Here is a 288,358-nt window from a genome sequence, read left to right as displayed (position 1 = left end):
CAGGGTACTGTGAAATCAGGAGCCTAGAATTCTCTGTTTAAGATTGTTCCTCACGACTTTCATAAGCTCTTAGCTACTTATTGCGATTAAATCTACAGGGTGATTCTGAAGGTATAGTACAAACGAAAACCACAGATACCTCCCATGAAATAGAGACGAATGTTCCCCTTCCACTTTGCCGAGAGATGCCTCCGTGAGGAGTTAGACAACGCCGAAAACGTGTGAAAATGAACTTCACACCTCAGTACAGCCAGTACCAGTGAAGATAAAAAGGCGGAACAAACGAAGTCAAAAGGAACACCAAAGTCGCCCATCCGAAAAACACTAGGCGGCAGCTGCGTGTCACGCAAGACAAGTGAAGGGAAAGGGTAGCGATCGACAACGGTAGGGAGAAAAGAAGCTATGAAGCATGAAGTAACAATTGCACAGTGGGAAACAAACACCATGACTGAAGCAGTGCAGTCGAGAAAAGTAGTGCGGGGTTGCAGAACCACGGGAGGACGACGTAGGATGTAAAAACACACCGAGAATGCAAGCAAAGTGGTCCGTGACACTCGACAGGCAACAGACGCGTACATGGTTCGGGGCAGAAATGGCGGCGCTGGCGGTGCAGCGCAAGGGGAGTCCCCAAAACACAGTGGGGAGACACCGCAGCAAGAACAAAGCACGGTGCAACAAAAGAGAAAGAGGACCGGACGGGGAATGGTACCTGCAAAGGAGACAACAAATGCGGGACGAGGGATTCCCCGTAGCAGCACCGAGGGGATGTCACACAGAGGTCGTGCGCCAGCAGGACAAACACAGCAACTACGGGCACAGGAGGTTATTGCAAATGAAAGGTGCACGTACAGATAGGACCACGTACCCCGTACTGACGTTGTAACAAACGTTGTGATGGGGCCCAATCAGCCTCTTAGAAATGAAACCGGAGGCACATCGCTGGGTGGGAGCGGGCGAAAGGCTGCTGGAGTGTCGTACGGACCCCACCACTCCGTACGGTGGACGACACTAATGGACGAGGTCGGAATGTTTCCATCTCGATCACCAGGTCCACCGTTCCCAGACCTGACGCGGCTGCTTGCTTCCGAGCGCAACCCCAGCCGAACAACTCGAGTCTCTCCTCGGCCGCAGCCTTCCGCTCCGAAACCAAGCGTGGCCTCACACCACCGCAGCCGCACACTGCCGCGTGGGTGTGAGACCGGGCCGAGCAAGGCTGGACAGATAAACTGCGTGGGACAATCGTGTAATGACGCTACGTGGGGGTATGCACGTCTGTTCAACTGCTGGGTTACCCCATATTGGTGTACACAAACACCACAAGATCGTACGTAGTGCTCCCCGTCGGCTCGAGCAAGACGGACGAAGTACGTGTTGTGGGTGAATGGGGCAAGAATGAAGGACGCTACATGTGTTCCACGATGACAAGGCCCCAGAGTACATGGCCCCACCTGACGACAGTGGTCAGGTAGTAAAGAGCACAGGCACGGGTGGCTCAGGAACGTCAGCTGATTGTACCACAGCGCCGTGCGGACGTGTGGGCTGATTGGAAGTGCAGCGTCAGGGAGCGTGTCAGTGAAAGAGCCGGTGCGGTGGTGGTGTGCTTGACGTACGACAATTGAGTACGTTGTTTCGAAGCCGTTGTGACCAGTGTGTGTGTGTGTGTGCCACCTGTGCACTGCAGTACAGTATTCCATAATTGGCACTATCCTCACCGTACCATGGAACGCTACACATTTGTAGAACTGAGGGACATGCATTTTGTCTACGGCCTTGCAGATGGCAATGGCCGAGCAGCTGCACGCCTTTATCGCGGACGGTATCCGGAGAGGCGACAACCCGACAGCAGGTTGTTTTCGAACGTGCACCGTACCCTTGGTGAATCGGGTGTGTTACGTGCAGGCCATCATGTCGGTCACCCAAGATATGTGCGCACCGCGGCAGTCGAGGAGGACGTACTTGCTCTCGTGGACGACACACCGTCTACTAGCACCCGTAGCATTGCACGTGCAGTGGGAGTATCACAGTCGACAGTGTGGCGTGTCCTTCATGATGATCTGTTGTATCCCTATCATCAACAGTGAGTCCACGCGTTGCAGGCTGGGGATTACCCACGACGTGTGGAATTCTGTCAACGACTGTTGCAGTTTTGTACCGACGATCCCCGTTTTTTGCGCCATGTGCTTTTCACGGACGAGGCAACATTCACCCGTGAGGGCATCTTCAATTGCCGAAACAGCCATGTGTGGGATTATGAAAATCCACATGCAGCAGTCGAGGTGCACCATCAGACCCAGTTTGCAGTGAATATCTGGGCAGGTATCATCGATGAACAGATTATCGGTCCATACCTGCTGCCACCACGTTTAAATGGCCGCCTCTATCGCACCTTTCTTGCATCAGTTTTTCCAGAGCTGCTAGAAGATGTACCCCTCAACGTGCGACATCGTATGTGGTTTCAATTGGATGGAGCGCCTGCACATTTTGATGGCACAGTGCGAACCCTTTTGCACCGTACCTACCCACAGCGCTGGATCGGCAGAGAGGGCCCCGTCCCCTGGCCCGCCCGTTCGCCTGACCTCACACCAATGGATTTCTTCTTGTGGGGCCATGTGAAAACACTCGTCTACGAGACCCCGGTGCCTGACAAGGAAACATTGGTAGCGCGGATACTTGCAGCATCGGCCGAGGTGTGTACCATGCCAGGGATTTTTGATAGGGTTCGCCAGAATTTCCTGCGACGCTGCAATGCCTGAATTGAATGTGGTGGTCGTCAATTTGAGCAACTTTTGTAACAACGTCAGTCCGGGGTACGACTACGTACTACGTACTATTCCTATCTGTAAGTGCACCTTTGCGTGGCAATAAACCTCCTGTGCCCGTAGTTGCTGTGTTTGTCCTGCTGGCGCACGACCTCTGTGTGACATCCCCTCGGTGCTGCTACGGGGAATCCCTCGTCCCGCATTTGTTGTCTCCTTGACAGGTACCATTCCCCGTCCGGTCCTCTTTCTCTTTTGTTGAACCGTGCTTTGTTCTTGCTGCGGTGTCTCCCCACTGTGTTTGGGGACTCCCCACGCACTGCATGTGTTTGTTTCCCGCTGTGCAATTGTTACTTCATGCTTCATAGCTTCTTTTCTCCCTACCGTTGTCGATCGCTACCCTTTCCCTTCACTTGTCTTGCGGGACACTCCTATTTCCTTTGTGGAACCCCATGCGCATGCGTTGCGCAGCTGCCGCCTAGTGTTTTTCGGATGGGCGACTTTGGTGTTCCTTTTGACTTCGTTTGTTCCGCCTTTCTATCTTCACTGGTACTGGCTGTACAGAGGTGTGAAGTTCATTTTCACACGTTTTCGGCGTTGTCTAGCTCCTCACGGAGGCATCTCTCGGCAAAGTGGAAGGGGAACTTTCGTCTCTATTTCATGGGAGGTATCTGTGGTTTTCGTTTGTACTATACCTTTAGAATCACCCTGTATACAGCTAGAAAAACCGATGGGGGATAAACAGGTAACAAAACACACCTTCAAACACACCCTTTTCTTCTTTCTTCAATGATATTCATTTGGCTTTTTGAGTTCTGGGATACATTTTTCATTTCTATTTTTTTTCTTTATTCACTGCAGGCAGAGTACAACACATAGGAACAAGAAGGCACGCTCGTCACGTATTCCGGCCTGAATTTTTTCTTTCTGAGGTCCCTTCATCAGTTTCATCATATCATGACTCATCCTCATTTTCGCGATAACCAAATGTGGCAGAGAAGCGAAGTAAAATAAACCAAACAAACAAGAATTAGAACGCGCGTTCTCTTGTCAAATAAGTACATCGGTATTTATGATTGTTTAGCTTATCGATTTTTTAATTGGAGGCCAAGAGATTAGTATATTTAAATAAAACACTACTAAAACGAGAGCAAGAGAGAGCGTGAGCAAATATTTGTTATTTAATCATTATATACTCCATATATGAAAATAAAAAGCATAAAATTTTTGTCTGCATATACGACGTTCCAATTGTATAAATAATAAAAGTACATCCTATATTATACATACATATTGTACAACGTGTAAAAAGTAGTAAATACAGAGAACATAAGTACTGCAAAAAAAAATTCCCTTAGTTCTTTAGAGGATTTACAAAGGAAGTGAAGGGAATTCAATCTCCAATCTGTCCTATAGGAGATAGACTGGAGGACCTGAAAGCACGGGATTTCAACCTTTGGAGCGGGGGCAAGCGAGGTATAGTGGAACCACGAGCAAAACAACTTGCGCAGACCCGCGGCTTATGTGCACCGTACACCCGCGAGTAGGGGAGGGGGAGAGTGGACAATGCTTCATTATGGCTCGAAATGGAGGGAAGAAACCCCGTTTCTACCTGGAACTCTGAAGCGGAGGAATGGCGAGCTAGGTCAGCTATGCCCGCTGAACGCACCAAGGGACGAGAAGAGCGTAAAAAAAAAAATTGTTGCATATGAACTGTGGCTTCAACAAACAAATAAATATTGTGATTTGAAAAAAAATTGGAGATTTGAGATTGATTGATCTATCTCTGCTAGACTAGCTACTCCTCAGTGCACGTCACTGCTTGAATGTACAAATCAAACTGTAAATACGTGGGTTTCATCCGTGAGCGACCAAGAGCTTGCAACCTCGAGAAAAGCTGCTCAATGTCGGTTTCGGAAACCCAGCATTATATTTTGGCGGAATCAAAACGCCTTTAGAATAGATATCATTAGTTCCGCTGTCCAGAAGAGTTTCCTCTGGAAGCACTAGTCTCCTTGAATCAAGTGAGAAAGCGGAAATGGTTCAATACTACACTATAATGAATTTCGCTATTTACTAATTACATTACTATACACAAATCTTATGTCTTTTTGAAAATTCTTTTTCCTTCTTGAAATCTTGTGACAAACGTGTCTTAAAATTAAGCTACAAGGTGGTTTTTCAATTTCCTAGGCGCCATTGAAAACCATTTCTGAAATACCTTACAATCTTTGGCAATCTATAGCAGTTTTAGCGTATAGTTCATAACTTGGAAGCCCAAGTTGTCCTTCTACATAATCACTGCCTTCTGCCACTTAGTTTTCGTGGCATTTCATAAGTGTGCAAAGCTACGCACTTGACCCATGCAAAATGTATTATAATCGATCTTCTATCACCCTTGATCCATTAGTAGGTTGCACCAGCGTGGTTGAGAATCTAATGAACTCGCTAACGCATTGCAGCATTTTTATATTTGCGTATTTTCTTGCATTGTACATTTCCTAGAAACGTGTTGTTGTTCTTTTCTATGAACAATGATTTTGTTCTTCATTGCTTATTTTTAACTCAGCTTTAAAGAAGTGAAATTCTATTGTTATAGCATTTGTTACAATTGGTCGTATTTGGAGGTTTTGTTGTACTAATTTGTTTGTGTTGTTATTTTTTAAATTTCAAGCAACATATTGTTTTTTGATATTCGGTTTACTTTGAAGAGAACATTATTGTGCTATTTGGTCCTATTAATCTGTTTATGTTCCTTGCTGAGGATTTAGTAGTGGGATTCCAATCTCTGTTTCGAACGCAAATTTACCTCGTATTTTCAGCAAATGTTGTGGTGTGTAACAAAACTGTACTTCTCTGAAAGATTTAGGTTTTTGCTGAGTGCCAACATGCAGGCAACTAATTGCAATGTTTATTTTAAAAAACTAAAGCCATTAGTGCTCGAATGTGTAATAAATATTTCAAAGATTACGTTGGTAGGCATTCTACTGTTTGAGAAACTGTTGCAGTGGAGATTGGAACCGGTGACGCTTCGTTTGTGGTCAGGTATTGTGCTTCAGTAAACTGAATCTGTGCAGGTATGGAATCAACGTTACTGTAAGCGTCGTCACTCCTCCTCCTTCTCAGGCTTCATGTGTCCTCGCATTCACGATCTTTCTGTGGATGCGGCGATGAGCAGTTCATGTCTTTCTCTCTCCTCCTCTCTCTCAAAACTTTCAATCTTTCCTGGCGTTCTCTATCTCTTTCTGAGAACGCGGCGATCGGCCCTTCATGTCGCTTATGCTCTTTTGCCAGCTTGTTTCTTGACAAATTGCTCTTGTCTTTTCCTCTCCTCCTCTCTCTCAACTTTCAGCCTTTACTTGCGTTCTCTCTATTTCTGTGAACGCAAGGGAGGCCACCAGAGCATTTACCCAATCAGGCGTCACTAGAGCTGGGGACGGAACACTAGAAGTCGGTGCTATCTGAATTCTCACCTAGAAGCATTTCTGGCATCGCATCTCACGGTCAAATTCATCCACAACAGTCTGCCATTACACAATACTTCTGGTGGTAAAGCAGTCAAGCCCTTAAGCCGAAAGGCTATGGTGCGGAACTTTAATAACCATTAGTTTTTAGCAATGCGCAATATAGCCATGCTACTACCGAAACACCCGTAATATTACTTGGTGTTACGACGAAAGTATGAAATGTGGATTATTAATAAGCCAGTCTAAAAGTCTTGAGGATCTCTGGATTAGGCGATTCCACGAAAATTCATGGAACGATGTTCTGTCAGCCGGGCATATCGACTTTCAAACTCCAGCCATAAACCGAGACCAAATAGCTGAGCGCCCACTAACATGGCAAGCATTATTCTAATACACTACGAATAGTACAGTCACGGACACATCTGGGTTGTAACGAAACCATTAGCTTTCAATGAGATTATTACAACACAGCTGTGTTCGTGACTGTACAAGATCAAAGTAAGTTAACCCCTCCTTAACATCCACGAGCAAAGTGAAACGTGCATGACTAGATAGGCACGCACTCCAACCTCAATCCCACAAGTTCAACCTTTGCATGGCTACATATCCCCGAATCACCATCCACCCATAAGGTCATTTTACAAGACACATGCAGTTTTTAAATTTTCGTCCCACACAGAACATATTTTTTACAATTTCACATAATCATTTACCACGTTCGACGCGGTTGATATAACAGGTACCAGGGTATGTTAAATAACTAATTGTAACTAGCTACAGTACCTATACAAGACTACCTTTCATGGCCAACCAGAGCCGACCGCTACACCCCCACTCACAAAGAATCATCTAAGTCTTTAGCTACATTGCCCAGATCTATCATGCAAGTTTATTCCAGCCCCGGCCCAACACAAACTCAACTATAGTGGCTATTTACCATTACAAGATCTACCTTATGCAATTAGCCCCGGCCCAATACCTCCAAACTTCGTTCGGCTACTTTGTCCCTGCAAGATCTACGGCTTGAATAGAACCACGGGTGCTCACAGGCGGTTTACGGACACAGGTTGCGTCTACTTATTTTTTTTTGGGTGGGGGCGGGGTGATTTTTTATTTGCTTTTGTGATGGGAATTTGACTGAAAAAACATTTCTTTACTGGACAGAAGTTGAACTTCGTTAACATGCACTAATCACTTCGTATACTGCTAATATACATACTTCTAACAAACGGGTAATATAATATCACAGTATTTTTGAGGGGAGAGGAGAGCACCCAATTGTTACGGTAATATCACCGTTTAATATTTGATTATCACGGGAGTTCTTCTAGGCGGTTTGAGAATTATATTGGGGGTTTCTTGAGGAGGGAATATCCAGATGTGAATATCAAAGTTAGGTCTCAGATTCAGAATGGCACAGAATCTCCACAGTAAGGGGGTTTGGACATTACTAATTACATTCCTATACACGAATCTTATGTTTTTCTTGAAATCTTGTGACAAACGTGTCTTAAAATTAAGCTACAAGGTGGTTTTTCAATTTCCTAGGCGCCATTGAAAACCATTTCTGAAATACCTTACAATCTTTGGCAATCTATAGCAGTTTTAGCGTAGCTATAGTTCATAACTTGGAAGCCCAAGTGGTCCTTCTACATAATCACTGCCTTCTGCCACTTAGTTTTCGTGGCATTTCATAAGTGTGCAAAGCTACGCACTTGACCCATGCAAAATGTATTATAATCGATCTTCTATCACCCTTCATCGTATAGAAGGTTGCACCAGCGTGGTTGAGAATCTAATGAACACGCTAACGCAATGGAGCATTTTTATATTTGGGTATTTTGTTGCATTGTACATTTCCTAGAAACGTGTTGTTGTTCGTTTGTATGAACAATGATTTTGTTCTTTATTGCTTATTTTTAACTCAGCTTTAAGTGAAATTCTATTGTTATAGCATTTGTTATAATTGGTGGTATTTGGAAGTTTTGTTGTACTAATTTGTTTGTGTTGTTATTTTTTAAATTTCTAAGCAACATATTGTTTTTTGATATTCGGTTTACTTTGAAGAGAACATTATTGTGCTATTTGGTCCTATTAATCTGTTTATGTTCCTTGCTGTGGATTTAGTAGTGGGATTCCAGTCTCTGTTTCGAACGCAAATTTACCTCGTATTTTCAGCAAATGTTGTGGTGTGTAACAAAGCTGTACTTCTCTGAGAGATTTAGGTCTTTGCTGAGTGCCAACATGCAGGCAACTAATTGCAATGTTTATTTAAAAAAAACTAAAGCCATTAGTGCTCGAATGTGTAATAAATATTTCAAAGATTACGTTGGTACGCATTCTACTGTTGAGAAAGTGTTGCGGGGGTGATTCGAACCGGGGACGCTTCGTTTGTGGTCAGTTATTGTGCTTCAGTTAACTGAATCCGTGCAGGTAAATTTGGCGCTCTATTTGACTATATTATCCTCGCTATTGAACTGGTTTTCTCTCATTACGATTCATTATTTCCGATTACACGACATAACACTTAGTATTTAAAAAAAACAACTTCAAACTACATTCTTTTCCGTGTATAACATGGAAGTTATAATTTACTTCAATTTGGTTTAAAAACTGGATAATATCACGTTCATTGTTCAACATAGTTTAGGTAGCCCTAACTTAAACTTTCACCTAACACCATTCACTGTCTAACATCAAATCTCAAATCTATGTGATTTTAAGGCCCACCTGTCCCTCCACGAAAAAAGGCCAAAGTTTGCCTTACCCAAACATGTTGGGCTACTTATGGAATTCCTCATTTTAAATGGCTGTTGAAGCACAAATCCTACACCTCCCACCCACAGAGATCATCATTGTACTGGCTACTGCCCGAAACTAAAATCTTACCTTACGCTTAAGCAGCTAAATAGCTCCCTTCATCCCGTTCACACTCACGATCAACGATGTTTGGCTACTATCCATCACAAGATGTAAATAGTTTGGCTACCAGCCCCGACCCACTGCACCCAAGCACAAGTTCAGTTTGTTTGGCTACGTGTCCCTACAAGGCCTTGACTTTGCAGGACGTCGTAGTCCACCACAAAGTGAAACTTGTGCCGCTGGATAGCCTTGACCACTTCACCTCCCTCCCACTAGATATATCTAGGACGGGTTTTGGCAGCCCCGCCTCCACCCACAACAAAGCTAACCCTGAGCGACTAGATAGCTGCAAGCTAAGACCTAGTTTAGCGTGGTAGCCCCGCCCTCCACCCACGCACAAAGATGGTCTTGCATGACAATATAGACCCGAACCGTTCAACACGGTGAAGTGGTTAGTATAGCATCCCACGCTTGTAATGCTAGATTCAGGAGTCTAGTATGACATGATTTCTTAAGACTTGAATCTTGCACTAATCACCTTAATCATGGTAGCCATTAACCCAGTTAATTAGGAATACGAGAAAGTATAACTACAAGAGTAACCTATACCGCGCTACTTAAGATACATTTTTGGCTGCTTGTAATCCCACCCACTCCTCCAGAGTCTAACTTGAACAAATCAAACACTAAATACGTGGCGTTTCATCCGTGAGCGGCCAAGAGCTTGCAACCTCGAGAAAAGCTGCTAAATGTCGGACTCGGAAGCCCAGCATTATATTGTGGCGGAATTAAAACGCCTTTAGAATAGGTATCATTGGTTCCGCTGTCCAGAAAAGTTTCTTCTGGACGCACTAGTGTCCCGGAATCGAGTGAGAAAGCGGAAATGGTTCATGACTACGCTATCATGAATTTCGCTATTTACTAATTACATTCCTATACACGAATCTTATGTTTTTCTTGAAATTTTGTGACAAACGTGTCTTAAAATTAAGCTACAAGGTGGTTTTTCAATTTCCTAGACGCCATTGAAAACCATTTCTGAAATACCTTACAATCTTTGGCACTCTATAGCAGTTTTAGCGTAGCTATAGTTCATAACTTGGAACCCCTAGTGGTCCTTCTACATAATCACTGCCTTCTGCCACTTAGTTTTCGTGGCATTTCATAAGTGTGCAAAGCTACGCACTTGACCCATGCAAAATGTATTATAATCGATCTTATATCACCCTTCATCGTTTAGAAGGTTGCACCAGCGTGGTAGAAAATCTAATGAACACGCTAACGCAATGGAGCATTTTTATATTTGGGTATTTTGTTGCATTGTACATTTCCTAGAAACGTGTTGTTGTTCGTTTGTATGAACAATGATTTTGTTCTTTATTGCTTATTTTTAACTCAGCTTTAAGTGAAATTCTATTGTTATAGCATTTGTTACAATTGGTGGTATTTGGAAGTTTTGTTGTACTAATTTGTTTGTGTTGTTATTTTTAAATTTCTAAGCAACATATTGTTTTTTGATATTCGGTTTACTTTGAAGAGAACATTATTGTGCTATTTGGTCCTATTAATCTGTTTATGTTCCTTGCTGTGGATTTAGTAGTGGGATTCCAGTCTCTGTTTCGAACGCAAATTTACCTCGTATTTTCAGCAAATGTTGTGGTGTGTAACAAAGCTGTACTTCTCTGAGAGATTTAGGTTTTTGCTGAGTGCCAACATGCAGGCAACTAATTGCAATGTTTATTAAAAAAAACTAAAGCCATTAGTGCTCGAATGTGTAATAAATATTTCAAAGATTACGTTGGTAGGCATTCTACTGTTGAGAAAGTGTTGCGGGGGCGATTCGAACCGGGGACGCTTCGTTTGTGGTCAGTTATTGTGCTTCAGTTAACTGAATCCGTGCAGGTAAATTTGGCGCTCAATTTGACTATATTATCCTCGCTATTGAACTGGTTTTCTCTCATTACGATTCATTATTTCCGATTACACGACATAACACTTAGTATTTAAAAAAACAACTTCAAACTACATTATTTTCCGTGTATAACATGGAAGTTATAATCTACTTCAATTTGGTTTAAAAACTGGATAATATCACGTTCATTGTTCAACATAGTTTAGGTAGCCCTAACTTAAACTTTCACCTAACACCATTCACTGTCTAACATCAAATCTATGTGATTTTAAGGCCCACCTGTCCCTACACGAAAAAAGGCCAAAGTTTGCCTTACCCAAACATGTTGGGCTACTTATGGAATTCCTCACTTTATATGGCTGTTGAGGCACAAATCCTACACCTCCCACCCACAGAGATCATCATTGTACTGGCTACTGCCCGAAACTAAAATCTTACCTTACGCTTAAGCAGCTAAATAGCTCCCTTCATCCCGTTCACACTCACGATCAACGATGTTTGGCTACTATCCATCACAAGATGTAAATAGTTTGGCTACCAGCCCCGACCCACTGCACCCAAGCACAAGTTCAGTTTGTTGGCTACGTGTCCCTACAAGGCCTTAACTTTGCAGGACGTCGTAGTCCACCACAAAGTGAAACTTGTGCCGCTGGATAGCCTTGACCACTTCACCTCCCTCCCACTAGATACATCTAGGACGGGTTTTGGCAGCCCCGCCTCCACCCACAACAAAGCTAACCCTGAGCGACTAGATAGCTGCAAGGTAAGACCTAGTTTAGCGTGGTAGCCCCGCCCTCCACCCACGCACAAAGATGGTCTTGCATGACAATATAGACCCGAACCGTTCAACACGGTGAAGTGGTTAGTATAGCATCCCACGCTTGTAATGCTAGATTCAGGAGTCTAGTATGACATGATTTCTTAAGACTTGAATCTTGCACTAATCACCTTAATCATGGTAGCCATTAACCCAGTTAATTAGGAATACGAGAAAGTATAACTACAAGAGTAACCTATACCGCGCTACTTAAGATACATTTTTGGCTGCTTGTAATCCCACCCACTCCTCCAGAGTCTAACTTGAACAAATCAAACACTAAATACGTGGCGTTTCATCCGTGAGCGGCCAAGAGCTTGCAACCTCGAGAAAAGCTGCTCAATGTCGGACTCGGAAGCCCAGCATTATATTGTGGCGGAATCAAGACGCCTTTAGAATAGGTATCATTGGTTCCGCTGTCCAGAAAAGTTTCTTCTGGACGCACTAGTGTCCCGGAATCGAGTGAGAAAGCGGAAATGGTTCAAGACTACGCTATCATGAATTTCGCTATTTACTAATTACATTCCTATACACGAATCTTATGTTTTTCTTGAAATTTTGTGACAAACGTGTCTTAAAATTAAGCTACAAGGTGGTTTTTCAATTTCCTAGGCGCCATTGAAAACCATTTCTGAAATACCTTACAATCTTTGGCACTCTAGCAGTTTTAGCGTAGCTATAGTTCATAACTTGGAAGCCCAAGTGGTCCTTCTACATAATCACTGCCTTCTGCCACTTAGTTTTCGTGGCATTTCATAAGTGTGCTAAGCTACGCACTTGACCCATGCAAAATGTATTATAATCGATCTTATATCACCCTTGATTATTTAGAAGGTTGCACCAGCGTGGTTGAGAATCTAATGAACACGCTAACGCAATGGAGCATTTTTATATTTGGGTATTTTGTTGCATTGTACATTTCCTAGAAACGTGTTGTTGTTCGTTTGTATGAACAATGATTTTTTTTCTTTATTGCTTATTTTAACTCAGCTTTAAGTGAAATTCTATTGTTATACCATTTGTTACAATTGGTGGTATTTGGAAGTTTTGTTGTACTAATTTGTTTGTGTTGTTATTTTTTAAATTTCTAAGCAACATATTGTTTTTTGATATTCGGTTTACTTTGAAGATACAATTATTGTGCTATTTTGTCCTATTAATCTGTTTATGTTCCTTGCTGTTGATTTAGTAGTGTGATTCCAGTCTCTGTTTCGAACGCAAAGTTACCTCGTATTCTCAGCAAATGTTGTGGTGTCTAACAAACTTGTACTTACCTGAGCGATTTAGGTTTTTGCTGAGTGCCAACATGCAGGCAACTAATTGCAATGTTTATTTTAAAAAACTAAAGCCATTAGTGCTCGAATGTGTAATAAATATTTCAAAGATTACGTTGGTAGGCATTCTACTGTTTGAGAAAGTGTTGCAGGGGAGATTCGAACCGGGGACGCTTCGTTTGTGGTCAGTTATTGTGCTTCAGTTAACTGAATCCGTGCAGGTGTGGAATCTACGTTACTGGTAGCGTCGTTACTCCTCCTCCTTCTCAGGCTTCAATGTGTCCTCGCATTCACGATCTTTCTGTGGATGCGGCGATGAGCAGTTCATGTCTTTCTCTCTCCTCCTCTCTCTCAAAACTTTCAATCTTTCCTGGCGTTCTCTATCTCTTTCTGAGAACGCGGCGATCGGCCCTTCATGTCGCTTATGCTCTTTTGCCAGCTTGTTTCTTGACAAATTGCTCTTGTCTTTTCCTCTCCTCCTCTCTCTCAACTTTCAGCCTTTACTTGCGTTCTCTCTATTTCTGTGAACGCAAGGGAGGCCACCAGAGCATTTACCCCATCAGGCGTCACTAGAGCTGGGAACGGAACACTAGCAGTCGGTGCTATCTGAATTCTCACCTACAAGCATTTTTGGCATCGCATCTCACGGTCAAATTCATCCACAACAGTCTGCCATTACACAATACTTCTGGTGGTAAAGCAGTCAAGCCCTTAGGCCGAAAGGCTATGGTGCGGAACTTTAATAACCATTAGTTTTTAGCAATGGGCAATATAGTCATGCTACTACCGAAAAACCCGTAATATTACTTGGTGTTACGACGAAAGTATGAAATGTGGATTAATAATACGCCAGTCTAAAAGTCTTGAGGATCTCTGGATTAGGCGATTCCACGAAAATTCATGGAACGATGTTCTGTCAGCCGGGCATATCGACTTTCAAACTCCAGCCATAAACCGAGACCAAATAGCTGAGCGCCCACTAACATGGCAAGCATTATTCTAATACACTACGAATAGTACAGTCACGGACACATCTGGGTTGTAACGAAACCATTAGCTTTCAATGAGATTATTACAACACAGCTGTGTTCGTGAATGTACAAGATCAAAGTAAGTTAACCCCTCCTTAACATCCACGAGCAAAGTGAAACGTGCATGACTAGATAGGCACGCACTCCAACCTCAATCCCACAAGTTCAACCTTTGCATGGCTACATAGCCCCGAATCACCATCCACCCATAAGGTCATTTTACAAGACACATGCAGTTTTTAAATTTTCGTCCCACACAGAACATATTTTTTACAATTTCACATAATCATTTACCACGTTCGACGCGGTTGATATAACAGGTACCGGGGTATGTTAAATAACTAATTGTGACCACCTACAGTACCTCTACAAGACTACCTTTCATGGCCAACCAGAGCCGAACGCTACACCCCCACTCACAAAGAATCATCTAAGTCTTTAGCTACATTGCCCAGATCTATCCTGCAAGTTTATTCCAGCCCCGGCCCAACACAAACTCAACTATAGTGGCTACTTACCATTACAAGATCTACCTTATGCAATTAGCCCCGGCCCAATACCTCCAAACTTCGTTCGGCTACTTTGTCCCTGCAAGATCTACGGCTTGAATAGAACCACGGGTGCTCACAGGCGGTTTACGGACACAGGTTGCGTCTACTTATTTTTTGTGGGGAGGGGTGTTTTTTTATTTGCTTTTGTGATGGGAATTTGACTGAAAAAACATTTAATTACTGGACAGAAGTTGAACTTCGTTAACTTGCACTAATCACTTCGTATACTGCTAATATACGTACTTCTAACAAACGGGTAATATAATATTACAGTATTTCTGAGGGGAGAGGAGAGTACCCAATTATTACGGTAAAATCAACGTTTAATCTTAGATTATCACGGGAGTTCTTCTAGGGGGGTTGAGAATTATATTGGGGATTTCTTGAGGAGGGAATATCCACACGTGAATATCAAAGCTAGGTCTCAGATTCAGATTGGTACAGAATTTCCATAGTAAGGGGGGGATGAACTTTTAAATTAGGCAATATTTAGCGCTTTGGTATAAAATTCGTATGATTATCATTATTTCGACTATCATATTTCTATACCACTTGGAAGTCGTATGGTATGAAGTAGATCTTACTCTGAATTATTCGCTAAGCGAGGAGGGGGATCCGCCATAGTACACCGTGAGCTGAATTGCGAGCGAAGCGAGAAAGAAAATTTTTCGTGTCTAACCATCACTCATCCTCATTATCCTAAAGTGACGTAATAAAAATAGTTGCCCGTGGACTTCTTGTTTAGTAGTCGATGCTAATATTTCACATCATTACCTTTTCATGTTACAGTACGCCCGATATGTGCAGATTTTTTGCTCAATTGTGCATTTTTGTGATAGTAGCATGAAGCTTCAAATGTAGTTTAATATCCGTCTTAACATCATTTCAAAGTTTGGATGCATTTAAAATATCCTGTTAGCAATGGGGGAAGTTTTCAAAATGGCTACCGATTTATTAGTATTCTATATCTTTTGACATAAGCGGTGTAAATGAACTTTTATTGGTCCTGTTATTGGTCAAGGGAAAGCAAAACTTTCCAGTAAGACCTACGAAATCATTCTAAATGCGCATTAATAACGAAAAATACCTTGATTGCATAATTTTAAGGGACGCGTGTTTTCGAGATTGTTTATAATAGAATGTTGCTGTTCAAACCGATATAGTTTTGAAGTCTGGAATGTAATCGTTAACTGTACCGTTCCATAATGCCGTGTTTTGGAGGTGGAGCCCAGTCCCATACATTTTCCCTGTGGAACTCGGAAAATGTGATCAATATCTGTCCTGACCTCTTTACACTGGAATGCTTGCTCAAGGTAACTCCGGATATGAACACAGGTCTCCTACCTTCAAATTTGGCGCTCAATTTCACTATATTATCCTCGCTACAGAACTGGTTTTCTCTCATTACGATTCATTATTTCCGATTACACGACATAACATTTAGTATTTTAAAAAAAAACAACTTCAAACTACATTCTTTTCCGTGTAGGAAAGTATTGACGTTATAATTTACTTCAATTTGGTTTAAAAACTGGATAATATCACGTTCATTGTTCAACATAGTTTAGGTAGCTCTAACTTAAACTTTCACCTAACACCATTCACTGTCTAACATCAAATTTATGTGATTTTAAGGCCCACCTGTCCCTCCACGAAAAAAGGCCAAAGTTTGCCTTACCCAAACATGTTGGGCTACTTATGGAATTCCTCATTTTAAATGGCTGTTGAAGCACAAATCCTACACCTCCCACCCACAGAGATCATCATTGTACTGGCTACTGCCCGAAACTAAAATCTTACCTTACGCTTAAGCAGCTAAATAGCTCCCTTCATCCCGTTCACACTCACGATCAACGATGTTTGGCTACTATCCATCACAAGATGTAAATAGTTTGGCTACCAGCCCCGACCCACTGCACCCAAGCACAAGTTCAGTTTGTTTGGCTACGTGTCCCTACAAGGCCTTGACTTTGCAGGACGTCGTAGTCCACCACAAAGTGAAACTTGTGCCGCTGGATAGCCTTGACCACTTCACCTCCCTCCCACTAGATACATCTAGGACGGGTTTTGGCAGCCCCGCCTCCACCCACAACAAAGCTAACCCTGCGCGACTAGATAGCTGCAAGCTAAGACCTAGTTTAGCGTGGTAGCCCCGCCCTCCACCCACGCACAAAGATGGTCTTGCATGACAATATAGACCCGAACCGTTCAACACGGTGAAGTGGTTAGTATAGCATCCCACGCTTGTAATGCTAGATTCAGGAGTCTAGTATGACATGATTTCTTAAGACTTGAATCTAGCACTAATCACCTTAATCATGGTAGCCATTAACCCAGTTAATTAGGAATACGAGAAAGTATAACTACAAGAGTAACCTATACCGCGCTACTTAAGAAACATTTTTGGCTGCTTGTAATCCCACCCACTCCTCCAGAGTCTAACTTGAACAAATCAAACTCTAAATACGTGGCGTTTCATCCGTGAGCGGCCAAGAGCTTGCAACCTCGAGAAAAGCTGCTCAATGTCGGACTCAGAAGCCCAGCATTATATTGTGGCGGAATCAAAACGCCTTTAGAATAGGTATCATTGGTTCCGCTGTCCAGAAAAGTTTCTTCTGGACGCACTAGTGTCCCGGAATCGAGTGAGAAAGCGGAAATGGTTCAAGACTACGCTATCATGAATTTCGCTATTTACTAATTACATTCCTATACACGAATCTTATGTTTTTCTTGAAATTTTGTGACAAACGTGTCTTAAAATTAAGCTACAAGGTGGTTTTTCAATTTCCTAGGCGCCATTGAAAACCATTTCTGAAATACCTTACAATCTTTGGCACTCTATAGCAGTTTTAGCGTAGCTATAGTTCATAACTTGGAAGCCCAAGTGGTCCTTCTACATAATCACTGCCTTCTGCCACTTAGTTTTCGTGGCATTTCATAAGTGTGCAAAGCTACGCACTTGACCCATGCAAAATGTATTATAATCGATCTTCTATCACCCTTCATCGTATAGAAGGTTGCACCAGCGTGGTAGAGAATCTAATGAACACGCTGACGCAATGCAGCATTTTTATATTTGGGTATTTTGTTGCATTGTACATTTCCTAGAAACGTGTTGTTGTTCTTTTGATTGAACAATGATTTTGTTCTTTATTGCTTATTTTTAACTCAGCTTTAAAGAAGTGAATTTCTATTGTTATAGCTTTTGTTACAATTGGTGGTATTTGGAGGTTTTGTTGTACTAATTTGTTTGTGTTGTTATTTTTTAAATTTCTAAGCAACATATTGTTTTTTGATATTCGGTTTACTTTGAAGAGAACATTATTGTGCTATTTTGTCCTATTAATCTGTTTATGTTCCTTGCTGTGGATTTAGTAGTGGGATTCCAGTCTCTGTTTCGAACGCAAAGTTACCTCGTATTCTCAGCAAATGTTGTGGTGTCTAACAAACCTGTACTTATCTGAGCGATTTAGGTTTTTGCTGAGTGCCAACATGCAGGCAACTAATTGCAATGTTTATTTTAAAAAACTAAAGCCATTAGTGCTCGAATGTGTAATAAATATTTCAAAGATTACGTTGGTAGGCATTCTACTGTTTGAGAAAGTGTTGCAGGGGAGATTCGAACCGGGGACGCTTCGTTTGTGGTCAGTTATTGTGCTTCAGTTAACTGAATCCGTGCAGGTATGGAATCTACGTTACTGTAAGCGTCGTCACTTCTCCTCCTTCTCAGGCTTCAATGTGTCCTCGCATTCACGATCTTTCTGTGGATGCGGCGATGAGCAGTTCATGTCTTTCTCTCTCCTCCTCTCTCTCAAAACTTTCAATCTTTCCTGGCGTTCTCTATCTCTTTCTGAGAACGCGGCGATCGGCCCTTCATGTCGCTTATGCTCTTTTGCCAGCTTGTTTCTTGACACATTGCTCTTGTCTTTTCCTCTCCTCCTCTCTCTCAACTTTCAGCATTTACTTGCGTTCTCTCTATTTCTGTGAACGCAAGGGAGGTCACCAGAGCATTTACCCAATCAGGCGTCACTAGAGCTGGGGACGGAACACTAGAAGTCGGTGCTATCTGAATTCTCACCTAGAAGCATTTCTGGCATCGCATCTCACGGTCAAATTCATCCACAACAGTCTGCCATTACACAATACTTCTGGTGGTAAAGCAGTCAAGCCCTTAAGCCGAAAGGCTATGGTGCGGAACTTTAATAACCATTAGTTTTTAGCAATGGGCAATATAGTCATGCTACTACCGAAAAACCCGTAATATTACTTGGTGTTACGACGAAAGTATGAAATGTGGATTAATAATACGCCAGTCTAAATGTCTTGAGGATCTCCGGATTAGGCGATTCCACGAAAATTCATGGAACGATGTTCTGTCAGCCCGGCATATCGACTTTCAAACTCCAGCCATAAACCGAGACCAAATAGCTGAGCGCCCACTAACATGGCAAGCATTATTCTAATACACTACGAATAGTACAGTCATGGACACATCTGGGTTGTAACGATACCATTAGCTTTCAATGAGATTATTACAACACAGCTGTGTTCGTGACTGTACAAGATCAAAGTAAGTTAACCCCTCCTTAACATCCACGAGCAAAGTGAAACGTGCGTGACTAGATAGGCACGCACTCCAACCTCAATCCCACAAGTTCAACCTTTGCATGGCTACATAGCCCCGAATCACCTTCCACCCATAAGGTCATTTTACAAGACACATGTAGTTTTTAAATTTTCGTCCCACACAGAACATATTTTTTACAATTTCACATAATCATTTACCACGTTCGACGCGGTTGATATAACAGGTACCGGGGTATGTTAAATAACTAATTGTGACCACCTACAGTACCTCTACAAGACTACCTTTCATGGCCAACCAGAGCCGAACGCTACACCCCCACTCACAAAGAATCATCTAAGTCTTTAGCTACATTGCCCAGATCTATCATGCAAGTTTATTCCAGCCCCGGCCCAACACAAACTCAACTATAGTGGCTACTTACCATTACAAGATCTACCTTATGCAATTAGCCCCGGCCCAATACCTCCAAACTTCGTTCGGCTACTTGGTCCCTGCAAGATCTACGGCTTGAATAGAACCACGGGTGCTCACAGGCGGTTTACGGACACAGGTTGCGTCTACTTATTTTTTTTTGGGAAGGGGTGATTTTTTATTTGCTTTTGTGATGGGAATTTGACTGAATAAACATTTAATTACTGGACAGAAGTTGAACTTCGTTAAATTGCACTAATCACTTCGTATACTGCTAATATACGTACTTCTAACAAACGGGTAATATAATATTACAGTATTTCTGAGGGGAGAGGACAGTACCCAATTATTACGGTAATATCAACGTTCAAACTTAAATTATCACGGGAGTTCTCCTAGGGGGGTTGAGCATTATATTGAGGATTTCTTGAGGAGGGAATATCCACACGTGAATATGAAAGTTAGGTCTCAGATTCAGATTGGCACAGAATTTCCATAGTAAGGGGGGATGAACTTTTAAATTAGGCAATATTTAGCGCTTTGGTATAAAATTCGTATGATTATCATTATTTCGACTATCATATTTCTATACCATTTGGAAGTCGTATGGTATGAAGTAGATCTTACTCTGAATTATTCGCTAAGCGAGGAGGGGGATCCGCCATAGTACACCGTGAGCTGAATTGCGAGCGAAGCGAGAAAGAAAATTTTTCGTGTCTAACCATCACTCATCCTCATTATCCTAAAGTGACGTAATAAAAATAGTTGCCCGTGGACTTCTTGTTTAGTCGTCGATGCTAATATTTCACATCATTACCTTTTCATGTTACAGTACGCCCGATATGTGCAGATTTTTTGCTCAATTGTGCATTTTTGTGATAGTAGCATGAAGCTTCAAATGTAGTTTAATATCCGTCTTAACATCATTTCAAAGTTTGGATGCATTTAAAATATCCTGTTAGCAATGGGGGAAGTTTTCAAAATGGCTACCGATTTATTAGTATTCTATATCTTTTGACATAAGCGGTGTAAATGAACTTTTATTGGTCCTGTTATTGGTCAAGGGAAAGCAAAACTTTCCAGTAAGACCTACGAAATCATTCTAAATGCGCATTAATAACGAAAAATACCTTGATTGCATAATTTTAAGGGACGCGTGTTTTCGAAATTGTTTATAATAGAATGTTGCTGTTCAAACCGATATAGTTTTGAAGTCTGGAATGTAATCGTTAACTGTACCGTTCCATAATGCCGTGTTTTGGAGGTGGAGCCCAGTCCCATACATTTTCCCTGTGGAACTCGGAAAATGTGATCAATATCTCTCCTGACCTCTTTACACTTGAATGCTTGCTCAAGGTAACTCCGGATATGAACACAGGTCTCCTACCTTCAAATTTGGCGCTCAATTTCACTATATTATCCTCGCTACTGAACTGGTTTTCTCTCATTACGATTCATTATTTCCGATTACACGACATAACATTTAGTATTTTAAAAAAAACAAACTTCAAACTACATTCTTTTCCGTGTAGGAAAGTATGGAAGTTATAATTTACTTCAATTTGGTTTAAAAACTGGATAATATCACGTTCATTGTTCAACATAGTTTAGGTAGCTCTAACTTAAACTTTCACCTAACACCATTCACTGTCTAACATCAAATCTATGTGATTTTAAGGCCCACCTGTCCCTCCACGAAAAAAGGCCAAAGTTTGCCTTACCCAAACATGTTGGGCTACTTATGGAATTCCTCACTTTAACTGGCTGTTGAGGCACAAATCCTACACCTCCCACCCACAGAGATCATCATTGTACTGGCTACTGCCCGAAACTAAAATCTTACCTTACGCTTAAGCAGCTAAATAGCTCCCTTCATCCCGTTCACACTCACGATCAACGATGTTTGGCTACTATCCATCACAAGATGTAAATAGTTTGGCTACCAGCCCCGACCCACTGCACCCAAGCACAAGTTCAGTTTGTTTGGCTACGTGTCCCTACAAGGCCTTGACTTTGCAGGACGTCGTAGTCCACCACAAAGTGAAACTTGTGCCGCTGGATAGCCTTGACCACTTCACCTCCCTCCCACTAGATACATCTAGGACGGGTTTTGGCAGCCCCGCCTCCACCCACAACAAAGCTAACCCTGCGCGACTAGATAGCTGCAAGGTAAGACCTAGTTTAGCGTGGTAGCCCCGCCCTCCACCCACGCACAAAGATGGTCTTGCATGACAATATAGACCCGAACCGTTCAACACGGTGAAGTGGTTAGTATAGCATCCCACGCTTGTAATGCTAGATTCAGGAGTCTAGTATGACATGATTTCTTAAGACTTGAATCTAGCACTAATCACCTTACTCATGGTAGCCATTAACCCAGTTAATTAGGAATACGAGAAAGTATAACTACAAGAGTAACCTATACCGCGCTACTTAAGAAACATTTTTGGCTGCTTGTAATCCCACCCACTCCTCCAGAGTCTAACTTGAACAAATCAAACACTAAATACGTGGCGTTTCATCCGTGAGCGGCCAAGAGCTTGCAACCTCGAGAAAAGCTGCTCAATGTTGGACTCAGAAGCCCAGCATTATATTGTGGCGGAATCAAAACGCCTTTAGAATAGGTATCATTGGTTCCGCTGTCCAGAAAAGTTTCTTCTGGACGCACTAGTGTCCCGGAATCGAGTGAGAAAGCGGAAATGGTTCAAGACTACGCTATCATGAATTTCGCTATTTACTAATTACATTCCTATACACGAATCTTATGTTTTTCTTGAAATTTTGTGACAAACGTGTCTTAAAATTAAGCTACAAGGTGGTTTTTCAATTTCCTAGGCGCCATTGAAAACCATTTCTGAAATACCTTACAATCTTTGGCACTCTATAGCAGTTTTAGCGTAGCTATAGTTCATAACTTGGAAGCCCAAGTGGTCCTTCTACATAATCACTGCCTTCTGCCACTTAGTTTTCGTGGCATTTCATAAGTGTGCAAAGCTACGCACTTGACCCATGCAAAATGTATTATAATCGATCTTCTATCACCCTTCATCGTATAGAAGGTTGCACCAGCGTGGTAGAGAATCTAATGAACACGCTGACGCAATGCAGCATTTTTATATTTGGGTATTTTGTTGCATTGTACATTTCCTAGAAACGTGTTGTTGTTCTTTTGATTGAACAATGATTTTGTTCTTTATTGCTTATTTTTAACTCAGCTTTAAAGAAGTGAATTTCTATTGTTATAGCTTTTGTTACAATTGGTGGTATTTGGAGGTTTTGTTGTACTAATTTGTTTGTGTTGTTATTTTTTAAATTTCTAAGCAACATATTGTTTTTTGATATTCGGTTTACTTTGAAGAGAACATTATTGTGCTATTTTGTCCTATTAATCTGTTTATGTTCCTTGCTGTGGATTTAGTAGTGGGATTCCAGTCTCTGTTTCGAACGCAAAGTTACCTCGTATTCTCAGCAAATGTTGTGGTGTCTAACAAACCTGTACTTATCTGAGCGATTTAGGTTTTTGCTGAGTGCCAACATGCAGGCAACTAATTGCAATGTTTATTTTAAAAAACTAAAGCCATTAGTGCTCGAATGTGTAATAAATATTTCAAAGATTACGTTGGTAGGCATTCTACTGTTTGAGAAAGTGTTGCAGGGGAGATTCGAACCGGGGACGCTTCGTTTGTGGTCAGTTATTGTGCTTCAGTTAACTGAATCCGTGCAGGTATGGAATCTACGTTACTGTAAGCGTCGTCACTTCTCCTCCTTCTCAGGCTTCAATGTGTCCTCGCATTCACGATCTTTCTGTGGATGCGGCGATGAGCAGTTCATGTCTTTCTCTCTCCTCCTCTCTCTCAAAACTTTCAATCTTTCCTGGCGTTCTCTATCTCTTTCTGAGAACGCGGCGATCGGCCCTTCATGTCGCTTATGCTCTTTTGCCAGCTTGTTTCTTGACACATTGCTCTTGTCTTTTCCTCTCCTCCTCTCTCTCAACTTTCAGCCTTTACTTGCGTTCTCTCTATTTCTGTGAACGCAAGGGAGGTCACCAGAGCATTTACCCAATCAGGCGTCACTAGAGCTGGGGACGGAACACTAGAAGTCGGTGCTATCTGAATTCTCACCTAGAAGCATTTCTGGCATCGCATCTCACGGTCAAATTCATCCACAACAGTCTGCCATTACACAATACTTCTGGTGGTAAAGCAGTCAAGCCCTTAAGCCGAAAGGCTATGGTGCGGAACTTTAATAACCATTAGTTTTTAGCAATGGGCAATATAGTCATGCTACTACCGAAAAACCCGTAATATTACTTGGTGTTACGACGAAAGTATGAAATGTGGATTAATAATACGCCAGTCTAAATGTCTTGAGGATCTCCGGATTAGGCGATTCCACGAAAATTCATGGAACGATGTTCTGTCAGCCCGGCATATCGACTTTCAAACTCCAGCCATAAACCGAGACCAAATAGCTGAGCGCCCACTAACATGGCAAGCATTATTCTAATACACTACGAATAGTACAGTCATGGACACATCTGGGTTGTAACGATACCATTAGCTTTCAATGAGATTATTACAACACAGCTGTGTTCGTGACTGTACAAGATCAAAGTAAGTTAACCCCTCCTTAACATCCACGAGCAAAGTGAAACGTGCGTGACTAGATAGGCACGCACTCCAACCTCAATCCCACAAGTTCAACCTTTGCATGGCTACATAGCCCCGAATCACCTTCCACCCATAAGGTCATTTTACAAGACACATGTAGTTTTTAAATTTTCGTCCCACACAGAACATATTTTTTACAATTTCACATAATCATTTACCACGTTCGACGCGGTTGATATAACAGGTACCGGGGTATGTTAAATAACTAATTGTGACCACCTACAGTACCTCTACAAGACTACCTTTCATGGCCAACCAGAGCCGAACGCTACACCCCCACTCACAAAGAATCATCTAAGTCTTTAGCTACATTGCCCAGATCTATCATGCAAGTTTATTCCAGCCCCGGCCCAACACAAACTCAACTATAGTGGCTACTTACCATTACAAGATCTACCTTATGCAATTAGCCCCGGCCCAATACCTCCAAACTTCGTTCGGCTACTTGGTCCCTGCAAGATCTACGGCTTGAATAGAACCACGGGTGCTCACAGGCGGTTTACGGACACAGGTTGCGTCTACTTATTTTTTTTTGGGAAGGGGTGATTTTTTATTTGCTTTTGTGATGGGAATTTGACTGAATAAACATTTAATTACTGGACAGAAGTTGAACTTCGTTAAATTGCACTAATCACTTCGTATACTGCTAATATACGTACTTCTAACAAACGGGTAATATAATATTACAGTATTTCTGAGGGGAGAGGACAGTAACCAATTATTACGGTAATATCAACGTTCAAACTTAAATTATCACGGGAGTTCTCCTAGGGGGGTTGAGCATTATATTGAGGATTTCTTGAGGAGGGAATATCCACACGTGAATATGAAAGTTAGGTCTCAGATTCAGATTGGCACAGAATTTCCATAGTAAGGGGGGATGAACTTTTAAATTAGGCAATATTTAGCGCTTTGGTATAAAATTCGTATGATTATCATTATTTCGACTATCATATTTCTATACCATTTGGAAGTCGTATGGTATGAAGTAGATCTTACTCTGAATTATTCGCTAAGCGAGGAGGGGGATCCGCCATAGTACACCTTGAGCTGAATTGCGAGCGAAGCGAGAAAGAAAATTTTTCGTGTCTAACCATCACTCATCCTCATTATCCTAAAGTGACGTAATAAAAATAGTTGCCCGTGGACTTCTTGTTTAGTCGTCGATGCTAATATTTCACATCATTACCTTTTCATGTTACAGTACGCCCGATATGTGCAGATTTTTTGCTCAATTGTGCATTTTTGTGATAGTAGCATGAAGCTTCAAATGTAGTTTAATATCCGTCTTAACATCATTTCAAAGTTTGGATGCATTTAAAATATCCTGTTAGCAATGGGGGAAGTTTTCAAAATGGCTACCGATTTATTAGTATTCTATATCTTTTGACATAAGCGGTGTAAATGAACTTTTATTGGTCCTGTTATTGGTCAAGGGAAAGCAAAACTTTCCAGTAAGACCTACGAAATCATTCTAAATGCGCATTAATAACGAAAAATACCTTGATTGCATAATTTTAAGGGACGCGTGTTTTCGAGATTGTTTATAATAGAATGTTGCTGTTCAAACCGATATAGTTTTGAAGTCTGGAATGTAATCGTTAACTGTACCGTTCCATAATGCCGTGTTTTGGAGGTGGAGCCCAGTCCCATACATTTTCCCTGTGGAACTCGGAAAATGTGATCAATATCTCTCCTGACCTCTTTACACTTGAATGCTTGCTCAAGGTAACTCCGGATATGAACACAGGTCTCCTACCTTCAAATTTGGCGCTCAATTTCACTATATTATCCTCGCTACTGAACTGGTTTTCTCTCATTACGATTCATTATTTCCGATTACACGACATAACATTTAGTATTTTAAAAAAAAAAAACTTCAAACTACATTCTTTTCCGTGTAGGAAAGTATGGAAGTTATAATTTACTTCAATTTGGTTTAAAAACTGGATAATATCACGTTCATTGTTCAACATAGTTTAGGTAGCTCTAACTTAAACTTTCACCTAACACCATTCACTGTCTAACATCAAATCTATGTGATTTTAAGGCCCACCTGTCCCTCCACGAAAAAAGGCCAAAGTTTGCCTTACCCAAACATGTTGGGCTACTTATGGAATTCCTCACTTTAACTGGCTGTTGAGGCACAAATCCTACACCTCCCACCCACAGAGATCATCATTGTACTGGCTACTGCCCGAAACTAAAATCTTACCTTACGCTTAAGCAGCTAAATAGCTCCCTTCATCCCGTTCACACTCACGATCAACGATGTTTGGCTACTATCCATCACAAGATGTAAATAGTTTGGCTACCAGCCCCGACCCACTGCACCCAAGCACAAGTTCAGTTTGTTTGGCTACGTGTCCCTACAAGGCCTTGACTTTGCAGGACGTCGTAGTCCACCACAAAGTGAAACTTGTGCCGCTGGATAGCCTTGACCACTTCACCTCCCTCCCACTAGATACATCTAGGACGGGTTTTGGCAGCCCCGCCTCCACCCACAACAAAGCTAACCCTGCGCGACTAGATAGCTGCAAGGTAAGACCTAGTTTAGCGTGGTAGCCCCGCCCTCCACCCACGCACAAAGATGGTCTTGCATGACAATATAGACCCGAACCGTTCAACACGGTGAAGTGGTTAGTATAGCATCCCACGCTTGTAATGCTAGATTCAGGAGTCTAGTATGACATGATTTCTTAAGACTTGAATCTAGCACTAATCACCTTACTCATGGTAGCCATTAACCCAGTTAATTAGGAATACGAGAAAGTATAACTACAAGAGTAACCTATACCGCGCTACTTAAGAAACATTTTTGGCTGCTTGTAATCCCACCCACTCCTCCAGAGTCTAACTTGAACAAATCAAACACTAAATACGTGGCGTTTCATCCGTGAGCGGCCAAGAGCTTGCAACCTCGAGAAAAGCTGCTCAATGTTGGACTCAGAAGCCCAGCATTATATTGTGGCGGAATCAAAACGCCTTTAGAATAGGTATCATTGGTTCCGCTGTCCAGAAAAGTTTCTTCTGGACGCACTAGTGTCCCGGAATCGAGTGAGAAAGCGGAAATGGTTCAAGACTACGCTATCATGAATTTCGCTATTTACTAATTACATTCCTATACACGAATCTTATGTTTTTCTTGAAATTTTGTGACAAACGTGTCTTAAAATTAAGCTACAAGGTGGTTTTTCAATTTCCTAGGCGCCATTGAAAACCATTTCTGAAATACCTTACAATCTTTGGCACTCTATAGCAGTTTTAGCGTAGCTATAGTTCATAACTTGGAAGCCCAAGTGGTCCTTCTACATAATCACTGCCTTCTGCCACTTAGTTTTCGTGGCATTTCATAAGTGTGCAAAGCTACGCACTTGACCCATGCAAAATGTACTATAATCGATCTTCTATCACCCTTCATCGTATAGAAGGTTGCACCAGCGTGGTAGAAAATCTAATGAACACGCTGACGCAATGCAGCATTTTTATATTTGGGTATTTTGTTGCATTGTACATTTCCTAGAAACGTGTTGTTGTTCTTTTGATTGAACAATGATTTTGTTCTTTATTGCTTATTTTTAACTCAGCTTTAAAGAAGTGAATTTCTATTGTTATAGCTTTTGTTACAATTGGTGGTATTTGGAGGTTTTGTTGTACTAATTTGTTTGTGTTGTTATTTTTTAAATTTCTAAGCAACATATTGTTTTTTGATATTCGGTTTACTTTGAAGAGAACATTATTGTGCTATTTTGTCCTATTAATCTGTTTATGTTCCTTGCTGTGGATTTAGTAGTGGGATTCCAGTCTCTGTTTCGAACGCAAAGTTACCTCGTATTCTCAGCAAATGTTGTGGTGTCTAACAAACCTGTACTTATCTGAGCGATTTAGGTTTTTGCTGAGTGCCAACATGCAGGCAACTAATTGCAATGTTTATTTTAAAAAACTAAAGCCATTAGTGCTCGAATGTGTAATAAATATTTCAAAGATTACGTTGGTAGGCATTCTACTGTTTGAGAAAGTGTTGCAGGGGAGATTCGAACCGGGGACGCTTCGTTTGTGGTCAGTTATTGTGCTTCAGTTAACTGAATCCGTGCAGGTATGGAATCTACGTTACTGGTAGCGTCGTCACTCCTCCTCCTTCTCAGGCTTCAATGTGTCCTCGCATTCACGATCTTTCTGTGGATGCGGCGATGAGCAGTTCATGTCTTTCTCTCTCCTCCTCTCTCTCAAAACTTTCAATCTTTCCTGGCGTTCTCTATCTCTTTCTGAGAACGCGGCGATCGGCCCTTCATGTCGCTTATGCTCTTTTGCCAGCTTGTTTCTTGACAAATTGCTCTTGTCTATTCCTCTCCTCCTCTCTCTCAACTTTCAGCCTTTACTTGCGTTCTCTCTATTTCTGTGAACGCAAGGGAGGTCACCAGAGCATTTACCCAATCAGGCGTCACTAGAGCTGGGGACGGAACACTAGAAGTCGGTGCTATCTGAATTCTCACCTAGAAGCATTTCTGGCATCGCATCTCACGGTCAAATTCATCCACAACAGTCTGCCATTACACAATACTTCTGGTGGTAAAGCAGTCAAGCCCTTAAGCCGAAAGGCTATGGTGCGGAACTTTAATAACCATTAGTTTTTAGCAATGGGCAATATAGTCATGCTACTACCGAAAAACCCGTAATATTACTTGGTGTTACGACGAAAGTATGAAATGTGGATTAATAATACGCCAGTCTAAATGTCTTGAGGATCTCCGGATTAGGCGATTCCACGAAAATTCATGGAACGATGTTCTGTCAGCCCGGCATATCGACTTTCAAACTCCAGCCATAAACCGAGACCAAATAGCTGAGCGCCCACTAACATGGCAAGCATTATTCTAATACACTACGAATAGTACAGTCACGGACACATCTGGGTTGTAACGATACCATTAGCTTTCAATGAGATTATTACAACCCAGCTGTGTTCGTGACTGTACAAGATCAAAGTTGCAACACAAGTTAACCCCTCCTTAACATCCACGAGCAAAGTGAAACGTGCGTGACTAGATAGGCACGCAGTCCAACCTCAATCCGACAAGTTCAACCTCTGCATGGCTACATAGCCCCGAATCACCATCCACCCATAAGGTCATTTTACAAAACACATGTAGTTTTTAAATTTTCGTCCCACACAGAACATATTTTTTACAATTTCACATAATCATTTACCACGTTCGACGCGGTTGATATAACAGGTACCGGGGTATGTTAAATAACTAATTGTGACCACCTACAGTACCTCTACAAGACTACCTTTCATGGCCAACCAGAGCCGAACGCTACACCCCCACTCACAAAGAATCATCCAAGTATTTAGCTACATTGCCCAGATATATCCTGCAAGTTTATTCCAGCCCCGGCCCAACACAAACTCAACTATAGTGGCTACTTACCATTACAAGATCTACCTTATGCAATTAGCCCTGGCCCAATACCTCCAAACTTCGTTCGGCTACTTTGTCCCTGCAAGATCTACGGCTTGAATAGAACCACGGGTGCTCACAGGCGGTTTACGGACACAGGTTGCGTCTACTTATTTTTTGGGGGGAGGGGTGTTTTTTTATTTGCTTTTGTGATGGGAATTTGACTGAATAAACATTTAATTACTGGACAGAAGTTGAACTTCGTTAAATTGCACTAATCACTTCGTATACTGCTAATATACGTACTTCTAACAAACGGGTAATATAATATTACAGTATTTCTGAGGGGAGAGGAGAGTACCCAATTGTTACGGTAATATCAACTTTAGATTATCACGGGAGTTCTCCTAGGGGGGTTGAGCATTATATTGAGGATTTCTTGAGGAGGGATTATCCACACGTGAATATCAAAGTTAGGTCTCAGATTCAGATTGACACAGAATTTCCATAGTAAGGGGGGATGAACTTTTAAATTTTGGGGTGAGGCAATATTTAGCGCTTTGGTATAAAATTCGTATGATTATCATTATTTCGACTATCATATTTCTATACCATTTGGAAGTCGTATGGTATGAAGTAGATCTTACTCTGAATTATTCGCTAAGCGAGGAGGGGGATCCGCCATAGTACACCGTGAGCTGAATTGCGAGCGAAGGGAGAAAGAAAATTTTTCGTGTCTAACCATCACTCATCCTCATTATCCTAAAGTGACGTAATAAAAATAGTTGCCCGTGGACTTCTTGTTTAGTCGTCGATGCTAATATTTCACATCATTACCTTTTCATGTTACAGTACGCCCGATATGTGCAGATTTTTTGCTCAATTGTGCATTTTTGTGATAGTAGCATGAAGCTTCAAATGTAGTTTAATATCCGTCTTAACATCATTTCAAAGTTTGGATGCATTTAAAATATCCTGTTAGCAATGGGGGAAGTTTTCAAAATGGCTTCCGATTTATTAGTATTCTATATCTTTTGACATAAGCGGTGTAAATGAACTTTTATTGGTCCTGTTATTGGTCAAGGGAAAGCAAAACTTTCCAGTAAGACCTACGAAATCATTCTAAATGCGCATTAATAACGAAAAATACCTTGATTGCCTAATTTTAAGGGACGCTTGCTTTCAATATTGTTTATAATAGAATGTTGCTGTTCAAACCGATTTAGTTTTGAAGTCTGGAATGTAATCGTTAACTGTACCGTTCCATAATGCCGTGTTTTGGAGGTGAGTAGTTGTATTGGCTATAGGCTTTTCTCCACTTACAAGTGTAGAAAAGAAGAGGTTATTTGATTGAACAATCCGATTTGCCTACACTTAAAACAATGCCAAGAGGGGCCTATACCCCAATTCTTCTAGTGTGATATGCTTTTAATTTTAAGAAATTCTGAATTCTAGTGTAGAAAAGATGAAGCCCCTCAGACAGATTTGCCTACACTTAAAACTATGCCAAGTTCCCATATCATCTTATTGTTTATAGTGTGTTTTTCTGTCAAAATCCTAGGAATCTTGAATTCTAGTGTAGAAATGGTGAGCCCCCCTCAGATTGATTCTAGAGGGGGCTGACTCGAACCTAGAAGCCTCTCGATTACTAAACCAAAAATGCTTATATTCTCATGTTGATGAGCCCCCTCTCATTTGCCCATGTGTGTAAAAACTACATCTGCCAGATTGTTGTCCATAAACTTATCAAAAATATGCTCTTTTTGATATTGTTTTGGATACACTTGAAATTAAGCCAAGATGCTCATAAAACCCACACCCACACCCACCCACATACACCCACACCCACCCACACCCACACATATTTATTTCCGGTCCACTTCCGGTCCACTTCTGGTTTACTTCCGGTTTACTTCCGGTCCACTTCCGGTCCACTTCCGGTTTACTTCCGGTCCACTTCCGGTTTGCCTATTTCCGGGCCACTTCCGGCCCACTTGTGGCCTATTTCTGGTTTATTTCTATTGCATCATGTTTTGCAACAAATTATTACCCAATATTATGCAATAAATTATTAGGCATGTGTTGTTTTCTGATTGGTTAATTATGACATAATATGATGATGTGTTATATTCTGATTGCTTTATTGTTTCAGATGTTTTAATCCATGCTTAGGGTATATAAAGAGATTTTGCATCACATATCAGCCAGTATTGTGAGAGTGGCTGAGGAGTACAGATGTGTTGTTACAGTGCTTCTCATACTACAGGCCTGTTTGTTTTAATATAAAACATTTCTTATTATTCAATTTCTGATATATTAAACAAAAAGGCTTATATTTTGTATAAAAAAATCTGATATTTGTTACATCCAGCTTGTTTGTTGTAATCCACTTATATTTAGAGTCAGGCTTATATCTGTCCCAGCCTGTTATACAAAAATCAATACATAACACAGTGCTAGGTCATTGCCATTCTAGACATGCATGTCTGTGCAGGTATTTGTGCTAGGTCAGTGTAGATCAATATTTATTCTCTTTTTCCACTTGTAGGCTATTAGCTTTACAACCTGTTAACAGATAAGCATAGAGTTTTGATTTAAAACCCAAGAAATTTTATATAATAAACCGAGGATAAAAATTAATAATATTAACATATTAAATATACACAAGAAATATACAAAGCACACAGCTGAAGAAAATATATATATATTAAGTACAAAATTTTGAATTGAACCCCAGGAAATCTTATATAATAAACCAACAACAAAAATGCCAAATCAAAAATATTGCAATCAATGAAATAAAAATATATCCAGCCCCAATTGGGCCAGGCACCAAAGAAATTGTCTTCTAGACAAATGCAGAACTCCCACTAAAATATGCCCCAAATGCCATAGAAAATATAGCATGGAATATTTCACATATAAACATAAAGGTACTTGCTCTGCACAGTCATCAACATTGCCCCCACAACCATCTACATCTTGTCACGGGCTTCTGCTAATTTAATAATAACTAATTAACTCAATTAACTCAACTGAACTGAGCTTAGCAACGCAACATCGAAGAATCTCTCGCCTCATCTGCTGGGCGAATTAAACATTACATGAAATATAATACGGTCAGGATAAGTGCCTAACAGTCGGAGTTACCGAGAATAAACCTAGGAGGATTTGATTTTAAATACCTGAAATGACGTTACATAATACTACGGTGTTTCTGAATATACACATATATTAAAGCACATATAAATAGACAGTACATCTTGCCCTCTTTCACTCGATCTCACATTCATTCTCTCATTCCATGGCATATGGCGACAATATGACAATTACAAAGGTTAGATTAATTACTACTTTGACCATACTCTTGCTATGTCTTGGCTACATTGCCTTTTACAATTTATCGTTTAGGATTTTAAGCATAAAGTGAATAATTGTTCTTCGTGCGAACCCTTTTTATCTTTTCTGAAGGTATAATTATATTCAATGAACTATTCTTTGCTGTTAACATAAACTCTCATCTTTAACATTTGATTACTCCGCCGGAAAACAGATGTCTAGGGTTGCCATAGCACTGATTTAAGTTAAGCAATGATTTGATTCACGCAGATTCGCGGTAGATAGTCGTCATCTTTCTCACACACGCACATGTTTGGATCTTACCTTCGCTGCATTCCCTCTGACCTGGGTTGGGCGGAAGTGGTCCTACAGTTCTGGAAGACATCTGCACTCCAGTGTTGCACTTCGCGGTTATCCTGGTTGGCGAAAGTGGATCAGTCGGCAGCTCCATCTGGCATCCTCGGATCCTGGCTTCTCTCGTGCACTGTCGACTCCATACGACAACTTGCGCAATAATAGGTCAGTTCTTCGCGGTCACTCGTAAGTACAGATACGTGACTTGGGCGATGAGACGAACGTACGCGATGAGCCATTCGCGGTTTCACATGGATATCAAATGTTATTAACTTTCACTACTTTGGACGTTGTTTCGGACGATTGACACAGGTGGACGTGTCTGGCGTTATTCTCACATAACCACACGTATGTGCACGGATGCGTTGACGGCGAGGGGAGGACGACCCCCTGGTTCTATATTCTGCTCTACTCCATGGCTCTGAAACACTCACTCGAGGAAAACAAATCCAGACCTCGAGTCTGCTTGCAACTCGCAGCTCGGTCGCACGTAGCTCACACTCCGGTGGCGATTCTAGGCAAAACTGTGCAAAACTGTTCCAAATCATCCCTTTTATTCCAGATTTGAACGTAGTGACGCTGTACCCTCTATGATCAGGTGCTTGTTTATTGTTTCTGGTGCTTTGACCGTTGTCCTCCTATCCTGGTCAATGCTCACTCAGGTCCTTAACCCCTGGCAGCAGCCCCTCGCGCAGAGATTAGGCTAACTCTTCCTCTTTTGTATTCAGTCACGAAACGCAGGAACAACTCAGTAGGGTAGCTTCTCCCTTTCAATCCGGCGATGAATCTTTAATAATTCATAACTCCCGTAGTTCTGTTCTGATTAGGCTCAAATCTTGGAATCAGTACTTTCATGAGGTGTTCTTCCGCTGGTGAAAATCTCATCCAATTCGGTCCATTGGTTTAGAAGTTGCATTTTTCTTGTTATTCCCATAAGAATGCATGTAAATCCGAATTCGGGCGGAAAACTGTGGTTGAGCAAGCTAGTGCTGGCTAAGGCAGTTCGCTAGACACCTGTATTCGCGACGGATATTAATATTACCAATTGCAATTAATTCCTACTAACGGGCAATTAGATTAATTACTTGTCACTCAATATTTGACCGTTATAACATTCCCCTCCTTTTAATTATGAATTTTTTTCAGAACGAACTTGCGAGTGACAGGAAAAAATTCATACCACATATTAATGATATTTGTTAATGATCGCACACATAGGCGTCTGAATAGGGACTCGAACCCTGGACTGTATAACTTTTAACTCAACATTAGAATGAAGTTATACTTTCTGCAATTGTACTATAATTATGAAAATATAAACAAATATGATAACGTATACAAGAATACAATATAAAGTACATTTTAACATCAAAATCTCAACGTATATTACCACATACATACTAACTTTGGATACACCCTGTAGTTTTATACATAATAATGTGAATACTGAATAATAAGCTAAATAAGATATAAGTAAATATCTGATTTGCAATTTGCTCCCTCTCATACATATGTTCGCATACTTCTTGCATTAATTATAAGAAAGGTCTACATTTTTGCCTTTTAATATAAAAAAATAATCTCTAATTTTCCTATTGTTTACTTTACAATCGCGGTGGCTCTAGTGCGATATTTTCGTCAGTGTCTCCTTTGACATGAGCCGGACTGACAAAGGAGTCTTCTAGTCTCCCGTCGGGCCTTGAATATCGGTTATCTGCTCCAGAGATCGCTGTTCTTGCCTCAGTCCACTTCGTCTAGGTTGGTAATCCGGGGAGAGTGGGTCCAAGTCACGGCTAGTAGACGGTCTATTCCAGTCGGGTAAATTAGCAGTAGTCTGTGGGGACACGACTGTTCTAACCGCATTCACAGCACGATTCCTCTCAACTTGACTCGGGTTGTTTTGACCCCGGCAGTGTTGCCATCTCGCGTTTTCTCCATCCCTATCGTCTCTGAAGTGTTGTTGTTGTGGGCGGTGATTGCTGTACTGGCCTCGCTGGGGATAAGCTTCTCTATAGTTCCTCCCAGAGTTCTGTCTCCGACTATCGTTTGTTGCCAATTTTACTTTCGGGCATCCCTCTTGCCTTTCTTCATCAAAATTTCCATACTTTCTCCTGTGATTCTTGTTTTCCCAGGATGCTCGTTTCTCTTGCTCCAGCGCGTCCAAATCGCAAAGAATCATCGACATCGTGTCCAGGTTGGAAAGTGCGTCTCCGGTTAGCTGACGTTGCACATAATGCGGAAACATTGCACGTATTGCGGCTAACATTTCAACTGGCTCAATTCCGGGCTTCAGGGCGTGGAAGTCACTCACTCGCTGCCAAAAGAATTGTTTATAGGTGATTTTCTGGCGGCTCTCATCAAACCTGCGATTTCTAAGCAAAGTGATTTGGCGTTCTACTAGCTGGCGACCTTGAAATTGTTGCAGAAATGCTTGTTCAAACTCTTCAAAGCTATTAAATTGTGGATTCCGCTGCTCGAGCCAGATCCTTGCGCTCCCTTTGAGTAATTTTCGCATTAGCCTCAAGCAGTCTGGGCTATCGACACCGTACAACAAACAATCTCTCTTGAAGTCCCCTATGAAGATTGACGGTAAAATCTCGTCGTGATCTGGGCTGTACGTATGGAAATGATCTAGGCTGACCTTTGAGAAGATTCCGCGAGTACTCGACTCCGGGTTGGAAACACTGCGTGTCTCCTGCTGGGCGAAAGCGTTCAAGCTCGGCGAGCTCCCGCTCCGGCCGATGACGTCACGCGCTGCTTGGCGATCCAAGGAAGTTGGTGCTGATTGACAGGTCAGCTGGTTGGTCACGTCTGCTGCGACGAGCAAAGGGGTTGGGTTCACATCCCTGGACGTCGTCTCCATTGTGACTACACTGTTGTTCATCTCTTGTTGCCCCTTTTCGCAATCCTTCTCCGACTGAAGTACTTTCTCCTTCATTCGGTCATTTTCGGATAGCAGTACTTGGAAACGGCGGTCCCATTTATCTTCCCACTCTTCTCTTCTTCTTTCTTCCATTTCTTCCTTCTGTTTTCGGCGTTCTTCCTTCTCTCTCCTTTCGGCAGCCTCTATCTTCCGCCTTTCTTCTTCTTCTCCCTTCCTCTTCTGATCTCTTTCTTCATCTCTGGCTTGGATGTAGCTGATTAGCTGAGAGAACATGGCCTGCACGTCCATCTTCTCTGGAACTGGCAACCCTGTTACCGACTGATCTTTCCCTAGATCCTTATCGACGTTATCGGTTGAGGAAGCGCCTGCGTCTGTGGAATGCTCAACACCTGGGCGGTCCATCGTATTGTCGGCTAATCTCTTGCGGTGACGAGTGGTTCTTTGCATGCCAATCTTCTTCTTCTTCTTCTTCTTCTTCTCGTGGCTTGCTATCGCCGAAGGAAAAAGATATCAAAATTCTTTTCCTGGTTTCTGGTTTCAGATCCCGGGGATCGCACCCCTCACCTGCTTCCGTGTCATAACGCGTGTCCTTTTGTCCTGTATCGTCCGAAGTTAATAACGCCCATTGTTAATAAAATAATAAGATCCTCTAATAATTCTGCTATGGAAAAATGCTATAGTCGCAACAAATTATTTTCACTATTACACCATAAAAAACACACAAAATGGTTCTAGCTACACATCGATTGCATATTCAGTTAATTAAAATCACCGTGCAAATTACACATTAATACTTTAAATGAAAACGTCTTTATAGATTCTTATCAGGATTTTCAGTTACAGGTTGCAATTATTTAACTTTCAACAAAAAAATCTTAGTTCCCCCTTAGCGTTAAATTCTGGTACCCTGTCGTAGACATTCGTAGGCTGAAAACTCTCTTTAACAACAAGTATTAAATCCCCTTGGGTAATAGACATAACTGATTGTTAAACATTACAATCAAACTTCATAAAAATTCACATTGAGTAGATAAGCAACTAATTAGAATACTCGTGACCTCCAGGTTCCTTACTAGCCTGCCTGTAACATCGTTCTACGAGCCTAATTCCTATTTGCTTCCTATTTGCCTACTCTTCTATTTGCCTATTCGTCGATTATTCGGGCCTACTTTTTACACCCCTACTTGTCTATTCACATACTCGTCGATTATTCGGCGTACTTTTTTACTTGCCTACTTATTTTATTTGCCTACTCGTCGCTTGTTTGGGCAACTTTTTTACTCTTACTTGTCTACTTTTCTATTTGCCTACCCGTCAAGTGTTCGGGCGCCATATTTTGTCACGGGCTTCTGCTAATTTAATAATAACTAATTAACTCAATTAACTCAACTGAACTGAGCTTAGCAACGCAACATCGAAGAATCTCTCGCCTCATCTGCTGGGCGAATTAAACATTACATGAAATATAATACGGTCAGGATAAGTGCCTAACAGTCGGAGTTACCGAGAATAAACCTAGGAGGATTTGATTTTAAATACCTGAAATGACGTTACATAATACTACGGTGTTTCTGAATATACACATATATTAAAGCACATATAAATAGACAGTACATCTTGCCCTCTTTCACTCGATCTCACATTCATTCTCTCATTCCATGGCATATGGCGACAATATGACAATTACAAAGGTTAGATTAATTACTACTTTGACCATACTCTTGCTATGTCTTGGCTACATTGCCTTTTACAATTTATCGTTTAGGATTTTAAGCATAAAGTGAATAATTGTTCTTCGTGCGAACCCTTTTTATCTTTTCTGAAGGTATAATTATATTCAATGAACTATTCTTTGCTGTTAACATAAACTCTCATCTTTAACATTTGATTACTCCGCCGGAAAACAGATGTCTAGGGTTGCCATAGCACTGATTTAAGTTAAGCAATGATTTGATTCACGCAGATTCGCGGTAGATAGTCGTCATCTTTCTCACACACGCACATGTTTGGATCTTACCTTCGCTGCATTCCCTCTGACCTGGGTTGGGCGGAAGTGGTCCTACAGTTCTGGAAGACATCTGCACTCCAGTGTTGCACTTCGCGGTTATCCTGGTTGGCGAAAGTGGATCAGTCGGCAGCTCCATCTGGCATCCTCGGATCCTGGCTTCTCTCGTGCACTGTCGACTCCATACGACAACTTGCGCAATAATAGGTCAGTTCTTCGCGGTCACTCGTAAGTACAGATACGTGACTTGGGCGATGAGACGAACGTACGCGATGAGCCATTCGCGGTTTCACATGGATATCAAATGTTATTAACTTTCACTACTTTGGACGTTGTTTCGGACGATTGACACAGGTGGACGTGTCTGGCGTTATTCTCACATAACCACACGTATGTGCACGGATGCGTTGACGGCGAGGGGAGGACGACCCCCTGGTTCTATATTCTGCTCTACTCCATGGCTCTGAAACACTCACTCGAGGAAAACAAATCCAGACCTCGAGTCTGCTTGCAACTCGCAGCTCGGTCGCACGTAGCTCACACTCCGGTGGCGATTCTAGGCAAAACTGTGCAAAACTGTTCCAAATCATCCCTTTTATTCCAGATTTGAACGTAGTGACGCTGTACCCTCTATGATCAGGTGCTTGTTTATTGTTTCTGGTGCTTTGACCGTTGTCCTCCTATCCTGGTCAATGCTCACTCAGGTCCTTAACCCCTGGCAGCAGCCCCTCGCGCAGAGATTAGGCTAACTCTTCCTCTTTTGTATTCAGTCACGAAACGCAGGAACAACTCAGTAGGGTAGCTTCTCCCTTTCAATCCGGCGATGAATCTTTAATAATTCATAACTCCCGTAGTTCTGTTCTGATTAGGCTCAAATCTTGGAATCAGTACTTTCATGAGGTGTTCTTCCGCTGGTGAAAATCTCATCCAATTCGGTCCATTGGTTTAGAAGTTGCATTTTTCTTGTTATTCCCATAAGAATGCATGTAAATCCGAATTCGGGCGGAAAACTGTGGTTGAGCAAGCTAGTGCTGGCTAAGGCAGTTCGCTAGACACCTGTATTCGCGACGGATATTAATATTACCAATTGCAATTAATTCCTACTAACGGGCAATTAGATTAATTACTTGTCACTCAATATTTGACCGTTATAATCTGGTCTGAAAAGAAAGCATGAAGCACCTGTTAATGCTGGACCGGCAAAACAGCCACGCTATGAACCACCCATCCATAGCAGTTTTAATGGCCAATTAAGAGATCTCCGCTTTGTATCAGAGCCAAGATGTGGTATTAAGAATTTTTTGAACACTATAAATCCTGATGTGCAGGCAATTCTAAATGCACTAAATGGCTCTTATAAGCTGTCTCTCAAATTGTTTACACAATATAAGAAACCAAATGGCACAAAATTTACACAGCCCCACATAACAGAAACTGTACCTGTATATTCAAATGCAAATTTAGGCAAAATAATAAGCAGTTTGATAGATCAATTGAATATTAAACACTCTGAATTTGCAGCAAAAGAGTCTGGATGGAGCCTATGTGGATCTCCACACAAGTTATATGTTAATATTTCTGAATTCAGCCCATTACAAGGATCTACATATTTGCCATTACCTGCCAATATTAAAAACAAAAGAGCCGTGGTTAATATTGAAAATAATGATGAGAAATGCTTTTTGTGGTGTATTTTAGCTGCTTTGTATCCAGTTTCAAGGCATCCTGAGAGAATAACTTATTATAAACAATATGAACACAATTTCGATGAAGCAATGAAGGGTTTAGAATATCCAATGTCTGTTCAGAATATTGATAAATTTGAAAAAAAGGCCAGGGATATTAATGGTAAGCAATTATCTATTAATGTATTTATTTGTTCCACTGGCCGTGGCAATTGCTTGATAGCACCTCTCAGAATCAGTACATTTGATGATGATTCTGCTGTTCCGATTGATCTGCTCTTAATTGAAGGGGATGGCACATATCATTACACTCTGATACATAATCTTGAAGCTTTAGTGAGAACACAACTAGACAAATCCAATACAATATTCAAGTTGTGCAGAAGATGTTTAACTGTATTTGATGGTAGAAAAATGGTGAATGGGGTTCGGGAAGTGAATGCAGAAATTGCTAAAAACAAGTTAATTGAGCATCTGAAATACTGTGGCAGCTATAAACCTGTTCATATGGTGATGCCTAATCCAAGTGAAAATGCCAAATTCAAAAAATTTGAAGCCTTGTTGGAACACCCAGCATATATAGTCTGTGATTTTGAATCAAACCTCAAACCTCTTGCATTCTGTAGCCCAGATCCTGAGGAATCTTCAATTACACCATACCAGTTACATGAACCTTCCAGCTTTTATTATGTGATTGTACAGGATGGTGTTGTTAGTAAAAAAGATTCATACATGGGAGCAGATGCCATCAAAAAATTTGCACATAGAATAGAAAATGAGTGCTATGACATAGCATCTAATATCTTATTAAAATCAAAACCTATGTTGCCTTTAACAGAGAAACAGATTGAAGATTTCAACAATGCAGAAAAATGCCCGGTATGTGATTCTGAATTTTCAGATACAAATATCAAGGTGAAACACCATTCCCATAAAGATGGTAAATTCTTAATGGCCCTGTGTAATAGCTGTAATATTAAGATCCAGAGACCAAAATTTGTCCCTATATTTTGCCATGGAGCATCCAATTATGATTTCCATCTGATCAGATATGAGGGGTTTGACAAACAGAATTTAAATATTTTAGCTGAAAATGATGAGAAATATATTGCTATTAGCAAAATAATTAAAGTTAATGGTGTTCCTATTCACTTAAGATTTCTTGATTCATACAGAATTTTATCGGCTAGCCTGGCTACACTGGCCACTCAATTATCTGATGATCAATTCAAAATCACATGTGCTTTGTTTCCAAATCAGGACCTGAAATTAATTAGGCGGAAGGGTGTATATCCATATGACTATGTTACAGATTTTTCTAAATTTCATGAGTGTGCTCTGCCACCGCAACAAGAGTTTTACAGCAAAATCAGAAGATCTGGAATCACTGATGAAGATTATCACCATGCCCAGTTGATGTGGGACAATTTAAAATGCAAGTCATTTGGTGATTATCACATGGCATATTTGAAACTTGATGTGACCCTCTTAGCTGATATATTGCAGGCATTCAGAAAATCTTCCATGCAAAATTATAAACTGGATCCAATGTATTTCTACAGTGCCCCGAGACTAGCATGGTCTGCAATGTTTTTAAACACTAACATGCAATTGGATCTTATCCAAGATCAAGATATGTATCTGTTTATGGAGCAATGTATAAGAGGGGGCATGGTGCAATGCTCTCAGAGATATGCCAGAGCTAATAACAAATATATTCCTGATTATGATCCAGCACTGCCATCAAATTATATACTGTATGTAGATGCAAACAGCCTGTATGGTTATGCCATGATGGATAAACTGCCATATGCAGGGCTTGAGTGGGTTGAAGATTTCAATATTGAAGATCTTAAGGATTTTGATGACAGTAAGTATGGCCTGTTCTTAGAAGTTGATCTGACAATTCCTGATGATTTACACAACAAATTTTCTGATCTGCCCCCAATTCCTGAGGTTAAGTACTCACCTGGCTCTAAACAGAAGAAATTAATGATGACTCTGGAGCCAAAACAGGGTTATGTCTTATATTACAAAAACCTCCAGTTCCTGATGCATCATGGTGTCCAAGTGAGCAAAGTTGGCAAACTTTTGAGGTTCAGGCACTTAAAATGGTTGAAGCCTTATATTAATACAAACACAGAGCTTCGAACATCTGCAAAAAGCTAATTTGATAAGGCCTTGTTTAAATTGATGGTCAATTCTGTGTATGGCAAAACTATTGAAAATGTCAGAAAACATACCGATGTTAAAATAATTACTGACCCCAGCCTGAGCAAAAAATTGATTGCAAAGCCTAATTTCAATTATAGAAGAATTTATGATGAAAATATGGCACTCTTCAACATGAAAAAAACAAAGATTAAGTTTGATAAACCTATTTATGTAGGGGCTGTGATATTGGAATTGGCCAAATTACACATGTTAAAATTGTATTATAATGTGCTGAAACCTTTTTATGGTGATTGTGTAAAATTGATGTACATGGATACAGATAGTTTTGTTCTTGATATTCAAACAGCAGATGTTTATCAAGATATAGCACAGCCTGCATTGCTTGAATATTTTGATACCAGTGAACATACAAAGATTCAACCCCACAACAAAAAGGTGCCTGGCAAGTTAAAAGATGAGACACTTGGTGATGTTATTGTGGCATTTGCTGGGTTAAGGGCCAAGATGTACAGTTTTGAAACATGTAGTGGTGTTGTTGCCAAAAAAGCCAAGGGCATTGGCAAAGTGATTGTAGACAAAGAGCTTGAATTTGAAGATTATAAAAATTGCCTCAAATCATGTAGCACAATCAGAACATCAGAATCCAGAATTCAGAGTGTGGGTCACTTGCTGACTAGCAATATTCTAAGAAAAGTGGCTCTGGACCCACATGATGATAAGAGATGCATTTTATCATGTGGCATACATACTCTACCATGGGGTCATTGTGATTTGAAAAATGGCAATCAATGCCCAATCACAGAGCATGATTTGAAATAAATAAACATGCCTATGAACTTATTTGGGTTCAAAAAACGGGCTATTATGGAGCTGCCAACACCACAACCCTCTTCTGATATAATATCTAAACTAAGTGCTTTGTTAATTATTCATCTGAACAGCATACTTACAGATGTTGATGATGAAACAGGCAAAACATTGTACATATTTAACAATAATTTAAATTATTACCAATTACCTGTAGGTGGGCAATTGCAATTTATTACAACCCCTGAGGGCAATGTCAAGATTTCAATAGGGAAAAATATTTATAGAATTAAGCACTCAAACATGATTTCTGGCACTGTTTATACTGTTTCTGCTGGTGACTGCTTATATATTGAGGTCCCTGGATCCTATGACAAGCTTATACCCTTTTTTATAGAATTAAGAATTAGATATTTAATAATAAATAACCACTAAAACAAAAATGCCTAATGATATATTTGGCCATACAAGACATGAAGATCACAGTGATGAGATTCTGATGCTTGATGTCAGAGTCAAAAAATTAAGAAGTGATTTACAAGCTTTACAAACTACACTCAATGCCAGTCTTCAATTAGAAATTACAAATTTACAATCACAATGCATGGACCCTCTTCTTAAAATTGATTCTGAACTCAAATTATTGCTTCAGAAATATACTGATTTGGCCACATTGGATAATTTTCAAAGTTTAGAAGAAGCTGTAGCAGCTCTTCAAGCCAAATTTAAGACCCAGGCTAACAACTCTGAGCAATTGAAACAACAATTAGAAGAGCAGATAAATAATGTCCAGACACAGCTCCAAACAATTGTCAAAAGCATAAAATCACAAGAAGATTTTAATCTAGTGATTTCCACTCTAAAGGAACAGATTCAGTCACTCCAGATACCAAATCTGGACCCCTTGAACAATGCCATACCCGAGGTTAAAGAAAAAATTGAGACACTTGAAATTTTTATGAACAACTTGCCATCTTCTGATGCTTTGAGTGCAATAACTCGGAGTGTAGCCAATATTAAGCTGCAACTTGAAACATATGAAGATTTTGGAAAAATTCAAAGTACCATAACCCATCTTGAAGGTACAATAGCAGCAGTGCAAAGTGATTTGGCAAATGTACAAGAATCTCTAGAATCCCGATTGCCTGGGATTGTAGATACCCTTGTCAGTGTCCAGCAACAAATTACAAAGCTTGAAAACCTCAACACTGAATCTGAGCTATCTCATTTTCATCACTTGATCGATGATATTCAAACAAAGCTTGAAATTTTACAACAATCCACACCCACTCAGGCAGATATAGCCCTGCTCCAAAATGCTATGCAAAGTGTGGCTGATGCTTCTGAATTAAACAATGTAAAATTGGCACTTGAATCTTTGCAAAATACAGTATCAAATCTGCCTACATCACAGGAACTTAAAAATATTAAGAGAGCTGTGAATCGCATATTGAAATCAGAAGATATCAAGAATATCCAGGCAGAGATCAAACATCTTACTCAGACAGTGGCCACTCTACCAACAAATCAACATATTAATGAATTGCATGCCCTGTTTGAGGATATTAGAAGACAAGTCCATGATCTTACTGCTCAAAATTCAAAATTGGCAGTTGTTGAAAATTTACAGCAAATTGTAGCTAATATCAAGCAACAGCTAGGGACCATGGAATCCAATCAAGCAAATGCTCTGTCTGTTTTTGCCACCCAGCTACAAGAAATTGTGCAACAATACAAGAAACTTGCTGTGGACATAAGAATCAAGCCAGGCCATGATGAGATTGTTAGGACCATCAATGAGCATCTTGAATCTGTAACAAGTAGATTGCTCACAGCAGAAAAAGAAATAACAGGCATAATTGAAAATACTAAACATACAGTAATTCTTGAATTGTACAGCATCCCCAACAAAGAATATGATTCACCATTTACACCAGGTGGCAAAATATATATGCTGTCCCCTGCACAATTTTATTACCAGTTTTTTGTTGGGGGCACATTGAGACCAATCAAAATCAGATATTGGCTACAACCACAGGCACACCACTACCCTACCTTATCAATAACAAATGCTGATAACAAAGTAAAAATCACCCGTGTAGAATTGGAGGATTTTACAGACCCCAATACATTAGAAACAGCATATGTTGAAGATGATGGCTCTCTGGAATTTAAAATACAAATAGGGGACAAACTGTATTTAGAAAATCCTGTAGTATCAGCTGCTGAACACCCTATAGTTGCAATATTCTTGTTTTCATATTATGTCTAGACAAATTATTGTTGATGAATTACACAGACAAGCCAGACATAATTTTAAGAGACTGCCAGTAGTCACAAAGGGCATAGATGATTTATGGCAGAGCGACTTGATTGAAATGGCAAGTGGACAGCTGAAAAACTTAGACAAAATCAACAAGGGCTACAAGTATCTACTCACTATCATAGATACATTTTCAAAATTTGCCTGGGCTGTGCCACTCAAATCCAAGACTGGAAAATGTGTTACAGAAGCCATCAGTACAATCATCAATCAGAGTGGAAGATCACCGCGCTATTTGCAAACAGATAATGGCAAAGAATTTTATAATTCAGTGTTTCAACAATTTATTAAAAGCCAGGCAATACAACATTACTCGAGTTACAGTGATCTCAAGGCCTCAATTGTAGAGAGATTCAACAGAACCTTAAAAAATCATATGTATAAACAATTCACACTTCAAGGTAATTATAAATGGATTAATATTCTTCCAGAACTTCTACATAAATATAACAACTCGGTCCATTCCACAATCAACATGAAACCCTCTGAAGTAACTTCATCTGATGAGCAAAAATTGATCAGCACTGTTTATTATCCTAGATACCAGCCAACAACAAGAAAGGCCAAATACAGGGTGGGTGATCAAGTAAGAATCAGCAAATATAAGCACTTATTCAAAAGAGGCTTTACAAGAAACTGGAGCACTGAATTATTTACAGTGGTTCAAGTTAAACCTGGGACCCTTAACACATATATAATAAAAGACCACCGAGGAGAAATTCTCAAAGGCAGGTTTTATAAAGAAGAGCTCAGCAAAACTAAACAGCCTGACACATATCTCATAGAAAAAATCATCCGCAGAAAAGGCAACAAGTTATTTGTCAAATGGCTAGGACTTCCAGAACACAGCTGGATCGATGCAAACAAAATAATAATATGAACACCTGGGATGTTATAAAAAGGCTGCCAGAACCTGAACAGCAGAATAAGAGAAATGGCAACTTGCTACCTGATAATATTAGGTGTCTTATTGTTGGGCCATCTGCTTGTGGTAAAACTACACTAATGGTTGATAATTTTTTATTGGCACCCAACTGGTTAGACTGGAAAAACAGACACTTGTATGTTTTCTCTAAGAGCTTGGAACAATTAAAATATCAGCAGCTGATGAAGCTATATGATGGATTGGATATTGCCACTTTTGAATCAGATGTTAAGCCACTCCATGAATGTCTCGATAATTCTGTTGTTGTGTTTGATGACATTATACTGGATAATCAAAACAAGGTTAGAAATTTCTTTACACAGGGCCGGCACAAAAATATTGATTGCGTCTACCTGGCACAGACTTTTTCAAAAATACCGAAGCAACTGATCCGAGACAACAGCAATTTTATATGTGTGTTTCATCAAGACCATACCAACCTCAAACACATACATGATGAATATGTAGGTGGGGACTTGAGCTACAATGATTTTTCTAAGTTTTGCAGCAGGTGCTGGAACCAGGACAGTTATGGGTTTGTCACAATTGATATGACAAGAACACCCAATAGTGGCAAATATAGAAATAAAATCAACAATTTTCTAGACATTGAAACATAAATAAATAACCATGAAAAGGCCAATAATTGATGATCTTAAATTAAGAGATTATCTTGTAAAACGATTTAAGGGATGGAAATCAGAGAACCGGGGAATCTATGAAAAACACAAACAAACAGAACAGCCTATTATTGATGCTATTGGTGAATTAGGTAAAAATATCAAAACTGTTACAGAGCAAAATCAAAATTTGATCACAGAGCTTGTACCTGTAGCTGCAAGGAACATATTAGATTATCCATTCACCCCACTTTCCAGTATTCATACACCTAGTCCTATTGCTCCTCGAAGAATTGAAGCTACTCAGGATCCTATTGAATTGGGTCTTCTTGCTCAAAAATATTTAACCACACCTAAAGACAATAAAGATGAGGTCTTTGGCTTATATGCTGACACAGAGCGTGATGGTAGCATCATACATAGAATTGGCAATTTCAGAGTAACATTTATGGGAGATGATCTGATTGTATATTCAGAATCTCATCTTGGAGAAAGAGGTGCTTTTGTTAAGTATCTGGGCACACCTGGATTGTGGGAACTGATGACTAGGAAAAGGCCTGGCAGCTATACAGATCAAGATTATGAACATTACAAAGAAATATTAATAAAATCAGATGCTCTATACCAGAACAATGATCCCACACAAAAAAGAGTCAAGTCTAGCAGTGGAGCAAAATACAACAATTTAATCAAGCCCATATGGTCACAAATCAAGACTGGTAGTGGAATCAAACAATACAACACCCTGCCCAAAGAATTTGTGTGGGTTGATGATGTCAGGAAACTTGTAGATAGGTTATTGGTGATAGCTGGGGAGGAAAATGCTGGCAACCACAATTTTTACAATGAAAAGTTTGTAATTATGGACATGATAAGCACAAAATTGTCTAATTTTATAGTGAATGACACTAAGGGGATTGGATATCTTATAAAAATTATTAATACTCTACCACCTAAATTTTGGAATATTTCTGAGGGTCGGGGCCTGGTTAATGACATTATAAACAAGCTGCCATTTGAACTACACATTATAGGCTATCAGTATTGTGGTCCAGGCACAAAATTGGACCATAGATTAAACAGAGGGGACCCTGGTGTTAATCCCCTAGATGCTGCTTGTAGAGATCATGACATAGCATACAACACACATTCTGATCTTGACAAGAGACATGTTGCAGACAAGAAATTAGAAGAGGCTGCATTTGGTAGATTTGTAAGCAAAGATGCTTCTTTAAGTGAAAAAATAGCAGCATTGGGGACCACCATAGCTATGAACACCAAACAAAAACTGGGGTGGGGGTTGTGAATATGTATATAATAAACCTACAATGAAGTCCAAGGGTGTTATGTATCAAATACCTTATGCAGGTCTTAAATCTCTTAAAACTATTGACAGCCTTTTAACCAAAAAGCAGCGCAAGAAAAAAAGCTCTTGTCTTGCAAAGGGGCATGGTATGAAATTGTTGCTTAGTACCCCCCAATTAAAAAAATTACAGCAATCCAGGAAAAAATCACATGTGGGGGGATTTATATTTACTATCCCTGCCATCTTAGCTGCTCTCGGGGCTGTTGGGAGCTTGGCTGGGGGATCAGCTGCCATAGCAAAAACAGTAATAGATGCCAAGAAGAATAGGGCAGAATTAGATGAGCAGAGGCGCCATAACCTGGCCATGGAGAAACAGGGCAAAGGTGTTAAGAGAGCCATGAATAAGTTTAAAAAAAACAAGAGCCGCTTACAAACCAAGATATTGAAGCTTTAATCAAGCCACTGGGCATCAAACATTTTAGAGGTGTGTACATGTCTGATTCTTTACCAGAACAACCACTCAACAAAGAGTGTGGCATTGTTAATTTGGATAAGTACAAAAATCAGGGCACTCACTGGATCTGTTATCTTAAATATTTAAAAAATGAGGCATTTGTGTTTGATTCATTTCGAGGTGTTCCACCTGAAAATTTAATAAAATATCTAAAATCAGCTAATCTTTATTACAATAATGCCCGTGTTCAAAACTTCAAAGATGTTAATTGTGGACATTTGTGTTTATCTGTTCTTAGATATATGTCTCAAATAAATAAACCATCAATTGAAGATTTTCAAAAAGCCTTGTGGTATTTAAAACATCATGGGGGTATTCCATCTCACCAGCCAAAATTCAATATTGAAACTCAAATTACATGATGGCATAGTGTATCCCAAAACAATAGCTCTCAGAGCATTTTATGGCATGTACTTGATCCCTAATATTACACACCACAACAACACAATTGCAGTAGGGGATCAAAAAATTGTCATCACTCCAGGGCAATATAATCTATCCACTCTAAATGCTCAATTACCCAGAGGTGTAGTGTTAAGTCAAAATTCTGTCACTCACAGAGTAGAGATTGTATCTGCTACAGAAACAGTGGATCTGGGTACTATAGGAGAGCTGTTAGGCTTTGAGAACAACACAAAACTTGAACCAGGCATCAAACACACTGCTATTAATATACCTAAATTCTTAGCCATAGAGACTCTGAATATTCACTGTAATGTGGCAGAGGGTATGATCACCAAATCAAATGGCATAGGCACTCACAAACAAACTGGCATCATTGCAACATTCAAACCTAATTCTGAATTCATGGAGCCCATCATCTACAATCCATCCCCAACATTATATTTTCCTGTGTGCCATAATAGAACAGATTATATTGAATTGATGGTCACTAATGAAAAAGAAGAATTAGTTGATTTTGCTGGAGCCACAACAACTGCAATCATAGAGATTAATATTTAAATAAAAATACATACAAAAAAATGGAAAATATTGAGTTATGAGCTACAATCATTCCCCCCAAACAGGAGGACATTTGCAAATTTAAATGAACCCAACACAGAGATTGAGGTTGATCTTGATGTAGGGGATGGCTTTATACACCCCCACAGAGCAGATCTATACATCAAATTTGATGTTGTAAAGCTCGATGGTACAGATTATCCGGCAAATTCAAATATAAGATTGGTAGACAATTTTGTGCCGCATCTGTTCTCTGAAATTGAGATCAGAAAGCATGGTGTTGTTATAAACAGAGTGGATTATCCCGGCATTACCTCCACAGCTTTGGCCACACTAAAATTATCCAAGACCGAGGCTTCTTACTACAAAATAGGTGGATTTGAGGCTGGTGATAAGATATTATCTAAGAACCACACAGTGCTGTTCCCCATGCGCCTGTTGCCAGGATTCTTCTCAGATTACAAAGATATTATGTGGAAGGGTGGTTTAAGAATTACATTTAGAAGAGCTGCCAATGATAATAATGCTTTGATGAGGTACAGTGCAATAAACTCTACAGGGGAAGCTCTGCCTAATACCCTACCAGATGCAGGCAAATGCATTATTCAGACTATGGAGCTAAGAATCCCTGTTGTTGAGTATGAAGCCAGTTATGCTCTTAAATACAAAGCAGATATAATAAAAAATCCACAGGTTCCTTTACAATTGTATACATATCAATGTGTACAGAAGCCCGCATCTGGTACCTATTATGAGTTTGATGCTACAAATTCATTCTCCAGTATACAATATGACATGCCGGATTTTGTGGTGGTACTGTTTCAGACTGGAAGACACAATAATCAGGAAAAAAATTCAAGTAAATTTGATAACTGCAACATCAAGAACATATATCTTAAAAATGGCAGAAATGAGGTATTTCCTAGAGAAAATTATAATTTAGACATGTCCAAGGATGATTTCCTCAAATTATATGAGGCATTTTCATCATACAAAAGAGTCACTACTGGCAATACCGACATGTATTACACACCAGATGAATTCAAAGCACAGAGGCCCATGTTTGTAATCAACACTTCAAAAAGGAAACAAGTTGTGGTAAATGACAGGACAAACATTAAAATTATCTGCGAATTCCATGAGGCATTACCTGATGACACCATATGTAGTGTTATTCTCATAGGTGAAAAATCATATGTTTATGATGTAAGAAATGAGAGAGTCACGGAGCAATTCTAGAGGGGCCGACTCAAACACAGAGGCCCCTTGATTACAAAGCAATAATACCAACACTTTGCTGTCAGGAAAACTTTTATATATATTACTTACCCAAATTTTATAGCACCTCTGCTCGTGGCAGGAAAGCTCAAATATAGCACTTCTGCTCATGGCAGGAAAACTCAAATAAAGCACTTCTGCTCGTGGCAGGAAAGCTTTTATATATATTACTTACTCAAATTTAACAGCACTTCTGCTCGTGGCAGGAAAGCTCATATAAACAGCACTTCTGCATATTGCAGGAAAGCTCATATCAAACAGCACTTCTGCATTACAACAGAGCTCATAAACAGCTCCTGTGTAATGCAGGAAAGCTCATATAAACAGCACTTCTGCATATTGCAGGAAAGCTCATATCAAACAGCACTTCTGCATTACAACAGAGCTCATAAACAGCTCCTGTGTATTGCAGGAAAGCTCATATCAAACAGCACTTCTGCATTACAACAGAGCTCATAAACAGCTCCTGTGTATTGCAGGAAAGCTCATATCAAACAGCAATTCTGCTCGTGGCAGGAAAGCTTTTATATATATTACCTACCCAAATTTAACAGCACTTTGCTCGTGGCAGGAAAGCTTTTATATATATTACCTGCCCAAATAACACAGCACTTCTGCTCGTGGCAGGAAAGCTTTTATATATATTACCTGCCCAAATAACACAGCACTTCTGCTCGTGGCAGGAAAGCCCAAATACAGAAATATGCAATGATTATTCTGTAAGTTACAGACTCGGGCTTATATTATTGCGACAAGACCAAACCTGAATTGCATTTAGGTTTGCATGACAATATCCAAGAAGCCAATATTATTATTACTAGGAATTTCCTCTTTGAGTTAATAATATGATGGATGGCAAGTAATTTTCCCTGAAAGGGGCACAGTGTAGATAAGAATTTCTCTTTGAGTCCCATGACAGATGACATGTAATTTCCCTCTGAAAAAGCACAGTGCAGGTTATATTTCTTGTATGCCAGCAGATATAATCTCCCAGGCGTACAGAAAGAGGCCAATATTCTCTTTACTAAGAATTTTCTCTTTGAGTAAATAATATGATGGATAATATGTTATTTCTCTCTGAAAAGGCACAGTGTAGATTTTATCTGCTGCCATACAAGAAATATAATCTCCCAGTCGTGCAATAATTTATTGCTGGCCGAGACATAGGACTGATCAAAGATTAGAAAAAACATGCAAGCAATTAATTATGTTTGCCCACTCGTCTCTTATTGTATTGATCGGGCAGTTCAACAGCAGTAACTAGGCTCGGGTGATCCCCAATATAAAATAATTTTGCTCTTTTATGCTGTTGTACAACACACTTTACCAGGTTTCAGATCTGGGAGCTATCAGTTGTATATCAACTAGCAATAATTATTCTCAAAATCTCACGTGTGGACATATTATTTTGCCACATGTATTTCAATCTCACACATTTTATCAGGACTGAAACCCGAGCCTCTTGTTTACAAGGCAACAATATTAACATTTTGCCATCAGGAGAGGCTTCACATTTTATCAGGACTCAAACCCGAGCCTCTTGTTTACAAGGCAATAAAAACCATGGGGCTATGCACCACACTCTACTGGGTCTCCTGGGATTTTGACAGAAAAACACACTATAAACAATAAGATGATATGGGAACTTGGCATAGTTTTAAGTGTAGGCAAATCTGTCTGAGGGGCTTCATCTTTTCTACACTAGAATTCAGAATTTCTTAACATTAAAAGCATATCACACTAGAAGAATTGGGGTATAGGCCCCTCTTGGCATTGTTTTAAGTGTAGGCAAATCGGATTGTTCAATCAAATAGCCTCTTCTCTTCTACACTTATAAGTGGTCCTGGTTATATAGCCAATTATACTACTGAGGTGGAGCCCAGTCCCATACATTTTCCCTGTGGAACTCGGAAAATGTGATCAATATCTCTCCTGACCTCTTTACACTTGAATGCTTGCTCAAGGTAACTCCGGATATGAACACAGGTCTCCTACCTTCAAATTTGGCGCTCAATTTGACTATATTATCCTCGCTACTGAACTGGTTTTCTCTCATTACGATTCATTATTTCCGATTACACGACATAACATTTAGTATTTAAAAAAAAACAACTTCAAACTACATTCTTTTCCGTGTAGGAAAGTATGGAAGTTATAATTTACTTCAATTTGATTTAAAAACTGGATAATATCACGTTCATTGTTCAACATATTTTAGGTAGCTCTAACTTAAACTTTCACCTAACACCATTCACTGTCTAACATCAAATTTATGTGATTTTAAGGCCCACCTGTCCCTCCACGAAAAAAGGCCAAAGTTTGCCTTACCCAAACATGTTGGGCTACTTATGGAATTCCTCACTTTAAATGGCTGTTGAAGCACAAATCCTACACCTCCCACCCGCAGAGATCATCATTGTACTGGCTACTGCCCGAAACTAAAATCTTACCTTACGCTTAAGCAGCTAAATAGCTCCCTTCATCCCGTTCACACTCACGATCAACGATGTTTGGCTACTATCCATCACAAGATGTAAATAGTTTGGCTACCAGCCCCGACCCACTGCACCCAAGCACAAGTTCAGTTTGTTTGGCTACGTGTCCCTACAAGGCCTTGACTTCGCAGGACGTCGTAGTCCACCACAAAGTGAAACTTGTGCCGCTGGATAGCCTTGACCACTTCACCTCCCTCCCACTAGATATATCTAGGACGGGTTTGGGCAGCCCCGCCTCCACCCACAACAAAGCTAACCCTGAGCGACTAGATAGCTGCAAGGTAAGACCTAGTTTAGCGTGGTAGCCCCGCCCTCCACCCACGCACAAAGATGGTCTTGCATGACAATATAGACCCGAACCGTTCAACACGGTGAAGTGGTTAGTATAGCATCCCACGCTTGTAATGCTAGATTCAGGAGTCTAGTATGACATGATTTCTTAAGACTTGAATCTAGCACTAATCACCTTAATCATGGTAGCCATTAACCCAGTTAATTAGGAATACGAGAAAGTATAACTACAAGAGTAACCTATACCGCGCTACTTAAGATACATTTTTGGCTGCTTGTAATCCCACCCACTCCTCCAGAGTCTAACTTGAACAAATCAAACACTAAATACGTGGCGTTTCATCCGTGAGCGGCCAAGAGCTTGCAACCTCGAGAAAAGCTGCTCAATGTCGGACTCGGAAGCCCAGCATTATATTGTGGCGGAATCAAAACGCCTTTAGAATAGGTATCATTGGTTCCGCTGTCCAGAAAAGTTTCTTCTGGACGCACTAGTGTCCCGGAATCGAGTGAGAAAGCGGAAATGGTTCAAGACTACGCTATCATGAATTTCGCTATTTACTAATTACATTCCTATACACGAATCTTATGTTTTTCTTGAAATTTTGTGACAAACGTGTCTTAAAATTAAGCTACAAGGTGGTTTTTCAATTTCCTAGGCGCCATTGAAAACCATTTCTGAAATACCTTACAATCTTTGGCACTCTATAGCAGTTTTAGCGTAGCTATAGTTCATAACTTGGAAGCCCAAGTGGTCCTTCTACATAATCACTGCCTTCTGCCACTTAGTTTTCGTGGCATTTCATAAGTGTGCTAAGCTACGCACTTGACCCATGCAAAATGTATTATAATCGATCTTATATCACCCTTGATCGTTTAGAAGGTTGCACCAGCGTGGTTGAGAATCTAATGAACACGCTAACGCAATGGAGCATTTTTATATTTGGGTATTTTGTTGCATTGTACATTTCCTAGAAACGTGTTGTTGTTCGTTTGTATGAACAATGATTTTTTTTCTTTATTGCTTATTTTAACTCAGCTTTAAGTGAAATTCTATTGTTATACCATTTGTTACAATTGGTGGTATTTGGAAGTTTTGTTGTACTAATTTGTTTGTGTTGTTATTTTTTAAATTTCTAAGCAACATATTGTTTTTTGATATTCGGTTTACTTTGAAGATACAATTATTGTGCTATTTTGTCCTATTAATCTGTTTATGTTCCTTGCTGTTGATTTAGTAGTGTGATTCCAGTCTCTGTTTCGAACGCAAAGTTACCTCGTATTCTCAGCAAATGTTGTGGTGTGTAACAAAACTGTACTTCTCTGAGAGATTTAGGTTTTTCCTGAGTGCCAACATGCAGGCAACTAATTGCAATGTTTATTTTAAAAAACTAAAGCCATTAGTGCTCGAATGTGTAATAAATATTTCAAAGATTACGTTGGTAGGCATTCTAGTGTTTGAGAAAGTGTTGCAGGGGAGATTCGAACCGGGGACGCTTCGTTTGTGGTCAGTTATTGTGCTTCAGTTAACTGAATCCGTGCAGGTATGGAATCTACGTTACTGGTAGCGTCGTCACTCCTCCTCCTTCTCAGGCTTCAATGTGTCCTCGCATTCACGATCTTTCTGTGGATGCGGCGATGAGCAGTTCATGTCTTTCTCTCTCCTCCTCTCTCTCAAAACTTTCAATCTTTCCTGGCGTTCTCTATCTCTTTCTGAGAACGCGGCGATCGGCCCTTCATGTCGCTTATGCTCTTTTGCCAGCTTGTTTCTTGACACATTGCTCTTGTCTTTTCCTCTCCTCCTCTCTCTCAACTTTCAGCCTTTACTTGCGTTCTCTCTATTTCTGTGAACGCAAGGGAGGCCACCAGAGCATTTACCCAATCAGGCGTCACTAGAGCTGGGAACGCAACACTAGCAGTCGGTGCTATCTGAATTCTCACCTACAAGCATTTCTGGCATCGCATCTCACGGTCAAATTCATCCACAACAGTCTGCCATTACACAATACTTCTGGTGGTAAAGCAGTCAAGCCCTTAGGCCGAAAGGCTATGGTGCGGAACTTTAATAACCATTAGTTTTTAGCAATGGGCAATATAGTCATGCTACTACTCCTTCCAATTTATCTAATCTCTTTTTGTTCTTTCATCTCACACTTTGCCTCGGCGTACCCTTGCCTTGTCCAGCAGCTAATGTTGTGTCTAACCATCACTCATCCTCATTATCCTAAAGTGACGTAATAAAAATAGTTGCCCGTGGACTTCTTGTTTAGTAGTCGATGTTAATATTTCACTTCACTATTTTTTCATGTTATAGTCCGGCTGATATGTGCAGATATTTTGCTCAATTGTGCATTTTTGTGATAGAAGCATGAAGCTTCAAATGTAGTTTAATATCCGTCTTAATATCATTTTAAAGTTTGGAGGCATTTAATATATTCTGTTAGCAATGGAGGACGTTTTCAAAATGGCGGTCGATGAATTAGTAGGCTATATCTTTTGACACAAGCTGTGTAAATGAACTTTTATTGTTCTTGTTTTAAGATTTATCTCTGTTATTGGACAAAGGAAAGGAAAACTATCCAACAAGGCCTACGAGAGCGTTCTAAATGGGTATTAATGACGAAAAATACATTGTTTGCTTATGTTTAAGGGGCGCGTTTTTTTCAAGATTGTTTATAATAGCATGTTGCTGTTCAAATCGCGTTAGTTTTGAAGTCTGAAGTGTAATCTTTGTCATATTTCACGGATGTGGATATGATATATGGGTTGTATAAATTCCAGGGGCCAAACACAAAGACTGAACAATTTAATGCTACTTGAAAGAGTCTCTTGCACCTCAACAATGGTATTAAATATTATCCATTAATCAAATTGTTTAAATTTTCAAATTATTATTTATAGTCACGATTTTGTTATATGGATGGATGAACATGGAGTAGAAGTATACTTGAATACGTTTTTATTGTGTAGACTTGTTCGTTTGTCTTTATTGTTGTCAGCATTGAAGTACAACATCATATCTTCATGTAATGTTCCAGTAGCGGACATGTTAAGTAGACTACCATTACCGGGAGACTCTTCAATTGTTATTGATGCTGTTCAATGTTGCCAAGTTGACTAGAGAAGAGAACCAATCTCAGTAGAAGAAATTCATATTTATCCGCACTTCAAAATTTTCATACATGCTTCACTCTCTGGTGGCAGTGCTAGCCATTTCGGTTTCCATTCGCCGTCTTTAACATGTCTTGGTAGTTCTGGAGACTTTTCCATGGCTCGACCCCATACTTGGTCAGCCTGGTAGGCCACTCGAAGATGACGTTAGTGCAGAGCATCTCTTGTAGTGGAAATATGTTCGATTTTTCTTCCTTTATAACTTTTAGCGCATCGTTGTCGTACTGAGCTACGATGTAGCGCCCTTTTAAACAACGAAAGCATCCTCAGCAGGTGGTGCCATTAGCATGTACTGGAACCTAGGTGTCAGTTCTTCAAAGTTGTTCCAGGCCATCCATGCCGAACGCTCTTCATCTCCGCGAAACTTAGTGTTGGTCACTAGACGAGATAATCTACTATTTTCGGGATTAGACAGCATTTTCACGAGACGAAACGAGATGAGAAAGACGGAAGTCCCGTCTCGTGGGCAACGCTAGCTACAAGTGGTGTTGGCATCGAAAGCTGAGGTATTACTGCACCTTGCCTCACTCCTGGGCTCGTCAATTCTCGTGGCATCCAGATATCCGAAATTTTTGCAAGTTCCGCTTGCCACCATCAAACGTTCGCATCCGAGCTTCTAAGCGAAACTGATAGCAAGGACGATCACGATTGTGACCATCGTTTGGAGTGCACCTTTCTAGAATTTGCAGGCAACGCCATCTAGAGTGTCTGCTGTTTCTGAGAGCACGGTGAAAGTCAATCTGTGTTTCTGTGCACATAGTGGCCTTCCTTCACTGAATCTGCGCGGGTAGATACAACGATTCGAGGGACTGATGCTTAGGAGGAAGTTTAGACAAAATATATTTATTTTCCTCATCCGCACGAAGGAACTGAAGCAAAGTTTGGAAACATTACTTTGCTCGCGTACACCCCTTCAAACTGTCTTTCCTCTTTTGCCGTTGCGAGGTTCGTGGTGCGATACATTACAAAAACCACGTCCACCAGTCGAACCGACTTGAACTGTGATGTATGTCAGATGCAAACGAACTTAATTACTGCCGCGTCATCTATGACAAGTATATCTACTCGTATTTTAGGGTGGTAAGTAAATTTCACCTAGCAATTCCTCTAGACATGGCAACAAATCGGACTTATCTCCCGACCTGCATCCATTTACCGACAAAGGAGGCCATTAGCAAGCAATATACATAACCGAGATCAAGTTTCTATCATGTTTTACGGGGCGAGCTGTTCCTTTTCGCGCAATTTTTTTCTCGCAGGAGGACGACTGAAAAGGAGAATATTGTTTTCTTAAGTAAACTATCGAACAGTACTGTTTGATGTATTAGATACTCTTGGAATAAAATACTGCATTTATTCCGCCCGAGTTCGTGGATGACTCTTGGAGACTGAGCAAGTGCTGCATCCGGCACTATTCGTGTGTCGGCTTTCCAAGTTCTCTCGTAGGCGACATGTAGGATTTACAAAAGATGCTTCTTTGCTGCATTAATCTTCGTGGTGCAGATTCTTCTCTGTTTCTTCAGTTCAGGTACCTTGATTGTAGCGAACAATTCTTCGACGACCGACGCAATTTCTGGTCCAGTAACCATCCAGCTATACTACGTCTAAGGAGTCTGGAGAGCAACGCCGCACATAACGGTAGAGAAGGGAAGAAAGCGAGTGTGGAGATAAGCAGTGCTTGTTGCTGCTGCAAACTGCTGATGCTAGCTGCAGCCGTATTGTCCCTTCCCTGTTATCTCTTCCCCTCACGAGTTCGTTGGTCGAACCCTCTCAAGTCACTACTTGCGCAGAGGACTGGTTTTCTTTCGCTTGCTCCACAGACTCTTGAGACAGAGTAGAAGTAGTTGCGATGTGTTCTCCGACAATCCTATCTCTCCTCCAGTCCCCTTAACTAAAGCACTTTTTTGCTTGTGAGCCTTGTCAAGAAAAGCTTGTAGGTACTGTAAATGTTCCTTCATAAAGCGACCACAAACAAAAGACCCTTCTGCCAGAATCCATCGCGTATCTTCCCCTCCATCCCTTCAGCTCGGTCTACGAGGAAGCCTGCTCTGCCCTCCCTTACACGCGCGAGCACGATGCACTCCACACACGGTTCTGCACAGGTTATTTTGCTTGTGATCCCACTATAAGAAATGCATCAAATACTATTGGATTCTGTTCTTTTAAGCTCATCTACTTCGCACGCGTACTGCGACAGCATGGACTAATTATGGTGATCGAGGACAAAAAGTATCAACAAATTAGCCAAAACTCCACGTAGAGAGGAAAGTTTGCCTTCCTGGACAGATCGAGCCCAGGTGAGAACCAGTGATGTGCCGTAGACTATAAGTTTACGTCTACATGCGTTGTCTACACGTAATCTACGCGTAGATTACATTGGGTTGTAGTTTACATAGACTACGTAGACAATCTAAAGTGCATTAAAATTAATTTTTAAGGGTTTCATGAAACTAAAGTGACATTTTCAACTATTGGTTCCTAACGAACTGAAAAGAATCATATTTACAACAAAATTTCCCTTCTCTTCTATTATCAACTAAGGAAGAAGATAAATAGCATGCAAGAAAAACAACAGATGGCAGTCGTGAGGCAAGAGTGGTATTTTTCCCCATAAAACACTAGAATATTTCCTATGCTAGGTTTTTCCTAGGTGAGAAATTGTTCGAATTTGGAAGGAAGAGTATGAAAAGTTCTCCTCACACATCTGCAACTGATACACAGTATAATTTTCTTACTTCTACAGCGCCCTTTGCTAAGTTATCACCTTTCGCCATGTTGTTTACATAGATTACGTCATCTACGTGTAGAATGTACAGCCGGCAGCCGACGAGAAGATCGCTGAATGAAGGGAGACGGGGCACAGAGGGAAAGGGAGGGCCAGGTTCATTTGCAGAATTTAGGGGTGGTTGGGGGTGGTCGGGGAGAAGGAAGTCTTGTTTTCTTCTTGGCGGGTCATTGTCAAGCTGACGAGAAGAGTTCTGGCGGAAGAGCGCCTCCCCCACGCGAAAGAGTGGAGTCGCCTGGCAGTACGTCACATCTCTTCTGCCAGCGCTCTTCTCGTCGCCTGCCAGCTTGTAGACTATCGTTGTTTACGCGTAGACGCACATCACTGGTGAGAACGTTAAACTTTAATTACAGGAGGATCTCCCTAAATGCAAAGTAGGAACTCTCCTCTCTTGTTTTTCACTCCAGGCCTGTATGGTCTTGAGATCTTGATTGTTGTTGATCTTGCCTATGAAGGTCATAGGATTTCTGCTGAAGTTGCCTGGGGAACTTGATGTGCACAAGTTTAAATGTTTAATGAATGAGTACGATGTTCCGCTGCTAGCCACTTGAGCTGGAGTTCAACAATTCAATTTGCAAGTATTTGCACTCTGCGTCACTTTTAATGTTCTGCTCCCAAGAATGTCACGCCGTTTTTCTGTAAGGTGCTGTACCTTACGCCGCACTTGTCCGTTTGTCGAGCCACCAAGTCTATGGGTGTATTAAGCTCCTCCTTCGACAGAAAACCAGGAAAATGGAAAATGTACATATTAGAAGTCTGTAAAGTGTATGTTGTACACAAAGTGTGGGTTCCGTGAAAGTTTGTAGTAATTTTCTCCCTGAAAGTTACAAAAATAAAACGTTAAACAAATATAATGACTTCGATTTCAACATGATTCGAAGCAGATGTAAATAATGTTAATACCCTTTGTGTCAAAAAATACCCCCACGACTAACCCCCAATCCAATATTTCTAAGTTTTATAAAAAGGGGGGGGGCAACCGGTACTTCGAACACACCCGTCAAGTAGGGCTTAGTAGCACGGCATTGTGATTGCCATTGAAGACGACGTACAAAAACCACCAGTGACGTCGGAACCGGGGGGGGCAGGGGGCAACATGCCCCCCCCCCCCCGCTTATCAACGAGGGGGTTAATATGGTCCTTTTGCCCCCCAGTCGCGCCCCGAAAAATGAGACTATGTTTTTCTAACTTACTTTTGATTCTGAGAAAATTTTGGGAAAATATTTTTACACTCGTTAAATGAACCTAGATTCAAGTTTCTGCTAACAGCAAGAACAGAAAGTACGTGACTGGCAGATCCCTAAGCAGATTACGAATGGCAGTTTGGTCTCTTCAAATAAAGTGGAACGTGAATTGTCTCCCCCTCTCCTCCCCCCCTCCCCAGGAATTTGCTACTTCTGTTTCGAGTTCCACACGTGCGCTCGCTTGTAACAATACTCCGGGGAGGGGGGGCAGAGATCGGTGTAACTGCCTACAGTTCCTAAATAGATACTACCTGACACATTTCTGCGAAACAGGTGCCGTGGAGGAACCAAATATCCTTTGACGAATTCCTGGTCTCTCTCTCTCAGCATGCCTCGTGCCCGCAACCTCTTTGGCGGGAGAATATGAAGGTTAAGTAAAAGCAGATGCGCGTTTCGCACGGTTTGTCTGGAACTTTTCAGTTGAAGTTTGGTGATGGGTTGGCCAGTTACGGTCAGTTATCTATGGTGAATCGCCTCGGTCCGGTGCATCGAACCACGTCAACCACCACGTCCTATCATAATTATTAATACGTCAAATTTTGATTACGAAAAGGTGGTTGCAGGGGGAAGAGTGGAAGAACCAGAGGTCTTTTTTGAGGTAAGCACCAAGCAGTAGAATACAATTTTCCTTGATAATTTACATGAGAGGAAGCGATTTCCGGGGAAGTACACACATGATTCCTTCATTCATGATTATCATCATCGTATCCTTCAGTAACATGTTCTACAGTAATCACCTCTGTATGAACGTAAGACGTTTAAAACTGAATGTAAAAATGTCATCGCACGATGCTCTGCAACACATCGCACCGGCTGAAGGAAGGAGGGGGTGGGGGTGCATTTCGGGCACTCGCCAGAAGTCCAGCGCTTCAGAGTGTCCCGCGCCAGATAAAAATAATTGTTTGTGCCCAGTTTATTTCGGGTTTATATGATCTTGGCTTGGTGGTTCCAATAAAACAACTAATTTCATTTTTTCATAAATTCATGGGTTGTTTTGACATACTTAAAAGTACCCAAAATTATTTAATTCATATTGTAAACAAGTACTAAATTAAAATCGTGTATTTCAATCAACTATAGTTCATATGCAATATTCGTTTAATTAGAAAGTGAAGCCAGGAAGTGGAACTTTTATTTTATTATGAAACAATATAAATTCACCACAGCATCAAAATTCAATGAAAAGTAAACCAAAAGGAATTATGATAGAGAATGTTATTGTATATGTATTTGAAACATTCATAGGTATAACAATAGTTTGATATTGAACACACAGAGTTTTGTAATTAAATATAATGACCGTTGAACCATGAAAAGAAACACCAATTTACAAGCTCACATAATTCTTGGTTTTAACCTTCAACATGTTCTGCTTATTGCTCTTAGGTAGTAGCACGAGATTGTGATTTTATAGAGCACCTGTACTTTAGACTAAGAAACAAAAATCTTTGATTTCTTCAGACTTCTGAAGTATTTTGGGTGTAGGTTTTGGTTGTATAATGTATGCCCCCACCTAGGGCTGGCCCTGGAAGGAGTTAAGATTTGCTTTACCAGCCTTTCCAAGAACCATATGGCTATGAGAAATTTTGGAAAAAGGAACATCGTTTTTAAAGAGAATTAAGACTAGTATTTTCAATGGATTGTATCATCCTTTAACTGCTTATTTGGAATAATTTATTGACGGTTCCGAGAACAATTTAATATTACAGAAACTGGCTGTTTACTGTCGATAGCGTAGTGGTTAATGCAGCCGTCTTATCATTAAAGGGACAGGGTTTCATTCCTATGGAGAGGGGACAATTTCACCGCTCGGAACTATATATACACACCCAACTCCAAATAATATGTAATGTTGATTACAATTGACAATATCTGTGACATTCTTGAAAATCCATGTCAGTTTCGAAAAGTTTTTTCTAACGTCACTTATTTATAAAATCAGATTAACCGCAACGGCGACTGAAAAGCAGTAACTCTCCACAAAATGAGCGAGGAGGTAGACGACGAGCGAGACTATTTTGTGGGTGGAGATTCCAATTTTATATAGTCTATATTCCTAAATATCATATGCAAATTTCTCTTTTGCGAACGAAAGTTCATTAAACTACTAGGTTATTTACTACTGGAGTCTTCACTGTTGAAAAACCGGCAATGAAACAGGAGAGAAATGTCCCTGTCTATTAATTATTAAAGGTGCAACATCAACGTAAAATATAACTGAACAGTCTGGCATCTTTAATCAGTCGAAAATCATCGGCAGCAATTTAGAACGATTCTACCCATATGGAATCTTATAACCTGCCACTCATGGAAGCAAATACATTACCTGCAAGGTAAAATGCTATTCACATGCCTGCCAGTTACATTAGCCCCTCTTCTACATGGAATATCAATACAAAATTGAAACAAGACAATTTTTTTAAATTTTAGTTCTTGAGTTTATGATTTGCAAATAATACATAATAGTAATTCCACTTCACATTTATTGATTTTAAGTAGTGTCGATAAGAAAGTTCCTTTATTTCAACAGTACAGCCCTCATGAATTTCGAGCTTTGAAAATGCATTCTTTTTTATAAATGATTTGAACATTTAAATGGCCTGTGTACATAGCAAAGTGCTTCTAAGGAACATGCTTTTAATGCCTGCAAGCAAGAATTTGACTTCCCTTGCGCTTGCATCTGATGTTTTGAAATCGGGAGGGGAGGTTTCAGGTTCGGATCCTGGGCCATGCATGAGTGTGTTATTGTTGTTCTAGCGTTATCTACTTAATCTAATCATTATTCATTGTCAATATCGCGATTAACTCAAGAACCGAGCATGTTTCAGGACCGCATGTTTTATCCTACAAACCATTACACCTTGTTTACTGGTCAAACAGACACGGCATAATCTGCAACGAAGTCTGACGAAGAGGACAGTATATTTCTCGAGAATTGCGCCAAATCTTACTTTTTGCGATTACAGCGCCAGCTATCACAAATCCAAAAAAACAGTTTCAGACAAAACCTATGTATTTTTGCTTGGAGAATCCGAATCTGCAATAAAAAATGGGGGTTCCAATTTGAGATTTTACTGTTGCCCCTCGCCCCACCCCCAGGAGGTGGGGTTTGGCATCATTGAATGAGCCCCTTCGTGACGAATAAATTTCATTCAGAACTTTTTTTTATCAGATGCGGACTTTTCGTTTCGAGATATTACGTTGTGTCAAGCTAAAACACTCACCCGGTATATATATATATAAACATGTGTAGGAAAATAGATTGTAAAAATTGGTTGGTGGATTCAAGAACTTGCCCCCCCCCCCACTCCGAAATAAGTTCCGACGTCTCTGAAAACCAAGATTAAAAACTTCCTAGTGATCCAAACACGTTGAGATGGAGCAGCCTAAGGAATAGTTTTAGGATAACCCTCGCACATATGCATTAACAACAATATACAGGCAGCACGACGAGAATCCTATCTTAATTCGCCATCTTATGTTTATACTGAGAAACCACACGAATACTTGAATTCTGGTTAAATTTACAAATAGTCAAATTATTTATACTAGCAGAGAATCACTCCCAGTGCATGCACGGAACCCCCCCCCCCTTCCTGAAAGAGAAGATATGGTTGGTAAACACACACACTTGGATAATATAGTGGGATGAGTGACGTAACCAAGTCGATTTGACAACATTGTGTTAATTAGACAATGTATCTCAAAACAAACAATACCCTAACCACAAATATTCGTGTCCACTGACTTGAATTTTATAGTGTTGCCCACGAGACGAGACTTTGGCCTGTCTCGTCTCGTGGAAATGCTGTGAAATGCTGTCTCGTCTCGAAAATATTAGTTTGTCTCGGGACACATGATCAATCTCGTCTCGTCTCGAATTTTTAAAAGCCTGTCCCGTCTCGTCCCGTGGGCAACACTAGAATTTTACCTAAACCCCGACATAAATTCTTGTGTACAAAGATTTCAAATAAGCTAATTTTAAGTTGACTTGCTCAATTATTGTGAACTCAATACCCTGCATGAGCCGTATGCATCATGGCCCTCACAACACAAACATACCTGTCTTTCACGTATATCTCATCTGAGAATGACGTTTCGTTTTAAATATATATATATATATATATATATATATATATATATATATATATATATATATATATATATATATATATATATATAAGCAATGAGCTGGTCGAATAATATAAAGTTAAAATAAACTTCATCCTATTCAGAGGATAGTTTTTCCACATATTATTCTTGAAAAATTTCTAAATTGTCCAGCGTGTAATTCTCCTTTATGAAGAGTTGTTTCTGTTCCGAAGTAACACAAGAAAGTAGAACCTGGCGTCGACGAAGATGATCAGTAATGATAACAATGATCACAGGTTTCAGTCCTCAATATGAAGTAGCATTTTCTTATATATCGGATAAATCATATCTTTACCTAAGCATCAATGTAGTCCACGAACCTTTGATGACTATTCAAGCGGCGAGGTCACACGTTAAGTAAGGAAATTATACCACCTTACCTTAGATATGGCGATTGGTAATAAAGATGATGCAACCTTTTGCATGCCATTCCGTTGGGTTTCACTCTCAGGGATTTACCACAAGGGAATACTTGGGTTAAACATCTCCACCACACATTCAATGTCAGGTCGAATTAGCAACAGGACCTGACGGATCTGCTCTTCGCCGACACAAAACGCTACAATACCCGATCAGCCATTTACTCCAGCACCAGCTCATCTTTTGTTCACACTCCCCCCGCCGGTTATCCTCCTTTTAGCTTGCACACACTCAAGAAATAACTTCTTTTTATACAAATTACATTGTGATGCGTGTTATAGGACCTGACACGGTAGGGAAACTGTTTGATGTTCTAATCAAACATTTACAACGTGAATTATTAAACAAAAAGAAGTGGATCTTATTTTCCCTCTCTCCCCCGCGAAAACGTGGAGTAAATTGCGCCAATTCTTAGATGCGACGAATCGTACACTAGTGGAGGCTTATTCGTTTTCCTGTACAGTGGGATCCATGAGTATTACCTTGCAAATTGTCCATCACCATGTCCATGCACTTTATTTGACCCAATAAGAGCTTCAAGAATTAAAATAAAACTCAAAGCATGCTGTTGACAACTTCTACACCAGCATACATAAAAATCCTTCGCTTAAAAACACATTGCATGCAAGAGAAAAATTAATGAAAATAGTCATGGACAATTTGCACGCTAATACTCATGGATCCCACTGTACAATGGAATTCAGAACCCTTTAAATGCTAATCATATTAATTTGAAATACTCAACAAACAACTAATATCCGAATGCATTTTATAAGAATGGTATCATTACTTTTCCTCTTAATTGAATTATAAGTAGAAATCTAAACAATTTTAAATTTAACGAATGAGGATCCCATCGGCTACAAAGCCATCTGCCGAGAATTTTGTTGAACTTTACAAGTACGCACTGCACATCAACGATGCACAATGTGAGCAAGTCGTGTACAATCTTGGCGCACTAGGAAACAAGAGAAGTTCCCATTGACATCTATAACCATGCGTTATACTACGATCGAAGCTAAGCTTGAACGGCTAGAAGCCGGCCTCTTAATCCTCCCTCCCAAGATAATAACCTTGAATGGCATGAAAGAAGAACTCCCACTCACCAGAAAGCCGAACTTGAGTGCCAAGACACAGGATAAAACCAGGTCTATTAGTCCGTCCCCACCAAAACCAAAGATGACCTTGTGTGGATTAAGCTGCCCCAACAAGATTCAACCTGTAGCCAACTATCGCCAAGCCGTTTTCTGCGGCGGAGTAGTTAGCGTAGCGCAGTAAACCAAGGGTTCTTGCACTTCTCCAGTTACATTGTATGTTACAGTTAACCGAAAGTGTTAGTAATTTTTGAAAATGAGATATCGGAAGTACAAACTATCTGGTTCATACTTCTAACACTCACGATAATCTCTATCGACTACTTGTACCCTTCCACTCCTCCAGAAGCTAGAACATAAACTAAAACTCGGACTTTTAACACAGATTTCGTAGAATGTAAGACTTTATATACCAAATTGTTAATAATTGAAGACTAAAATTGATAAATGCTGTAAGTGCCAAAATAATTCAAACACCGTTTTCCATGTCAAACTGTGCAATGTACCATGCTTTATAATGTGGTAAACTTGAAAAGTGGCTTGTAGCCCTCTAAGTAGTTCAAAGGGCGTGTAAAAAGGTCACTAGTGTCAACGTTCATTTCGGGCTGATGTGAGGAACGATGCGATTTCCCAACACCTTCGCTTTTGGCACTTACAACGTTTGCCACTTTTAGTCCTCAATTCAAAATATATTCTATACAGGTAAGTCAATTTGGAAAGTGAAACGACGTCATGACGTCTTTATACGGCAGCCTGAATGGAAGAACAAAGACATAAAAACTTCCAGGTTAAGAGTTATGCTTTTTTTTTTTTTTTTTAGCAATTGTTAGTCGCAGATACAGACAATACTTATTGGCTACTGTTTCTGTACAAGATGGCTACCACACCTTGCACTCAAAACTCCGCCTTTTACTTGACTCCAGTATCCGAAACTAAGACCTCATCTTGCTTACTTGCTTACCTGAAGGCACAGGCCCTGTACATGTTCAACCCTCTTTGGCTAGACCCTACTTACCGTCACAAAGTCCACCTATCACCGGCCCACAACCACCAGTGTAAGATCCGTGTCCCTGCAAGACCTAGACCTAGACGATGCATGGCATTGTAGCCCCACAACCCACAAAGAGAGACTTGCATGATCAGAGACCGCCCGGCTTCTTCTCCCTCCCACCAGCAAAGGCAACTTTACATAGCATCTAGCCCCGACTGTGTTCTACGACTGACTGCTTAGTGTAGTGTGCAGTGGCGCCAGTTATCCTAAGTTAATCCCGTTTGAGATATGTTTATTCATATCAACTACTTTATCAATTCATTTCCATCGTCACGTTTAATCATAGAAAATAAAAAATAAAAATATTTTAACCGACACTTCCCACCCCAAGGATCATCTTTGATTAATTTCTCTACAATATCAAACTTGCAAACCATGGTAATCCTACCCTATGTTCCAGAAACAAAATTAATGAAATATTGACTCAGGATCTCAGCTCCGAAGGTCTTGAGTTGGAATCTCATAATCTAATCGTATATCACCATAGCCGTGATTAAACTAAAGAAGTACACAGAACATTGGCTACTGTACCTGTAAAGGATTGCATTTTAAGGCCAACCAGCGCCGAATGCTACGCTCCCCACTCACAAAAATCATCCTTGTCTAACTACATTGCTATGACTTTGTCTTGCAAGGCTAATTAGTTCCGGCCCAACACAAGCTCAACTTTGGTTACTACCATTACAGGGTCTACCTTGAATATAGCTCCTAGTCCCGGCTCAATACCTCCCAAATGCAAGATCAACTTTGTTCGGCTACTGCGGCCTGCAATATGCAAAACGCGGCAACGACGATCATAGCTGAGCGTGCATGGCCAGGAGACGCCAACTACCCGCGTGGGAGCAGAACTCCGACTCACCAGTAAGCTAAACTTGAGTAACTAGATAGCCCGAGGCAAGATAAAATCGTATTTATTAGCTTGGTAGCCCGTCCACCTTCAGAACAAACGACAACCTTTGCATGGCTTAGCCGCCCGAACAAGATTAAAGCCCCTATCACACGGAACTGGATTTCTAGTTGGAATGCCCTAGTTGGCGATGAACTGACTTTTTAGGTAGAAATCATGACCGTCTGGCTGACTGCTTGACTGGTTTTGAGGAATAGGACATGTTCTAATTGCTACTAACTTCTTCGACTAGATTCTGTGGAACAGCCAATCAGAGCAAAGTTTGGCCATGTGAAGATAATCTGTGAGTTTACAAAGTAGCGTTTTTTGTCTGTGGTTTCCGAGTGCATACAGCTCGAAAGGCATGTTTACAATTGAAAAAGCTAAAATATTCTTCCATACGTGTATAGTAAACGTTGTAAGGTATGTATTTTATCAGCGCCGTTCTTCTCTACCTAAAACCATTTAATACGAAGCGATATTCCTCTCGGTTGAATAGTTATCGTATTTTAAAAATGTGAAGTGATACATTGTTTACATCTCGCGCGGCCGCCATTATGGGAACGAAAGACTATCGACAAGTACGGTGCAACAAGTACCGTGTGAGGCGAAAACTAGCAAATGGGTAGCCAGTCCAGCGTCAACTAGAGCATTTCTACTGGATATCCAGTTCCGTGTGATTCAGGCATAAGCTTGTAGACGTCTATCCCTGAGCCGTTTTTAACGGCGGAGTGATTAACTTAGCGTCCTTCGACACCGGCAAAACCACGTTCTGTCATGTCCAGGGCATCTCTATTTAAACTCGTCGCGATTAATTCAAAAATGTAGAAACGAAAGTATTTAAAATACTAATTACCCTGGTCAAAACTCGCTTTAAGGTAATTTGTATTACAACTTATACCCTCCCACTCCTCCAATATCAGAAAATACACGACATTATGAATTCAATGGTTCCATTTTCGAACCCTGATTAGGCAGTTTATCACCAATTTCTGAATTCATTTTTCATCCTCGGCATCCAAGAGATAGATGGGGATCGTAAAATGACAAAAATGAAGCATGGGAATTTTGAGTTGTTCAATAATTCAAGCATCTAAGTTATAATAAACAGGACTGATACCTGTTATTAACCCTCATGACAGTCATTTGTTGTCTAGAAATAGAAAGTGATGGTTATTTCCATCACAAATATGACCTAGTATGTTCCAAATTTACGATTGTTAATCAATAAAATCGTAAACCTAGTCTCCAGGAAGCTGCTGTTTAAAGTAGCGGTTACAGCTACAGCTAAATTTGAAAAGTTTTCATTTGCAGTTCCATTTGTCAATATGTGTTGACTGAGTTCAATCCAATGTGTACATGTAACCATTATAATAGATTGTATTTAGCGTTCTCACACCCCGTAATCGGAAATCAATACATGGAGTCACAGGTTATTTACACAAACGGTAGTTGCTTAACTAATGTGAATGCTATTTATTGATTTAAGGCCAGTATGAATGTGCTGCCAGATGATGGGTGAAATGTAATACAAGTTTGGAAAGGGAAGTGCCACTTTTGTAGCCGATGATCGCATACACATTAATCAACCAATATCACCACAAGCGCTGTACACTCGTCTCAATTAGTACTCCGGCAGTTTGTTTCTTTATACAGCATATTTGCAGAACATACAAGCAAAGAGAATAGCATTACAAGTGTATCAATATACGCTGTATAAAACACAACTTATTTCTAACTTCGTTGACCCTGTACTACCACAGTTGCAGACTAGCGGTCTCATTTAACGGAAAGGTCAAATTTCTTAAAATGAAGTCTAGGCCTTCATAAAGAAGAGATATTTGGAAAATTGGAGAGAAGCAGCAGTGCTACAGTACTGGTATTCGACCGCACACAGTCCGCTTCGGAACACATTCCGTCAGACATGTTTGAAGAGTTGCCACTCTTATGTGAACGTCCCGACAGTGTTGCCACTATGTCGCTATTTTTCCCTTCAGCAAATATCTTTCCGAGACTTCTTCAAGCGTAAGAAAAAAAGCTCGTCTCGTCTCGTTTACAAACCTAGAATGACATGCTCATGGGCAAAGGCGGCCAGAATTTTTTTCTCAGAAGGTATAGAGTTAGATTTCACATCTTGTCCTTCAGTCACATGAACTTGTAGTTTACCTTTTATTATTATCGTTATTATTTAACAAATCATAAAATTGAAGTTAGGCCTAGCTATATTGAAAATATTTCAGCGTTGTTGACAAGATGTGCCTTGCTTCCTTTCCATATCACCTTGTTGATGAACAGTTTTTTGACTTCTTGTACTTTTTCGCCATACACAGAGACCACTTGAATCACGGGGCGTTGGTTGTCAAAATCAAATACGAAAATGATTTCCTGACTTTTCGGGATCTCGAACAGTCGAGAATCTGACGACCAGTTGTCCCTGATTTAAAGGGGGTTAATTATTGGCACTTACTGCCCTACAAGCGTCTGAAATTTCTTGGAATGAACAGTTTTAATTCTAGGATGGAAAATGAAGGGGAAATAGTGTGAATAATTTGAAATTTTCACTGTGCCGGGAAATTTCGAAAATTTCCTGGCCTGGTCGAGAAATAGATGATTTTTCAGTCTCGAAATTTCCCTTCCCATTGCCATCCCGCAATTGAAATGAAATATTAACGTTACATATGAAAACATACTCAAAATGCCACAATAATCCTTAAATCATTGAGTTTTCATACAAAAGATTAATTATAAACTTCTCTACATCTGGCTACACTGCGCTCCAACATCCAGCTGATGATTACCGGTACGTTAGGTATTCGCTACGGCTAGGGCTCGGGCAATTTACCAAAGCATCCTACAATCTACAGCTATTTCCTCACCAAGTTACGGTCTAACGTATTAATATGCAATGTTAATGTTGCAAAGAGAAGGAAATTACAGTTTATGAACAGGCATTGAGGCTTGATTCCTATTTGGCAACATACCTGTAGTAGCTGTGTTTATACACGGTATGGTGGTGTTCTTTATATTTTCATTTGGTTTTAGCCATTGTTCTATGCACCAATTTCTATGCAATGTTTTCTCTTCTAATAAGTTAATATTTCATTTCATAATGTGAACAGCCTGGGAAATTTAGCGTTGGTCGAGTGTCCACGTTGTCTGTGCAGGTAGACCTGCTTGGATCAGCTCTCGGTTAAGCCAAAACTGGTTGAGGCTTGGCCACTGCAAAATAATCCTCCGTCATTCTGTTTCCTTCACTAATTCATTAATCAACCGCGACTGATCAGTTTCAAAGAAGAACTGTAAGCAGAAACGTAACGGGAAACTGTATTGCATCCTGCTATATATTACTTTGTATTTATAAAGGGTAACCACGTCATATTTTTAAAAGAGTGTTGTTCAATAAATGTTTCCATGTCAACTTGTGTGTTCGATTCTTCCTTTGAATTTCCATTGATATCAAGTGTTAACTTGAAGTTCCAAATGTTCCAAATGAAGTTGTAAGTCACAGTTTCGTTTAAGTGCAATTAACTTTCGTTATCTCTATCTCGATTCTTACCATCTTTTAGGAGCTCTTTAAGTCAAATCTTATCAAAATCTGAGAACTGCTACTTACACACCCAAGCAGCTATCATGAAACGTTAGCAACACTACACCGCACCGCACCTAGATTTTACAACCGTTCTTACGTCGATAAACAAGGATAGATCGAGCGATTAAATGCAGCCGCAACGTGGCGCTGAGGTGCCACGTTTCATTGACAAGACGTATTATCCTTTAGGCGATCTGTGTTACGTTCTTGTTTTATAGCAGTTTAGCATCTGCGTGGTGAATTTAAAAGTAGTTTTTTATTTTTTTATTTTAATAAATCGTTTAGTTTTTCTATTCTAAAATTACGCAACAGCAACGCATAATAAGCGAAACTAAAACTGGAATCACATATTTGACCCTCAGGAAATAGTGTTTTGGCATTCTCCCGTCCTTGGCGCTGTTGTTCCGCAGTTGGTTCTCGCAAATTTTATGCTTCTCTGAAGTTGGTCTTGGCACGAAATTTTTTGGCTTCGAAGCCAAAATCCTCGTTGTTGTCACGAGCTGCCTGTCCACTTTAATGTGGTCATTTACAGACACGAGAAAAATATGTACTTCAAGTGTTTTTCTTTTTCTAGTTGGGGCTTACGTGATCCGAGAACGGCAAAGTGGATATTTAAGTACACGCAATCTCTTATACAGTCTTGATCAAAAGTATTGCCACAGAAGGTAAGTGCTGAAATAAAAGTCCAAATACTGAAAATGTGTTAAGCCTGTTTGAAGTAGTCGAAAAATGTTTATTAAATAGTCCGCAGTAGACACGGGCAGTGGCCCACGAATTTTGCTTAGTGCTATTTTCACAAATATAAGATCCACTCAGTGGCGTAGCAGCCGCCCCCGCAATTCGGGACAGCCCCGAGGCGTAGGGACCCCGCAATATTCTCTCGGTGCTCCTGATATTCCCAGAAAATCACAAGATTCTTTGAGGCGAGCAGTGAATAAAAAGTACTGCTTCTGTCTGTGAACTTAGAATACGTATCAATATATTTAACTGCACTGAACAAGTCAAGAGGCACAACAAATAATTTCACGACTCGGCGATCATCATTATTATTTTTCTAGTATGTGGGGGGTGGTCAAGTGGGTTTCCAGTGACACAAGAAAATGTCCGAGATGACAATCCGGAGCGTACTGGCTCAGTCAGAAGGACTCAATCAACTTGACATGTAGGTCGGGGGGGAGCTTTCATCTCGTACTTTTAAAAGTACACCGTTTATCGTATACTTATAGTGTAAATTGTCTACAGTTATAATCCAGATTCAGTTGCTCAGCTAACCTCTTCTTTATTATTGCCATCCACTAAACAACTCTACAATTGTAAGTTTAGCAAAGCGAGCTACGACGCCAGGGGTCCCGCGTTAGAATCCCGGTCTGAACATGGGTGTTCTATGTGAGTATTCCTTCATCATACCATCACTCATTCTCATTGTCGCGATTAGCCAAAGGTGGAATAAAAGTGACGCAAAATAACCTAACTCAATCAATCCAAAAGCACCCACACACCCTTCCTCAATAAAATTCTAGGTACGAGCATGACCCCCTTCTACTACTCTGAATCGAGTTTAGGAAAAGTAGAGAAAAGAGAAACGGAAAGGCTACAAATAATAATCGTTTGTTGATGCCTTATTTGAAACTTTGCCTTATTCTTTCTGGTAGTACCTACGTCATCCAGTGTGATACATCAAACTTGCAGGTACCTAAGCAGATCACATGATTTTCCTCGGCGCCAACAGACTGTTCCTTTACGGCCAATAGTAGGTCACAATGTCGCAATTTGCTTCAGGTGGGATACCGCAGTCACTCTATAACTTCTACCTCGTTGATCGTACAGTCGGATGCATAAGGATAAGAAGCTAATTGTTTATCACGATGTTTGGCAAACAAGCTTCTGGCAATCTATGCATAAAGTATTACGTGAAAATACATTCCTTAAACACACGTAGAATGCAAGAGAAAATAGTCATGGACAATTTGTGCACTCCACTGTACGTCTTTACGTGTACCGAAAATGCAATTCCAAAGTGCATGTATATCTTAATATGGCAAGGGATCAAAGGTAGGGGAGTTACCTTGTTTTTCGTTGTGTGGTTGTTTAAGTGCACTTAACCTCTGACTTCCGCAGGCATTTCTCCACCTTCAAGACGATTTGCGTCGGCGACGATGGGAGGAAGGAACGCACGAAATGCGGAGAAACCTGGGTGGTATCTCTGTAGAGACATTTTTAGATTTGGTTGAGTGTTCGTGTCCCAGGAGAGTGTTTCCTACGCGGTATTCGCTTTGAGTATCTGCCGAGACGGAAGTCTCGATCACGTCTGGAATACAGAGCCTAGTACAAGTTTCGGGTTGGAGCCTAGGTTCCAAGCGTGGCCATCTCGATTCATTGAGTTGGTGTTTTAAGTCCACTTTATGCACAGTGAGGCTAATTGGGACTGGACCTACAGTTTAAAGTGGGATCCGAACCACTATGTGCCTCCACCAGGTATCGAACCTAGGACCCCTTGATTACAAGGCGACGACGCTACCACTGCGTCATCGGGGAGGCCCTTATGACCATCTCGAGGGTGGGAAAGGGGGAAGGGAGGGGTGGTCGAAGTCTCATTGTTTGTCGCTAAGGGAACCAATGGTCACATCTATATTGACTGAAAATCGGAGAACGTCACATCCTCATCGTCGCGATAAGCCAAGAAGTGGCAATAAAGCGACACTAAACAAAGAGAAGCACAAATATCATCCATTCGTCGAGTAAAGGTTATATTTCCTGCTGGATTCGTTACTTCCACTTGGACTAGTGGTGTGGTACTTGTTTTCGCCTCACACGATTCTCGTCACCTATTTTGTGCCACAAGGCATTACGTAGAGCACAGGATTTTTCAATATGGCGGACCTAAGTCCTAAGACCTAAGTACGGGTGTTCATATATGATACAATGAAAGTTCACCTTCTTATGAGAAGTGCCTTTAATTCGCACACATGTAAAACAGAACGACAGAATAATCACATACACGCGTGCTGCACACGCTGTTCTGATAGAAAGACAAGATACACAGACTATTGATAGCTACAAAAATATCTGGTCAGACACAGACTAATAAAACATTTGTACATGTCAGTGCCGGAACTACAAATCTCCCCCCCCCTTGCAAAACATTACGAAAGGCCCCCTCTACCCCTAATATATATATATATATATATATATATATATATATATATATATATATATATATATATATATATATATATATGCGGAGAAAGTTCATATATATATACACACACACAATATATATATATATATATATACACACACACACACACACACACACACACAAAAAGCCACATATAAGGGCCTACAGGGTGATTCAAAAGTACCTCAACATCCCTTACAAAAAGTAAAGCAGTAAGGAAGGCTGGGTAAAATTGGTGAGGATAGAAACAGATTAGTCCTAGGGGGAACCATATTGGTGTGTTCCAAGTGGACGTCCGTCATATTGAATTCAAGTATTTTTTTTTTTTTTTTTAATGAGAAGGGGTTGATGCGACATGTAGGCTACGTGACACTGTTTTCTCACACCTGGAAATTAGAGATTTGTTACAATCATGCAATCCCAACTCTTTTCTCATTAAAAAATAAGTCGAAAAACCTTCAACACTGCATTTCTCCTGAAATTCTAGTCTGATTTGATTCTACGTTGACTGCCACGCGGAAGACCCGGGGTGGGTGACCTAAGGACGGAATTTTTCCTGCCTTGTCCCCGCATAAAACATCTCCAGGGCCCACCCGGCCTCAAATCGACGGAAACCTGGAGGGGTTAAAGGTGGCCGGAGAATGATGCTGATCACATCACCTCCAAGATGTCAAACATCTAGAATATGTGGAGCCCTACCCCGAACATACCATAAATGTGCCTTCATGGCGCGGTGCTATATGCACGGGGATCTTTACCTCTACCTGTATATATTGTATTAGTTTCCGTATCCCTCAGTAAATACGTTTATTTACGCATATACGAACCCTCTACTATGCCAATGGCCGAGGATCCCCTAAAGGCTTGCTTTTCTCCGCTCCACCCCCTCCCCACCCTGCACAGTGGGGTTTTGCGGCTTGTATCCGGTACTGGTACATGCAGTGTTTCATCTCTTGACTTTATGTGTTGTTGCTATATACAACAAAAATATGGACGACAGACTTGAGGAAGAACGTTGTAGGAGAATAGCTACTGCTGCTATATTCCTTACAGTTGCCAAAATGGAAGGTTTAAGGAGAAAAAATTCAAGCATGGGCTAGAAATTGGTTCGAAAGAAGAAATGCTAATCGTGATGTACTCAACATGCTCTTTAATGAACTCGAGTATTTGAGATTCGCGTGATTTATTCATTTCAAGAAAATAAAGTTCCTTGTTCAGCTAAATATGTCAAACATTAAATAATAAAAGTTTTAATTATCGGATAATCACACTTTGTCCTGTACAAATTTCTAGTCTGTCTCTCACTGCTATGAGTAAATTCCTACACATTAATAAACACGAATGCACCTTATTTCTGCTACTTTTTTTTTTACTGAGCAACGAACAAAAATAATCGCACAATCAACACTCAAAAATCAGTGGCAAAAACAGCTTTTCCTTGCTAAATTCGCAGATTATCTTCACATGACCAAACGTTCGCTCTGATTGGTTGTTGCCGAAGCACGAGCAGGAAAGCGAGTTGCATAGAACATGGTCTAGTTGCCAAACCTAGCCTGGTAGCAAATCCATCGTCAACAGGTGCATTCCACTAGGAAATCCAGTACCGTGTGATTCTGCCTTAATACTGGCACGACATCAAACCTCGCTCCTGAAGCAACGAAATCAACTCGGGAAAAGCGGTTGGTGCCCAATCGGCCCTTCTGAGAAATTCCCAAGCGTCACACTTCGGACCCGGAACGATTAGGATGGATAAATGTGCAGCGAGTAGCGGAAGTAGTAACACCTGCATTCGTCATTAGCCTCGCGGGATTCGAGTTTCAAAAGGAGTGTCTGGATTTTAGAATTCCTGGCCCACGATTTCAAATTCATGTAATCTCTATGTAACCACTCTTCGTCGTCAAGTTTCATCTACAAGATACCTGCAAATATCACATATTCCTACACGAAGTAACCAATGGTAACATCAAAAGAGGGCACATGCTCCAGGAAATCCACTTCCAAATGCCTTCTTACACTGGTAGAAGTGCTCAACTTTTCACTTGTCAGATGCCAAGATTTTACCTCATCCAACGTTTCCTGTATCAGGGATTTATCCTGAATTTTCCATATAGAGGGTGCAAGTTCGTATTTACCTATTTCTATTGTTTCTTATTTCACATCGCTTCCTATCTCTCTACGTAAAGGCCTCCCCGATGGTGTAGTGACACAGCTGTCACATTGTGACCAAGAGGTCCCAGGTTCGATCTCCGGTGGAGACACATTGCTTCGGATCCCACTTCAAGCTGTAGGTAGGTCCAGTCCCAATTAGCCTATATGATCCTAAAATTGATTGAGTTGAAACATGACTTTTTTGTCTGCACGTTAATTTCGCCGACGAGAATGTATTATGAATAAATGGGTTGGCAATGGGTCTAAAGGAGGAACAGAATTCGCTGCCTTGGTGGCCAAGAGAGTAGAGCCGTCTATTAACGAGGGTTTCAAGTTTCTGAGTACCTCATCGTTAATCTCACCATCGTCACGATTAACCAAAAATCCAGGAAAACTAAGTAAAATAAGAAACATACAAAAAATTGCAAGACAGACAGGAATCGGACCTTCATAAAACTATTCTGCCACCTAGAATCGCTGCAAGTCTACAGATAGTAGATAAAGTGGAATACATACAAAAAAAATATAATTTAATGCTTGTGTTAAAAATCTCCATCATGAAAAATTCCGTTCCACAACTAACGATCTAATGCTAAGTGAAATGTAAAAACGATCATATTTGCTGTAAAAAGATGGCAACACTGGTAAGAGTATGGGTAATGGGTTTAAAATTACACTTTGGTGTGAGCGGCTCGTGGTTTGTGTGACTTGGCAGAGTATCAACACTTTCGTGTACGTAACATGTGATGAAACGTGCTATTTAGCAGGTGGCTGGCTACAGTGTCCCCCTCTGTTAGCTGGAGTGAAGACAGGTTAGCAGTGTTAAAAAAAAATACCTAATCCCGTCCGAGTACGATCCACTGACGTTAAAAGCTCAAAACGGGTGTGAAACGCTGGAGTAACAAGAATTTTTTTTCTTATTTGATCAGAATTATATTCGTAAAATTTAAGACTGGAATGAGTTGCCCTTGTTTACTTAAGAACGAGTCAAATTTGAAGGATGTGGAAAGGTTTATTAACAACGTCATCAGCAGTAGGTCACGGATCACTGATCTTTTTATCCTCTTGCTTCTGAGAATGTATTTGTCACGGCACACACATACGAGGGCTGCTGGAAAGTTTCTGCAATCAATATGAAAAAAGACATGTGAAATTCTGGCTTTATTGTTTTTCAAAGCATTCACACACCCTTAAGATCGATACAGTTTTGCATACGCTCAAACCAATTTTGAAAGCATTTTTTCCACTCTGAAGCTGATACCTCAGAAACCGCTGTTCGAAATGCGCCAACAGCTGCTTCAGGCGGCACAAATCGCTCACCACCCATCTTATTTTTCATGTGTGGGAACAAAAAGAAGTCATTAGGTGATAAATCAGGTGAGTACGGACAAAAAGGTAAAGTGTTCCCCTGTGCATAGCACCACGCCATGAAGGCGTATAGGGGGTGTGGGGGTAACGCCAATGAGTCTTTAATTCGACATTTTTACTGGACAATAAATCAACAGTTTGGTGTGCTGAGTGGGAACTGGCGTTGTCGTGGTGAAGAATAATGCGACGATTTGGGTTTGTTTTATGCAATTCATTGATGACCTCTGGCAAACAAATTGTTGTATACCACTCAGCATTTACAGTCAGTCCTTCGATCTTATAAGCTTTGTTGTTGCCACATGTCCGGTATAACCGAAGAAAAAAGCAATCATTTGCTTGGCAGCACTACTCGAACGAACAACTTTTGTTGGTTTTGGCTCACTTTGAAACACCCAAACAGTGGATTGCTGTTAAGTTTCGGGTTCATATGGATAGACACAAGTTTCGTCCTCTGTAATGATGTAGTACACCAAATTTGACTTGCTTCGGTTGAATTTCTTTACACCAATTTACACAAGCCTGTTTTTGAGCTTCAGTCAAGTTGTGTGGGATCAAACGGCTTGAAAGTTTCCATACGTTCAGATGACCATGCAAAATCGTATGTATTGCTTTCATGTCAATGTTCAAGGATGCCTGAATCTCACGGTATGTCGCATGCCGATCTCTCTCAATCATTTCACGCACAGCATCAACATTACTGGCAACAACAGACGTGAATGGAGGACCTACACGAAATTCATCACTGAGAAATGTGCGACCACACTGATATTCGAAAAACCAATTGTACACAGTCCTATTGGATGGTGCTTCATCCCCAAAAACCAAAAGAAGTCGCTCGATGAATTGTTTCGGTGTTAAACTAAATTTGAAATCGTGAAAAAATCATTAGCCGAAAGTGTTCACAAGAAATTTTAAAGTTAAAGTTCCATGTGCATATAGCACCGTGCCATGAAAACACATTTAGGGTATGTGGGGGTACGGTCCCACATATTTTCGATTTCGGCCATCTTGGAGGTGATGTGATCAGCACCATGCTGTGGCCACATTTATCCTCCTGGGTACTATTTGATTTAAGGCTGGGTGGGCCCTACAGCCACTTTATGCAGGGACAAAGCCGGAAAAATTCCAATCTTAGATCACCCACCCCGGATTTCCTGTGTAGCAGTCAGACTAGATTCAAATGAGGCTAGAATTTCACAAGAAATGCAGTGGTGAAAGTTCCTTCAACCTATCTTTTAATCAGGAAAAAGTTATGACTGCATGATTGTAACAAATGTATCATTTTCCAGGTGTGAGAGAACAGTGTACTTACTATATACCCACCTTGAGGGATATTACACTTCATTGGGCCCATAAGCATGGCCGCCAGCAGAATTACTTGTAGGGGTGTGCACCCTGTTTATAATCATATTTTTGTTAGTATTGAGTACTTTAAGAAGACCTCGTTTACGCTTGCTTATACAAATTACACATACTTCATTCTAGAGAAGTAAATATGCAATTTAAAAGACTGTTAAAAAAATTCCAGTGAACTCTTAAAATCGCCGAAATCCATTTGTTTATAGGCAGTTAGCTTTGTAATCTAAGCAATCTCGATAGCAATGTGAAATGATGACTGTTGACACCTCTTGGCAACAAGATATATATAGAGCGTGCACGTGTGTGTGTAAAGGTAGGTAGGTATAGGGGGCCTCTGGCAATATTTTGCGGGGGGCCCCAAGATTTGTAGATCCGGCACTGCCACCCACAATCGTGAGGAAATTGAGGGGCTACGAATGAGTAGCGTAACCCAGTCATGAAAACCTACAATAACGACTGGAGGTGTGTCTTGCTGACCACACATCACCCCATAACTGATGGGATGACTACCACCTTGGATGAATGCATAGGATCAGGTAGAAGTGAGGCCGACAGGTAGGTCTATGCCCCCGATGGGCTGTTGCACCATGGGTTATTTATTTCTAATAATATATTCATCTCTTCACTCTTACATGTCACATCAAGATAATCATCATACAATGCCAATTTCATTCTGAAAATTATATTGCAATATGATATCTGGAAACACAAACACTGGAAGGAAAACAATAAACCTACGATGCATATTTACATAAAGTAATTTATTTCACATTCATTTTTTTATATATAAATTAGTACTTCTGCTGCCAAATCCATGAAAACAAGTTACAAAATCTGAAATGTTACAAACTTCTTGTAGACCCTTCAATGCATAACAGAACAGCAACAGTAACAATAGTAATACAATAATGGAACATAAAAAAGTTGACATACAATTTATTTAAAAACATTATGAGGGAAAGAAATATTCACAATGAGTGACTCCTTGTTTGAATCTGAAGAAATAAAGGTGTTTAGTAAAATATGATTGTAAAGGAACAGGATATAAAATCATGGAAATATTACTGGGGTAAGAATGAACTACCATTTTAAAAATAAACCTACAGTTTAATTTTATAGATATAACAAATACTACAAAGTACTCTACTTAGAAGTATTTTTATGTAGTACCTTACTCTCAGCAAAATAAGTATGCACAACTAATAAAAACATAAAAATAATTCCTAAAAAATAAGTCATTCAGAAATTTTACTGGATTTTTCTCTCTATAATATACAATGCAATTTTACAGCAATACAATTTCATGATTTGTGTAAATAATGACATGTCCACTAGAACTAGAAAGGAGTAATTAATTTTAACATTTGTCTACTGACACTTACTTGAAATTACAACACAAATTGACTAAAAAACATTAAAAAATGTTACAATTAACATTTTGTTACTCACACTTCAGCTGTCATTTGTTAATATTTTAATCACCTTTCAGTACATTAAAACATTAACCTCATCAATACATAAGTATGCACTCGATTTTATTATTCTTATGAATATTTTTATAAGATAGTTTATTTGTTGCTAACAAAAGGTACTAATTAAGCATATTTTCATATATACAAAATGGGAACAAAAAGAATTGTGTGAAGATTTGCTTGCAATTTAGAAATATATGTATTTTTTTATACAGTAAGTGTACTAATTGAATATTGCAATACTCTCTACACTGGAAATAGTATATTCCAAATTGTAGTTCAAGAAACAAAATTTTGTGGCTACTGAATAATTTTCACAATAAAGCAGAGTTGTTAACTTATTTTGAACATGTGTTTGTATACCCTGCTTTTCTTTTTTTTTAATTTACTTCAGACTTACAATAATGTTGGTGTTATAACTTTTCTTTACTTTACTAATTTTTTCAGTCAATCATTTAGTTTACTAAATCAATTACATGAGCATTTCATAATAAGTCACTTCATTGTACTGGTTTGTAAGAACTTGTATTAATTTTGGTGGCCACTGCCAAGTTCTCAAGAGGCCACTGTAACTGATAGAACTTCTAAAGAACAAATTTTGCAGATAGGGTGAGTACTTCATTACAGAATAATAATTTGCTATCATGTCTTTCCTTCCCCCAAACATGAAGCGACTTCATGTTTGTACAATGTGTATAAAATATTTACAAGTTGTAACATATCTCTAAAGATGTATTCAAAATTCACAACAAATTATAGTTTTAAATAAACTAAGAGGTGCTCTGAAATTATCAACAGATAATTTCTCAATATCTTTTGAGAAATGTGCACAGTGAAAAATTGACTCGAGGGTTTTCTTATGGTAATATTGAATTCCTTGACTAGTGGCTAATATTTTGTTTATTTTGTGCACTGAATTGTACGTAACATTTGATTTCTAAATTGCAATACAATTTTCCCATAATAAATGTCTAGTGCTACTTACTGTACATTGTAATTTACTAAACAGTAAAATACAATTATTACTAACTAAAAATAAGCACTAACCAAAATATTAAAAAGCTAATATAATGTTCAGTTCCTTGGAAGACAACTTATAATAGTAACTTGATTTCCAAATCAATGTTCTGCAACATTGAAATCTATATATTAAGAAAAGAAGGCTATAGTCTGACATACATGTTACATAAAAACTTCACATGTACATTCCTTGCACATGCATGTTAATGCCCAACCTATCATGCATACATACACATATGTATATACAATGAATGTAACTCCTCACAGGATGTTACAGTTTCTTATAAGAAAGCAATTATATTTTTACAGTAGGGATTGGTAAAATGTAATACCAAAAAACTATGATTGACGATGCCTAACCTGTAATTTCATGCAGGATATGCTGAGATATGCTCTGAAATATCTTAATGTACCATTTATAGTATATTCCTGACCGTATCTTCTTTAGTATTTACAACCACAAAATAGCCTTGGTATTAAGACGTAGAAGAACAGCATGCTGTATAGGACGAAATCTGCATTTATCCGAAGAGCTTCTCGAAGCATGCGTGGCAATATGGCTTGTCATTCTGCTCCTTGAATGTTCCCTTGTTCAGCTGTTTCAAGCAAAATGCGCACACAAAGTGTTCAGGGTGGAACTTGCGGAACATGGCTGTGATGCAACGTCCTGGAACAAGAAGATTTTCATCAAGCGATTGTTACACACAATTGTGCTAAACTTTTGGTGAATAACTGTTCATTCAATTCACCCATTTAATCTAAATACTCAAATTAGATGAAGAATTGAAGTTGGGATTTTTTTACAGCAATGTCCCTGCATAAAGCCGAGGTTAATCAAGCCTCTAATAAATAGATATCTGAGGGAAGTGGCTGGAGCATGTTGCTGATCACATCACCACCACATGACCACTATGCATCTTTATGTCATGGTGCGATGAACAATGGGTAATTTAACCTTTACCTTTTTATCTTGTCAGTGGAAGCATCAAAGTTCATGAGGGGATAAATAAGAATCACATAAAATAATAATAATAAGAACAGCCCTATGAGAGCTAGGGCTACCTACCGACTGACAGCCACGACTGATATTGTGGGATATCATCCAACGAGTTACGAGGTGACGTGTGGTAAGCACGACAACCCCCCCCCCCCCCCTTGTTGTTGTAGGTTTTCATGACCAGGTTAAGCTACTCATTTGTAGCTCCCCAATTTCCTCACGATGGTGACTGGCCACTGGTCCCATACACTGTCCAAAAAATCAGGAGAAAAGCTGTTACGCTTTCCCAGGAAACTTGAACCTGCACACATCTTATAGCCCGAACCCGAAACCTGATCCCTTAGGCCGAATGGCACAGTGCGGGACAACAATCACACAAAATGAAAACGAAAAAAGCAGAGGCCAATCGCAGTTGGGGAACATAACACAACTAACACATTACTTTTCCAACACTTACTTTTGTACTTTTGTAATGCTTTACTCTTTTGAAATTTCCATCCATTACTTTTTTTTTGGTACATGTGTTAGTAATGCATTGCCCAAAACAACATGAAGTGATTGTAACAGTACTTTGTTACTTAGTGCTTGTTACCTTGATAAATTTAGAACTGGAGGATTTATTTGCCTGGACAAAACAACCTTTGTTGTATAATTTTAAACTTGTAATTGTAAAATTACACTGGAAAAATGTGCACTGCAGAGAATACATGTAGATATGATACTTTTTAAACGTTTAAGTGTCCTCATTGCATGACAAAGTAACGGTAACATGTTACTTGTCAAACTCAGAGGACACTTTATCTACAACTATCTCTACCACCTGCTGCACTACTAAATACATTTTTCATTTTTACAGGATGGCAACAGTATAGAGAAGTATGACTGCAGCATCAAAATGTAAATAAAAGAGGACGTACATACCTGTAATGGGCTTATGACAGCCTGCACACAATGATCCACGCTTAGCATGGTAGTGGGTCTCGCAGTATGGAAGCCCCTCATGATCAAAGAATGACCCACCATGAAAAGGCTGCCGGCAGTCCTGTAACAAGAAATGAAACTCTTGCAAACACTAAAAAATTATTACTTTATACACTGTGCTACAGGCAGACTCTTGCGCAAGGAAGGCTGTTAGAAATAGCTGTGATATTAAACAATGGGCTCCTTCCCTAGAACTTAGCTAAAAATGATCAAATCACATATTATGGTTATCTGAAACAGCAACAAATATTTCAGGCATATACACTCTTAAATTACACATAAAAAGGTAACAAGGGTAAAAATTTGAAGCTTAGGATTGAACGGTCAGGCTGCACTGAATTTGTTTGAAGAATATATATTATATATTACTTTCGTACAATCAGTATTTTGGATTAGAAGTATGTAATTTGCCAGCTCTTGCTACACTGCAAACTTCCTTGAAAATATCGCCCCTCCCTCCCACACACACACACACACACACTATAACTTTCTGTGACATTTCAATATTTGTTTTCTTTGTGATGTACATGCTGTGTTGTTGTTTTCTTTTCCCCATTCTGTGATTGTTAGTGTGTGAAAAAATATTAACCATGTAACATTTGTGTGTGTGCAGTTATACATGCATACTTGGCTGATGGCTTCATTTTGATAATGCTACTTATTTCTACAATTAGGTTAACCGTGAGGGAGAAGATTAAGCACGATGTTAAGAACTGGAGGGAGCACTGTGGTCTTCACTAAAGGTATCATCTCTGTGTTCGCCTGATGCGACCAAAGGAAAAACCATGGGCAGACCTGTCAATGCTCAGCTGCAATATTTGAACATGTGAACAAGTATACTAAAAACACTAAACTCAATGGCACATAAGCTCTTTTACGACCAATGCTTGCCAAGGAGCTTTACAGTGTGTCTTGGATGGTCACAGCATCAAATCCAATCACTGACTTTCGAGACTGCAGTCTGCTAGTCTTGCTTTGAAATAGCTCTTTAATTGTCAGTGGATCAACACCGAAACTTTCAAGTTTCCACTGGCGATTGAACCTGAGACCACTTGTACCAAAGGTAGAAGCACCAATCATTTGGATACTTTAGTGTCCATCCAAGTAACAAATCAAAGTATAACTTCTCCAAATTACTGCTTCCAAGTTTATTGCACTTTGTTCTTCATAATAGTGCTAAAGTCACCAATCTCCACAGGTGAATTAGGTGGGAGATGGAAGGGTATATGCAAATAACAGTGATTAATTAACATAAAAGTGTGATTGCATTTCCTTTTATTAATGTCTAAAAGAGGGACCTCTTCCCTTGACATCTACAACTAAGTGATTCCAACTCCAGACTGTCCACTATGAAAAGGGCAAACATTGCTCTAGCACGAATTTCATTCTTCCTAAGAAATATCTCCGAGTTGAAACAATTTGTAATGGTATCTTTAATCAAAATTATCTATCTCGATGGTCAAGTTAAAGATCAGCTTGCAACTACAATGTGACAAGAAATCTCTAGAATTCACTGTTCTCTTTCCTCTAATATGTATGACCAATTTGGAATAATTCAAATAAATGATCATGTTATTCAAAACTCTACCTCATCCCCTTAACATTAGAGTCAATTGCAATCACCAACCCCATCGGGACTTCTTTATGCCTCATTGATGGCATAGTGATAACACAAACAACTTGTCCTGATTAGATTATCTGAGCATAAAGTAACTTCAAAACAAATCATCAAAATAAGAGCAACAGTAATCACTAACTGCCTTGACATCTTACCACCTCCAGATACAATCTCTAAAGCAACAAATCTTCAAAGAACCTAGCAGGTGGGGGGTAAAATAAATGTCATCCTCTCCGCGAGAGAAAATCATTCACCTGCTGCCAATTTTCGCACGGCATTATTCCACAAAACATGCTACTCGAGGCAAGAAGCAGATAAACCTCACTAATGCTGGAATCACTCCAGACGTGGACACGGAACCCTTCAGATTTATACGGTACTGAAGGAGATGTTGTTATGGCATTTGTTTCAAGGAAGAGAAGGCGCTTTTACTGCCTCAAGAAAAGTCATCTGTCGGCTTGGAGAGAGAACTTGTGTGCCACGTCTAAAATTAGTCTTTGCAGAAGGCACTCAGCCAAAACAAAGATATTCATCTTTCCAAGTTCCTCTTTCTTCCTGAGAACAGTGAGGAGGTATTTGCTGAAAATCTGCGAGGCAACGGGGCCATCGAAATTAGGCCACTCTTTCCAAATGAGAGGGTGAACTCAGTGCTTCTGCCCACAATTTAATACATGATGAACAGGTGTGGATTTATAGGCCTAAAATCGTATAAAATAGGTAGGCAAACAAGAATTTAGTAAATTGGATGCTTATTGACTTGATTTTCTTTATATTTTATTCTTCATATTTTTTTGTGTTACTAATCATGACAATGATGATGAATAGTGGTTAGATGAAACTGATGAAGGGACACTCACAAAACAAGGAATTACCTTCTACTGTGCAGTGATGAGAGTCAAAGTAGGGGAAGAAAGCAGGAATAAGAAAGAAAAAAAAGGCATTTTTGGGCAAGATTACACAAAATAGGTAGTATTCTTGCATGTTTAAAACGCTACGGTATACCTCAAAACAGGTCTTATTTTAGGTACTATAAAAATGACTTCTCAGGCTTCAAAATAAACTACATGAATTTAAAACCATTAAAGTCTGCATTTTATTTTAAAAAGGAAAAAAAAGCAATTAGGCAAAAAATCCATCTTGAAAGTAGACTTCAATATTTGCACCCTACATGCCACCGCACACTAATATCCTGGGTGTAATGGTTCCAGTGGTTCTTGAAATTTATATTTTGCAGATGTTGAAGGTCACGAATTACCTCTGAATATCGATAGCTAGTCAATGTGTGTAATGTTCCTACTGCAATGTGCTAATAGCTTTCTAGGGGTTGACAACGAGAGGGTATTTTGATTCTTGCCTTGTATTCTGCTGAAGTTCCCCTCCCCTTAATGATATATTTTCATAACACTCCCAAATGGTTTGGCCTGGCCCACTTATTTCTTATTTTACATTGCTTTTCTGTCACTTTTGTTTGGTTGTAATGATGATTAGATGAAGCCAGTGAAGAGATACTCAAAAAGGACATTTACATGATTTGTCCACAGATGAACATTCACATTTCCAGATGAAATAGATACAGCAAACAATTCTTTGAACCACAGTAACTGCGATGAACCAAATGATGTGTAACCATTTCACATTAGTTGGCACCCTGAAAGAGTACAGTTATCCCACTACTTTGATCAAGGTACTTCTAAAATCACAGTGCTTTTGTTGCACCCTTTTATATCAGTTAGCTATCTAAGACTGTGAGGAAATGATGAGATAATCACAATGAAATTCTGAGAACTTGCTCAGGACATCTTGTCTGCAACATACTACATTAATCACTACACCCATTAGCTTATCAGACTTGGACTTGCAGATTAAAGTGAAATCTGAACAGCTTAAGAGATCTACAAATGAGGCTGTCACTCAAATTCCCCTTTAAAATATTCAATGTTACCCATGGAAACCCTAAAATGGGACAGGGAGGTAATCCTTGCAAACAAGCTGCATTTCATTTTATATATGTTTGGAAAAACATTAGCTTTGTTGGAGATTCCTGCTTATGTGTATGTAAACATACATATCTCCTTACGATTTGTGTGTGTGTGTGTGTGTGTTTTCTTGCTTTGAGGTCCCCAATAGCTGAATGGTTAACACTGTCACTTTTGGTGCAAAACATTCTGGGTTCGATCCTCAGTAGGAACTACTAATTCTGGTGTTAACCCAACACCATGAGGAAAGCAATAATACGACTACAAACTCAGTCACAAAATAACAGTGGGGATGGGATGTGATGTGAAGCACTGACCATGTGTCAGCTTGGCAGGCCTTCGCCTCTTTTGCTTCTATTTTGTTCACCTATCGTGACTTGCTGCAACTACTTACAAAATATATGAAAATCCTTACAAAAATAAAAATATATTATTCGCCACTAATATGGAATTATTACTTCAATCAGATACATTTTTTACTGTTTGTGCTATCAATAAAAATATATTACTCAAGTTTAAATGAGAACATAATGTACTGTATACATCAACATGAATATTAAAAAGAAAAGTGAGAATGTACACAAATACAATTCTCTCTCTCAACATTCTGAAGCTGGCTACACTGTGTAACACACACAACAATCACAATATGCTACCCAATTAAATGATACCTTTCATGTTGTAAACAATGTAAAGTGTTCATATTTACGGAAATAATGCGTACATTAGGCATATCTTTGGAGACCCAGTGGTCGAAACATTTATAATTCTAATATCGATCTTTAGGAAAGACAAGTATAATAATAGCACTTTCATCGACTGTATAAAGAAAATTGTTTTTTTCTTAAATCCATTAAAAATTTCGATTAACTTCACAAGTCTTTTTAACATATCAGAATTATGAAAAGTATAAAAGCTTTGTGGTCCAGCGAGTACGGCATGTGACTGGCACTTGAGAGATCCCGAGTTTGGTTCTCACAGTGACAACGGGGACAATGTCCTTGCATAAAGCAGCTCTTGGACTCACTCAGCCTTTAATCAATGAATACATGGAGTGTGGAAAGGGGGGGGGGGGGGGTTGTTAGCAGCCGGTGTGGTGCCTTTATTGCAAAATGCTATATGCAGAGGATAGCCTTACCATTATTTTTTATTTATGGATATGTGATTTTTTTTCTTTGAGCAGGTAGCTCTGTATTATTATTTAGCAACCTCAAAGAGCGATGAAGAACCACAAATTATTATCAACATTCTCAACAAAAAATCTTGCTTATCTGTCGGAAGGCTCAGTGCTAAGCACACTTTGACATTGGATAATTACAAGAACGTAAATCTTGCATCTCTCTCTCTCTCATTATAGGTTCCAAGTTGATTTCTAATTATGAAATTTGATTGCATCATTGAGAAAAGTCACACTGTGACATTCAACAGAAATATCATATTTAATTCAAGATTGATTTGAATTTTTCTGTTGTAAATTACAGATATTAGGAATTCATCAAACTCTCTAAAACAACGAGAAGGATAACAGTAGTTCCAACTATATAAAAAAAGTAGTTTTATGGTAAATAATAACTGTATCTTACACTTATATTGTTTATATTGCAACTGTTGCAAATCAGTGGTAATGAGGTTGCAAAATCTTACTTTCTTTTCTAGTTTCGTTTAACAAATTAATTTTTCACAATTCTGATTATATAAGAAGAATTTGAAGATATTTAGATACATTGCAAGAAACATTTTACATTTTTATTGACATTGAACACTTTCGTCATTGAAAATTTTAAATACTGATATTCAACATTAAAAAAACATGTTGATGTTTCAGGTTCAAATTTTAAATATGTCAATTATTACTGATATATAGAAGAAATGGTTTACATTAGGCATATTATGTTTCTCCTTTAGCACAATAAATACTTTAATAAGATATTGTACTGTTTGCATTTGCATGGTTCTTATTTATTTCAAAAAGGAAAAACAGAATGTTTTCTATTACTTTATTTTTTTTAATAAAAGGCTAACAACCTGAAAGATATACAAGAGCATTGTCCTCAATGCAATTGTGTCTGTCGAAGACAAATGCCTCTAATGGACATACCACACAGTGTGGCCAGATATGGAATGTTACTTTATGATTTTTTCATTTTTTTTTTGTTGTTTTTTTTTACCTTTTTTTTCTTCAAAATTCTTTATTTTTCACAAAATACATGTTGGAGTATACAATACAAATTTACCTCTCAACATTTACTAAATCTGTACAAATAAGAGCATGTTTGAAAATAACTACATTTGTTGTTCTGAATTGCCAGTTCAGAGTTTGTTTTTATAGCTTGTTTCATTTTGTTATAAATAATTCACTTTCAAATGCAAAGTGAAGTAAGTACATGTTTTTCTTATATATCTGAGATCTTCTAACATGTGTGTATGTTTTTCATATCCATGTGTATCAGAGCAAGAGAGAATAAAAAGCATGTTATCTGTAGTTGAGGAGGATACGAGTTATGAGGAATGGGGTGAAAAAAACAACTGGGATCGTTGTTTTTTTCAAGGAGGCAGGGTGGAAAAGGAATTTCAATATCTTTATTAACATATTCATTTCTCCGCATCATTTTTTTCTTTTGTTCATTCGTTAGTCTTCGTCATCATCCTCCACTCCGACACATTTTGGGCAACATGGTTTCCCTTCCATCACGTAGAATGATTTTCCGGACACAGCTTTCTTGCAGTCCTGCCAATTTTTTATTCCGGTCAGAAATATTAATGTGAAAGAGATGGATGAAAAAAAGAGAGAGCATACAATGAAAGAGAATCAACACTACAGACCAGAGAAGGGGAAAACGTACACACAAAAAAGGAACTAAAATGCAGCACTGAAATAAATATTTTGCTTATTTCATTACAGATCTGGGGTTTTATAATTTAATTGCATTATTTTGAAGTATACAGACTTCAAAATTTACACAAATATTCCCACAATATATATTAGCAATTCTCAGTAAAAACAAAGGGATGTATTGAACTTTCTTTCTTTAAAGACATTACTATCAAATTTCAAGAACATACTGTAATGTAACGAACAGATTGATTTCTTATTGTTAAAACAAAATCCAATTTGAAATTTTAAGGGAAGAAGTTACAATTTTTAAGATGGGAGAGGGGGGGGGGGGGCATTTGAAGAAATTTTTACGAATTCAGTGCTGCAAATACAGTAAAAAAAAAATAAACGTAACACTGTTGCCAAGACATGCCTGAAAGAAAAACACATTATATTAGCTCAAAAATACATATTCCACACATTTCCAGTGAATGCAACCTGAGGGTGTAAGAAAAGTTAGAAGAAAAAAAAGAAATCAAATTATGGGTTAAAACATGGAAAGTACTCATTCCTAAATACACAAGTATCTTTTAAATCAAAAACTCCATTTCATTACAATTAAAGATATATATAGATATTATAATTTAGTGAAAAGTTAAATCAAAATTGTGGCTTAACCAGCCATTGAACTCAGGTCCTTGGGATTCGCGGTCAATGCTCTATACCTGAGCCAATCTCTGGCCTCCCCACAATTTTCACAACTTAGATCTCTGTGCAAGTTTACAAAGTCATGTTATAGATATGTTAATAAATCACTTTAAAAACTTGATAAACAAGTGAAATAGGTGATTAAATGTTTATGGTTTCTATTAACAAGAAAAAGCACACCTTATACCAAAAATACTAAAAAAAAAAAAAATAATAAAGATAATTATGTACCATGCACAAAAACTGAATTGTTAATTGTACAACTGTGTAAAATTGAAGGATACTGACATTAAAAACCATTCTCATAGAAAGAGTTAATCAAACATTTGTGTAAAACTGACATAGTGAAACTAGAGCCATTCTGATAGTGTAAAACTGAAGATTAAAGGATATTAATAAATTTGAAGGGGAGCATTCAGCAGAGCTGAGTATGAGTGCCACATTGGTTTGCGCCGAATAAAAAATGTTCGCTAAAAGTTGATGATTTGCATCCTATATTCTGAAACCGAGATTCTGGTTCAATCATTTATTTTCTCCTGCTTTACCTACCCTGCAAACGAAACAATCGGGGTGCCATTGGCTGTTCAAAGCGGAGATGTAATTCTCCATGATAGGTCGGTTGCAGCCGCCACACTTGGGGGCAAACATGTCAAAGTAATCGTCACGGCAATAAGGCTTCCCGTCCTTCTCGTGGAAACCATCCTCGCCGAACTGCCTGCCACACTGGGCACAGAAGAAGTGTTCTGTGTGCCAGGTTTTCTCTAGAGCGGTCACACATTTCTGCAAGAAAAAAAAAAGAAAACATATAATTTTATACAGTATGACCATTCCCTAAATCTTGCAAGTACACTATTTCCTTATTCTAGTTTTTGGACTTTTAACCACTGTTATTTTTTAAAGAGATTTACCTACGTTTCAGAGGCGGTTAAAAGTTCAAAAACTAGAATGAATAAATCACCACTGATTAGCTACAAAGAAGAACTATTTCCTTATGTCACTGGTGATGACTTAGTACACAATTAACAAACCACAAGATAGGATAGTTTGAATCCAGTGAACATAGACTGCAGAAGCAAGTTTGGACCTCCATGATGGCAATCAAGGGGCCTGGGCTATCGCCATTGGAGGCACAGTAATTAGGATCCCACTATCAGTTCTCATAAGCCTATTTGCATACAAAAGTGCACATTAAAAAAAAAACTAAAAAAAAAAAACGACTTTGACAATTATCTATTGCGTACTTAATTTTCCATAGATATCAAGGCTCATTGCAGTAGTACAGTAGTACCAACATACAATGGAATTTCAATTATACATCATCATATTTTAAGTTCTCCTGCACTGAACATTGGTATTCCTGGGAATAATAATGAATATGTTAGAAATATTACTCACATATTACATGTTTCCATACTAAGGTGTATGGCCATAGAACACCAGAGAAACGTATAATCGAGGTTGCACTGTACTAATGTAGAATGAAAAACTAATGACAATTCATACACGATTTTGTCAGCATAATTTCTGTCTCCGCCCAGAAGATGTAAAAGTGTTAGTTATAAGTTAGAGGACCCAATAATAACAACGTTATACAATTGCATTTTAAAAACAGCGATTTAGGTACCACCTAAGCATGCACCACCTGTTTCTTATGCTAGAGCACTCACATCCAAAATAGGTCCGTTGCAATATGCGCATCGAGGAGAGAAAAGGTTGTGATAGTCTGGTTCACAGTAGGGCTGGCCATCCCTCTCAAAGAAGTTGCGTGTGCCGAGCTCCTGGTTGCAGTGGGTGCATGTGAAGTGCTCCGGGTGCCATGTTTTACCCAGAGCGGTGATCACCTGAAAATAACAACACAAAACTGAGTTGAAAACACTGTAAATAAGGCAATAATTGCTACCCTGGTGTGTGTATGCAGCTGTGCTTTACATGGAAGAAAAACCAACTGCATGGACTTGTAGGCAGAACGGTTGACGCCAGTGTAAAGCACGGTTGCATACAGGGCAGGATGAAACTGGGAAAAGTGGTTCCAAGTACCTGTCCAACGATGGGCTTGTCGCACGCGTTGCAGCATCCCTTCTGGGTTGTGTTGACTCCCTGGCGGCTCATGTCGGCCTGGAGGTTGCCGAGCATAGAATCAAGCTGGTTCTGCTTCTGGGCGCTGGGCGGCGGCGTAGGAGAACTCTTTGTCGCCTTATTCGGCTTGGCGTACGGGGAGTCGGTCACCGTCTGGTGCTGATGACTACTGGCGTTGATCTGCAAGAAGAAACCACAAAATATTACGCTAGGAAATGCCCGAGTCGTTAATTATTGATGTAATACATAAACAATTCTGTTAACTCCTTAGCTGGCCGTGCGGCGAAAAGACACGTTAAGTAGTTACAATGAAACGTTAATAGTTAGGAAAAAACGCACTTGCCTCGAATAAAATTCGAGCGTGAGTCATTAATGAGCGATTGCTACTGTAATAACTAAACGGACCACACTTCCCATATTTATTTTAGTGTGTTTTAGTTGGTCGCTCACGAGCTAATAAGCGAAAAGAAGCGTTAACAATTAAAACACAATTCGTGTGAAAATATAACGTCATTAATGAGCAATTGTTAGTTCAGTAACCAAACAAAATTCACTTGATGTCAATTTCAGTGTTACGTTGTTGCTCCAAAAATGTTAAAACACTTGCTTTGAATGAAAAACAAACGCGTCATTAATGAGCGATTGTTACTGCACGACTAAACAAAAACTATTGCACTGTTTTAGAGCGTTAATCGCGATGCACTAGTATCGATGCAGATCTCGCGGAAACAGCTGTCGCGGGTTCGAGTCCAATATAATAGCATCTCGAGATGTAACACTCATGCACCTATGACTGTAGTGCTGGATCCTTGTTTCTCTTGCCTATTAGTGGTTCTAGCCGTACGAGGAAGCATGCTAGTGTTAGTGTGCAAGGAAGCGCTACGAGGCGAAGCGATGCGATGTGGGACCACGAACCGCCAAGCGAGAGAGGTCTCGACTGAGGAGATTCAGATCTCAGCCAGGCGTCCACAGAGCAGACGGTGCTCGAGTATCTTTCGGGGTTGGTGGAAGCGGGACTCCTCCTCCTTTAACCCTCCCCCCTCCCCCTCCCCCCTCCGGAGCTATTTCTGGATCGCCGACCGTTACCGCATTAGAAGCGACAGCCAAGATAGGGCCTGTTCGCCACATCCCACATTAATTTGGCCTGAACCAAATAAGTATGTGCCACGAGGACGCGGTTGAATCTCTCTTCCAGGAGGGGGGCTGGAAGGAATTTCTCAGGAAAGAGCTGGCGTTACAGAATGGCCGGAACTATTTGTGAAAGCGATTACGTGTGTCAAAACCTCGAACTTGCCCCGTTTACCCTTTTGGATCCTTTCCGCATTTATTCCGGTGTCTTGTAGTACCTCCCACGCTCACAACAAAACACAATTTCTTTCTGTTCGTTGTGCTTCTATGTTTAGAAATTAAGCTGATGAGGTAGTTTTTCATGAGGAACATGTTTGTTTTTAATTTTGTCAAAATGCTACAGAGCATTACAGAAAAAAAGAACGGTGTGTTCTTAGTTATGGATTTCTCCTCACCTCGCAGTAGTATGCAGATCCTTACGTCGATTATTATGCTGCATAAGGCTTAGTAAAAATAGCATTTATCAATGAGTCTCGACATCCATGTATTTCTTATGTAGAATGGAAAAGCTCTCTTCAAACTTAAGATTTTTCACTAGACTGTTTTGTCTTGACAATTTCGTAACAACCAGTTCTTCAACCTTTCTTCTTCACGTTCATGTGCTTTTTGCAGATATATTGAGTACAATGTTCCGATTTTTTAAAAAAGTTTTCTGTAAGCGACCATGCAAAATTTTAGTTTCCATCTGATACCAGGCTCCTCGCGTCTGTGACGGAATCCCTTATTTTGAATGCAAAATTTACCACGGACCGTAGACTACTACAGTGTGTTTCAAAAGTTGTGCAACTCAAATTTTGATCGCCAGTAAGATGTATTTGCACTGGGTTTTCTACATTATCCATTGAGATCATACAAATTAATAACTGGCGGAAGTCAGCGTTTTTTTTTTCTCCGAGAATGCACTTTTCAATGAGAAAAAAATATAAGATTGTCGAAGGGTCATAATCGAAAAAGTGTCATATCACTTTAGCTGGCAACACCAGGAGTTCGAAATTTTGGAAACAGACGCAAGCAACATGTTTAGATTTTACAGAGATCTGTCTCGTTCTCCTCTCGATTTTTTAAAGGCTGTCTCGGCATCACCTGGGGAGGGGAGGGGGGTGATCGTCACGACCTTGACGAGAAAAAGGCACATTCGGCGGCGAGATCTCGAGTCGAGCATTCAACACAATCCGCCGTCGAGGCGGTTTGTATATCCAAAACGCTTGTGATGAACATGTAATATTCGTGGCTGTTTCGTTTCAACTACTCAGAATGTAACCCGAGGCAACCTTGCAGCAGATTTTCATGCATTGGTCTGCATGTAAAAAGCACACAGACTTCAAATGAACCGTCCAGCTATACACGTCGTAGGAGCTGAGGAAATTGTCCGCCAAAAGACATGCTAGAAGAAACGTGGCACTTCACGGAACTATACATTCGCTGTTGAGCTTCACTGTTACTTCCGAAGAACCGACTGTTCAGTCGTTCAGGCCCACACCTGTTCATGCATCGTACGTATCAGTATTATACTTGGAGCAAACATGGCTACCAGGCGACTGCACGACTGCAGTTCGTAACGTAAGTTGGCGAGTAGTCTGTGAAGAATTGTGGAGATTTACGCTGGAAGATGTGTCCCGCAACTAGATTTGCTTCTGTTGGTAAATTGATGCGAACAATTCAGCGTGTTCCGCATACAGGGATCGAGAAATAAATGCAGAGAAAGTTATTGTTATGATTTTCATTTTACAAGATACAGAAACTCTCAGAGTTTATTCACCGATAGTGAATACACGTGCTTGCTCATGCGCGCCAATGTGTAATGGGGGAACAAGCCTGGCACCATTCAGTAAAGCAACAGACACGTGACCCGACGGTAAGAATGTGGACCACTTAGAAGTCTACAGGACACTTCAAGGCGCACGAGTTGCATTGACCATTTTCCTAAACTCGGACAGTTTCTACATCAAAGTATGTTACTAAACTATTATTTACACTTCAAATTATCAATTATATCTCGATCCCTCTAAACGTATTGAGACATTAAATAACGGTCTGCCAGACGGGCAATTGTTTCCGAATAGAACCCATACACACAAGACAATGAGAGAGCCTTTCTTACCTTGAAGTCGGACAGCGAAGCCATAAGATCATCCAGCTCCTTGGTGGCGGAGGAGGCTGTGGGGGCGCCACCGTAGCTCTGGTGCGTCTCCTGAATGGTGACAGTAGTTGTGGCGTGTCTCCCGTCGCCAATTTCTCTGCAAAAAACAAAAGACAATACCCATAACCAGAAAGAAAAGAAGAAAAAAAGGTATCACCAACCTCGATTCACTGAACGATATACGATTAGTTTAACGTTTGACTGAAAAGAATAGAAGCTGATGTAACCAGGAAGTGGGAGCGGGCCAATAGCAGAGATTCTACCACTCACTCGTATCTGAGTGGTATTAAACGTAATGTGTTACATTACCGTGGAGCCACAGATGAAGTTTAGATGCGAAAATTTGGAGTAAAATATTAATAATGAAAAATCTTGTATATTTCTCTCTCTCTCTCTCTCTCTCTCTCTCTCTCTCTCTCTCTCTCTCTCTCTCTCTCTCTCTCTCAAGCTTCGAGATACCGTTCATTATCGCTTTTCCGAGATCAAAGCGGTAACTCCTGTTACGACAGCCAGGCGCCTTAACAACTGGATCAAGCTAAGTAATTTCATCTCGCATTTCGGCAATTTTATCATGATAGTGGCCACCATATTGCTTTTACCCCATACCCCGAAAACGTATCTAACATTCCACGCTTCAATTCCAAGACATACGATTAAAACTTTTATGATTTTTATATTTGTAATTATTTTGACGTCGCGTTTTACCTCCTTAGGCTACTCGCAATGTTAAGAATGACAATCACATAAAACTGCTGAAGAGACTCGCAGACCAGACATCAAATCCGAAACCTTTGATGACGAAGTCGAGCACTCGCAGAACACAGACAAAGATCATTATACTGACTGTGGGGGTCACACGCCAGAACCTCGTAAGCCTACAAAACTGCACTTGACACTAGAGGCTGACACTTGCGCGTCTTACAAAAATTATACTGTATACACAGTCGATCTAATATAAAAGTCAATGCCCCGTGCGAAAGGATTCTAGATACAAGGATTGGTATATTGGGGTGAGTCAGTTAAAGACGATCACTGGTTGATGTCGTTCCAAGTTACTATCAAAATAACGAAGTGGCGTCAGTGTACAGCCCTCATGCTGCAGTCAGTTAACATTCAAAAGTATATTATTAAAAACTGGGCGCTATTTTTAATTTGTTGTGAATTATTGTTCCACAACTTCTCGAGCGACAAGTTCAAACTAAGGATGGCCACAATATCCGGATTTCAAATTATTATCCGATATCCGTTTCGGATGCAACGGATAATTCGGATATCAGGATAGTGTAGATTTGATGAAGGATTTGTAGAAAATCAGTACGATTGATTGATTGAATTGTTGTTTTCCACTTTATGCACAGTAAGGCTAATCGGAACTAGACCTACAGTTTAAAGTGGGATCCGAACCACTATGCCATGCCATGTGCCTCCACCGGGTATCGAACCCGGGACACCTTTATTACAAGGCAAGAACTGTGCCATCGGGGAGGCCCAAAATCAGTACGAAAATGACGAATAAAAGAATATGTGGAACATTTCGAATAATCCGAATATCGAACCCGTGACCCCTTTATTACAAGGGAACGACATTACCACTCTTCCATCGGAGAGGCACAGACATTCGTTTAAAAACATCCACAAACGCACAGCTCGGTGGTAGGAGCCACGTATCCTTCGCTTTATACCACCAGGTGAACGCTCACGACTGGCTGGTTGCATAAGTAGCAGGAAAAGGAGGGTAAAACAACATTTTGCCTTCATTTATTTCAATGGATAACAGACCAAACAGACCAACCAACGAAACAAGAAAAGGTCCTACCAAAGCAGCGACCGTGGAAAAATATCATCAGTTGATTGAGAGCTTGCGTGGAAAAAACAGATTTGCCAACCATACATCATCTTGGGGTATGTGACTTTAGGTTGCAAACTCTAGCAACGAAAGTATTCTACATGCAGGGAACTGGGAAGGCATTTTTAATTGCATACATATACCGTAGTAGGATCTGTTTGTGATCTTTCGCATTTGCATAATATATGCACGAACGTATCTTAATTTTATCACTTTAACTCTTTTTCCGACCATGACTTTTTGTTTTGGCACATGTCGTACATTAATACCAGCAATATATTTTGACCATTTGCAATATATTATATTCTAAACACATTACATTAAACAACGGTGTTCCGTTAATCATACACAATCAATCTTCCTCAACACTCAAGTGACAATATTTTTATTTTCTAAACACGAAGACCTTTGACGAGCAAAAATAACTCACGTTCAGGGCGTTTAAAATGGCCTGCAAGTGGTGGCTTCGCAGTACAGACTAAAGGACATGAACCCATATTTTCAATCCAGATGTTTAAGTAAAGTTCTGGTCCCCAAAACAACCTCACATTACTTCAAAGAAAGTTCCGAAAGATCAGTTTTCCCCCTTACAACCATATATCAGGTCCACGTGGAGTCCAGTAAATCCTCCCCTGAAACCATTTCCACCAATAGTGTCCGTCCAAGAAATGACAGCTCTCGTCAACTCCACGTGGACTAAATGAGATGTTGCTAATTCAGTTTCTTTAGAGATTTTTGAACGCAAGGTTGCGATTCTTTATCTTTGCAAGGTTGTGTTATTGTGGTGTGCTATTTTTTATACAATATGAAGACCGTGGGAGTAAAACGTCGCAGTGAATGAATGGATGTCTAAACACTGCAGGCAAAAGCGACAACAGCGCTCTGCCGAAAAACCGGTGGTGGCTCGAAACCAGATACGGGTCCGGTCGGCTTCGTCTGGGGTTGTGTCGAAGATACCGAACTGGTGATACTTAGAAGACTTAGGGTATACAACTTTCGTTCGTTCGTGAAGGGTTTGCAGCAGTTCGAAATGTATAATTTGATGGGAAGATGTGAAAAACAAATTGAATTACGAATGTCCGGAGATGAAGGCTATACGAAATGCTCTTGATTTTGATTTAATTTTTGTGGTTTAGCAGAAAAGCGACGCCAAATAACAAAGTACGATAGCTTACTTGCATGAAGCGATAGAATTCTGTAATTTATCACATCATAATTCAGTTGCTTAACAGCACTTAATTATGAATACATTAAAAATAAAGTACTGAAAAGTGTGCAAAAGACTCTGCTTAAACGATAACTGGTTTCTTATAATTTTCCTTAATGCTTTCCCCAATGTTCCCTGATAATACGTATTGAAAGTCAATATGGCATCATCGTAGATGTAAATTTATCAAATTAATGAGAAGCTTTAAGAACACACAAAAATTAGGTAATTTCAGAAAAAATGCGGTACAAAAAAAGTAGCTAACAACCAAATTAGGGCACTAGAAATTCGCCAATACTTTTACTTTTACATGAACCAAAATAATAAGGGAACAAAATAGATGCCTGCTCTAAAATCCGTGGTATAAATAATATCCTTGTTTCAATGGAAACATGTGTAATTTTTATGAAATGAAAATAAAAAAGTAAAAAAAATAGTAAAGTGCTCCCCTGTGCTTATCACCACGCCATGAAGGCGTATAGGGGGTGTGGGGGTAACGCCCCACACTTTCTTGATCCTGTCGATAGTGGAGGTGATGTGATCAGCATCACGCCCCTGATGACCTTTACCCCTCAGGGTTTCCCCCAGGTACCCATGTTATTCGACGCTGGGTGGGCACCGGGGCCGCTTCCAACGTTAGAAAAGTTCCCGGATTTGAACCGGCCGGGGATCGAACCTGGGACCTTTAGCATGGTAGTCAGACACGTTACCGACTGAGCCACCGCGGCCGGAATAAAATAGGAATTTGTCCTAAAATCAGAGTACAGTAAATAAATAGGCATTTGCCTTAAAATTTAAGTCTAGTACTTATATGATAGGTCTCCCGCGTAGCCAAGTGGTCAGCGCTTTGGTGCGAGCGGTCCCGAGTTCGATTCCCGGTGGGTGTTCCCCAAAATTTCGGCGTTAGGACAATTAGAAAGCTGCTTAAAAATAAAAAGTAGCGGACTCCGGTCACGAAAGCCAAAAAGTAGCGGCGATGGGATCCGATGCGCTGACCACGCGTTACCCAATGAAAAGCCACTCTGGCAGGCTCTGGCCCTTCGAGGGCTGTTGCGCACGGAGTTTAGTACTTGTGTAATTATTGTATTTCTGTGTGTTCTAAAATCGAAGTTCTAATATACCGGGTGTCCCAAAAGTATTTCCCTGATTACAAACTTTATTCATATCCGCTATATGCAAGGTAGAGATCTGAAAGTGGTGCCAAATTTTTGGAAAACTAAACAAGTTTATTTGTTGCAGGTTTCAGTAATGTGGCTGTAGTGTAGCAGTGTCAGTGCCAAGGAATCCGGAATTAATGCTCTTGACATTGGGCGGCATCTTTCCATACAATGTTTCTTTGACTTGAAGGATTTGGGAATGAAGATAAATTCCATTTTTTAAATACCAACGTATTGATGGCAGATATTCTAGACGAAAGAATTCTGTACAATTGAAAGTTCCTCTGCTCTGTTATTGGTGACCGGGTCTTGTGATACCAGAGGACACACTGAGCTTTTTCCTGATTTGTGAACATTTCCGGTTGTCTGGGCACTGACACTGCTACACTACAGCCACGTTACTCAAACCTGGAACAAATAAACTTGGTTAGTTTTCCAACATTTTGGCACTACTTTCGCATCTCTATCTTGCATATAGCGGATATGAATAAAGTTTGTAATCAGGGAAAGACTTTTGGGACACCCTGTATAACTGAAATATTTGAACGAAAATAAAACAGGAATAATGCAGATAATTGCCTTCACAACTGATGATTAGTTATAAAATATCATCCGTGCGCCATGACAGCTGGTTCGGACGAAATAATCAATTTCATTATTATTGTAATTAACCTATTAAAATCGCTCCACGTATGTTCCTACATAATGAAGGCAGCTCCTACGTGTGCGCTTCCGGACACAAGGGCACCAGTCAGTTCCTCCTCCAAAGATTACACGAGCGTCAGTTATGTCACCCTTCCGTCCGACACCACGCATTGTTAGTTTTGTCAAGGCGCCACGAACGACAACAGCGGCCCTCCTCTCTGCCAATATCAGCATCGCGTCTATTCATAGGCACCGTCAGCAGATTTCCCATAATGCGCCTCGTCAGCAACTGGCCTGCTGGCTGATGCAGATTATGAGCATCTGAATGGCTAGCCAGAGCACGATTCACATTTGGACATACGTTCGGCCACAGGAAAGTATTCATGCCTGCCAATAGGGGCAAGCTGTGGTTCACGCCCATGTACAGTGAATGTTCGACCATAAAAAAAACAACTTTTTTTTAGGAAAGAAAACAAGTAATTACCTTCAAATGACTTTATCACCTTCAAAATAATCACCAGAGAAGGCAATACACTTTGACCAGCGTTTGTACAGGTCTTGAAAACACTGTTGATAGTCACTGATTGTCAGTGTTCGCAAAATACGCGTAACATTTAATTTAATGTCCGCGACGTTGTCAAATCTTCGCCCTTTCATAGCTATCTTAAGCTTGGGAAAAAGGAAAAAATCAGCAGACGATAAGTCCGGAGAATATGGAGGGTGATTGATCACTGTCACTGAATGCTCAGCAAGGTATTGTTGTACAGACAATGCGGTATGAGGCCGAGCATTACCATTGGGCAGAATCACAGAGGTCCTTCCTAACCCACTTCATCTTGATTATGAATCGACAAAGCACTTCCTTGTTACACCACTGATTGATTGTTTGGTTTTGAGGGACAAATTCATGGTGCATCAGTCCTTGGGAACTTTCTTCACATTGTGGCCATTCCTTGACGTTGAAGGGCGTCCTGATCTTGGTTCATCCTAGACACTTTCACGTCCTCCTTTGAAACGATTGTACCAGTCATACACCTGGGTTCTTGATAATGCTGCATCACCATACACTGCCCGTATCATCTGTAACGTTTCGGTAAACGATTTACCCAATTTATAACAAAACTTTATGCTGTAACGTTGTTCCATCTTGGTGCGCGTATTTTGTACGCCGCCTGCACACGACCTGCATCTGACGCACGCTTGCCCCGATACCGAATGCCTGTAACAGGTTGACACAAGCACTGACGGGAAGTTTAGATATAGCTCCTTGCAGTGTTGCCAGAATACGGTACCTTTTTATTTGGTTTGGTCCTCTCTTTTGACAGTTCGGTTTCTTTATGGGCGGACCTTGTAAGTTTCATTCATTCATGAATATTTTATCATTAGAATTATAACTAATAACATTCATAAAAGTGTACTTGTATTGGCTGAATATTTAATTATTCAACGTTTCGACACATTTTACATCTTATGCAAACTAGTAAATGTCAAAATTCTAATTAAAAATATATTATCTGTCCTCTTCACTAAACCATTTTTCAAAGATTTTTTAATTAACCACAAAATCAATGTTTTTATGAGTATTAGAATATGTTTTCATTATTGCATAAAATGTAATTAATGTTAATGTATTACTATTTTACTTTGTTCATTTTGTGAAAAAAGTTATAAACAAACTTTCCCTGTTTTCATAGGTTTCTACACTGCTTCTGAATGCATTTCTCCTATTCTCCTCTTCCATTCCTATCACCATGCTAATTCTCATAATGTTATACATTATCTGTAATCACAAATTGCGGTCACAGATGACTCCGAAAAGAAGTCGAAACCTCTGGACCAATTTGAGTCCCTTCTTTATCAAGTTGTTTTTGTGTGACTTTGGTACAGCGTTCACCAAACGTTTCAGGACAACATTTTATACGAAAGGTCCGTAGAATAAGTCTTCCTCCCTGCCTGAGAAGGTCCCGCCATAACTGGGACAACCCCCGCGGTCGAGAATTCTGTGACGTCATCGCGGAAGCACTTGCCTTCCTTCGCCAGTCTTTTTACATGGAAGCGCATTGGAGGTACAAATGTTTTCAATTAGTATACAGACCTATATGCAGGGCCGGCGGAAGGGGGCAACGAACCGTGCCACCGCCCAGACCGGCAAAATTTGAAGAGAAGAAAAAAAAAACCTATTGAAAACTTGAATAATATTATATTATATTATATTATATAACTTGGAAGTTAATATATGCCAATCCACCGTTTTGAAGGAACATATCAGTAGTCTCCCTTTAAAACCACTGAGTGCCACAAGGTGGGAAAGCAGATTCGATGCCTTAACTCTGTTGATATATCAAGTGGGAGATGTCTATGATGCGCTCCTTCAAATAATTGGCGACAATAAAACTGTCCAAATGATCGCACATGAGACTCAGTGTATTGCAAACCAGTTGTGTGCCTTTACATTCCTTTGCTCACTAGTTACTTGGTATGGCTTTTTACTTCACGTAATGTAATGAGCAAATGTCTTCAAAACATTAATCTACGATTTGTTAGATGCTGTTAGATGATTTCTGGCAAACATTTCAGCGCTTTGAAAAAAGCAGGAGTGGTGAAAAATTTCAAAGTTTCTTAGAAGCCACTTGGCAGCCTGGCAGGGCCTCCCTCCCTCCACTCTTTGGAGCGGCGACCTGTGAGTCCCGGTTGATGAGAAAGAATTGGCATCGAATTTAGATATAGATGATTCAAAGATAAGCAACACTGTACAGTATGATGAAACTGTTGAAGATCCACAAAAACGGTACAAAGTTGATTTTTATTACCAAGTCCTAGACGATTATTTTAGCTCTAAGGGAAAGATTTGAGCAGCTTAAACATCATAGTGATTTTTTAAATTTCTTTTATGATATTAGTAAGCAGAAAGATATGCCATCAGATCTTTTGTTTGAAAAGTGTAGAAAACTTGCCAGAATGTTAACACATGAAGGCTACTGAATTAAAAGAGGAACGTAAAGTGCTTTCGGCTATAATAAAACAATTACACCAAAGGAGACCTTAAACTGATAAAGGGTCATGATTTTGCACCTAATGTGAGTGTAGAACTTCGAATTTATTAACTTGTCGGTAACCGTGGCAAGTGGCGAACAAAGTTTTTTTTTTTTAAATTAAGGTTAATAGAAATGCTATCTTCGGTCAATCATGTCTGAAACGCGCTTCTTTCCATTTTATGCAAGATAGCATTATACGAAAAATAATATTACATACAAAGGTAATGTTCCCTGTGCATATATCACCATGTCATGAAGGCACATTTAGGGGATGTGGGGGTAGGGTCCCACACATTCTCGATCTCGGCCATTTTGGATCAGCACCACTCTCCGGCCGCCTTTACCTTCCTGGGTTGCCCCCAGTTACCCATTAATTTGAGGCTGGGTGAACCCCAGAGCCGCTTTATGTGCAGGAAAGAATTCAGACCTTAGATCACCCACATTTTAAAAATCCAATAATATACGAGGGGGTGCTGATAAGTTCCTGGCTTTGCTCTCTTCCCATAAGTGCGTAATATGAGTATGTTATGGTGCAAAAATAATATCCCTCCCGCAATAGCTTCTTTCTATTTTTCAGGTTTGTAGTAGTCATGGCGGAGGCACAAGTCAGTTTCACGATGCTGGAGGTTCCGAGTGTTATCAAGTTTCTGTTCCTCCAAGGAAAGTCTGCGAAGGACATTCACGGTGAGTTCATACAGCACCTTAAAAATCTGGAGAGCTCGATTCACGACTGGACATTTCAGCGTCGAAGACGAGGTCCAAAGTGGGTGCCCTTCATCAGTGACGGATCCAACACGTGATGCTGTGCATGACATGATTCTTATGGATCAGCGAATATCAGCCAAGAAGGCAGAGATAATGAACATCTCCCGGGAACGTGTAGGATTCATCATGCATGATGTACTGGCCATGAGGAAACTTTCTGCCCAATGGGTTCTGAAATGCTTGAACAGTGATCAGAAACTGCAGAGAGTGAAGTCACCGGAGGCCATTTTGGCTCGGTTTCGTGCTGGTGAAGAGGACGTTTTGGGCAGATTAGTGACTGAGGATGAAACGTTGCTACATATCTATGATCCCGAGACCAAGGATCAGTCCATGGAATGGCGCCACAAGGGGGTCACCCCGTCCGTCGTGAAACTGACTTGTGCCTCCGCCATGACTACTACGAACCTGAAAAATAGAAATAAGCTATTGCGGGAGGAATATTATTTTTGCACCATAACATACTCATATTACACACTTTCAAATGAGATATGAATAGCGAATGGGAAACTATGGGAACAGAGCAAAGCCACGAACTTATCAACACCCCCACAGACCTACAACGGTAAACATATGAAGTCAAGCTTTCATTTCTTTCACGTTTAAAAGAGAGATATAGCGTTTTCATAAAATATAATAATAATATAAAATTAGTGTCGCATTTTTTTAAAGTTTAACTGTGGTCGTGCGAGATATCCATTTGTGCTTAACATGCTTCAATACTGCAGTATTGCCGGACCCTGTGGCGGAGTGGTTAGCACATCGCGCTGCGACGCCAAGGGTTCCGGGTTCGAATCCCGCTCGGGCTTGGTTGTTTGTGAATGTCCATTCATCAATTTCATCATTTCATCAGTCATCCCCATCTTCGCAAATTAGCCAAGAGGCATAAAACGCGAAGTAAAATAAACTAACTAACTAACTAACTAAATCAATCAATCAATACTGCAGTATTGAAATAGCGTAACAAGTCTCATTATTTACGAGTTGGATGTTTTACAGGATTTGACCGAATATATTGATTTTCAATTCCCCTTTGCTGCGTAATGAGGGGGAATGGTGTTCAAAAGGGAGTGGCATCTACCGCCACCGCCCAGGGCGGCAAAATGACTAGCGCCGGCCCTGCCTATATGTATGCAATTGTTGTTGGAATTTTTGTATGCAACGTCGTATTTAGAGGGAGGGTTCTGGGGGGGGGGGGTTAAGCTCTCCCGGAAAAGTTGCCAAGTACTAAAATTTAATAAGCAAAATACTTGAGCCGGAACGCTCCGGAACTTTGTTGTCGGAACTCAGTTCCTGCTGCAACATAATACACGAAAGTCCATTCTTTGTTACACCTAGTAAACAATAGGTAAAGAGGAAGGAGAAAGATCTTGAACTAAATCTTACTCTTGTCGGTGGTTGATCCGAAAATTTAGAAAAAAGAATACATCTCGGTCAGTGCCCGTACCGGCTGCTGCCTATTCGCGCACTCGCAAGTGCACACCCCAATAAATGTGCAAGGTAATGGATTTTTATTATATTTATTCATTGAAAGCCATTTCTTCAAAACAGCAAATACTCCCGGGTCACGTTACCTTCCATTTACTTCCTTACGTCAGCATTTCTAACTGAGTAGCTCGCGTCGGATGGGCGGCATGAACACAATTAGGAAGTGCACACAGTTGCACATCGAAATGGCGCTGTGTTCGACGGCGGTAGAGGAAGCAGAAAAGCTCTTATGGCTTTGATCAAGGGCTTTCGGACTCGCTTCGCACAAAGAATTGTGAGATAGTAGCAACGGGCATGCGCTGTTCCCTCTTCTTCATGTAGGTAGTGTTGCAATCTTTCCACTCCTTGCCGTATGACGGAGTCGAGAACAAGCCATGCATCATTGCAAATTAAGGGATTTTCTCCTCAGCAAGGGAAATTTTGATCTCTCACCTCACGCGGTTCTGAGCAATGTATTGAAATCCGAATGAGGGGAGGGCGGGAAAGGAAGGGAAAATGGCGTGGCGTGTAGTGACGAGCGTACTATTCAACCATGCAAGGCCAGATGCGATCAGTGGGATACGTTAGTTTTATAAAATGTCAGTGGTTTGAATTAAAAACATTCATATTGTCGTAGGAATTGGTGCATTTAGACGCTCTGACTTATATTTGGAAGTTCAACGAAAATTTCAAATAATCAGAGTTTAATCTTGTATTTTTGTCACAGAACAGTCAATCCAATTCTTTATTCAGTGCATACGAGAATCTGTAAATTGTACTATTATGTCACTGATTTGAGATAATTTTTGTAAAGGTGCTGGCAAGAACTAGTTGCATTTGATTAGGGTTTCGAGGATCTTCATTACAATGACTAAAGTGAATAAGTGGCCGCGGTGGCTCAGTCGGTAACGCGTCTGACTACCATGCTAAAGATCCCGGGTTCGATCCCCGGCCGGTTCAAATCCGGGAACTTTTCTAACGATGGAAGCGGCCCCGGCGCCCACCCAGCGTCGAATAACATGGGTACCTGGGGGAAACCCTGGGGGGTAAAGGCGGTCAGGGGCGTGATGCTGATCACATCACCCCCACTCACGACCGGATCAAGAAAGTGTGGGGCGTTACCCCCATACCCCCTATACGCCTTCATGGCGTGGTGCTAAGCACAGGGGAACACTTTTTTTTATCTTTAAAGTGAATAAGTACATTAAAAATGGTAATTAACTTGAGTGTACGATGAAATGTTTATGTGGCATTAAACTTGGGTTTGTGATGGGACATATTTACATTGAAGAAAAATAATATACATTATTAAAACACGGAAATTACACAAAATTCTGGCAATATTATTATCCTTTAAAACCATAGCAGTTTATCGGTAAAGCGTTGCGAGTGATTTTGTCAGGTCGTCGAATGATGAATTTTCTACAGGTCACGAAAGAGACCAAACAACACATCTTCTTCCGTGACCGATTAAAAAAATCACTAGGGTATTTCGATTTTGTAATAAATCTTCTTTTTAAAAAAATTCATGAAATATAACTCTGATATCGTCTCATCATTAGGGAAAGGTGCGTCATAACTTGGATTGCAAATGCGATTAGCAGAAACTGGCAGGAATAATTGAGTGGGAATAACACTTCTTCTGGACGCGAGGCCAAGGTGCACACCCAAAGACCCAGACTACGAGCCGCCACTGGTCAGTGCTATAAGTTTAAGTTGTTATTGAGTACCTAATTTCCTGAAATGACAGACGTGATAGATCTTGTGTTTATATATTTACTTTGGATAATTATTATTATTATTATTATTATTTAAGTGATGAGCACGATTTTACAACCAGGTACATCACTATGTCAAAATTGGTTATACAAAATTACAGAATTGAATACATAATTATAAAATAATACAGTGGATCCTACAATCTTATACATCATCATAAATTCAAATTGTAGGTTTCAACAGGATCAGCTACTAAACCTCTGGCCTTATTTATATGCGTAAGAACTGAGATGTAACTATAGGAATATCTGGGAATTTTATAAGATATATTATTCAAAAAATATTCACTTTCAATTTGGAAAGTTAAGATCTTCTCTACAAAATTTATCCCTTTCATTTTTCTTCTATCTTCTAAGGAAAACATATTCAACTGTGATAACCATTCAGAGTAATGTTGGTCATAGTATTTCTTTTAAACATTGTGCATAATAACCTGATAAAAAGTTTTTGAACTGATTCAACTTTTTGAAGCTGACGATGGCTGTCAGAAACCATAATTCATTAGCATATTCAAGAATAGGACGAACTATATGTAATAATAATAATAGCCGGCTCCCGTGCCAGAGTGGTTAGCACATCGCGCTACGACGCCAGGGGTCCCGGGTTCGAATCCCGGCCTGGGCATGGTTGTTTGTGAGTGTCCATTCGTCACTTTCATCATGTCATCACTCATCCCCATTCGCAAATTAGCAAAAAATGGCACAAAAAGCGAAGTAAAATAAAGCAAATCAATCAATAATAATAATAATCTCGGGTCTCGTAGAAGTCAGACGTCCTACCGACTTCATCATCGCAGCTTCCTGCCTCTTATTCACAAATCATCCATAATTGTTACAAGTATTATATATTCCTATTCTTTATCTATCTTTTCTACTTAGTTATTTTATCACTTTTCTGCCACTTTTGGCTAATCGCGACGATGAAAGATTGGATGAAATTGATGAAGAACACGCATGCTCATTGCCCAGGCCTGGATTCGAACCCGGGAACTTTGGTGGCGAGATCGAAAGTCAACCCTTTACGCACTCAGCCATAGAGCCGGCTATTCTTTGTCTTATAACGTAGTATTATTAGCAGATATTGTAATACGAAGACATTTTTGTTGTGATACATATTATACTATTATATGTGACACAACTGCCCTACGTTCAAGAACCCTTCCCGAAATATATTTCTAGATAAGTGTCTGCGTCCATGTCATACCCCAGAAATAAAATAAACGATAGGTATAATGAGTCAAATATTTTGTTGTAACTATTGGAAAATATTGACACCTCGTCGTTGCTTTCAAATGAATTTGTCAAGGCAGGGGGAAGCTTGCTTCCGCGTTGACGTCACACGTTTACGATCCCCGCCCCTCGCGGAAAAGAGGCTGTTATGGTCCATCCCGAGACCTGGCACGCTGAATCACTCCGCCAAGGAAATTGGCACGAGGTCTAGCGCGAAACATGTAACAATGCGTACCTACTTTTCTTATTTGGCATCGCCATTCTGCAACATTTGACTGACAGCGAGGATCAGGATGTAGTTGGTTAGATTAACTCGATGAAGGGGCTCTCGCGCGCCAGGACGTGAACCCGGAACTGTCGGTGGCATGATGGTGAATCAAGAAGCCAACGCGGTCAGCCAATCAAGGCAACAAAATGCACGATAATCATTTTCTTCTTAGCATTCCAGCAGATTGATTTCCCCTCGCCTGTACAGTAGGATGCACAAATATTACTCGGCGAATCGTCCATGACCATTGTCATGATTTTTTCTCTCGTATCGTGTATTTAAGGATTACACTTTATAGAACGTTGTCAGCTTTTTAGATTTTTCTTTCAGTTCTTCAAGCTCCCAATGCGGAAAACAAAGATAATGTACATAGTGATGGACAATTTGTTTGGTAATCCTTACGCATCCCATGGTACCGCCAAAGAAAGGGCTCATTAATTTAGTTCCTTCACTTTTTCGTCTTTTCCGAAAGTTGCAAGTTTCAATTTTCGGGCAACGGAATAAATATTGCATGAGCATCATGACAGATTAAGAAAAGTTGCTTGTTTTTCATTACAAATTCCCGTCATACACTCAGAGAACTAAATGCATCATATCGAGTGATGCACTAAAGTGTGTTATATGGCTTCTTCAAAGAATCAGATTCACATTTGATGCATTTGGGTGCATTTTTGTATGTCGTGAAAGAAACACCAAAGTGCATCCATCATTTGATTCAAGTGAGGATTTCTTTCAGTTGAGCTGCACTTCAATGTATCAGTTGATGCACCTTGATGCGTTTTGATGCACGAGAATGCATAATTTTTTATGATGCACGTAAATGTTTCGTCTGAGCTACATACACTCTGTAGCTCAGACCAAACGTTTAAATGCATCATCCAAAAAGATACAGGAAGGTGCATCAAGGAACATCAACTGATGCATTGAAGTGCATCTCGACTAATACAAATTCTCACTTGAATCAAATGATGCACTTTGGTGTTTCTTTCACGACATACAAAAATGCACCCAAATGCATCAAATGTGAATCTGATTCTTTGAAGCCATAAAACACACACTAGTGCATCAATCGATGCATTCTGGTGCATCAATCGATATGATGCATTTAGTTTTCATGTAATGAATACACATGCTAGAGAGAGGAAATTTGGAAGAAATTGTGAGCCGGTTTAGCAGAACTGCCACAACTAAACTTTAACCCCATTTCATCGACGATGCTCCATTTGTAAAGCATGCATTACTTACAAGTGCTTATTTCATCCTCATTCCAGTACATCCTGTAGGCTTCTTTTCTTTGAAAACCAGCATCCATTTCCCAAAGGGATACACAAGAAACTGGTTCAAAATCTCACCTCACCGACGACTGATCACCATCAACACTCTCAACTTCGGCTGAGGAAACAGGGTGTAAATATCAAGGGAGGGCGGGTCTCAATTTAATTCGTCAAAATCCCGACAGGTATCGCCACTGCAAGGGTGTGGCTGGCGTTTGATGTCGATCGCGTGCTTCAAGGAGAAAGGTCAAAGGTTGTTGAAAGGTCACTCTAGTGAAAAAGGGATCAGTTTTCGTCTTTTGGGATGATTCTTTTCTATTCTTTGGACAGAAGAGGTAGTAAAAAAAGAAAGATGAGTTAATCTGTGAGTGAAGAAATGGAAGATTCTGGAAATTTATGTAGAGGGTTCAGGCCGTTGAATAGAAAGATTAATAGTAATAAAAATATCTTGTAAATCTAAGGAGAAACAGCCTTCTACGGGATGGGTCCTGCCAAACTGCTTTTTTCTTTACATTGGGTGACGCGTTGTCAGTGCATCGACTCCCACCGGCGCAGTTTTCTGGCCGTGTTCGGTGCTTGTGTTTCTACTTCTTGAGTAGAAACCCAAATGTCCTCAAGGTGATGGGTCAACACCGATATTTTGAATCTCTCACTGGGAATCGAACACGGTACTTCTCGCAGCAAAGACGAGAGCGCTAACCATTTTGTTACCCTAATAATTCTTACCCAATTATTATTATTATTTCTTTTAGCATGCTCTTCTACTTCTCAAGGGAAAATTTTAGTCACAAAATTTGTTGTGTGGCCTCTCACATAAAAATCTTATTTATGGAATTTTGAAAAATCATGGAACTTTGGACTAAGTGGTAGAACATGAAAACATGAAGTTCTGTGGTTTACGTTTACATTCAACGATTTTCTTTTTCACATAATAATAATAATAATAGTAGAATGTTCACCTTCCACGCACCATTTTCCAAGATGGCAGACATAGTTATTCTTACACTTGAAAAAGACTTAAAATGTCCATTCATCTCTAGCAACACAGGCGAACAAGATATAGTGTAGAATATCACAACTACTGGGCGAAATCCTCCCACGGCATCTTGTGCAATCCTCAAAATTTAAAACCTAACACACACATAGAAGCGTTTTCAAATTAAGTCACACACTTACCCATTCGGTACGACGGTGTTGAGCTCGTCGAGCAGGCTATCGACGGACGGGCGACTGCGAGCATCAGCGCCACCTGGCGACCGGGCGTTCAACGGAGACGGGGCGCCGTTCATCACGGTCGTCTCTGCAACAATGAAAAGAAGTCTGTGAGAAGTCTGCAAACGAATCATGATGCAATTTCATGCAGTAAAATGTCAAGCTATATGGTACAGCCACGGACACTTTTGGGTTGTAGTGATCGCATTGAAAGTCACCGGAATTGTTGCAATCCAAATGTACCCGGGACTATACAAGGCAATGGGTTGGGAAACTTACTTTCAGACTCTCCCTCGTTTACGAAACTGTTAATACACAGGAATGACACAAGGTGTTAATGCACAAACTTTAATGAATATAAACGCAATACATTTTCATAACCATACCTGTAATATCTAGAAAAATAATAAAAGAACACGCGACCCTGTCTCTCTCTCTGTCTGTGTATTTGTATTTCTGTTATTTAGCGTCCTTTTGTGCCACTTGATGAGTAGTTGAGTTCTCCCGCGCGATCTGGTGTCGAGGCTGAGAGATTCTGAAAGCATTGAGAATCTGCTCGAGAGATAAGCCGGTTCCTTTGCACTGATTGCCCTATAGAGAAGGGTGAGGTTGTGTACCTTTCGCCGATCAATTAATTTCAGATCGAAAATAAAGCGGACGCAGGTGTTTTGTACTCGTTGAAGACGTTGAGCGAGATCATCTGGTAGGTCGGAATAGACAGAATCGCAGTAATCGAAGTGTGGAAAAACAAGTGCTTGCACCAGTTTGATTTTAATGCTAAGGGGTAGAAAATGTTTAAGCCGAACAAGAGCGTGTAATGCAGCGAAGGCTCTTTTACTCGTTAAATTTATGTGATCTAACCATGAAAGGTCCTGATTAAATATTACGCCCAGATTTTTGGCTTCTTTACTTAATTTAATATCTTTCCCTAACACCATTATGGGCGGGAGAGACGAAATTTCAAACGCGGAAAGCATTTTTGTGAACCTATAATAATAGTTTGGGTTTTCGAAGGATTAATTTGTAACCCATTATTAGCTGACCAAGTACTGATTTGATTCAGATCATAATTTATATCGCTAATTGAATTTTCAATAGTATTTGGAGGAAAGGACAAGTACAGCTGAACATCATCTGCGTAGATGTGATATTTACAGTGTTCGAGTGCGTCACGAATATCGTTAATGCACAGAGAGAAGAGGAGTGGACCGAGGACGGTTTCCTGGGGGACACCGGCGCTGATTGATCGCCACGACGATTTCTCACCCGAGTTGAAGACTCATTGTTGGCGTTCATTAATATACGAACGGAACCAAGCTGGGCCAGAGAAGTTGTACAGGTAGGATAGCTTCGAACGCAGGATGTTGTGGCCAATAGTCTGAAAAGCTTTACTAAAGTCCAGAAGTACAAGAATAGTTACTTCTTTGATGTCCATGGCGTGTCTTATGTCGTCCGTCACGTTGATGAGCGCTGTGCAGGTGCTATGGTTGCGCCGAAATCCCGATTGGAGAGGATTCATTCGATTGTTCCGTGGTAAGAAATTACGCGTTTGATTACTGACAACGTGTTCTAGAGCTTTGGACAGAGCCGGAAGAATACTTATCGGCCGGTGGTTGCCGAGGCTGAGAACTTTGCTTGTTTTCGGCAGAGGGCGAACCTTAGCCAGTTTCCAAATCGACGGGAATATGCCAAAGGACAGGGAGAAGTTAAAAATGTCCGTTATAGGAACGAGAACGTACGGGAGAATTTTTTAAATCATTAAAACAGACATTTCATCTATTCCCACAGCGGTGAATTTTATTTAATTCAGAGCTGACTGAACGTGTCCTGGCCGAATGGGTCAAAAGAAAAATTTTGGTGCGGTGCTGTGGACGGCGCGGCGTGGAAATCGTATTGTTTTTTCTTTTACATTATTGTCGAGTGATTGAACTTCACTGAAATATTCGTTCAACGTTTCTAAGGAGAAGTTTAATTCATCATTCCTTCTTTGTTTACCAACCCCTAAAGTTTTCAGCTTTTTCAAAATAACATCCGACTTTTTCTCATAATTTAGAAGATCGCTCGCGAATAGACGCTTTGCTTTCCTGACCTTTTGGTTACAACGATTTCGTAATATTCTGAAGCTTTCGAAGCTGCCAATTGCCGACTGGCCGCGCTTTATGTTCATCCGATGTTTGCCGTAGACTCGACTCCTAGCTGCCTTGAGTTGCTGGAGTTCGCCTTGTGCCTCGGTGTGAGGCGGACGTTTGTGTTGTGTTCGACCCATTCATACCTCAAAGGACCTATTTACTTCTTCAGTGAATAGGAGGAAGAGTTTTGTGCCGTCTTTTGTGTTATTATTGGCGAAGAACCTCTTTCTATTCCTCCATAGGAGGACGAGTAAAATTCACGCAAAAAATCGTTTCAAGGACTTTCACCTGGGCCATCTGCGTTCCGTGTCCACCCCCGGAGGGCACGGAACCTCAATATACTCGTAAATAGGTAGAAGAGTTTCTTTCACGCGGGATGTCGTCGGATTTTGTCTGATGCATTCCTTCAATACCGTTGCCTAAAATCGCCATATTTCCTGGTGATCGGGGCATTAAGACGAAGAAGAAGAAGAAGCCTTGAGTTGCCGCAGGTCGTCCGTCAACCACGGACAAGGAAGGCGAGAGACGCGTTTCTTTTTCACCGGGGCGAGGTTGTCATACAGCTGGAGAATGATTTAGATAGATTTTTTTTTGTGCGAGCCATAGGCTGTACGCACTACATATTTTTTGATTTTTCTACACTATTTTGTTGCATTTAGTTTTCTTTTAAGCTGTCTCTTACTTTGTCCCCTATATACACATTCTTCCCCTCCCTCGACAGTTCGTCTTCCAGTCTTTCTTCCTTCTTCCTCGCCCCACTTCTCTTTTCCTGCACTCTCACCAAAACACGCATACATTTTACTTTACACACACTTACACTATAAAGATCACTCATTTCGCTGCCTTTCTCTAATAGCTTTCCCCCGCCGTTCTCTTACTTCTCCCAGGTATTTCCCCACTTGCTGCCCCGCTTCCTTTATATTTAGGGTTAAGGAGATTCACCTGTTGGTCGAGAGTGGGCAACGTGCTGATTACGTGCCAGGGAGAAGGGCGGCATCGGCTGATAATAGTGCATCATTTATGTTTTTAATGTCTCTGTAACACACAAGTTTGGCTTTGTACTTGGGAACTCGCAGCTCATATGATAAATATATCATGTCATGGTAAGAGATTCCGGGGACTGGGGTTTGTCCGTGACTTACTACGAGTGATGTGTTGGAGACAAGATAGGGCTAATCAGGATTGGACCTACAGTTTAACATAGGATCCCAACCACTGTGTGCCTCCAAGTCGCAACCATGAGAATCAGTCATATTATGAAAATTATGAAGGGGACACAATGGACACCAAGCCCACGTCGGGATTTGACGTCGGGAACGCCGATGACGGGATCGAAAGTCGATCACTTAACACACTCCGCCAGCTCTCTCTCTCTCTCTCTCTCTCTCTGTATGTGTGTGTCCTCCAAATATCCTCTTCTCTCCTCCATCCAGCCGTTCGGTCTCATTCGTTCTCTTCTTGCCGTCTCCCCCCTCCGTAACCCCTTCACCCTTTTCCTTACCCCCTGACTCTCTCGCACCAAAAAGAGAAGGAAGAAGAAATAGAGATCAACACCGACAATATTTGATTTTAAAGTCCATCTTTTAACAGAAAGCCTAATCCGGAACTAGCTATACAGTTTAACGTGGACTCCGACCCACTTGATTAGAAAATGACGACGTAACCACTACGCCATCAGCGAGACCCCGACATTTTCTTGTATTTAGTTACTTAACGTCCCTTAACGCAGGAAACATGGGAACTCACCTTTCTTCTCCGCATAGCCTGAGTACCGGGCGTTGCTCAGGTCCTGCAACAGGGTATCCAACTCTGACAAATTGTTGTTGAGAGATGACATTTTCATCGAAGGGTGAGGGTAGATGGTTTTCGTCGTGGTTGTCTCCACAGTCTCGTGGATCAGTCGCTGGTTCTGGTAGGACGGCTGGAAGAACAAGAGAGAACAAAAGATTACTTACTACTACTTTATGTTTAGGATACTAACTACAGGTGTCTACATATACATGTGTGACCAAAAAATTTGAACAGATAACAGTGAAAAATACAGTACAGACCCCTATTCTGTGACTAATCGTAACATAGCCTAGTCCAACACAATATAACTAGGGATATAAACATTAAATATTATTTTTTTAAATACCGAGAGTAATGTTTAAAAATTAGCATTCCGTTAATACAGGGTGGCGCACAAAAAAGTAGCCCGGGTCAGCAGCATATGCTACTGATTCTGCCTACTTTTTCGTGCGCCACCCTATTAGTAATAATACAGAATGTACTATGAATTGCAACTGATGCAACTTGAGAACTAAACTGGACGTGCACTAATATGATTTACAGCGTAAGAATTATTATTATTTCTGTTAAGTGCATAACCGTTTATGACCAAGATCCTTGGTGGTCTAGCCGGTAGGGTTTCTGACTACCATACGGGAGACATTTCCGGGGTTTCAGATGTCAGGCGAGAATTTTCCTCTCAATGTCCCTGCATAAACAGCTCTGGGGCTAACTCAGCTCAATCTGTGGTTCCTCGTTGCAATTCGGTTAGGTTAGGTTCTAATTTGTCACAGAATAAAGTTAAATTACGACTGCTCCCAAATTATGGTTACGTTGCGATTGGTTCTAAAACACGGTTAGGTTATGATTGGCCACCTTCACCAATTTAGGCTAAGGCTCTCTTCAGGAACCGAAACTGCGACCCTTTCATCACACACTACAGGATGGGCCACTCCACCGCGATCGGAACCCTGGACAGAAATAGCTTAACTGTCCGACAACGCAAATAGTGGGATCGTTTTCTGGATTCACAGGGGAAAGGAACTTTACGTGTTTTCGAAAAATCACTTTTCTCGGAGGAAACTGGCGTTCGACAATAAATTTACAGCTCTCGTCTTCCTAACTTTCGGCGTCTTCACTTAAGACACTTAAAACTTTGCCAGGAACCGGTGGCGGTATATCAAAGCGCGCTTTCACAGCTTGGACAAGGCGGAAAGCATGCCGTTACGACTGCTGGGAAAATAAGACAAATTCCTTGTTTTGTATACATCGTGTTAGCGCGTCGTGGTCAACACGGGCGTAAAGTCAGTATCTTGCATGTCGTTCCCACCGTTTAGAGCTTCATTGTTGTGACACGAACATAAACAATCGTTAGTCCTTGGACAGTGACGCTATTTTGTTTTGTCCTTCCGCGGATCTAACCCACTAAAGAGAGAAAAGTCGAAAGCTTATATTGTGATTGGGAAAACACACATTAAGCTGTGATCTTCTGCAATCAAGTGATAGAAATCACGGTGATTTACAAGCAAACCACAAATTAAATGTGTATTAAGAAATCACTGTGATCAATTTATAAATATCGCCCAGACAAATTATAGTGATTTTCATCACTCAATGACGCAAAATCACAGTAAATCCTTTTAAGTTCCCAGCAAATATTTTGTAAATAAAGACTTGATTAACAGATGGCAGTGATTGTCCTGATCGGTGGAATGCTGGAAGAAAAAAAATAGGGAGGAAGGAGGGATATACAATGCAATATGTTGTTCATGTTTTAAAAATAGTATTGTAGTCACGGAGGAAACTGAACATGGTTTTAAACAAGGTGTGTAGAATATAGTAATGAACAAAAATAGTATGGTACCACATATTATTCTACTACTTCCTTGCAGAGGTGCTCATACCCCCCAAGCCCTACGACGCACTCCCCCAAAAACGTAGAACATTCCTCCCTCCCCCATGCCGAATTACTTACTCAAATTATTATTTTGGTGAGACAAAATTTGAAGACCAATATAATACAGACATATATAAGCAGTTTACTTTAGGTATTGTTTACAATATAGGCATTATATTGTATAATACAATAATACATTTCTTCCAACCTTCTCAATTCCACCTTTCCCGTCACGAATAAATAACTCAAGATGAATAACAAGTCAATCAAACGAAACGATCCCCCCACTTTAGTGTGAAGATACTTAGAATTGGTAGCTAAACTATGAAATTTCGTCCCCCCCCCCCAAAAAAAAACACCCATCACGCAGGCGCGTCGTGAATCCTTCCTGTGGGGCACCCCTGCTTCCCTGACATGCTCCGGCACACGGCTTACAATTATTCCAATACTATAATTACTGTGATAGGTTTGTTCACTTGCATTGTATTGCATTCTAAACACATTACAAGTACCTTTCACAATATTGTAAACAATATGGTACACAATACACCAGATCCTTTTGCAGTAAATAGCCACATGTGTATGTGATATCTATGTGGCAGGAGATGGGCGTATGTGCGCGATGTTCGAAGCTACTGCCGGATTAAAAATTATGTATAGTTTGGTCTCAAATTAAAAATTAACCAGTAGACATATGCAAAAACGATTGATTGATTTGTTGTTTTAAGTCCACTTTATGCACAGGAAGGCTAATCGGGACTGGCCCTACAGTTTAAAGTGGGATCCGAACCACTGTGTCATGTGTCTCCACCGGGTATCGAACCCGGGACTTCTTCTATGCAAAAACGAGTTACATAAAAATTTAGCTTATTCAATTCTGACTTAAGCTATTGTAACATTTTTTTTTCGAGTATGAATTCGATTTTTTATCATCGTGAGAACAAAGAAAAATCCCAGTATTTTGGAGTTTTCCAAACGATTGCTGTCTTTGAAATTTTATATATATATATATATATATATATATATATATATATATATATATATATATATAAATAAAACAGTGATCCGATCGTAATGAAATTTAAATGCAGTGTAGGTAGAAAGGTTTGAAATACAATTCGAAATTTTCAGATGTTTTAAATTGGCCGAAAAAGGTTCTTCTCAATTTTGTGGAACAACTTTTTCTTAGTCATGAGTAGCCCTACAAATACGATCTTGGTCTTGTTTTCAAGCTCTTTGCAGCTGTTTCTAAAATTCATGATCATTGGCAATTCACATTGCGAAACTTAAAAAAATACGTGATTTCTCAGTCACAAAATAAATTGTCATTGGAGTATTTTTCGATGATGTCGTGATGACATTTCTCTCAGCACGTGACAAAAAAAACAAAACACTGTGACGTCCATCGCAGAGAAAGGGATGGCAGATTCATCTTGGAATGGTTGCCGCTTCCTGATGGCCCCCGAGTGTGAAACCCACGTCCCGTCTATTTCCATCGCAGACCGTTCCAGCTCGCACGCGCCAGATGGGGCGGAAGGTCACGCAGAATACACACACACATGCGAATACGTGCGTAATTTGCCACTCCTGTCCTCGCCTCAGAAATAGACAAGACTGCACTCAGCGCCTCTGGCGGTGGTTTACCACATTTCTCTTAATCTCTTCCTCGCTCGAGACTTGTCGTCTTGACATACGCGTCTCGTTCAAAACTTGAGTTACCTAAAGACCAAGTTGTATGCTTAGGTGTGGATACGGTGCAGCTTGCAGAAATGCTCAACCTATGACCTTACCATAGACGATTCTACGTTGTGGCTTGTGCACGAGTGTTCACTTTATCAGCGTACCTTCATCAATTTAATGTAATCCCCAAGGTCGCAATTAATATAGATTGAAAAAAAAGCGACAAAAGATATCGTAGTGGTAATACATGCAATGTCGCCTTGTAAGCAACACATGGTTATATTACCCAGGGTGGCTACAAACAAGCAGAAATGAAATTCCCTGACTTTTCCAGGTTTTCCAGGACAAAATTTACATTTTTCCCTGACAACTACAAACTAAACTAAATCGATGTTTTTGCAAATAGAAATAATAAACTCATACAGTTCCATGTATGGGTTTGTTAAGTACCAATATTATCTTCTATGAAATTGACTTAATTTCTCTATTCTCTATGATTTGAATTCAAACTGCAAAATAGTGAATTTGGAAAATTATTACAATTCACAAGCTAGGGAAGGATTACAGAATTTTATCATACGCAGTAAGTTTAAAATAAAATACTTGATTATTTTTAAAGTTACGACTAAATGAGATAAGTGTGAAGAGTGATTGATTAAGAAATACAATTTGTAATTTATCAGTCTCCTTATACATTCTTGGGATTATATGTTGATATTTCCACTGAGGTTTGGAACCCTCTGCTTGAGTGAGGACTCATTTTTCAATGCATAAAGCTTCTTCTCTGTAAAGCAAACAACTTAACTCTTGCATATAAGTGAAACAATTGAATCGAACAAAATAAAGTGTCATATTTCCTTACATTATCAATGGGATACCTGCTTCAGTACAGTATATCCAAGTGAAGTACTGTGAAATGAAAACATGCAGTTATACCATTAATGCTGACGAAAAGGGTATGTAGATATTAGAAATTTAACGCAAGGAATTTATAGAATTGCATTGTATAGGTACCTGATCTAGCTAACCACACATTAAAACAGGAACACTCTAATAATAAAAGCTTCTGAAAGTTCATATACGAGGGGCATCCTGGAAAAAGCTCCAATGGTGCCTATACGCGGCACTAGTGGTCAGAGATAGACACACACACATGCAGGCAGGAAGAAGTGGCATGTAGCTGTAATCTGGTATAGCTGCAATGCAGCCGTTTTAGGACAGTTCTAGGTTAAAGATTGCAGCTCTCATACAGTCTCCCACTCTCCCATTGCAGCTCTCGTACAGTCTCCCAATGTAGCCTACATTGCACGCTCGGAATTTGGCACATAGCCACCAGTAATCGTGTGAGTTGTGCAGACCGGACGTCGTGAGTGATAGTATGATCAGACGATGGTGCAGACAATTCACGGAAGGCCAATCGAATGTGCACAACCCCATACAGCTGAGTACACACGGGCCCTTTGCATCACTTCAGGTGAGAGATCTTGGACCACTCTCTGTACAGCCCTGGCCTTGAATGTACCGACTTTCATCTCTTTGTTTAACTGAAAAGGTTTCTGGCAGGGCAAGGATTTGACAGCTACACTGCGGTAGAGATAGTTCCAGTCTTTGCCGACATACACATATACCATGGGCATACAAATTTTGTGCCATGCTACGACAAATGCCAGAACAACGGTGGTGATTATGCCGAAAATTAGGTTAGGACTCACTGTTACTAATGCAATAAATTACAACTGATATTCAATCTTTATTTATGCCTAATCCGTAGGGATCTTCATTTTGTTATTTTTTTCAAATTGGTGTATTTTCTTATTTTTTATTTTTTACTGTAAGGTGTTATTTCTCCCAAAATTCACATTTTCATTTTAGCGCATTTTCTGGCAAATATATGGTGTTTTATACCTTCATGGTGTTTTTAAACTACTGTTTCAAATTGTAAGTCACATGGCTTACGCCTCTTCGTGAGAGTTTGATATCTTGAAAGTTATTTTCCATACCCCTTTTTTAATTTTAAGGTAAGGATTTTAGATAATGGAATTTTCCCCGTATATACTGAAGGGTGCATAATGACCATAAGTGGCAACGCACCCGAAAAATTAAAATCAATCAATCTCACGTGACAGATACCGATATATTAGGGAACCAAAAATTGGCATTATCTTTTTTTGACTTGTTAGTGCCACGTTTCCCAAAATTCGCGTTTTTTGTTTTCGCGTTTTTGTTTTAGAACATTTATCTGCCAAATATACCGAAACATTGTGCTTTTGAACTATTATTTTAAATCATAGGTCACATGGTCTACGTATTTTCGTGACAGTTTGATATGTTGGAACAGATTTTTGAGGAAGTAAAAGTAAAGTGCTCCCCTGCACTTTATCACGAAGGTGTAAAGGGGTGTGGAGTTAGGGCACCAAACTTACTTGATCACAGCTGAAGGTTGGGGTGATGTGATCAGCACCACGCTCCTGGCTACCATTATCCCTCAAAGTTTCCTCAAGGTACCAGCTTCATATGATGCTGGGTGGGTGCCGGAGCAGTTTGAATAGGTGGAAAACATCCTGGTTCTCCCCCGCAGGGGATCGACCCCTGGTCTCGTGCATGGTAGTCAGAAGCCCTAACGACTGGACTCCATTATTACTCGCTCGACAAATGCCGATGGTGCGCACTTAGCTTGGTTATTCAAAACAAATCTCGTCACAAATACGAAGATGTGGCTCCCGTGTGACGGTAGATACGCACTCGATCTCCTGTTAGAATCTTGCCACTTCGCTCTGTGATCCAAATGGTTTTGACAGAAGTTGAAATAATCGTGGGAAATACATGATTTAATGTGGCTGTCGGAATTATTCCATGTACGTATAACTCTATAGTTTACTCTGAGTAAAATGTTGGAAAACTTGCATGTTCTATGTACACAAACATGGCCTAGAAAATACAAGAATGTTGGATTTCATGAAATTTTTCATTGTTTTAGGACATTTATTTTAAAAAAATCGCTAAAAACGCCAACAATTCGCATTTTATGCCAAATTCGCATTATTTCGATATTTCGAACGGGCGAAAAATGTGTCCAGACATCACTGCACATTCTTAAACATAACTTCGCAGCAATTACCATTTTTCAGGGTTTTGGCGTTTGCGAAAAATCAATGTCCCTACTAATCGGAAATTACTTTCTGGCCACCCCTCGTATAAATCAGTAGATGGAAAGTGAAAACTTAGCAGGGCTGGCAGAGAAAAGTCAATTCTTGAAGAAAGTGATTTGCTTTTATGATTGAATAATTCGAGTAAATATGATATTAAAATATTTACGTATTTATTATTAGTATTTTATTTCATAATATTGGACATTAACCTTACTCAGTGAGAGATTAATGACCATCTCTCACGAATTTAAACAGACAGGACAGAGAGTGGCGTTAATTTCATTGCAATACTAGTGTTGCAGTAAATTTGAGGTTGGGAGCATGCACTTGCCAATTTTTATACCGTTCAATCCCGTTTTGTTGGATTCTTCTTGATATCTAAGAATAGTGCAATGTCATTGTAAACTTGTGCGAAACCAGTAATACGTCAGGATGATGAAAGAAAACCTTCGTAAGCACATTAAATAAGTAAAGTGAGGCAGAAGAGTAATAAAATTCCAGCAGCATGTTTGCAGTCTAAAGCTCTTCTTGTTTATGCATGCGATTTTTGTTGGATGTTGTAGTGAGATACTTTGTCGGGTGGCGATATTCGACAAAAATCGTATGTATCAATGGAACCTATTTGTTTCCATGTTCCTTCAGTTTCTCCAACAAAATGATTTACTACGACGTCCGACAACTATCGGACGGCGCCACCCGCTCCCATGCCCTCCATCTGTTGACAGTTCTGTCCCCTTCCTACTCCCATAGGGACAAGAAAAAATGATAATTCAATGCATTTTCCACGTAATATTTAGAGGCTTAACCTTTACTCTTTTGATGATACCACATGGTATCATCAGAGTAAGGTCGTACTGGCCCGATGATACCATATGGTATAATGGTCCTGATTACGAAATGAATGTGCTTTTTGGACCTTCATACTCTTATATTTGGGTGGAAACTCTGACACAGGTCTGGAGCAAGCCTGGGAAATTCATATTGATAACCAACCTCCCCCCTCTCTGCAACATACCCATGCCACATTTCCGAACAGAGTTTCACATTTTGGATTATTATTCAACTTGTATGGCACCCAAGAACATGAAACATGTTTGATTCTCTTGAAAAATGTCCATTCTTTGAAAAGAATACTAAAGTTTGCGCCTTCTCCCCAAAATAGCGGGAGAAGAGGGGGCAAACTCCAGATTTTTATGTTATTTCCATTGAAATTCGAAGGACGTTCCCCCGCTCCCAAGCCCCCTTCCTCGGTCCGGTGTTCTGAATTGTACACGGTTGCATGCACTGATGTTTTAGCTGCAAAACAAAAGTTATCCGAAGTAGATTGCTACCATAGTGCCGAGTTTGAACAATTTTCCTCCGAAGAGTGTTCCAATTTAAAATTCCCACCGAGAAGCCAGGGTGAAAGAATTTTTTTTCTTCCTCTCTCTCTCTCTCTCTTCTCTCTCTCTCTCTCTCTCTCTCTCTCTCTCTCTCTCTCTCTCTCTCTCTCTCTCTCTCTCTCTCCCCTCCCGCCATCACTGGTTTCTGGCGCCGTGGTTGTTGCGCATAAAATGGGCCTAAAAGTTGAGGCCGAAACTTACGAACGAGATTTTCTGATCCCGTGCAGAGTTCCATAACGATATCTTTAAATAAATAAATTTAAAAAAAAAAAGTCAATGAAGACTAAATTCCCTGACATTTCCCTAACTTTTTTTGACACCTCAAATTCCCTGACTTTTCCCGGTTTTCCAGGTTTTCCAGGTCTGTCGCCACCCTGCAAACTCAAATTTACCTAATCAACTTCACGATATCTTAACTCGAAAAAATCTTCGGTCTGTAAGATAGATTGTTGTGCAAAGGACGCTACCAAAGTAAATGGATTGAGAGAATTCTGTTTCATTTTCCACGCAGCTTTAATTTCTTTCCTCGGTAAAATAAAAGCGAAAGTGTTAAAAAATCTTGCCTCCGGGCATTTAAAAATATGTATAAATTCAATGGGATTTGGATCAAAAAAAGTTGCAAATTTTCACGTCTACGGAGAAACATTCACGCAGAATTCCCGGATAATTCCCGGACTAAATATATTCTGATAGGTGATAACGGGAAATAATTAGATGTCGTCCATTTACGGTCTTAGAATTTGAGAAATCGCTGAGTTTTGATCTGTTTCGGTTCAATTTCTACAGAGAGAGAGAGAGAGAGAGAGAAAGAAAGAAAAAAAAGAGAGAGAGAGAGAGAACCTTACAAAACAATATTACTGAAGGTACCAGCGTTGGAACGCATCGTAGAGAAAGCAATTGGAATTTACAAACCCTTGCAGTCAGCTCGTAAAGTTTTTCCTCACAGACTATACGCACGCGCTGGGACAATGGATAGGGGTACTGGGACCCTGGCCAACAACACCGACAGTGATCAAACGAGTTTCGGCCTGACAACATCAATAAAAGCGTTTCTCGCGCCGCACCATTTGAGCTTCGGTCAACCATCTACAGGTGGCACTATCCTTCAACCAAAGTGTCACGTGACGTCTACGTTACCAGACGAGTCATTCCACGTAAAGTGGTCCAGAAAATGAGTAAATGTTACACGATCACCTATTTAAATTCCATTGTTTCTTTGTTAGTTAAACTGATATGTTGGTAGTATAAAAAATAGGCTTTAAGTTCTAGTACTTCTTGGTTTGGAATGGTGGCCATTTTTCCTCAATGGTCCGCGGCGCGCCAATTTTTGCTACTTCAGAGAGAAACTGGATTACCTCAAGTTACTCTTCGGCGTAAAAACCATTCATATTACCACAGTACAGGCTACAAATTCAGTACTATTATACATCTTTAATGCTGAAAGTTTAGCATAATCTCAGACTATGATTTTTAATAACTGAATGTGAAGTAATTTTTGTGGTACAGAAAAATGCATTTATTTGTGTCGAAACAGTCTACATTTAACAATTATATTGATATAAAATGATGTGTCCCTCCCCGATGGTGCAGTGGTAGCATCGCCGCTTTGTAATCAAGGGGTCCCGGGTTCGATACCCAGTGGAAGCACAGAGGAGTTCGGGTTCCACTTTAAACTGTAGGTCCAGTCCCAATTAGCTTTACTGTGCATAAAGTGGACTTCAAACACAAACTCAATCAATCAATGATATAAAATGAATAAAAAATGTATGGGAGAGACATGAATGAGTAAAAAGCTACGGACTTGGGTGTCAGATCTCGCATTTACATACTTTAGGGTGTGCAATTTGACATACTTTTTTTCAGTTTTTCAAAATTTTGGGGACCAATATATCTGTTGGGTTACCTGACAAAAAAAGTGTAAAAATCGTGAGTTGTAGATTCACTGGGGGAATGAGATATGGTAGGTAGGAATGTGGGGGAAATTATTGGCGGAATTTTTAAAATTACTTCAAAATACAAAATTTTAAATAATACCAGCACAATGTACTACTTTAGTATAAGCCTGCGCTAAGCGTCCAAGTACATCGGGTAAAGATCGAGGTGGGTCCGTGCATGATACTGGACACGGTTAAGTTTGATTTGATTAGATGTGACTTTTGCTATTTAGCGTTGGTTTCTTGTGGCTAAACGCAACAATGAGGATGAGTGATGATATGATTAAAATGATGAAGGCACACTCGCAAAGAACAGCCACATTCAATCCGGGATTCGAACCCGGGACCCGTGACTTAGTAGTGTGTTGTGAGGATACGGTTAGGTGACGTCACAGTGGAGTAGCGCAGTTTCCTGTGCCCCTCGCCCTCCGTTGTGGCAAGTAAAACATTGCGGACCACTTAGTGAAAAAGTTTTCGAAAATACTACAAAGTTGAAACACTATATCTAAAAATAAAAAAAAATAAATTGGAACAGGTTGTGGACTATGAGGGAAATTTGTCTCAGTTCTTATTTGAGTACGAAAGGGGTTGGGGGTCCCCTTCAAAATATTTGGTGGGAAGTTATCACACTTAAAACTAATATTCTTGGTAAAATTTCATGAATTATCACGTTCGATTGTTTATTGTGTGGCAATAAGATATCCGACTGGTTGAGCAACTAAATATTCCTTCTGGATTTATAACTGTAGACAATTTCCCAACAAACGGTATAGCTATAAAGGTATAAGATGAAGGATTTGTAAGAAGATCCACTATCAAGTTGCTTCGGGGCCTCAGACATCGTGTTATGACATGCTACTGGGTACTCAGTCGACCACCTCCCACATATTTAAAAAAAATAATGAAACAGTTTGTGGTGTCCGTTGACTTGTACAAATGGGGTCGTTCTATTTAATGCTCACCTCAAAGAATTTCGAGTTCGAATTTTGTCATTCTTGACCCACATTTATTTCGTAAATCGATTTTTTTTTTTTTAAAAAAAAAAAAGCGACATTTTCTGTTGAATTTCTAAAATTATGTAAATTTCAGGAGCACAAGAAGAACATTGCGGGGCTGCTACACCTCGGACCCCTTCTACACTGCGGGATTGCAGGGGCGGTCGCTACCCTACTGGTCACACAGTAGATGTAGGAAGTGGCGCTAACTTTTGAAACACATCGGTTAGACTGAACTTCAGAGATCTGTTTTGTAATTTTATACAATGATGTATTCATAAGTAGGCTGAGGATTTGCCATAAAATGTCTTTTTAATTCCTTGTCCAAAGAAATGTAAAGTATTACGTTTAAAAGCCGTTTCAGGCAATTTCTGAGAGGAATACATGAATTTTACATGGCGCCATTCAAAACTTTAAAAAAAGGGGCAAGAAAGTCCGAATAATGCGACGGAGAAATTTACACTTGGTAGAGTTAAGGGAAGAAGGAAAACATAGGTGGATCATTACAAGAGCAACTAAGTACTGCAAGGACCTTCATCATATTGAACAGGGAGCGAAATAACAAGTTTCAAGTAGTGTCTGTCCAAAGCAAATGCTCTTCACAAAATGTCACTCGGCATCGCTTATCCCAACCTGGACATAGCTTTAGACTATTTCCGGAATTGTCTGTCTCAATTAACTCAGAAGAAAGCTAAAAATATATTTTTTTAAAAAAAGCTACCTGATATCGTCAATGGGTCAGGCCGAGGGTAAATATTCTTTCAATATTATCAATTGCACAAGAAATTACAAAAATGGCCAATTTTGATAGTATAATTGACGATTTTGCTTGATTGAAAGCAAGAAAAGTGAAATTCTAATGATTTTCATTCTGAGGTATCAGTCGGGTTTTGTAAATATTTTGTGAATTTTATTTAGAACAATGTGTCATGCACAGTTCATAGGGGTGTTATTTTCTTCAAGAAGAGTTTAATAATTGTAAATTACAACTTTCCTATTGAGAACATTGTATTATTTATTTTAATTATTATTCTTAACATGTTTTCTTCTCTTACATATAGGCTTATATTTTGAGAAGTGATAACACACTGGTGTCTTCTCCCACTCAATATCTCCCGACATCCGTAGGAAAGCGACGTATTGGAAACAAACTTTTGGCACACAGCGGGAACGCTTCTGACACTCGAGGAAAACACGACTAACCACGTCTTACTTCAAATTTGGACCGCTAGATGGCAGGAGAAATGGAAGCGGTCTGACGCGGGTTGCACCGGTGCTGCCGCCTGTGCCTGAGCATGCGAACTACGACATGTAAGGCAGTTACTTACTACTATGTATCTACTTTGGTGGCGCCAGGGAAGGGTTTTTTTTTTTAAGATTTTTTTTTTTACAGATTCTACGAAAAAGAAATATGGAATTCACGCGGCACTTATTGAAGGAATTCTTTCGTATCGGACTTCCGATTTTTGGACACGACAGCAGGGAGGGAGGGGAAAAGCAAATGCTGTGATGTGACTACCGTACGAAGTTTGTGCAGGGTACGAAAAGTTGAACAAATTGGGTAGTCATGGGCGTCGCGAGAGGGGAGCGAGGTGTGAACGGGTATGCCTCCTGAATATGTGCATCGTTCATTTTAAGTTACAAAAAGCAGAAAGTTTGTAGTATGTTAACATATGATGCAACATTATTGTAATAACAGAAATGTGTTAGTATTCGAACAGATCAACCACATTAAAAACGATCGGAAAAAAATAGTGTAAAAATTAACGAACCAATTAACATTGTCATATTCTACCATTTTATCGAAAGAAAAAAATATTGCACAGTTTCCAAAATTCAAAAAAATATATATACATATCAGGGCGGACAATATAAATTTGTATGAGTAAAATTTCCCTCTAACTTTCAACGCCTCTTCTTGAACGAGGTTTGTAAAAGTTAATAACAAAATACAATAACTAACTGTATGAAATGTACAAAATAATGGAAGACAGTTGTACTGGATATTCCCTCATTTGGTGTATCTAGTAACAAAATCTCCCCATTTATATAATAATAATAAATTTGGACAAATTTTTATTTTATAATAGCTAGTAATGTATAACAACATTGACAATCGTGATAATAATAATTGTTTTTTTTTTTATATTAATCAAGTTTTATCAATGGCCTGATTTCCTTCCCTCCCTACAAAAATTTCTGGCGACACCCACGTAGAAATGGATCGTCCACAAGAGATGCAGATTGATAGGCCATTGATTTTGTTGATTGATTTGCTTTATTTTACTTCGCTTTTTGTGCCACTTTTGGCTAATTTGCGAAGATGGGAACACCATAAACAAGTTCCACACCCCCTTTCGGTAAACACAAAATGCACGGGAAACGAAGTAGAAAGAAGAGAAGGAGAAGATATGAAGTGAGGAAGGAAATAACTGGGAGAGGGGGCAAAATTTCCGAAAGGGAAAAAGAGATCATAAGATTGGGCCTGATGTTGAGTTTGATCTTAAGTCTACTTTATGCACAGAAATGCTAATCGGGACCAAACTAACATAAAGTGGGATCCGAACCACTATGTGCCTCCACCGGGCATAGAGCTCGGGACGTGGTACAGAGATAGGACTGAATGAATTATCTTGTCTACAAAAATGTGTACAACATACTTACTTCTTCTTGAACGTTACTACAAATAACCAGACAGCCAGCCACGTAACTGGTGTGCGTGAATAAGCAGTTTCGATTTGAGCGAAATTTTCATATACCATAATTTTCGAGTTTTCTAAAGTGTTTGGACTCAAAGAGGGGAGGGGAGCAAGGAAACTGCCCTCTGAAAAGGTTTGTACAATGTTCATGACTATTTTCTCCTGCATCCAACGTGTTTTTAAGGATTGGACCTTTGCATATGCTGGTGTTGGTGCAAAGGTTGTCCAGGGTGGCTACTACTCTAGGACCATCATAAAATTCAAGTATAATTCCTGGCTTTCAAGGCAAACATTCCAAACATTCAAGGGTACAAGCAGATGTTTTCTCTATTTCAACCTTACGTATTACCGGCTCTCACCACCCACACACAAATATATTAACAATGTTAAGGGTCTGTGTGATTCCAACGTATCCAAAAATTCTAATTCAATTCAATTAAACGGTATATTTATTTAAAATATTTAATTTAAGGTGCGGAGGATACATTTGCTATTTTACATATTCAGACTCGAAATACACCGAGTGTCCCATAATTTTCTGGACTGATGTCCAAGTGCATTTACATATTGCATTATTTGGAAGAACATCCCTTCTCCAATTACCCTGATGTTTTCTCTCTCTTGCTGGTAAATTTGGACCTTGGGGAAGGATCCTCTTAAAAGTTACAGTAACATAAACGACACCACCCTAGGTCAGCATGTCGGAAATGACCAGAAAAACCAAACAGTTCGGTGTGGAAAAGCCAAGGGTCCCCAGAACCCAAGAAAGTTCGCCTGCAGAAGTCCCGTAGGTATCAAGACGATGCTCAGCACGTTCTTCGACTCCATGGGTATCATTCATAGAGAATTTGTTCCCAATGGACAGACGGTCACAGGGGAGTTCTACCTTGAGGTTATGAAGCAAGCGTCTGTGGGCACGAAGTCGACGGATACGCCCACAATACCGACAACAGGGCACATGGTCCATTTTGATTGACAATGCACCAAGTCACCGATCTGCGGTTGTCCATCAGTTTTTGGGCTCCAAGGGGATTGTTCTGCTTGATCATCCCTCCTATTCTCCTGATCTGTCTCTTTTCCTGAAACTGAAATTGCGGCTGAAAGGGACCGAGTTAGATGCTATTGTAGACATTCCAAGAGCTTCGACCGAGTATCTCAACACTATTCCCGTCAAAGACTTCCAGAAGTGTTTTGACAAGCTGTATGAGCGTTGCATTCTGTATATTGAAGCACAAGGAATGTATTTTGAATAATATACACCCAAGAGTGTTATTGAGTGTGCGGTTCCCGTTTTCTCGTCCTAGTCCGGAACATTATGGGACACACTGTGTACATCTCATACGGGATATACTAATATACGAAAAATTGTTAATGGCATAAGAATTGCAAACTTAAATTTACCTAATAAACTGCAAGTTCCGCCTGTTCGATAGATTGTTCTGCAAAGTACACTAACAAAGTAAGCGGATTGAGAGAATTGTGTTTTATTTTTCATGCAGATTTATTTTTCTCTGTCGATAAGACTGTGAACGCATAAGTTCAAGGGCATTTGGATTAATAAAGGGTGCGGCAGCGTTCATAGCTTATTTTGGCTTGCGTAGTACAATCAACAGCAAATGAATTAGGAGAAAAAAGATTTTCTCGACGAAAAATGAGTTGGCAATGCTGCGAACACCGAGGCAATCTTGATAAGAGGCTTGAGGAGCGTCGAGCAAACTTTCCTGAAAAGCACAACTCAACTCCAGTATCGAAGGTCATGCTACACGTGGATTGGCAACTTTCGCGAGCATGCTGTCTACACAATTCTCCCCAAATGCCTGTTTGAAGATGAACCTTCTGCTCGCATTTTATTTTTCAAATGTAGTTCTGACGTTGTAGTCATTTTACAATTATTTGTATTTGTTCTTATTTTGCTTTGCTTTTATGTCACCTTTACAATTAATCGAAACTATGAAGATGGATGATAATGAGATTAAATTGATGAAGAGACACTTAAAAAAGAGACTGCCAGACCAGGACTCGAACCCGGAACCTAAAGCGGATAAGGTGGGGTGACCGTCAATAAATCCCGGCCATGAACTGGAGTATAAAATTTGTAATTGCTCAGGAGTATTTTTTGTTCTGTTCATGACTAATACCTGCTTTCGGACACTTAATTTATAAGTGCCACACTTCGTTCGGTGGGGACAAGCCACGTATTGTTTGAGAGGAGGGACACATCTCGTTCATATAATAGATACAATCATGGACTATACTTGAAATATGACGTGCTAAACAATACTTTCGGAGATCAGGTGGACATAGCAATTTTGATATACAAGTTGCATTTTCTCTACTTATTCATTATGCCTCATAGATAATCTTGCAACAACGCAAAATGTTTTAATTGACTCGAATTCACAATAACTAATATATACTGGACCTACATATTTTAAAATCTAGGTGACGAAAATATGCCTCAACACGAAATGAAAATGCAATATTCATTCAATACACTAAAAAAGCTAACCAAAGCAGACATTTAACAACATTAAGCGTAACGTTTCCATCCTCTAACAGGGTTTTTGTTGGAGTAAGATACACATGGCGTAATAGGATTATCATTCACTACAAAGCAATAGCTATAAACATGAGATATACCTGAAATGAGCGGTTAGAATTCACCATAAGAGAAGTGCAAACACATATGTAAGGAAGAGGTGTGTAAATGTAAGTTTATATGTGAAAATTGACTGAGTGGTAGCACTAGACGTTTTTACGTCAAGGATCCTAGGTTCGAATACCGGTCTGGGCATTGGTGTTGTTTCTGAATGTTCTATTTATTTTATCTTCACTGATCTTCGTCGTCGCGATTGCCCGAAAGTGGAAGAAAAGCGACGCTAAATAAAAATAAAAAATATGTGAAAATTAGAAGGTTCATTAAGAGCTGATAGGTAAAATATACTCCATGAGCGATGTTCGATAGAAGTTCTGTTAAGATGTCAAACCTGTAAGAAGCAAATAGCGAAGTTGTGTGAAGGATTGAAGATAAGCTTCGATAACATGGTCACTTGGATTGTCTCGAGCTGAACCAGTAAATGGGCGATGTTTAATCCCCAAGGCCATTCTGCAAAACGAATGCCAAAAGAGGTTCGTGTGTGGATTTGGTCAGCATGAAATTGTTGGGTGATGATAAGTGAATGGTATTTTTTTCTGTTTTCGTTGCTTTTCTACCTTTGGATCTTGAATGACGAATAAATTAATTTGGTGAACTGATAAACACAAAAAAGCCAACCCCGTGGCTAATTGGTTAGCGCACGCGCTTCGAAGTAAGGTGAAGATGTGTCATTGTCTGCATCCCACTTCCATCTATCACATCTTCAACCTTCATCATTGCGATTATCCGAGACTGGTAGAACAGTGACGTGAAATAACAAAAATATCAACCTCGGTGTCGATTTCAAAGTTTGAAGTATTAATGTTTTTGCATTCAATAGCGGCTCTAGATTGTGACAGTGATGTGAAATACTTCTGATTTTATAAGAAATAGTAAAACGGGAAGAGCGATAGATATTCCTCTATTTTCAATTTTCTCTAAAACTATTTTCCCCGACTGTGGTGATAATGAATTCTATGTAGTATGAGAAATATACTTTAATTTATACTAATTTATGCATATGCAACTGATTAAGAGAGCCTCCACGATGGCGCAAGGAAATCGTCGCCGCATTGTAATCAAGGAGTTCTCGGTTCGATGCCCGGTGGAGGCACATAGTGATTCGGATTCTAGTTTAAACTGTAGATCTCGTTCCGGTTTGCCTATTTGTGCATAAAACTCAGACTCAGAATGATTAAAGACTTTTCGAAATATTCTGTCTGTATCGGAATGGCAACTTTCTTCAGAACGAAAATGAATTCGTAAAGCAATAATACGCACAGCACCTCTAATTACCCACTGCCATTCAACACGCTACTATTCGTAAATTCAGAATTATTATTTTAGGGTTCAAATCCTGGCATCTGAAAGAGGGACATTTGGCCCCAAAAGTTTCAGGTTTGTTAACATTTACTAGTTAAGGATATTTTTGTTAAGCTCCTGGGACCTGAGGAACAAAAATATAGATCTTTTAAAATGATTTCTCAAATTAAATGTAGAAATCATGCAGCACACTAGCCCAGGGACGCTATAGCTTATTCATGGGATGGAAAAATTGTCATTTCCTGGTCTCAGCATGGAGTTCTATCTCTGCAGTGTTTCCTTGTCAGTTTAATGTAATTATCATCCATCCTCATAGTTGCGACAAATTATAAATGTGTCATGGTAAAAACAAAGCAAAATAAGAAAAAAATATTGTAACATTACTGCAATGTCAGAACTACGTTGGCAAAAAAAAGTGAACACCAGATCATTTTCAGACAGGCATTTGGGGAGAACTGTGTAGAGGTAGACAGACAACATGCTCCCGAAAGTTGCCAATCGACATGACCTTCGGTACTGAAGTTGTGCGTTGAGAAAACTTTGCTTGTGGCTCCTCAAGCGTCTTATCGCAAATGCCTCGGTGTTCACAGCATTGCCAACTCATTTTTCGTCGAGAAAATATTTTTTCTCCTAATTCATTTGCTGTTGATTGTACAATGACGTAATGTATGAATGCGTGCCATCTCGTGCAGCATTCGTGTACTAATGAGGTGCCATTTCGATTGTTAGAGTGAGATGGATCGGTGGAGTGTACAGCATCGTGCCTTTGTTGTGGAAAGTTATTTCAAGAATAATGACACTGTAATTGCTACCCAGCGTCTATTTAGGCAACATTTCAACGTGGGACGTCATGGGAAACTTCCAGATAGACGGACCATTCTGAGGTGGGTTAGTGCATTTCGATTAACGGCCGCTGCGTGTAATCGTAAACCAGGAAAAAGTGAAAGAACTGTGCGGACACCAGAAGCCGTGGAAGATGTTCGTGCTGCAATATTGCGTAGCCCAAAAAAATCTGCTCGCCGACATTCGCAAAATTTGCAAATGTCAGATCGATCATTCAGGAGAATATTGCATGAAGATCTCCATTTTCACCCATATAAGCTGCAGATTGTGCAGGAAATTAAGCCTCGCGATTGGGTTTCACGAGAAACATTCTGCTTAACGATGCGTGATCTCCTTCGCCAAAATCCCGAAATGTTGGACACCATCATGATGTCAGATGAAGCTCATTTCGAGTTATGTGGTTCAGTGAATAAACAGAATTTGCGTTATTGGAGTGATGTAAACCCGCATGAACTGCACATCAAGCCATTGCATAGTTCTCGTGTCACAGTGTGGTGTGGAATTGCTTCGTTTGGGATTATTGGCCCTTTTTTTTCGAGAATGACCGGTCAGGCTGTAACTGTCACGAGTGAACGCTACCTAATTATGCTGCAAGACTTCGTTCTTCCTCCTGCGCGTCATTATCCTTGCGTTCTGTCCTTGCTGTGGACCACCCAAAGGGCGAGTAGGTGGCAACTTCATAAACGTCTCTCTCTCTCACTCTGCGCGGAGTAGCCAAAGCCACCCGCAAAGATACAGCTCGTCAACTCTAGGGATGTTGAATGTGGATATGGAACAATTATGGTTTCAACAAGACGGTGCAACCCCTCATACAGCCAGAATTTGCATGGCTTTTTTTGCGACAGATATTCCCAGGAAGAGTAATTTCCCGTTTCGGTGACATCTCCTGGCCGCCACGGTCACCCGATCTGTCATGTGCCGACTTTTTCCTTTGGGGGTACCTGAAGCAAGAAGTTTTCCGAACACGTTGTGCCACCATTCCTGAGTTGAAGGACCGTATAAGAACTGCCGTCGGCAATATCCCAGGGAATATGTTACGACGAGTTATGGAAAGCTTCCAACGTCGCCTGGATGAATGTATTGTGCAGAGGGGGCATCATTTGAGAGGGGTTATATTCAAACATTAATCCACCCAATTGGACAATGACTTACACTTTATCAAATGGCATACCTTTAACTATTAATTGACATAATAACTAATAAATAAAATGCATTTACTTCCTCATGGTGTGCTATTAATATCCTACTATGAACGCTGCCGCACCCTGTACAAGTTGCAATTTGAACAGGTTTTCTCGGGCAATCAGCCAGGTGATTTCCGGAAAGGCTTCCGAGCTTTTGAGAGCTAACGTCCCCGGAGAAAAATTCACGCACAATTCCCGGTGAGGATCCACCCTGTTGTCAGATCTTATGTGGTAAGTATTTTGTCTCAATTTTTGAAGCTCTCACCGAGTGAGACAACGAGAATAAACAAACTGATGACAATTTGCTTGATAATACTTTTGCATTACACTCGACTATTATCATAATATCATAGTTATTCCTTATTAATGTGAAAGTGCTAATTGTACGTACTACAGGGAAATCTTTGTGAAAATAATGGAAATAGTGGAACAGAAAACTTGTTAGTGACAATGACATTCTATTATAGCTCTTTTCAGTTGTTACGGCGTGCGCTCTAGAAGCTGGCAGGGGAAGTGGAGAGCGGGGAAACGACCTATCCAGCGCATCGAGACAGGCCGGTTAGAGAGAGAGACTGCAGCGTTGTCAGAGTAGCGGGAAAGGGGAGTTGAAATCGAAAGAACCATAAAATACAGACGTCCCATTGTTCGCGTATGGCCTGAGAATGCATATTATCCCCATCTTGTGGTCAGTAGAATACCGATAAATGTACGATATCAAGTGTATACGTTGTAGGAATTCTTTCCAACTGTACCGAATTGTATCTATAGCATTGTCCATTACAATCACTGCGTCTTTGATGTTCCTTTCGTCAAGCGGATCTAAAAACTGCAAAAACCACTGAAAACTAATTTACATTACTGTAGAAAACCAGTGTGACTGGAACCTACGTGACAAACAATAATGCGCCCACCTTTACCCACGGGCACTTTTAAACCCCCTGTACCCTCTTTATTTTGCCAGTTTTTCGTTGGAGCGTAATTCTGATGTATGTACGTTTCATCTAAATGAAATACCTATATAGGGCAAAGGTTCCTTATTTTTTAGAAGATCCAATTTTCGCAAAAACGTTACTCTGGCTGTAACTATATAAGCTCTCTCCATCAGAAATCGTCTACCGTCATTGCTCTTTTTGTACTTTAACCCCATATACTTCAGTATCCTCCACAACGACGAAACTCCCCACTGAAAGCTTATTTGTGTATGCAAATCAACGAAAACTTGTTCAGTGTTGGATATTCGCCCTTTACATAATACCCGAGGATAATTCTTCTTGTTATATCTTTATCGCAACCGTCGATTGTCTTTGTGATACTGTTCCTTTTGATTCGTTTGCGCGGTGATTCAAATGACCTGGAACCCGACGCCTCAAGACTGTCTTTGCCTTCCCTAACAATACGCTGCACAGTTCGCGTACTCACTCCAAAAGCTTCCAACACACTCTGTTGCACTTTGTGCACACTTACCAAGGGACCACTGTTTTCTGCTTCCTTTTGATAATATCCATGAATCCTACTGATTATTTTCCTGCCTTGGCTATAAACTACCCTCTTTCCTGTTCGCCATCGTACGATACTTACTGAAAGGGGCTCCGACTTGTCAAAACTATTAGCGGGGCCTCTGATCACTGAAATAAATTAATCAATGACTCACTCTCTCCCTTTTTTAAGTTTTGGCCTCAGTGTTCGGAATCTCATAAAAGCCCATGAATTCCTCAAAAATATCAAAATTTTTATTCACAGTTCGAATGCAGAATATTGATTGTCAACGGATGGATATGTCACAAGTTTCGTCAACCATAATAGCAAAATATTCTCGACTTTTAATATCTGCTACCAAGGAGCGCAAAACAGATCTTCCTAATATATCAATTATCTCGTTCTGAATGTCATGTAGCCCGAACGTCCCATTCACTACCCTAGTTCATGCACATCGTCTTTTGAAACTCTTTTTTTAGTAAAAATTTTTAACAATACTCATATACTCATACCCCTTTATATACTTAGTATATAGTAATAAGTCATGTATTTTGTTTTCTCTGGTCACAGCCCGCCCTAAGTTGATGGTTTAGCGGTCTCAGCCCCCCAAAGGTGATGGCCTAGTCTAGAACATTTCAAATGTGTATTTAAAGTTAAGTTCATGTGGCACAGTTCAGAGTAAACTTGACAAGAGAAGCAAAATAATACATTAGAACTCTTAAGCAAAATTATTTGGGGGGCTCTGCCCCCCCCCCCCCCATCGTTAACATTGGGGGGCCTCGAGCCCCCCCCCCCAAGCCCCATGGAGTTGGCGCCTATGCTTACTGCGTTAATAAGCACAAAGCTCCCTATGGAACAACGAGAGTACAAATAAACGGCACATCACATGCCACATACACGTTTATCGAAGAAACAATGCAGTTAGGTAATACACGACGCGACAACAATTACTCCCACGTATGTTATTCCTACATCCCGCTCATAACAAACAGGAATCAACACTGGGGTAAAATACCATCAGCAACGCGGTGAATTGGCAACACAGCAACGTGCAGAACGAAGTTAGCGCTGCAGCTTCCTCCCGAAACTGCGTAACTCTCGGCTCCACCGCTAGGTGGTCTGTTCTCTGGTTGGTCAGCGGCACGTTCCCCGCTCCCCACTTCCCCTGCCAGCTTCTAGAGCGCACGACGTAAGAACTGAAAAGAGCTATAGCATGTTAACTTGTCTATCTTTCTATCTACTTTAAATCCTGTAACTGCAATTTTTCTTGTTGGTAGAGAACCTACGACAGACCTGCGATTTTGCCACAAATGTGTTTCGTAAACCAAGTACTCCACTGCGGGTACGTGGAAGAAGAAACAAAGAGACAGGAAAGCTACCCAAGACTATCTGAAAGGGAAAAAAAAGAAGAAACATGGTGTCTAAAAAAATTCTTGACTTTTTCATGACATTTTTTCGTTTTTCTTAACCATTATTTATTCGACCCCTACTTAGGTAAAGTTGCAAATTAGCAATTAAGAAAATAAATATTTAATTAAAAAAAAACCTACCAAGAGGCTAATTAAGATGAAAACTGAAGCTGTACTTAAGGTGAGGCGTTACCGTTATACGCACCATGTGTGCATTTATTTTAATATCGTCGGAATGGGGCGCTACTACTGAAATAAAATCATCACGGTGTGCAAAAGAGTACTTGCTGTACCTATTAATGCATCCTGGACTGTACTTGGAAGGCAAGCGAGGCTCTGGTGTCTGGACTCGCACCCTTTTTGGGGTGTAAGGGGTACCTTCCACGTAGGCGCCCAAAAGTCAACCTCACTTCCACGTAGTGCACCCTGGACTAAAGACTAACGAGGCTCTGGCGACTGGCCCCATGGCCAGTATAATTTTGTGTGTTGTCCTGTCCTTGTGTGTGCTGAGTGCCCGTTTACAGCCTCAGCTTTTAACAGAAGTCAGAACATTTTAACGTTTTTAGTTATGCAACGTTAGAGCTGTTATTTGTAACGATAAGGGGCTGGCCCCCGTATAATGTGACGGGAGCGAAATAGCCTAAGTGCTGACGCTCCCAAAATTTTAAATTCAAATCAAACTGGACTCGCACCCAGTATAATTTTATGTTGGTCTTTCCTATGCATTTGTGATCGTCCCTTCATCCACACTATCTTACCATCATTCATGCTCATCTTCGCGAGTCGCAAAAAGGGGCAGAAAAGTGAAGTAAAATGAACTAAATCAATCAATGAGTCATTGTGATAACAAAATTCTTGACCACAAGTGTACACTTTCTTGACTTTTTCTTGGCCTAGTTGCTGATTTCTTTAGTTTTCTTGACTTTCTTGCAGGCGCGTCGCCTGATAATGTTCGCATGAGCACGTGAACACTCGTGTATCTTAAATTACGTACATATTAAATGCACAGACACATATATTTTTATTTGAAAAAAATACTATGTTTGATGTAAGAGTGGATACACAAAATTTACTCTGATACGAATTCTTTCACGTCTGATAACTTTTTTAGATAGTTTGTAACACTGATTCCCACGGTGTTCCACGGAGGGCATTGAACACAATTGCTGTGCGTGTTGCATAGAGCGAACAGCTAAGGGGCTGTTGGCCACTATACCCCAAAGATGTTCACTTCGCTGTGCGAACACTGATGCAAGCGACAATACTTCTTACATTCGGCACCAGAGTGCAGCATATACCAAGCATGTCAAGGGGGACTCGAAAAGGTCTGTTCTACATAGTTGCAAACTTTAACGACAATTCGCTAAACCTGGCAGATTTTAAGGGGGAGAGGGACAATTTCCCGTAGGTCCTTCTTGTATTACTTCAAATATAGCGTGATTTTGGGGGGAAATTGTTTAAAATAAATTGAACTGCTATTCTCGCTTTTTCAATTGAAAATGAAGTTACAAGGGACATTCAGTACAAAAACATTATTGTGAACACTCGTATGCGAACCGTACGCGACGCCACTGCTTTCTTGACTAGTAGACACCCTGCATAGCCAAAACAGGGCTATGTGGAAGGGAAAACAAAGACAGGAAGTAAGAGAACAACAATTAGGAGATTTGATGGGAATACAGGGTAAATATTACACTTAGCTACACCTGGAGACTGAAGGAACTTGATTACGAACAAAGTACAAACAATAGCATGACGAGTACTCACCGACGAGGGGTCAGCGTGCACGGGGCTCCTGTACTCGTAGCGCTCCACAGCGTTGCCTCCTGACACCCTCCCCTGGCCATAGTCCGAGCGAGGACCGTTCAGCGACCCGTACCCGCCACCGGGGGACGAACCGGGACCCCCTGGTGTGCCAGCGGCTATCGTGGACGACACATTGCTCGGGGAGATGGTGTTCTGCAGGTCGGCCAGCAGGGCGTCTGAAACACAAAGAGAGAAATGATGTTATTGCAATCAGAAATCATTATAAATACGAGTAGGAATGCACTTTATTTAAATGCTAATTGTTACCTATTTCAATCGATTCTCCATATTTGTAGTCTAAAATTCTGCCATAACTTGTATGTAGAAAGTAGTTCATACCAGCAATTTTTAAAAATAAAGAAGATTAGTCAGGAAACAAACAGAATGAAGCGTACGTGCCTTACCCAAAAACTGCTAAAATGTCTCTCTTCGGGTTTGCTTATCAAGGCGGCATTAGATGCCATTGCTTTGTTGGAAATCCGTAAATGTTTGTGAAATACACAATATCTTCATCGCTACTTCCTTTTATACATTTACTTGCATCAAAAATTTAGAATGTGAAAGGAATGTGCAGTAAATATGTATTCAGAAAACAACATTGCCACATGTGACACATTATAATGATTTTAGCCGTTCGTGCTGCACACACGGACAATCCAGCCACGGCCACTTTAAAGACAAGACCGCAGTGAATGCAGTCTCTGCATTCACTCGAGAGATGGTGGCACGCGTTCATGAACTGATTCGTAGGGAGATCATAGACATTCTGGGCATATGCATGAAACAATGTATCACATCAAGGACGAACTTCGGATCAAAAAAGTGTGTTCCAGGTGGGTCCCTCGTCAGTTGACAAATGGTAGCCAACCTCATTTTCTCTGACGGAATGCAGAAAACAAGTGCACCGATGGCGGAAGGGTATCGACGCTGGTGGGGACTACATCGAAAAGTGATGCTACCCTTTAAGAGAGGGCATTCCAAACTTTCATTTGAATGTAAAATCATAAACTTCACTGACTCAATAAAAAAAGTTACAGCCCAGAAGGCAAAACTTATTGAACAACCTACGTACTTTGACACATTTGCGTTCTTGTATGAACTGCAGTATCCGCTGTTCTTAAGCAGGATAGTATAAATAAATAAATAAATTTCGCTATATTATACTACATAAAATCCTACTCTAGTAATGTCACGCACATGTGAACATATTTACGCGTAATTCTCTACCGATGACACCCCAATGTCAACCTCCCTTCCACGTAGTACACCCTGGACTGCATTTCGCAGACTAGCGAGGCTCTGGCGCCTGGACAAAGGCCAGTATAATTCTCCGTGGGGCTCGTGTTATCTGCTGTCCTTGTCCGTTTGCAATTGTCCTTCATGCATTTCATCTTATCATCAGTCATCCTCATCTTCCCGATTAGCCAAAATCAGCAGAAAATGGAAGTAATATAAATTAAATCAATCAATCAATATTCTATAGACTCGCGAAAAGGTCACGTCTTGTACGCTCGCATGCGTGACTATCGGGCGTAATCATATTATAGATGGGGTAAAATGTCTGCATGTTGTATTGGATGAAGGGCAACAAGTGTATAAATTCACTAATTTCAAAAGTTTAGAAAGTAACTTTGTGTGTGTATGGGCTCTAATAAGGCACAGATATTCAAAATATTATTGTCTATTTTCTTAATAATAAACTGAGTAAGTAATAACCGTTTCAATATTATTAGCTGGATGTCTTGCATAAACGAATAGCGACACTAAATTGGAAATGCAATATTTAAGTCTTTTGTAATTTTCACATTTTTAAACGTAATTCGAAAATTATTGTTTTCCTTTATTTCCCTCAAATTCCTACCTTGCCTCTGTAATAAATTCTTACGCTTGAATTCTGAAATACGAAAAGTCTAGCATAATTCACTTACAGTAGTTTTCGGGGTGATAATAAACTTTCTTTAAGTTCCTTAGCAACGTCCCTTTCCATGGTGAACAACAAGCACTGCAAACTCTCTAAATAATTGTTTGATATTATACCTCTAAACATTTAATTAAAACAAGGACGATGTAAATATTTTCGCATTGAGTTTACTAATATACCTATTTGTAATTGTATCTGGGCTGAAACTCCTTATGCAGTAGAGGTCACCCATGTTTGAAATACCTTTTCTAACCAGGAGTTGGTTCATCTCTTATTGATCTGTGAGAAATATAATATATCTCGACAATCAAGAATTGAAGGAAACAATGTGTGCTGAAAAAAAAAAGCCCCTGGAAACGGTTGCTAAGGACGTGAAAAAAGGGCATTTTAACCCTTAAGCAAGGGCCGATTAAGCGATTTTTGAATTTTCTCGGCCTTTTGGGACGATTTCATGGGGGGTCGTAATCGGGCATTTTTCGCCTCCAGGGCTTCCTTCATGGAGAAAATTTACGTCAGCGAGTGGTGGGATTGGGGCTTTATATATATTAGATTTACTCGTTGAAGCCTCGTTTCGACGCTACGAACCCTCGAAAATGAACCTTTGTAGAGTCTCGTCTCGTGCCTAACGCAAGGATCACATCAACCGAGACGGTCAGCTGCTCTTTCCGAACTCCGAAAGCGGCAGATTGACCCACACGTACTCAACCGCCTGGGAGCATACGTAATGCCAGATTGACCCAGCCTTGCACGTAGCCTCCTCGGAACTTACCTATGCACAGATCACGGTCCACCGAGATGAAGGCGCCTTCAGAATCGAAAGAGTCGTAGTTGTCACTGTATCGCCGAAGCCTGCTCAATTCCATTTCTGTTCCACAAATGTCCATCCAACTTGGCTCAAACGAGACGTCCGCGACACTGGACAAAGACACTCGCCTTGGCAGGGCTGGACGCAGATGCAGGAAGTGACGAACCGGAAGTTGTGGTGACACCCAGTCCATATCTCGCCTGGTTGCGACGAATATTCCGTCCGATAAGCAACAGAGACGTGACATATTCAGTCTTAAAAGAAACTTGACGCAACTTTCCAGTTAGCCAATGGAACTGGTAGGAAAACTCGACGAATCACGCACACAGAAAGGAACGATACTTTTAGAAAAGAAAGTGGTTTCATAAAACAGGTAAAAAGGGCTTTATTATGCGACATATTCACATACACCAAGAGGGTGCTTGAATGATTTTATTGATAGATATGGTTTAATGCACACACATTTCTGTTGATAAGACTGACTTAAAGAAGTTATTAGAATGCTCGAAATGCATGTACCGGGGAGGGGGGGGGGATGGGGAATTTGGTGAACTTGTCCTATTGTCCTTCCTTCCCCTTCAGCCACCTTCTGACAACTGTTCTTTTGTTCAGTCTCTCTTCCCTCTTATCTTTCTCTCTGTCGTTTTCTCGATCTTTCTCTCTCTTTCTCCCTACGTTTTCCGATCTCTTTATCATTCTCGCTCTTTCTGTCTCTTCTTTGCCTTGCCTCGTTCCCTCTATCTTTCTGCTCATGGTTTTGAGTCTACTTTTCTTCCTGTTTCTTCACATTTTTGCTCCCTCTCTTCCCACATTTCTTTATTTCGTCTTTCTCTATTCCTCTATTTCTCTCTCCTTTGGTATTTCTCTTTCTTCTTTCCTCTGTCTCTCTATTCTTTTTTCTGTTTCTCGCCATGTTTTTCTATTTTCTAATTCTTTCATTATTTCTTCATGTTTTTTTTTTTTACTTGTTCCCATTCTAGTGTCAGTCGTCGTTTACTTCCCTATGTTTCCTTTCTCCTATTCTGCTCAGCCGGCCTGTGTGGCGGAGTGGGTATCACAGCGCGCTACGACGCTAGGGATCCCGGGTTCGAATCCAGGCATGGGTATGGGTGTTCTTTGTGAGTGTCCCTTCATCAATTTCATCATGTCATTACTCCTTATGGCTCGGAAGTTGAGGAAATATCCTTTTTTTCCCTAGTGTCCGAAGACGAGGCCCAACATAATATATGTTCATTTTGGGTCATTGTAGGCCAGAAAAAGGTGGGTTTTATTTGTCCTTTTTTTTGCCTTTTTCGGCGTTTTTTGGCTTATTGGTCCTCTTTTAGCCTTTTTTTTAGGTCTTAACGGCTTTTTTTACAACTTCACCTTCTTTCGACTACGTTTTTACTGCTCATTCTCAATTCGAATCATCAGCAGTTCACCACCTCTTAAACATCCTTTCTGTAGTAAAGAAATATATATAAAAAAGAAATATATTTGAACCATCCCTGAAACGAGGAAAAAAAACATTTTTGGACGACTGAAGCAGGTACGGTACAAGGTCCTTTAACCGTAACTTGTCTGAAGGCTCGTCGCGCTGTAAGTGGCAACTTTCTTTGTTTTGAAGCTTTCAGTTTTTTCGCACTGTGTGTTCCATACCATGAGAATTTTATATTTTCTATTCATTAAATATGTAATTAAAACTGAACATATTAATTAATTTGGATCACATTTATATGTCCTTTTTTTCGTTTTTAGGTCCTTTTTGATATTTTTAGGTCTTTTTATATGTCTTTTTTTTGGCAATTTATATGTCTTCAACTTCCGAGCCCTAGTCATCATCATCGTCGCAATTAGCCAAAAGTGACAGAAAAGCGACGATAAATCAATTCAAATCATATTCTGCTTACATGTACAAACCAACCAACTTGCGGATTTTTTTTCTCTATTTTTTGTATGTCTAGCTTTGTTTGGTTTCCTTCTCCCTACCACTTCTCTGACGCATTTCATCTCTGTTGCCTGACATGGGAGAATGTGTGTCTCCAGAACAAGCACCCAGGAAATATGAATCAGGAAGTTCGAGTTCGGGAACAAAGTGTGTTGAGCGCGAACAAACTAAACAAACAACGAGGATGACAAAAAAAACAACAGAAAAAAAACAACATGTAAATCCTTCAGCGTACACAAATATAAATCGGGGGGAAATGCTTCGAAAGCATACCAAAGAAAAGCATTAAAAATCTGTCTTGTTTGATTACGATGTCACAGGAACTGTGACTCACCAAAACTTCATATGATTATGGAGTCAGATTGAGGAGACTTCTCCAATCCTGCTTTGAGCAGCCAATGTACACTCACTGGGAGAGTCATGCTCACAATCTTTCAGTGCTCGACAATTGCACGTAAGCGGCACTACAGGAGATTGAGAAAATAACTTCCAGTTCACTATTCTGAGCCATTGCCGCCGCAAGAATAATCCTCCCTAACACACTGTTTACTCCAGTAATTTCATCTCAATTTGTCTTCATGCCACCAAAGAAGGTCTATCTGCATAAACTATACCAGGCAAGGTGGAGCCTTGTCCACCGCTAAATAACCCTCCCAGGTATTCTGATTTCTTTTCCTCTTTGCGCTCTGATAAATACCGACGCCTTCTCCAAACACATCCTGTATAACGAAAATATGGGCACATAGCAAAAATGCGCTACCCTGAAGACGGTGACTGAACTAGTCTCTGAAGGGATGCTGTGTGTGTATATGTATACAGTGGCGGCGATTAGGGGGCGAGGGGGGCAACTGCCCCCCCACACTTTTCGCACCTTTGGCCCCCGCACTATGCTAAACCTTATATACAAATGGAAATATACTGTCTTTGCCCCCCCCCCCCCCCCCGTTTTGGCACCTTGCCCTCCCGGTTTTGGAATCCAATGGCCGCCACTGTATGTATAGAAAACCATGAAGCAACCACCACTGATAAGCTACAAAGAAGTAAATTGTCAGTGACAATAATTCCCAGAATTCAAAGTTTGCCCTGTCAGTTGGCACACTGTGTATCAGTTTTGGATGTAGCTATGTATGGTAAGAAACACTGCACAAGAAAAAAACAGGGCGTGTTCACCAATAAGCAAAGATACTCAAGATAACACTCAGCGTTTTCCTCTGCCCGTGTCCATCTGCCGGATAAAACGCATTGTGCCTTAATTACATAACAGTGCGTATGTGGACGCAGAACTTTCCGTAAAAGCACAACAGGAATCTAGCATTATGTAATGCTTAGTTTAAAAAAATATTCTGCAACGCCTCTACCGGCAGGTTACGTAACTACTCGCCAATCCCTTAAACCCACTCGTAAAGTAGCAGAAAATACATTTTAGCTTATGCACAGAGGCTGCGTCCAAGGTGATGCAGTGTGCACTCAAGAACTTATTTACGCATGTGAACTCAAAAGTGTCCACTTGATCAGGAAATGGTTGCGCTTAGAACCCCCTGACACCAGCGCTCCTAATGGCGAAAATTTGAACTTCAGTGCGCCATCTTCGTATTTTCTTATGCCGACCTGCATGTTCTCGCACCAGAAGAAAGCTCTTTCAGACAGACCTTGCTTACACTAAAAAAGCACCAAAAATACATGTCCGCTAAACACAAGCAGCTGCATACGCAACAATTCGCGGCCATATTAGTACGTACACAAGCACTCAGGACTAGGCCTATACTCGAGGTCTATGTCCTACGCACTAATCGCTCAATTCCCGTCATGACTTACTTTATTCGAACCACACTTGTGACGGAAACTTATGTATTTCTCGATGGAGGTGCGATGTACAGTGGCTGGGATCCAACATTACACTGTCCAACCCTGACAGACATATCTTGGAATACTTTTAATTTTACTCGATCCGTCACTTACAGTCTATCCCTTCTCATTATTCACAAACCCTTAGCGCAGCAGCCCTTGATGACCTTATGCCTCAGAAGAGGTTGAAAAGTTGTTTTAAGTTCATTTTATGCACAGATAGGCTAATCAGAACCGGACCTCGAGTTTAAAGTTGTGTTCGAACCACTACGTGCCTCCTCCGGGTATCGAACCCGGGGCCCTCTGGAAAGACAGATAGAGAGAAGGAAAGAAAGTCTCTCTCTCTCTCTCTCTCTCTCTCTCTCTCTCTCTCTCTCTCTGTCAAAAAAGAAAGGAGGAAAGAACAACAAGTTACGGGGTGACGTGTGGTTAGCACGACGAACCCCCATTCTTTGTTGTAGGTTTTCCATGACCAGTTTGCGCTACACATTCGTAGCGTCCCAATTTCCTCCCGATGGCAACTGGTCCCATACATTGGCCGAAGTCTCAGGAGACAAGTTGTTACTCTTCCCCCAAGGAGACTCGAACCCTGCGTTCTTCTCAAGTTTCCTCTCTTGTTTCTCTATGTACAGACTGAGCATACTATCTGGTGACGTCACACTCATTTACGGCGCGTTCATCAGACGATTCTTATCGTTGATTTCAACCTTCTTCATCATACTCCAGAAACAATCAAGGAGGTAATTTTATTGAGAGTGAGGTGGCCACACACACATTTGCCTATGTATCCAGTCCTTATGCGCACCCTGTATTTATTCAAATCCCCACAGCTAGATTTATTCTACCCCTGTTTAAGAAGGTAAGTTATTTACTTAGACAACGAGGTTCCGGGTGCTTTCAGCATTGGAAAAGGTTGTCGGATACCACGATCTAATTTAAGCATGGACGCGAAGATGAACAAACCAAGAAAGGAAAAAAAAAAAAGAAGTGAGTTCCCCGCATATCTTGTGACGTCTCCTTGTTTGTCAATGTCCTTGGTAACGAGCGTTTCTGCTACCATTGAGGAGAGAAGACGGTAGGAGACGGAACATCTGGTTCACCTTGGAGGATGGACAGCGGGAGTCTGTACCGCCCCCGCAATCCGAACCGTGTTGATAAAATCATTTCTTCAAAGGAAATATCCCGGCTCGTGTCTGAATTGGCCGGTTTGATTCGGTATACGTCTTGGCTTCGAATCCCAGGTTGCTCTCAACTTGTTGCTTCCCTTGCCAGCATGTGGGCCGCCCGCCGTAAGACTCGACAAGAGCTACAGTCCGTATTGAGAAGTTAATATTAAAACCATAAGGAGAAGGGATTTATTACAAGATGCAACCTTTATCGTAATAAACTGGTAATGCAACGGGCTACGTTTTTCAAGTGCCAATGCTATTCTCTTATTCCTTGTTGGAGAAAATATTTCCCTCCCACCTTCCTCAACACTTATTAGCATCTAACCTTCAGAAGTACAAGCTTGTAATATATCGAGTTTGTGCAGTCGCCATTTTTAAAACTGACATTGTGCAGCTTTGTAGAAACAAAGATTATAAACGACGATAACCACAGAAAAAAAGCAACGAGCATATTGAAACACCTGGCTACTATTCGAACCTACAACCGTCAGCGTTGAGATCGCCGTGTGCAAAATTTGTATTGTAATTCATTCATCTTCGTCGCGATTTAACTTAACATTGGCTCAAAAGCGATGTAAAATAATTACAACAACCAAATTCGGTGGCTGAACGCGTTGAGTGACAGACTCAATATCTCGTTAACTAACGTTCGGGTTCGACTCTGCCTGCATGTGTTGTTCCTTTCCAACTGTCCATCAATTTCATCTAATCTCATACTTGTCGCGATTAACCTAAAGACACAGATATGGGACGTAAAATAAAACACACAAAGGACAAAAAAAATCTGACGTCGCTGTAGAACAGCAGTAACCAGACAATCTCCCACACCCCTAAGTTGATTCTCGCCTTGGACTCGTCCAACCAAACAAAAGAAAGCTTCCAATTTATGACTGCCAAGTTTCCATTGTTTCGTCTACGAATCTTTACCTATAATCCTAATTCCCTAACGATCCAATCGCAGATGATGTGAGCACGAGTAGAAGATCTTGCTGTAAACAAGGTTCCGATGCTATTTGGGACGTTGTCAGGCTTTTTGGCGAGCAACCATAGTTTTCTGCCAATTGCGTAATACTCGACGACGGAGTGCAACACGCGCTCTGATCAGCGCTCGGGCGTCAAGCAGAATAAACAACGCGTGAACCAGTGGCGTATTACTGCGTTCACCGCCGGTAAACCAACTTTTCTCATATATTTCTTAATGCATTTTATATATGCGAAATCGCTCATTATATATATCACGTAAACTATTAAAACAGACTTTTAAACCCGAATTGAAGTCAATATTCAAAGAACATAAAGACTAGTTTATGTACGCCACTGTTCATTTTCCATCGCACCCCTGTCACGATATGGTTTCCTCCCCGATTTACGCGGGGAGGGCGAGAGATCCGGGAAAAAAGTGGGCTGGTGGCTATTTAAAGACACGCGGCCTGATTGGTCAGTTCCACCCCTGGAAAAGACGTTGGCGAGAGAAAACTGCTTCTTCCTTTCTGATTGTGTGCCGCGCTTGGCAGAGGCAGTTTTGCTACATAAAGGGAAATTTCCCTTGGTGAGGAATCCAAGTTCAATTTTAGGTGAAAAAGAACATTTCATGAAAAATATCGAATTGTCGGACTCCTTTTTTTGTTTTACTTGCATGCCTGAATTGGTGTTTTATTTCTATTATATCTAATTTATCTAGATGGGGGGGGGGGGTTATATAATTCCATTCCATATCACTGTTTCATTTTATTGATGCGTACGAAACACAGGAGCGTATACAGAGTATGTCGGGACGCACCGAAAATCAATGTATTAGAAAAAGTCCAACATCCGTGGCACCAATGTTCTCTGGCTCCCCTCTGTGGTTCAGAGACTTGTTACGTACCCAATAGGCCAATACTTGTAAATAGTTGTTAAAGTGAAACAGAGATGGCAGCACTAGTTGGGTAAAAGGAAGATCGCTGTATTATAGACAAATGATAGTGTATTTAGGCGTAAAAGTACATTAGAAAGATGAACAATAATAAAATACAAAGTAAGAAAAAAATTATATAAAGATGACCAAATTAATAAAGATAATGGCAAAATTAGCAAAGTGCTCATATGCAAATATATGCGAAAATATAAAGAAGTGAAAAGACTGATATAAATTTGTCTCTCCTAACAGATGTATATATCTGTTGGCTTACTACGATCCTCTTTGTGGAATTTTTGTATTACATTCAGTGGTGGCGCTTTCCGATGGCTACCCACAACACTCTTTGGCTGTGCGTCACGATCGCTTCACCGACTTGGGAGTGCTTTGTCAACCGCAGCACCAAGTTTACACTTGCGATCGAGAACAGTATAGTTGGTGGCGCGTTCTAATCGACGCCCCAAGGTGGGTTACTAGATTGGACTTGATATTAGTATTGGGAAAATAAAAGGCAAAACTTTCTGGGATTTAGTCGACTCAAATAAGGCAAAAGATTTGTGATAGAATAAGATAAGCCCGAGAAGGAAATCCAAACCCGGATCCAGAAGGAAGCCCAAGTCCAGATCTAGAAGGAAGTCCGAGTCCAGAAGGAAGTCCAAGTCCAGAAGGAAGTCCCAGTTCGTATCCAGAAGGAAAGCCAAAGTCCAGATCCGGTAGGAAGCCTACACAAGTGAATGTGACGACAAGAAAATAAGAACTATAGCAATTGAAATTTCTGTAAAAGTCCGATTACTTCTATATGAATATATCCTCATGTGTTCTCAACTATAATCTTCATGTAGAAAGATATTATATAATCGATTAACTGTCTCCATTGGTAGGTTTACTGTCTGATTTCATTTCTAAAAAGAACCATACCCCCTCAAGATATTTAGCCGTGGTATATTATAAAGGATTGCACCCAAGGGAGGTGGCGGACTAATTTACATATAAATATAGTTTCGTACAGCAGATTCAAAACAACTGCACGTAAGTTATTCACACCCAATATCAGGGGAATTTATTCTGCAGACACATAGAGGTAACACAACTAACGAATAAAGTATTTGGGAGTGTTAATAACAAGAAATTTGCTAGAGAACGTGGTTGCTTGGAACTCTCGTCGGCTTGAAATACTTATTTTTTTTCCTTAAGAGCATAATATTGTTTAATAATCGTGATACGATTCTTCTACACTAAATTTCTAAGTGAGAGTATTAGGAGGGGGCAAATGTCCCCTCTTGTCCCAACCCCGTGCGCACGTCTATGCAAAGCAGTATTTCAATGGCAATCATAATGGAGAAAATCCGTGTTAAAATCTAACTCAAAGTTAGGGTTCCACGACTTTTGAAACACACTGTATTAATGATGAAAAGCAGTTTCGTAGCTAGGCAGCTTCTATGGGAGACTGAGCTCCTTCCCTTCAATTTATACGTACACAAAATGTTATGTATACACATGTTTGTTTCTGGGATGCATCGATCTCGACCAACCTGGCAGTGACAAATATGGGTGTAACTCGCATCGAAAGCCGGAGAGTGATGCGCCGTTGCTGGCGAGCGCAAGCAAACACGCCTCTTGGAAACGAGGGCGTGGTGGATTCCTCGCGCGTGACGAAGATCGCGAAAAGATCTGCGAATATTCGAGGTCTATTTGCGTCTGGACGGAAATAGAAAATAGTACGCGGGCATCATATAAGTACTCCTACGCACAGTGTTTCCATGGAGTGAAAAAAGATGCAAGGATATTCCACTTTGAAGAAAAAATCACAACGAAATCTGGAAAAAACGTAAGCTCTGAAATACGCTGAGGGTACTAAAACCAAACATGCGGATATATAGACATTAACAACCAGTAGCGCAACAGCCCGTGAGGGCCAGGGCCCACTTACGGACTTCCGGTCTCAATCCCACCACAGATGGGAGATAAAGAAGCTGGTTCAAGAAAAGTGGAATTTATTTTCATTTCCATGTCTTCACAAGACAAGTAAAATGTGTGTTCGTGTCCTTGTCAGGTTTTTCACGTATTTTCGGAATTTCCCGACATCTCCAGGTTTTCCAGATCACCGGGAACCACAACAATGAGAAACGTAGATTTTAAATACGCAAATCAAGAGGGGTGGGAGCATATTAAAAGAGTAGTTACTTGAAAGAAAGTAACATTTTGACCTCTTAGGATGGCAACACTGAGAGAGCAAAATGAAAGACGGGGCCCTACTTGGCACACCGAAAAGTAAAACGTCAACAAACGCTCTTCTACCCTGACGAGATCTGCCTTTCAAGTTTAGGCAGAAACCCAACTAGGATATGAGGTCGTCATGCACGCAAGGCACTACTCGCGTGGTGTGCAGGCTAGCCTCGAATCTGTTTCTTAAATACGATATAAGCATGGGCCGAATTGATTGTAGTGTTCACAGAGAAACTCCTTAGCCTGAATTACGCGTATCATCTTGCAGCGCTGCTTTCTGATGTGAAAGTGTTCTGGTCACCCTCCGCAAATACACCACTACAAAAACTGTTCAATAACATCAGTTACAAACTCTTTTTGGTAGTTGCGCAAGTCTGTAAAAAAAAAACAAAAAAAAACAACTGATGACGTCATTTGTTGTGCGGCTATTAACCTCAATGTAGTCATCTTGTCAGAGAACCCTCGGCAGGCCGTTCGGGGAAATGATTGATTAATTGATTTCATTGATTCGGTTTATTATACTTCGCATTTCTGCCACTGTTGGCTAATCGCGAAGATGAGGTTGAGTGATGATATGATGGGATTGATGAATGAACACTCGCAAAGAACAGCCATGTCCAGTAGAGGATTCGACCCCGGGACCTCTCGCGTAGTAGCGCGCTATACTAACCACTCCGCCACGGAGGTTAGCTTTTAGGGAAAAAGAGAGAAGATTGTAGTCTGAAGATTAGTTATGTCAAAATTCAAAAGACGGAGATTTTGATACACTTGAAACTCTGGAACCATTCCCTAAGCAAGAAATATCACAAATATATTCTAAATATTACTTCAAATGTGAAAACTCGCCTCATGCCGGAAAGTAACCCCAGCTACATTAGAAAAAAAAAAAAAATCAGCACGCACACGCATTAAAAAAAAAAACCTTTTCGGGGACATGTCATCCCCGTCGTCAGGATAAGAACAGGATAAAAGGTTACAAACTTACTCTTTTCTGGTTTTACTGAATGTTGCATGTTTCTACTTTTTATCCTGACGACAGGGATGGGATATTCCCGAAACGTCAACAGACCGTTGTGGCCCTTTTTTTCGTAGTTTTGTATTTGTTCCTGTTTGCCGATTTTAATGCTGGTAAGACTATATTCTAAATGTCTCCATATCAATAAGGATGTAAACTCACTGCACAGTCTCGCGTAATAAGGAAATAAGGCTTACCACGTAAATATGAGACAATCACGACAGAAATAAGTGATTAAATATGATTTTCTTTTTCCCTTTGACGGGTATATTGGTATCAGTGATACACAGGAAGGGAACAAAATGTTTACGAAATGTTTAAGCAACGAGTCTGAAGCACATGTGCACTAAACGATCACAATATACACTAGATTTATGTCTTACATGTTCCTTGTTTAAACATTTCGTAACCATTTTGTTTCCTTCCGGTGTATCACTGATACCAATCTTTATTATGTACCCGTCAAAGGAAAAAAATTAAATCATATTTAATCACTTATTTCTGTCGTGATTGTCTTATATTTACGTGCTAAACCTTCTTCCTTATTACAGATAGAAATTGCTTTTTCGAGGCCTCGTTAGTCGAGCAAAATAATATTTTAAAAAATATGTTCCGTTATGTATTCATAAAGAAAGTTTGTCGCTGTTGAGCGACTCAGTATATACTAACTTAAGACCGCAAATGACGCAATATTCCACAGAAGGTGCACCGAAATAACACAGAATCCCCCTCCCCAGGAAAGACTATCCTTCCGGCAGATCGTGATGGTGGTCTTTCCTGGAAGTTCCTTCCGCAAAAATAGCAAATGCATTAATGACGTCAAGAGCTAAACCACGTCAGTTCCGCGTACTATCATCATGGTAGCTGTATCATCATTCGACATCGGATATACAAGGTGTCCTGAAAATAATAACCTGAATGTAGTTGTAGTAACTTTCCAATGTTCCATCTTACTTCTGGAAATGGAGTCGCTGATGCAGATGACATTACAAAAATTAGCCCACCCTTCCTTTTCGGTAGGACTATATCAAGGATACCTGTGCTGGATTTGGACACGTCTTGTCAACGAATTACACATAGAATGAAACGAAATACTGGCGTAAGTTATAATGACGTTCTGGCATTTTGATTAGCACCAGAGAAACCCATGTTGAGTGTATGGAATGACATGAAAAAGCATCTCCACATTAGTAAGTTCCTCTGGCACGTAACATCATGCCATGAGGCATTTACGGGGGATGTGGGAGTAGAACCTCACACATTTTTCGATCTCGGCCATTTTGGAGGTGATGATGCCCCATATAGTAGCTCTGTACTGAATCAGGAGTATGCAGTAAAAACCTTTTAGTAGTTGAAATTAGGGATAATTTTTGGGACAGCCTATAGTGTCCCTCTGGTTCGGGACTTTGAGGTTCGTGAAGGAAAAGGTTTCCCTCCTCCTTGATCACTCGAAAATATGGATGGTACAATACCGAGACAGTCTCGTACAAATCGAAACGAGAACGACACAGTCCTTTGCAAAATCGCTCAGTGTCTGGAACACTCGGCCTCGTTCGAGACTTTGCTAAGACGATGGAAATTCACCTAACCTACTTTGCTATGCAACTTCTTCAGGCACACTAAACGGATATCTACCTGATTATTTATAGAGACTGTTCTATTCTATTCTATTTTGTTTATAGTAATTTCAAAGTTTCCAGGGCTCGCACATTTACAACTCGAGACGAGAACTCTATAATGTTTGCAAATTGGGCAAAATGCCTTTCTTTCCTGCTACATTTATTGATAAAAGTTTTCTTGATATGCATTTTTATGTTCTTGCTAATGTTTTAGAATTTAATTTTGCCTATTTTGTACCCTACTGCCTATTTTTTAATTTTAATGCCCTCTTTTGCCATTTTCAATGAAATTTTCGAGTTGCGGGGACACGAGACTGAGGCTCGACGCGAGTTGTAAATGTGCGAGCCCTCGGAACTGGATTTGATCCTCAATATATGCAACCAGCAAGCACAGGTTTACAGTTGCCACACACGAATTGACTTTGCAATTACTTTAAACAGAATAGAATAAAATAGACTAGAACATCAGGTAGATATTCGTTTAGACAGACCAGACAAAAACTGTATAGAACTTATTTTTATTTCAAAAAACTTTTCATTAACACATTATGGTGTTACCCGAGACAAACACAAAGCTGAAAAAAAGGGGCGAAACTCATGAAAGTCTTCGAGGAATCGGTGCAACAGCTGATGGAAGTGACAGGAGAGAAGAGGGTAACTGTTGGAGAAAAGTGCAAACGTCTAATGAGTACAATTGCGGAATTGGAAAAATTGAAAACAATTTGTGATATTCTTAAAGGTGGAAATTCCTATCTTGACGATATGAATTCGGTTACAATAGCATGTTTCATGTATGGTACAACTACTTCTGTCGAAATAGATCATTTTCTGTTATGCAAAAGCATTCTTTGTAACAGACGGCTATCTATGAACATCAAAATCTTTTAAATATAGTGGTTATGTGCAATGAAGACAACAAAGGAAAGTAAAAATGCTATTTCCATGTAGATTTTAACTTTTTGAAGCAAATTATAAAGATAAGTGACTTGGAATTAGTCACTTTCATGGTTTTATTGTGGCTATTTTTCTGCTTCCGGTGCCTATCTTCTACATTATAAATGTATTTTTGCCTGCCTACTTTAACCAAAATATATGCCTGAACTGATTAATAAGTTCGTTGGACCAGACAAGACATAAGATAAGTTTGCAAACGACCGGGGGGGGGGGGGGAAGACAGCAGATGCTGCAAGGCATCCCCACTCAACGAACAGATGTTCAGCTCAACAGGAAGACCAAGCAAGTGGGGAAAAACGGCTTAAATTGGTCCACTCCCTCCCCTCTCATGATCTCTCCGCAACTGACAAAGAGTTCAACTGATTTACGACCGAACTTATAAGTTTTCGCTCCCCGCCTGTCTCCAACTGCGTGGTCCTGAAAGGAAATGTTCGGAGATTCAGAAAGGAAACTCCAATTTCGAGACATATCTGAGCTAAAATTTTGCAATACAGTACGCAATTTAGAAGAAGCAGAGTCGCTAATTTTGTTACCACGAGGAAACGTTTGAGGAAGTGTGTGGAGAATAGTGGCAGACACATGTTGAGCATGTTTTGCATTAAAGAAAACAGTTCATCAGCTCTCCCATTGGGTCCAGTTTTTATGGTCATCTTTTGTGTGTGTGTGTATACAGTATATTCCTTTTCTGGTGTTACGACGTGCCGACACCTTTTTATAGGTGAGAATAAAACTAATAACATTTTTATTTCAACGAAAGAAATATGTGTGTGTATGGATGTACGATCACTTTTGAATATACCACAATATTTTGAGTAGTTCTTACGATGAACACAGTACAGGAGATTTCAGACCGAAGCGACAGGCGACAAGCTACAAGTGTACCAAATTCAAACCAAATTGAAAAGTACTGGAACCTTTCTTCCAGAAGAAAAGCGCCGTGTGTGTGTGTGTGTGTGTGTGTGTGTGTAATCGCTTTACATTATGTTAATAGGTAATAGTAAAACAGAAATGTTTTCAGCCAAGCAGAGAGAAACAAATGAACCTCGATGGGTGGGGGGGAGAGAGATAGAAGAAACGAAAGAGAGAAAATAAAAGAAACCAAATAGAAATATACGAGAAAAAATATGGGAAAAGAAGAATCAACAAGAGATGAAATCGGTGGAAATGTAGAGAAAACCAGAAAGGCAATACAAATACGTAAAAAAAAAAAAAAAAATTACCTCAAAGTAAAGGTAAACACTAGGGAGAGAAAGTTGATGAAATGTCATCTTTTTTCTGACATCTCGGACACGATGCGCATTAAATATACACAATATTACACTTCGTCTAGAACCCAAAAAAGGAAATTTTAAAGTGCATTTTTTTGCTTTTTTTACCAATTTTCAGCTTTTAGGCCATTCTATATAGATCACCCTGAACCACTCTGTGGGCACTCGTATCTCGAAGAACTGGTCCGTATGTCAGTATGAAATCGGCCAGAGTATTTCAATATTCCGGACTTCAAACCTGCCGTAGACTTCCCTCCGTTGCTTCGAATCTCCCTTCATGATCATCGATGTGTTGAAGAACATTTCGGCAACGCAGGGGCAGGATGACATGGCAATCAGCTGACTACATCAACCACGCTCTCCTCTCTCTCTCTCTCGTTTAGGGTTGAAAATTCGAGGATTTTTCTCTTTTTGGTTGAGCTTCATTGACTCATTGATTAATTCGGTTTAATTTACTTATGGCTAATCGCGAAGATGAGAATGAGTGATGATGAAATTGAATTGTTTCTTTGTTTGAATTGTTGCTTTAAGTTCACTTTATATACAGAAAGGCTAATCGGGACTACTACAATTTAAAGTGGGATCCAAACCACTCTACAATGTGCCTCCACCGGGTATCGAACCCGGAACCCCTTGACTACAAGGCGATGACGTTGCCACTACGCCATCGAGGAGGCCATGAAATTGATTAAGGGACATTCACAAAGAACACCCATGTCTAGGCTGGGATTCGAACCCGGGACCTCTTCCGGCGTAGTGCGATGTCAAACCACGAAGACCGGATTTCGGTCGCGCTGTAACAAAACTTTGGAAAATACACTTGGCTCTCTTGATGCGCAGAAGAAATACTTTCTTTGGAGGACTTAATATTTCGTCACAAAAAATTAACGGCACAGTAAATATTACGCTATACATATTTATAACACCCAAATGTTGACAGGTATTTCGAATTATTAAAAATTGTTCTTATATTTTGAATTTGAATTAAACATTTTTGGGTGCGTCAGCACTGAGGCTATTTTGCACCCGTCACACTATACGGGGTCCAGCCCCTTATAATAACAAAAATAAGAGCGTGTCTGAAAACTAAAATTTCCTTACCTTGGTTAAAAGCTGGGGCTAAAAAGGGCGCTCAGCACAAATAAGGACAAAACACAGGACGACACAGAATGATACTGGCCATGGGGCCAGTCGCCAGAGCCTCGTTAGTCTCCAGTCCAGGGTGTACTACGTGGAAGGAGCACCACTTACACCCAAAATTGTTCTTTTAATAAGTTGCTATGCTTATTGCATATACATACATTATTTTAAGAATGTTACTCCAGCGTTAAGACATACATGTTCCAGTATTCCAGTTTTACCAAACTAATGCTGCATGAGCAGCCCCCCCCCCCCAAAATTCTCGACCTCGTTCTAAATTCGTTCAAATTCCACGCTCGGAATGTTTATTTGCCTCTCCATTCATGAAATCATCAATTTGGTCGCTGTCCAAGGAGTATGGACGCCATATGTGCGTCTTCTGCCACAGCAACAAACCTCTGCCTATAATTTAGGAGCGTTCCGACCTTCGTTCCTAAGTGAGATAATATTGAACACGATGCCCTGACGTTTTCAATCGCGTAGTTTGAACACCCGGCCAATTGAACAATGCCATAGAACACCGCAGGTTTATTTTACTGCTGCTGTTCTATGCATGCTAACGTTGGCTTGACAATTAGTCGAGGTGCAATCAAAAATTTTCCAGACTGGGGTTATTGACACGTATCTCGGGTGGGAAACGAACCCTGGTGGCTCCATTACAATACGAGTCCATTAATCATCTTACCGTTACAGTGGGGTGCATAATTATTACCAAGCAAATTGTCCATCAGCAAGTTTAGTCTGTTTGTTTTACGCATTGAGAATTGAAGAAAACGACAAACAAACAAAAATCAATTCCATATAAACATGCAGGATGCGAGGTAAAATTCATGAGAATAGTCATGGACAATTTACCGAGCAATACATGTGCATCCCACTGAACATTTACTTTTAAATATTTACATTTTGATCGATATGCAGGCCAAATTATTACGGTTTTAGTAATTGACAATACTGAAAATAGTATTTCGTGGATGCTGCTTCTTATGAGCTCTAAATTTGATAAGAGCAACCACATAATTTCTCTATCTTTAAGGTTTTCCAGTCTTTGAAACAATGGTATATCAACTTAACAAGCACTTCTTTAATGATGCCAAGAATTAGCCAAATGCTTCCTGACGTCGTTTACTGTTGTGGGCTCGGCCAGGTTAATCAAGGGAACTCGACTGAGTGACGTCACTATGTGCACGCCTTTGACCCGAACGACATTATAACTTTAATCGTAGAACCACAGCTCTTTGGAATAAAACGGAGACTTATAACAACGAAAAGTGGTATCATCGGAAAAATCTACACATGTATGAAAATGACTGGATAATGTTACGAAATGCAGCAAATATAGAATTTGAAGTGTCATCGATAATTATTTGCTTTTCGTCGTTTTAAAATTTTGATATATTTACAGGATAAACTCCTCACATATTCCGTATAATAAATAAACTTCCATATAAACATCCTTTCAATTATGTTTGAACATCTGGGAATTAAATAGGCATTCCTGAACTCTCGTTTCCTGAAAATTACTATAACATTCTCAAATTTGGGAAGGCAAGACAAAGTATTACATTGACTCGCCTGTTATGTACCTGTCTTGAGCTATGATAATCTTAAAGAACTGGCCTCCCCGATGGCACAGTGGTAGCATCGTCGCCTTGTAATCAAGGGGTCCCGGGTTCGATACCCGGTGGAGGCACATTGTGGTTCGGATCCCACTTTAAACTGTAGGTCCAGTCCCAATTAGCCTTACTGTGCATAAAGTGGACTTAAAACACCAACTCAATCAAATCAATCTTACAGAACGTTTAACTTAACGTGTTCAGGGAGACATATTGGTTACATCTGACTCACTGACCCAACCATTTATTTGAAAAAAGGATCGTCAGAATAGTGGAAAGACGGCAAAATTGTATCCAAACCGAAGCACCGTTCAAACGAACTTTATTACCTAAAACCCATTGCAGATGCTAATAAATAGGGGTTTGCTCGATTGGCGGGGCAATAAAGAAACATGTGAGGATGATTAGGTATTTATAAAATGTCCCTCTCTCAATAATTAAAAGGTAGAAACAACTGCGCAAATAATGAAAAATAAATCATCCACAATTTCGCTTCAGTAGTACTCAATTCGATTCTTTATATAGCAATTTCCCCCAAGGTGGAGTTTAACCGACATAATGCTATTGTTTTAAACCATAATTTTTTATTACTTCATGTAATTAGTCCTTAGTTCTTTGGCATTTTTTCTAATTAATTTTACAAAGCATTAAAATGGATACATCAAAATTGTGCTGTTTAAATTACACATACTATTAACTACATGACATGCTTTTGTTTGTACTTGGTTATTATGTAACTTCGCTTTTCTAAACTTTGATTGGTCGCGACGGTAACGATATACAAGTACATGAAATACGCAAGCATTGAATTTAATACAGAATCTTCGACGGCACGATCGTGTGTTTAGAAATCAATGCGCTTGGAAAAGTGTCTCAGCATTCACTACAATAAATAAACGTGCAAAGGGAAAATGTGTACTTACTTAAATAGATCTCCCACTCTCCATGGTGCTGCATTTTGGGACCCGGCGACCCCGGGGAATGTAGGGGCCTGGGGCTCCTAGAAGAGCTCCTTGGGGGAAGGACTCCAAGACTCGACATTTCCGTAAAAAAAATCACAAATCACTCAACGTCGGAAATCACTCGCGAACGGACACGCGAAACGGTTCGCAACGCCACCGAAAAAAGGACACTTGTGAAGTTTGTGGACGGTGCAAGGGCAGAAACAATTGAACAGCGAGCGAGGTATTCTTCAGCACACAATATTTTTGGCTTGTGAACCAGCGGTTGGCAGCCGAAGACAAAAATAGCCTTTGCGCGTCCTAGGTTTGCCAAACCCACGAACTGGTCATCACAAACGTACACACGATACGTCTCCTAAACTCCCCCTCTACTCGCGAGACAACAGGCACAAACTGTTGCCGTTTCGCAATGATTCACTCTTGGCAGACGAACCTCTCTTGGCCCGGTATTATGTCACACTTTTCAGTCTGGACGACTGCCGAACTGTCTAATCCTACAGCGACCGGGCAACAAGCAATAATACGCTCAGGTAAACGCTACTGATTGGCAACGAGATGCTGCAGCCCCTTTCTTGAGCATATAAATCCAGCCCTTGCAAGCAAAATGTGTGCACAAACACGCACGTCCAACTAAAACATCGGCACACTATCGCACAGGTACTGAAACTTGAACGTTTCGTCCAGCAGCTTGCTACGTACTTCACGTCTCGTCGTGTATTGAAGGTCACAACAAAACGCGTAGACAACACCCAGCTCGACTGTCCCGCCCCCACTGGATTTCAACTTGTCACACCCTACGTGTGGCCTACACGAGTTTGCTTCGCCCACATCCAGTCCACACACGAACAGGAATTTCAGCGATTTAAACTTCCTGCACGTCGCTGGAATTCAAGTGTACACTCACAACTGCACTCGCATGTTTCGAAAACTGGACACACAAAATTACTGGATCAGTCGTCTGTGTTTACATGCAAACAATAGTTTATAAACATTGCAATTACTGTAACATAATGTTGTACAGTGGGATCCATGAGTATTACCGTGCAAATTGTCCATCACCATGTTCGTGCACTTTATTTGACCCAATAAGAGCTTCAAGAATTAAAAGAAAACTCAAAACAAGCTGTTGACAACTTCTGCACCAGCATACATAAAAATACATCGCTTAAAATCATATAGGGTGCAAGAGAAAAGTTAATGAAAATAGTCATGGACAATTTGCACGGTAATACTCATGGATCCCACTGTACTAGGTTTACACCAGATCGTGTGTACATAATATCCATTAAAGTATGGTATGACCACTCTTTCTTAGAATAAGTAAAGTTCTTATTTAACGTTGTTTTTCTGGTTCTTCCGGCTGATCGAGACGATAAGAATAAGTGATGATTATGTGAAACTGATAAACCGAAACTCACAAATGAACGCCTATGCTCGGGCCGAGATTCGAACCTCATCATTCTCGACTATCTACACGGTTTCTTTAAAATAACACAATGTTCAACCATAACGTAATTGCTTAATAAATACAATTGCAGTGTGCGGTAAAGTACTTCGCGTACACCTATTTCAATCACAGTTCCTTCGTTGTTTTTCTTGTATTTAACGTCACTTTTCTGTCCCTTTTGGCTAATCACGACAGTGCCAAGGATGAGTGGTGACTTGAAGTGGGTGAAGGGACAAAACACACATTGACAGGTCACAGAACACAATCCTCACATGTACAAGCTGAGGGTCCAAACGCCTGCCAGGTTTTATGAAATGCAAACATGTTTGAATGTGGGACGTCATTCCTCATCAACCAATGTCTGTGCACTAAAGACGACAGGACCGTCCTGCACATACGCGCCTTGGCGCGACCTTACTTTCATTGCAAGAATTTTAAACGATTTTCAAAATTTACTTCTCGTGACGTACGTTAAAAGCTACAGAAAATTTAGACAAAAAATTCTAGAGAATCTTCTTTTCCAATTAAGGCCTTCCAAAAATAATTCTATGTAAGTTAATGCACGTGTGGGAAATTAATTTCAATGCTATTATTCTTCAGAAAATCAAGACAAGGGCCTACATGTGATGATGTCATGAAATCGCCATCTCGTTAAATATCCCGAACGGACTCACCTATAAAATATTTAACTTTGAAGCAATGGCAAGTAGAATTCTAGGCGTAATATAAACTGAAAGGAAGGAAATGCCAATGGTTCGTGATCACACCACCACTGTCCTAAACAATGTAAACTGTGTACAGGTGATTTATGTATTGTACGGCAGGATAAAACTATAGTTGGGAAACGGACAATGCCCCTGAAATAGTGGGAATGCCCGTGTTGAAGGCTAGGCCTACCGTTGTGGTTTTGGATGACGCGGTATTCGTATGAGTCACGGAGCAGGGAAAATAAGACGAAAAAAATCATGCAGGAAAGTTATTTCTGAATCGGTGAGCTCATCTTCTTTCACTGATAATCTTACGGTTCTGCCTGTGACGTTATTCCCTCGCTACAGCTGAGGAAAGCGAAAAGACTAAAGCAAAAAATAGAAGCAAGAGAAAATCAGAGCGAAAAGAGGGCAAAGTACAGAACACACAAAGTGATAAGAACTGAAACTAAAGCCATAATAATAATAATAATAAGAGTGAGTGCTCAATTCATGAACTCGCCACCTACGGTTCCTGGTTCGAGTTCCGGCTCGAGCATTTGCGTGTCCATTCATCAATTTCATTTCATCATCATTCATTCTCGTCGTCGCGATTAGCCTAAAAGCGAAGGAAAGCTATGTAAAATGAAGCAAGTACGTCACTTTTCTGCTTTTACTGGCTAATCGCGACGATTACGCTGTAACGTATAAACGAGCGCTCAGAAACAACACGCGTGCAAAGATCCGAACTCGAACCTATGGTGTCGTTGCAGTTCAAAAAAGATCATGGTGAGGAAGGAAAAATACATAAGCAAAACAAAAAAGAACAAAAAAGCGCACGAAAAATCAGAACGGAAAAAGTGTAGTACAGAGCGAATATGTAAAAGGGAAATATGTCAGAAAATAAAAAGACGAAGCGAGAAGTATGGAAAAGAAAGACCAAAAGAAAGCGAAAAACAACGTTCACGAGAAAATACAAACACAAGGAAGAAGAATATGAAACATTAAGAAGAGAGGTAAGGAAACAGAATGGGAAAAGTTCTTAACAATTTGAAACATGGTAAGCCTATCGTGAGTTTGGCTTTGGACAGATATAACGTCTACGGACTGGTAAGGGGGTTGAAAACGAGGGAAGTTTATGATTTGACAGCGTCTGGCAAGTTGTTTGTAGCACGAGGGTTGCTAAGAGGGGAAGAATGGGTGCATGTTACCCCATGTGTGCCAGGCATGCGGGCGTGCAGCAATTTGAGGGGAAGGAGAAGATAAACACAGCTGCGATAGATCAGCTTCCTGTTCTCCAACAAAGCAGTTCAAGGCTTACGCGCTAAAGAAATGTAGATCGCTTTTTGTACAATTTGACCTAAAAAATATTATCTTCGTTCGACAGAACAACGGATACCGATGCTTGGAAATTGTAATAATCAAAAGTGGTTCAAATATATATTTAGTGTTTACTCTAATTATATGTATCAATTTACCAAGATTTTTGCTTTGATTGATTGATTGGTTTGTTGTTTTAAATCCACTTTATGCACAGAGAAGGCTAATCGAGACTGGACCTACAGCTTAAAGTGGGATCCGAACCACTATGTGTCTCCACCGCGCAATCGAGGAGGCCTGCTTTAAACATTGGAGAATTACATCAGTATATTAAATTATATGTTGCGTTATCACAAAATCCAGTTTCTAAATAGAAAATTGGTGCAACATAAAAAGAAACTTAGATTTTTACACAATTTCCAGGATCATTAGACTCTTCGAAAGTGTCTCACGGTATTTTTACGGAGTCCGTGAAAGGTAAAAATGCTGTAAAAGTATCAGGGAAAAGTATCGGCAGGTATCGGTAAATAAATTACAATCGATAATTTCCAATATCGATACCACTGATATCGGCCGATCCATCGACATCGGTATTGGCTCAGATAAAAATGGATGTATGTTTGTTCCGGCATAACTCTCGAACGCCTGGAGCGATTTCAAACCAGTTTGGTACACATATCACTTACAATTTGGAAAGAAATACTGTGAGGGTAAGACACCCCTAGGAGAGGAGGTGGGAAGGGGGCATAAAATAGTATTCTGTTGCGTGGTATTTTTGCGTGTCATATTCTGCAAGTTATGCTTCCCGCTACACAGCACGGCTAATTTGGTTGCTTACACAGAAGGTGCAAAATCGCCATACTTTTCGGGGTGGCTAAGATGAATAGTGACACTCCCAATGCCGTTCAACTCCAAGTTCATTTTATACTATAGTTAGAATTCATTATTTTCCTGTCTAATAGAAGATTGGGATAAATAAATATCTGGGCAACGTCGGGTAATCAGCTAGTTGTCTGTAAATTAATGAATAGAAAAAAAGTCACTTAAGTAACTCGAAGGGATGGCGAGGCGTACCTCTCCTCTCATCTCATCTATTGTAGTACTGTAGAATTCATTAGACTTACATGTACGGTCATTGGCAATAAAATAGGACACCTTGGGCCTGAAATGCTCGCTTCCCTGCATGCGTCATGTGTGTTGCATAACTTTACGGCGATAAGTGGATTTTAATAGCAAATTTTTGATGGGAACTTCTATCACCGCCGTAGTAGAATTAGGCAACACACAGGAAAGCATTTCAGGATTTAGGTGTTCCATTTTTATGGCTGTACACATGCTTCGTGGTCATGCAGACGTCTTCGCCAACATGTCAGACATGTTGAGGATGTATCTTCCCTGCATATAACAAATTCTTAACACAATCTTCAGGATTGGTACCGAGATGGCCTTGTAACATTAAGCACTTTGGTATATTGAAAAATTTACCTAGTTTGGTTTGGTTACTCTACTCTCGTATTTGGTGCGAACGGTTCCGGGTTCGATACCAAAATGAGGACTCTAAAATTTCGGTGCTGAACCGACATCGTGAGGACAAGAAGTAGTGGGCTCTTCTAGAATGGCAGGAACCAACGGCGATGATACTCGATGAGCTGACCACGCATAACCTACGCCCTCAAAGGGCTGTTCTACCGTGGAGTTTAATTTTAAACATTAGAATTACTTACCACAGATAATTAGCCTCTCTACAAAAGAGCGACACCCGCACAATGAAACCTCGAAAGATGACGGAAACTTCTCTATCCTAGAAACGCACCAGCAGCACTCGCAAGTGTACTGAGGCCAACGACGTTAACATTAGAGTAAGACTACCCAGCCGCGAATCGACATGTCATGAAACAGACGCACGTGTGATCCGAATTAGGCAGCCGACAGGGGCTGTTTTTTCACGAGAAGTGGCGCGTAAAGCTATAAAACATCTGTGGGCTCGAACAAGCAGGATCTGTGATTGAAGCCTGGTGCGTACGCCCTCCGCAGTCTTCCATCTAGGGTACTAGAGCTGGAATAGTATCTTTGATACGTCCACGAGCATTGCATTTGCGTTTGTCCTGGTTTTTCCAGTTATCTGGAGCTTTCAGTGACGTACAAGATTATTAACTATCCTCAATGATTTATCTTGGAACCTCACTGACCTTCCTGAGACTTTTGAATCTTGCAGGATGGCCCCTCTAGGACCATGAAAAAAATTCAAGCATAATTCCCGGGTTTCAAGGCAAACTTTCCAAAACTTCAAAGGCATACAAGCAGATGTTTTCTCTAGTTCAACACCTTACGTATTACCGCATCTCACCACTCACACAGATCCACACACACACACAAACATATCAACAATACAAAGCGTCTGTCACTCTGTGCGATTCCAATGTATCCAAAAAATTCTAATTCAATTTAATGGTTCAATTTTTAGTGAGCTTAGTGTAAAGGTTGCAACTTTTCAGTTAGTTTGTCACGCATTTGCAAAAATTACTTTATTTTTTGTTGCAAAAACATGAATTAGGAAATTTGTTGGTGATCTGTGTCTTGCTTGCTCGATCTCAAACTTATTTTTCAAGAAGTCGGATCATACTAAATCTTGCCTTTTACAGTTAAGCAGCATAATTTTTATATTATGTTATTTATATATATATATATATATATATATATATATATATATATATATATATATATATATATATATATGTATGTATGTATATATATATATATTTCACTTAACGTGCAGAGTTTACATTTGCCATCTGCAAACTTAAATCACAGTTACGGAATATACTAATCTACAAAAAAATTGTTAATTGTATAAGAATTTCAAATTTGACCTAATCAACTTCAAGATATCTTGCAATAATCTTCCATTTCGTAAAAGACACTAACAAACCAAACAGATTGAGAGAATTGTTTCATTTTCCACGCAGCTTTCCTTTCTTTTTATGCTTCGATACAAATAAATTCAAAACTGTGAAAAACTTGGCTCAGGACATTACTAAATATGTATTAATTGAATGGAATTTGGACTAATAAAAATTGCAATTTTTCACGTTTACGGAGAAAAATTCACGCAAAATTCCCGGAATTGCCGGTGAGTAGCCACCCTGATCTTGGGACTTAAATGTTAAATGAGATTGTCGGTTGGATAACGGATTTGGAATAAATTAGGCATTCGTCAGTTTGTTTAAAATCCACTCGATGCTCAGTTTGGGTATGGCTGGACGACCAGTGAAGCCGAAGTCGAAAAATCCCGGGATTTGTGGAGGCGAAAATTTCCTTTCGCCTCCACTCCAAATTTCGCGGAGTTCCGCAAGGAAGCGGCGGAATTTTTTTAACCTCGGCATTTTCCGCTTGTCTTCGGGAGGTTTCGTCAGTAAGACGAAGTGCATTGTTGAAGTGAGTATCAACAAGGATTTGAAAGCAAAACTTGCTCCTTTTGTAGTTTCTAACGACGAGCTGAAAATGTAAATTGATCAAATGCAACATATTCCTTTGCGCTTGACTTTTATGCTCGTTCCCTTTGCAGATGATACAATAATGACAAAAATTCATATATTTCAGAGGAAGTGACTCTCTATAAATATGAAAACACAATGATATTCTAATAGTGCTTTTTTGTTTATGATAAAAAAGTAGTTCTTACTTAATGCATAAAACATTAGTTATTTTTAATGTCTGCAAAGAATTACATAGTATATTCGGGAGTAAAGATTTTTCCTTCCTTCCCAATTGAATAGTTTCGCTTCTTTCCGCATCAGTTGGCCAGCTTGCACTTGAGGCATATGCAATGGCGATTTTCACGATAAAAGTATAAAAACATTTCTCACAATTGTAATAATCATGAACAAGTCACTTATTCAGTGATGTGCCAAAGCGGGGGAGTCATAGCATAGCCCCTCCCCCTTTAGTCCAGTATTAAAATAAATAACGTCAAAGGCATTAAAAGTAGGCAAAATGAGGAGTGACTACTAAAATGTATGCATACCGCCCCCCGCCCCTTTCCTGTTCATGCCACTGCACCCATTCCTTTTAGTTCAAGATGTTGCACAGTAAAAGTGATATAGGATTGCAAGAAAGTAACCAGCTAGTCAAAAACGTAACAAAAGGCTGCTAGAAGAAACTAAACGAAAAGAAACATTCTTGGAGGAGAGTCATGTGTACCCAAATATTTCGGTCACGTCTCGCCACTGATTCAAGGTACATGAACGCATGCGAAACAGTCAAATGGACCTTTTCCGTTTCACGCCAAGGATACATATTTAGAAGATCTGGCACTATTGTAGATCCCAGGCGGAACCTTGTGACGGGTCGACCGAAAGCTGTTTGCAATGGGCGGACTAGATTCAGGGGAGGTCACTAACTCCAAACCTTATACGGACGGCCGAAACGACGCCACTCTTTGGAGATAGGTTATGTAACTTGGAAGAGAGTCGCCCACTTTTAATTCGGAAGAAAACTCAAAAGTGGCCAAGAGTTAAAATGTGGTCAAATGTTTCGAGATTCTGAACTAAAGACAATACATCTGTACGATCTATGAACAAGTATAATTTCTGAATTTAACATATAAAAGCCACATTGTAGCATGGTTGCTTACGTAGCTAGATTTCATCTCTGCTTTGCACCACGCCATGAAAGCGTATATCGGGTGTAGAGTTAGGACAGCACGCTTTCTTGATCACGGCCTTGAACCCCCAGAGTTTCCTCCAGGTACCCACTTTATACGACTCTAGGTGGGCGCCGGAGACGTTTGAACAGATAGAAAAAATCCAAGTTTTCCCCCGCCGGGGATCGAACCCGGGTCTCTCGCATAGTAGTCAGAAGCCCTAACGACTGAGCTACCGCAGCTCAACGTTATTTTAATGTTGCGAACTGGGAATGTATTAAAGACAATAAGAGAAATAATATACAATTAATTACATGGTGCAAGATTTGAATCAGATCACAAATTAATTTGGCATGAATTAATTAGAGTGGGTTGCGTAAGTATTATCAGACATATTGTCCATCGACACGTTTACACTCTTTGTTTTATCCAATGAGGGATTCAAGAATTGAAGCCGAACACCAAACAAGCTGTTGACAATCTCTGCACCAGCATACGTTAAAATTTATTCCTTAAAAACATGTAGAATGCATGAGTAAATTACTGAAAATAGTCATGGACAATTTGCCGAGCAATACTTGTGCATCCCACTGTACAAAACTAGTTGGTAGACACGCAAATTCTTTTCTTCATACAGTGTGTTTTGTAGGGGGTGTAATATGTAACCAAAGAACTCGAATTTGTTATAAACAAATGAATTGATTATTAATAATAAAGAACATAAAAGAACCGGGGAGGACATATCACATACAACATAATATAAATAACATTTACGGCCATAAGTTATAAGTTTAGAGGGATCCCTTACATTTTTGTCAATTTAGTGGTGTACAATCCATCGAATCACTACAAAGTCTATCCCGCTCTCACCCGCACGGTTCTTCTTATTAGATGGGGCCCTTTTTAGCGTCCGTTGTTTGAGGGGAAAGGGGGGGGGGCGGTGAATAGGCACTGGCCTAGGGTTCAGGGCTCATCTTCCTTCTGTGAAGGTGTGCCTGAAACTTGGCGTACAGGGATGAAGGGGCGACGCATCGTACAGGATAGAGTGAAGTACGACTGGTGTACAGGTGGCAATGGTGAGTGGGAGCAGGGGTGCCCACAAGGGTGGATTATGGCGCAGTCTACGCCATCGAGATTTTTTTTTGGGGGGAGGGGATTTTTCCCCTTCAAATAATATAAAATTCAACATTTATATATTTTTCCAAAATATATGGAAAAATTTTACACCTTAAATGCACATTTAATCCATTAGATGAAGGAAAGAAAGTGTTTAAGGGTATTATCGAAAAGGCGGGTGGAGATATTCAAATCTTACATATTAGGCCTTTATTGACACGTGGGTTCTGGGAGGATTCTGAATTAAACGTTTGGGGGGGAAAACAGTATCCAACTCTAGGTCTTACATTATGGCGGGTATTTTAGTTAGAGGGGGATTGAGCATTAAATTTTGGAGACTGTATTTAGGGATATGGTATCCACACGTTTTCGACCCCGAACGTGTCAAAAGATACGCTGGGAATCCTAAGAAAGTATTGACACTCCATTAAATTAATATTCTTGAAAGCCTGCAAAATTTTCTTGCTCGCAATGGTCTATTACGGTGTGGGAATGCGTATTAGGCGCTTTGCTGAGGTGAATTTGAAGTTTTGTACTACGTATAACTGCATTATAAGACATAATCGATATTCTTGATATTCATTAATGACATCGCTTCTTAAGATATAATGCTTAGTGTTGGTGGTATACTGCTTAATTTAAAGCACGTGCACCATTTGAAAAAAAAAATATATATATATATATAGTGAATGCGTACATTGACGTCCGCATTTCTACCCTATTGTCACAGGATAATTTTACTTTAACAAGTTAAATTTACACTGAAGATAAAATCCACGTAATTATTATTATGGGTTACTAAAATAATTATATTTACCCCCAAGAAAACTGGGGGGGGGGTTAGTTCTTTGAAAGAGGAACCGTATTAACGTATTATCGCCCTGAGCTTAAGAATTTCTAGCTAGGGTTCTGTAATGTCTCGTGAAACAATAATTGAATCGGTCATACAGCTGGAGCATGTTATTTATTTTTATTTTCCAAGGTTGAATATTCTATCTTTATCTTAAGTTGTGTAACAGTTTGTGTTAAATGCTCAAATTGTGAGGCGCAGTGGTAGCGTCGTTGTCTTGTAATCAAGGGGTCCCGGGTTGATACCCGGTGGAGGCACATAGTGGTTCGGATCCCACTTTAAACTGTAGGTACAATCCCAATTAGCCTCACTGTGCACAAAGTGGACTTAAAACACCAAATCAAATTGTGAGTTATATAAATTCACTCACAAATACTATTTATATGCATATTTACATAATTTAATTTACTGCATTTAACCAATCACTATGCTAACTTTAAGTTTTTCTCGAAAATCTAATAATTAAAAAATCTGGACAATTTAACATGGTATTTCATTCAAATATACATCAATTTATTACGTATTGATCCAAACTATTTTGGGGGATTATGATTAAATATTTTAGGGTGGTATTAAGTTGTGCTAAGAGAAAGTTACTTTCAGTAGACACGCTGTCGTAATTAAATACTTTCTGGGGATTACGATATGGTTTGAGGCGGCGAATGATATGATTGGGGGGGGGGGGCGCATGACATGATATTTAAGGGGATGGCCACCCCTGAGTGGGAGGAAACAGAGGTTGGTACCACTCCACCCCGGCCTAGAAGACTAAGGTCGACGAGTTCTTTGGTTAAATATTACCCCGTAAAGTTCGATAAAAATGGAAGCCATCTTTTCGAATGCGTATAACTGTATTTTACATTTCTCTTGTCGCTTCTCTTTTTGTGAATGCGTACATTGACGTCGTTGGCACAGCGGTCTATAAAAATGAATCAATATGTTGTCTTATATATTTATGACGCGAACACTGATTTCGGATTAGCTTTGAGTGCCTTGTCATTTTTTTCTTTTTTTCCTTCATCCCCCTGTTTTTTTAATTATGCAGTGCAACATATATAGATATGTTTTTTAGTACTACTTACAATCTGAAGACTACGATTTAAAAAAAAAAAAACATTAAATTGCTTAAAAAAGGCTATTTTCAAGCGATTTTCAGATATGAAGGCGTTTATATTTTTCTCTGTACACAGAGTGGTATACTTCAGGTCGCAGTACTCAACTAAGCTCCTTCTAGTTTACAGTAATTCTTTTCTATTCCGCCACTTCCTCGTCAACCATTGTCCGGATGTCAACAAGGCTCTTTTCCCACGAACTGCATTTCCTCGAAGAGTGACGTCACAGATCCTCCAGCGCGAGGAGCTCGAAGATCGCTGTGCAGCCTTCGACGGAAGTGGACGTGGGACGAAACCCAAGTCCTTACGTCACAGTTTACGCAAGAAACAGACCCTACTTGACCCAAATACTTGAATTTCACGCAGGATCCCAAGGATTAGCATGCAAAGCATGTCAAGACCCGAAGCCATGGCGAAAGTTGTGGGATCGGTGATTTTATTCTCTTTAATTTGCGTTGCATTTCTGACCATTCTGGCTAATAGCGAAGACGGGGAGGCGACCTCAAAGGCCGGGACTTGAACTCGGAATCTTCCGTGACGAGATCGCGATTCGACCAATCAACGCTTGGAGGTTTTTTTTTCTTTGTTATTTTTAAGCCGCTCTTCACCAACCTGTGTAAGTCGTGACGATTAGGATGAATTGCGAGTTGATGTGACAGATAAAGGAACACGCACTATAGAACGTTCACGACCAATCCAGGATTCGCACCCAAGAGCACTAACCATCATTCCAACATGGGTGCTGGTGTATTCGTATTGGTTGTTTTGCGTCCGTTCATTTTATCTCTGAACTTTTATTCACGACGATGAGGACCGAATTGTTATTTCGTAAAAGACGGAGAAAATTACTACAAAATTTGACTCAGCTGTAGTTAATTACTAGAAAAAGTACCCTTGTTACAATTAATCCACTCACTTATTTTAAAAAAAATGTTCAGGCATTACAGGTTCCATGCATAAACTACATAATAATAATTTCATCTACAGAACAAAATACAGAATTTATTGTTAATATTGAATGCGTCGACTACATTGTATATTCTATCACTACGTTTTAAGAGAAGAGTTCTTGTCTTGAGGTGAAGAAATGTCTTTTTGAGCTGGTGGAGAGAGATGTTACAACGAACATTCACCGAAACTGCTTCTGAAAGCCAACAGAACTCAGTTGAAGCATGATTAACGCTTACCTGTCATTGTTGACATTCCAGCGCTGGATCTGGCACCACTGAGAGCAAGAGAACACAAAGTACAGAGAGGCACTTGACTCACGACCTCCCGAATACACTGTCAACAATCCCGCAACTGGATAACCTAGGGTTCTTCTGCCACGAGTGGTTGCAATATGCCCACACGTTCAAGAACGTCACCACATGCCGAATCTCAACACGTCACGAAATCTCCCATATCAACAAGACCAGGAATAAGTGACGTCACTCTCACAACACATGGAGCAAGATTAGGGCCTGTAGGGGAGCACCCGCAGATGTGAATCTATGACAATTCGGTAACACGAGAGGTCAGCGTAAATAAGCACGCGCCAAAGATGTTTCGGAGGATTCTAGGGTTTTGGGGTGTTGATGCCGGTTAGATCTGGCAACGTTGCGATCTTCTCCGTAAACCAGCTGTTTGTGTCAACGTGAAGGGAAAGTGTGCTTGCTGCAGCAGAGATCTTCGTGGAAAATGGGATAATAAACATTCACGAGAAACGAAGAAATCTAAGCGACCAGCTCTAATTTCAAATCTTCATTTAGTACTTATTCCTAGTTTTCCTTTCCATACATTTTGTTTCTTTTGTAAATGTCTTACATAGACTAGCTTTCTAACCCAATTGTGTATGATTTGGCAGCAACAAGATTGATACATATCATGTGAGTCAAGCACCAACAGCGAGCACATAATGGATTGACAATAAATGACGTCACGGAAAAGGCTGTGTACATTCATGACGTTCGGTACAGATATTCGTGGATGGAGAAAGATTGGCATATGAGCAATGAATATTAATTTGTTACTTTAATTTAAAAAAGAATACGAGGCAATTTATGGATACACGAAACTTTAGAATAGGCCGTTTGAAATACAGGGTGATTCACAGAAAACTAACACATTTCTTTCCTAATTTGTTATGCCACAAATGTAGAGTAACTTTGGGAGATTTTACCCTCTACAGCAAATGCTGAAAATAAATGTTCTCCCTGCTGCTCCAAGCACAACGCAACACGTCGTTCTCGTTGGAGAACGCTGTTGTCAATACTATTGATCTTGTGTACAATGTTCTGCTTGAAATCATCCAAAGTCTGGGGGCGTGAGGCGTAAACTCTGTCTTTTAAGTAACCTAGGGTGACCAGACATACTCTTTTTAAGAGTATTATACTCTTTTAGAGGTTCATATACTCTATACTCTTTTCAACTTGCAAAAATCCCCAAATATACTCTTTTCCTTGCTATTTAATTTCGTTCATTATTTTACGCGTAAATATGCGTTAAAATCCATAGAACGGAAATCGTCAAGATGTCAACAAACTGAGGTATTTACTCCTTGACTCAAGAATTTCCTATGAACAATTTCAAGTGTCATTTTCATATTCCATCAACAAGCAAGACATATTTCAAATTCATTGGAATTTAATGAGGGCTGAGCCGATACCACTTTGAACCGATACCGATACCGATACTCTTACCGATTCCCACCGATACCGATACTTGAAAATTGCAATAATTAAAATGTTTTCAAAATATTGATCAATACTGGTGTGTAAATATTCTCCTCCAATTATATGCATCAACATACCAAGAAATTTGCTATAGAATATTCAAGAATTCCATCAGAATATTAAAATAGATATTATGTAGTCACAAAATATAGTTTTTCGTGCAAAATTAGTGTAAAATGAAAAGAAAGTTTTAATTTTGCATAATTTACAGGATAATTAGACTGTCAAGAAGTAGCGCGGGATTTTTGCGGTCCCCGTGAAAGACCAAAATGCCGGAAAGTATCGGCTGGTATCGGTAGCTGATTTTGGACCGATACTTTCCGATACCGATACATCGGCTCAGCCCTAATAATGATATTTTTGAAACTTACTGTGCAATTTCAAAAGCCGTCGAAAAACATCTTGAAGATTGGGGGAAAGAAAAGAATCAATGATGTGTAAGTGGAGGTCAGTGTGCAAAGATTTAGTACAGGCTGGATCAAATTTAAAAGTGATTGTGCTTCTTATAAAATTCTTGTTTACTCTGCCTGTTACAAATGTTGGTTGTGAAAGACTCTTCACTGTTACTAAAACTTATTGGCGAGAGGAAAAAAGTACACTCCTGGTGTCAACACTCGAACAAGTAATGAAAGTGAAATTCAATGTGGACATGACCTGCGAAGAGTTTGGACTGGCAATAAAGTACGATTTAAACATACTCAAGAAAGCAAAATCATCCCAGAAGTATGAATGATGGTGCCCATTGGTGAGTTAGTTTTTGTAATTAGCTAATTACATTAGACCCATAAGTAATTTGAATCTGTAGAGTGTAGGCCTATTTTATAGGAGCTATAATAGAAGCAATAACAAATAGCCACCCTTATTTTCGTTTTCTTTTTATGTTTTGTGCATGCGCACCTTCATCCTATAGACTATACTCTTTTTGGTCAACAAATATCTGGTCACCCTAAGTAACCCCATATGAAGAAGTCCGGGGTTGTCAAATCCGGAGATCTCGGTGGCCACAGGTTCTTGGAAATTATCCGGTCGTGAAAAACAACTTTCAATGAGCTCCATGGATTTGTTCGATGTATGGCATGTGGAGCCATGTTGTTGAAAATATCCTTGAGTGAGCTCTAGCCTTTACGCAGCTCTGCGTCATTCTGTTGCTCAACAAACCCCATGAAAATATGAAGCACGGTACTGTATCCCTTCAATGACTGAGCCAGTTTCAGCAACGAAAGCTACCAACTTCTGCACAGCTGCGTACTATCTTGAGAATGTATGAATCTCCCAGATGTCCTGCGTCATGTGAAACTAACTTGGAGAATTGCGAGGTATTCTTGTTTCAATAAAACAACAAAGAATACACCCCTGATATAAATATCTATGATTTGTGGTTTCGTACGGTTTATTATTAGTGTAATTTATAAATACTCTTACGTTATAAACTTTCCACATTTGTGTTCGTCTTCTAGTATTACTGGAACGTGAAATGTTTAAGGTGGAGGCTACAGGGCGACGATGTTACCACTACGCCATCGGGGAGGTACAGTAATTCATGACCGGGACGGACTTTAAAAATCTAGACGAGATAGAGACATTGTGTCCAGAAGTTCTGTCTCGTTCGAGATATTAGAAAAATTTGCTTTCACGAAATTTACTCTACAATTTCTTAAGACATCCTAAACAAATATCTGCATGGTTAATTGGTGCAATATATATATATATATATATATATATATATATATATATATATATATATTTATTTATTTATTTATTTAAAATTTTGTTTTGTTTTATCCAAAGTATTCAGGGTGCGAAAGCCTGGAGAGACGGGCCGCAACCAAAAATTTTCGTGTGGGGGGAGGTTGTTAATTACAACAATAGATAAGCAATAAGTATTGACTTCAAATTAATAAGAATAATACTATTCAAGAGATCAATCATATCCACACCACAATAAAAGTAAAATAAGAATGCAAGACAAATATAACTATGAAATCTAATTAATTAATATTAACAGAAAGCAAAAACTAAACAAAAAGTTACACAGAATAAAATCATTTTAACTATTTGGTAATTTATAGACGCTTTTAACCAGTTGTAAAATGAATTAAGTTTGCTACTTTATAAATATCTGATATATATAAAAGTAACAAATTAATACCTTTACGTGTATTTAATAATAATGCATTTTTAAATATTTAGTAGTTTCATATTTAATAGTATATTTTATATATATACAGGGTGCTCCGGGAGGAAGCGGCAATATCTTGGGAACTGGTAGTATGGGTGATTCTAAGCAAAAAAGTTCATATGAACATGGGTCCGATTTTGAACGATAACGGAGATATGAACAGAAATAAAAATGATGTAGGAAAACGTAAACAAAAACAGTAACAAGTAAAACATGGCAATGTAAGGGTAATTGTGTAAGAAAATACGAGAATGGACATGCTGATACTAATCTTTATTGCATGAATTTGTGGTGTAGCAGTAATTAGTACACGATAATTAAGTAATGAAGCAAGCAATAAATGTCGGTTGATCATAAAACATCTGAATCCCACCTACCCTAATCGATGGATTGGTCGTTGTCGTCGTCGTAGTAGTGGTCTGGTTCCGTGGCGACCTCGTTCTCCCGACCTAACCCCTCTTGATTTCTGTTTATGGGGGTGGATGAAGCAGGAGGTTTACCGAGAAAGGGTGAATACAACGGATGAACTGCACATTCGCATTATGAATGCTGCTGCGTTAATCCGGGAACATCATCGGGAACTTTGTAGTGCAACACAAGAAGTCCTCCGACGCGTTCAGAAGTGCATTGATGTTGGTGGTGGTATTTTTGAGAATCTGCTCCGACTTGCTATCATTTCTGTGGTCTTTTCCCTCCTTACATTCGTTCATGTGAGTACTGACCAGCAGGTGTTAACATTTCATGTTTCTACATTTGCTGCTAGCTTCATTACTTAATTATCGTGTACTAATTACTGCTACACCACAAATTCATGCAATAAAGATTAGTATCAGCATGACCCTTCTCGAATTTACTTACACAATTATCATTACATTGCCATGATTTACTTGTTAATGTTTTTGTTTACGTTTTCCTACATCATTTTTATTTCTGTACATATCTCCGTTATCGTTCAAAATCTCACCCATGTTCATATAAACTTTCTTGGTTAGAATTACCCATACTACCAGTTCCCAAAGTATTGCCGCTTCCTCCCGGAACACCCGTATACATCCCCCCCACCCTCACACACACACCCACACTTCACTGATTTCGCACCCACAAGTAGATTGCCAAGCCAATCCACTATTGGCAACTATGAGCCTGCGCTGTGTGGTTACACATTTATTCAGGATCAAATTTTATTTTCGAGGGTTCGTAGCGTCGTAACAATGAACGTTGGTAAAAAGGTAAAGGTAAAGTGTTCCCCTGTGCATAGCACCACGCCATGAAGGCGTATAGGGGGTGTGGGGGTAACGCCCCACACTTTCTTGATCCGGTCGTGAGTGGGGGTGATGTGATCAGCATCACGCCCCTGACCGCCTTTACCCCCCAGGGTTTCCCCCAGGTACCCATGTTATTCGACGCTGGGTGGGCGCCGGGGCCGCTTCCAACGTTAGAAAAGTTCCCGGATTTGAACCGGCCGGGGATCGAACCCGGGACCTTTAGCATGGTAGTCAGACGCGTTACCGACTGAGCCACCGCGGCCAACACAATGAACGTTGGACAGAATAAAAACAACAACTTTATTGAGCAAAGTTGTTTACGTTAATGACCTACGCTGAGAAAGTTCGAGCGGTGATATTCTGTATAATGTTCATATATGATTCGAGACAGATGTTAATAAACAACAGACGAGATCGAAAAAGATGGAAGTTACAACTCGAGATGGGATTAGGACTCCACCAAAAAAACTCATCTCACTTCGATTCCACTCCTAAAGTGCAGTAAATAGTTACCTTCAGGATTGATTAAATGATTGGTTTGTTGTATTTTGCATCGCTTTTCTCGCACTTTTCACCAATGGCAAAGCTGAGTATAAATGGTGACAAGATGAAATAGAATAGAGGGACAGGACACACCACAAACCTCACAGAGGATTACATGGGCCGTTGGTCCAGCCCCCAGAACCTCGTTAGCCTGCAAGCATGCAGTCTATGTTGCAATAATAGTGTTGTTCCCTCAAAAAATTTGCTTAAATTTGAATTTATCATGTTCGTGCAATAATTACCACATATTATTGTGGCTGAAATGAAATTATGTGTGAAATATATAATTTTTGGTTGACTTTCATTTTCCAGGGGAAAATGCCCCCCTTCTGGACGCCCATGCACACCAGTAACTTTCAGAAGAGACACAAACACACTTATTTTCGAATCATGGCAACCAACAGCCTACGGTTGTCAGAAGGAAGGCAAAGTATGGACAGGTGTAGATAGAGAAGCTAAATAAGAACCGAAAAAGGAATGCGAGCAATTCGTATGCTTGTGCGTTCGAAAGAAACATCGGGGGAGGGAGGTTCATTATCCCACCGACCTCAACCTGCACCGCCCAAGGTCAGTAACGCCATCCAGCGGCCGCCTTCAAGACAAACGGGTTGGCGGGGCAATCATTTCTCGGTAGACACCTATCGACCTAGAGATACTCGCCTTGGTCCAGGAGATATGGCCACTAGGGACATCTAGCGCTTGAAATTCCAAACTACTTGTCAGCGGGTTTATCTAGAGCATTGCAAAGTCTCACGTTTCTCTAAATCCTTAATAAATTATTGCTACAAACTATCTACTTTCGGTTGACAAACTATGATAGACGTCATAAAGTAGGTAAAATAATATGTTGAACGCATTTTGATGGTAAGTTGAGAAATAACGTGAAATGGAACTTTATGCATTTTTTCTCTCGTAGATTTCACCACTTTTTCGGGCGTATGTACGGAAAAATTCCGTACCCCTCTGTGTATGCAAGCGAAAATGACTGTAAAATAAGAGAGTTACATTTCAAAAAGAGTTACTTTTGAGATAACTGTAATTTGAGTTACCTTTAAAAACTAAATTTACAAACATTGCTCAACATTGAATATATATTCGTGCAATATTGAGAAACAGATAAATGTATCTGTGATTTGGTCAAGTATCACGCTTTTTCGTGATTTGTGCTTTCTACATGGGCGGATCAGAGAGGTCATTAATTAACAAGAAGTCATAGATTAGAGGAAGAGTAAAGAGTAACTGCTCCTATCTTGACGTTTGAAATTGAAAATTCATTCCTTCGCCCGGAGATAAGATCGCTAATCCGCCACTGCCACTCAATGTAGAAACACAAATAATCTTACTACCAAGTACTGTATGCTTCGTAAATATTCTATAAAGCATGTTCCAGCTATTGTTTCGACTCTTGTCGCTTTGCATTCAATCGCTAAGCGAGTCACGAAGGACACAGTCATGTGTGTCACACAACACAATACGACCTCCCTAACTGCTCCTCAGTGGCATTGAGCAAGGACGTGGTGACACTTACACCACCTCTCGGTCAGCTGCAGAACTACTTGCTCCTGTCGCGAGCTCTTGCACGAAGATCTTGACGCCTCTGCCATCTGTCGGTTGGCGTGAGAAGCATTTGAAGTATAAAGCGTAACGATAGAGAAATACGGTTTCTCTGTGGTAAGACTGATTTCATGAGATGAGCAACTGGTCTCTTTGCCACACAATATTCTAACAATACCAAACGGTAGTTATCATGCGTTTCAATCAACATGAATTGTTGCAGGCTATGAGTCTTGTTAAATAATTTAAAAGATAAGGTCCAGAAATTCTTCATTTTATTATATATTTATTGACGGAAGTTCTGTAAATAATATTATTAACACTATTATTATTTAATATGTTTCAAACTTGATACAATTTGTTATAGATGTCAAAATAGTTCACTATTTTTTGCCAAAATTTGTTCTTAGTTGTTTTTTTTAAAGATTACTTTTTAGAAATAGTCAAAAGTACATTTAGAAAAACACAATAAAAATGATTCAAAGTTCAAATTACTGAATTAGGCTTATGTACAATTTTTAAAAACGCATTACCATTCTAACAACTTTATGCTGATCCAAAAAATGGTCAAAAGTAAGACGACACAACAGTTAAGCATTAAGTTAATCTAAGTGGAAAAAATGATTCAGTTTGATTTGGGATAGAATGCACGTAAGGGGAAATGTTCTTCCCAATAGAAACTATAGAACTTTAAGTACCAACATTAAGAAACTCTGTTTGCTGATAATTTAATTTTAAAAGTGGCGAATACTTTATGGGCGTCCTGTACAAGACCGCAACTTTCCACACTGAGGATGGCGTCATACTCGAAACAACCGGCAAAATTCATTCCTTCTCCTTGTGTGGTCCTGACAAGCGTTCATAAAGTCTGCAATTTACTGCTTGCCGTTACAATGCTTACACTCAAAGCATGACTATGTACTTACATTGCACAATTTCTTGAAGATGTATTACACCCAACTGGTACTTACCTAAAATGAAAAAGAAAAATAAGTTAGACCACAATTGCATGGCACAGATCACTATAGTGTATTTTAAGAACTAAAAGCTTTGTAAAGACAGGTTTATTTTTCAATACAGATGACTATAGATATGTCAGGGTGTCCCCAGAATAATGAAAATCTATGTCAATGACTTTCTATGATTTTCCTTGACTCCATACAAATAGCTTTGTTTCAGTTTTTCAATCAATCTACAATGGTCACATAATTGCATTGATTAAAAAAACACCTTAAGTCAATAGGATGAAGTGCTCAAACAGATTATTAAATTTGTTTATCATTATTTTTTAACCAACCTCTACCTTCCAATTTAGCCGATCAACTTACAGCTTTTCCATAATGCTTTCTTTATATCATAGTTTTTAGAATAGTTACAATACATACATTATAGTCGGACTTGTACTACATTTATAGAGCTATATTGTTTGGACTTTGCCGTAGATAAGTTCAGATACGAAAGACATAATAAGATTAGTTGATTTATGATTGATTTGGCTTATTTTACTTCGCTTTTCTGCCACCAGTAGCGTCTGCCAAAAGTCCCGCCTGGCTCAGTATTCCTATAAATAAGAACGTCAAAGGAAGGACAATATGGAAAAATTAGATCCGACTACTAAAAAAAGTACAAGTAACCCCTCCACTTTCGAAAATTCTGGCACGCCACTGTCTGCCTCCTTTCGCTAAACGCGAAGATGAGTGATGATATAATGGAAATGATGAAAGGACACTCACACAGAACACCCTTCCCTAGACCGGGATTCGAACGCGGAACCCATGGCGTCGTAGCGTGCGTGCTGTGCTCACCACTCCACCGCGAAGGTCAGCACATTATAATTGAAATAATATATATCATCACTTTCACTGCAGAACACATAGTATACCACAATCACAGTAGGATGATTGTCCATCTAAAGTTAACATCTTTAGAACAGTCTCATATTTACCTAACATGTCAAGCCTGCCGCATCAAATTTTTCATGAGGTCCAGGGAAACAGTATGAAGGAAAGGAAATAAAGGCTTGTGCCTTGGAACCTTCTAAATGACTATCTGACTTCCAATGTTCCTGAACTGGAAAGATTTAGATCAGTGTTTCTTAACCGGCGGGCCGCGGCCCGGTACCGGACTTCAATTATGCCGGACCGCGAGAGATTTTCCTGAACTGTTTTTCCTCCAGCTGTAACGTTCAAGTTGCCGGGTTCTTTTATCTATTGGGTAAACTGGGCCTCTTTTGTTACAACAATTTCCAAGAGGTCGTGGATCGAAATTATGTGCATCTCGGCATACGTCACAAAATCAAAATGGGGGAGTGATTTAGAGATGGGAGCGTAACAGCATTCATAAGTGTATTCCCAAATAATTGTTAATGCATATAATATCCAAGGGATGAAACAGTATTCCCTAATTAAGTCTTCAAAAAATGCGTTGCGCAAACCCTGCAAAATAATTATGTCACTGAACTATTACTACACAATTTCAAGCAATCTACAAATCGCTAACTACTGTACCATACACGCTCTTACGTACTAGACAGAGTATTAGCCCGTAGCAAATTGGGAAGGTACTTAAAGTAAATTGTATCAACAGAAAGTCAAAGATTCAATTTTAACAATTTAATAACAATAGTGTAAATCATTTTTTGGCATTCTAACAATCAACAATAATTTTTAAGCGTAAACTGCTCAGTAATAATCAATGAATTCAACAACAAATTCAAAAGTGACAATGCATCAACAGTAAGTCAAAAAAGCATATAATTTATTTTAACTCACGTGTATGTATAAGTTTTAAGTTTCTTTCATTTTTTTTTTGTTAATCAAAAAACGTTCATTTCATCATTAATAATAAATAACTACTTATTGTTCGTGATCACAGATTCATAAAAAATGGGCGAAAACCACCTTTTTGAAAAAAGAAATAAACGTCTCCAAGAAATTACAAAAATCATATTGGTACGTACCAAAAAGTTCTACCCCATTAGATGCTCATTCCCAAATTAAGTGTTACATTGCCTCGTTCAATTTAACAAAGTTTTAACCAAGTCTAAACGACCAAAAGGGGGGGAAAGTGAGGAGAAATGACGTTAGCGGAAACTTCGTCGCGATTACCTAATGTACCTTTTTGCGACGTGTCTTACCAAAAATGCCAACCGTTGCTCCAGTTAATACAAATGTGAATGCAAGCACATTGCAGAATAACCAATATGATACACTATTTTGCATCCGCGTATTTTGCGTTCTTAATTTATCTAATTAAAGTGAGGGACACGTATTTGCGGTATCGTCGTGAACAGTTATTTTACCTCAAGCCGTATTCAGTTCTCAATTACGCGAATTTTCGCCTTTTTGGACAAAGGAAAGTTTATTTCTGTAATATGGCGCACTTCGTAAGCAACTCTCACTTATCGTGCTCGAATATTGAACTCATGCTTTTTTTTTGTGTGTGTGTCGCACTTCTATTTCACCACTAATGTAACAAATCCACTTGTTGCCTACCTTGATTTTGCATGTTGCCACTCTCGTAGTCCAGGAAAAAGGGGGTGCACAACTTCCTTCACTTTTTTTGGTAGTCAAATCCTCGTTGATCAGCGTGCTCCTTGATTGGATTCCAACGCAGTACACCTTTTTACTTGACCATATTACTCCTAAATGCAGACTGTCGAAATGGGCCTTTTTTCACGATCCGCGTGTCCTTATTCCAACACGAAACGTAATTTAAGAAATAGTACTTAGCACCTTTACAACAAATATTCCGAAACTGTATTTACTGGATCGCTTGCAATTCATCGCGTGTTATACGTAACGTGATGCAGAACGTCAAAGTTCAAAGTTTAGTTACCGATGATGCATTAAAAGCGTATCGAAAGAGTAGTCGACGGAACCAAACGCAAAACACGACTGTTGTACCACTACGTGCACATGTCAGCTGCTCTTACCTTCCGTTGATTCCAGGGGGCGTGGTTTTACGATTTTATAACTCGAGAGAGATTATAGGAGCCATCTGTCGTAAATCATGAGAATTAAATCATGAGCGATTCTACATCGCTTATTTTTGAGCGGAGCATGACTTTTCAACAAAGTTGGAAGTTGTAAGATTTTTGCTAAGTTACTTGCAACAAATCGTTACAAATTCTCCCCCCACTGGCAATGAAAAAAACAAAATCCCCCCTTGAGCATCTTTACAAAAATTGAACCTCTAACTTGTTTGTATCAAGCAAACAGATATGAAGAATTTGAAATATTCAACAATTAGAATGATTTACGATCAAATATACAATATTAATAAAATGATATAAAGAAGATATATAGATAAAACCTAGGAATTATCAACCAATATAAATATAAGAACACATATATATATATACATGATGAAAAGTTAATAAGATATACACAAAATGAACCAAACGAGTAATTACACTTTCAAGAATGACTAGATGCATAAAGTAGACATTGATTATATAAACCTGCATATAAATAGAAAATCACACAATTGCATTGTAATAATATAAATAGATATATGTATATATATAAATATGATTTGTTGGTTCTGAAAACAAAAACAAAACAAGAAAAGACCTAGAATATACATTTTTGAATACTTCCATTTATAGAATCTTCATAAGAACAAAGGTTTTGCATACACGATGACCAGAAAATGATGCAAATGGAGTCATAATCGTATGTTGTCCCAAAATATGCCAAGAATCAATTTGGTAAAAAGATTTTGACGAATGTTTCCTCCGAAAAAATACATGAAAAGAAAAAGAATCTAAAATTAAAATATTGAAAAGAAGAGGGGATAGGAAAGAATGGAGGAAATATTGATGTTACCGAGACATTTACGGAATGAGCATCTTTACAAAGTTATTAAGGAACATGGTGAAACATATATGCAAAAATAAGTAAATTTAATGTTAAAGTCAAAATCAACAAGTATATTATCAATTATAAGATGCAATGGAATGAAAATTGATGTTTTTTTTTTTTTGCAAATTGTATGTAAATCATATGATGAAAATGACAGTACCATATATATATTATGAAAAAGAACACATGTACACATTACACATTAAATATTATAATTTTCTCATAGAAAAAACTCTTATTATATCTATACACTGAAATGGTCATAATCAGAGCATTAATTTTGCCAAAAAATTATTATATGTAAAATGCAACATTAACAACAATAACACTCTTATATACATCTTATCAAAATATGGTTGCATAATTTCAAATACAGTCAGTACCCGTAAGGACATCAAGGGTTATGTACGCATTCTGGAAAGTCTTAGTCGACAAGAATGTACTTTGTGTCCAGCTTTATGGCAGAATGAACAAATTAATGGTGGTTGAGGTCTATTTAATGGTGATGGAGTATTCTCAACAAATCGAGCATCTTGAGTGTGAGTAAAAGAAACATGAGGTAAACGTGGATTACGGTTGTCATAGAACTTCTGCATTTCCATGGGAGTAATTTCTTGTGCCATACTTAACAACTCCGGCATGGAACGAGGACGGGAGAAGAATAATAAGCAAGCCGTAGTAACCGCATTAAGATGTTGCAAAATGAAGGTCACGAGAATAGAATCCTCCCAATTAAGTGCTAAGGCCTGTGCAGAATTGTTGACATCTGATACGTAAACATGTAAAGTTTCGTTAGGATACTGAGAACGTTTTACATGATGATCAACTAAGGTGGAATAAAGGGACATCGGTACAGACTGACGCCAAACGTAAACCTTAATGTCCCACCAAGACATATGTGTCGGCAAAATTGATAACCATAATGAGTTAAAAACTCCCTTGGTACGTCGTAAGACGTTTCGCAAAATCCATTGGAGGGGAAATTGCTGAGATGTCACTAAACAGTGTAAAGCCTTCATGAAGGCGAATAAAACATCATGAGTTTGTCCATCACAGATTGGGATGTCATCAATCGCAAAATTTAGATTACGGATGTCCATTTTGTTCTCCAGGGAATTAGCGCAAGATGGAAGCGTTAGATGGTTAGGAACAACCGACGCCTGCGGAGAAGGCGAGGCAGAAGATATAGGGTTTGGGATTGCAGTTGACAAAGTTACTAGTGGGTTACTATAAGTGCAATTAGTATTCGCTCCAGATGCCTGGACTAAAGATGGAACAGGCCGCGTGAATGCCAAAGGAAAAGGAGAAGGGTAAGAGGATGGAAAATAAGGACCTTGTAGAGGTGGAGGGTTTGGGAGCGAAACAGAATCCATTGGAGACACGATAGTCACGTCTTCCTTAATGGGAGAATCCGGGGGTGCCATGTTAAAAAAAAAATTGATACGTTACAAAATTTCAAAGGTATGAAATCAATTACAAAATCCCCAAAACTTTATCTTTTTTAGGATTGATTTTAAAAAAAATTTAACAACTTTCAAAAAAAATTTTTATGTCTGTCCCCAAAAAAATTTTCCAACCAAAGCTCTGCTGCCAGAAATTTTGTAACGTTCAAGTTGCCGGGTTCTTTTATCTATTGGGTAAACTGGGCCTCTTTTGTTACAACAATTTCCAAGAGGTCGTGGATCGAAATTATGTGCATCTCGGCATACGTCACAAAATCAAAATGGGGGAGTGATTTAGAGATGGGAGCGTAACAGCATTCATAAGTGTATTCCCAAATAATTGTTAATGCATATAATATCCAAGGGATGAAACAGTATTCCCTAATTAAGTCTTCAAAAAATGCGTTGCGCAAACCCTGCAAAATAATTATGTCACTGAACTATTACTACACAATTTCAAGCAATCTACAAATCGCTAACTACTGTACCATACACGCTCTTACGTACTAGACAGAGTATTAGCCCGTAGCAAATTGGGAAGGTACTTAAAGTAAATTGTATCAACAGAAAGTCAAAGATTCAATTTTAACAATTTAATAACAATAGTGTAAATCATTTTTTGGCATTCTAACAATCAACAATAATTTTTAAGCGTAAACTGCTCAGTAATAATCAATGAATTCAACAACAAATTCAAAAGTGACAATGCATCAACAGTAAGTCAAAAAAGCATATAATTTATTTTAACTCACGTGTATGTATAAGTTTTAAGTTTCTTTCATTTTTTTTTTGTTAATCAAAAAACGTTCATTTCATCATTAATAATAAATAACTACTTATTGTTCGTGATCACAGATTCATAAAAAATGGGCGAAAACCACCTTTTTGAAAAAAGAAATAAACGTCTCCAAGAAATTACAAAAATCATATTGGTACGTACCAAAAAGTTCTACCCCATTAGATGCTCATTCCCAAATTAAGTGTTACATTGCCTCGTTCAATTTAACAAAGTTTTAACCAAGTCTAAACGACCAAAAGGGGGGGAAAGTGAGGAGAAATGACGTTAGCGGAAACTTCGTCGCGATTACCTAATGTACCTTTTTGCGACGTGTCTTACCAAAAATGCCAACCGTTGCTCCAGTTAATACAAATGTGAATGCAAGCACATTGCAGAATAACCAATATGATACACTATTTTGCATCCGCGTATTTTGCGTTCTTAATTTATCTAATTAAAGTGAGGGACACGTATTTGCGGTATCGTCGTGAACAGTTATTTTACCTCAAGCCGTATTCAGTTCTCAATTACGCGAATTTTCGCCTTTTTGGACAAAGGAAAGTTTATTTCTGTAATATGGCGCACTTCGTAAGCAACTCTCACTTATCGTGCTCGAATATTGAACTCATGCTTTTTTTTTGTGTGTGTGTCGCACTTCTATTTCACCACTAATGTAACAAATCCACTTGTTGCCTACCTTGATTTTGCATGTTGCCACTCTCGTAGTCCAGGAAAAAGGGGGTGCACAACTTCCTTCACTTTTTTTGGTAGTCAAATCCTCGTTGATCAGCGTGCTCCTTGATTGGATTCCAACGCAGTACACCTTTTTACTTGACCATATTACTCCTAAATGCAGACTGTCGAAATGGGCCTTTTTTCACGATCCGCGTGTCCTTATTCCAACACGAAACGTAATTTAAGAAATAGTACTTAGCACCTTTACAACAAATATTCCGAAACTGTATTTACTGGATCGCTTGCAATTCATCGCGTGTTATACGTAACGTGATGCAGAACGTCAAAAGTTCAAAGTTTAGTTACCGATGATGCATTAAAAGCGTATCGAAAGAGTAGTCGACGGAACCAAACGCAAAACACGACTGTTGTACCACTACGTGCACATGTCAGCTGCTCTTACCTTCCGTTGATTCCAGGGGGCGTGGTTTTACGATTTTATAACTCGAGAGAGATTATAGGAGCCATCTGTCGTAAATCATGAGAATTAAATCATGAGCGATTCTACATCGCTTATTTTTGAGCGGAGCATGACTTTTCAACAAAGTTGGAAGTTGTAAGATTTTTGCTAAGTTACTTGCAACAAATCGTTACACAGCCAACATCATCAAATTAATAGTATAGTCATCACTTATCAGTTTTGCGAGCATAATAATATAGTCACTGATTTCTCAAGTAATTGGCATATTTTGGTGTTCAAAATGCAACATGCCAAAGAAAATCACCATTTACCAATTTTAATAATACTGACCTGAAGAAACTGCAAGATGTCATTTGATCCAGTGGTGGACAATTAATTTAAACCTAATTTTATATCGCCAAAAAGCGTACATGTAATGGACCTAAGTTTTTCTTTTTACGATTATGTCATGATTTAATTATTAATACTGAATTTCATGGATGTACATAAATTAATATGAAGTTAAAAAATTAGATTTTTTTCGAGTAAAATTGTTGTTATAAAAGAACAATTTACCGGATGCGGTCTCATGAACTGATTTCGAGCACATTTTACAGCCCTCCTTCACTGTTCCGTTTCACAGCAGTGACATAAGACTAAACATATCTGAGAATTTTACTTTAAAATTTCACTTTTTATTTAATTCTCCATCCCTATTCTTACACCACCTGTTTGCCTATTCATATAACAATAATGCGTATCCTTAATAATAAACGTATAACCATCAATCGACTTTTTAATATTATTAGATGTAAGATACATGGTTAACATTCAAGGACCCCTCCCGAAATATATTTCTAAATACATGCTTGGGAGGGAAGAAGGAATAGAGAAGTATTTCACAGATGGCTGTCATATTTTCTCAATTCCCTTTCCCCACGAAACCTGCCTGTCATCCATCGCAGGAACGGTATTTTTAGGCGCCCCATCGCAAACAAAAACAAGAGACGCGTCGTTTTTGTGGACCCGGTTGGCAAGCTTCCGTTTATGCCCCTGATATAAGAGGATGCTTCAGGATTTGTTGGTGAATTCCCCATTGACAGGGTAGGGTGCCTTGAAAGTCTCGAGCGGGATTCAATTTATGCAACATAATATTTACTGTTCACTCTACGTCTGTTGTCATTTACAATGCGTGCGATATATCCAGATGAAGGGACACGACCAACACCTTCATACATACAAGGCCTGCGTCTTTCTTAACATACAACGTCATTAGTTGTAGGTCATGGGATACGATATCAGGATTATTGTAGTACTGTTTTGATCCCATTTCGAGCCTTTTTCATATATTTTTCAGTAAAAATTCTGAGCTTTCCTGCAATGTTCTTCTCTCATTTTCATCACACTTCGTGTCCTTATCGTTCATTTTTCCGCAACAATGTCACATTCTCTGCAATACAATACAGTCGCAAATTTGTGTTTTTGCACCTTCTCCGCAATTAAGCCTTGTTTCCATTTTATAAAAAACACTAGAGCTGCTGACGAAGGCAATTTTTACGTAAAAAAACACCACACTATACACGTGGCGTTTCCCTGTATCAGGGTCTTCTTCAGACTGAGAAACAAATTCCGAACCAAGTCAACATTCTGCCTATACAGCTGATGACATTATACGTACACGAAATGTCTCCGCGCAGGCCTTGTATATAAGAAGGTCTTGGGCGATGGTGGTTAGATATGAAGATGAGAACGAGATATCCATGTTCGACTTATCGATGAAACTTGGCGAGTTCTCGCGAGTGAGAGCGATGCTTTATGCAACACAGTCCGGTCAGAGCAAGCGGTGTCAGCCTTTCGGCTCTTTAGCAACTCTTACAGCAAACATGTGAGCGTTGAAGTGGTCTACGACCCAGATGCAAGGAATGTCTAGACTCTAGAGGCTGTCAAGATGGTTTGCCTTACGTACGTCCTCCCACCATCAAGGAACCAGGACCATGGAGGAAGAGCAGTTAGTAATTGTAAAAGCACAGAGAGACGGCCAAGAGGAACCAGAGAGATTCTCGTTCAGTTTTACAAGTAAAATATTTCGTTTCTAAAATTGAAACCGGTACTTGCAATAAAAACCACGATTGTAACGGTATGGGCGTAACTTGAGGCCTAATTTTGAGGGGGCAGAATCGATCTTGGGGGGGAGGAGGGCAGAATATAAAAGTTTTGCATCCCAGAAAAATAGCGTCCAGGATTTGCGAAATCACTCTTTATTATTTAGCTCCTCATGTCTCAGGAGATTAATAAAAGTAAACTTGTAAATTTTAATAAGACCAAAAATTTTGGGCAGGGGGCGCGAGGGGGTGCTTGCGTGCCCCTTAATTTTCTTCCGCACCCCCTACGTTCAACTGAAAACACTAACTTTAATCATGTCGTCATATTGAGCGCCGAATGATAGGTACTGAAGTAAGCAAGACCGTTATTATTGTATGCAACAGGCAAGCACTGAAAGAGGTGCCGATACTTTTCTGCACTGGCGGCCGCCAGTTCGTTGTTGGGGATAGTGCGGCAGAAGGGATTTTAAAGATGACACAGTTGCTGTGCTCTTCGCGGTTTGCCTTGTGGCAAACGCAGGTATAATGTACTATGTATTTTGTGCCTTCATTGGTTACATTGAAAAGGTTCAAAAATTGTGGTTTTAAGGGCAGGATGATTTTATTTTGTGTTTCACTACATAGTTCAATAAGACTGCAGCGTGTATCTTTACACTGTTTACACCATTTTCTTGGAGTAGAAGACTTAATACATATCATCATGGACGTCCAGGGGGAGGGCAAGGGGGGGGGCAGCATCCCTGGAAAACGAATGTCAATCTAAAGTTATATATTTCTCACATATTTTAATTTCAGTCAGTAATTTATGTTAATCAGTGGCGGCGATTAGGGATGAAGTTGTTCCCCGTTTTTGGCTATTTTTGCCCCGCACTTTGCTAAACCTTATCTACCAAGGGAAAGTAAACTGTCCTTGCCCCCCCCCCCTAGTCTTGGCACCTTTCTCCCAGTTTTGAAAGGTTGCATGCGTGTTTCATGTTTTCCTTATTTTCAGAATAGCACCCCCTAAATTTCTTTCCGCACCCCCTCAGCACCCCTAGATGATTAATCCTGGCGCCGCCGCTGCTGCCAAGTTGCGACTATGTGTAACGAGACACAGAAACATGACCAATGAGGCCAGTGACTACTAGTAAGAGTTGACAAGAGACGAGATGAGATTTGGCTGTCGCGGTTTCGTCTCGAGATATAAATACAAGTTTTATCCTGAATATATATGTAACCACGCAGCACGGATTGAAGTTTCATAGTAAAGTAAAATTGGTTTATGTAAATTTTTCATCATACTAGTCCCGAACGAGATTAAAAATTGTCGGTCTCGTTGCGACAAGTTTCGAAGGTTGTGGTCTCTAACACCTCTCGATTCTTATTTAGAGGGGGGTTTAGGGAGTCCAGACCCCTCTCCCTGAAAGAGCAATCAAATACTAAAATCAAATAAACATTTTAAAACAGACTTAATAAATAATAAGAAAATACTTGCATTACTGTTATTTATTTCCGCTTTACTTACACGAAGATAACATTGTAACTACAAAAAAATTAAATTAAATGCAATTAAATTAAACTTCGATCGCAACAGGCCCTTGAGAGCCAAGGCCTGGCAAGCGGCTTTTCGTTGGGTGACGTGTCCCATCCCATCGCCGCTGTTTTCTGGCTTTCAAGACAGGAGCCCGTGATTTTGTCTCACGATTGCTGGGTCACCACTGAAGTTTTTTTAGCTAACGATTTTTGTTTTTCTAAAATATTCATTTTTCTATTTGTTGACATTATTTTCGTAAGCTGAACATATTTTTAATACAAATTTTAATAGTCTTAACTAAAAATAAGCTCAATGTCGAAAGTATCCTGTTATGTCCATATCTTACATATTTTTACATTTTCGTGCAATAATAATAATAACCATTATTCTTAATTGAATGTATTATCATTAATATATTAATATTACATGCGAGGCAACCGGTTAACCTACATGCACCCTACCGAAATTAAATTTCGATAGATGCCTCTCTTCGCTATCGGTCTAGAACGAGAAGACACAAGAAACTTGTCACGGTAATATTCCAATGGTGATTTGGATGGAAAGGATGTTGTCTCCCATGGACCTCTTGCAGTCAATCTTCTCATACGTCAGAAACTATAACAAGCTCATACGAACGGTTCCTGAAGTATGCGCCAGGAACACGTACTGTATTTTAGTTTCGAAGATAATATTTTTTGAGTGGAAACTGGTGATGAAGTGGAGGAATTGCTGAAACACGGTTAAGAGATGATTCAAAAGGAATGCACAAAAAAGCATGCACAACTGGTCTGGCTACTCGAAGAATGCAGAAATGTCAAGGTGAACATGAGAAATGTAGTATACGCCAAACCGGAAGTAACCAAATACTTTTAACAATAAAAAGGTAAAAAAGCAGTAAGATATTTCCAGACAGTGCATTTCTTTCCTTACCGAGGTTCGAGCCAGAAAAACCTTGAATTGCAGGGCAACAGGCATAAGGTACGGGTTTCCCGTCGATCCGGCGTGGATGCTGCTGCCGATTTACTCGCGTCGAAGCGCTTTCCACATTGCAACAATTCTCCTGTGTGTGCTTTTTCTCTTTCCTTTTGAAAAATTCGCCATCATCCATCTCTCTCGCATTCGAACGCGAAGCTCATCCATGAAGAAAACCTCTAAAAAGCAATACAAGCACAAAAAAAACAGCTACAAACAAACGTTACATGTCGCACGCTAACACTTATTCCATGTTGAGCAAGTCAGAAAGCGGAGAAAGTCGTAATATGCAGAGGGGCATTGTCTTTTCAACAGAGATACCGGTAAGCTTTGGTAACGCCGATGGCCGGTTCGACAACCTGGTTAGGTTTTGCTGGCACAGCCCCGTATTATCATCTGCTCCTCTGACACGAAGTCGGTACAGTTATGCCTTTTGGCCTATCGCCTACATGTACGATCCTATTACCTTCTCTAGGTGTTTTGTATTAAGTAATTGGGACAATAGCTCACACAGAGCATACGGAAAAAATACGTCCATTTCCAGGTAGAGGTAATGTAGCAATATAGATTTTCCTTTTAAGTCCACATTATGCGGAGATAGGTTAGTCTAGACTGGATCTACAGTTTAAAATGCGATCCGAACTACGGTGTGCCTCCAGCGGGTAATGAACCGGGGATCCACCAGGGAAGCCCTTATGCACTAAGTAGCTGTGGAGTGATCAGTAGGTGCCTCAGAAGCACTCAATATAGTTGGAATGGTGTTGAATACCAAATGGTACACCCAGAGCAATCGAATCATTGGAATAGTGTGACTAGCAAAGGGTACATCCAGATAAATAAATAAATAGAACGGTTTTGAATAGCAGAGTGCACTTAACAATTAGTGTGGCGTTGAATTGCAATGAAATCAATGGACAGTTCAGTGAGTATTAAAGGGTACATCCAGAAAACTCAACAGTTGGAACTGTGTTGAGTAGTATGGTATCTCCAAGACCATCAACATCTGGATCAGAGTTCACTGTAGCAGCTACAGAAATGAAAGGCAGTGCCTTGAAAAGTGTATAATAGTATAATCCAAGGTCAATCTGCGTAACACAATATCTGATGTTGATCACAGAAGTTATCCTTAATATCCCTGGAATGCCATCACGCATACTTCATCCGATCCACCCAATCTAGAGATAAACGAAATGTGGATCGCGGGTCTTCATATGGCAATTGCTGTATGGTAATTTACTTCCAGATTTCGAAGAACCTGTAACAGATAACCGAACCAGTTACAAGCAAAACACTTGTAAATAAACCTTTTATAGTATCGCTTTCCACAGACGAGCGACCACTTATCCGTTCAAAAAGATGCCAGCACCAATTTGCGGGCGAGGTCTACAAGTGCCAACGTAATATCCGGCTATTACGGGGAGCGGGTGGCCTTTGGCATTTCACAGCGCAGACGAGCTGGCATTCGTCAAAAGGAGAGTTCTGTCGATGCGTGGGAAACGCGTAATAATCATGATTAAAACAATCCGACGTCATCGTTGGAAAAAGGAAGATCGTGAACTGACTGAATTCTTCTCTTGCCAGCTGTTCGCCCTCAGCCTGGAGGGCGTATCAATTAAAGGCGTTACGTAACTCCATCTCGGGGAGAGAAACGGAACTTGGTCGGTCGGAACAAGAGCGGGTGTACCTAGATCTTTCATGATTTTACAGTATTTTCATCGCTCGATTTTTAAAATAAAATCCGTTTTTGATCATTCTGTCTTACATTTTATATATGAATGGCTTATTGCAGAAAGGGACCTGAGTCACATTTTTGAGGTATCGGAGTTAATGGTATTTTTGATTTTCCTAGTTACAGACACATCTTTTAGTGCAGAAAGGACGTCAGTCACACGAGGATATAGCCAAGAAAATGCACAGTGAAAAGTGTACTTTAATGCAGAAAGGTACCTGAGTCACTGACTCGGGTCCTTTTCTGCAATAAACTTAGCCGTATTTATACGTTGTACGAACTGTGTACGCTAATCTGTAATACAGCTCGGGCGTAAAAATACTGTCAAACTTATTGACTCCAGTAACATTATTGATTTCGCAACGTGGTGGCCTTATGTCTACAAAAAAATGTGAAACACATTTGTGAAAATTACCATGTGTTCCTACAAGAATAGGCAGTATTTTCAGATATCCAAGTATCATTACTTTGAATACTGTGTTGGACATAAGGGTACTGTCAAGGTATCCGAATTCATCAAAGGTTTGACGTCTCACACCTTCTATCTGTCAAAAGTGCAATAATTGTAATTCCTACGAACGTAAGTTCCCAGTTGCACGTATGCCGATCAAGCTTACTAAATTGAAGGACATATGAACTGCCTTGTCGTATGTACAGACGACGTCAAAGGATTTTATGAAGATATTCTTCAGTGGCCCACTAGACACGGCAATGAAACAGACTCAGATGTAGAATAACACATGCATGTATGAGCTCGTACATTATTGTACTTCAAACACCGACAATAAAGTCCAGAAAGTGCAGTACACTGTCATTTATTGACGAATCTATAATTTTCTGTGGCATATACAGTATAACATAACCTAACCTAGCTTATGTGGCAACGACAAACGTGCGTTGTAGGATATATCTCGTCTTATTTCTCACAGTTTTCACTTTTATTGCAGAAAGGTACCGGAGTCACAACTTTTTCATCTCCACTGTCTCTAGCAGCATACTGCAGGGGGGCGCATTGAGGGCTGCAAAATTAACTATTCTTTATGCTGAATATTTGAGCCAACAGCGGTACATTTCTTTCTTACACTAACAATATTATACGATTTTTCTTGTTTTTCTCAGAATTGTGCAAAAGTGACTCAGGTCCCTTTCTGCAATAAGCCATTCATATATATTTTTTAAATATTTCGCACATTTTGTTTTGTTTTATTGTAATGCCATGTCATGACATGGCATGTGAAGTATCCTTTGATCAAAATCGCCTGAAATTCTGAGGTAGCCCGTAATCAAGCGGTCCCAGTTTCGAATTCTAATGCGGTTGTTTGAATACTACTTAAACATGTTAAAACAAACATTTGCAATCCAATGTGTGCTTTTTCAACATAATTTCTGGGGGGGGGGGACTTTTCGTTTTTCTAAAAAGTTTCGTTATGTTCCACGCTGCTAATTTTCTTAATTGTATTTACATTTTCATCTCTTTAGCAGGGGTGCTCATCCCCCCCCCCCTTGAAGCCTATGACGCACTCCCCCAAAAAGTAGTAAATACCTCTCCCATTATACCAGGTTCTTAATACAATTATCTATGACAGACAAAAGTTTAGGGATTTTTTTTTTTAATAAAAACATATTAGAATCCTTTTCGCGCACATACGCTCACTGCGACTGTTCGAATCATGGGTTAAGACATGGATAGTATTCTTTTCTATCATATATTTTATCCTGATAGTAACGATTGAGTCACTGGTAGAAAAACGACGTAAAATAACAAAAAATCAATAAAAAATCAGTTAATGAACCCCTCCCAAAATGTTTGTGTGAAGATAAATACAAGTGGTAGACAAACTATAAAAAATATATTTTCTTACATCAAGATTCAACTGTCTTTGTTCCTCGCCCAAAAAAATCCTATGACAACGGCGCGTCACGATACCTGCTTCTGGCCACTTCTTCTCTGTAGTACCTTCTAAATAACTCATTGTAGCAAGACTTTTGGTCAGAAAGTCTCGGTCTGGTCTCGACAGGTCTGTTAAGAATACCCGTTCGAAAAATACCTTGCAAACACTTAAGTACAAATGTGCATGACGATTTCACATGCATTTTCCCAGTTTTTCAACTATTCTTGAGTTCCACAAGCGCATCTGCTCCCCCCTCCCCAAACACCCTGTATCTATTTTTGCCCCATTCTCCAAAGATCCTCAGACGAACCGCGAAGTGTCAAAGACCCCTCCCCTATTTTTTGCCCCTAGTTTCAAATCTTCCTTCCTTCGTACAAGGGTAGGAGGAGCGTCTCTATATTTAGAGCACTTCGTATCGGCTTCATCAGACACAGACAATTCACTCAGACGTCTGATCTGCAATAAAAAAAGACGGCGGAATTTCTCCACATGGTCTCTCTCATGCGATAAAACAAAGTCTTTGTGTCTGACGAGAATATATACAGTCGCCCAGCGCTAAATATGGACGCAAACAATATTTCAAACTCATACATAAACTACTGGAAGGGACTTTGGTTTTTGGCAAATGCCGTAACACCGAAAAACGTTAATTGTCGCAATAATATGCTTACACACACACAAAAAATAGACATGTTGTTACGGTTTTGATGTACAGTGGCTCCAGAAAGTATTCGTCTGTATAGAGGAATGGGTTATTGGATGTACAGACTGGCATTAAATTACAATGAAAAATAACACAAATTGCACTCGATTACTTATTCGTTTGCACACAAAAAAATATACAAAAGGAAATGTCGTATTTGTCATACAAAGTGAATTACAACAAAAAATACATTAACACGCATCATCCGATGCCAAATAAATATTCGTCTGCAATACATAAAAATAAAGTGTGTCATCTTTACAAATGGTTAATACTTGGTGGGACCACCTTTGCTTTTAAGGATGGCTTCCACCCTTCGTGGCATTGATCGAACCAAATTACTTGTAGTTTCCTGTGAAATATTACGCCATTTAGTCATTAGAGCTTTCTTCAGATCATTTTTATTAGAAATGTTGTGTTTGCGTATGTTTTCCTCCAGCATATTCCACACATGCTCTATGGGATTAACATCTGGAGACTGTGGAGGTGTTTCCATCCAGTGTGGTGTATTATAGAGTAACCACAACTTGGTGTTGTGAGCCGTATGCTTAGGGTCATTATCTTGGGTGAAGATGTATCCATTGGATAGACCCATATCATGCACACTTTTGGGAAGGTGGGACTTCAGGATGTTGATGTATGCTTTATGATCCATGATGCCTTCCACAAAGCACAGATCCCCAACACCACTGGCACTCATGCACCCCCATACAAGTATTGATCCTCCACCATGTTTCACAGTCGGTGTTAGATTCTTCTCAGCCAGTTCTGTGTTCTTCTTCCGCCACACCATGACCCGTCCATCTGACTTGAAAAGATTAAATTTACTCTCATCTGTGAATATGACTCTCTTCCAGTAGTCATATGTGTCATTTTTATGTGCTTTGGCGTAATCAGTCCTTTTCTTCCTGTTGCGTTTGCTGATGTACGGTTTTCTACGGGCAGTTCTTCCCCGATACCCAGCTTGGTGGAGAACACTTTTTACTGTTTCTGCCGAGACCGTTTTTCTAGTTTCATTTGCAACCTCAGCTGCCAACTTTGGGTCACTCACTTTCGGATTTTTCGCAACTTTCCGCAATATCACACGTTTTTCTTTCTGTGTTAACTTTGGAGGTCGTCCATTTCTTGGGGCATTTTTGTATGTTCTTGTGTCTTTAAACCTATACACAATACTTTTAATTGTGGTGATTGGCCTACTGAGTGTTTTGCTTATGTCTGTGCAAGAGTTACCACTACGAAACAAACTCACCACAATACGCCTTTCCTCTTCGGTAGTTTCCTTCGATTTGCGCCCCATTTTTCCACACGGGTCCAACCCTGGCCTCCAGCACGCACATTCCCTGTTGCAACGGACGAAAGCTTGTACTTGCACCACACGAGCTTCACTTTGCGTCTCAAAAGCGAGTACCTAGGGGGCGTGATTTCATGGAACTATGTATCAGACGAATACTAGTTTGGTGCGTAATATGACATGATTTTCGATATTTGTGTTGTGTTCGAACACAGCAGGAAATATGTTTGCTTTTTCTCTTGATTTTCACAGAACGAATGTGGACGTGTGTCGGTATTACATTTTGCTCATGCTTTTCTTCTTTTGCAAAGTGCTATACGTGGTTTGACAGTCTGATTGTGCTCAGACGAATACTTTCCGGAGCCACTGTATACGAAATTGTAATTGGATTGTAAGGCTAATTGGGACTGGACCTACAATTTAAAGTGGGATCCGAACCACTATGTGCCTCAACTCTAAGAAATGGTAAATAACGCGAATTTGGCATATTACGCAATTTCTGTATTTGTCACAATTTCAACACATTTTACACTTAAATAGTGAGAGAAAACAGCGAAAATAGAACATTCATTGTTTCACGAACCTAAAGTAACGCCTTCATAACATTTCAAAAACATTAAAACGACCTGTGCTATATCCTCAGGTAAGTTGAAATGGATGCTTTCGGGTTCCACCCAGGCCTCCCCTATGGCACAGTGGTAGCGTCATTGCCTTGTAATCAAGAGGTCCCGGGTTCGATACCCGGTGGAGGCACAAGTGGTTCGGATGCCACTTTAAACTGTAGGTCCAGTCCCGATTAGCCTTACTGTGCATAAAGTGGACTTAAAACACCAACTCAAAAATCGGGTTCCACCCCCCCCCCCCCAAGTTGGCGAATATTTCATTTAGATAAATGTTCCTTGACTATTTTAAGTCACTATTATTTATGACAAGGAGGAGAATTTCCAACTTACCTCACAGAAACGTTGCATGTTACTAATATAGTTTGGGTCTCCCCGAGGGTGTAGTGACAACGTCCCTTGAAATGAAGGGGCCCAGAGTTCAATACCCGCTGAAGTCACACAATGATTCTGTTCCCACTTAAATCTACAGGTTCAGTATCCATTCGGTTATCTGGGCACAAAACGGATTTAACAAACTCAAACTAAAAAAACTAATAGAGTGAGATTTTGTAGCCTTGATCTGGTTGAATACATTGTTATCAACATTGTTATTTGAAAACATTATTGACACTCCATAGAAGTTTGAAATTTTCTGTGTTAAAAAAGTTTGTCTCAACAAATGCAAGCATCTTATTAATACAAGAGTTCACTTACCAGATAAGTTAACGAACATATAAGGCAGGCATAATTATGGTGCATTTGGAAGAAAATGTGATAAAAACGCAAATTTTGACAAAAATGACACCGAAAATTTGAGGTCCCAGAGTATTGGTGTTGCTTTTTATTTTATATTTGTTTTTGAAGTTGCACCAATTCCTAGATGTGTCTTAGCTCTCATACCTCGCAAACACTTCTTGCTATTATCAATCAGTTGACAGTGTTCTGTCTCTTTAATGGCCTTGTACAGTCACGGACACTCCTGGGTTGTAACAACCCCATAGAAAGTCAATGGAATCGTTGCAATCCAGAAGTGTCCATGACTATACAGTCACGAAAAAAGTTTCCGTTGTTGCGGAATCATTAGAAGGTACAATAAATTTTCCCTAGTGTACAAGCAACATGCCAATAATAAAATAGACATACATCACTTTCATTCAACGGGTAATGCAAGATTCAAGGTTTGTTTTTCAGGTGAGGGTGTAAACAGGTGTAGGTTGTATTTTCCAAAACTTTGTAACAACGACAATTTACATTTAGATTGTGCGTGTGCAAGAACATATCAGGTTGTTGTAGCACCGTAACTACAAGCTTTACATTTCTATGCACCGTCTGAAAGTTGTCACAAGTTGAATCATATGTTGCTCTTGCACAGAACCACGCGAAAACCTGCACTGCACACCTAAAACCATTAATCACATGTGTGTCAAGTTCTTGCCCCAAATACGTGCAGATAATTTCTATTCAATCGGAGCACAGCTGTGATGAACCTCCGGCATCTGAACACCTGCCGCGCTTCAGTTGCGTGCATGTGGGTACATTAGGCAACTCGTAGGTTACATACATGTTGGTTCCGTCGCTTTCGTGCGTTCGAAAACTTACCATACAGTATAGCGTCTGATATTGGTAAATTTAGTAACGTGTTCAATTCATTCCCAGCTCTGCGTTCTAAACAGGACTTCTACATTTAGGTTCTATTGGGCAACTATTTTATAACAATTTTTACAAACTTTGTCTTGTTCAATGGTAAAATCAAATTAAAAATAGTGAAAATTTTATTTACAACCGTTCCAAAAAGAAATTCTTGGACGTTAACCATAAATTTGAGAATAAACATGACATGTGCTATGACATCACTTCCTTTAAGCGTGGAATTGAATGTGTTGTTCGTGTTTCATTTCATCGTGTACAGATGGCTTAAAAACCGCGCAGTCAGCGAAAACCACGGCATAATCATTGAGTTAGGCGGCAACCTAAAAATTACAGTCACTGGGTTCAGTCTATGGAAAAGCAACAAAGTGTTTGATCTGGAAGAACGAGAAATAGTAAGGCAACAGTTACATGCTACGTGGTCTCGTAGAATAACTGTTCTGGGAATTGTGGAACAGTGGGCACAATGCATAAAGGTTCATATCAGCTCATACGGCAAGATCCCGGTGCCCCTGCCTACGAAAAAAGTGCATGCCATAAGAATAGCCCAGTAGTAGTTAATACTACTAGCTCCAATTAACAGATGGGCTCTTAAGTTTTAGACACGATCTCGATTCCACTGAAATTACGCTCTAAAAACAGCAAGCTTGTACTTTTCGTTCATATGTTAACACAAATTAATTATTTTTTCATTGGCTACAAATATCATGGAAAGCTATAAAGTGTACCCCAAAATACTTGAGAAAAATGTAATATGTGATAAATTTTCGTAGTAATAATCTTCAGTTTAAATTCAACTCTTCAACAGTACCAATTTACTGCAGAGGAAGGCAAACGTTAACCTCCCTGCCACACTCTTTTAAAAGGAAATGCTAGGTACCTGGGCTTGCCTGGTGTAAAAGGAATACAACTGTTTGGGAAGACGGGTTTCTTATTGAAGAGACCTGACTAATAGAATTCCATCACCCTATAAGTGTTCCCACTCCGGGAACTAAACAGCCCACCTAATACAAAGCTTCACTTACAAAGTCCACAAAGGATTTTCCTTTTCGGAAGATTTCCAAACCATAAGATCAGATCAACGGAACTGAAGATTACAGTTATCGGCGGCGGTTGAACTCACAAAGCATGTGGGCCTTGTGATATCATTAGAACAATATAATGAGCAGTGTTGTCAAATCAGACTAGTAGGAAAATCACCTAAAATGGAGGCAGAGTACCAAACGGTTGACAGAGTGATAACAGCATAGCAAACCAATGTCTCGAATTAGCAATCTAATTGCTGTGATTTATAATTGACAATCACAACAATGGCTGAGAAAGTGCGCGAAATGGTACCGTTTGGTTCCAAATGATACAAAATGGTAGCAGTGCGAATGCTAGAGGATGCTGTAAAACGCAACCACGCAACTGTGTGTGTTCTGGGAATCTGGAAGCAGAGCAAAAATGAGTGGTCTTTCAAGCTTGGCGAAATCAAGTCGCAGAAATTAGTTGTGGTATCTTCGATTTTATACGTAACGAATTTGCGTGCTAAATATTTTGGAGACACACATGAATTAGCCATTAGCTATCATCGTGGCTTTCAATCAAGTGATCTTCAAATGTGAGTTCCAGCTCCGATTACCATATCTGTTCATTAAGTGGACTTGAAAACACACTGAAAAACTGGCAGTTGTCGTTCAATGCGCCAACATCCTGCAAATGCATAACCGTTTTCCCGCATAGTCCCATCGCTTCAATCAGAAAGGCCTTTTATGTTGGTGGAGCCTGATGAAAAGGAACAATGAACGCCCTCTGACAATGTGCTCCAGCTATTTAAGTCCTCCCCCGTCTGTTAGCAGCTGTCTGGTCTTCGGTCCTTACCCTTTCAACCACTTCCTTTGCAGAACCAATCTCTGTGTTAGGCCCTCCATGCAGGACAAGATCTGAATGAAGCCTCTACTAAATTCTCAATCCTAACACGAATTCAAAACCTCTATTCTTGAGTAATTTGCCAACAAATATTAAACAAATGTGTAGATTATGTCTAAGGAATGTGTTATTTTGTTGTTTTCTTGAGAGAGAAAATGGTCGCCAACACTATTTCCTGGCACCAGTTCTGAAATTTGTCCGCAGTGTGGCCAGATATAGTCACGCAGAAAGATGTATCAGCAAATCCTCGAGTCAGACACACATGGCGCTTTGCTCAGTTCTGAATTCAGGATAAACCTCCAGTTTCCTTACCTCAGCATCGTGTGAGAGCTATCTTATCCTCAAGTCAGGAAAGAAATAATAACAGACTTTACAAACTATCCTGAAGTCTATTCAGCTACTAATCAGAATTGAGGAAAATAAGAACAACAACATTCAAGGACACTCCCCCCCAGATATCTGGGAAATGTTAATTTAATTCGAATGGTGAAATTGTGATATTTTATTGAAAATAGTAATATTGTTTTATGGTATTTGCAGATTGAGAGTTACATCAGATTTTTAAGACCTGTGCAAGACCTCCTGCTACCTTCCTGAACTGAGTTCGAGTTTTTACTTTTAAGTCCACTTTATGCACAGTAAGGCTAATCGGGACTGGACCTACAGTTTAAAGTGGGATCCGAACAGCTATGTGCCTCCACCCAGGACCCCTTGATTACAAGGCGGCGACGCTACCACTGCGACATCGGGGAGGGTTCTTCCTGAACTGAGAATTGAAGAGTCGAGTATATATTCCGTCCTCAATAAGCCCGTCTGAGACTGGCTTGGCAAATTTTCCCCTGACTGTAAAAGTGTTTTTGAAACATAATATATTTAGTGACAGGATTTAAAACGTACAAACCAGATGCAAACTGATAAAAGAATGCATAAACGTACTCCGCTTCAATATCCTTATTTACAGTTTCAGAAGTGACGTAATAACCCTCTCACCAGCTGTACACACAAAACTGCATTTGTCCTTCACCTTCGCGACGTCACGACACGCTTACTTTCAGTCACGACTCAATTCTCATGAGGAGCAGTTAATTTACAACTTACAGTTTATGGCTATCGCACTAAACTTGTAAAATAAACATGGCGACGCCAACGCGGTGCTGTAAAACATGTCTCCACTAAGAAATATAAACAGTTTGATTTTACACTAGTAGAAGAAAAATATAAAGCCTGTTGCTAAAAAAGAAATTCCGAAGGCAATTTCTTTTCCCTTCCTGTTATCCTGATCCAAGGTGAATGCATAAAGGAGTATCAATGAGGCACTTGCTCCTATTAATTGTTGATAGGGATGGAATCGAGATGATACTTGGTAGTGACTCTACTTGTAAATACTTGCCTCGTCTCGAAATCTATAGTACAGTACGTTCGTTTTGTCTCTAGGCCGAGATTGCGCGTGACACGTGCAGATGCCGGCATTTTCGTCCCGTAGCGTCTCGCTTATTTACGCACGTATCTTTAGCATGTAGACAATTATATTTATATTCCATAACGGGTACTAACCTGTGTTATAACAGTTGCTCAAAGTTGTCCACGCGCTATCTCGGCCCAGAGCCAAAACGAACTCGCTGTACTATAAACAACTAATCACACAAACATCCACATAGTATAGAGGTAATTAAGCGAATGTAGAATATAGAGAATGTCTCTAATTTCTAATATTTGGTATACTAACTAAATTTGGCCTTCTAATCACGAATCTGTTGTTAAAATGCCGTGGACACGTCTGGAAATCGTGAAAAAAGCTGATGTAAGTTGATTTTTTTTTTAAAAAAAAAAAAGCTTTCTCGCGTTGTTTTGCGAACAAAATTTTAACTATGCTTGTCTAACCTAACCGAACCTAACCTAACCTTGCCGCAAATGGTTCGTGGGGCTATCCGTGAATGGTTTTTGGGGCTATCCGTCAATGGTTTTTGGGGCTATCCGTGCATAGTTCGTGGGGCTACCCGTGAATTTTTACACGCGTCCGCGGCATTTTAACAACAGATTCGTGATTAGAAGGCCAAATTTAGTTAGTATACCAAATATTAACGTAATTAGAGACATTCTCTATATTCTTCATTCATACCCTAATTGTTTCACTTTGACCTTGCATTTGGAACTATGAACTCTTGAGGAGCAGAAGTATATGCTGAACACGTATGCAACCACTTGCCACTAATGGATCCACCTTGTAATTACAATGAGCAAAATATACAACTTATCTATAAGTAACCAGGGGTGGGTGTGTGTGTGTGTGTGTGTGTGTGTGTGTGTGTGTGTGTGTGTGTGTGTGTGTGTGTGTGTGTGTGTGTGTGTGTGTGTGTGTATATATATATATATATATATATATATATATATATATATATATATATGCATGCTTGGTATCAGTGGCGTGCCCAGGATGTTTGAAAGGGAGGGAAAGGTTATGTACAGTTTTTCTGGTAGTCAACCCTCATTTTGACATCTTTTCCTACCTTGACGTTGTTTTTTTAGGAATACTGGGCCAAAGGGGGAGGGGGGTTATAACCCCCACCAACTCCCTCTTGGGCACGCCACTGCTTGGTATATCTAAAGAAGTCGCACCAGTAATGAAAATGTATTTTTGATATATTTTTCTTTTTCAAATATCTTACAAAAGTCTCGAATACTAAATCTCTGTCTCGTTTCTTGAGTGAAAAAATCCATTTTAGGCATTGATAGGCTAATCGGGACTGGATCTACAGTTTAAAGTTGGATCTGAACCACAATGTGCCTCCACCTGGTATAGTATCCAGGAGACCCCTAGATTATATAGCGACGACGTTACAAGCACGCCATTGGACAGTCTTAGGTCTTGTTCTCGTCTCGAAACTCGAGGCGAGATGTATAGATTACCGATTTCTCGAGGTACAAGCTTACTAACCCACCCGAATGTATCTTCATCGGTTCTGAGCGCACTGTTGCCAGCTAACGTTATTTGTCACTAAATAAAATTTCTGGTTTGGAAAATTAATCCTTAGTAGTTCTTGATAAACAAAAATGCACATTTAGGCTTGATTGTGGTTGAAAAATTTAATTATTCGTGGGAAAAGCTACAAAAACATCACATTACTACTTACATAAGCAAATTACCTCGTTTTTCTTACCAGATAAATTTCTTGATTGATGTGGCTTGTTTTACTCCGCTCTTCTGCCACTTTTGGCTAATCGCGAAGTTAAGGTGAGTGATTATGTAATGACATTGCTGAAGGGATACTCACAAAGAACACTCATGCTCAGGCCGGGATTCGAACCGCTACCCCATGCGCACATACTTTATGCAAATATGTTAGTCTAACCACTTAGCCACTGATCTCTTTATAGATATATTTAAACGGATTTCATGTAAATACGAGATCGCGGGAAATGTACCGACAGTATAAAGTGTAATTCGAACACATGAAATAAACCTCTACTGGGGATCGAACCCAAGACTCCTTGATTTCAACTACTGAGGCAGGTAGAAAGTTTCGTATATGCATGTGCACGACTTGTACAAAAAAGCACTCTCACTCCACTGTGTTTTTGTATCGTTTTATGACAATATACACAAACGCCCTACAGAGAGTCGAACTCAGAACCTATGCCTGCATAGTGCATTACGATAACCACTACAGCAGTGAGGTATCTTCATTTTCTGCAGCTGAACTTCTTAAAATGGTATATATTTCAACAAGATAGCCACACAATAACTTTTCTTGGACTGACGATTCTGGCTACGTGTTTCTGTTAGTGACAAATAAAACGTGTAAAACATTTTTTAAACTTACATCCAGGAGACGGGACATTTTTCCTTGTACATCGATAAGGTTGGTAGGTTCCGGGCAAAACTTTGCCATACATTGTTCGATCCATCCTGATATTGGACCACTCACCACTTGTCAACGCACAAAACACAATACTCACATACGCGCACTTGACAGTCAGCTGTTCAAATTGCCGGCCATTTTAAACCCGTTTTTAAAACACTTCAAGCACTTTAAGGGTTCACAAGTTTCAGAAGCGAACACATCTCGTCACTGTTCATTGTCAACTCGCGTCGTCGGGATTTTCGACTCTGAATGACGAGCCGGGGAAAAGATAATTTTTTTTTACTCTCTTCTTTCCGTCCCCCAAGCTCCTTGTTTTTTGTATGAGGCGAGACGAAATTTAGCCGTTTAACTATTTGCGCCTGCGCGTAGAAGGACTACGACGAACAACACTGAAAACAAGCAAGCAGACGAAAGAAACACTCCCACAACTCGCGAGAGAAAAAGCGTGCGCCACTTGAATACAATTTTTACTCACCAACGAAATTAGCACAGTATTGCCCTCTGGCGATGACTGCTAGAAACTCCAAGTCACAAACAGGCAGCGTTGAACAGCATGCGAATGCAGTACTACTGGCCATGTTCACAGCTAATTGTACAACACTTTCGTTTTCCACCGAACCAGAAATAAGAGCGAGGTGCTTCGGAGTATAATATTACAACCTTTAATATTAAAGAAACATCAGCAGCGATTTTTAGCAGCTTCTTGGACTGTGTTGAGTCACACATGACACTTGCATATATTTTATCTTTTACTATATCAGTTAAGTTAGATAAGAGCTGTGGTGAAATATACTCAGGTGATTCCGTCCTGGATCCTTGATTTAGTTTATTTAACGTCGCATCTCTTCCATCTTTTTGCTAATCACGACAATATCGACGAATAGTGATAGGATAAAATGGATGCAGGGACAATCACAAACAACGTACGTATATGGACGACACAACACAAGCACCACACCACAGACGACCATATCGGCTGCGGTTCCAGGCTTCAGAGCTTCGTTAGCCTGCAAAAAAGAACCCAGGGTGTACTACGCGGAAGAGAGATTGACAATTACGTGCATTCCGCGAAGATCGCCCTTTACATACCCATCGTAAAGGTTGCATCAATCTGTACAACCCGAATGACCTATAACGTCAGAAGACTGGTCTAATGTTTTAGAGAATTACATTATTCGAAACAGAACTTCAGTAAGAAGGTTACTTCAGGGTAATAATAATATATGTGATCTTACAATAAAATATATCGCAATTACGAATCTGTAATACAAAACTCAGACATTAGCCTAAGTTTTTTTTCAACTCGCCAGACGTACGCTATTTAAGAAGTGAACCCAGCTAATTTGTAAAGACGGACCCTGGTTCTTCCACAATATTCAACAAACACCATTACATGACGCGGTTGCATTGAGACCCTTCATATTCCGAAGAATAATACTATTGTAATTGTAAGTTTTTAATGTCAATATTCCACACATCCGTTAAATTATGTTGAATTGTACTTGCAAAGACTCGATTGAGAAAAAACACTCTCTGGCATTGTTTCGTTCAAATTTATGAACCTCTAATCTACGTCACACGAAAATTCCCGAATTTCATTGTAAAGTCATATAGATTGTAGCGACGTGCAAGCCACATGATTCAAGTTCTGTATCCTTGTAATAGAACCATACGAACTTCGATCGTTCCAACGACCAACTTGAATAAAATATTACACAAAATATGAAGGATCCATGCTTGATTAAGCATTATTCACACATCCAGTTATGTAATAGCTCACATGTTTCTGCACTTTAGCCGTGTAATGGCATTAATGGAAGGACCATGATTCGTAATCAATGAAGTAATAAATAAATTAGAACATTCCACAACCTGATGAAAGAGCAGTTCCGACTACCCGTTGTGAATAAAATAGACATTTCCACATATTCATTATTTTCATACGAGGGCAATGATTTGAAAGTCAGAATCTACACGTTATCATTGAGATAACATCTTGTGAAGCACGCATCTCTCATATCTGTGACGTCAAAAGCTGGTCACAAATTATGTCCTTCACCCCACCCCTCAGTCTTCTGAGTGTGAGCCAATCATTACACATGTCGTTTACTTTGTAAATAACGATCAATCAATCAATGCCATATGAATATGCCAAAGAAAAAAGTATGACCAAGTTCCAAGTTAGCTTTAAGGGATATTTCATACCGAAACGTAAAACTATACGCCATGGGAATCAGCCAACTTATTCTCGTACAATATTTAAGATATTGTACTGTAATGCAGTTATGTTAAAATTGTAATATTTTATATTGATGGAAGTAATTCAAATTATTAAAACTTAATTACTTCCATCACTATAAAATATTGCAATTTTAACATTAACTGTATTCAGTATGTACTAGCATTCGTACAATATCTTACTTACCATTTTACTAACAATTTACGTTTCGATTCAAAATTATTTTTTTTATATTACGTACGCGTTCATAAATTCATATTTGAAACATCACTTACAACTCAAGTCACCATTACAACCTTTGTGCTCGTCACAAGTTTGTGCGATGGCACGCTGTAGATGTTGTTTATTTCGAGACTCAGGACGAGAACGAGATTTGACCTTCGAGACTGCGACGAGAACGATACAGACGTATGTATATTAATCGAGACCGAGAACGACACAGACATTTACAAATCCAGACGGACCGAGACAATGCCAAGTCTACGCTGCCTTTTCTTTCACTTAAACAACGACTTTCTACAATTGTTTAGGCTAGTAACAAAAAACGGCGGGTCAATACAGTAACATATGCATACGATTGCATGCTCACCCTCAAACATACACATACATGACCTCGTGCTTTAATTTACACGAGATACACAACTCACATTATCAATCTTGATAAATTTATTTTTCTATTTTTTGTTATTTTACATGGGATGAATAATGAAGCGAAAATGAGGATGGGTGGCAAATTGAAACACAATGCCTTATCGCGGGTTCGAAACTGAGACCTCTGACATAGTAGCTCTTGATGCTAACCACTCCGCCACATATGCTGGCTTGATCGAGAGCAAGCGCTGGCTGGCAGTGTCCAATTCGAACAAAATTTTATATTATAAAATTAAAACCAAAGAAATTTAAAAACCGCGACTCGTGACATAAATTATCTAGATACCAGGGTTGTTAAAGGTCCAGGAATTTTAAATACATTCAATTCCGGTCCAGGAGAGAAAATCAGCAAGCGTAAATGGTTCTGGACCGTAGAGAACCTTTTTATATATAAAGTATTTCAATTCGGTCCAGGAATCTCTTTTCAATGAAACAATATACGCAACTTGGACCGAATTTAAATTGTGCGGGAAAAAGGTTTCGGTCCTGAAGCGGAACCCATTAGAACTTTATGGATTCCTGGACCTTAACAACCCTGCTAGATACCCTAATACTACAAGCGGATCTTTCACCGACAACATTTTTTTTTTCTGAGAAGGTAATTCGAATCGTGGAGATAATTTTCTGCTCGCTTCTCACTCGTTAACCTCCTACAGATATAAAACAGACACACAGACATTTTAACGAAAACCACATGTGCAATGTTGCCAGAATCATGTTTCAAAAGTAGCACTCGTTCACACATTCGAAAATCCTAGCCCAACCAAAGGAGCCGTCATTTCCAACTCAATTGTTATATTGCTAAAAAGTTCTCTATACTGAATTTCAGGAAAATCGGTTGCGCAGTTTTGCTTTACTTGTTTCTCTTAAACCTGAATACCATTTACCGCCATTCCTCGTGCTCATTCAGTGATCGTCTCACCTATAATGTATCTACCTTGGATAAAAAATAAGGAATTGTTCGCACGGTGTGGCCAGATATAACGTAAATCATAATCGGGAACCAATAGAAAGGAACACATTCGTTATATTACGAAACAGCATGTCGTGCTGCAGTTTGACACCAGCGGTTATACACGCACCAAGGACTATAATTATTAGTTACAAAAATGGGAGAGAATGGGGTTGGTGAAAGATTGCTGTTATAATTTATTGCCTTGTGCGAGTCGATTGCTTAGCTTTTGTTTCTCCGGCAACTAAACTCTCGATTGAGTCACGCTGGGTGCAATACAGAAAACAACGCGAACTCACAAGCTTACATTTGATTTTTCAATTTGTCCCTCACCACAAATGCCTCAGAACCATTTTTGGGCTTAAATTGCATCGAAACTGCTATCAATATTCTGCCTTTATAATTCCAAAGGACATCTATTGTTTTCAATTAGAAAAAAAATAAAGATGCAACAGGTGTTGTGTATGAGATGAACGACTCAATAGACATTGGCGGGTTCACACACGGCCATCTTTATTAAGGCCGGAATGCTGAAATGTGGCAACGCTGTCTCGCCCTTTAAAAGATGGCCATGGTTCACCATGTTCCCCTCCCAAAATGGATATTTATTATAGATAGCATAATCGGGACTTGTTGCTTTACATTTGCACATGTATGCTTCATGTAAAATTATTTTCTTCTACTCTGCTTGTAATTCTACAGGGTGAGTCATAAGTCTCCATACAAATGGTGAAAACAGTGACTAATGTTTATTTTCCTTTTCAGGCAGGTGAACCAATGAAAAAGAGATGTCACTAACGTAGGAAGAACGGATTGACATCATTATGTTGGCTGGGGGGTGGTACCATCAGTCATGTAGCACGTACATTCAATGCAACCCACAGAACACAGATAACACATGACACCGTGGCACCTGCGTTACCCTCCTTTCATCTGTTGCTGTGATTGGTCTTACAGGCCTGCGACGGAACCTGTCCATCTGAATTGCTTGGTAAGTTTGGCCACGGTGTCATGGGTTTTCTGCGTTCTGTGTGTTGCATTGAATGTACGTGCTACATGACGGGTGGTACCACCCCCAGCCAACAGAATGATGTCAATCCGTTCTTCCTTCGTCTTTTTCATTGGTTCACCTGCCTGAAAAGGAAAAAATAAACATTAGTCACCGTTTTCACCATTTGTATTGAGACTTATGACTCACCCTATATATTAATTTATTGCGGAAGTACAATAATAAAACATCTAATACGAATATTCTCTGTGTATGTACAGTGGGATCCATGAGTATTATCGTGCAAATTGTCCATGACTATTTTCATGAACTTTTCTCTTACATTCTATGTTTTTAACCGATGGATTTTTATGTATGCTGGTGCAGAAGTTGTCAACAGCTTGTTTTGAGTTTTCTTTTAATTCTTGAAGCTCTTATTGGTTCAAATAAAGTGCACGAACATGGTGATGGACAATTTGCATGGTAATACTCATGGATCCCACTGTACAATGCTAGAATCAAATTTTAGTGGGAAAACTAATATTTTTTAATTTGTATATAATCTCTCTGTTTGTCATTCAAACAAAAATAATACATGAAATGTGCTTCTTAAATTATAAACCCTTCTTTCTAGTTATATGAAAGCAATCTGATTTCGGGATCTTTGCAATCATAAATCCTACCATCTCGAAGGACATGTCACACCATATTGGTCAATTTTTGGAAATTAATATAACGTACTACATCAATTTCCCTGCCCCTTTATCCCCATTAGTTTATCTGACCACAAATGGGCCCACACACACACACACACACACACACACACACATATATATATATATATATATATATATATATATATATATATATATATATATATATATATATGTGTGTGTGTGTGTACGAGGGTGTATTAATATGTAGAAAAATTGGCATATTATATTTCTATGATACGATGTGTATGATATGCTTACAGCATAATCTGTGCCTCTCCCAGAAAATAATTCTAGATTCGCCTATGCCTATAAATCTTCGATCACGAAATGTCCACGACTGAAGAAAGGGTGTTCTTTGTGAGCGTCCCTTCATCAATTTCATTAATCTAACCATCACTCATCCTCATCGTCGCGATTAATCAAAAGTGGAAGAAATGCGACATGAAACAAGAAAAATACATATTCATGTAGTTACATTTTAACGATATAAAATTGAAAACTTCAGGGTCTTCCAACGGTGTAGGAGGAATCGGTACCGTCTGACTAGGGACTTGATTTGTACAGCATGAGGAACTTGGGGGTAATAACCGGAAGAGGACAAAAGATCCTAAAGAGAGCGAGTCTAATCCCTAATGAACTCTTTCACAGACTACTCCGGGCGTAACTGACAGCAAGATTAAAGGAAGTCGAAACGGTTTGCTAATAAACAGTGATGTTTAGAAGCAAGCACTGGGGCTATTCGTATCTTTCCACCCGCATTACGACACAGAATCCTCAATGCCAAACGCATCCGCATTTGCCCAATTAATGTAGGTATTTTTGAAGCCCAGAATAAGAATTCTTTGATGCCAAGCGCATTCTGACAGCGGGCAGTTAGCCAATGACAAATGTTTTGTTGTTCAGCTGCCAAAGACAACCGTGGCTGGCCGACGAGCCTCTCCCGAGCCGTGACCTAGAACTTGCAAGGCGGTGAAGCCAAAATCCGTTACTTTCAGAAGAACGTTCTAATCGGTTCAGAACTTAACACTTCGAATGAGTCAACTGTAAACAAACGCTTCTGTTAAGGTCCCTTATTGTAACAAGATTTTTATACCTTCTCCGAAACACCTTCAACCCCCCTCCCTGAAATTGAGGAGGTGCTGTCAGGTCCGTAGGTTTGAGACATAACTTCAATCTTAGTCTCGAGTGATCCCTATTACCCCTACATAACTAACAGAAGACACAAAACATTTTCATATAGATGAGTAGTACAAACTGTCATAACTAACGCAGATTATTATTATTATTATGATAATTACGGCCATAAAATTGAGTTCTATAATAATTAGTTCTTAGAAGAGAGGGATCTTATACCGATGGAATAAAACAAATCACTCTCAAGAAGTTCTAAAAGGCTTAAAACTAAATTCAGGAGAATACGTTTATTTCGATGCATCACAGCATGCTTCCATTTTGTTATATCAACAAGAATGCAAAGAGAAAGAAAGATAATTAATCCTGTCATTGATGCGGGAGAGATCGTTGAATCGGTCAATTGATCCCCGCCCCTTGACAATTGCCATCGTTTAATTTCAAATTTGAAAAGAAAAAAACATAGTTTTGATATTTGGTAAGTAGTTTTCCAGAAGAATAACCGAAAAAAAAGATCAGTTATCTAGCTCGGAAAGTAGACAGTAAAATGCACGAATCAGGTCATTGGTGATTTGTTGTTTTAAGTCCACTTTATGCACAGGAAGGCTAATCGGGACTGAGGAGCCGGGTCAAATTTTCATGTTCTCATATTCTACCACTTAACCCAAGGAATAAATGATTCATCGAGTTTTCAAAGTTCCAAAAACGGAGATTTTATATGCGAGAGGTCACATAGGTGAACTTTCTGACTAAAAGTTTCGCCAAAAATTTCAACAATTTTCCCTGAACAAGGTGCCCATTCAGTGGCTAAGGGCGTAAAGTGGTGGATTTTGATCTATCCACCGAAGCTCTCCAAGTGTCCTTTCATCTATTTCCACTTATCATCATTCATCCTCATCGTCACGATTAACTAAAAGTGGCAGGGAGCCACAAAAAACAACAAAAATACAACACAACAGGTATATTAACGGCATACAATATGGAACAGCAAAGCAAACAGTTGTACCGGATATTCACTCATCCGATGTAACGTTAACGAGTACAGAGTCTGGCCAAGGACAGAGAGAACGATAATAAATTTGCAACAAAATAGTTTATTAATATAAGTTTATAATATTAATAATTGTGTTTCATAAAATTATTATTTGTATTCAATTTTATAACGGTCTCCATTCTTCCTTTCAAAATTTTCTTTAGACGTCCATGGTGATCGTCTCTTTGGCTCATATGCGTATTATTTGCATCAACATAACAGCAGTTTTCCAAATTATTATACAAATTAAACCACTAGCACGTTATTTTTCAAAATTGCGCTACTTTCAGATTTCGTGTATTGGCCGAAGTTCACGCTTAGGACTTTCTTATATTATCACCTTTAGCTTTACAGGTACTGTTAGGTCAGTACTCGAGCTTCAGTTTAATAAGGCCCGTAGCTAGAGGGGGCAGGGGGCAACCGCCCCCTGAGAGCCTGCTTTGCCCCCCTGTGAAAAATACAGAACACATTCCTACCTGGAATTCTCACTAATCTTTGCCATTATATCTTGTAATACTTGTAACGGTCGGATTGACCATTACTGGTTTTGGTATATTGTAATAATTAATTGCTGGCCAGCTACAAGGTGTAGGGTTAATTAATATGTTTCCATGAGTGTACTTTTATGTTATTATTGCATGTAAGTGTATATTATTGGATTGTGCTTTGCTGGATGTTAGATTCCCCTGTTTTTTACCTCCCCGGTTGGGGGAGCTAGCTGTCTTACAAAGGACCGTTGGCAGTGGAATTTTCCAATGCTACGGGGTCCACGTCCACGGACGTTTACCCCGACTATAAAAAGAGCCAGTGGGCTTTAGCAAAGAAACAGTGTTTCCCCATTGATCGACGAAAGAGGAACGTCTCCTCAAGTTTAGTCCACTTATGGTGGCTAGACTGGATATAACAATGTAGCATCTGGTTATGCCAGCCCCTGTTGCTGTCCCAAGTCCCCTTTTAGAAAAAGCTTTGATTATGTGGATATTTCCGGATTTGATTAATTGATGCCCAAAAGAAAGAGAGAAGGCGTAAGAAAACGCATTTGTAACGGAATATCATTTAAGTTGAGGATAGGCCCACCGAGATAGTTTTGCTAACTCGGTGGTAAGGGAAGTGCCGATGGTTATGCCATAGGTGCGAAACTATATTATTAGAGATTTGGTAATTTTGGTCTATGCAAGACACTCATGGAAACGTTCTGTAAAATATGTATATATATATAACTACGTATAATAAACCAATATATCCTACGAGAATGTTATAATTTCAAGAACTACGGTACTGTCCATTTAACCAGTTGTATATTCACTTGCTGTATATGTGTAAACGAACCAGGGACATACAAATATAAATTGTTATGTGAAACCCCCCCTTTTTGTAATTCCGGCGCAAATATAATCTGCTCGCTTGGCACCCAGGGTGAGGTGAAAGGAGAGATTGAGGGATGAAAGTAGGAAGTAATCCAGAGGGCCGGATAGAACCGAGGGATAGGGGGCGACACTTTCACATACTCTAGCAACATAACAAAGACACTTATTGATTTTGTGATTTATTAACGTGTGTAGGATTCCTTACAATGTCGTACCAGGATTGGGTGGGGGGATTCCCTTCAAGATTCAGACTTCGGGAAATAATTTCGCAATTTTCAGTGTCTAGAACAGTTGCGACATTTTGAGTAGTCTTGAATTAAAGGTGTCTAATGTGTTTGGATGTTTTCTTGGATGTGTTGGTATGAAGTTTCAACTGCTCAATTTATTGTTTCCCAAGTCTACCTTTTTGTAAAAGTGATTCTAGTGGTAGAGAGAGGGAGTGGATATTTGATTTTTGTTTCTTAGCGTGGCTTTTCTGCCACTTCTAGCTAATCGCGACAATAAGTGATGTGAAATTTATGAACAGACATTCACCCACAGTGCCGAATTACCCTTTCCCCAACCTTGGACGGAAGTCCATTCTAAGGGGGCAAACACTGAAGTAAGGAAACAAGACTAGCAGAATCTAAGAATAATAGGACAAATGAATACTCAAGATGGAATTAGTTTTCACGTGTTTCTTGCATTTTTCTTCCAGACGACCAAGGGCACTTGCAGGGGACATACAGAGGCAATTGACCCCCTCGATTTCATATTTTACATTCAGAGTGCGAATTCCCATGGCGGAATTCTCTTCCACCTTGCCACCAACAATCTTGTTCTATTCAAATTTTTCCCCCATTAAAATTTTCCGAGGGTAAGAGTTCGTGTTACAACAACAAAGATAAGCAACTAGTTTTGGACTTCAAAGATACTTTACTAAGAATAACATCATAAACACATACAAAGAAGGAATAACAAAGAATGATGTCTGCCTGTGTGTGAATGTTGCATACATCTCTTGTTCTCTCTCTCTCTTTTTCTTTCTTTAGGGCTGGTAACAGGGGTAAAAACGTACTTCTACAGTAATAGATAATATTTTAAAATTATATCAAATTGGACTACTAAGAAATGGAACCGTAGCTGCGAAGGTGGTTGTTATTGTCACCCTAGGCCCCTGGAACATAGAAATTAGACCGACCTGTACCTGTCATTTCTCCTCCACTTCTCGCCTCCCTTCGTCGGGAATAAAACATACATATTACATGTTAATTTAATAGGAAACCAATGTCTTCTTAATGTTTCTCATTTTTTGTCCCTCCACCTAGTTATCTTTAAATTGCAATCGATTTTGCAGATGTGAACAATAACACACACTTCATTAAAAATAAATAACTAAATAATATCTAACACTTACTAAAAACATTTCACCTATCTTCTAATTTCTTGACATTTTGAACCAGTCATTAAAGGAATTAATTTGCTAGTTTATAAATGTAGCAAATTAATTCGTTTATAAATATATAATAAACAAATTAATTAATGATATTAATTATTTAATAATTGACACACACACACACATATATATAACCAAGATTTTGGGCTTGGCTCCCCTTTCAAAAAAATCCTGGGTACAGGCCTGCTTTCCTGTCACTTATCACTTTTGGGGAAGGGGGGGGGGGCAAGTGCTCCTGTGTACCCTGCTATATCTGCCAATGCGACACAATATATTACAAATTCCCCCCCTACTAAGAATTCCTGGCTACGGGCCTGAGTTTAATATGGTGAAACGTTGGACACCTTGATCAAGAGCGACGCACCTTATATATCAAGGACGTATTTAGCGGGTGGGGGTCCGGAACCCCCTCCCCGAAAGACTTGCCAAGTACTAAAATTATATAATGAAACAAAACAACTACAATTCAATAATAAAATAACTACAAATAAATAATGAAAAAATACTTGTTGTTTAATCGAGGGTTATTTATATATTATTGGAAGGTAAGGAATATATTGGGATCATACGACTTTCAATGACTTTAATTACTACTCATAATAGTATGCATAAAATATTACAAAGAACTTTACTTTTCGTCATCTGGATCTAACATCCTTTTTTGATATCCAATTCTTTATCTATTTGACATTAATTTCCTTGCCAGGGTTTATTTTTTTTACAAATGTTGCCGACCTTAACTATACGTAGATAATGAATGCGTGCTGTCATATTCAGTGGCGAAGCGTAGAGTTCCTAACAGGGTAGGCACAAAAGTGCGATAATTTCCATTAGTTGCTTAAATATGTAAAAAAGAAAAAAAGGAGGGGGGCTATGTCATGGAGAGTGGTTCAATGTCCCTCCAGGCCGCTTCTTTACTTGCCAGTGGCGTGACGTTTTCAAAAGTGTTGTTACCGGCCATCAATACGATAATTATGTCTTAGACGTTCTCCTCCCACCCACCAGATGTCATCCATCTAGATGTTTGTTCATTTCGTTTTTTTATTTGTTTGTATTTTTTCAACCCCTGATTTATGCACACACCTCCAGAAAGAACTACCAATCATGGGACATCGCGAAAATCCAACGAATAGTGCTCGAGCCCTGTTGTCAATTCTTCATCGCTTTTTTCTAAATGTATTTATTTATTTTGCAATTGAGGTGAAAAGGGCTAGAACCCCTCACCCCCATAATTTTCGGGTCAGTCTGACGTTTGTGCCGTGAGCAGACGACAGAATTCCGCACTTTCAGCGAATGTCAGTTTGGTACGTTCTACTGCTGCCAACTTCGTTTGTTTTTTAGCAAGACTTCCTCGCGCCGAGGAAAACAACATTGTTATCTGTTGTCTACCTAAAGGAATGGTTGTAGTTAATGCCAGTCTTGGCTTTCTAGATAAATGAATTTCTGACACCTGTATGTGCAAGTAAACATAATTTAAATTTTGAATATTTTCGTCTCATTTGTTCTGATCTATGCTAATCGTGACGATGAGAATGTATGGAGAATGAATTAAAGATGATCAGGAAACATTGACATGACCACAATTAGATCACCTGGCTTCGTAACGTGTTAGGATGAACACTATGGGGCTTTCAAGAAAAAAACGTAAGTAAAGGTGACCTCTCTCATTCAGTGTGTATACTTCGCATCCTAGTTTGTTCTACCCCTTGTGTTAGTAGACACCTTTACGTGATAATAGAACATAGGATCCTTGTTTGGGACCCGGCAACACGACAGGTTACTATGTAACATATAAACAGGTTATAATAAATGTAGTTGCTTGAGAGAATAGAATCCCAATTTTTAGGCGCAATTCAGCTCTTTTCTGCCAATCCAAAGTGACAACACTGGCCTGTTCCGCCAGACCTGAAACAGACATGGCCTCCGCAATAACCCCATAACACTCTTTGTCCTAAACCCAAAAAAGTCTTCCCTTACATTGTACTCTCATTGACCGCCCTCTTCTCTTGTTATCCCTTCAGGGTAAACGAAACTGCCTACCTCTTCGCTTGTGTCGGCTGCATAAAAAAATGTCTGCTTGCAATATCTATTCGACGACAGTGTTAACGCATTAAATAACGTTTCAACAACTTTTAATTTTTTTAAAATTTTGCTGACACTTGCCACTGCTACTCGCAAAGGAAAATAGAGTTGAAAACATTTTAGAAGAAGGAAATATGAAAGACCAAAAGTGGGTCCTACCTTACCGATGATTACATCTTCACTCAATTAAGAACTCAATTGTTCTTGTTGTTTTTGCATTTTAGTCCAGCACTTTCTTGCATAAATCTCATCGCTGCACGACACGAATCACAAACAAAGCTCTACCGCCAAGAACCTCGCGCTCCGAGCCACGCTCCCTTGTAGCGTCCTGAGCAGGAGGCAAGTTTTCACAGAGAGGGAACAAGCGAGGGTAATCCCCGTTCACGATAAAAATAAATTATTATATTTCCAGTGAAAGGAAAACTACTTTGTAAATATAAGGCGTAGCTATCAATTTAATTTACATAATTTGGTATGAAGACTTACTTTACAAATATAAGTTCTTTAGACTTTCCGTTTACGCTACGGTGTTGGGTGAATCGACAAGACCATCAGCACTCTGACCAGAAAACGAAGTCGAACTACAGTACTCCGTAATTTTCAATTTCAATTACTCTCGTCGATGAAAGGAAGGAAAACCTAAGTTTCGTACAAAATATGGAGAATGTACAATGAAATAGAAATCTCTCTGCACGAACACAGGCTAATGTTTATATAAAATGCTGGTACACCACAAATTTCCAACCCTGGCGGAAATGCAGCGTTGCTGACATTCTGTTCGTCCTAGTGGGTAACACCGCGAGGCCGGCCTCAGGAGAACGTTATAAGCATACGTACAGTACTCGTAAGATTAGGCTTCCCGCATATACGACCGTACGACAGAATGTGAAGAGAAGAGGCCCCAGCAGATGTGCCTCACTCCGTGGAAAGTTCGTATACTGAACAGGGTTAGAATTTTTTTGTAATTATCATAAATGAAAATTCCAAACTTTTCCATTGCATTACATGTGTTTTGACGAAATAAGTAAATACAACTTTAAAAGAGTAATGGCGTGGGTAGGCCCGGCCTCCTGGCCTCATAGGACGCTTCGCCACTGGTCATATTACTATTCTTATACCATACTTTAAGCTATTCATGCAATAAAAATATATTAATTAATTTGAATATTAATATAATTATTTTAATTTAAACATTATTCTTGTTATTATCATTATTTTGAGACTTTTGGTTTGGACACCCCCCCCCCCCTTCCCGAAATATATTTCTAGATACGTGCCTGCCTTCCGCCTTGTCAGACCTAATTATACACTGCAATGAATCCTGCCTGTACTTTGAATACGAACTACACCAAGTATTTTTGTAGAAACTACATTTCTTTATTTTCTTTTCCTTTTTTAGAGAGGCGCCACTGCATGTTGGCAGAAGACTGCCTCTCGTTTCTAAAAATTACGTGTTGGGTATGTCTTGATGTCCATCCCCCACAAGTCCGTTAGAACTTGTGCGCCATCAACGGCGAACACCCTTTTTTGGTGAAAGAGCTTACAAAACCTTCTTTATACTATTTCTCCGAAAATATAACTGAGAGAGTTTCAGGTATGGTTCCTTCTATAGCCTAATAAAAAAGAAAAAAGAAGTTGAAATGTAATTTGGATATTATACAACATTTCCTTGTAATTTTACATTGCGATACGCTGAACTTACAGTGAAAAATGTATCCACAGAATAGAATTTTACCACCTTGAATGTGGTGCTGCCATCTACTGAGAATCTGGCGTACTAGGATAAAATTATAAACGAGGTAATAGACGTTGACGACTTGTGGTTTAAAATTGAACCCGAATCACTGTAACATGCCGCCACCAAGAACAGAACCCAGAAGGCGTCGATTACAAGGCGATGCTTATCGAAGAAGTCCCTCGTAATACCACGCTAGATCTTGGCAGGAGGCAGTAAATTCGATTTCGGAGATTATTTTCCGTTCGAAAAATCGCTAAGATATTCCAAATTATTAAAATTTTGTGTGTTGCGAATTTCCCCTAGTGCAGCGATTCTAAACTTGTGGTCCTCAAACTGCCATACCCTCTTGAGTCCGCGAAGTCTTGCAAATGTTGAGGAACTTCGTCTCACGAATGTTCGCGTAGACTGATATAATTATTAAACAGATCGATATAAAAAATATGTGTTCCCGGATTGCTAGAGGCAAAAACTTGACAATGTTCTTATCATTTTCGTTAATATCAGAGACTGTTTACAAAGTTTCTTAATATAAAATCCACTATACCTGTACATGGTTGAGGAGTGGCGTGCCCAATGGGGGGGTTGATGGGGTTATAACCCCCCCCCCCCTTTCGCCCAGTATTCCTAAAAACAAGAACGCTCAAAGGTAGGAAAATATGACAAAATGAGGGCTGACTACCAAGAAAAAGTATACATAGCCCCTCCCTTTCGAAAATCCTGGCCACGCCACTGTGCTTGAGCTAATATTAAGGAACAGTTACTGGAGAAAAAGTTCGCTTCTCTCAATCTCGCTCTGGCTGAATGAATGCATGACGAAGTGACCGTAATGTTTTTCTTCTCCTTCTTTTGCATTACACGTGTGCCTCTTGTAATCAAGGAATCTCGGGTTCGATACCCGGTGGAGGCATATAGCGGTTGCGAACCGATCCGACTTCATCCAGTCCCGGTTAGCCAATCTCAACATAAAGAGAACTTGAAACGCTGACTAATGTTTTGACATTAGATATGTGCACCAGAGAACTGTTGCTCGCCGTAATAAATTATTGTATTGTATTATCTTTAGTTTTTCTGCCACCTTTGACTAATCGCGACGATGAGGATGAGCGATGATTAGATTAAATTGATGAATGGGGTACCCGTAAAGAACATCCAGTCCCGGCCAGAACTGAGCTGCTGAGAGGGTCCTCGTTTTATACCTGATTTTACCCTGCCGCTGTTTTACTGTATGGAATTGTCCCTGCCAGTGCTACTGTTGCTTCTGAAACACTCATTAAGGCATACTGAACTAACCTATCCTGGATTCGTCCGATTTTTCACTGAAATTTCTACGTAGTGCATCTGCGTGTGGCAAATCATAAGGTAATACACATATCCACGATAGGAGAAAATTCAATTCGAAAACTGCTCTTTCCTCTCTCTTTTTAATATAAGGAAATCACAATACATGTAAACTGCACAGGGAATGTTCAAGTGTAAAGAGGATGGGGCCAGGCACGTATTTAGAAATACATTTCGGGAGGGGGGGGGGCGAACCAAGTATCTAATAATAATAATGTTTAAATTAATATAATAACTATATTATAATAATAATAATATTAATATGTACATTAATTAACATCTTAATATTATTACATTAATTATTGCATTATCTAGCGTACGTGTAGTTAAGATTGCCAAATTCTATAAAAACAACTGCTCTGGCAATGAAATTACATATCAAATAGATAAAGAATTGAATATTTATGGAAAAACAAAAGATGATAATGTACCCAGTTGACAAGTAAAGTTCTTAGATTAATATTTTATGCATAAGGTCCATAAATCATCTTTGGTACTGTAATTTAAAGCAGTATGATCCCAACTAATCCTTGCCTTCCACTAAGGGGAAGAAAACTCGATTATACAAAAAAAAAAAGTAAAAAGTATATTTTCAATATTTAATTTTAGTACTAGGTAATTCTCTCGGGTGAGGGGGGTCCGGACCCCCTAAATACGTCCTTGGTTGGGGTTTCACTCAGCTAGGAGCATCATCCAGTCAGATGGAGAATTCACATTTCGTACATCTGAGCACTTGTCGAAGAGTGGAAGAATGCATCACTTCCTGTCACCCGGATTTCCGGCTGTAATACTGGTACGTCTCCTCAGACGACTCTCTCTCTCTGAGGCGAAGATATAGTACAAGCAATGCAAGCACTGCTTGCATTATTCGAATATCATTTAATGTACTTAATGTTTTAGCCTTATTTCGTTTCCATCGCACTCGATTTCGCGAAAAATTACGGCCGCAAACTCCCTCAGCAGCTCTGTAGCAAGCACCAGCCTCAATGCTTGCGGCTGCTCTGCGGGAAAATAACGCACCCGAAGGAGTCACATGGCGAAGCGTGAAATTCGAGTGGAACCCGTCCACAACGCTTATACCAAAAGCTCTGCTTGCTGAGCTTGCGTGATTCCCGAAAATAGCCGAGCTCAACCGAAAGCAGAAGGATATATTACCACCAGAAACTACGAGTAAAGAATTTGTGTCTTCATGAACACGTAAACAAGATCGCGAATTTAAAAATAATTCTTAGTCATAAAATAACTAAAATAAGTTATTATCATTGTTCTAAATTCCATATATATATCATTTTATATTACAATTTATTTTAGATTTCGCGAATTGTAAAACGCGTAAAAAAATGGATATTGGGAGTTCGAGCGAGATGGTAAAGGGCGGGGGTTTGTGTTTCCAGGAAGTGAAATGTCTGCACCCCCGTGAAGAGTTTCCCCAGGGAGGGAGGGAAGATTCGACGGACCTTGGTCTGCACCCTGTGTCCAGCTCGGTCCAGCTCAAATTACGTCGAAAGTGTTGACCGCACCAGTGTTTGCAACTGCCTAATTATTTACACAGTAATTCAAGTGAGCTGTTTCACAAATTTTACAACCACATTCAATAAATTGACTGCTTTTGAATAAAACTTGGGGTGAAAATAAAGCTATCTAAAAAGAACTCTCTGCTGATATTTACACAGCACAATTAAATCGTATACATTGTACACATTATGAACACAAGAACATGTTTTAAGTTTTATTATTATGACACAAGTGGTGCTCCCAGGATTTTTTGTAGTAGTCTCCTCATTTTGTCATCTTTTCCTGCCTTTGACTTTCCTTTTCTTAGGAATACTGGGCCAAAGGGGGGCCAACCCTCCCCCAGCCGCCCGACCCTGTGGCCGAGTGGTTAGCACATCGCGCTGCGACGCCAAGGGTCCCGGGTTCGAATCCCGGTCGGGCTTGGTTGTTTGTGAATGTCCATTCATCAATTTCATCATTTCATCACTCATCCCCATCTTCGCAAATTAGCCAAGAGGCACAAAACGCGAAGTAAAATAAACTAAATCAATCAATCAATCAAAAACCTCCCCCGGCCCCGGCTCTGTATGACACTTTATTACTTAAATATTATGTATATACTCTTTCTGCTGTAATGATTCTGATTCCACCACTTAATTTCTATCTCCATACTGATATATCTTTCCTTCCCATGAGGGATAAAATTAAGGAAATAGGTTGGTATCACTTTCGGTCGTTTCAGAGATTTCCAAAGTGATCTTGCGTGGATGCTTTCCAGTTGTGGAAAGAGCATGGGAGTGTCTTCACGTTTTGAGAACCTTGAGGCCCTAAGATTTGTTGAATTGTTCGATAGCGGGAAATTTCCTATATATGCAAAGGAGTTTGGAATTTATTGTGGTGAGTACATCGTCTATGCATGTGTTTCTTTGGTTTGAAATGAAATTTTTAAAGTTTGTGTTTAACTTTTTATTTTAATGTTTGACTCCGAATGCGATTTTTAGGGTGCCCACAAATCCTAAATTACAATCACGCAGTGTAAATTAAATAAATGAGTTATTTTACCTAAATCCGTTTGGTCACAGTTTGCCCACATTAAAAAATAATGAACAAATAAAAGTACTAATAAATAAATAAGAAATTACGTACCCCTTTACTCGTATGCGGAAAGTTCGCATATGTAAGACGTTTACTACCATACGAATAACGTTACCTGGAATTTCGAAAGTAAATGTGACGTTTGAGGATCATATGGTTTATTTTTAGAACCGTCATTTTATTATGATATTTTGACAAATCCAGCGACCGGGCCAATGAGGCTATAAACCTTTAATCCCCCTCTTGGCGTGCCATTGTACTACATGTTTTGTTGTACTGAAACATTGCTTGCCTCCTTCGTAAGACTACGCTTCGCTACTGCTCCACACACACACACACACGAAGTCAACACGGCGGAAACTGGGAGAATCATTTGAAGCTATTTCTGACCCATCCCTCTCTAGCATGTATCGCTAGTAAGGGGAAAACAAAACACGACGCAAATCTTCTTTAATACCCTTATCTCCTCTTCTGTCCTGGGCTGCAGCCAACGGCCCCCCTCTCTCGGTGATCCTCACCTCCGGGGAGAGAGGGGGTGGGGGCCTGTGCAACAAAATAAAGGCTTCCTACAAACAAAAGTACTTGAAATTACGACACGTCTTCAAAGAGCTTCCCTGTGTACAGTGGAGCTCAAACATAATCGAATTGGCCATCAACACAAGACTGTGTGTGTGTGTATGAGAATATGTGTGTGTGAGAGAGAGACAGACAGACTTTCACTAGCCCATAGCCATTAAAATTACACTTCCTTCATTTTATTTCTTACTTACAAAACTAGAGTTAAGGTACACCCAACCGCGAAAGAAACAGTAGACGAGTTATCCACCACCATTTTCATTCGGTCTGTATTACACAATGTGATAACAATGAATTGAAATAATGACGTCAATAAGCAGAGAACAATGACTGCTTCGAACCAACGTAGTTTCATTCCTTAAAACAACACAGGATGCAGAATAAAAAAGTAATGAAAATAGTGGTGGACAATTTGCCTACCATTATCTTTGCCGTTGACTGTACAGGCCTTTTCTTCCATTCAACCATTTATGCTTTGTAGAAATACAATAAATATGTAAATATAATTCTATAATCAGACACACATTCATCATATAAAATGTAAAAATACATTGAAATACAAAAGAACATATTCACCAGATTGCAGTGACAATAAAATACTTTTGTAATGAGTTTCAGTATAACTATGAGCTTGATTAAGTTAATTGTACATTCAGTTCAATTTCATCTTGAAAACAATTATTAAAACATTAATGTTAATTTGTGCATAGAAATTGTTGTGTTTTTGTTATTTTATATAGAATTTGTGTGTTCGGCCAATTACGATGAATTCATCTACTCCGTAGTTTCATGGCTGACACTTTCGTCTTGTAATCCAGAGGTCCCGGGTTCATTTTCCATTGGATACATTGCATAGGGGCTCAAATTTCAAATTTAAAACCTGCATACACTCCCGATTAGGGTATCTGAGCATAGACTGGACTTAAAATGTTGAAACTTTTTTTTTTAAGTTTGCAAGTTCTCTCCTCTGTGACAATATATTGGAAGTATGAGGTATTTATGGAGCTGCAGTAGTCTAGTCAGTTCGGTGTCTGACTCCCACATGGGAGAACTGGGTTCGATTTTCATGGTGGTTCAATGTAAGAATTTTTGTGGCCTTGACCCAGCATAAAGTGGCTCTGATGTTAAGGTGGGGAAAGGGGGGAAAGACAGCTGGAGTGTGGTGTGCCAAGATAGAGAAAGTGTGGGTTTCTATAGCCACATAATTTAATGTAATCATGAAGCAATTATGTGTTGATTATAAATATCACATTAATGGGATTGAAGAGAACAAGCTTGTCAACTGACAAAATAAATTTCCTAAATACTGTTTTACAATTATTTGTTTGATTTTTATTTAGATATATCAAATGAAATGTTTACACTATCAATGGAAGAGGTTTGGACTAGGGATGGGCAGATTCGAATCTTTGAAGACTCTGATGATTGACATCAGGAAATGGAACTTGGAACACTCATCCACTTTGTTTTGTGAGGTTTGTCAACTGAACTGTCAACAAAGACAGCAGTGTACCCCATTGTGGAGGGGAGATTTGGTAGGGGGTTATAACCTTTCCCCTCCCTTTCACCTGCTATTCCTAAAAAAAATGCTAGAAAAAATGGCGAAATAGAGGACTTACTACCAAAAAAGAAGCATTCAAACATTCAAACATTTTGGGTAAGAATATTTGGTGTCAAATTAAAGTGGCTAAAAATATTGATGGGCATTTTGTAGCCACATATCTCTGAAACTGACTGTACAATCAGCAGCAAAGATGACAGTAGGAAAATTGTCCATGCTTTCATACTTTTTTTTTTAACACTTCTGAACTTCTTATTTGACTACCTTGAAAAAATTAGAAGTCCTACATTTGTAAAATTGGCAACACAGCATTTCACAGCCAAGAGATAGTAGCCAACTTTAAGACAGATTCTCCTACTAAATGAAAAGAGAAAAAAACTGTTGTGAAAAATTTACATTCTCACATTCCATGAAGTTAGAAGCTATAAGTCAGTAATATCATACACAGTCAGACAGAATTCGTAATTAGAATTAAGAATGTTGGATGACATCTATGATTCTTTATATTCATATTGAAAAGTGAAATTTATTGAGGTATGAAATTCTGAACCAGTTTTGCTCCACGAATATTGTCAAATTTGAACACAAAGAAACAAGTTTCTAAGGATTTGGACAAAATTTGAGTTAAAATACCTTGCACAATTCCAGACATTTGTGTAAAGTGCAACTTTTCCATGATCTATGATGAAAAATCATTCGAAGCATGGGCAGGTGGTTGCTTTTACAAACATCAAGTTGTATTAGAACTCCTACTAAGCAGTTTGTCTACCAACATGAACAGCAGGGTCTAGAGAGATGATGTTTGTTTGTGAAGTTGAAAGTCTTCTTGACAGAAACTTTTTCAGAAGTTAGAGTGCCTCGAACGAAATTGTTATCTGGGAAATTTCCATAGATCTCTCTGCAATTCACAGGTTATGACAGAGTGAGAGTTCCATAATTTCTGGGAAGACATTTGCAAAAGGTGATACACTCAGATGCCACTTAGTTTGATTGAGTTTATTTAACAATGAATGATTTGGTTTATTTTACTTCTCATTCTGCCACTTTTGGTCAATTGTGATGATGAGGATGAATGATGATGTGATGAAATTGATGAAGGGACAATGACAAACAAACAAGTCCCATAGAGGATTAGTATACTGGCCATGAATCTACATGTCAGAGCCTCATTGGTCTGCAAAATCCAGTCCAGGATATACTACATGCAAGTGACATTGATGTTTGGGTGTCTATGCACAGAAAGGCTAATCTGGATCCAAAGCACTATGTGCCATCCATCACCTGGTATTGAACTATGAACCCCTTGATTACAAGCAAGACAACGATGTTACTACTACGCTATCAAGGCCAGATGCAACTTAGAATGTGCAGAATCATGTGAAGTAGCATAAATTCTGAGGTGAGCAGTTTCAGATATTGAATTTCAGCTGTAATTATCATGAGACCTACTTGACATTCAAACTGGTTTAGGTGCACAGAAAAGGGCACAGACAACAAGTAAATATTAAGGAGAATTACTTCCTACATCCTGTTTAAGAATAAATATTTATGATACATAAATTACTCATAATGTGTGCTAATGCAACTTAAAAAATACAACTCACTTCAGAAGTGCAAGTTTCTGCAACCCAAAAAGAGTTGCAAAACTAGTCAATGAATACTCATAATTTTAAGAAAAAATAAAACAATACATTGCTTGTCTGCTGGATCTATTTTAAAAAATACATGAGCATTAGCAGGTATTTTCAGAAATTTTCAACATTATTTGCAATAAATGTTTGTAACATAATGCACTGAAAGATAATTTATACTGTTATTGTGCACCCAGCTAAAATTACAATTAACCCTCCCCCCTCCCACGTTGGCATATTCATGAGTAGACCTCAAATTTTTAGGTTCTAAAAAGTGTGCCTTTAGGTTCATAAAATAGGTTCTAAAATCCTAAAATAGGCCATAATAGTTAAATTAGGCTCGAAAATCCTAAAGTAGGTTCCAAAAAAACTGATTAGGCACAATAGTCAAAACAAAATTTCAAAAGATCCGTAAGAAATTTTGATAGTTATACATATGGACCAAACATTAATTTTCTAACCAAATTTTCATTTGTATACATCATTTTCAAAGTTATCAACAAATTATTGTATTGTGCTGTTAACAAAATATACTTGACGATATGAAGAATGAATTACGTATGTATAATTTGCTGCACAATATGAGAGTGGTTACTCACTGGGAATTCCTTGAATTCCTGGAATTATTGGCTCCAGGAATTATGCGTGAATTTTTCTCCATAGACGTGAAAAATTGCAACTTTTATTAATCCAAATCCCGCTGAATTGAATGCCTGAGGCAAGTTTTTCACAGTTTAGATTTTATTTTTATCAAGGAAGGAAAAGAAAATAAATTTACGTACAAATAAAACATTCTGTCAATCAATTTACTTTGTTGGTGCCCTTTGCAGAACAATCTATCTTACAGACAGAAGATTATTGCAAGATATTGAAGTTGATTAGGTAAATTCCAGTTTGAATTTCTTGTACAATTAAAAAAAAATCGTATATCCCCTATCATTTGAGACTTTTGTTTGTAGACGTATTTTGATTCTGAGTGTGTAAAATGGCAAATTTAAACTTCGCACCTTATATTGAATATTTTATATATAGGCTATACTGTATAATTGAATTTAATTAGAATTTTTGGATGCATTAGAATCACATGGACCCTTACATTTTTAATACATTTGCATGTGTATACGTGTGGGTGGTTAGAGGCAGTAATACATAAGGTTGAAATAGAGAAAACATCTGCTTGTACCCTTGATTTTTTGGAAAGTTCGCTTTGAAAACTGGTAATTATCGTTACCCCCACACTCCCTATACGCCTTCATGGCGTGGTGCTAAGCACAGGGGAGCACTTTACTTTATACTTGAATATTATCAGAGTCCTAGAGTGGCCAGGCCACCCTCAATACATAACAATCTTTTTCATGTTATCCGCAGTAAAACTCCACCTCTTATCAGTGAGGATCATCTTACTTGCTGAAAATGATCTTTCAACAAAAACAGTCAGTGGTGCAAATTTCAATGCTGAAACATTACTTGGCAAGGCGTGAATACCACAAAGCACCGAAATGATGCAAAAGTGAGCAAGACCACACGGATGAGAAGCTTGTACTTCAGGGTTTGCCTGTGCAGGTAACAGTGCAGACAGACATTTCACTTTGTATCTTAAAAATATCATGGAGGGAGGGAAATCGACAGAAAGTATGTTTCAAACAATTTAGCCATTGAATTTTTTCGGTACGAAACCGAGCAACTAAAAAAAGGTTTGATTTAGGCACATACACCTAAAAAGGTTCTAACAAGCAAAATAGGTTATTTTAGGCACTATAAAACTTCATCAGTTTTTTTTAGTTTTTAATGAAATGCTGACATAACTTGTTATTTCTTATTTACCTGCACAGGAAAAAATAGGTTAAAAACCTCTATTCATGAGGAACGAAACTTTGGGGTGGAAAAATATACATTACAATTTAAAGGCCTATGTTATTCAAGTAGTAAAATTTGTAAGTGGAAAATTGTCTTTGATGGCCAGCGGCAGCGCAGGAATTGATCATCTAGAGCCATTTAAATTTAGGGGGTGCAACGTTGAAAATAACGAAAATATGAAACATGCATGCATGTAGCCACTAAATCAAATACCAATGACCTTTTAGTAGGCATCTATAATAACATGCCAATGAAACTGTAGAATGCTAGCGACTTGCTTCATTTTGCTTGATTTTAGCACAACAATGACATGTTTGGAAATCTGAAAGGAACAGCCTGTTCAAGGTAGGACAATGCTATACATGAATGACCGGAGGATTTTCCCAAGTACAATAACAGCAGCGTCACTTCAATACCTAACATTCGGCGCTCAATATGACAATGGCATATAATTGATTGATTTGGTTTATTTTACTCCATTTTTCAGCCACTTTTGGCTAATTGCGAAAATAAAAATGAAGGATGATATGATGAAATTGATGAAAGGACAGTCACAAAGAACACCCATGCCCAGCAAGGGAATCGAACCCGGGACCCCTTGGCATGGCAGCACGCTGTGCTAACAACTCCACCATGGATACCACCATGACATGACATAATAGCCCCATCTAGTTGGCTGCAATTTTTGACTCGCTTTGACTCTCTTTGCACCAAAGTGTCTAGTTGGTTGCACGGTGCAATACTGAGTCATCTAGTTTGTTGATTTCGAGTCAAGTAGTGTATTTGGTGTCCTGCACTACCTTCCGGACCAGTGAAGGGATGGTGTATGATCATGTGGTGTGTGCTAACTAATCAAATGACCGTTTAAAGCAGCAGACAAGCATTTGTTGAATATTCTGAACTCGAACACCGCTCTCCATCTAGTTGGTTGAACGTAATTTCCTTGCACCACTCTGACACTGAATACACCTGGACTGCACCGAGTGTAAAAAAGTGCAGCCAACTAGACGGGGCTAATATGACACTCTAAGAGTTAGTAATTTCGGTTTAACGTAGGTTTTGAAAATGGGGTGCGGGAGAAAATTAAGGGGTGCTCTCTGGCACAGCCCCTGTTGAAGACCATAAGAGTAACGATGGACATGCCAATATATAAAAATAATTACAAAAGTGGCTTTTCATTACATGAAATTAGTATTACTATGCCAGATTCGTCAAGTCCCATGCTATATATCTGTTACAGAAGGTAAAGAATCAGATTATGAAGGCTTTTATGGAATATGTATTGAACACAAACACTTCAGGATTAAGCTTCACTGTACTTTCATATGTTTGTATGATTTGGTTTATTTTACTTCGCATTTCTGTCACTTCGGACTAATTATGAAGATGAGGATGAGTGATGATATGATGAAATTGATAAAGGAACATTCACAAATAACATGCACATGTTGTGATTCAAACCACTGGTTGTAGCTAGTTGTGTTCACCACTTCAACACAAAGATCAGTATATTTTCATATGTGTTAAATATTAATGTTTATTTACATTTTATACCATTTCAGTTTTATATCCAAAACACTATTTCTACCACAAAAAATGTAATGCTTTAGAAACCACTTGTATTGCAATATGTCCCATTTTGACCGGGACAGTCCCGTTTCAGAGGTGTGTCCCATATTATTAAAAAGCCACTATTTGTTGAAAATTGAAAGTCAAGTCTAATATGAGACACATTTCATGCTAAAAATGATGTTTTGTATGTGTTCCATTATCTGTAGAGGAGTGAATAAGCATGCAGATTCTTTACGTAATTGCAACAAGAATTTTAATTTCCTGCATCATGACAACTCAAAAGAAAAATCTAGAGTTGTGTATGTCTGATATGTGGAGCAAGGGTTTAGTGAAGATTTAAGTCGGTAACCTGTCTGACTACCATGCTAAAGGTCCCGGGTTCGATCCCCGGCCGGTTCAAATCCGGGAACTTTTCTAACGTTGGAAGCAGCCCCGGCGCCCACCCAGCATCGAATAACATGGGTACCTGGGGGAAACCCTGGGGGGTAAAGGCGGTCAGGGGCGTGATGCTGATCACATCACCCCCACTCACGACCGGATCAAGAAAGTGTGGGGCGTTACCCCCACACCCCCTATACGCCTTCATGGTGTGGTGCTATGCACAGGGGAGAGCTTTACCTTTTTTTTACCTGGGTATTACTCAACTTCAACATAAAGGTTGATCAGAAAAGATGCAAAATGCTATTTAAAGTCGTACCGAGATTACAATAATTAATATCTTTTAAAAATGGGAGATCATAATTCATTTATTTTTTGTGATGTATCAATTATGTAACCCATCCTTTAATATATAATAAAAACATGTTAATAATAACAAAAATTTGATGATTAGGCTTAACAGATTTTTCATGAAACGAAAAAAAAAGGGGGGTAAAATGACCCTCTTGGGATGTACTGTTTTTTGGTTAATAATTATGGTCACCCTAGCAATATGCATACATTTTTTTCGAGACATGTGAATTTATCGAAAACACAGTACTAACATGATTCTCTTGAACATGTAAGCATTTTGCTTGTAAGTTAACACAATTGCTTGTCTAGGTCACTTGAACCAAAAACGAGGTAATGGTTGAGATTGTTTTATGATATTTTTTTTTCAAATTCTCCTAGCAGGAAGACTAATGATCATAGAATTTTGGCAATCATTGTTACACGAAATTTGAACCTTCCTTAAAGTAATGCCCATGGATTTCGAAAAAAAGTTATTTATGTTGAAAAAAAAAAACAAATTAGTATGCAAGCATCCACACTTCCCATGGACAATGTATTTTCTATTGACAAGCGACTGTAAGTATCGTAGATTAGTGGAAATTAATGTAGAAGTAAATCGGAACCTTAGTAGAATGCATTTAGGGACTTTCTTTTAATGCTGAGAACAAAACTTTGCCTGCCTAACCTAACTACGAAAGCACATATTGAACAAAATCTACGTCTGTGAAGTACAAAATCTTAAGTAATCATTAAAACTCTGCAGTGTGTGTTAACAGAAGTAAATCGAAATCGAACCATGTTAAAATTGCATCGTGCCATGATGAAATCGCAATAAAGAAAAAGGAACTTGGGCGGAAAACGAAAACAAATGCAGCACAAACAACGTATTGTTGATGGATGGATTGGGCAATACATAAGATTTGGCAATACTTCATGTCAACCTTAACGACTTATTATGACGTTAAACTGTCCAAAAGATGTGTCTGAGGTTGAGAGCATATATACATTATTACAGTGCATGAACTTTAATCAAGTAACGGGAGAATAAATCTCCCTTGCACTATTCGCCTTTGGTTTTTCTCAGGATGAAACACGGAAATTTCTTCTCACTCTTTAGATATACTATCACATACATGTTCTTCTATCGGAGGACTCAGCTGTTCGTGAATCAAATTACTTTATTATGTGAATTAAATTACTGTATTTACTTTGGTTACCTTATCGTGTTGGGAACGGATACGCCCTTCTCGTGTCAGTATGTTGGACTTTTATTTACATTTCTCTTAAAACTTGTATGCAATGGTACGATCACCCTTGCCTTTTCCAAAACATTTTATTTTTTACACGAAAGAATTGTAATATTAATCTCAGCGATAATAATAATTAGCAATCAGGCGTTTGTTGACATTGACAAAACACAATCGAATTTTTAAACACACGTGCCAATTACGTTTCACTTACCTAAATCATCCATCGTAGCAGGTGGTTCCGACGGACCCGGCAATCCGTTTACTCTTGATGATTATTTAGTCGATATTCAGTCACACTCTCACAAAACACTACGAAAAACACATTTCTCACTAGAACAATAACAAACTAACTTTGTTTCAAGATAAACATGGCGGTCGCGCATGGCCATCCAAAGTGCGCATTCCTTTTTCACTATTACGAAATGCGTGTTCCGTGTAAATATTTGCACTCGGCAATTGAACGTGATAAGCCACAGAGTAACACGTACACCCAACAGCAAAAGAAACAGTAGGCGAATTGACCATCACCATTTTCATTCAGTCTGTGTTACACAATGTGATGATAATGAATTGAAATAGACATTAATAATCAGAGGGCAATAACTATTTCGAATCACCATAATTTCATTCCTTAAAACAGCCCAGGATAAAAGTAATGAAAATAGTGATGAACAATTTGCCTACCACATTATCTTTGCCGTTGACTGTACAGTGGTAAATAAAGAGGCAAAAACTTCGACATGTGGATGATTTGTTACAAATATTTATTTTACACTGTGGTATTTTCTCAGATATTTGGAAAGCTATAATTGTTAATGAAAAATGCTAGTGCACACCCATTGTTTGTCTTTAAAAAGTCCACGGATTTAATTTCTCCATTTGTGATGTAATCAATGAAGGTCTGTTGGTCTCTGCCCTTCCAGAAAAACAATACTCTATAACAACCGGGGGAAGCAGACGACTTTTGCGGTAACTGGGGCGACACTAGAACTGCGGTGGCAGGCGGACGAAACTCGAATTCCAGGATTTGCGAGAATCTCGGAACTTGTGTGAATATCGGGAACTATGAGAATCTCGGAGAGCCTACGCGTTACCGACGCAAAGAGTTTTGAATTTAACTTGCAACGTCTTCATATCGTTGAACCTGCAGCGAGTTTTTTTTATATAGTGTTTGCCGATTTTCCTCGAGTTTGTTTGTTCTTTGGTGGATTTGTATCTTTCAAACATGTTACGTAATGCAGCTAGAAGTCGAGAGTTCTCAAATTTTTAAATTTCCGAAGATCTGGCAAGGTATGTACGATAAAAATTTATATATTTTTTTCTATGTAGAATTAGTTTCAGAAATTTATCTAACTCTGAAAGTTATTTTTACAACTATGCCTGATACCATTGAACGTACAGTAAAAATAATATTTATTTTGCCTAATTTCATGTTCACCTCGTGCTTGGAGGTGTACTAGCTCGAAACAGCCTTTCTTTCTAGTAAAAGTCGAATCTTGCAACAAAATTGAGGGTGGGCTTATGTTTCCGTTATTGTCTAAAAAGAAAGCTGTGTGTACAGTCACGGCACGATGTAATTTTTGAATAAATGCCAAGTGTTTCGTCTGTTTTGTCCATAATTGCACCACGTAAAAAAATACAAAAAAAACTGCCTTGTATATTTCCTCTATCATCGAAAGTTGCATATATTGGCTAATTTTAAATTCTACCATGTATACTTGTGTTTAGTCAAGGCTTGCATGAGATGGTGATAATGAAATTGGTTGTGTGATGCTTTCTGCAAATTATCTTCACACATCTCTCTCTACTTTTGTGCCCAGCTTGCAATGTTGGCTTATGATGCAAGGAGGAACAACTCCCTCATTTTTCAACAAAAATGGAGAGGAAAGATGTTTGTGGGCAAACATATGTATGGTAATCTGGGGGAATTTTTTATGTCTTTGTAATTAAATTCATTATTATTTGTGCTATGTGCTTGACTTTTTAAACTTCAAAACTAATAAACATTTGTTCTTATTTTCAGATTTGCATCTGGTTACCAACAATCAGAATGGAGGATGCAATATCTGCTTCCCTGCTTTTACTCTGAAGTGGCACTTCACAACTGTTCCCAGTTTAGATGCAGCAGTTCAGTTTGAGCCACAACCAAAATATTTCAAGACAAGTGATTTATGTACTAATGACATTCCCCTGACAATGTTTAAAGGAGATCTCAAACTAATGCACATGTGTGATGTCCTGCTTGGCACAATCGAGCGCAGCGGTATATAACTGCAGTGAAACTGTTCCGAAATAAATCTTGCAAGATCCCTGTGTACTTACTTGCTTAACAAAGATGAAAGATTTAAGTGGATAAAAAAAATATAAATGTCAGTATCAACATTATTAACGTTTAGTGAAAATATGTTTTGAAAAAAATTGTTATTCAGTGATTTGATCAGTTTATGGTGAGACAGATTCCTTGCAGTTGAAAAAAAAAGTGTATTCCATTTCTAGTTTTATGCCATACCCCAGTTTTTGTCTAATGCTGCTAAATAATATGAATGTTGTTGGGGGGGGGGGGGATATGTACTACAGGTAAGTTATGTGAAAACAGTACAGGCAGATAGTGAAGACATTTTTTTGTCCCCAGTGAAAATAAGTAGTTTTCCCAGGTTGTGTAAATGATGTGCTAATGATGTATGATGTTTACCCAGCATTGTGAGGACAATCAGTTTCTACTTAAAATTAATAATTTTCAGCATTTGTGTCTGTAAGCCAGTTGGTATGCCTTGGTTTTCGAAGGACTGTTTAGTTTATGGAGTGACTATTTTCACCAGGTGGTGAAGCTAGCTTTTGAGCAATTTTCAACAAATTTTAAGCTGCATGTCAGGGTGTCTACCAAAGTAACAAATCTAAAATTTTTGACCTTATTTTCCTTTTTCTTAGCATGTATTTAATCACACCGTACCTAGGTATGGTTGGAAATTAAGAAAAATAGATATTTTTATTCAATGAAAAACTTCTACAACAAGGCTGGTTAAGATGAAAACTGAAGCCGTACTTTAACAAGAGATTTAGACTTGCTTTAATTATTAATGCTTCAGACTTCATCCTGGATGGGGAATGGCCACATTACTTTAAAATATTTTTACAAACCTTTACGCATGCAACAATGCAATTCGGTAAAATTTTCAAAGCCGGGAAACTGGTTTCTTCAAATTTACAGGAGAAAGTACTTATGTAATTGAGTTTCTGTAGACTTGTGATAGGTCGTACAAGTGTTCTATCTCATCGGTAAAGTTATTTCACCGTTAATTCATGTTTGTATGCGAGTGCTAATGGAACCTAACCTAACCTCGTAGGCATACCTCGTCCCCGTGATGGTTCGTGGGGCTATAGTAAATTTTTGCCCTTCCGTAGGTATTTTTCTATGAAAATGAGTGCTAATGGAACCTAACCTAACCTCGTAGGTATACCTTGTCCCTGTGATGGTTCGTGGGGCTATAGTGAATTTTTGCCCTTCCGCAGGTATTTTTCTATGAAAATGAGTGCTAATGGAACCTAACCTAACCTCGTAGGTATACCTTGTCCCCGTGATGGTTCGTGGGGCTATAGTGAATTTTTGCCCTTCCGTAGGTATTTTTCTATGAAAATGAGTGCTAATGGAACCTAACCTCGTAGGTATACCTTGTCCCCGTGATGGTTCGTGGGGCTATAGTGAATTTTTGCCCTTCCGTAGGTATTTTTCTATGAAAATGAGTGCTAATGGAACCTAACCTAACCTTGTAGGTATACATCGTTCCCGTGATGGTTCGTGGAGCTATCGTGAATTTTTGAGGCTAAGGTCAATGGTTTTTGGGGCTAACATCAACCATCCAGAGTAGCCCCAAAAATTCACGATAGGCCCACGAACCATCACGGGGTCGTGGTATGCCTACGAGGTTAGGTTAGGTTCCATTAGCACTCATTTTCACAGAAAAATACCTACGAAAGGGGAAAAACAAGGAAGGTTAATTAATATTGACTGGTGGACATATGCATGTGCATCATCTACAATCTGGCTTGGCCTGCTAAATGGACATGTGTATTCTTTAATTGCTGATGTGTTTGAAGCTTACATCAGTGTGCATTTGCTTTCATTGTTAGGTTAGGCAGGTCAGGTTTATGGCTATTAGCATTAAAATTACTTCTGTAAATACTTTCCAATGCCTGATCATGTAATTTCTGGTCTTGAGCACTTTATACTATTCTCTCCACCTGGTAACGCACCCATTTTTAATTTAAAATAAATTCTTAGAAGTAAGTTCAGCAACACTTCTTTTGTTTTTAGTTGAACAAATTTCTTTCTGCCGTCATGGGCAACATGATTGTAAAGAAACAAATATATATTTTTTTCTGAAATCGGACTGAATATTTATGCTGGCAACATATGCATTCAGTCATGTGTTTGTTGCTTTAAAAAAATGCAAGACACCAATGAAATGACACTTAAAGAATATGGTCACCCAATTTTTTTTTATTGACAATGTTCTATGAACATCACCTACAGTACTAATTCATGTTGTAAACATCTTTTTAAAAATCAGTATTCCATGGTCAATTTCCATTTTTTAATATTTATACCTAATCAGTGGTGGTTGATTCATGATTACTGTTATTGGCTTTGTAGGGGAGGCAGATTAATACGAAAGGCAGAATGCCTGGTTAGGGGTTACCGAGGTTCCAGCTTGTTTAGTGGCCTGGACGGTCGGACATATTCTCAGTCTAATAAAGAGCCAGCCAAACTGAACAATACATTTTACAGTGTAGTATGTGGACTAGCCTATGGAGGTAACTGCTAATTAGTAATAGTAAGTTCTTTTCTGAACTGTGTTGACTGCTGGTGTCAAAAAAGCAGTTTTTTTGCTTTTTTTTTGCAACAAAGTGAAATAACAAACTTTGCATGCAAATTGTCACTTGTTCTTATTTTAATTGCTGAAATCCTGTTTTTCATATTTACTTTAATGGTGACATAGCAGTATTTATTTCAAATTGAATGGGATTTTTCAAATTCAAAACTTGTAGCAAAAATTGCAGTATAAACACCTCCACAAGTTGTAATGTAATATCAAGGGTATATTTTTCACAAGGGATGCTTATAAGGTCCTGTGTTAAGCAGTGTTTTGTGTGAATTATAACAGCTATGCATTTCCTTATTTTAAAAATAAAATCGAACTGTTACGTTAACTTGTCTGTTTTTGCCCCCCAGAAGAAATAAGTTCATTATGGATGGATATTGCCGCTCCAATGCCAAAAGCACGGAAGTGCTAAATCTTACTTTTGAGATGAAAACATTTTAGTCAATATCCCAGATTATTAATAACTTTTGCATTTGATTAAATGTTGTCACTGGGAAAATATGCACCCACTTGTGACTGTTAATTACACCATGTAAATGTATCAACAAATATTGATGAGCAACTGCACTAGGTTAAATAGTCAAAATTTGCACACTCGTGGTTTTGGCATTGAACGACAATATGTGTTGCGCGTTGCAATATGTTCTGCATGAGGTTAATATATGATATAAGCGATTTGTTGATTTTAAGTTGATATGATCGTAGGATGGAAATAAAAATGTGCAATGCACTTTGCTTCTTATGTTTTGTTCTTTGGCATTGTAGTTCAGAATTATGGAATTTTGTTTCAGATATTTGCCCCATAAATAACCACAATTTCTAAAAATCTGATGTAGTGATAGCAGTTTTGGTCAACTGGAGAGAAATTGTTATTCATTTCAAACCAATTGCATAGCATAGAATGTGATAATTGAGAATCAGAGTGGAACCATGATTAATATAATGGCAGAGTAGCTAGGTATACATATTTTCACTTTCTATCCTTCAGCATCAAATATAAAAAAATACATGCAGATGGGGGGGGGGAGTAATTTGGAATTATTTAGGTAGGAATTGCTATTTTTGCTTTGTTGCATTACTGAAGGTCTGTCAGCAAATTAGTTTTCAAAAATTTCTCTTCTTTCAAAAACCTCATTCCAAATTGTGAGAAAATATTTACAATTCCTTCTCGGAAATTCAAGTTCCATCTTTCTGTGGTTTGTTTTCAGTGAAACAGATGAGGGAGAGAAATTTTTTAATAGTACTTTGCTGGCATGTACCAAAGGCCCATTGCACTTTTTCCACAGCAACATATTCCAAGCGAATCTTAAGGAGCTGCCGTGAGAGAACACCTTAGTGATCAGCATCTATGGTAAAAAAAAAAAAAAATTGCAAATAAATTCAATTCATGCCATAATGTGTGCTGTGAATAAACTGTAGAGGTGAGTAACATGAAATATCTGTATGAATTCTGTTTTGAAACTGGTACCAACTATGATGACAAGTGCAGTTTCTCTTGCCTTGACCTTGTTCATTTTGTGCAAATGAAATTTAACATTTCCAGAAGTACTGCATTGATTTTTGCAAGTGCAGTTGGATGTTCATGTAATTACAGGTATCAGTAGACAAGGGACTGAAACCTATGTTGCCTAATACTTTACAAAATTTTCATTTCCCCCACATTTTATTTGTGAGTGCTTTCATCAAATGCAGTGATTTTCTGTTATGAGCATGTTTCACCTACGTCACAAACTATTGCATTGTCTCTTTGAGAAGCCATTATGGAGGCCACATTCAAGCAAGTGAGCTGGAGATTTGAACCTTATTGATGATGTACTTGGTACAATATTCACATTCTTGAATCCTGAATTCAATGCACTTTTCTGCCATTATAGTAATTATTATTCATTATATATAATGTTGTTCAAACAAGTTCACTATTTTTTCTTACACATGGCACAAAATTGGCCATGAACATGGTGACTGCAAATCCTAGCATCACATGAAACCCACCTGTTGAATCCTGTAATTTTTTCATGATAGATTCTGCTAGTTTTTGCAACTAGTATGATCAGAAATTGCATTCTGTTACTAACGTAATGTAATGGAGTCTCACATGTTTTATTTTACAGTACAGTTCTGCAAACATACAATTATAGTCTGTACAGTTTGTTGTAGGTTTTTTTTTCTACCATGTGTTATGAAGATACACATACTAAAGTTCAAAACTACGAAATCCATACTCTTGGTTAGGGTTGCCAAATATCCTTTATTGTGAAATTTCGTTTTGTTCCTGTGAAAAATTATATATTATTTCAATGTAATGTGAATTTAAATGTATGAAATATATCACCTGTGTGTTAGTGTAACTGGTTTTTATGTACCCGTTCTGTGTGCAAAAAGAGAAATATGGCAACCCTTACCTTGGTGTATGTGTAAGTATTTTCTTCATCTAGAATATTTCTTGTGCAGAAAAAGAAAATTGAATACATTATGAACAGAATTTTTCGGAGAAATTTAGCTATTTGTTTTTGCCTAAAAATGTATTTTAGGAACTCATTGAAGACAAAAGATTATTATTACTACTTTTCACGAAATTCTAATTAGTTAATAAAAATAAATTTATTTGTCTATAAGATAAAATATTGGCCTATTTCTTCGAACAAAAAAAGGCTTTCTTTGCGAAAATGGAAACGCATGCAGACGATCGGTGGTTCCGAAAGCAAGCAGACGAACGGTGGTTCAGGGAATGCTGTGCGTTGCCATGGTAACTGCATGACGGAACCATGTGACGTCACGCTCCTGGCGATACTAGCGCTGCAGCGACAGGCGGAAGAAGCACGCTAGCAGACGACAAATGATTTCCACGCGAGGTATAGGAACATTCCCATCTGTAAAACCTATTTCTAATCTGTGACTCTATAATCTTTGCATTACTAAAAAAAATTGTTGGGAAATTTCGAAAATAATGAAAAAGTAATAAAATAATAATAATGTCTGCATTAAGGATCAGTTTTCACTTTTAAATCATTATTAATTCTACAAGAATTAGGATGACCAACCATCCCTGTTTTGACCTGGAAGTCCCGTTCCAGATAATGCTTTTCTAGAATGTCTGATTTTCTCCAAAGTGATTTTGACATCTCTCAACACAATCCATAAATCTCAAATAGTAGTGCAGAAAAAATGTATGAATTTGTTAAGTCAACTTTAAGCACAGAAAGACTGAATGGGGCTGGACCTACAGTTGAAAATTGTGTCTGAATCACCGTGTGCATCCACCTGGTGTCAAACCTGAGACCTCTTGATCACAAGCTCATGGTGTCGGCAAGCACTACAAGGGAGGCACTGAAATATATAAAGTTGGAACTATTAATTAATGTTTAGTAACTTTTACTGAAGGATGAAATTCATTTGATTATACTGGAATTACAGTTCACTGGTAATTGATCAAAATAGCACTTGCAAAAAAAATAAGAAAAAATACAAAACAACATAATTACACCAGAGGTCACGAAACCGTCAGTCATGAGCTACTGGTAGCACACACAGATACTTTCATTGGCCTGTGAATGTTTGGTTATACACTTAACGTGCTGGCACTGGCAGCTATATACAGTATGTAACATTCTTATTCGTACACACAGATTTTCAAAGAAAATGCTTTAATACCTGAAAGGAAATCCACTCTTTTGAAATTGTTTCTTTACAATTCAATAACTAATATCATTAGGAACATAAAATCTTACCCAAATTCTGTATAACCAATGACAATAATAAATTAAATGAAACTGAAAGAGAAACATGGCATTTTTTGTACAAGTTTTCTATTCGTACACTTAATAATATAAAAGAAAAAAAGAGCAAATTGACTGACAGTTCTAATACTTTGATGCGTATCCTTTGGCTTTAATTACTGCTTGACATCTGTTCTTCATAGAATTAACCAGTTTCCGACATGTTTCAGAGCTTATTTTATTCCACTCGGCTTGCACAACAGTTTTCAACTCATGTTTGGACTTGACGCCTGCTTTATGGACTCGCCTCTTCAAAATTGCCCATAAATGTTCAATGGGATTTAAGTCTGGACTTGGAGCTGGTGTTTGTAGTAGTTTGGGCACATTCCATATTAGCCAATTCATGTTAACTCTCGCCTTATGCTTACTGTCATTGTCTTGTTGCAATCTGTAGACAGGCGAGGCGGCATGTCCATTTTTTGGGCACTCTGCTTTACAATGTTCTTCAATATGTCCAAATAGACATATGCATCCATGATGCCATCAATAAACTGGATGGTACCAACACCTTTGGACGACATACAGCCACAAATCATTAATGACCCATCACCGTGTTTAACTGTTGGAACTGTGTTAATGTGTTCATTGTCTTTATTTGATTTTCTCCAGACCCTATTTATCCCATCTGACCCGTATATACTAATCTTGGACTTGTCTGACCATATGACACTATCCCAAAATTCCTGGTCCTTGTGGATGTGCTCTTTCGCGAATGAAAGTCTATTCCTGAAATTCACCTTATTTACATACAGCCACTTTTGTGGTATTCTGCCATGATATCCATGCTTCCACAAGGCACGTCGGACAGTTTGATCGGACATCATCTTGATAGCAACATTTTCTACTAACGGTCGTAACTGAGGAATACTTAGTCGGGGGTTTTCTCGCACTCTTTTTAAAATAAAGCATTCATCACGTTTATTCAACTGTCTCTCTTTTGGTTTTCTCGGCACTTTCTGTGTTGAACCTTCCTCTCTATAAATTTGTTTACTATGTATTGAACTGTGGAGTGTGATTCATTGACTGTTTGTCCAATTTTTCTTAACGAATAACCTCGAAGGGCCAAATTTATAATAACATCCTTCAGATTGGAACTAAGTTGACCTATAAGCTGGCCCATTTTGAACAAGCTGATAGATAGACGATAGGCCTACAACAATACCTACGCCAGCATTCCGCTTGACGGGGAGCGCGCCTGCATGTTCAAACCTGTTACGAAGTTGCAAACTGCACGAAATCGCCCGAACAGCGGTGGCGCTGTATGCGAGGAAGATTGAAACTCTTGCCTGTACGAATAACAATGTTGCATGAAACAGCGTGTTTTTCTTTTCTCACACAAATTATATGCTCTGTTTATACACTTTGAACATACATTATTATTGACATTTGTTGGTGAAACCTTCATTAACATTAATTTCCAGGTTCATATGAAAATGATTATACAAGGGTGTTTCAATAATTATTGTCCCTGACATATAAGCAGTATTATTTTTCCACAAAGTTCCCCTTCACAGTAATGCACTTCTTCCACCTATGCTGTAAAGCCACTATGCCAGCTTCAAAGAATGTCTGTGGCTGAGCCGTGAGCCATTCTTCCGCAGCGTCCATAACAGCAGCATTTGAGGGAAAATGCGTCCCCTTGAGGTGCTCCTTCAACTTCGGGAACAAATGAAAGTCACTAGGGGCGAGGTCGGGTGAGTAGGGAGGGTGTTCCAACACATGGAAACCAGCAGCATGGATTGCGGCACCAGTAACATGGCTTCTGTGTGCTGGAGCATTATCATGGTGAAACAGCACTTCTCGCCGCAACATCCCACGCCGTTTCTCCTTATTGCTTCGCGTAACTTAGGGATTACGGCTGCATAATAGTCCCCAGTAACAGTGTGTCCCACCAGGTAGTCAATAAGGAGCACACCCTTCGCATCCAAAAAAAATGTGGCCATAACCTTGCGTGCTGATGCTTGCACCCTGAATTTGCGGGGGGGAGGTGAATTGCTGTGCCGCCACTCCATACTCTGTCGTTGGGACTCGGGATCATAGTGATGGAGCAATGTCTCATCCACTGTCACAAATCTATCACAGACCTGCTTCAGGTCTACCCCCATCAGCTCCAAACCAGCCCTTGAACATTGAACTCTGTCTTTCTGTTGTTCACGGGATAACATTTTGGGGACCCATCGCGCTGACACCTTTCTGAATCCCAAGTGTTCATGCACAATGGTTTCCACTGAGCCTACAGAGATGTGCATGATGTCTGCTAACTGTTGCACCGTGATTCTTCTGTCAGCCATAATCATGTCATGCACAGCATCAATGTTTTCTGGGGTGGATGCTGTTGTTGGAGGACCAGCACCAGGGGCCTGTTGACAGCTTTCCCTGCCGCAACGGAAATCGCGGCACCAGTTTTTTTACCACTGGTAGGTAGGAGCCCCATCACCCAACACACTCACCATGTCCTCATGAATCTCCTTTGGGCTTAGCCCCTTTTTCTGGAGGTACTTGATGACAGCTCGTTGTTCGGTTTTCTCCATTTTTCAAACTAAGTGCCACCTCTCACACATAAAAAGAGAAAAACAAATTTACTGTAGCACCTACGGTTCTGAAATTTTGCATATAGGCATCTAAGACATTAGGCTACAATATCCCCATCATTCATTGCAATTCATATCCTCTAAGTATGCCGGGGACAATAATTATTGAATCGCCCTCGTATTTACTAGTAGATATGATATTATTTCCTCGGAAATTCTATGTGTACGAATAACAATGTTACATACTGTATATATTGGGGGAGAATGTTTTGGAAATTGCACCTTCATATTGATTGCCCTTACACAATGACCAAGTAAGCCAAGCCACTGGGGATCACTCATGATAAACTTAACAACTAGTAACTCAGACAATATCTGTACAAATCTGATCAACCTGATTGGCTGAGACAAGGATCAAATCAATCCAAAGTAATTTCTCAGTGTCTGAGAAGCTGGTAAATGTGAGGACAAAGTGAAAGATCTTGCAAATATACGTTTAATATGGCATATTTCTTAGTACCTCATCAACCTCCCAATTATAAAGGAAAATTTCATTAGTTTTTACTTGCCACGTATTTTGAAATGTTAGAGAGTTTGGTGACCTCTGGCTTATACTTTTTACATGGCCCATTCTTTCCCAGTGGTAAGGATATGTTCTAAATTGGTGTCACCAAAAATTGGTCAACTTACTGTCGATACAAATTCCTAACAAAGCTTCCTAAACAAGTGTCATGCAGAGCAGGTGTACACTTGAAAGCATCGTGATCAAAGAATGTTCTACACCGCCGGTTCTCAAACTTTTCAAACCACGGAGCCCTTTTCATGCAAAGACGAGGTCACAGAGCACCAATATTTCTTTTCCACGCACGTCAGAGCACAATCGTATTTTTACAGCCAATGAGAATTCAGGAATTATGTTCCTGAGAAGTTTTGGTTTTAGCTAATACCATACATACACTTTTGGGGTTTCTGATATTCTAGGCATTGGTAATTTAAAATAAAATTAAAAAAATCTTCACAATATAGTATCATAGAAAATGATCTTACAATTGCATGGTAAGTGTGTGGAATCTTGAGTTTCCTCGTTTTGAAGGGCCTGGCACTGGCTCTAAAACATCCACTGTGGAAGGAACTTCCTTTGGTGAGAGTTTCAATGTTGAGGCACCATGGCATATGTATATGGTATATGTTCAACACCACCACAAACATGCGGACTTGTGATTCAACACTTTCCCCAAATTAACTGAAGAGGTGGTAAAAAACTGGAGAAACTATCATGATGCAACAAGACAATTGCAACAATCAAGCGTCAAAGAACAGCACCAGGGAAATGCCACTTTGCAGCAGTTTAAGGCACTTTCTACAATGTAAAATAGAATTTCAAGATTTATTTTCTACAATAATAACGCATAGCAAACATCCAATTTATGAAATTTCATATGATCAAATACCGGTAAGGAATGTTTCGTTAACAAGTTATGCAAATATTCAATTATATTTACAAAATTGGGAGAATTATAGATTCATTTACACAGATGCATCAAAAAATAAAGAAGAAGTAGGATGTGCTTTTATTGACTCTTCAAATGGAAATATTAAAATGTTTAGACTACCTGGAGAGTGTTCTATTTTCTCGGCAGAAGCATATGGAATATATCGTGCATTGATGTACATTAATAATATTCCAGATAAAAGGATATTAATATTAACAGATGCTAAAAGTGTTTTGTACAGTGTGCAATCTTCACATAAAAAGTTATAGAAGGCATCAGCATTGGTACTTTACATAATAAGATTGTATGGTAAGTTAACTACAGAGGGAAGGACAATTCATTTTGCATATATACCAGCACATTCAGGGTTTCATTATAATGAACTAGCAGATAAAAATGCTAAAGAAGCAAGAATTATGGATCACAGAACGAATATATTATTATCATATACAGATATGTTACCAAGAGTTAAAAACAAAATTCAACAAGATTGGGAGATATGGGTCAAACAAAAATTTACATATATGGGCCATTCATATAAAAATGTACTAAATTTAAACAATAAGACTCCGTGGTTTTATACATTTAATATACCCAGAAAGTTTTTAGTTTTAATACTAAGATTGAGATCAGGTCACATACGTTTAAATCACCATTTATATAAAATTAATTTAGTAAATTCACGTATGTGCAAGTGCAATCTAGATCAGGAAGATGCTCATCATGTTATATTTCAATGTCCACTTTATACCACTAAAAGGGAGATGTTATTCAAGAATCTAATGAAAAAAGGAATACCTCTTCCAACTTCTTTATCCTGTTTAATATCATCACCAGATGTAACAATTGTATTTATAATTTGTAGATTTTTTCATGATATTAATATAGCTAGACATATGAAAATTGTAAATATTCAAAATGTGTAACTTGATATAGTCACCAGATATAACAATTGTATTTATTATCAATTTTAAATTTGTATGATAATGATGTAGATAAATTATGTATAAGAAAACTGTATATATTCAAAATTTGTAATTTGTGTAACAGTGTCATGCATGACATATTTTTAGGACACTTGGTGTAGAGCTGGTATAACAGCTAAAACCAATAAAGTATGAATGAATGAATGAATGAATGAATGCTAATTTGCAGCAGGGACTCGGGATGCTCAAAAATAGCTGCTGGAGTAACTTTGAAAGTATGAAGGTGTGACGAGGAATTTTTCACAGAAAGTGTCGCGGAGCTCCAGGGATGTGCAGAGCACACTTTGAGAATCGCTATTCTACATTGAGCAGTCACTGAATAACAACCATATCATAGGCAAGGGGTCTGCATATAGATGAGAATTTAATTTGAATTGTTTTCAAGTCCACTTTATGCACAGATAAATTGGAAGTGGACCTACATTTATAAAGTGGGATCCGAACCTTGGATCTCTCGATTAGGCGACGACATTGCCACTGTCATCGGGGAGTCAAATGAGAATGTAAGTAGTTGTAGGAATGCAGGAAATAATGAATGGAAAGATGCAGGCTCTCACATTTAAGCACATGTCCCAGCTTAGCATGGGTACTAGTTTAATTCCATTCCACTGCAAAGCTCACCCATAATCAAAATGTCTCAGAATCAGAGGGAAACAGGCAGATTCTGCTGTTTCATGCTGCATAAGCATCCAATTTTCATCACCGAGCATGAGGTTTTTTTCTCTACATGGTTCAATCTTTCTCAAAACATTTATCCTTGAACTGTGATTTAAGCCTTGTAAAAATTTCCTATTTTCCTTTATCAAAAAGTTAATGGTAATCCACTGTCCACCATTAGATCATATGGTAAATTATGAATGTCTGGTACAACATAAAGGGATGCCATTGGTGCTGATAACAAGTTGCAGCATATCCTTACATTCAGCAATAAAATATCTTCAGAGTATATGGCCAATTGGTCATCAAAAACAGAAAAGTGGACCAATTTGCCACCAACTAATCTACGCAGTTTATCGTACCTGGCACATAACTCAAGAAAAAGTGGAAAATATCCTTGTTCTCTTGTAAATTTGATTTTTCCTATTGTACTTCCTTTTATATTATTATTTGTTTCTGCTACAAGGGTTGGACTCTACAATATGTTATGCTGAATGTGCCAACTATCAGACATCTTTATCTTCCCAACTTCTTGTGATCTACGAGGTAGTATCCAAAAATTTTTGGGACTGGTCCCGCCATCTGGTAGTTGTAGTAGCTTGATGCAACGGTAGATGGTAGAACTAGCATATCTTTGGAATCAGCATACAAAATTTTACGCAGGTGGATGAATTCACTGACCTTTTACTTGGAGTCTTGTATTTGGCGATGGATTTCAGGGTGTGCATCAAATTTTGTGAAATTCTCACAAAAAGTGGCACTATACAAAAATCAATACGCAACATTCACAATTATGTTAAACAATTTGTTAGAAAATAATATATTTTACATTTTTTACAATTACACGACATAACCACAATACAAAATTTATACGTAGCACAGATGGACATTTTCTGCTTCACCAGTTACTGAAACTGCCAAACTCATACCCTATATCCTTCTTCTTCTTTCGAACTGGATCGTTGAGTGAATCTTTGGTGCCCCTGAGAAAAAGGATAAATGTATCAAAGCAGGTAACAAAAAATTGTAATAATAATAATAGTTTATAACTGATACATTGAAAGCAATGAGTGGCCCATCAAAAATTTCATCCACTCATCATTCAATCTTGTCACTGCAATATGCCAAAAGTGACAGAGAAGTGTCATCAAATAAGGAAAATACAAATGCAGCTGTCAGACGTAATGTTCCCTAATTCAAATGTCAGTGTAAAAGCTTGGTTTTTACAACATTGTGCCTCAAATAATGCTCTAAAAATACTGTCACTTTGGTTTCTTACACTTCATAAATACAGTTTAACCCGCGATCGGTTGTGGATGAGCGCCGCGCTCACTTTAAATTTTAATGACGTGCCATTTTAACAGTATTTAAAATATTGGCTTGTGGTGCTCTCTAGTTGACGTTAAGAGTTTCACGAGCGAACTGATCACATTTTTATGAGATGACGTAAACAGCATTATTAGAGAGACCATTGTTGTGGAAATAATATTGTCAGAGTGAGTGCAGAGCTTACACGCAACCGATTACGTTATATATATTTTATTTACATTTGTGCATTATTTAGTCAATAGGTCTATCCTGTTTCTAGTGAGTTTTCGTACCTATATGTTCTTGTCGTGTTAATAGAAAATTTGAAAAAAGTGTCGAAGTGATTTTATATCATATCAGATTTCTGGAGATCAGATGGAACTACCTCAGAGGAACATGCGTTTTTTATTAACGCTGAGACTTGTTGGCTTCGCCGATGTATACTACACTGTTTGAAAACAAGAATGAAACAAAAATGTAAAGAATAAGATGAATTATAATAAATAGATCATTACAAGTACAAAAAATAAATTCAAAAAATTAAAATATGGTGAAATATGCCTGAAAAGCAAGGGTGAGTGCCGCACTCACACGCGATCAGTGACGTGACTACAGCGAGTGTGGCCGATCCCGAGTTAATAAAATATGACAATTTAACAAGAATTTTGAATGCCAGCAACATAGCAAAAACGATTCTTTGTCTGTCACCTTCAAATGCTTTGACAAATTTTATTCAAATAAAATACAGATCAGTCATCACTAGGAGTAGACGATATCGGAAATTTGATGTAGAGGCAACTAGTTTTCGGAACAGCTCTGAGTTCTGTCGAAAATGGTTTTCCTCCTTGTGACGGCGTAGCAGGTTGCGCAGAATGACATGCTCAGAAATCATTCGTGAAAGTGATACCGAGGTGCGAGGATCTGGTGCTAGGCTTGAGCTTGCTGCTGAGTGTATAGAAGTGCGATTTTGTAGTGTGTTCCACACATAAAATATGCCTCCTCTTCACTCCAAAGTTTACCATAGAACAGTTAGGGGACAAACGCATGAAGTTGTCGCAAACGTCTTGCAATTCATGCAAGAAGAGCCTGACAAAAATTATGTGAAGTTGCCTCTTAAAAAAGTTATTGACCGTATTTGTGCTGCGACAGGTTTATCTTTAAGTACGGTAAAATCAATTAAGAAGGAAAGTTCAGCAGTTCGCTCTGGATCATCATCATCATACAGCATGCCCCGTAGAAATAAAAATTGTCCGCGGTCGTGTACAGATACAGATGATTTTGAGATGTGCATTATTCGGAGAACAATTAATGAATTTTACACCGCAGACAGGTAAGTCCCAACAGTAAAAATCTGTTCTTGCAAAATTAAGGAAAACCATTGGATATATAGATCTTCAAAAAACTTGGGTTTAGGTGGAAGAAAGTGGAAACTAATAGACGCGTGCTTATTGAGAGGAATGACATTCGGAATGCAAGGATTGCTTATTTACGGGCCATCAGTAGATATCGTTGGGAAGGCCATCCTATTATATATTCTGATGAAACATACATCCATAGTTCCCACACAACCACAAAAACATGGTGCGACGATAGTCTAGAGGGCCTGAAATGTCCAATATCCAAGGGGAAACGTCTTATTATTGTCCATGCAGACAGCGACAAAGGGTTCATTCCTAGCGCCCTTCTGACATTTAAATCAAATCAGAAAACTGGAGACTACCCACGGAGATGAATTCCAGCAATTACATGTGGTGGATAAGAGAAATGGTCATTCCAAATTTGTCTTCGTAATCGACAATGCATCCTACCATAATATTCTGAAAGAAAGATGCCGTTCGTCTAACACCAGGAAAAAGGAAATGCAAGAGTGGCTATTATTATACCATTTACAGATGATATGTTCAAGCCTGAACTTTACATCTTACACTTTAGATGAACTGATGAATGAACATGGCCACACTGTCCTTCGCTTGCCTGCATATCATCCCGATTTAAATGCTATAGAGAAAATTTTGGGCATTTCTAAACAATGGGTTGCAAATCGCAATGTGACTTTCAAATTAAATGATGTGTGGGAACTGTGTAAGGAAGCATTTTCGGTGATTGGAGAGGAGGAATGGGAGTCATATTGCAGCAATGTTAGAAAAACTGAGGAACAATACATTTGGACGGAGGGTTTTGCATCTTGCTTTCAGTGTTGGCGACAGTAGCAACAGTGTGGACAATTTATTCTCGAGTGCAGAAGATTCATGTTCGATTCAGATTCCGAATTTGACGGAATCGAAGACCTGGAATAAATCATTTGTGTCTTCATTTGATGCCCTTCACAACACATAAGGTAAGCTTATCGTATTGTTTTTGTTAGCGAGCTTTTCTTGTTGTACAATTCTGTATTGGGTCATTGTTACCAACCGTTTCTTTCTTCACTTGCAACGCTGCTCGAGAATTGTAAGCACGTGCCAACAGTCACGTGTTGCAACTCCCTCCCCAGCTGATTCGGTTTCTGTGCGACTCGCTTTCAACCTCCACATAAGAACACCTCAGAGATGTTCTGAAAATGCGTTGCCTCTAACAATATATTGTCAAGAAACTATCCTCACAGACGATACAATATTTTTTTCCCATATCGTGATATTGGTGATATCCCATCTCCCCGATATATATCACCAAATATCGTGATGATATATTGACACAATATACATCTGGATGATATATCGCCAATACTAGCCATCACAAGACATCACATCACTTTATGTGGATGGAGGAGATGTGTACATTAACACATCCAGGAAAATTACTTGGCTGGTGGGACATGACCAAGTGAATTTGAGGGTGCTGAGCTGATTGAATTGGTTTAGGAGAGTGAATAGGGAAGGTTGCCCATGCATCCAAAGCATGAAGATGGCATCTATGAATGTGAGGAATGGTTTCATGGTACTCAGAAACTCTTGTTCAAGTCTGCCCAATGAAAAGGTTGGTGTATGAGGGGGAGGGGGGGGGGGTATTCTGGTGTCCACAACCGTGGTGTGCGCATATTTGTAGGTGAACAAAGGTGTTACACCATTCAAACACTTGGCATAACTTTCGCAAGCCCAGGATTCATTGATTGATTTGGTGTTTTAAGTCCACTTTATGCACAGTAAGGCTAATCGGGACTGGACCTACAGTTTAAAGTGGGATCCGAACCACTATGTGCCTCCACCGGGAATCGAACCTGGGACCCCTTCATTACAAGGCGACGACGCTACCACTTAACCATCGGGGAGGCCGCAAGTCCAGGAGTGTGTTGATCCTGTGTTGGGTGAAAAATGAAATCTCACACAGCTTACAGTTACAAAAATGTATTGTAATAACTCAGATATTACACAAAAAAGCACAATTTGTAAGATGACGAAGTACCACCACTTGAGGCCATGCTGCATTCACTCTCACACACATGAAGATAATGAATCCAGTTCTCTTACATTATACATATGAGTAATCCTTCACATGGCAGCATCTTACTGCCATCTAGCGAGCAACTTGAAATTAATTTATAATCATATTACAGAACTGAACAGAAGGAAGTGTAAGTCTTTATAGTGGAAGTTGTTGCAGGTGATTAGACATGGGCTAGTTGAATCAGGAAGTGAATGCGGGAAGTATGATCGTTTCGATCAAGCAGAGGCTTGCACGCACACACAACAGGGCACCTTCAAACACACACATATTTGTGTTCTACAACTCAAGATCAATGCATGAAACAAGGTCCTGGTCTCGGATTACACCAAGAGGGTATCATTTACTGGATACAAAACTTTCCCCACAAGTACATTTGCAAAAAAATAGTAATCATTCTGATATTTAAAATCTTATATAGATGCTGATCAACAAAACTATTAAAAATGGTAGGCCTGCCATGGAACAACTGTGCATGTTCAAAACTTGGTGCCATCTTGCAAAGGGAGAAAGCTGAAATTATGAATGCTACAGTGTGGATAGATTATGGCCCGAATTTAAGCAAGAAACAAACAGCGACTATCAATCATGGAACAGAGTTGCTGAAATCAAGTAACACAGATGTTTTATTACTTTGTACACAAAAGTGAGAGAACTTACTTTGCAGCTTCCTCCAGGTTGATGTACTTGCCGACACCTGTCCTGTAGACCTTCAACTTTCCATCGGGATTTCTCTTTGGTCGCTGGCTGGCAGCTAACTCCTCTCGTTTCCTCTCTGCTTCTTGCGCTCGCTCCTTTTGCAGCTAAAAAGAAAGACAATATCCTTAGTGTTAAAATACAGTGCTATATTTACATGCCAGCAAATAATATAATACAACAGACAATAAAAAGCTTATATCAGTTTCAGTTCTACATCTTACCTGCTCATTAGCCTCCTGGTATGGATCCACAAATATCTGAGCCTTCTCAATCACTATATCTTCAATGGGCCTATCCTTGTTGTCTGTCTCCACCCTTTCAATGGCTGTCAGTGTATCCAACCCACCAACAACACGACCAAACACAGTGTGCTTCCCATCCAAATGGCGACATGATCGGTATGTGATGAAGCTACAAAATAAAATATAATTATTTAGATTTCTACTTCTGTATTTAAACACATTTTTGGATGTTACATCTCACAAAAACACACAATCTCCCTTCATTAGACACTTATTTGTAGCTTGATCAATGTTACAGTTATGTATAACAATATGATACACTTATGCATGCTACAACTATAAACTAGAAGAATTCCACAATGCAAGCAACACATACATACAAGAAGTAATTATTTAGGTAAAATCATTTAACACACATACATTATAATGTGCAATAGGAAAGTATATTTAGTTAATACAGTGGAACCTAGTTTTCCGTTCTTCAGGAGACCAAGCTGATAAACTTAAAATGCAGGAAAATGTACAATCAAGGAAAATTGTATAACAATTTGCTATGTTGGAACAAACAAGACCAAATGTATAAATATAAAATATAAAATCCAGGAATGTACTAATAAAAATAATTTCATTTTGTCAAACCAAATTCCAGAGCCTCCCTGATGGCACAGTGGTACAGTAATGGCATTGCCTTGTAATACCTCCTTTCCATCTATATCATTATACTGTACGTCAAAGCTTTCGCAAGGGGTCCTGGGGTCGATACCCGGTGGAGGCACATGGCAGAATGGTTCAGATCCCACTTTGAACTGTAGCCTTTCTGTGCATAAAGTGAACTTAAAAGAACAAATTAAGTCAAATTCCCAAACTTTTCCAGGTATTTTCAAATATCTTTCCAGAATGTATAATTATTTGAAGGACATCCACATGAATTTTATTCGGATCCAAGTCAGTGCGTGGATGTTCCCTGTGTTGATTCTTTTTTCATGTTTTATTGTTGAAGTTTCTTTGAAAAAAAAAAAGATATGTACATGTGCCTGGTGCTTTACTATGTACCAGGATGTCACTTAGATCTTTGTGTGCAATGCACTTTATAGTTTGAGCTTTGTTCAAATTGACATGAGTTTTACATAATGAGCTGAGTTTAGTATACATATACAGTCACAGACACTTCTGTGTTGCAGTGATCCTATTGGCAGACAATGGGGTTGTTACAAGCCAGAAGTGTCCGTGACTGTACATATGAAGTGGCATTTTGAAAAGGAACATGGAACCCAATGACAAAACAAAAAGTATTGCTTTAGGCATAGCCATTACTCTTCAGTGTTCCTACATGAATTTCACATAATAATCATTCAACCTTATATTCATGATTAGCCCAAAGAAGCACCAAAATGATGCAAAATAAATAAAATACAATTCCTAACGTTTCTGTGAATACTCTGCAATTGACTCAACCATTCCATCTTTAGTTTAGCAGGAAAAGTTTTACGAATGGCACTTTCTTCCTTGTATTGATGTAAATAAAGTAAGTGTTACTCACAACTGGGATCCATTTGTGTTAGGGCCTGAATTGGCCATAGACAATATTCCTCTTCCATTGTGTGTGAGATTAGGTTTGAATTCATCATTAAATGGGCTCCCCCACAGGGACTCCCCTCCTGACCCTGTTGCAGTTGGGTCTCCACCCTGGATCTGGAAACCAGAAAAATTACACAGGAAGATTAGCACTCAAAGGGCCATGAAGATAAAATATGCTTTGAACTGTGTTTGATAAATGGACCAAAAGTTTTAAAATGTACATAAAGTTAGAAGTGTACTTACATGTGGTTTTGATCCTCAACTTTAATGTTTCAGTACCATTTTCAGGAGTTTGTTTATTTCAGGAAGTTAAAACATTTTATAAATTGGGTTAAAAAGGCAAAAATGTGTAAGAAATGCTGCAATGGGAAGTTCTAGAGGAAATAAAACTGAAATGCTGAGATTTAGGACCAAAACCATATGCACAGTCCATCTGCATTAGTCATGACCATCAACATTAAACTTGTTTTAATAAGTTGAAAATAACTCACCATGAAATTCCTGATAGACCTGTGGAAGATGAGACCATCGTAATATCCCTTCTCGCACAACTTCATGAAGTTTTCACATGTCTTGGCCACCAGATCGCAGTGAAGTTCGAGATTGAGGGGACCAAAATTTGTCAACAGACGAACGTAACCTGGAAAAAATAACATTCATGCGAACTGGAAGAGTTATGGCACATAGAAAAAGTTACAATAAAACTCAACTCAACTGCAATATTTGAAAACTTGATTTAACTTTAAAATAGTGTAATTATCTCCCTTATTTTATATTGTTAAAATCTGAGCTGAACCAAATCTGACCTAATATGTAGGAGGTACATTTATGGTTTATATTATTTATTTATTTATTAATGCCTTGTTTTAAATGGCGGAGTTAAGGCTGTACAAAGCCTTTTCTTCCACTCAACCATACATTTAAAATTATACATTATTATATTATACACAAAGTACACTAAGTCATTTCACATAGGTCCACACACACATTATACTCATACACACACGTCTTTAAAGCCTTGAATATAACACACAAAATACAAAATATATAATACACAAAAAACTAAATATGGAATGAAAGAATGCAAAATTTAAAATTGTATTTAAGTAACTGCAAGGTATTTTAAGAATTCGTTCACTTGCACATGCTTTTGAGTTTGCTTGACAGGGGAAGATCTACCGACTACTCTGAAGAGAATGGCGAACACGTCTGCTAAAGGAACCGACGGAGCTTACTGTTCTAGTGCTTTCTGGCAGCTGATTCCATAGTCTTACAGCCGATACGGAGAAAGAGTTGGAGAAGAAATTTGATCTGTGGACGGGGATAGAGAGAACTGAGGAGCTGGGTGATCTGGTGTCGCGATCGTGAAATTCGTGAAGAAATTGGAAGCAAGAGAGGAGATAGGAAGGTGACTTGAGGTTGAGAACTTTGTAAAGTAAAATCAGAGTGTGCAGCGTTCATCTTTCTTGCATACGTAGCCACCCCAATTTGAGAAACTAAGGTGATAGGTGGTCCCAATATTTTAAATTAAAAATGTATCGTACGCAGGCATTTTGAACACTCTGCAGACGTCTAGCTGACTCACCTGTTAAGCCGGAATACGCTACGTCACAATAATCTATATGGCATAAAACTAGGGACTGACATAGTTTGGCCTTGATAGAGGTGGGGAGGAACTTGCGCATGCGTCTTATAGAATACAGAGATCGAAAGCTTTTCTACACGCCGAACTTGTGTGATGTGACCATGATAAATTTCCGTCTAATACAATTCCCAGATCTTTAACAGTTTGGTTAAATGGAATGTGAGTAGAATCTACAAGAATGGAAGGCAGAATGTTAAGATCTACGTAACGTTTCAGTTTATCGGAAGCAATCAAAATTGCTTGTGTTTTATTAGGGTTAATATACATGCCATTGTCTAGCGACCAGTTAACAATCCTCTCTATATCTTCATTAACCTTGGAAATACCATCGCTAAACATTACTGGGGGTGCAGAATAGTACAACTGGAGGTCATCGGCATACATGTGATAACGGCAGTGTTTCAAGATATTTGGCAGGTCATTAATGTATAAAGAAAATAATAAAGGGCCAAGTACACTTCCTTGCGGAACGCCACAAGTGATCTCAGATAGTGCCGAGCACTTGCCATCATAAACCACCCTTTGACTACTATCAAGGTAGTATTTGAAGTGGGGATGATAAAATTCCTCTTCTGGTTTCTGCATCCTCATGTATTTTTGGAGCTTGGTGGGAGGGAACTATATACGAGGGCTGACTGAAAAGTTCTCGGCATATCCATTATGCATTTATCGTAGCTAAATGTTACTTTAGCTAATCATAATATATGCCTTTGCAAAGCCCCATACCAAATTTTATAATACTATCTTTTTTTGTTTTTCAGATTTTGATGTTTGAAGTGAGCATTTTCTGAAAAATGGATAAAGTGAGCATTCGTGCGGTTATCCAATACCTCCTGAAAAAAGGAATGAGTGGACAGGACATCCACAAGGACATGATGGAAACATTGGGGGAGGATGCCCCATCGTATTCTGTGAAAAAGTGGGTGGCGGAATTCAAGAGGGGGAGCATCTATGTCCAAGATGCACCTCGCAGTGGAAGGCTGGCAACGGCATGTACTGAAGAAAACATCACAATACAGGATCTTGTTATGGCAGACCGGCGAATGACAGAACGTTACATCGCAGAGAAAGTGGGGATGTCCCAGGAAAGCGTTGGACACATACTAACAGTTGTGCTGGACATGCACAAGGTGTCATGTCGATGGTTCCCGAAAATGTTGAGTGCTGAGAACAAACCTCAGAGACACCTCTTGTCTGCAGCAAACTTGACCCTCCGTCAGGCTGATCCTGAGACATTTCTCCAACGTTTTGTAACCATGGACGAAGCATGGGTCCACCACTTTCAGCCAGAGTCCAAGGTGCAATCAAAACAGTGGAAACACCCCTCCTCCCCCACCCCCAAAAAGTTCAAGTCAGTGAAATCAGCTGGCAAGATGATGGTCTCTGTTTTTTGGGATGCGAGGGGGGGTCATCCTGGCTGAGTATCTAAAAATTGGTGAAACGGTGAACGGTGCGTATCATGCTGCTCAACTGAAGCGTTTGAGGAAGGCCATCAAGGTGAAACGTTGTGGAATGTTGAAGAAGCGCATCCTTTTCCACCAAGACAATGCACCCGCCCACACGTCCATCATTGCAATATCCGCCATCTAGTCCTGCGGCTTCGAACTGCTTGGACACCATCCCTATTCACCAGACTTGGCTCCCTCAGAATTTCATCTGTTTCCTAAACTCAAGCAACACCTCGGTGGAATCCATTTTCCATCAGATGATGACGTCATGGCTGCGGTGGAGGACTTTCTTGCAGTGCAGGATGAAACGTTCTACAAGGAAGGTGTCATGGGCCTGCAGCACCGGTGGCAAAAGTGTGTGGCGCTGAAAGGGGACTATGTTGAAAAATAGCCATGAACGATTGAGCTCCTGGCAATCCTTCATGGGTAGGCCGAGAACTTTTCAGTCACCCCTCGTAGATACAGGGTGTCTGGGCTAGAGGTATACAGAAATATATGCTTAGACAGAAAGAACTATACATTTTACGTTGTTGGGTAAATGCTCAATTGATGGAATATCTCCCCGAGATTTGATCATCACCACTTCAAGGTCAACACCTAGTCTTCTAGATTACACGTGCGCACAAATGTTCAATGTGACGTGCTCTGGCAGGTCTAGCAGCGTACGCCTGACAGTCAACATGCGGACGCCACAACGAAAGGTGCAGTGTGTGCTATGGTTAGCAGAGTTCGAATCAGTAACACATGTTCAGCAGCGTGCAAGAAGAGAATGGAATGTGGACCCTCCCACTTTTCCTGGGCATTGGATCAGAAGAGGAGGTCCCACTTCCTTGAGCACTTACCCAACAACATACAATGTATCGTTCTTTCTTTATAAGCATATATTTTTATATACCTCTAGCCTGGACACCTTGTATATAATATAGTGGTGCTTGAGAGTAATTAGTGGAATCTCCCCATCAGAAATTTTTCAATATCATATTGATTACTCTTATTTTCATATGGCACCTCATATGTACTTTGAAACTGTTGAATGAAAATACCAACCTTTCTTCTTCACCCTCTCATAACGAACCAAATCCTCTTCAACAATTGCAGCTTCATGCCTTGTTTCTGGTTCCATTGTTGTGGACGTGAAACCAGCTGCCACAGCACCTGTTGAGTAATGGGCCTGGAATGAAAAGTATTTGATATTGAATTGTGCAGTGGACATATGGTTTTTCAGGTGTTATTTTGTTTTAACATATAGTATTCTCAGTACTATTTTTTTCCCTAACAAAAGTAAACTATTACTAGTCAACAACAATACTAGTATATCTATAAAATTTATATTTTTGCCACAAATACATATGTCTGTACATATAGGGTGATCCAATGAGAAAATATGGCCAATAATGACAAGATGCCGATATAAAATGGCAAATATTTGTGACCACATATGTGTGTTTTTATCTATATATTTCTGTCACATGTTTACTCATTTAATACACAATATTTCAAGTGTATCAAAGAGTCATCATCAGATGATTTATGAGGTATATCTTCAATACAATGATTTGTTACCTTGTGATTTGGCACATACAACAGATGTCTTACATAAAAATTAGGAGATAGTAGGTACAGTCACCAGCAAAAAAAATGGGACATTTAGATCCTGAAATACTTGCTTCCCTGTGAGGCGTTATGTGTGTTGCCTAACTCTACGGCGATAAGTGGATTTTAATAGCAAATTTTCAATGGCAACTTCTACCACCACTGCACAGTTAGCTAACACACATAATGCCTTGCAGGAAAGCAAGCTTTCCAGGATCTAGGTGTCTCATTTTTTATTGTCGGTGACTATACCATCAACATCATTCTGGCAACAGATCCCACTGTGGTGTCTCGGATAGAGAAAATTCCAGTGAGATAAAACAATGGAAATGAAAAATTGGGGGAAACCAGGACTGATTCAGAAGCTCAACTAGAAGAACAATGACATGATATCAAGACCTAGCCTGAATTTCTTCCCCTTAGCCTTCTACGAAAAATAAAATTTCTTATTATTATAATAAGATGGCTCCCACATAGACAAATTGACCCAACATTGTGAGGACAATTGGGAGCTCCTTGAAAAGTCTTGAATGTCAGAAAACAGGCTTGGCAGACTTTATAAACTCTAAATTTCATGTTTAAGAGTCTATTTCGCATTTTGCAGTTCATTTCGCATCATTTCGTGATAAAACAGGGTAGGAAAATGCACCTCACACCTTTCAGAAACATTAAAAATTAACATTAGAATGTGTTCACATTTCATGTTTTTATCAAAAACGAAATATGCATGCCCCTACTAATTGAATACTGACGTCCTTCCTAAAAATTTGCATCACCAATGTCAGATATTACAAAATAATACACAGTAAATGTTACTATTTCGGCCACACAAGGTTTGATGGATGTGTTTATCTTGGTAGTGTATGAAAGAGTTCTTGGGAACTAGATTGAAGCATCACAACAAGAATAAAAAGAGCTTTAATATTAACATTTACTGTATTGTCTTGCAAATGAATACCGATCAAACTTATTACAATTTATTAGAGCTGTTAGTAAAAAGTGATCACTTTACACATTTTTCACAAGAATATCGTGATATACAAACACTTAGTTTTACAAAAAGTTCTAAATAATATGTATAAAAGTATCTTCTAAATGATGGAAGAGTGATATCAACCTCCCCTCCTTTTCTTGCAAAATTCCTGCACACATCCATGGTGATCATACATCTAATGACGACAGTTGCATTACAATTGAACTGAAATACAATTTTTCTTGTATGTACGCATTGCTTGCATTGTAGCGGTTATTACAAGCATAAAAACACAGTTTTTGGTTGTGACATTTCAGGAGGACACACGCTCCCTTCATCAGGCATTTATTTTTAGTTTGATTAAAGATAGTTATAACAATGGTTAATTTTTTTAAACAAAAAAGAATCAGTTATACAATGGATGTTGTTAATGTTACATTGTTGTAATATAGCAACTTAACTGTGAAAAACAAGTAGTCTGTTTTATTTTTATTTCACATAAAAATTTTGATCACATTATTTTTCATTTAAAAATTATGAATCCCAAATATCATCAGGCAATTCAAAATCATCATTGCTTTCACAGAGTTTCTTGGTGTTTTCCGTTACATTAAATTTTAAATATGGTGTCTTACTCCACTTGTGAAAAAGAAAACTCCATAGTGGGTCTATGTTACCATTTTCAATATTTAATTTATACAATTGTAAAGAGAAACTAATAAATTACAACTTACGGCATTGAATTTATCAGCTACTTTCTTCTCTGCCTCCTTCTGCTCTGGAGCCTTGTACTCTTTGTTAAGCTCACTCAGGGTCTCTTTTGCTTCGAGGCTGATCGTCTTCAGGTAAGCACTTGGATCATTCTTCGACTGTTCTACTTCTACGCAAAGCAAGAAGAATAAAAAATTACAACAGTCACTAGAACCGTGATCTTTATGTACAGCGGAACCTCAATTTTACATTCCCGGATATTATATCTTTCTGCATTATATAGGGTTAGCCTAAAAGAAATAGACATTTTCAAAGTTTTACAGAAATAATAGTTTTAATAATAGGGCTGAAATACTTACATGGGTTGAAGAGTATGTCCTGAAGTTTACACTGGTAAGTTACAAGTGTTCTATGTGTGACCCTTTTGTAACACGACAGATATCAATGCAGTAGTCCTGTTCACCCCAAACACTACTTTACCCCTTGCACAGACAACCAGTTTCCTTAAATTTCTTGCTCCAATTGTAGATTGGCTGCCTTGTGGATGGTTGTTTACCATACCATGTTCTAAAAAGACGCTTGATAGTAACAGAATTTGTTTTTGCAAATTCAATAACGCAGAAAGCCTTCTCCACCTGGCTAGCGGCCATACTGCTCGACTTACGTCAAGGGTGCTCACGTGATGCTGATGTCACGAAGATAAACGAAATGCTTTCTGATGTAACAAACAAATTTCAATTTATAAAGCATTTAAACTGTCTATTTCTTTTAGGTTAACCCTGTACATTCAACCTTGATGGTCCCACCATGGCAAAATGTTTTAAAATTTTCCTTGATTTTTACATTTTCCTGCATTTTAAGTGTTTCCAGCTTGGTTCCATGAAGACGTAAAATCAAGCTTCTGCTGTAATTACACATTTTATTAGTAAATTTAGTTGCATAAGAGCATAAAATATTGAAGAATTGCAATAGCGTGTTACAGGAGTAGAGGCCAGGTCAAGTTTCTAGCCCCCACTCTGAGTCATGCCTCTCCCTTCTCTCAAACTCTCCTCTGAAACCTAACTGGTGTTACCTAAAGCGTAGCAGTAATTCTCACTAGCTGAATTGCTCAGACTTACAATTAAATTATCAATTTTATTATATTACACTGAAATATGCAATAAAAAGTGCTCCCCTGTGCATAGCACCACGCCATGAAGGCATATAGGGGGTGTGGGGGTAACGCCTCACACTTTCTTGATCCGGTCATGAGTGGGGGTGATGTGATCAGCATCACGCCCCTGACCGCCTTTACCCCCCAGGGTTTCCCCCAGGTACCCATGTTATTTGACGCTGGGTGGGCGCCGGGGCCGCTTCCACCGTTAGAAAAGTTCCCGGATTTGAACCGGCCGGGACCTTTAGCATGGTAGTCAGACGCGTTACCGACTGAGCCACCGCGGCCACCCTGAAATATGCAATGCTGAATCTAAATTTTATTGCCACAGAATTTCATGTGATAACCTTACTGATAAATGTTTGCTCACGGTTACAGCCAGTTTCTCTATAAGAACATTACAATTTCCCCCACCGGCTGCTCCATTACATAAAATCTCTCCTCCGTGGAGTTGTCAACATTACGTGCTACAAAGCAAGAGATTTTGGGTTCCAACCCTGGTTAAGGCATGGATGTAATATTGTGTCTCATCAGCAATTTCATCTGTTCGTGGAGCATCCCCATCATCACTATTAACACAAGAGGTAGAAAAGCAAGGTAAAGGTACCAAAATAGAAACACAAAAATTCTATGTGACGATTGGTAGAAAAACGAGACTGGCAAAATTGAGTGGCAGTGAGGGAACAATGGTTACAAGTTGCTGATTCTTAGGGTTGGAAGAGGGAGATAGAAATCTTCACCTGTCCATTAAAATGTAAAATTTTTCACAGGAGACTGAGGTTAAATTTGATTTGCATATTTTTATGTATGTCAATCAACTCTGCACATTTCTATCTATTTCACATTAAAAATATATTTTTAGGGTTTCTTCATTAAAGTTGATTATTTCTATCCCAATTTGTGTACGACAAGCTTGAAACTTATGAATGCTGTGCCAGGAAAGTTTGGGATGAAAATAAAAAATGCATAAAGAAGTGGAAAAGGAAAATGAAGTATTCATGAAATACCAATGATTGAAACCTATGACCCCAGTTGCTAGGCAACCATTTCTCCACAGAGCATATGTAACATTTCACTATTCTGTTTTTTATACTGAAGAGCAGTGCAACATAATTTCATTGGTGTACATGCATATTATGTAAAACATAATTTTAATAGCTAATTCCTCTTACTTTAAAGGAGCTTTCATACCATAGTGACAAGCATCACGGGTACCTCCCGTCTGTAGAAAAGCAGTCAGGAAATATGCTCGACCAACAGACAACACTGATAAAATAGCCCAGTCTGAGTGATACGTAAGTGACATGTGCAGCTTGTCATGTCAATTCGGTACAAAAGGTTTCCTTTATTTCTGAAGGTTCATTTCCACATGACACATGTCACTTTGGTCTGAAAACTCTCTAAATGCTAAAGAGGCACTGAAGAAGCTCAATGGTCCAATCCTTCCTGTAAGTAATGTATGTAACTAGGTAACTTTAAGGACTTTGCCCTTGGAAAACAAAGTTACCTTCCTAGATTTAAGATTATGTGAATTAGAACTTTATGTAAATTTAAACAATAAGAAAGTAGCAGGAGTATACAATGAACTACAGGATATTTTGGGAAACATCAGATTGGTAAAATTATATGACAATTTTACCAACAATCCATTTTGTATCTACTATATAACTGTACAATTTATTTGTTCTGTCTTACAGTTTAGTTAAATCATTGAATTTCACCTATTATAACCACAATCATTATCAACTGCAATTTACAAATAAACAGGGCTATAAGACCACTATATTCAAAATATAGGACGTGTTATTCTAAATTAGTACACAAATATGTACATATTATTATGAAATATTAGCAAGTAATGTAAAATTGGCATATTTTAAGTTAAAAATTAATGAATTTTGTAATGAATTCTTCAATACAAGATCCACACACTTACAATTAATTACACTACATCTATTTTCAAGCATATTTCTCCAAAGCATCAATTCTTCTCAAAATTTGGTCAAAAGATAATTATAAAATATTGTACATGCAACCTTCCAAAAAGGTAGTGTGTCATAAAAATTTCCCAGATTTTACATTTCTTCACATTTCAAGTTTCTCTCTTCGCCTTGCTCCCCTGAAAAATTTAAAATCCAGGTTCCACTGTATTTACAACATATTATTAGCTTCACAATATTTTCAGGGCTTTAATTTTTCAGCAAAATTAAAACCCCTCAGCCCTCAGATATTATAGTTTAAGTTAAAATGTTAAAGTGCCAAAAAGAGAACTGCAAGCTAATAAAAGCAGAAATAATGCTATAAATCTTATCTTGAAGTTGCTTTTCTGATTCTAGCAACATTACGTCCCCCAGAGCTAGAAGGTTGTGTGTAAACCTGAAAAAGTTCTGGGGAATCTGAAGAATAAAAACCACTTGTGATGTATGTGAACTTTTAAGATAAACGTTGATTTAAAAACAATTTTGCCCTGTGAAAATGGCTTCCTGCACATGGAACATACCAGGATCCTCCACTTTCAGGTTATTTTTCAAGTGATGAAAGGTCGAGAGGTTGAATTTATCCACATTCGCTGGGTTCTGAATCTCAATCAGGTCTGCTCGTGCAAACGGCTCATCAGTCAGCAAGTCCATCCAGTTCTTAGATTTTATATTCAACTGCTCCACTGCCTGTAAAAAATATTTTTGAAAAATGTTCTTGTTTGTATTTTGATCATTTAACATTTGTACCTCATTAAGTTGGTACCTCTCCTCCTTGGTGTAATAACACTAATGTTGCCTTGTAATTAACAAGCCCCCTGTTTGATCCCTGAAGGAGGCACATTTCACAGTGATTTAGATTCCAATTGAAACTGTAGTCCCAGCACCAATTAGCCTATCTGAGTATAAAGTGAACTTAAACACCATCTCTCTTATCACGTTAATCACAATGACAAGGATGAATGATGATTTGATGAAATAGGTGAAAGGACAAAGAAGATAACATTCCTATGCCCTGGACAGGATTCAGACCCAAACTCTAGTATATAGATCACTCAGGCACCAAGGTGGAAAATAATAACTTTCCAAACATTTATGTACAATTAATAGAGGCATGCATATTTAGTTTTTGACGAAAACACGAAATGTGAAATAACACATTGTAATGTTAATTTTTCATGTTTCTGAAAGGTGTGAGGTGCATTTTCTTACCCTGTTTTGTCACGAAATGATGCGAAATGAACTGCAAAATATACTGTTAAACATGAAATTTACAGTTTATATACCAACGTGACACTTTCTGAAGTCTGAAGTATCCTGTGAGTTATGCACTTCACGGAAAACTGATTAATTCTGCTGTAAATATTTGAGAAGCAAAAATAGACCTCTTTATACAGGAATAAACTTAATATTCTGGTAATGATTTAATGTGCTATTAGAAGGGATATGTTTATTTTGTATAATAGTGCAGTTTCTAAATCAAATTTGGGATTATATTTAAAACCAGCATGTCATTTTATATACCTCTTTTTCACCGTTATAACAGCGAAATTTCATTTTATTTACAGCTTTTGATCCCAAAATTGACTCTATTTTTTGTACGAAAATTTGCTTTTTTATTTACCAAAAATATGTACCTTTAACAATAGATAAGCTAGTCCCAGCATGCATAAACAAAGGCATAGCAAAACCAAATTCCCTGACTTTTTTCAGATACTTTTCAATAACTTACCAGACCACTTAACATACAAATAAATAAGTGTTTACAAGTTAATGAAATGTATCATGTTGACTGACCATTGTTGAAAATAAATTATTCAAAATAAAAAGAACACTTTTGTATGAAATATTCAGAAAAAGTTAATACATTTTGAGTGGCAAGGGAAAAAAACATTTCCATGACTTTTACAAGTTTTTAAATAAAATTTTCTGATTTTTCCCATGACCTCTCCACTCTTAATTTGATTTTCTTTCCATGTGAGTGAAAACTGTTACGATAATCAATATGATGAGGATAAACAATGAATTGATGGAGGCCGGACGGATACACAAGCTCAGGCTGGGGTTTGAACCTGGAACCTTCGGTAGGAAGAGCCCGAGTCAACCACTCAAAGTGTCTTGTACGACTACTAACTTTTAAAACTGAATCTTTTCACAATACAAAAAATACAAGCAAATAATCTTTATTATCTGTGCAATAATTTAGATAGTGCTTCTTTCAAAGGAAAGAGAATAGTTTTATTAAATTAATCATTCACTGCCTTAACTACAATAAATTTATAAATTTTTATGAATGTGCAAGTAGGAACATTATTAATATTAACTTGTGTTAGTGTGGTGCACTTAACATCATGGAGTAATATAACATGACACAAAAATAAATAGAGTTATGCCATAAGAATCATGGAATAAACACTTACCTCGTAAGAGAAGACATTGCCAGTAGTCTTCACAGCAACAATGTGGGAATTGTTGGTAAATGTCTTGTACAAGACTGGGCAGTGATATTTCCCTTCATTGTTCTTATAGAATTTTAGTTTTGTTAATGATTTTGTATCAAGTGGCTGAAACATATTTAAAAACATATCAGAGTAAATCCATTGTCTGTCATTTTACCAAGAAAACACTAAGCATACTTTTGAACATCAAGCCAGAAAAATCAATACAAGCCAGTAAAAACTGCATGCACAAGACACAATATTGTTGATTTATTTTAACTTTTCTACAACTTTTGCCTAATCGAAATGATGGGGATGAATGGTAATAAGATGAATGATGAGACATACACATATGGATGAAACTCCACAGCTGAAAGCCTCGTCAGCCTGTAAAAATTCAGCCTAAGGTGTACTGCATAGAAGGGAGGTTGACATTTAAGTGACTTCAGAGAAAGATCATGGACAAGCTAACATAAGAGAATCTGAATGCCTTCTACAGAAGAGGAAAGATGGACACATGCAGCAGAAGAAACAGAAAGCTCAAAAACTACTGAACATGCACGGAATGAATTGAAGAGAATACAATGGGATAATGGAAGAGATTAATCCACAAATAATCAAATTATAAGAAAAAAACTCAATATGCTGACCAAGGAAGAAATTTATTTTATTATAAAACATAAACTAAACGTAACGTTTCAACCTTCTAGCAACGTCTTCTCCAGACTCTGCACCAAGTACAAATGTAACAAGGTACAAAACAGGACGATATATATACACAAACAACACTCCCCTCCAGACTATTAGAAAGTTGTTCTGGAACATTTTAGCAGGTGGCTTTCCCTTGTCAACTGTACTTTCACCTAAAAGGCTAAACACATTTTCTTCCATCTAGAATGTGGTTGGACTCTTTATCTTCTTCCTTCATTCTTCTTCTCTCCTCTTTCTCTCTTGTCCTTTCCACTCTTTCTAACACCTTCTTCCATTCTTTGCTTATCTTCAGTCCCCCATTCCAGTTCAATGTGTCTTCTTCACCTTTCTTCTCTATTTTCTTGGCCTCCTTCCATTTTCTCACTAGTATTCTCTTCTCCCTTCCTATCTGCTTAGCCTCATCCCACTCTGTTATGTCATGTTTCTCTCGTGTGTTTAAATATCGCATTTCTCTCTCTCTCTTAAGTCGTACATCATCCCTACGTTGTTTCAACCTGTCTTTCAGCCTCTTTTTCGTTTCTCCTATGTACACAGCCTGACATTCTTTACATTTCACTTCGTAGATAATCCCTTCCTCTTCTCTGTTTTCCTTTTTCTTGTTTGCATTCCTTGCTAATCTTAAGATGCTTCTCCCTCCCTTCCTGTAATTTTAATTCCCGCTTTCCTAAGCACTTTGCATATCTTTTCTGTGGTCTTCCCCATACTCCATATTCCAAAACTCCTCTCTTGCTAGAAGGTTGAAACGTTACGTTTAGTTTATGGCCGCGGTGGCTCAGTCGGTAACGCGTCTGACTACCATGCTAAAGGTCCCGGGTTCAATCCCCGGCCGGTTCAAATCCGGGAACTTTTCTAACGATGGAAGCGGCCCCGGCGCCCACCCAGCGTCGAATAACATGGGTACCTGGGGGTAACCCTGGGGGGTAAAGGCAGTCAGGGGCATGATGCTGATCACATCACCCCACTCACGACCGGATCAAGAAAGTGTGGGGCGTTACCCCTACACCCCCTATACGCCTTCATGGCGTGGTGCTATGCACAGGGGAGCACTTTACCTTTTTTTTTTTTTTTTACCTTTATGTTTTATAATAAAATAAATTTCTGCTTTGGTCAGCATATTGAGTTTTTCATATCATGGAAACAAGGCTTAATGGTGTTATAATTGTTCAAATTATAAATAAAAAAATCAGTCTTTAGCCCTGACCTAAAACTGGATAAGACATCTCAATGTAGGTTGCCCTTTTCAGAAAATACTAACATAAACGTAGTAAAAAGTACGATTGCAGTGGAGTAGTTCGATTTTCAGTAAAAAATCACAGGTAGGACTAACAATTAATAACAAAAACTGTTATTTGTGTGTGTGTAACTGTTTCACATGGCACTGCAGCCAGTTGCTTAACTACTCCCAAATATTACACTACAAGCATCAAATCTTACAGGATTGTTTGTGTAAAACATTAACAAAATAATATATTTTCTTTAGTTTTAATACTGTAATGTATAATAATAACTTGTGGCGCAACAGCCTGAGCCTACCCAATTTCTGCCGCCCTCACTCTCACCCGATACTACTCATTCTCACCGAGGTGGGAGACCAATTACGAGGTGACGTGTGGTAAGCTTGACAAATTCCCAGTCGTCGTCATAGGTTTTATTGACAGGGTTACGCTACTCATTCATAGCTCCCAATTTCCTCACAAGAGTGGGCAGTCACCAGTCATACACACAGGCCGAAATTTCTGGAGAAAAGTTGTTATGCGTCCCGTAGCCCAAAGCATTACGCCTTACATCACACGGCCATGGTGTGGAAAATCGTAATTTATTCTTCAATATATTATACCTCACTAACTACTTTAAGTTGAATTTGGGATATCAAACCCATGACAATGCCTCTATGCAGAGGAGTAAATACAAAAATAAAAACAGTGATGCTTGGACTTCAAAAAAGTATAAAATACTGATTGGGAGGATTAAACTCAGTATAACTCCATCCTACACAAAGAAATCCACAGACAATGCCTGGAAGAGTACGACTATAATGAACATTAACCACATGTAACTCATGCATGTTACATCATCCATTACTGCAACCCACCTTCCCTGTCACAGGGTTGATCTTAAACTTCTTCACGAAAGCTAGGATTGGTTCAAGTTCAAATATATTTCCATCTGCATCGCAGTATGGGTGCTCAAATGGCTGCAGGGAGACGGCACAGCAGTAGAATGGCAGCCTGCGGAAGGCAGCTTTGTCCCCTGTTGGTGGACCAGCCCTCTTCCCTCCGTACAAGGTGGTCCATTCCGTGCACGTGAGGTACCTGAAAACAAAAAAAGAATATTAAATTTTGGTGCCATAAGCATACTAATCACGGCTGGCAAAATATTATGAATATTAATCCCAACAGTTTAAATTTTTTCTTCAAATAAAAATTGAACTCAAAGCCATTGTTGAACAACAACAGAATGCTGCAAAAATTATTTTCTTTCACCAGTTTTTAAATTAACCTACAATTATTAAAAATGAAGTGGCTGAAAAATTGATTTTTATAATTCAATACGTAAAGTGTTGTAGTATTTTAATCAAGAATAAAATAAATTAAACAACAAAAAAGCTGTTCAAAATTATCATAAAAAAATTATATGTTTTTGGATATCAAGTGGTAATAATGTCAAAGTAAACTTTACATAGCCTCATACTTTCTTCTATTTTAATTTATTGAAATTACTTCTAACATAATAATACATGAAGCAATGCTTATCATACAAAAAAACCTTCAGTATCTACAATGTATATACTTACATTTTATCTTTCTGGTGTTGTCTCTTCCCCATTGTGATTGGTTGATATTTTACACCACTCTTCGAAAAATTTCAGGTCTAATGTCTGCAATTAAAAATTAGTTATTAAATATACGTATATTCCACAAGTTATAATAAAATATTAAAAAGTCATATCATGGGAGGTTAGCAAATGTAAAGTATCACGAATCGGAGTACATTAATATATGCTAAAACTAAATATTATGTAAAAAAAAAACTATAGTAATTATTCTGAATGTTGTTTTTTCTTTTTTTGGATGAATTAGAAAGTCTTGAAGAATAGTAGAAATGATTATGAATAAAAAAAATGAACAATCCAGAAAGTAATTAGCATAGTCTACAATTTCATAAAGTATTATTTATCAGTGGGGAAAAAATATAAAAAGTAGCTTATGCAAGCATCTGGGCTTCCCACCAATTAAGCAGTTTCATCTTGGACATAGACTACTGCCATGTTTTCATGGGTAAAACTTCGGTATGGTACCAATGGATTTCTTCATTTTTACACAAGAAACTACTTACGGAAATGAGTTTCTGTAGCATTTAGAAGTTCGTGAAGGTATTTTTTTTTTTTTATCATGGAATCTATTTCACCGGGAATTCATGTATTTTTCAATAGAAATATCTCTCCGACGCACAATTGCTGTTGCTTTCATTTGCTGGCACTACGTGAACAAAATGTTGCGAACGTCTGATGATGTAACTCCCTGTCAGTGTTTCCAACCACGCCATTTTTTTTGCAAGAAGATGACAATTTTAACTATGTTTGCCTAACCTAACCGAACCTAACCTTGCCGTGCATGGTTTGTGAGGCTATCCGTGCATGGTTCGTGGGGCCATTCATGAATTGGGGCTATCCATGAATGGTTTGTGTAGCTACGTGTGTATGGTTCATGGGGCTATCCGTGCATGGTTCGTGGGGCTATTAATGAATTGAGGCTATCCATACATGGTTCGTGGGGCTATCCATGAATGGTTCGTGGAGATTTTTCAGTTCACAAGGTTGGAAACACTGCATACCCACTGATAATCTACCACGCTAGTCAAGCTGTCTCGCCATATTGTGTCTTACGGAAGCGCAAAAAGGAAGAATAATAATTACTCCTCATGTCACAAATTGAAATTATTTTCGTGAAAAGAGCAAAATAACACCTTGAAGAATCTTTTGCAATGCAGAATAGGTAAGTACGAATGTTAAAAATGACAAAATAAATGAGTGAGAGGTGTTGGGACCATACCAAAGTTTTACCTTTTCATGCAATACCAAAGTTTTACCTTTTCATGCAATCTCATGTTCACAAAAGGGTCAAGGATGTTGTGATTGAGAACAGATAAATTATTTTCATACTAAAAACCTTAAATCTGACCTGCCTAACCTAACAACAAAATAATTTTGGGACATAATATCACTTTGCACCACATGTAAGATGGCAGTAGAAGTCTGTACCCAAGATGACAGTAAACAAAATAAAGAATTGTGTAGGAATATATGAAAGGGAAAATCGTTGTCTAGAAAACACACGAGTAACTAATCATTGAGCTGTTCATACATGTATAGAAATCGAAGGATGTAAAAAATGCCCGTGTACAATGATTACTTCGGAATTAAACAATTGGAACTTTGGCCGTTCGATTTCTATTGATGTCTTAACGCATCATCAATGGATTAGTGAGCATTTACTGCAGGTTTTCCGAAGAACGATTTTTCCCTTCTGTACACACCTGTGTGATGGCAATGGTTCAGAATTTTGACCCAAAGCCAGGATTATTATCAATACATCTATGCTTGAAATTTGTCCGTCCTCTAGGCATAACACAACATGAAGGACCTTATTCTGGAATATAACATGGCAAACATCTTGGAATATAGGGTAAGATCAAGCAAATAATGGATTGCAGATTTAATCCAAGATAAGAAATCATCAGGGAATATATCACAATGTCAGATGTTCCAAGTTTGTCCATTTTCGAGGCTAAAAAATTTTGAACTGTTAAATATAAAACATAAAGAAGACTTAAAATTCACACATCAATCTACAAAAGTTCTTCAAGATACAAAAAACATTATGAAGAAGATGTAATAATCTTTCGGGACCTAGTATTTTAACCTAAAAATGAAAATACCTTTCAAGAAAAGAAACTTATACACCGCCAATCGTTCGTCGTTTGTTAATGTTTATGTCCACGAGTAAGTGTTGCAGATCTGTTAACATAAAAAATCTAATTAACAGCAAAATTACATCAATATTTTGATATATCATTCGACCATGCCCGTTCTTATTAGTTATTTTTACTATTAATTTTATTCGTTTATCGCGCATGAAGAGTAACAAATCATTTAATATATAATGAAATAATGTGTATAGAAAATTGATGTTGATTGGCTACACTTGAAATTACAGCAAACAGCTGAAAGCCGCAATGCAAACTGATGTTTCTGTTTCTTGAAAGAGGATTTGGCAAATACACATTTGAATGTGAATTTCGTAGAATATTTTTTTGTATCAGGACTTCGCGATGGCCAAACCAAGACCTTGTGGTTGTAAAGGCATAAGAACTTGCCTTATTTGTGAAACTAACTTTGGCATGCTGAAGAAAGAGTTTGTTGTTGAAAGAAAGGTAAGACAGGTAATTGCAACTTGCACTTTTAATGTACAAAGTAAAAATCAATATGAACAGCTATAGCTCGACCACAGGGAAAAAACCCGTAAATATCCGATAAGGCCCGAACACCTCTCACTCGTTTATTTCGTTAATTTTAGCATTGATACTTACCTATTCTGCATTGCGGAAGATTCTTTAAATAGAATAGAATAGAATACTTTATTAGTCATAATAAGTATAAGTATATAAATACTAATATAAAAAATTACAAAAGAAAAGAAAATTAAAAATACATATTAAAATACACTGCTGGACAAAATAAACCGGACACTTGCATTTTTTGTAATAACGCAATGGGTCGATAAAAGCTCTGATTCGAAGGCTAACTAAATGTTGCAGAAAGTGAATTAAGTACGAATGCATAAACAAAGTCCGAGCCTATGAATGGTGCATATGGTACTACATGATCTGCCAAACATTATGTAATATACCTGCGAGCTGTCATTGCAATTAAGGTGTCCGGTTTTCTTTGTCCAGCAGTATATTACACATTCAACAATACAGTTTGCAAATTAAACTACATGTTTTATTACAGCAAAAGCAATTGGAAAATAGTACTCTATTTTGATTACAATACAAGTTATGTCCAAAAACCCATTTTACTAGGGTGACCAGAGTATTATATATATTTTAAGAGTATTATACTCTTTTAGAGGTTCATATACTCTTTTCAATTTGCAAAAATCCCCAAATATACTCTTTTCCTTGCAATTTAATTTCATTCATTATTTTACGCGTAAAAATGCATTAAAATCCACAGAAAGAAAAGAAACAATGATGGGTAAGTGGAGGTCAGTGTACAAAGATTTAGTACAGGCTGGGTCAATTTTAAAAGTGATGGTGCCTCTTATAAAATTCTTGTTTTCTTTGCCTGGTACAAATGTTGATTGTGTGTTATTAAAACTTATTGGCGAGAGTAAAAAAGTACACTCCTGGTGTCAACACTCGAACAAGTACTGAAAGTGAAATTCAATGTTGACATGACCTGTGAAGAGTTTGGACTGGCAATAAAGTACGATTTAAACATACTCAAGAAAGCAAAATCATCCCAGAAGTATGAACGATGGTGCCATTGGTGAGTAAGTATTTGTAATTAGCTGATTACATTAGACCCATAAGTAATTTGAATCTGTAGAGTGTAGGCCTATTTTATAGGGGCTATAATAGAAGCAATTACAAATAGCCACCCTTATTTTCGTTTTCTTTTTATGTTTTGTGCATGTGCACCTTCAACCTATAGACTATACTCTTTTTGGTCAACAAATATCTGGTCACCCTACATTTTACAGCTCTGTGATGCATTATGAGTAGACATTTACAGTACTATTATCGTATGAGGGAAACACCTACGAATCGTATATTTCGGACTTCTTTACATTGCTAACGTGTTATTTTCGAATGCGGAACATTTCTTAAGGTGAAATAATGTATTTCTAATTAAGATAATGTCTATTTCTTCTATTTACGAGTATTTACTGTTACTTGTTGTTTCAAATCTGTAACACATTATGGCCGTGATAGCGTACTGGTTTAGGGGGCATTCTGAGAGTGTGTTGTCAATTTATGCAGTGTTGCAACCTCGTTCACCGGAAAATATCTACTCTCGTGCCCAGATTTGAAATTATGCTAATACGTCGCAAACCATTGACATTAGCCCCACAAACCATTGACGCTAGCCCCAAAAACCATTGACGCTAGCCCCAAAAACCATTCACGTTAGCCCCATAAACCATTCACGTTAGCCCCAAAAGCCATTTTCCGTAAGGTTAGGTTAGGTAAGGTTAAGTTAGGTTAGGCAAGCATAGTTAAAAAAAAAAAAAAAATACTCGACATGTCGTTCTAGTGAAAACACGGCGAGGCTGAAACACTGGCTACGGGGTTGCATCATCCTAACACATGGAACATTGCATTCTCGTGCAGAAAGCAAATGGTGGGAGCAGAAACAGCATGTCGGACAGAGATTTTCGCAGAAAACAACACGCATTCACATCAAAATGGATCAAATCTACATTTAGGAACTTCCACAACGCTAAAGAAAATTATTTCCGTAAGTACTTTCGCCTGTAAATTTGAAGGAATCAGTTTCCCTCATACGATAATGTTACCCTAAATTACATATAGGCTAGAAGCTGGTAGCAAATTGAATAATCTCATTCCATTATGTTTAAAATTTTGTTGAGTCTTGCATAGTCTAGCGTATGGCATTTCTATATTCAGATTGTGCCTTGTATTATAGTCATTAAGGTGAATATGCCTTTCTCCATAAAATAGTGTCAACTTTCCATATTACGAGTCATTATTTGTCTTCCTTGTTCTGCTTGGGAACAGACAATATGGCGTACACTCGTCATGCATCGTCGTGCTTGTGTTTTGTGGATTTGGAGTGGGTATGCAGTGTTTCAACCTTCTTAACTGAAAAATACCTACTTTCGTGTTCATTATGTCATCACAAACCATTGACGGATAGCACCAAAAAACCATTCACGATAGCCTCACAACCCATTGATGGATGGCCCCAAAAATTATTCACGATAGCCCCACAAATCATTGACGGATAGCCCCAAAAACCATTCACGATATCCCCATGAACCATTGAGATAGCCCCAAAAACCATTCACGATATCCCCATGAACCATTGAGATAGCCCCACGAACCATAGAGATAGCCCCAAAAAACATTCGCGATAGCCCCAAAAAACATTCACGATAGCCCCACAGCATTTAACATATATACAGCGTGGGAAATAACCTTTTGCTAGGGGTCCACAGTAAAAAGTAACAACAATTAAGAAATTATGGTAATACCAAATGTTTACTATGACAATTGTGGTTACAGAAACAAAATTAAAAGTTAGTATGTCCGCCGTTTGCTTCTCGCACAGCACAAAGACGATCAGGGTAGGAGCTCAGAAGACTCGCAAATAGTCCGTATTCCATTCCATGTCACGGAGGACTTGTTCCAGATGTGCAAGGAGTGTTGGCTGGGAATAGCGGTCCGGTCCGCGTTCCACTATCATCAAGGACTCAACTGCGTCCTTCAGAATAACCAAAAAGTGCTCCGCTGCATTCATGTCCGGTGATGCACCCAGCCATTCAGAACTGCTGAAGAAGTCAATGCCACTTCGCTGAAGAAGGTCTTGGTTTTAGCATTTGCCTTGAAGTAAGGGGCTTTGTCGTGAACTAACTTTTAATTTTGTTTTTGTAACCACAATTGTCGTAGTAAACATTTGGTATTACCATGATTTCTTAATTGTTGTTACTTTTTCCTGCAGACCCCTAGCAAAAGGTTATTTCCCACCCTGTACATATATATACACATATACATATATATATTCCTTTCCTGGATTGTCTGGAGTAAGAGAACGCAAACACGTTCTTGGTGCATATTGAAGGGTGTGCGCCTCTTCCAATGAACGTGCGGAGGGGAGGGGCATCCATGGGAGGGGGGGGGGGTGCTCGACTGCTCATTCGTGGTCCAGTAGTTCCGTAGTAAACATGTCAGCTCGCAAGTCTAGGGGAAATCTGCATTCAGGAAAGTGCCGCATAGTGTTGAATGTGTTCGAGAACAACTTGTTTGAAAAGTTTAAAATGCATGGCTTTGTTTTTTTTACAAATGTTTAAAACGTTTAAAACAAAGTGTTTTAAACATGTTTTTCAGACTCGTGCATTTGAATTTGGCAGCTTTTTTTTGTACAGTTTGCTTGAATGTTTGTGTGTTCATTCACCTTTCTCTCATTTACAAGACGTGTAATGTTATAATGTTGTCCAGAGTCATGTGCCCTCTGTAACAGGGGCGGACTGGGGCTCGCTGAACTGGGGTATTAAGATTCAACATATGATTTACTTTAAATTATATGTGCAGTAATTTGAATTCCCTTTTAGGTTTAAGTTACACATTACACACACACACTCACTCACTCTCTCTCTCACTCTCTCTCTCTCTCTCTCTCTCTCTCTCTCTCTCTCTCTCTCTCTCTCTCTCTCTCTCTCTCTCCGTCTCCCTCTCTCCCTCCCTCCATCGGATTCCGCATATTGTACACAACAATTTCCGAGAACAATTCGCGTGACCCGATCTGAAGTTGGAATAAACTTACCTGCCCGAACCTAGCTCGGGCAACCCGCTTAACGTTGCACATTGCAACCCCGAACTCAGCTCGGGTTACCCACTTGTAACTCAATTTATAAAATCGAAAGACCCACTTAACGGGTTAAAACACATTTTGATACATGATGTTTCATAGTTTGTGGTTATTTGCATGGTTTTTTTTAAAATGTATGTTTAAATTATTTTAATTTTTTCTGTTCCTCGTAGCATCAAAAGACAAATAAACGTGCAATATTATTTGTTATTTGTGTAAATCAATACACTAGCCATTGTTAAGAATAAAAGAAGAAATTGGCAGCAGAAAGCATTTTGCTTTACGGCCGTTACACCGTGCAGCACTTCGTTGCTTTCATCCTGCACCCTTCCCCATCCAGTCTGGTCCTGCCCACAAGCTTTCCCCTCTTCGCGTTGCTACTCCAGAGAATCCGGAAAAGTAGTATAGATGCCTAAAATTACACGAAGCGAATTTTCGATGGTTCCGGACACTATTTACACTACTGTTTTGTACCCACCAATACAATAAAACAGTGGGATGGAATGAGGTTTTTCTTTACCAACTGAACATTTATCAAAGCTTTTGCCCCCCTAATCCACTGTACATCTCCCCTCCATGTTCAAGTAAGATGAGCAGGAAACATGTTTTTGAGCAGGTCGTTGGAGGTTCCATAGCAATAGTTTATTAAGGAATTCTCCCGAGAAATCAATAGGTCTGGCAACACTGACGTGGCCGTGCTGAAAAGCTCCTTCCCCCTATCCTTTCCCTCACCCGCCAGTGCGATAAGATTCTGCGCAGGTTTCTTTCCTTGTGGTTCCTCTGTAATGTAAAAGGATCGTGTTTCGAGTCGACAACACCTAAAATCCTCTTGTATAGAACTAGGATGCAACACACAATTATTTATTATTAATTAAAAACAAACAATAGCTTCTAATTGTGTACGCACTTGTAATTGCCCACGTTCTTGCCTAACATACTCTTCGGCCCAAGTTCCTTTAGTTTTATTGCGATTTCATCATGCTATGAATGCAATTTTTACATGGTTAGATTTCGATCTACGTCTGTTAACACATACTGTGGAGTTGTAGCGATTTAAGATTTTGTTCAATTGTGGTTAGGTTAGGCAGGTCAGGTTTGGTTCTCTTAGCATTAAAATAAAGTCCATAAATGCATTCTACTAAGGTTCCGATTTACTTCTACATTCATTCCCGCTAGTATACCATACAGCCCCTTGTCAACGGAGAATACCTTGTCCATGGGAAGCGCCACGGCCTGCTTTATAAAGGCCGGAATCCTGAAATGTGGCAATGCTGTCTCGCTGGCCTAAACATCCAGCTACATAGCATGGGCGCGAATAGCAAAATTGATGTTGACTCTTAAAGAAACACGGGAATCTGTGTAAAATGTTTTCCTTTTTCCAAATCTAGACAGAAGATTGACATTAAATAACTTGAAATAAGCAGAAAATACAATGCCAACTTTGCATTTCATACGCAGTATCAAGTATGCAACTTTCCAATAATGTGTAGCTTGCCCTTATTTTATTTGCTAACATTTCGGAATGACATTCGAATCTAACAACTAAATATTTAAATGATGGAAGATTTAACACACTGGACTTAAAGTTCCAAAAGTAAGATGTACAAAGTAGTTGTGGATGTGATAAACTTGCATGAACAAGTGTTACATTCAGAGTTTAAATAAATCTTATGTAGCCTACATATTTCTGTACAACATCTTCATTTTAGCAGTCTATGACATAATTGCCAAGATTTTGTTCAACAGACAGTACGTAGTAATTACGATGTGCATATGTACAAATATTTGTTTTGTTTGCATATAGCCCATGTATGTACAGGGCTAAAATAATGCCGACTGCTGGTGACTATCTAGTCCCTGTAAGAAAGTGGATAATTTTGCATGGTTTAGAAATTAGAGGTGTTACATTTCCGTTGTTTTCCTCTTGCGGAGATATGTTACGGTGAAGGAATTGGTGATTTTGTGTTCTACAGTTTTTGTTAGGTTAGGCAGTTTTATGCTCTTAGAGGTTTGTTTGAGTTATTATTGTTTCCCGAATTCTTGTTTGAGTGTTGTAGTTTAATCCTTGTACTTAATACAAGTAAAAGCTTAGCATGTGGTGCCTCATGCATACAACTTTTCTCAGCATCAGTGTGGAATTTGCTTTTTGCGTAAACATGTTTTAAGCCTCTTTGTCATGGTTATAGCTCTTCGACGTCGCTAATTTATTTTCCACATGATAATTAAGTATATTAATGACATCAATATGGGATATTTATTATATTCGATGATTCACAACATGTGAAACGTATGGAATGCTCCGTGAAATGCTGGTATGCTGCTCAAAACATGTAATGTATATTTTTAACAACTTGATAACATATTGCTTTACTTAGGAAAAATAATGTTCAATACCTAGTTAATACAATTTGAGCGAATGAAGTTATTATGGGATGAATAGGCTACATAAAATTATTACTTTTTTTACTTTTGGACGTTCATTCTCTAATGTTTCTACTGATAAACATCGGCTGCCTGATGTCACGGTTTACAGGGTTGCTAAATTGAAGGCTCCAGCCTTTGTTAAAGATGGCTGTGGAAGCGCACATGCTTCCGTAAGGTAATTTTTAAGTGTTTTAAGGTTTTTTGTTTTTTTCCGAATCCAAGCAGTGCTCATTACTTTAAGGAAGAATTAGATTTCATGTGACAATGATTTGCAACATTATACAATAATTAGTCTTTCTGCTAGGAAAATTTGAAAAATAAATTATAAAATAATCGAAACCGTTACCATGTCTTCATTTATATATATATAATGGCATCGAGAATTAATTTATAGTCTATTCAGCAATATACATTGAGGTTCAATAGAAAAATATAATAAACCTTGAAATAAACTTGCGTTGATTTCCCGTTTATGCGTTGCACTTGAAATAACAATAGGCTACATGAATGTAAATTACATTACAACGATAATAGCATTGTATTTTTCCTTGACTCTTGACGGTAGGATGCTCATTTTCGAAATTTCATTGACAGCATTCATGTCAAGAACTAAAATAGTAAAAGAGATGATGAGATGCAAGAAATATTGTCTGAACTCGTTTAGACATGAGGGGTGAGAAGAACTTTGGTAACTATTTATTAAATTTTCATTTCAGGCTCAAGACACATACGTGTATTGCCCGTGGTGCAACAAAGCTTGGCCTGGTTGGGACTTGAATGACTACAAGGAACACCCAAACCATAAAGGAAGCCCCATTGATTATCCAGGAGTTTTTATTATGGTAATTTAACATATAGTTAATATAATACGACAAACTTGCTAATCCACATCTATTATATTTCTTATGAAGTGGCCAAATGCACATACTAAAGAGTGTCTTTCTTGCAGAACAATATTTCTTTCATACCATGTTTTGCAGTGAACAGCAGTGTTATCTGTTGATGTAGATTTGTGTTTTTTTTTACACTAGGTTTGATTCCCGGTAGAAGCACATTGCACAGTGGTTCTGATTCCACTTTAAAAGTTCATGATCAATCCCAATTAGTATATCTGAACATAATATGGCTTTAAAACAAACTTTTAAAGACTTTATAAGCCAAAAACACACTAGTTACAGCTGACATTTGAATTTTGGCACAAAATTTGTTTACAGTTGTTTCTTATAAATGATATGTTCATATTTAACAAAATTCATGTGTTAATTTTACACTCATTTCCAAACTTTGAAATGCTTTCCTCATCATCTTGTACATGCATACAAAAATAATTAAGCTCATGGAAATCAGGTTCTTAATAATTCGAGAAAGGATAGTCAGATTATTTTATTTATTTGTAAAAGTAGTATTAAGCATTTTACTGATAAGTTTTCCTCTGTGCTTTCACCACAGTTGGACTTCCTTTCTGCTGAAGAGGAGGAGAGGCTGATGAAAGGGATCGACGAAATGCCATGGGACCCCTCTCAAAGTGGCAGAAGGAAACAGGTATTTAGAATTTTAATGTTTTTTTATGAGTTATTGACATTTTGATTCTCTCTCCAATAAGGATGAAAGGGCTCTTTTGGTGAAGTTCACTTTTGGGGTCTATTTTGTGCACAACATCAAGAAGGGACATTAAAAATCCAAAACAGTATTCATATGTGCACATCACGTTTCTGCCACTTTTGACAGACATGAAAGGTGATTGCTTACATAAAATGAGATGAAGGGACATTTGCAAACACATGCGGACAGGACAACAAAAATCCCCTTATGAAGAGAAAGCACACATCACACCTTCTTCTGCAGAGTACACATGGCTACTGATGCTATGACTGCTGAAAATTGTTCAGCTCATGTGTGTGCGCAACCTAATGAGTCCTACCATTTTTCAAGCATGGAAAAAAAAAACTATGTATTGGTTACATATTACATGTTATGATTTTTTTCTTTTATTATACTTTTAAGCTGGACACTGTATAATTTGATGAGCATGTACAGGTATTGGACATTGAAACTGAAACACCTGCGCAAATAGCCTGGGATGTTCGTGGGACTCACCAGAGCCATCTGGTAGTTGAAATCGTACTTATGGGCAATGAGTCACGTTTGCGGGTCCTTGGTAGTCACTCCAGTAGAAGAGGTTCGTCAGTGAATGTCAAATCGTGTGTGTAGAGCGGTATAATGGGGGACATATCCGACTTCAAAAGAGAGCAGATCGTAGGGGCGCGTATAGCAGGTGCATCTGTGTCCAAAACTGCAACACTTTGTGACGTCTCACGAGCTACTGTATCCAGGGTGATGTGTGCATATGAACAGGAAGGACGAACCACATCCAGGAGGAGCAACTGCAGGGGACAACGGAAGTTGTCGGAAAGGGACGTTAGGGCATTGATTAGGATTGTTGCACAAAAACGGAAAACCACCGCATCGGCAATCACCGCAGAAGTGAATACACACCTCACAGAACCTGTGTGCACGAAAACAGTCCGTCTATACCTGCATAAGGCCAACATTCATGGCAGGGTTGCTATCCCGAAGCCTTTCATCAGTAGCACAAATGCTGTAAAGCGGGTTCAGTGGTGCCAGACTCATAAAAACTGGACATTGGATGACCTAAAATGTGTCATATTCTCGGATGAGTCCAACTACAACATGTTCCCAACAACAGCGAGGGTGTTCGTCTGGAGAAGTCCCTCTGATGCATACAACTCAGACTGTTTGGTACCCACAGTCAAACATGGAGGCAGATCCGTGATGGTGTGGGGTGCAATATCGTGGCAGACTTTGGGTCCACTAATTGTTCTCGAGGGTCGTGTCACTATCAAGGACTATAGGACCATTCTGGAGGACCATTTACATCCTATGGTTCAAACATTTTTCCCGGACGGTGGTGCTGTGTTTCAGGATGATAACTGTCCTATTCACACTGCTAAACTTACCACAGAGTGGTTCGACGAGCATGACAGCGAGGTTGAACATGTGCCATGGCCCGCTCAATTGCCGGATCTCAACATTATTGAGCCTGTATGGGGTTTGTTAGAGGATCGAGTGCGGAAACGTTTCCCTCCACCACGTACACGTGCTGAACTTGTACCTGTATATCAACATGATACAGAAAGTAACTGTACTTACATTAATGAACAAGGAAGCCAGATGTTCCAGGTTCCAACCCTGGTTAAGGCATGGATGTATCATTATGTTTGTTTCTTCATTCATTGTTATTGTTGTGCTTAATCCAGGAGGTAGGAAAGTGATGTAAAGTAACCAAAATAGAATGAAAGGAAGTATAAGTCCAGTCCAAATCACTGATGAAGTAAAAGTAAACTGCAAAGGTAACACTGCTCAACACAAAATGTTATGGAAAGGAAACTAGGTAATCTTTGCAAATTCAGGGCCAGTGAATTTGAAAACGGCCTTGAAATATTAAGCTTAGCTCTAATTTTCGTATTACAGCCATGTCCTGAAATTATGATTTATCCAAATGACAAGTCTAGATTGTTGACTCACAAGGTAGAATAAAGTTACAGCATTTCATTTCATTTCAGAAATTGAGATTCAGGGGCACTCTGACATGGAATGCCCATATATATAACTGTAAAAGTGCCATTATCTCAAAAACAAGAGCTAATAATTGATTTATGGATAATTTTCATGTTTAGCGACCCAAAAAAAGTAAAGATATTTTACAGTAAACCCTCGTTAACACGAATCCCAAGGGACCGAAAAATCAAGAGTTTGTGTTAAAAAAAAATTTGTGCTAACTGGGGACTCAAATTTTATTATTGCAATACAGTTCTTTCTACACATTAACCATTTGCAATATGTATTATGTATGTCATCATCGAAAACAGTACTACTGAAAGTACTCATAGATCATTTTCTGGTGAAAAATTTCTGTCGCAGACGGGAACGCAAATGCCTGGTAACTTCATGGCCAACTGTACTCATCGCTTCCGTAAAACTAGCAGTCAATTCGGATCAAACTCGTACTGGATACATTTTAAAGAATAGAAAAACACATTTGAACACATTGTTGATCTGAATCTGTTGGTTACAATACTGTATAAGTTTTTGTTGGCAAGAAGATAGAGATTGTTGAGCGATTTCTTACATACCTAACAGTGGAACGACAGAGGAACAACTGAAAAAAATTATGAAAAACTTTGAAAGTTCGTGTTAAATGAGATCTAATGACGCAATGGACTAAAAAACAGTTCGTAATTCGTTGTAACCGATAAAACTTTCTATAAGATATAATACATCCCTGCCGGGACCAACATTTTGTTCATGTTAACTGAGTGTTCGTCTTAAGCAAGTTTGTGTTAACGAGGGTTTACTGTATTCTCCTCAACATAACAATCAAAAATTTGTTGACCTGCGTAATCTATATCTTTTATATGTATAAAAATGTATGTATGTGTGTGTGTGTGTGTGTGTATATGTTTGTTCCGGCATAACTCTTGAATGCCTGAGCAATTTCAATATACCCCTGGGGGAGGGGGTGGGAAGGGGTGACGTAAAAATAATCGAAAACGACCGATATTAGTGTGGAATCCATAGTTTTCAAGGTTGCTAAGATGAATAGTGGCATTCCCAATGCCATTCAATTCCAAGACACTCTTGGCATCCCTAGGGATGGGGGTGGGAAGGGGGTGACATGTAAAAATAATCTAAAACGACCGATATTAGTGTGGAATCCATAGTTTTTGGGGTCGCTAAGATGAATAGTGACACTCCCAATGCCGTTCAACTCGAAGAAACCTTTGGCACCCCTAGGGGTGGGAAGGGGTGACAAATGGCCGATATTAGTGTGGAATCCATAGTTTTCGGGTTCGCTAAGATGAATAGTGACACTCCCAATGCCGTTCAACTTCAAGTTAATTTTACACTATAGTTAAAATCCATTATCTTCCTGTCTAATAGAAGATTGGGATAAATAAATATCTGGGCAACCCCGGGCAATGAGCTAGTATAAACTAAAAGAAGCACCAATCACATTGAGATAGGGCAGTTCTTCCTGTGATTTTCCTCAATCATTCAAGGTGAATACTATGATGGTGTCATTGTTGAAGGTATGAAGACATTTCCTTCATTCTCATTGTCTTTTTTTTCCTGCTACATTAAGGCCACCATAACAGAACAGATAGCAGTCGGGAGTCCTTGGTGTTTCATCAATTTAGCATTCAGTATCATCACTAGGCCTGGATTTTTAGATAAAAAAGGTACCTGAACCGAATATGGTGTATTTGCTGTTATATGTAGTTACGAGATTAATTCAACAGATGACATTGGTATATCATTTGGACTGTCCGAATGATGTGATTGAACCTATTGGCTCTACCTATAGTGCAGTAACTTGATGACAAAGAAGAGAAATAGCTGAACCTCGTGATTGTGTTCTGCGTGATCTGATATTGATCCCTCCTCCTATTCCTTCTCATGTTCCTTGACTTGCCTGGTCATTCATCTCATAATTCGTTCTTCCAAGGCTTGTTTGTCGCATTCTCACCAATACCTTTTTCCTGAGGTAAAAGTTGTTAATTTTACATGCAACTCCAAAGCTGGAGGACCACAACAACTGCTTGGAGAGCTCTTAGCTTTCACCAGGCAGGCCCCTCACCTGGCAAGTGCATTCAACAAGTTAGAGATACAATGAGAGGGTTCCACATTTTTGGCACCTAAAAATCTTGGCACTAATCAGCACTACATGTAATTAACCAGAATTACAATGCAGTTAATTCACCCTATTGTTGAATGGCCTAAAGTAAGATAAATGAAAACAACATTTCAGGTCCATTTTAATGCTGCACTTTTTCTTCACATACAGTGTAACTTTTATAAATTATGTGTGCTTTGTTTTCCAGAATTTTGGCCCAAAATGCAACTTTAAGAAGAAAAAGGTGAAACCAGGTGATTTCCATGGATTTCCAGCCTTTTCCAAGTTTGTCCAGGAAAAGTTCACTTCAGTTCCAATTCTGGAAGGATATAAGACCGTGGAGCAGTGCACCTTGGAATATACAGCAGAGAGGGGAGCATCGATTGATCCACACATAGACGACTGCTGGATTTGGGGCGAACGGATCGTAACAGTCAACCTAACAGCAGATTGTGTTTTAACCATGACAAAATATGAAGGTGACGAGAAGCGTTATAATTTGTTGGACATCAAGAGTTATCCACCGGTCCTAGATGCCAATGGACATGTTATTGAAAGTACAATATCGCGCAGTGCAAGTGGTGATATTCCTCAAAGAACCTCACCAATTTCCGAAGCAGAAAATGCTGAAAATTACATGGAAAACAAAGAAAATTGTGACATGAATTGCCCAATAATTAGGATCCCAATGCCAAATAGGTCTTTGTTAGTGATTTACGGGGCTGCTAGGTATAGTTGGGAACACTCTGTCTTGCGAGAAGATGTACGGCAACGACGTCTGTGTCTAGCATACAGAGAACTGACTCCACCATACCTAGAGAGTGGCGATCATTGGGAAATAGGGAAAGCGATTCTTGAGAAGTCAGCGAAGTTTTGGGACCATTTGCAGACCAGTGATTTGTAAATATCCTTTCTGTATGTTATTAATAAATTGTTGTTTTATATTCTTCACATATTTATAATTATGCACTGTTATTTGTCTTTTTATGTATTTGGCATGTTGGCACAGTAATGTTGCTAACTAGGCCTAAATCTTTACTATTGTTCTAAACTTTGACGAAAATCAAACTTTTACGAATGTATTTCATATAAATTTAAATTAATCATCAATAATCAATTATGTATACATGGTACAAAATAAAAATTAAAAAAAAATGTTTTCAGTAGTTTTATTCTACTTCTGTCAACAGCAGAAAGCTGTCGGATTGCACTCCGCATAAGATTGGCTTTTCTGCGATCTCAGTTTATTTCTTTATTGTGATACTTTGCATGGGTGTTAGGGTATTCCTTTTGAACAGTGTCAACGGTAAAAACATTAGCCCTAGTGAGTGGAAATGCAGTGAGAGATGTTTTGTAGTTCCAGCGGCAGGCATCCTCCTGACTCTTCTCTCAGCCTTGCCGAGGGAGATATGTGGAAGGAACAGTGGCCAAGGTAAGCCCACACCTCACCGGCTCTTGCACTT

The 288,358-nt window shown here is 39.2% G+C and overlaps 3 protein-coding genes and 1 non-coding gene across 9 annotated transcripts; 1 reads left to right on the top strand and 3 right to left on the bottom strand.

Moving 5' to 3' along the window:
* Positions 1–81,987: 81,987 nt before the first annotated feature.
* Positions 81,988–235,338, bottom strand: Pax (paxillin). 6 transcript variants are annotated; one of them, XM_083123455.1, is made up of 10 exons: positions 235,136–235,338; positions 141,232–141,446; positions 116,835–117,009; positions 112,924–113,047; positions 97,040–97,175; positions 93,772–93,990; positions 93,402–93,575; positions 92,284–92,514; positions 84,558–84,678; positions 81,988–83,306 (listed from the first exon to the last, which is right to left on the bottom strand). In XM_083123455.1, exons 1-10 carry the CDS (start codon positions 235,146–235,148, stop codon positions 83,161–83,163), a joined length of 1,554 nt encoding a protein of 517 aa, XP_082979581.1. In that variant the 5' UTR covers positions 235,149–235,338; the 3' UTR covers positions 81,988–83,160. The 6 variants fall into 6 exon arrangements, with proteins under 6 accessions (XP_082979581.1, XP_082979579.1, XP_082979580.1 ...); XM_083123453.1 differs by lacking the exon at positions 235,136–235,338 and adding an exon at positions 207,466–207,904; XM_083123454.1 differs by lacking the exon at positions 235,136–235,338 and adding an exon at positions 173,995–174,134.
* Positions 221,501–221,629, bottom strand: LOC145989514 (U11 spliceosomal RNA). Its single transcript, XR_014441875.1, has one exon. It is a non-coding gene; the product is annotated as a U11 spliceosomal RNA (small nuclear RNA).
* A 14,713-nt stretch (positions 235,339–250,051) lies between the features above and the next one.
* Positions 250,052–274,235, bottom strand: LOC145989225 (RING-type E3 ubiquitin-protein ligase PPIL2). Its single transcript, XM_083124533.1, has 12 exons — positions 274,099–274,235; positions 271,955–272,038; positions 271,253–271,472; positions 268,432–268,575; positions 266,536–266,701; positions 262,906–263,051; positions 260,653–260,776; positions 257,004–257,152; positions 256,475–256,626; positions 254,914–255,103; positions 254,654–254,796; positions 250,052–250,230 (listed from the first exon to the last, which is right to left on the bottom strand). The coding sequence occupies exons 2-12, from the start codon at positions 271,984–271,986 to the stop codon at positions 250,146–250,148; spliced, it is 1,551 nt and encodes a 516-aa protein (XP_082980659.1). The 5' UTR covers positions 271,987–272,038; positions 274,099–274,235; the 3' UTR covers positions 250,052–250,145.
* A 168-nt stretch (positions 274,236–274,403) lies between these two features.
* Positions 274,404–288,033, top strand: LOC145989224 (alpha-ketoglutarate-dependent dioxygenase alkB homolog 4). The gene is made up of 4 exons (XM_083124532.1): positions 274,404–274,593; positions 281,917–282,042; positions 282,650–282,742; positions 287,104–288,033. The coding sequence occupies exons 1-4, from the start codon at positions 274,492–274,494 to the stop codon at positions 287,797–287,799; spliced, it is 1,017 nt and encodes a 338-aa protein (XP_082980658.1). The 5' UTR covers positions 274,404–274,491; the 3' UTR covers positions 287,800–288,033.
* Positions 288,034–288,358: the final 325 nt, after the last annotated feature.

This window comes from Lepisma saccharinum, chromosome 6 (genome assembly GCF_977018435.1).
Source record: "Lepisma saccharinum chromosome 6, izLepSacc3.1, whole genome shotgun sequence".
NCBI lineage: Eukaryota > Metazoa > Arthropoda > Insecta > Zygentoma > Lepismatidae > Lepisma > Lepisma saccharinum.
This window is presented reverse-complemented; position numbering and strand designations above follow the sequence as displayed.

What these genes read in the sequence shown, in the direction of transcription:
- LOC145989225 (XM_083124533.1), bottom strand. Translation starts at nt 271,986, where the DNA reads ATGGGGAAGAGACAACACCAGAAAGATAAAAT. An exon ending in CAACACCAGAAAGATAAAAT is followed by an intron (nt 271,473 to 271,954) that starts GTAAGTATATAC and finishes TTTTGTTTTCAG; the next exon opens with GTACCTCACGTGCACGGAAT. An exon ending in CCTGAAAGTGGAGGATCCTG is followed by an intron (nt 263,052 to 266,535) that starts GTATGTTCCATG and finishes TGCTTTGCGTAG; the next exon opens with AAGTAGAACAGTCGAAGAAT.
- LOC145989224 (XM_083124532.1), top strand. Translation starts at nt 274,492, where the DNA reads ATGGCCAAACCAAGACCTTGTGGTTGTAAAGGCATAAGAACTTGCCTT. An exon ending in AGTTTGTTGTTGAAAGAAAG is followed by an intron (nt 274,594 to 281,916) that starts GTAAGACAGGTA and finishes TTTTCATTTCAG; the next exon opens with GCTCAAGACACATACGTGTA. An exon ending in ATCCAGGAGTTTTTATTATG is followed by an intron (nt 282,043 to 282,649) that starts GTAATTTAACAT and finishes CTTTCACCACAG; the next exon opens with TTGGACTTCCTTTCTGCTGA.
- Pax (XM_083123451.1), bottom strand. Translation starts at nt 161,713, where the DNA reads ATGTCGAGTCTTGGAGTCCTTCCCCCAAGGAGCTCTTCTAGGAGCCCC. An exon ending in ACAAGCCCATCGTTGGACAG is followed by an intron (nt 93,576 to 93,771) that starts GTACTTGGAACC and finishes TGTTATTTTCAG; the next exon opens with GTGATCACCGCTCTGGGTAA. An exon ending in GCAACGGACCTATTTTGGAT is followed by an intron (nt 92,515 to 93,401) that starts GTGAGTGCTCTA and finishes TTTTTCTTGCAG; the next exon opens with AAATGTGTGACCGCTCTAGA.